Source organism: Pagrus major, chromosome 23, assembly GCF_040436345.1.
Source record: "Pagrus major chromosome 23, Pma_NU_1.0".
Taxonomy (NCBI): domain Eukaryota; kingdom Metazoa; phylum Chordata; class Actinopteri; order Spariformes; family Sparidae; genus Pagrus; species Pagrus major.
In genome coordinates this window covers 3630220-3877541 of record NC_133237.1, presented here as the reverse complement: position 1 = coordinate 3877541, position 247322 = coordinate 3630220, and the positions used below count along the sequence as shown (strand labels likewise).

The following is a 247322-nucleotide window of genomic DNA, read 5'->3' as shown; positions in this document are numbered from 1 at the left end:
ATATTTTCATTTTAGTTTCTTATTAATCAAATAAATGTCATAAAATTCCATAAATAATAGCCATTCGAGAACACACAAAGTGCACAAATCCCAACCACTGCCATCTAAATATGTCACTTAATAAAACAAAAAATGTCTGCATCTGGCATAGATTTGCATCAAAATGTATTCATAGACAGTATGAAGTTTGGTTGTGGAGAATAACTAAATTCTGTCCAGAAATATTAGACTTTGCACAAGGGTCCATTTCATTCCCAATTTTGAGTGAGTCAGACTCATGAGCACTGAGTTAGGACCATAATTTGATCAAGCTGCTGCTGAATCAGGGTTTCTAAGAGTTTATATATAGACACATGTCTACTTAGTTAGCTAATTGAATCAGATGGAAAGTAAAAGTACATCTACTCAAGTACTGTCACTACTAATTTGGGGTACTTTGCTTGAGTATCTCCCTTTTATGCAACTTTACACTTCAAGTCAAATATTCTACATAGTACTCAACTATACTTGTAGTAAACCTTATAACTAAAAATTGGGTGATTTTGAATCAGAATGTCGGTGATAAAGTAAAGGATTGAAAAAATTCTCATACTTAGACAAAAACATAACCTAAATAAACTCTTTAAAAGAAAACCTTGGATTAGCTAGAAAATGCAACATCAGAAAGCTGAAAACAGCTGTTTTTCTGACACCATGAAAGTTGACTGTAGGTGTGACTGTGATTCTGAATGGTTGTCTCAATGTGCCAGCCCTGTGATGAACTGGGGACCTGTCCAGGGTGGGATCAGCTCCACCAAAGGATAAGCAGTTATACGTGGATGGATGGATGGATGGATGGATGGATGGATGGATGGATGGATGGATGGATGGATGGATGGATGGATGGATAGTCCTCACAAGACAGTGACGCTACAAATGAATGATTATCTAGAATCTGATCAACAATATGATGCCTTGTTGTCAACCTAGCCACCAGTATATAAACAGTAGTTAAAGTTAGCCTGAACTTAAACATATTCAGCAGTATATGTTTATACAGTGCCTTTACTTTTGATACTCAATGTACATTTCGCTGATAATACTTACATAGATGAGAGCAAACCATCCGGGTACTAATGGGGCAAATATCTGGGTCACTGTCGAGTTAATTGAAATAAGAATACCGTATGGTTTTTCAGCTATTATGAGCCCAATTCTGATGGTCAAAAAATAATTTTTTTTAGAGCGGAGGATGAGTGTCCTTTCAGTCCCAGTCTTCATCAAAGTGGACAAACCTGACAAATGCAATTACCTTATTGAATGTCCAGGTAATCTTTCTTTACTTTATGCTTTTTACAAGATTCATTATGAGAAGATAGGTCAGCTCAATTTATGTGTATTATTAACATTTAAATACCCTCTGCTCCTGACAAACTGTCACGTAAACCAAACTCCATTCTAAAAGCAGGTGTTTTATAGTAGGAATTATTTTTTCACAATAAAAACTGCAGTTACAACTTTACAAAGGCTCTTTTTTAACATCATTAAATAACAGATGGACATGTATTAACTGGCCGGGTCTCACAGTTTACCATTTTCATCCACTCTCTGGATGACCAAGAATCATAACTTTTGGGATTATTTTATTGTCTGATGTGAAAAATGCTTTCAGGCATATCGCTACTAGCCGTTTACAATCAGGCACCAGCACATTTACAGCGTTTGTTTTCACCCAAAGCGAGGTGTGGTCGCTCTGGCGACAGGAAAGTGACGTGTGGCTGCTCTCATCTTTACTTTCACTTAAAGGTACAATACATATCACCAGACTAATTGTTGCTAAATATAGCTGCAGTTAGCAGAGTGAGCTAGCAGTCCAATTAGCTCACTGCAGGATTACAAGTTCGGATCACTGGGGCAATGTTGGTGTTTCCACCGCAAGAAGAGAAGTTTTGGACTGCTGTGTGTGCTACTGCGACTCACTGTGGCATCTGGAGATAAAGAGCGGCATCTGGAGATTGAACGGTTCTGCAACACAATACATAGACATCTCTGACATAGTGTCAAAACTGTTATTTCTTCACACTTCACATATTGTACCTTGAAGTAACATTTTGAATGCAGGACTACACAGTGTGGTATTAGTGGGCTACTTACTTGGTACATGGTTACATGCTTCAATCTAGGAGATTCTGAACATTATTATGTAGCAGCAAACAACTATTTGCTGATATGATTCATATTTGATCAGCACTGCCTAATTTTAGTTTTATTTGAGTTTGTGAGCTCTGTTTCTAAGCAGAACACAAAATGGCAGCCATCCGGTGACTTTCCTGTTTTAAACCCAAACAGATAAACAGAGAAATATGATTCTGAAAACATTTTACTTGAGAAATAGGCTCTGCAGTAAAAATATATTGGATTATATATGATCAACACTGCCTAATTTTTACAGTTTCATGTGAGCTATGTGAGCCTCCGTTATAAAGCAGGCCACAAAATGGCAGTCGACTTCATTATAATACCTCTTCGACCCTTGCTATCTACCAATGTCAGGCCTGCAGGTGTGTCCAAAGTAGCCTCTACAAAAACAATAACATATTTTATGACCCAAAGGTATGGTTTGAAAAAAATATGATGGCAAAACAGCAACAAAACTTCTGAGCTACGAAAATGTTGCAGGAAAACAGGAAATGATACAGATTCTTGACGTTCTATCACATATTTGGTGTGTGTGTGTGCGTTGGTGTGCGTCAAGTAGCTTTCAGATGACGTCATTTAAATGCCTCGAATCTCAACTCTTACCGCCTCACAATGAAGTGTTTTCAAACTCTTCACAGTGTTATAATAATGTCATCGACAAACAGAGGCCTGTTTCAACCTACCATAAAGAGAAAAAGTTAGAAAAGTGTTTATGATACACAGGCGGAGAGTGGGATTTGGAGAAGCAGAGGAGAAAAGGAACATAGAAGGGGAAGTGATTTAGAGAGCGGTTGAGGTATGTAATAGAGACAGTGAGGTGTGATTTAGGGCCACGGGGAAAATAGAGGAGTGGGGGAGCGTTCTTGGCAAAGATTGAGTGTCATTTAATGCAAGAGTAAGTGGAGGAATTATTGCATGGCTGCTACACTAGCTGACTATAGATGTGACACATCGCTCATGTGGCTGCTATCCCAGCTGAATGGGAATTACCCCATTAACGCAAGCTGAATGCTAACTGCTACAGCACGTATTGCGCTGACAGCAAAGAGCTGAGCTGGCTAATGACTGTATGTCACTGTAATGGTGTGTCTCTATCAAGTGGCTCTGCCTCTGCGGGACGCTTAGCTCTTCATTGCTCCGCCTGGCCTTGACTCCTCTTCATTCTGCTGCCGGATGACCTTCCAACTGCAGTTTAGGATGAAAAACTCATCCCTGCGAGACGTTCCACACGTTCGAGTCACACATTCTTCATTGTATCACGCATTTTATAAATCTTCTGCTTTTAAGCCGCATCACTTGAGAACAGATGGGATTTTTTTTTTTTTTTATACTTTCTAACGGTCTCATCTAAGTGAAGAAAAAGATCCTGATTACTCCGTTCACACGTCTTAGGAACAATTTGCTGTAATGCTCCAGGTGCTTCACGTATAGAAGGCAATTCTCCTGGACATTCTTCACTGGAATGTTTTCAGAGCTGTCAACACAGAAACGTAGATGTGTTTATGTCCTTACGATGCTTCAAACATGAATTTTCACACCATGCACAGCCGAATTTGATCCAGTCTTCAGTCCTGATGTTGTCTGGGGTAATTTTTTGCATGGCCAACATACCCAGGAGGAAGCTTTCACACTGGCAATCAACCACTGGACCTGTCTTGGATTATTAGCTATGTGTGAATAGCAAATTCAGAATATGAAATAAAGTGCCCTTGATAGCATTTTGGGAAGGAGTATAACAGTTATTTCATTCCTTCTAGGTATTGGTTTCCAATCCTACGACACAACATTACAATTGAACACGTGTCTCGCGACAATATAAGTTAGAACTGAAGAAGCCTCTTGGATGAGAGGTGAAACGTCTTCAAGAAACTGAAACACATCCAGTTACCTACGATACAGCACTTAGAAGGACCATATAATAAAATACTATTCCAGTATAATCATGGTATGCAGAGATAAGTGTTGAAGGCTACTCTTTGAACTATAACTAAAGGTGGAAAAGAAATTAAGAAGTGCTTCCTTAAAAAACAATTGACAATGACTGCTTTATTTAAATGTACCAGTAGCTATTTATTTATTTCAATTTGTAATGCATCTCAATATATTTTTATTTGAAACAATCAAAACACACATATTACATTAAAGGCTATAGGCCTATAATATGTTTTGCTTAACTGAACCCCTGTTTGTACTTTCAAACATCAGCTGTCTTTCACTGTTTCATCGTCCTCACTTTCAGCTTTTTTTTTTTCAGTTGCTTATGTAGAGGATGTGTTTTTGCAAATGACTGTTTTCCTGTGAGTTAGCTTGGCTGCCATTGAGGATCTCAGGATTCTAAGTGTCCCTCATGTCTGTGATGACAGCATCAGCCTTTTTGTCCAGTGACCCAAAACAACATGAGAACGTTCAAGAGACAATGCCCTTTAGTGGCCAAAGTGATGTTGGGGGCAAAAGAGGAAGTGCGGTGGTATATCGCAGATCATTAACACATCAGTCTTTGTAATGTGTAATGGGGATACCTTTAGGACTCTAAGGAGTGAGGTAAGATTACATTGGGACAACAGTAGCTAACGTTCAGCGAAGGGATGCCAGGCATTTGTTTGTGGTGGGCTTCATATTTACTTAAAAACATTTTATCGTGCGACCTGAGAGCGCATAGGAAACGTTGCTAAATAGAAATGCATGTGTTCCCGCAGAGCCCAGAATACAGTGGTTGAGGAGGAGATTGGTTGCCGTATAGGCATGCTGTAAAGGCACGCCGTAATCTCAGTAGGCAAACTGTCTCATCATCTCAAACTGAATCACCTCCGTTAGTTTGAAACTGTACAGTCAAATAATTGTTTTCTTTACTTTATCATAGCCTCCGGTCATCTGCTTGCGTACGCCAGTTGCAGGCTTTGTGGGATTATGATTGTGAGTCATGCACCGTGAGATTTATTAAGAGGCTGTACTAGAATGCAATGTTAACTATGGGATGTTCAGTGTATGTTTCTTGTCTTCTTATAGTATTGGTCATCACAGCATTAAGCACACTATTTACAACAGTTGTGTTGCACTCAGAAACTGCAGGGAGTGCCAAGTCACACTCAAATAAGAATTACTGTATAATGGTGCTTTAATATGGAGAACTTGTCGAGAATCCTGTGCAGATCACAATCACTGTAGGCAGTGTAACTGGATTAGGAACAAATACTTATTGGAATGACTTCAGATGTGGACATTGTATGAACTAATTCATTTCAAGCATATTGCATCCTTTACTTTCAACCTTGCTTATTTGACACAAACACCATCATTGGACATGGTCATTTGTAGGATTTGGGGCATAGCTATGGACAGTGCATGCAGTGCAGCCACACTGGGGCCTGGGCTGCACAGGGGCCCATGACGTGAGTGGGGCGCGCCTGGCGGAGAGTGGGCCCCTAATGGGCATGTGACGAAGATGCTTCGAGACAGTAGTCTCAGTCAGTGAATCCTAACATGACCATCTTCTGCTGCAATATCAGTCGGTATATATACCCTCACATGTGCACATCCACCTTTGTCATGGTGTCAATAATTTTATTGAAAAAAGTCAATTGCAAGTAAAGTATAAAAAAAAGAATAGGCTCATTTTACACATAGGCTGCTATAAAAACGATGCATTAACTATTAAAAGTGATTCAATTGAATGAATATTTTCTAATTTTCGTTGGCATTCGTGTTACGCTCTGATGCTATAATGGTTGTATGTTGTTGCCCAATCTTAAGTCTTTATTTGATCATGTGACAAGGCGACAAGACTCGAAAAAGAGCAGTCATGCCATTCAAACATAAAAGTGGTTGCAAGGAAAAACAGGAGTGAAAAAGAGCAGATGAAGGTGGCAAAGCTCCCTAAATTAGATATGTTTGGGTTTTTTCCAAAACCCTCGCCAGCCCATGGACAGGCTCCATCCTAACATGCCTCAGCAGCTATGCCGCTGCCCTCAGTGATGTGTCAGCAAGCACGCAGCAGGTTTACCCTTCAGAGTAAGCTAGCTAACGTCGGTCTGAATAATCACATTACACTGTTGTGTGAGATGAAACTTTGAAGAGAAGGCATGTATTTTATGTATTGATGTCATTCAAATAGGTGAGTACAAGTGATTTTTCAAGGGGATTTGGTGTATCTGGGCTGCTGTGCCCTTGTTTAAAAGGTTGCTATTATTTCACAGTCAGGTCGCCACCGAGCACCTGTTTCATTGTGTGCGTGTGCTTTTGTGGGTATACTGTGTGCATGCTGATTTAGCTGGCCAGTTTTTGGGACATGGCATTGTTTGTTGAGTAGTGCAGCTCTTTTCTCTCTCATTTACTATAATCTCTTCCTCTATGTCGAAGAGGAATGCGGTTGCCGTGATTGGTGCAGTTATTGTACTAAAAATACCCGAAAAATCCTGCAGTCATTTCAGCACAACAGTGAAATGGACAGCTCCCCTGCACTCAGGTGCTTGTTGTCATGTTTCAGAATGTTGACTGTCACAACACTATCCATGGATCTGATAACTTTCTCTTCTGTAGGTAACACTGTAAAATCCACACATGGTTGGTACTTTATATTTATGCCTTATTTTGCGTGCATATCTAAGTGTGCTTTTGCATGTGTGCTTCGTAACTGATGAGCCTGAGGGCCCGTCATAATAGCCTGCACTGGGGCCCATCGTTACTAACTTACCTCACTGGTAGGGAGGAGATAAGAGAGAAAAAAAAGAGAAAGTTGCCAAAAACTTCATACTTGTTAGAGATAGTAATCTATCACAGTGAAAATGGTGTCACATACATTTTTTGCTACATTTACATTATGATCACATCATGGTGCAAACGTAACCAGGGATTGTTTTGCTTGGGGGGATGTCTGTTTAGCTTGAGAGATGATTATCATCACCAAGCATCACAGTGGGTTAGTTTTCCATCATGTACTGAAATGAACTGAAACTGTGGCTGTACGTAAAAACATCCTATATGCTGCAGTCGGTTAGTTGCTGTGCGATAGTATAAGCGAGTGTCTTTTTTTTCCAGGCTCTGGCTGGTCACTTTACCCACTTACATCACCTTCATTTTTATATCGAATCACAATAAAAATGGCTCCTCTGGGTATTATCGCTATATTCAGGGGGACTGGACTTCCTAGTTGTTCCCCTGAGACTATCTATCTATTCTTGATACAGAGCGTGAGTCTGAAAGCAGTAGGCTATCTGTCATTTATGTTATTAGTTCATGGTTATCATCAGCAGTGGCCAAGGCCATTAGCCCAAAGACATTAGCAGCAGCCATCAGCAAAGCCATTAACTCTTCTCCCTGCTAAAAGGCTACTGTCCCTCACAAAGACTCATTAAGGAGAGGTAGGAGAGAGATGGGCATGGGGAGACAAAGAGATGGAGAGACGGAGGAAGAGGGAAGAAAGAAATAGGAGGGCAGAGGTGGGTGAGAAAAGATATACGGAATGACTGAAGGAGAAAGGGCGCAATAAGGCAGGGGAGGGATGACTTCCATCATTTTAACTGTTCACTGTGTCATTTCCCTCCAATCTCACTCTGCAGCTGGTGTAGGATGGTGTAGGATGCACACACATAATGTAACTGTAGTGTTTTAATTGTCCAGGAGTGTACTGGAATAAAACTGCTAACTTTTAACTGAGGGCAGGTGTAGAAAGCTGAAATGTTTATTAGTAAAATGAAATTTGAATAACACCCAACAAAAAAAGTAACTACTAACTAAGGTAACTATGAGGTCGGCTGATTATCCTTCAAAAGCTGAATATCCGAAATACCGATCAGTGACCATGAGCAAACGTCATTTTCCTTCTCTTCATTTGTTCCGTCTTATGAGTCACAGAGGCTGGAAACTATCACAGCAGGCACTGGATGGACAGCAATAAAATGCTGGACAGGTCACAAGTCCTTCACAGGGCCAACACTTGTGTACACATTCACAGCTGCAGGTCAGACAACAAGCAGCAGCAGCAGCACCACATCCAGGACGCCACCTTCCTCCAGCGAAACACAGCCTGACGCAGGCCAGTTCTGTTAATTGTATGTTACTGTGGGGATTGTCTGCATCACATGAAATCATTAAAAGATTCAGAGCATGTAAGGTCATCTCTGTATGCAAGGGACAAGGCCAAAGACAAAATTGGAGGGCCATTTCACTTCTGGAGTGCTGTGTGTAGTCTCTAGGGCTGATATGAAAGATATAAATGTATGCATTAAACTGGCTTTAATGTAACAATTTGTAGCGTTTTACACGTATTAATCTCTTTCTCTTGGCCATATGTAAGCAGATTGTAATATGACATGAAAAATTAGACCTTCCCCATCTCTCCTGGTTGCCTGTACAAGCCTGTGGGCGATTTGTTTAAGTTGTTTGAGTTGAGAAAAGGAGTCCGTTAACATTAACTAACGACCGGCTCACAGCCCAGCACAGACGTACCACAGAGCCCCATTAAAATGTCGAAAAATGACTGGACCTTTGTTATAAATTAGAATATATAATATAATATATAAATATATATTATATCATATAGTTGTGGACTGAGGTGGACTGTGAGGGGGTCGGCAAACGTGACTAAACATAACATGAATAAAAATGTTTAAAATGGTATCATCTGTGGACATTTCTACCTGAGTCGTGTAGAGAAGTTTTCTATCAGCAATGGTGATTATTTTGTGCATTTAAGCTAACTGATGACGGCCATTAAATACCTGCTTGTTAAACTATAATGTCTTGTTTCTACACTTTTAGTAACCACGGAAGCTGTGACTGGTGTGGAGGCGCTGGAGTGATTCAAAGGTTCCAATAGCGTTGGATGTTTCTGTTTCAGTGAGTAACATGTAGTGCGTACTGGAATACTTGTTTAACTGACTGGCAAACCTCTATGTTTAAAAACTGAGTAAATCTGTAAAGAAATAAGGCTACAAAAGAACTGCTGGCTAAGCATGCGTGAGAGAGAGATGTAAGAGAGGGGTGCACAGAAGTGATGGAAGGAGAAAAAAAGAGGAAGATGGGGGAGGGCGGTGAAAGAGAGAAAAATGAGGGAGGTGTGTTTATCCTTTGACCCAACGTTCCATTCTATCCCAGAATACTTTAGGGCCCCAACAGACGCTTAATGCCTCACATGGACGCACATGAATGTACATTAGCTTGTGCACACACACACACACACAGGCGTACGCATGCACACACACACTCCTGCCATTGATCTGTGATGTGCTTATGGGGGTGGTTGAATTCATTAGCAGAGAGATCAGGGCGCTAAACCATTAGCTCTCATCTCTTCCCCTTTGTACTTTTTCTTCTTCTTTTTACTCTCTTTGTGTGCAGGTTGACTCAAAGAAATGAAATGGCATGTGAAAGTACCCGTGCACTTGCACACGCATACATGCACACGCGCGCACACACACACACACACACACACACACACACACAGACAGCGAGCTCAATGTCGATGGGTTTGTTTTGGAGCCAGGATCAGGTGGCTCACTATGTAGGTCAGAGGGAGAATAAAAGGAGAGAGAAGCCATGTGTCGGTCTCCTCAATAATTAATCAATCCCTTTGCTTTCTCTGCTTCTCTCCCTGACTGGCACAGACGTGAGAATAAATGGGTAAGCTTGGAGGTAGTAAAGCACATAACACAGGCAGGAGAGGAGACAGTCAACCCCACATCAAGCCGGGGAGTTAATTTGTCCTGAGGGAGCCTTTAGCTTGGATAATCACCTCAAGGAGCTTTTAGCAAGCTGCTGTCATCACCAGTACACCAAAATTTAGATTACATGTTCAAATTTAACTTTTAATATGCATATTGAGGATATGAATAAAGGTTGCACTTCTGGCACCCACAAGGTGCATTTGAGGAACGACTTCAGGAGTGGACTTCAGAGAAGGGTGGTGCTGCCAAATGATTGACGTCTACACCCATAGCACACAAAGATGACTTCATACACAAATGCAGGCTAGTGACACAGGAAATCCTGCTGTAGGCGTCAGCCGCGGGAAGAGGAAGTGTAATCTGCAGAGGCTCATGGGAGAGAAGCTTCAGTTCATCGCTGTAGGACGAAAATATAAGTATGCAGACACCATAAATGCAATGTAGCAACAATAAGGAGCTTATGATCGACATAATAAGATAAAGCTGAAAATACATATATGGAAAAATACAGTACTTCTTATGTTCTAGGCATTTAGGTGACATACACTCAATCAAAATGGCTGTAGTTAATGTTGAATGTCTGAAGAGTTTGAACAACCAATCTTCACATTTGTGAAATGTCTAGAATGTAATAAAGGACGTTTTTAACAGCAGACATGTTGACTCATCATAATGGGGAAAACATAGGTGTAAGTAGAATGGTGGTCAGTAGAGCGCATACCTCCACCAAGGTCCAACAGTCAAACTGTAATGGTTCATCACGGCTCAGGACAGGAAGGCTCTACAGCAGGTGATTAAAACCACCAGAACATCACTGGTACCATCTACAGAGCATCAGTGACATCAGTGAAGTGAGGTGTCTGCACAGAGCCCAAAGATACTAAAAGACAACACCCACCCAGCCACAGTCTGTTCACCCTGCTGCCATCTGACAACAGATACAAAGGTACTGATGAAGTCTGACATGTAGACCCAAATGCACGCTTTACTGAAGAATAATTCGATACACAGGAGATCAGTCAGCGCAGCAAACATACACAAAAAAGGATCATCAGGCAGAGGTGAAAGTCAGGTCCAAAAAACAGGGTCAAAAACACTAATCACTAGGAGAATGCTGGAACGCTTGCAACAAAGGGCAAAGACGAACTGGCCGGAAAGACAGGGAGCACGCAGACTAAATACACAAGGGAGGTGGGGACAATGAGACACAGGTGAAACACATCAGCAAGGGGCAGACAATCCCAATGGTGGGATACATACAAGGGCAGAAAGGGGATCCGAAACGAGAGGAGAGTATAGACACCAAAATAAAACGGGAAACAGAACTGAAAGAACGAGGAAAAACATACCACCAGACTACGGAGCAGCTTCACTCCCCAAGGGGAACTCCTCAATTCACCACCAGCACTCCATTTACTAAAGTACATGTAGCACAAAGGACTCGAACATAGTGTCGCTTTTCAACGCTTGTGATTTAAAAGATGACAAATTGACCCTTTTAACTTGTAACCTTGTAACATCTGAGCACCTTATACATTTGATATGGCTAATTCATTAATTAACAGTTGTTTATTTACACATCCAGCAGATACAGAGATACAGTAGCAGTCATTTGGGGTTTTGTTTCTGACCACCTGACAAATTAATAGGGTAGTGACGAGTGGACATGTAGACATGCTTATATTCTTGAAAAAGAACATGACCATATCTCACACTAAGCTCACACTCAGCTTCAGTTAGAAGATAGAAGCTCACGCATAGTTGGTGCACAGTTATAAGGTCTGAAGAGACTCATGAAAAGGGCTTACATACTGTTTGTGTCTTTGACTGCATATGATAATTCATACTCAGTCAGAACGTGGAACTGAAGTTACATTCATCACAAGATGATCACTAGTTAAAAAAATTCAAATTGGACCTGCATTGTTTCGCATTTTGTGACTTTGGATTGAATACAATTTTTAAGACGATTTTTTAAAGATAGTGTTAAAATCTCGTCTCATTCTCATGAACCCAATATCGTCTACCGTCTTGTGAGCTCAGTGTATTGTCACACTCCTTCAAATTTAAATTTAAGATTCATAGTATCACTATTTCTCTACCAACTCCTAAAGGGATATATCTAGTTCTTTAAAAAAAAAAAAGTATTAAGTCCACCAAATTAATAAAAATAATGCTTAAACATGACGTTGCAGAAGTGAGTGTTTTGGATCCGCCACCACTATGGTCCAGGTTACGTATCAGCAAGAAAAGCTACTTGGTTGGGAAAAGACCGTGGTCATGGTTAACAAAACAACCATGGGATCCACAGCCGTCATCAGCAAAATTAAAATTTAGTGTATGGCGTATTAACATACTACACATGCTGCTGTTATTCTTGTGAAAGAGAGTCCTGGAGAAACAGAAGGTAGGAAGCACAGGAAGTGAAGGGAGAGAGCAGGGAGGTAGCGACGGAGGGAGGGAGGGAGGGGAAGCTCGACGCCTGGAGCAGATGGGGAATAAAACAATGGGGGAGCTGTGTAACGATTGGGATTCCCCTACATTCCCCTGTTGACAGAGACACAGAGGCCAGCAGTGACAGCAGTGTATTTACACACAGCCTGCTTGTCATGTGCAGGAACGAGAACCAAGGGGCACACATGTTTGTGTCGGTGCACAGAGGGTTTATTGTGACAGGAAGTCTATGAATCAATAATTTAAAATCTCCTTCTAAACGAAAATTACCAGCGCGACCTTTTCACTGGATTAAAGACGCAGAAGAGATTCTTTACTTCTGTGGCGGTGAATGGATCGGGAACACGTAACTGCTGATTTGATGAGAGACTGCTGTTATGAACACATTGTGTAACTAGTTGCGCAGTGCAGAGCTGTCTGACCTTACACAACAGACCCAAATATTTCTACAGATACACACACACACACACACACACACACAGATTGAGCATGTTCTCACGCACATCATCCCACTGTAGTAATGGGGTCACACAGAGCTAGCTGAAAGCTCTGCCGCTCTCTTTTGTCTACCAATGGTTTTTCTTACTTTTTATGTAGCCTGCGGTGTCTCTGTCAGCCCGTATAACTGCCTGTGATCTGTGCCTTCACCCAGCTTCAATTTGATTGGTTTTTCCAGCTCTGTGCCTTTTTTATCTCCCCATGTCAGTGTAGGTTTTCGCTCTCATTGAAAAATGGCTCTCAGTTGTCAATTTATTATCCAACCTTAATGCAAATTTTAACCAGATTTCCAGAAAATCTGCAAAATAAAAAGCAAATGAACGCATGATGCCACCCAAGAGTTGGGCACATTGAGATAAACACTGGGGCCACTGATTCTCCAGTCAGGAGTAATTGAACCATTACAGAAGAAGAGGGCGCATGAGATAACATAAGATATAATATCAGAGACATTATATGAGAGGAGCAAAACCACGTAAAGCATTTTGAATAGAAAAAATAGAATAGAAAAATGCCAGAGATGACAGTTGTATGACACATATCAGCACAGCACCATTCTCACCTAATATATAAAAATGATGTTGGAAAATATGATGAAAATATGGTAGTGTTTATCTCCTCATCGCTCCACACAGATCTGATGTTTCTGTTTTTTTCCAGTGAAGCGGAAGTTTCAGTTGACATTGAAGTTACACGTCTCATTTACATTATAATTTACAGTGTTTGCTAAGTCTGGTTATGCAATGCAGTTGCACTATTACATTTAGTTTTTTTTTATCAATACAATCAATTTTTTATCAACATTTCCATCTCATTGCATTGATGCAGTCATTTGTACAAAAGGAGGCCCATGAATGCTTTTCATGACAAAGTAGTTTGAGTTCCACTCATTTCATCACAGAAACATGAGATCTATAGAAACCATTGGAACTGAAGACTGCCATGATACATTGGCACATTCTTTATGAGTGGATGGAAACAGATTGGGTTGTGACGGGCCTTACGACAGCAGTTTGTAACATGCCACTTTGTTTTGTGGGTTTGAGACTTATGTAGGTATAATAATAAAATAGAAAAACAAAAACAGGAGTAGACATGCACAGAATAGATACACAGCAGCTTCAGGTAAAAAAGTTCCAAAATGTTTCCAAAGCTTATTACATTTATTTGTTTCAGAGTAAATGTCAAATCTTAGGAAGTGATTCAGATCATCTCTGTTTGTGAAGAAAAAAGTTCCATTTTCCAATCAATCAGAAATCAAAAGCGACAGCATCTTTGGTTTTTGGTTTTTGACATTCTTGGGCTTCCCCCTGGTTGCTCATGGTAACCTGATGTTAAACATTGGCCAACCACAACTTCGGGTAATTCCCTCAAGCAAAGTCTTCAGATATCTGACTTGCAAGTGGCCATAAAGGGCTCAAACTGTCTTCCCTCGGGAACTTACCGGGTACGAGCCTCAAAGTCTGTCAGTTTGTAAGCGTGGACATTGGGATTGGGACAGAGGTATCATCTGCAGTCACAGATAGATTTATGCTTTTATGACTTTAGTCAGCCAGTAGGTGTAAGCTCAGTTTGTATATATAATAAATACTGAAAGGCTGTGTGTTGTGTTTGCTGCCACAGAAGAGAAAAAATAAGTCCCTGTTTATGCTGTTACAAGAGCATATCCCTGCATTCTTCACAGCTGAGTTGGTCCAGACTGTATAGTTGGATTGTATGTTTAGTTTTCCATTGTTAATTTATTTTGCTTGTGGTGCCAAATATTAAATTTACCTGCAGAAACACTGGAACCCTTCCCTGCACCTGCAGGCTTATAGTAATACCCAAAACAGCCAAAACTTGCATGCATGCAGTTTCCTCACAGCAGGATGTCATCAAATATTACCTACAGTACATTATTTGTTGTCCCAATATTTAGTCAGGCCACTGTGTGTAGCAATACGTAGCCTGTCCTCCCCAGTTCAAGGCTTTTGCCAAAATATGGTCACTTCTGGCTGGAACTATCTAACTTCTAACAGTAGTCCACACCAATAGGTGACATCATGGTCCACCATCTATTGTAGCGTGTATGGCCGTCCATCTGCTAATTTTTTTCTTCTTCCTCGTCTACATTCCTTCCTTTTCAATGTAAGCAAATTCTATACATAGATATATACGGTATGCATTATGTATTCGTGACAATTACATTTCAAAGCTCATTGGCGGCCCTGATTTATATGTTGGACTTTGGCTCCTCACTGACCCATAAATAATGACTACAAAGAGATACCCACCAGCGGGGATTACACACAAATCAGAGTGGCATCGTCATATGCTATATATAAATAAGGCACAGACCCATATACACAGCACCCCACTGGCCATGACATGCATACAGCACGCAATGCTCTAGCACGCAATGCTAAATATATATATATATGTGTGTGTGTGTGTGTGTGTGTGTGTGTGTGTGTAGCAGGTTTGTATACTGCATCAACAAGCACCAAGCATGCACATACACACACCGAGTGACATACTTGTATGGCTGTGGTGCATACGTTGTACACAGTGCCCTGAACTCTGTGCCCTCGTGTTGTTTACTGCAGTACAGTAACAGTAGAGTCCTGCATGTTTATCATGAAAATTTCAGATTTCAGATTGAAGATTCAGATTCAAATGACTTGTTTTAATTTTTCTGCGTTTTTCTACAACCCTGGAATGCCTCCATCGTTTGGTACTGTGGTATGATTTGCAGGCGATGCTGTGCAGAATACTTTTCACACATCAAAGTTCACTTTGAGACGACATCTGGGGCGGCTTTCACCTCGTTGTCTGTCTGTGGTAAAGGGGCACAGCAAACACTGTCAAGATTGAAAATGACTGAACTTTGAGAACAGCTGGTCGGGCTGAAAATCCAATTCAACGATGAGTCACGGTAGTGCAAAGCAAATTTGCCAATGATTGTGTCTTAGGGCTTTACCAGCAGGAATCATCAAACTCTATCGAGGTCTCTCAACCAAACCAACTCGTTCTCACTCCCAGTTGTGAAATACGGCAGCTTGGTCAGTGGCCTCAAGCTTTAAACTATGACGCTCCACCTACCTCTTTAGTGTAGTTTTGCATTTGAACAGCTCAGGGGTCAAGTTAGCAATGATGAATATTGAATGTATGGTTAGATTTTGCAAAAAAAGCTTGTGGACACACACTTCACATATTATGACATATTAAGACTTTTGGACGTTGTGAAAAACCTTGCAGTTTCATTAGGGTTTCGCAAAAAAAAAAAAAAAAATGTATATACAGTTGCAATCAAAATTATTCAACCCCCACTACAAATTAGGTTTATTGGCAAAATGTACAAACTAGCAGCTGTTTGCAATAAACAAATCAAACAAGAACAATTTAAATAGCTCAACACAACTAATATTACAAGTGGTTTCTCCAAATTCAACACAAAATGCCACTTTTAATGACTACTGCAGTCTCAAAATTATTCAACCCCTTCATGACAAGCACCTTTAGCACTTAGTAGAGCACCCTTTTGCTGTTATGGCCTGCTGCCATCAGACAACAGCTAACATTAGCATTATATTACTGTTTAGTGTTAAACAATATGATTAGGAAATGCGTATATCAAATCAGAAATATCAACTCACATCTTCAAGACATTTGTCTAAACCTGGAAGTGAAACACACTGGATGCATACGGTAACTTTAGCTAGCAGGTGGTTGAATGCCAACGCAGCTAACGGATTATCAAACATGTTGTTTTAACTTGAGATATAGCCAAATATGTCTCCAGATCTCTATCATCTTTTCAGTTGCTGATCAATGGGGAAGCTGTAAAATGACAACAATTTGTCATTTTACAAATTTTACAACTATACGCAACCTGGAACACAGCAGCATTACATTATCCCAGCATTCAAGTTTCCCACCCAGAGCCTGATGTTGGAGGAAAATGGCTGCCTTGTGAATTAGGTCTATAGAGAGGACATGGGGATCTGCTGCTTTTACCTTTTCATAATTGTCTCTTTTAGAAATGGGTCATAACGTTATTGTTTAAATGTTAATGACATTAAACTTCTCTCACACCCTCAATTGCAATGCCTGTTTAAAAGAGCTGACTAGAGTCTCTCATTCATGTTCAATCCTAACTTAAGAGAGAAGCATCATCATTCTGCAGACAAGGGTTTCAGATCAGAAACACTCATGGGTAGTTTTGTGTTGGTTAGGACTTGATGGCCAAGTCAAGTTGAGCATGTCACTGTGTTGGTTGGTGTTCAGCACCAAAGCGGTCGACATTTAAAAGAACAGTTGGATTGGTGGGAATTTTTTTTTGTTTTTTTTCAGGTACAAGTAAAAAAGAAAAAAAGAAAAAAAAAGACAAAACAACCCAGGAAAGGTCAGGTAATGCTAAATGCAAACTAGTTGATGCTATGTGTCATCCATGTCACGTAGCAGAAGCCGTCCTAACTGTTCCAAACAGCCACACTCTGGGGCATGGTAAAAAGCCTGCCTGTTACTCAGTGTGTTCACACACACTTATGTAACTGTCAGCTAACTCCAGTAGGCGAATTTCTGAAAGGTCATGTGAAAAAGAAATCCAGTTTCTTGAACTGGGCTTAGGGATTTAAAAAAAACTGATTGTCTTAGCTAGATTTCTACAGGAGAACACCCATTTGTTAGCATTTATACATGAAACTGGGTTTGTACTTTTATGTAGGATAAGTATCACTGTGACAGCAGAGTTACAAGATGAAAGGACAGATAATGTACTGATGCATCCAAGTGGCTTCTAGTTTCCACTGCTGATGATTAGATTAGAGACACATTCTTGCTCTGCTGTCTGTTTGCTTTACCTCTGAAAAAAATATATCAGGACCATCTTCTCTCAACAATTAAAAATAATGCCACATTTCCTTCAATTAAGGTCTGTTCTGCTGCATGTATACACAAATTTACATCATGTTACTTCTATGCTTGCGTAACCTGGTTTACCTGGAGTAACTTGGGTAGATTGAGTGCTTGCAAATGTACTGAGAGAGAGGCGGGACATAATAATGATGTAAATATTATTATTGTTAATATTTGTTGTTGTTGTTGTTGTTTGGTTCTTTGTTTCTGGTCTCTATTAAGGCTTTGTCACTCCTGAAAGTGCGTCCATAACCTTTCTTACAAGCTAGTTGGTGAATCAATAGCATATTTCTGTGGCAGAGTCATGACCTGGGCAACTCTGTTTGGACCACTTACACACTCACCAGCCAGGACTTGCTAGTAATTAGTGACTAATGAGTCTATATTGGCTAACTACTCAGAATGATGTTATACTTCACGTGAAGGTACACAAAAAAGTAACTAATCATTAAGTAATTAGTAACTAATGAGTCTGTACTGGGTAATTACTTAATATGATGTTTCACTTTGCTTGAAGGTACACAAAAAGAGTAACTAAAGATCTTGTCCTTGTACCACAGTTATTTAGGAATTACTCATTAACAATTCATTGACTATCAAGTTGTTCCTGGTTCTTCCTTACTCGCTCCTCAGTAACTACTCACATTTTTGTGTGCCTTATTGTAAAATTTTACCAAGAATTGAGTTTGCTGGAAAGTCACTGTTTTAAAATGCTAGTGTGAAAAGCCCTTTACAGCCACACCTTGTAGGATGGCACTTACCATTTCTCTGCAAGATTCTGTAGCTTTCTGAAAAGTACAAGGGTTCAGCTAACATACAACCCGTGAGACATCATACCAACGGAACAAAACACCATACGCAATGTTTTAACACACCCCGCTTCACGTGACATGTAGAGTAGCATATGCAGTATATTGCATGTGTTCTGCCTGTGAATGTGAGCTATGAATGTTCTGCAGCACTGCGTGATCATTTCTGTGCTGTAAATTATGTGTGATGTCAACCATAAATGCCTCCATACATGCGTGTGTTTGTATACATTTTCCTTTTTACCCCAGGCACACAGAATCACAGTATTGTCAAATCATGTCTGATTGCCTTCTCTTTACAACCATTTCTGCCTATTTCGGGTTTCTGCCCTAGTTCCTCTCTCTCTCTCTCTCTCTCTCTCTCTCTCTCTCTCTCTCTCTTCATACCTGTCTCTCCATGTGTCTCTTGTCCATGCATCCTCTCCCTGTAACTCTGTGTTCATCAACCCCATTTGCTTTATTTCTGCCATTATTTCTCTATTTCAGCCTGTCTATATCCCTATCTCCCCTTCCTCATCTCTCTGAAAAGTGTAACCTACTTACAGCACAGCTGTCTGATAAATAATGGAGGAGAGACAGTCACTATCAGCGTCTCCATCAGCAGGATCCCAGCTTTGATCTCTGCTCTTCTCTCCTTCCCTCCTGCTTCTCCTTGCAACTTCCCTCCAAAGTTTTACCTCACCTCCTTTCTACCTTAAACTTCTCTCCTCTGTTCTTGACAGTTTTATAAAAAAAAAAAAAATGTGACTAAATTTACTACCAAAAACAGTGTGGTGATTTTGGCTCAACTGGCCAATTGTGAAAGACAGTAATCTAGTTTTTAACCTGTATAAGTATTGGGATTTATAAAATATACACATTCATTCCAAACATCACATGATTTCATACCAGTTTTGGAAAGTCTGTGTGGAATACTACACATTTAATCACTGTAAAAAATCCATAGATAATTGCAAACATACTTTAAGAAATCATACAATCATGTGTCGACTTGGTACGCACAACAAAATACACACTTAAAGGGTCAGCAGTTCAATTATGGCTGGGAACTTTATTGGTTGATATTTTATTCATTTTCATTTTCTTTTTCTTTTTTTTTGTTGGTGAAATAGTTACCAAAAAAGAGAGTGATATTGGGAGACAAAAATAGACACAAAATAGACATAATAGACAGAGATACAGACAATTACATAAAGCAGTTATAATGGTGTATATAATGACATGATAAGACTGTCGGAGTGAGGATTAGAATATGGTAGGTAGGGTGTGTGTGTGTGTGTGTGAATGTTTGTATGAGAGTCAGTGAAATGTATCTGTGTTATGTATGTCACCGCATGAGTGACGAATAGATGTACCAACAATATAATAATAATAATAATAATAATAATAATAACATAATAATACAATGTAATAATATAATAATATAATATTAAAATGATCAGACACGATGTACCTGATTTTTGCAATGATCCGAAGGTGGAAGAAGGCAGTCCTTGAAATTTGCTTTATGTGGGAGTTAAAGGACAAATCCTGATCAAAGATAACTCCCAGATTCCTTACTGTGGTGCTGCAGGCTGGAGGAGTAATGTCATCCAGAGTAGCTATAACATTAGATAATGTGATGTTTAGGGTCCAGCACAATAACTTCTGTTTTGTCTGAGTTTAGAAGCAGAATATTGCAAGTCATCCATGTTTAATACATGCCTGAAGCATAGTGTTATCTGGCTTAATGAATAAGTATAATTGTGTATCATCTGCATAACAATGAAAATGTGTGTTTTCAAATGATATTGCCTAAAGGAAGCATATATAAAGTGAATAATATTGGTCCGAGCACAGAGCCTTGTCGAACCCTGTGACTAACTTTGGTATGCAGTGAGGATTCACTGTTAAATTGTACAAACTGAGATCGGTCTGATAAGTAGGACTTGAACCAGCTCAGTGCAGTTCCTTTAATACCAATTAAATGTTCCAGTCTTTATTACAGGATGTGATGGTCAAAGGTGTCAAAAGCTGCACTAAGATCTAATAAGACTAGTAGAGAGACAAGACCTTCGTCAGATTCGATTAAGAGATCTTTTGCAACTTTAACCAATGCTGTTTCAGTGCCATGATGCACTCTAAAACCTGATCTGAAATTCTCATATAAACTGTCGTTATGTTGAGTCACACTTAGTCAATCTTAGAGAGGAAAGGGAAGGTTAGACATGGGTCTATAGTTAGCCAAAACTTCTGGATCAAGTGTAGGCTTTTTAAGAAGCGGTTAGATTACAGCTACTTTAAAGGACTGTGGTACATATCCTGTTAATAGGGACAGATTGATCATGTCAAGTATAGCAGTGCTAAGTAAATGTTAAACGTCTTTAAGCAGTTTAGTTGGGATTGGGTCTAACAGACATGTTTAAGGCTTAGATGAAGAATCAATGAAGTTTGCTGGTGAAGGGCAATGGTGGAAAAGAATTCTAGATATATATCTGGTTTTATAGCAGTTTTTGAGGGTTCTGTTTTAGAGGCTAAATTGTTACCATCTGGAGTGATGAATCTTGTTTCACATTAGTAGAATTTTGTCATTAAAGAGGTTTGGTCCTCTGTCAACCTGGCTATAATGCTAAAATGAAACCTGAGGTTGTTCTTGTTTTCCTCTATCAGTGTTGAATAATAAGCTTGCGTTCATTTCTTAATTATGGATTTAAATTGTAGGTATTCTAGAAACTGGTGTCCACCAAGTCAGTGTTTCTGTACAAGGTCTTTAAATTCTATGAATTGATTGTTGTGGACAAGATGGTGCAGGTGTGTGTATCTTTTTGTGCCCGTGCGTGATAGTGAAGAGGGGTGCTGTGGAGTTTGAAGCTTGTTCCAGATAGGAGTGTATTTGCAAAGTGTTGGAGTAGAATTGAAAATGTTAATGGCTTTCCACCAGGCTGTCAGAGTTGTGGAAATTGCAGTATTTTTAAAGCAGGGGTGTTGTTTGATGGTTGTGCTGAGGAAAGATAAATCTGAGAGTGAGAATTTTTTGTAATATAGTTTAAATAGTTCTATCTATGATATATTGTGTTTGGTCTGATGGATCCATTTAGCAAGGTACTGTATTTGATTCGCTAGGTAGTAGCGCTCGAGCTGTCTGTTTTGACGCCATTTGTGCTTGATTAGTCGACCGTTTACTCTGAGCTGAGAGGAGGTGAACACTCCACTTCTACCGTTACTTTTTGCTGTTTACAAGGTTCATTATTAATAGAATTAGAATCAGAATTCCTTTATTTGTCCCGCAAATGGGGAAATTTCTTTGTCACAAAGGACAGTATTATACTAAACAATAATAAAAAGTAAAACATAAACAATATAATAACAATATAAGAAGATAAGAAATAGAATTCACTCGTATATACATAGTATTTACAATATGAACTTAGTATTTACAATATGAACAGAGTAAGTATAAGTATAAACAGTTTGGTATTTTTATTTACAAATAATAAATCATAAATATGGGTATTAAAAACTGTCCAATTTGTGCAAACCAAAATGTATATGGGATATGTGTAGAGTTTTTTTATTGCACAGTGCACATGTGAGGTCTACTGGGAGCAGTGCTGGTTGTACAGTCTAACAGCAGCAGGAAGGAAGGACCTGCGATACCTCTCTTTCACACACTTGGGGTGTATCAGCCTGTCGCTGAAGGAGCTGACCAGTGCGGTGATAGTGACCTGCAGGGGGTGGGACTCCTTCACCAGCAGCGATGACAGCTTGTCCATCATCCTGCTCTCTCCCACCACCTGCACTGGGTCAAGAGGGCATCCCAGGCAGCTTTATGTATATTATTAACATTAAAACACCATCTGCTCCTGGCAGACCTAAATCAAACTCCATTATAAAAGCAGGTGTTTTATAGTAGGGCCTTATTTTTTCACAGTAAAAACTGTAGTTACAACTTTACAAAGGCTCTTTTTTGATTCACTTAGATCTACATCTACTTTGACACCTTTTGTTTTCACCCAGAAGGGGGCATGGTCATTCTGGAGACAGGACTGTGACGTGTGGCTGTGCAGTGGATGGAAACACAAGGACTGTCTAGAACGGTTGCCATCAGCTCCAGTGACCGAATCGCAGCCGAGACGGGCCTGGTGGAATCAGGGGGTTACACACCTCTTTGTTAGGTAGTGTTTAGTTAACTTCATCAACTTATATCTTTAAGCCAGTTAGAAGCAGTAGAAACAGGTTATGAACACAACATTCTTGTGTCCTAAACTTCAGCAGTTACAGAGCAACATATTCATTCATTTTGTCTAACAGAAACGTTCGCATTTCAGAAACTTTTCAATTAAAATAACAATGGGCTCTATTATCTATCTCTACCGTGTCCATAAAAAAAGTGAAGTGGGGGGCTCCGATTTACAAGTACATCAGAATCAGAAACAGACAAACGGACACCTCAAAGGTCCTCAACTGGCAGCTTCATTAAATTGTTCCTGCAAAACTGAGGAGTCTTAGCGTCAACAGTGAAGATGCGACTCCAGGATGCTGGCCTTCTAGGCAGATTCACAAAGAAAAAGGCATATCCTTGCCACCCCAATGCCCTACAGTATAAATACACTCATCAGATAAAAGTACATTGTTCAAAGACATTGTTCATAGAGATTTGTTAAGTGGCGTTCACACTATCCCCCTCTTCTATCACCACCACACCCTGCCCCCCCAACGCACATTCACACATTATCATTACCAGCTTCAGTGAGTTGAATCTCTGCTTACTGAGCTGAACTAATACACAACCTCACACATTAACCACAAAAGAGCAATATTTACTTCTTTGTCATTCTGTTTGCCTGTCTGGCAACCTGTTTATCTTTAGCGGCTCAGCCACGAAGAAAGAAACAAAGAAATAACTCCAGGTCATAGATGGTTTGACAAGGAGGACATAGCAGTGGTGCCATAAATGCAGCAATTAGAGCTGGGTATGTGTGTGTGAGGTTTTGTGTGTGTGTGTGTGTGTGTGTGTGTGTGTATGTGCGTGTGTGAAAGAGCGAGAGTGAGAGAGAACAGACAGTGAGTCAAGTCTGAAATGCTGAGTTCAGTGATTCTTGAACTGTTTGGGCTGTCGATATAAATCGGTATGTCTGCCATGATGGTTTGTGTGTGTGTGTGTGTGTGTGTGTGTGTGTGTGTTGCTAGTGGATTTATATAAGTGCCATTTAAAAGTACAAGGGAGCTAAGAGTCAGTATTGCTATTCATGTTTGTTGATCACAGATGTACAGTATCCCCCCTGAAGACAAACACTACCATACACATACACACTGCAAAATAAGCATCTCTCTCTCTCTCTCTCTCTCTCTTACACACACACACACACACACATATAGACATACACACAAACCATCATGGCAGACTTATGGATTTATTTCTACAGTTAAGTAACATAACAATAAATATGTAAGAATGAGTTTTCATCTGTTGCTCAGCTGAAAATTGTCAAATGTGTTGGTGAGTACAATTTCGCCTCAATGAACTCGGAACAAGGAACCCCACACACTCAATTTCCACCTCCTTAAGCTGCCATATAATCACACATAAGTCCTGCCGTGTCAGCAGAGCTATACAGAGGAGGGAGTTACAGGTGACAATAGTTAGCAGAAGCTCTGGAAGAGTTAACATGCTAACCTCCCAGATCTCAACGGATCGTGGGGCTGTGCATGTCTAACAACCTGGTAGGTTCGAAGCAAATGTGTTAAGTATTTCCTGCACGTGTGTCTGGATCTATGTTGTGATACAGGGATCTTTTGAGTAACCGTAGTTCACAGAGGCTTGCAAAGGAGACAAGATTTATATCTGCCAAATCTTAACAGTGCATCTTTTGGCCATGTCCAAGCAGAGGATGGCTCTGTGAAGCTGCATTTGGGCACAGCTTTGAGCTAAATGCTAACATCAACATCACATCACATCACTGTGAAAACACAAAGATGCTGATGTTTAGCAGGTATGTTTAACATGATCATCTTAGTTTAAAAGAGTGGTTCCCAAACTTTTTTTGATAATATTTTAAAAGGCAGTTTTTTCTCGCCACTATTGCCAAGTGCTTGCTCGTGGGGAAATGTTGGGTGCAGATAGATTAATTGAAGAGTATGGTCTTGACCTGCTCGAATTGGAAAGTATCAAAGCAGTATCTTTTGTTGTGAATTGGTGCTATACAAATAAAGATTCATTGATTGATCAGTCAGTTCTGTCAGGACCAAAGTGGTGGATCAACCGACTGACACTGTTATCTGTAAAGCAACACCGCGAGCTTGGCTATTGAAAAACAAGGTAAGATATACCCAAAACCCATAAGTACAACATGCAAATACCTTTGAATGAAAACAGTACATATTTGCTCTTCCTATACTGGCCACCATTGAGCACATTCATGGGCTGTCACTCCACATTGTGTTTACTGCTAAATCCACTTTTTGGCCTCAATCAGTGCAGGAGCTACATTGTACAGCGTCAGTATTGTACAATAAGCTCCAGGTTATATTTATTCTAGTAAATAAAACACACAGTGTGTCTCTTCCGGCTCACAGTTCTTTTTATTTTTTTTTAACATTACCCTCCACAGTGCCTGTCCCTCTATCCGTACTACCTCATTGTGCTCCTTGTGAGCAAATTTAGAGAAAATGTTTTTTTTTCCTTTTGGTGTACCTACATTTTTCTCTTGCTGCTTTATGCTTAATGATGCTTAATCTATAACTCTTATCCTAATCTTCATCTTCATCTCGATATCTCTTGCACTTTGTTGCTGCCACCCAAACCCATTTTCACCTCTCCCCTGCCTCTGTGGTTTCCTTAGATTTAACGTCCTGTATTGATTAACAGGCAGCAATGAATGTGATGTGTTTCCCTTTTCACCACTTATATTTTAACCAGCAGCTAATCAATACAGGGAGGCCTCACAGGAAGGACATAGGCTCACTTATGGCAAAGGATTTGAGCTGTGTGTGTGTGTGTGTGTGTGTGTGTGTGTGTGTGTGTGTGCGCAGAGTCTATGCATGAATGCATGAGCGGTTGCTTATGTGCCTCTACATCTGCATGTGCAAAGATACATGCATTATTTCTTAATACACTTGTACTTTAAATACACTAATCAAAATTAGTTCAGGTTTTTGGGATATTTTCGTGTTTCACTTGATTGTTTATTCTGTGACAAATCTGAATTTTTATTTTGTGTTTTGTGAATAGGTCACGCACATTTCATTTGACTTTTATTGCACATCCAAGCACATGCATAAATGCACCTGAATCCCAACAGCCTTTACTAATTTTGAGTAGTGTACTCGGAAATCCAAATAATTTTTACTTACCACATAATACTGCACACAATACTAAAAAATGCAAAAAATGTTTGCACTTTCACCCAAAGATTTTTACTTTAAGATTCATGCGATTACTTTTAATAAAAAAAAATATATATTTTATTAACCTGTAATTATTTTTTACAGGTTTGGAACTTACTATAAGGAACCCGTTTGTCTGTAGGGTACAAGCAGGAAACACTGCACAGGAATAGTGTGCTTTTCTTTTTTCACCACGTACAAAATATCCAAGTAATTGTAATAGATAAACACAGTATACAGTACTGCATGAGTACAGTATATAGTATAAGACAAGGTTTGTCATTCAAATTGCATCGGTGAGTGTTGGGAATACATTTTCAATGAATCTACACAGGTCTATCGTCAGGACATATTTAAAGCCTGACTACAAAAAATATGTCATGGCAAATAAAAGTCTTGTGTTCAAAAGCATTCATGTATTATCTGCAAAAAATAATCATTGTAAAGAATAGCAACTGTGAGTGTTATAGATTATTCAACAGCTGCTACAGTGTTAGCAGCTGTTGGTAATCATTTCACCTTTTGAGTGTGTATGTGTGTGTGTCACCATGGTAAAATGTGGTCTTAGATACACCTATTGTAGCAACAACTACCTTTAGAAGCGGTTTTGAGTGCGTATTTATATAGGTAGGTATTTATATGTTTGCCTGTTTGTTTCTGGACAGATTTCGTCAGGCCGATAGCATCACAACCATGCAAAAGGAAATCACAAATCTTTATAGTAGTGTGGTTCAGATCAAAGTGAAGGCTGAGTTCAAAGATGGATGTGGTCCCAGCAAAGCAGGCTGGAAGTCGAGAGGAAACACTGCAACCATTGTTGTTGGAAGTAGGAAAGAGGCCATTGCCCCCCTCCCCCCACTTTACATCCCTGGCCTACATTTGTCTTAAGTTGCAGATCACTAAATCCTAGTTTCAATCATTTCCATCCGTTTTAGCATAGCTGTTATTGTTTTCCTTTTTCTTTCCATCAGTCTGTCTGTCAGTGGAATAACTGTACGCACTAAGTCACAACCCAGCGCTGTCTGACATATAAAGGTATGTATGTAATAGTCACGCACTATTCAGGTAAATATATTAAAGGACTCAGTGCTTTTGTATACATATGCAATGCAATAATCAATGCAACAAATGGGCGCGAGGCTTATATGGTAGGGTTTGCAGTTTATTTGTGTCAGCGCTGTGACTCTGCCAATTTGTCCAGTTAGGCTACACAGCTTGTGTCAGTGACTAAACTGAACCTGCATTGAGCTAGTCAGTTTGGCCAGAAACATCTGTCTAAATAAGTCAGACTTTTTGTGCACGAACATACAATATTGTTAATTACAGACTGCCACACTGTGCAGGGTAAATTGTCACATTGTGTTTTTAAAAAAAAAAAAAATTTAGCGGTTAAAAGACCCAGATACCCCTTTACCCTACAAATACATGTGTAGTTGTGCAGTGAAGTCAGTAGCCACATTTTTGAAAGTGGTCAGGAAGCATTTTTTGAAGGCACGCGCAGGGCAGGTAGGTGGAGCTCATGTTCAGCTGGTGTCAGTCATTAAACCACAGGGAGGGGGAGGGAGAGAGAGAGAGAGAGAGAGAGAGAGAGAGAGAGGCCGTCGGGTACAGAGCAGAGGTTACCACAGGACACGGCTGCCCGTACTGCTGCTGGACCTCAGCAACCAGCAGCGAGAGGCGCACAGTCCCGATCGCGCAATCTCGACCGTATCACCTCTGACTCTTGGATATTTTCTGCTACTCGGACATACAGCGGCAAGTTCAACGTCACATATGACAGCGCACATTCTGCGTTAGTGTGTCGGGAGGAGCGGGGGTTCGGGTTCTGTCGTGAACGCTTGGACTCGGTGAGCCGGAGCAGCACGTTTTCCACCGACTGGACCTTTCTTACTTTTCGGTGACGGTGAACTTAATGCGTGGATTTAAGGACGAGCCGTAGGCTACTTGCTGTGACACGAAGAAGTAGTCTGTCGACGGAACCGGCTCAGCGATATGACGGTTACATTTACTACATTTATGTTACTGTAAAAAACACAGCGAATAAACTAACGGCGGCGACGTCGGACCCCGTGTAAACCCGGAGGGACCGGCTGTAGATGTTGAGGTCATAAACTCTCAGCAGCCTACGGTGCTGCTGTAGTCATGTAATGTTACAGCGCGTCTTTTCTGTGGTTGACCTCTTTTCCTTCGTCGGTGCCACAAAGTAACCCGGGCTGCAACTCCAGCGGCACCGCGGTTACCGGGCAAGTCGGTGGCACTTGTAGCGTTTTGGACAACAGCGTTCCGTTTGTCGCCTGAACTCGTTCCAGAAACGGACCGAAAACACGAACTGCCTGAGCTCCCCCAAGGGCTGAAAGGTCACCGGGACCGGTCATCGCTTTTTCTCTCCTCCCCCTCCTCCTCCTCCTCCTCCTCCTCCCATCAGTCTGTTATGAAGATGTGAACTCTCCCTCCTCCCCTCCCTCCCTCCTCTTTCTCTCCAGGACCCTTTCATCTTTTTTTTCCTCTTTTTTTTTTCTCCTCTGTTTGGTACGAAGACATCAGACGCGATTCCTCCCTGTCGGGGATGTACGAAAGCGTGGATGTTGTGGGTTTCAGCCCCAGCCCCAGCAGCCCCAGTCCCGGCTCTTTTCTGAGCATGGACTACTACCACAGACCTCCAGGGCTCGGGCCGGAGAAGGGACTCCTGTCCGGTGTAGGAACGCTCCAGCGACCGTTCGGAGGATCCCTGTTGACCGGCAGGCACTGGAGCGGATCCAGCCACTGTGAGTCCCATTAAAATAATGATTTGCCATTTTGGACGTGCAAACAAAATAACTGCAGGGCACAGCACAGTTAGTCAGTGTAATTTAATTTGTTGAGAAATGACATGAGCTTGCTTTACATGCTTTGATATTTGTTATCAGCTTGGGGGAATGAATGCATTAGTTCACTGGTTCTAACTGGGACATGAAGGGCTCTGCTTCCAGGATCAGGTGCCCCACAACCTCTTTTTAGCCTCTTATTAACTACAAAATATAATGATATTTACCTTTACTTACCTAGCCTCTGATTGTTAGTGCTTACACCTTTTAAATCAAGCACACATCACATCCTCCACACTCCACTATACAAGAGTGTGTATTGTGTGTAAAAATGTCATTTTAAAAATGACATTTATTTTACAAATTATTTTAAAATAGTTAAATCAGCAGAGCAAACTGCTACAAAGTGAGTCATACTAGCCTTCGTGTCTGTAAACATGCAAGCTGCTGGTAAGTTTTGGCGTGCGATTGCTGTTCCTCTTTGCTGATGCAGTTTATATGTGGTTTGTGATTGCTTTCATGATTTGGCATGGAAGTTTTGGTTTTTTTTGGCATGTTGTTCACTGATGGGCAGAACCTTTATATCTGACAAATGCTGCGTTCAGTTTAAGATGACCCGTCTTTGTAGCAACACAAAGTCCTTCTCCATCAGGTCGTTATGTGTCTACGTTGTGTATTACGCAACTCGAGGCTTTGGTTTATGTTTTCAGTAGGCTGACTCAAATGACCTCAGTAGGTCAGCGGCTGCCTGCACTCATTTACCAAATCGAGCCCATCCTGACCTCAGGCTCAGTGTGTGTTTACAGCTCACCAGCATCAGCTGCACAGGCTTTTAACGTATGAACGGTTTAGAGATGAAACATTCAGTTTATTCACTAATCACAGAATTGTTTTGCTACTCTTTTGATAATTATTTTTTCATTTAAACTTTCTAAACATTACCTGGTTCTCTGCTTCTCAGACTAACACGGTGTTCTGCTTTTCTTTGCCCTATGTGATGGTTAATGGATCATCTTTGGGTTTTGGACTGTTGGTTGCACAAAACAAGCCAATGGAAAATGTCATCTTGGGCTTTCGAACAGTCTTTTCTTCTTTATAGCCCAGTTATTTGATGAATTAAAAGATACTCTACAGCATAATCAATCTTAGTTGTGACTCCAGAGGGAATGTGTCATCACAGTTATTTACGATTTTATGATTTTTTATAGCATTGATATATTATTACAAAGTATAACAGGTATTTTTTTATTTTTTTTACTTCTAACTGAATTAACTAGGAATTAGGTGGCATACTTGCCCACAAAAGTACTAGAATTATCAATAACAATGTTATTGATAATATTTATTGTGTTGTTTATGATCATTAAAGCCTGTTTGTGTAGATGTTTTAGGTGATAATGTCACTGTCCCGTATTCTGATAGTAAGACTTTTAGTTTAGTTAGTCTAGAAGACAATCCTACTGAAAATTGATGCATTGCACATTTCAGGCTGTTTATTTCCCCTTTTTGAAAAGTCAGAAATATAATAATAAAGGTTGTTTACAGTGTTTAGCATTACCAGTCAATAAAAGTGGATAAGGTAGGAAACCAACATTCTAATAAGATTCTAGTAACAACCACTACAAATACTAGTAAATGAAAATATTTATATTTTCGTCGTCATTTAGTGTGTGGTGATCATTTCCTTGATTCAGCACTCCATCATCATCGTGTTTGCCTCACAGTGTACCACGTTGGGTATTATTTGAAAGTTTGAAAATGTTACATATGATGCTATTTATAATGTACAGTATATTATAAATATTACCAATATCATTGACTGAAATGACTACCTATGGGTCGGTAGTCATTTCAGTGGGTCCCCAATAAAATGTGTGATTTCTGACTGAAATTGTAGCGTTAAACTTAAACTTATAATTGTTGTTGTATTCAAATATATTGAAAATTAAACAAGTGAAAAACAAATTAAATCCCAATTCTGAAAACAAAACACTGGCTCCTCTAGGGCCGCCCTGTGAAAGCTGATGAGTCAGTCAGAGACAGTTTTTGTCAAAGTACATCACAAAAACAAGATAAAACATAGAACCTTACAAAAATGCTCAGGAATAACATCTCACTGCGGAATTATATACAAAGCAAAGCAAAAATATACTTTTATAATAGCTGCTGCATTAGTAAAAAAAAAAATATATAACTCACAACATGTGATGTTGTTAGCTGATGAGAGAAGCTGCAATTTAGGGACACCAAATACTAATCTGGCCTCAGGCAGTAAAATGTGTAGTGCCGGCCCTACACTGACAACGCTGTCAGGGGCCCCATAGGAGAGATTCTCTGTGTTGCGCTTGGATTTTATAACTGAACCAGTGGCGGCTCGTTAATAAGGGGCGCTAGGGCGGCGCCCCACCTGTCCCACATGAAGATGAATCATATAGATCTTCAATCTGCAATAATAACGTAGATTAAAAATGTTCTACATTGTGTAAAGTTACTGAGAGGTGATATATTTCCGGCCCTGGGCGCGGAAATCTTTGGTCATGTACATGCGCACTTCACTCATTGTAATACAAGAGATAGGAGCTCGCTGGGTGCTGACTGTCACCGCCCCAAGGCCGTGATTAACAGCACGAAAAGGAACTGACCTATGAGCAGATAACTTAGAAGTTCGTAGAGAGTTGGAGGAGCCTTGTATCATAGAGTGAGTTGTGGAAATATATCGAAATGGAGAAAACAATTCAGTTAAGTTGCTGAAAATGCAAGCACAAGACAGAGGAAGACAGTACACTCGTTTTTTTCATGAGGCTGGTTTGCTTAGAAGTCGCGTCTAGTCGTGGCACTTTATTCTGCTTTCCCTGCCTCCTTTCTCAAACAGCAGGAACCGAACCATCATGGATCCAGTCAGGTAGGACTGATTTAAAGCACTCAAGTGAAAAGGCATGAACAAGCTGCCACATGGAAAATGCTATGCGTCTTGTAATGTTTGGTAGAGTAGATATCGCTGCTCAGCTTGATGAAGGCTACAGGACAGGGATCTATAGACAACGAGGAGTTTTACAAAAACAGGCACATCTTGTGTGTTTGAGCTAGCCCTGCATGGCCATGACGAAAGTGAACGCTCAGATCCAGGTGTTTTCAGAGGACTGATGGATTTTGTAGCATCACTAGATGCAGCAGTACAAGAACTTCTGCAGAGTGCTGCTGTGTTTAAAGGAACATCTAAGACAGTACAGACAGAACTCCTCTCAGTTTTGAGAGAGCACATCATTGACGAAATCAGGAGTGCTGACTTTGTTTTACATCATTTTTCAAGCTAAAATGTAGAAACTGCAAACATTTGCCATTTGCAGCTTCTTGCAATGTAATTTTTTTGCTGCGGTTCTTCTTGTCATTTCTGATAGTAAATGAAGAGTCTTTAGGTTTTGAACTGATGGGCTCTGGGAATTTATAAATAAAAACAAAATGTTCGCAAAACATCTAGAGTTTTTAATGAGGGTCACTTTAATGTGGTCATTTTTCATCTTTATGGAGAAAAACCATATCAGACAAATATTACTGTTCCAAGCAGAGTATTTTTATTTAAAAAAAAAATAAAAAAAAGAATTTACCAGCCGCCACTGAACTGAACTATACGCAGGATGTACACTTTTACTTTCTCTGTTTGGAAGTCTGATGTTTTCACATCACAGATGATGAGGCTGCAGATAAAACGTACTGATGGAGGCTAATAAAGAGGTTTAGTGTGGCGCTGAACTGAAAAAAGGACAAATAGTTGAATCTTTTAATTGAACAGCAAAATCCAATTTGACTGATAAGATCCTGAGTCGGGTACAGCCCCATCATACCATCCTCATACACTTGTCTACAAAATTCAAATAAACAAAATAGTTGTTTACTTCTGTGGTTTCAATATGGCATGTCTCCTGAACACCATCCGTGATCATCGTCAGTTTTTCTTGACAGTGGCCCAGTTAGTTTATTCACCAATACCAAGTTTGTAACTTTGAAATCATACGTTTTGCTTCATTATGCTTTGAGAAATGTAAATTTTTTTCTACAAAATCCTTTTATTAATATGATGAAAGAAGCTCAGCTTCTCAAATCTTATATGTTATCTAATCACAAGCAGCCGTACACGAACTTGGTATAAATAAATAAAAGACTAAAAGCGGGAAAATTATGATTTCTAATGAGAAACTATCTGATTAAGAGCTGACAGTCTTCTTTTATTCAATGATGCCCAATTTGATATCAAACTCGATTCCCTGTGTCAGCCATCTGCTTGACCATAATTTAAGCTCACCAGAAACAGGATCTGCATCGAATTGTTCTCACTTATAGATACAAGCCACCTAAGTACACGTGTTTTTTTCCCATCAAGATCTGTGCCTTATTTACTTTGCAGTTAAAGAAAGTAAGAAAAATTTCTGGATCCATCCCTTTATCTATTCTGGGCTGGACCCATCCTCCATCCAAGTTTCCTGTAAATGAATTCAGTAGTTTCTGTGTAATCCTGCTGACAAACCCACCAACCAACCAACAAACAGAAACAGTGAAAAACATATCCTTCTTGCCAGAGGTGACAACAGCAGGCATTCAATGCCAGCTTTCAGTACTTACACGTTTATGATACTGGTTGCTATGAGCTCAATTTGGTCGGTACAAATATTTAGGTTCAATACTAAGCTGTGATGTAAGACAGAGATATTTTCCATCCAGCCATTTTCTTTTTTCCAGTCATGTACAGGATCATGGGGACTAATGTCAATCCCGGCGTGCATTGACCGAGGTATGGTACAACAAGGACAGGTCACCAGACTAACACACATAAACACACAAACACAGGAGACAGGAGCGCTGCCCCACTTCACTGTCACATGTTAGACACAGTCAGCCTCAGAGTCAGATAGTAATCTGAGGGTGATGACATGCTAATGTCACTGTGACATGGTCCTTGTGCAACCAAGTTAAAGTCATAAAGAGAGAGAGAGTAAAGTGGACTCTGGTCAGCTGGCGAGAAACATAACGAGAGATGTATAGAAGCAAGAGGGGAGTGCTCATAAGCATTGCCCTCAGTGTTTTTGTGTGTGTGTGTGCGTGTCTTTGTGTGTGACTGGAATGAAGAGCGTCAAACAGGTTCAAAGGTCAGAGGCCGTACACAGACACAAGCACGCACACACATTCAGCCTCTGCTCCAGCGACATGTAAGCAGGCTGGGGGATAGTGGCTCACTGTGTGTGTGTGTGTGTGTGTGTGTGTGTGTGTGTGTGTGTGTGTGTGTGTTTGGGAGTGATCCAGAGCAATGACTCACTGACAATTGGGAAGTGACCTACATCTCTACCCCTCTTTATTTCTCCTTCTATCTGCCTATTTCTTTCCTGTGTCAGCTGCCCAGTCATCACTTCCCTGCACTGAATGACCTCTCTTTTCTGTCTGTTGGACACACACACACACACACACACACACACACACACACACACACACAAACTGACGCACATACACATTCACTCACAGTCACAGTTTGTCTGGGAATGTGAGGGTATAATGACCACATTTGACCTGAGTGTGAGTGTGAAAAACGGGAGGAGGTGGATGGTTGTGTGGATGTCTTAATTTCTGTGTGTATGTGTTTGTGGGGTCGAACTGCCATCCGATAAATGCTAAAAGAGCGGCAGTAGAAAGCTAGTTATTAATCCATTTGTTCCAGAGTCCTCTGACACAGCATGTTTTTGTCTGTATTTGAACTTGGGAATTCCTTCTCCTATGTCACATCTGCTTGTTATTTATGTAAACAGTGATAGAATTAATAAAACTTAAAGGAGACCTATTATGCGTTTATTCAAAGCAAAGTCTGCACCAACGGAAGTTCCTCTCTTCCACAGAAAACACTGCTCATGAAACGCCTTGTCAGCGACTTCTTGACATCACATTACATCACCATCTCAAACATTTACATACTTCATGCCTGTAGAAGTAGAAGCGAACCTAACTAGAAAACTGAAAAAACACAACCGAGCCACCCAGAGACATGGTGAGTGTAGCTTGATCAGGCGTGTGTGAGCTGACAAATCAGAACAGACTGGGTATTCAGGAGAGGGGCCTTAAAGAGACAGGAGCTAAAAGCAGACAATGCTGCAGCACTGGACATTATTTGAGCATTAAAGCATTCAAACCTGTTCTAGCAGTAACCCAAAATACAATTATGAACCCAAACATTTGCGTAATATGTCTCCTTTAAAACTTATATATAGAATTGGAACAACAGCTGTGCAGAGCTGAAGTTTGTTGTTGTTATTTTGTTGTATTTTCAATGTTATGTGACTTATTGGGAAGACCGACAAAGTGAAACAAGTTGCAGAAGTGTTCTGTAATGTACCACACACAGTCAGGATGTGACAGTAAAGTTATTTTTGGCCCTGATACTGATCTAGAGTCCTGCTCAGTGCCACTCAACAAGCTGAAAATGATATAAGAGAGAAGTTATTAATTCACCATGAAAAAAAGATGCGACGGAAAACAGGGAACAGTAGAAAGCAGCAGATCATATATAAATCATCAGAATACATCCACAACCCATTAAACTTGTTTTAAAAAGTCTTAATCATTAAAATTATGAATTAGACAGTTTTTTTTTTCCGTAGCTGATAACGGGAAGTTGCTAAGAAGTGAGACATCTTGCTTTTCCCCATCCACAAAATTCGATCTATTGAACAGTAGTGTTAGAGAGTAGAGTTTCTACCCGTAGATGATCTTTGAATACAGTCACCAGCTGAAAAAATACACACAAAAACCAAGTCTCATTTTGGCTTGTTATCAAGTTTTCTCGCAATAGTTTGACATTAATCATTGACAGCTGACATTACGGGTGCTTTGATCAGGATTTTTTGGGTCGAAAGCATCAGTTAAAAATGAAGAGCTGCTAACCTGAATGTTTTTCATACTGTTATGGTTAGGAGGTTGAATTAGGACCCAGAAGTAGACACTGAGACAGGGGAAATGGATAAAATGAATTTACTGAATATGCTCAGGTGAAAAGAAAGCTGTGGTGGCTCAAGCTCAGGCGAGTGGCTGGGCTGGTGGTCCAGCTGGGGCTCATGGCACTAGGTGGCGGAGGTTGAGGCTGAGGCACTGGTGAGTAGAAATGCAGGTGGATCCGCTGAGGCGTACGACTTGTGGCTGTGGAGCCGGGGCTCGAAGGTTGCAGTGACTCTGGAAACGACAAAGTGAGCACAAGAGTAAATAATACGTTTTAACTCATTTAGAAAAACAGCGGAACAAGAAACACTTAAGAGGTTGAGCCATAGATACCACTAGGATGAGCAGAAACAATCTGGCAGCGGGTGGAGAGAAGACTGGTGTTCTTATACTGAAGCTGATAAGTAGATGAGCTGCAGGTGTGTGAGGAACAGGAGCCAAAGCCACACCCAGTCTCTGAAAAATGACTGAAGCACACACAAAATCCATGATTACCACACATACTGCTGTTAGCTCATAAGAAAAATAGACAAGAGGTCCAACTCCACTTCAAGATAGAAAGATAGATAATGTTATTAATCCATTAAGCCATCTTGGAATGTGACAAATACACAGCATTAAACCTTGATACTACATTAGCTGGGCTGGTAATACTGACCGGCCGATGTATCAGCTAGTATTTGTCAGTAAGCAGCCATGGAAATTCCATCAGACTCAGCCATCAGGTGAGACTATGATCACGGCTACAATGAGTGATTGTTTGAATCATTTATATTCTCAATGAATCATCACAAAGTCATAGAGCACAAGGTGATGTCATCAAATGTCTTCTACTGACCGACCCATCCCCAAATTTGAAATTTTCTATGATGTAAGGTCAAAAAAAGGAAAGCTGTTACTCCTCAGATTTCAAGAAGCTGGAGCAGCCAAATGTTTGGCATTTTTGAAAATCAATGAGCAGTCAGCGCTTTTTGGCAATAATGGATTTTCAAAATTGTTTCATCCGTGTGATGAAATCAGCACTTCAAATGACTTCATTTGATTAGTCAAAAACAGTAACGCCCATCCGGTTGTTTTACCCATAAATGATCTCGCAATTGGATTTTCATACTTTTCACTTATGGCTGCACAAGTAACCACAACCATCGTGTTGCTACAGATACCTCAGCCTAAAAAACCCATTCTCCAGACATAAGGAACATGCCAGTTTGGTACAGACCCCTGCAACAATCAATTTGAATTGAATCAACATAAAAAAATAATGTTATTAATAATGAAATTCAAAAATTACCATCATCACTAAAATCCTGACTCATATTGCAATATGTCTGTCTTGTTTTGGATATTGTTCAACCCTATTTCCACTACATAAACACTCCACCATGATATTAATATTGATATTGTGATAAAACGATATATACCATAGTAAAGGATTGTATCCATATTTCTCACCATTAGGTGAAGATGAATGTGAAATCGAGTAGTAAGAGGTGTTTGTCCAAGAATGGTACCAAACTATATGTGTGCTTATCAGGAAAAAGAATTATGAGCAATGAGGGGCTTTACAGTGTGTCTATAACTTGTGCCTACGTCCCGTCAGTTGAATGCTGTGGTTAGAGGGCGGTTTCTAAGCTGATAGAACATGCTCTCTATTCAGGAACTGCTGCTGGCACAGAGCCACAACCGCCCGGGGAGACCATTAAACCCTATTTTACATCAGATTTGGAAAAACGGCTTACCCCAGTACTGGGGTAACATTTAACACTGTCACTATTGGATTTCAACCAACCTGACCTGAGCACACATGCTGGCTGCCCTGCCTAGGAGCATTGATGGCCTGACTTCGAAAGGTTTAAATGACACATAATTCGTAGCCGAGGCCAGAGAAAACCGCAAATGTGGCAAAAGAATGTTTTCTTAACATTTACATCCCAACTTCTATACAGTTACTTCTCTTCTGCACTGAATAGTCGTTACAGCCACAGTGTTTCCCTTGACATCTGTAAGGCAGGTGTCCTCAAAATGTTTCTATATCATCTATATTGTGTGGTAGTTAGTTCTGTTTAAATGCACATAATGAAATGTTGCAAAAAATGCATTTAGTGATAACAGAGGCAGAGGACTGGAGACTGATACACACAAACTGACATTTGCCGAATTTACAGTTAAGAATGTGTTGTCAACAGTTTCACTACGTTTATAACATTTATCCTTACTCAACTCAAATAACTGAGTGATTTTTAAGGAAGTCTGGGGACTTTGGCCTCAGGTGTAGAAGAAGTTGCCTATGTTGGTTACTGTATACTGTTTTTGCAAAATATGTAAATGTAATATATAAAAATCAAAATGTTGTCTTAATTCATACATTTATTATACATGCTAAACTGCAAAATGTTGGGCGGTAATGCCCTTTAGTCAAGGAAGCAAACAGGACACGGTTCTGAAATGAAACCAGACAGGCTCATATAGCGATGCCTCGACACTTTACGAGGAAAGGAACAATGTAATGCATTTAATGTCAAATTTACAATAACACGTGAATGAATTAGAATTTGCTGTAGCTGTTTTGCAATGTTTGTTAAGTTTCCCCTCACGCAACAAGTTTTAAAATCATGCTATTTGTAAGGGAGTCTGGGAATATTGGGGTTACTGTTAACTACTAAATGTTAACCAAATTCACGACACACCTGAGGCTGATGTCATTAGTTTTGCAGGTCAGGTCGACCTGTTGGTGGCGAAACCAAGTGATCACCAAAACTATCAGGATTAAGCCTCTGTTGGCTGTGAAGCTAACACAGTGGCCGTTTTTTGGCAATTTGCGTACTGCCCAGGATCCAAAGCAACATTATGTAGAAATTTCTTCATTAAAAAATGTTTTTTAAAAACCAAAGAGTCTGAAAGTGACACATTTAGTCAATTGACTGCAGTTGTACAAAATATTCTTATTACACTTATTATACCATCCACACCAATATGATGAATGTATGAAATGCTCTATCCTTATCTGATTAAGCTGGAAGGATATCCTTCTCCTGAGTCACATCTCTAAAGATTAGTCATCTATACCCCCACTGTTTAAATTGTGTAGGTCCTCGGCAGTAAAGCAGAGGTGGGAAGCAATATGAAGAGATTAACATACACACAGATTAAAACAGAGTTAGACGCTAATAGGAGGAGAGCAGTAGAGGAGAAGTTTAAAAGAGGTCAGACAGTGCTGAAGGGGACTGTTAGCTAGGGTGTCAGTGAGAAGTGAGCAAAGACAAATAGAGGAGAGATGAAGAGAGGGGAAGATGGAGGGATGGTATGATGGCCGGAGAGGAGGAGGATCTCCTCTGTGTTCCTCTGTCTCTCTCCCTCTCTATGTAAACAGAGCAGACCAATAGAGGGGAGCTGAGTCTCCTCCATAGTGGAATGTCTGGTATGGCTACTAAAGCAGGGGGAGGGGAGAAGTGTGTGTGTGTGTGTGTGTGTCTGTCTGTCTGTTAGGTTAGAGGTTAGAGAAGGGAGAGGCAGAGTAGTTGTGCGTGGTCCTGGCATAGAAACCTGCCTCTTCACAGCAGAACTTTTTTCACCACCGTCCCCGAAACCGTCCCGAAAAACAATTCTAACCATCCAGAAGTGGTCTCAAAATCAGAGTGTTCTTTACTTTGTTATTAACATCTGTAGTTATTAGTCAAAAGTGTTTACATTCACGATGCTTTCACCCCCAAACTGGATTCAGCTGAAGTACTTCAGTACATTTACAAGGTAGATTTATTTGAAGGTTTGGTCGTCGAGTCCTGCGATTTACTGTTAACTTATATCGTGACATTTCATTTCATTTCAACACTTCATGTTCTTATGAAAAAAGACTCTTAAGTCCTGCTGTATGTTTTGCTCTGTTAGCTGTTAGCTCTGTTAGCCAAACACACTGCAGGACTCTGCGGCCCACCGGCTGCTTACAGCTAACAGCTAGGAAGCTCCCCTCCCGCTGGTTTAAACACGGATTTGTTGTTCACAATGTAACTTCAGGGGAAATAGGGATAGAAACATCATCAACACACCCACTCGCTCGCTATGAACTCTCCGATCAATGAGCCATTCTATTTACACATGGGCTCAATTGGAAATGAATTGGACTTTGTAGGGTGCTGGTTAAGTCTGTTTCATTTCCAGTCCAACTGATTTGGACTTTAATGTCCTGACATGCAGCGTCTCTGGGTAATGTCTAGTAAGATCAGGGTTGCCTGTGTGAAAGATGCTTTAATGTCAAGGGCCATGGCCTTAAAATGTGTCATAGTCTGTCTGTCAGGTCTCTGCACAGAAAATAAAACAGCCACTTTGGCAAAATGAGCCCTCATGGAGAATAGGGAGTTAGATGTCATTGTTAATTTACTACATAGCTGACACCTCACCACTTCATAATGTATCATATTGTTTGTACCGTCTGCAGGAAGACAATATCAATTACAATACATTTTTTTTAAATAGCGGTCCTAAAGATTGTAGGAGAGAGTGTGAGCTTATCTCCGAGTAGAAAAAAATCAGGATGGTTGATGCGAGAAATTTTGGTCCAGAGGGACGGTCTGCTGTGCACTCTGCTGCTATTGGTTGTTACCTCATCAGTCGCTTACAGTGAAAGTAAAAGAGACTAAAAGAGATCTCAGCATAGAAGATTTCAACTGTATCTGACTGCACTTGTGCAAATCCAATATTCTCCGGTTGTGTCTGTGTTTTTGTGCTGGCCGGTTTGTCCTTTCCTACAGTGTTCAAACCCTTGAGAAAATGTTTACTCAAGGTGATGGTGCATTTCATGTGTTTGCCTGTTACTACTTCTGGGATAGGGAAGTCGGCAACCAAGACTAAACTTAACACTAATAAAACTTAAAAAACATGATCTCATCTGTGTAAATTGGTGCCTGAGTCAGACCATTGATTTTAATTCAGCAGCAGTGGTTGTTTAATGATGTATACATCAACAGTGAGGCCAATGGTAGTGTTTATTTGCGGTGGTCATGCAGTGTTAATGTGCCCCAAACAGCCAGTTTACCTAACTGTATACCAGACTTGAGCTAATGTTAGCAAGTAACGCCACACAACGAGGCTGTGTGTGTGTGTGTGTGTGTGTGTGTGTGTGTGTGTGTGTGTGTGTGTGTGTGTGTGTGTGGTTAAATTCAGGATAACTCTCTTTGAATTGAGTAGCCTAATCCCCAAAGACTTTACTTCACAAATGCAACGTCCAAGAGGAGAGGTGAAAAGAAGAGCTAGCTCCAGCTCCAGTCAGCAAACAACACTACAGAACACCTCAGTGGATCATTGCTGCAGTCAGGTTGATAAACAGGCGTTAAGATAATCCCAAAAGTTTAAAAGTAGTCTCTGATCTCTGTAAACGGTTCCGGATCAGAGCACAACCCGAACTGACTTGATGTGTTTATTTTCCAGAGGGTCTGGATCTAATCCAGATTCATTAGCCAGCTCTAAGCAGCTGAGCTGCGGCTCTTGCCTCCCCTCACAGACATCATTTTGATCAAGAGACCTCTGCTGGCAGGAGTTATATATTGTACGTTTAAGAGAGGAGATAATAAGTGTTGATTATTTAGTTGTTGAGGTGCTACTAGTCAGATTTTGTCCAGCCACACCAGCTGTTTCCCTGTTTCCTGCGCAGCTGCTGGCTTCATATTTACAATGCATGACGGAAGTATCAATCTTCTCATCTAACTCTATATTAATATATTAATCACAGTCTGTTAAAACACATGGGCTTCTGTCTTATACCTGGCGCAAAGCAGTGCACAGCGCAGTGCAAGTGTCATTGCTAGTTTCTGACCGACACAGGTGTCATTTTCACGCCCAGTGTGTAAATAGCAAATGTACCTGTACATACCTGGGCGTCCCTGGGCGTGTTGGTCTTAAAGTGAGGTGTGGTCAGGCAAACTGATAGCACACTGCTATCTTGAGGCCGCAGACCAACAAGAAGCTGGTCTGAAGTCAAAGGCGCAGTGTGTCCTGCTATTTAAAGGACGCATTATTCAGACAACCCACATTTAAAACTAAAAGCTGAAGAGGAAACCCTCCAGAGAAAACAGAATTAAACTTTTAGCTTCTGAAATAAATATTTTTAGACCGATTTATCAGGAGGGCAGCTGCTTAACGCAAAATGGAGCGACGCCTGCGAAACTAGTTCAGGCAGACAACTCGAGCTGCATTGATATACACTGATGACATACCCCACTCTCCACACTCATCTACCGAACACACCCTGTCAATTAGGTGGTCTATTTAAACTGTAAAAATCTCCCATCTGTCCCTCTGCCTGCCAGTGCCACCACTGCCCTGCGTCAGTATTGCTGATGTTCTTTGAGCCCCACCACCACCCCAGCATCCACCTGTAGGCTCTGACTGGGGGGGTCAAGATGTTTTGTTGCAGGGAGCGATGAGGTCGGAGCCTAGACGCCAAACTCGGACTATGTTATGCTCTAATTGTCTGACTGAACTGTATCACTGTATGAATCTGGACTGTGTGTGTAAGCTTTTGATTTGTAGAAGAACACAGAACATCAATTAACATGAAGCCCAGCAGCCCAGGACCACATACCTGTCCCTCAGCGAAGACAAGTGCCACTGTTTAAACGCTTCAGGTCCTCTGAAAGGGAATGGGAGATTGTGCCCAGATTAACTGCCGTTTAACGGGCAAAATTGAATGGTCACACCCTAAATACATTTGCGCCATGCGCTTCAGACCAAGTGCTACAGATTGTTTAAATAGGGCCCACGGTCTCCAAAGTTGTTATGAAGTATCAGTTGGTGTAAGCCAGATAGCATAAGGTGGAGACTACTAACAGGATGGTCCACTCTTGATGCAAAACTGTACCCAAAAATACTTCACTAATTTGGTTTTGGTAATCGGCTTCTTTTTCAGCACCATTTGTTTTATAGTGCATGTTATAAAAGAGCTCAGTGTTTGTCATGATGCTGCTACAGTATCTATGACTGGTTACTAGCTTACCTGCATCCACTCACCTGGCATGACTCTACTCCAGTCTTGCACCTTAAGCAGTTGATGCAGAAGCAGAAATATGGGACACTGTGTCTTCCAATGAATTAATAAAACTTGAGCTGTTCCAAAACTCACTGCAGCTCAGGTCAAACACAAAACATGAACAAAACAATGCATTTTATTTGCAATCTGATTTTCTTCTCCCCTTTTCCTGCAGCAATAGAGACCGAAAGCACAAGTTCAGGAGAGGACCTGCTGGTTCCCAGCCCCCCCTCACCTCCTCCTCCACCTCGCATTTACAAGCCCTGCTTTGTATGTCAGGACAAATCCTCAGGATACCACTATGGAGTCAGCGCCTGCGAGGGTTGCAAGGTAGGCAGCTAAACATCTGCGTGAGCTTAACTTTCACTGACACAACCTACACACACACACACACACAACATACTGTACACTACATACTACATTGTTGATAACTGGGTGAATGGATGCCGGCTACAGCCAGAAAGCCTGACTTAAAAATAGCCATGTGAAACTGCTATTTGCATAATGTGTAAGCAAAGCTGTCACGACCTTTGCACCTCCCCAAGGATCTGTAAGCCTCTTTGCTCCATCTAATCCTACACTAACACAGCCACACACACACACACACAAACACAGCCCCCCCCCCCACACACACACACACACACACACACACACACACACACACACACACAAAGAATGTGTGCATGTAATTAGTATCTACTTTGATATCTGTGTATGGGTTTTGTTGTGCATGTGGTCAAGCTCGTGTCCTGTTGGACCATGTACTCACCAGCTATCAGCTGCCCATCAGCAGCAGATGATGGTGAGGATAGTTAGATTTGGTTCTAATGCTGCACCTGCTAATGTTGACAATGCTGTGTTGTATTTTGCTGTCCTGCTTCACTGTCTCTGTATCTTTGTGTCAGGGTTTCTTTCGGAGGAGCATCCAGAAGAACATGGCGTACACGTGTCACAGAGACAAAGTCTGCGTCATTAACAAGGTGACAAGGAACCGGTGTCAGTCCTGCCGACTGCAGAAATGCCTCGATGTTGGCATGTCCAAGGAGTGTGAGTACAGTTTATTAGATTTTGTTCTATTCTGTGCGTGTGGAGTTAATTGTGGACAAGGATGAGCTTCCAAAGGTACTTTAATGCAAAGGGTTAATGCTTTCACTTAACTTGACGTGCCTCATTGATTGTTACACAGAAACATCGAGGAAGGAGCCTTTAATAACTGTTTGGGAAAGGGCAGGCACTTTCAAAAATAACTTGACAGGCGATTGGACAAACCGTCTATCTATCACATCTACTACGGACTAACCAGTCAGATGAACAGCAGAAGGAGAGTGCTACCACCAGTAGAGCCAGTTGGTAAATAAAACTCTTAACAAAGTTATTCGAGAGAAGCGCAAAAAAAAATGTCCCATCAAGAGACGCCTTCAATGTCATTCATTTCGATAAAGAAATACTCTCCAGTTCTCATATAACTGATGCTATAGCAGCTATGCTAACATCTTGAGGAGCTGCCATTGTTGTTTTTAAACTTACAGTGGCTTCTCTTGCTGGCCATCACACCTAAAGCACGCTGCAGCTGGAAGGAGTAACTCAGGATGCTGATCGATGCATAGCTTGATGCCTGGCAAGATGGGATTGGAGAGATGACATAATTAGGCATGGGACATTTTGGAATGACTGGACTGATGTGGGACTATGTGGCAACTTATAATATATCAGGAAATCAATATAGAACTAAAGGTTACTGAGCTAGACCTCGTGAGGAAATTCACGATTATCCTGATTCTCAATTATCCCGGTAATCGAACTTCACCACGATAAACGTATCCTGAGTGTCATTATTATAATCTCTGATAACATCTAGCATCCTCCCATCCATACACATGATAAGTCTCACAACTCACACAATTCAGCTGTCTCGCAAGGTAAATTTAAACCAGCGTACTGGTCTATAATAAAGCAGAGCATCGCACAGAAACTGAATGTTACACTTGTTTATATATACACTCACACCTACATATACAGACTGAGTGTATACTGTATACTTAAAGCAGGAGAAGCAATGCAATTCAAGCAAAGTGATCCTCTCAGGAAGCAGAGTGATGTGTTAACCTTGGTATTTGTCTCCTTCTGGTGGCTCCTCTCAGTTAATTCATGCACCACACAAACAGTAGCTTCACTTATAAACAGCCTCTTGCATCACCCTGCTGTCTGCTTTTTAACAGATTTCCAGTTGTGCTTCCATAGACTTACTGGATTACAAAAATAAGTAATCTACAATAGGCCATAATGTCGTCCCTGGTGTGTGTCAAACTCTTGCTACAATCTGCATTTCCCAATGGTGTGACCTTTTTGGACCCTCACTGCCTGGTGAGTTTGTCATTCAGGCTTTCTGTTCTAAATGTGCAGACGCCAAACACAAGCACGGGTCAACCTGATGACATCATGACGGGCTGGTCCAAACTTCTCTCGAGCTAAACACAGCCCCTGAACATGTGTTCATGTTGCAAACTCAGATAAGCTCCTCCGCTAAGTTGCTGTTACTGCGATGTGTCCAAAGTGAGCTAACTCCAGCTGTGCACAGCCCAGTGTTATTGGTTACCACTGAGAGTGGTGTGTTGCACAGATTAGTTTGCCCCATTAAATTTCTATGGGACATGAAATATTCACTTTTAAAGGCAAAGGGCCCTATTTAGATGATATCTGGCACTTAGTTTAAAGCGCAAGACACAAGTGTCCATTTTGCGAGTTAAACCGCAGATAATCTGGGCCCAAAGTGAGGCGCACGGTGCAAAGGGGTTGTGCTTAGACTCTGAATTAGTCATGGGTGTGCTTCGGGTGGAACATAAATTAAACCAGTCCGAGCGTCTTCTCCCATTCCCTTTAAGAGCCAGGTGCACCAGGACCTGGAGACATATTAAGCAGTGGCACTCGGCTTTACTCGTTCATGGATCAGGCGGGATGGTTCATAAAAAGTATCTTCCTGAATTTAAAATAACTGAAAGCAGCATCTCTCATCATAAAAGCAGAGTGTATGTGCGTTATGAACCCCCATGTGTAGGCACATCTTCCTGTCTGAATAATGCGTCCTTTAAATAGCAGCAAAAATACTGTGCCTTTGACTTCAGACCAGCTTTTTGTTGCCGTATGACGCTGTCGCTTTCTGCTGCCTCAAGATAGCAATCCGCCATCAGTGAGCCTGACCGCACTTTGCTTTAAGACCAGCAGGCCCAGGGGCGCACAGGTGGGCGCAAGTACATTTGCTTATTTACATGACGCAGGCATGAAAATGACAACTGTGTCAGCACGAAACTAGCAATGACACTTGCTGTGCGTCACCTTGCTGCTGTTAAAACAACCAGGCACATTCACTGCAGCACTTAATCACATTCACTCCTCAGATCGACATGTAGAGTTTGAACGCCAGCCATCCTCAAGTGTAACAGAGAGGGTTGAAGACACCTTCTCCCTCCAGTTTTACCTTTGACCTTTATTGGTAAACTTGATGGTGTTGTTGGCCTGGCTGATTACTGTGGCCAATATTCACTATTTTTCTGATTATCAGTATCAGTAGGTTTTTTTTTGTCTGATTGCCAATAAAATAAATTCATTAAAAATTGCAATACTTTCGCACCGATGCAGTGTCCTCTCTCTGTCTGTAGTCGTCACTCTCTGGTCTCACTCAATGTCCCGCCCACAACACTCTCTGTTTGGTTACACATCACAAGTAAAAGTCTATCAACACTGAATTAGCTGAATCTTCAAAGTAACTTGTAACTAAAGTTATCAAATGAATGTAGTGGAGTGGAAGTGTTAAGTAGCAGAAGACGTAAATCCTCGAGTACAGTACCACAGCATTGTATGTAACTACAGTACTTGACTATATTGTACCTAGTTACATTCTATTACCTGTAATTCTGAAATTTTGAAAGATTTTCTTTTTTATTGTCAATGTATAACGGTTCCAAAAGTCGGTTATTGGTCTCCGTCATTACTAATAATCAGCATCAGCCCTGAAAAAAAACATCTGTCGATTCTTAATTTGAATCTTCATTGTGAAAAGGCTATAAAGGACTGCACGTGGATTTAAAAGACAGTACAATCCAGTGGGAAGCATAAATACACAGAAAAGATCTCAACATATTCGTGTTATTTCTTTCATCACTCTCACAGAGCTTTGAAAGAGCAGTCTCCTTGTCCTTGATTGAAGATGTTCAATGCTGCTTAAACTCCTGAGCTAAATCCCGCCTCTTCTTCCACCATCAGTGGTGCGAAACGACAGAATGAAGAAGAAGAAGGAAGAGAAGAGGCAGGTGGAGGCAGAGGTCTACGTCCTGTCGGCAGACACAGAGCAGATGATCGAGCGAGTTCGCCGGGCCCATCAGGACACGTTTCCTTCCCTCTGTCAGCTCGGAAAATACACCACGGTACACACACACCACATACAAACAGATACAGATCAGAATACTCTCAATAACTCACAACTAAAACCAAATTGAATGTGTAGGTATAGCTAATGCAATAAAGGCGTTTTCTTCAGCTTACTAGAAAAAAACGTTTTCCTAACTTTCTCCACTTGCAGAACAACAGCTCTGAGCAGCGTGTCGCTCTGGACGTCAATCTTTGGGACAAGTTCAGTGAATTGTCCACTAAATGCATCATTAAGACGGTGGAGTTTGCCAAGCAGCTGCCGGGCTTCACAACGTTAACCATCGCTGATCAGATCACCCTGCTCAAAGCGGCCTGCCTCGATATACTGGTGAGTTTATAGCATTTGTCACACTGCACCAAACAGTTCCTCAACTAAGACAAAACTACCGTGGGAAAATGCACAGCAGAAACATTTAACACATGTCGTTTCCGTTTTTGTCCACTTCAACCCCTTTTTCCTAGATTCTAAGGATCTGCACCCGGTACACCCCAGATCAGGACACCATGACCTTCTCCGATGGTTTGACTCTGAACCGCACACAGATGCACAACGCCGGGTTCGGACCTCTCACAGACCTGGTGTTCTCCTTCGCCAGCCAGTTGCTCCCATTGGAGATGGACGATGCAGAGACAGGATTGCTCAGTGCCATCTGCCTGCTCTGTGGAGGTACTGCACTCAGTTTCCAAAGAATGTGAAATGAGATAATCACTGAAAAAAAATGCTTAAGTTCACCTGAAAATCAAAAACACATGTATAAGAGATACTGGCTGTAGAGATGTCTGCCTTCTCTCTGATATAAATAGAACGAGATGGCCCGCGGCTTGTGGCGCTCTAAGAGCCAAAAAAAATCCATTTGAGAAACTAAAAACAGCAGCATCTCTTTTCAGAAATCCTGACCTGGTTACAAGAGATAATCCACAGACATTTTTGTGGGCAGTTTCATGTAGGAACTATTTTCTTTCTGTATCACTGCATTGAAGGATGTGTACATCTACTCATGGGCGAGAGGCTTGCGTTCTAAGCTAGCTGATGTTACAGCTCACCTGAGGAGGATGCCATTAATGTTTACATCTTGCACTGTCACAAGCACAAGCCTCCCCTCCATGAGTAGATGCACAGTGTGGTGATATGTGTAGTCGATTAAAAAGAAAGTAGCTGCACATGAAACTGCTCACAACAAAGCCTGTGTATTATCTTGAGTAACCAGGTCATGATTTCTGGAAAGGAGGTGTCCTGTTCTGTGTAGTTACTCTTAAAGTTAATGAATGTGTAATAAAGCTTGTGGCAGTGATTGTGTATCATGTGTTTGCAGACCGTCAGGATCTGGAGGAATCAGACAAGGTGGATGTTCTTCAGGAGCCAATTGTTGAAGCCTTGAAGGTATTTTTATAATAGTACTATATTGTTAGTTACGTTGCCATTTTATTCAAGGAGTCATCCTCCAATTCCAAAGCAAACACAGGCAGTTTTACAGAAAAACTGTAAATAAAGTACAGTAGGTAACTAAGGATGTGTCTTCTGATATTATATATTTTTCTTACTGTCAACAAATTCCATGTGAAGATCCAAACCAGAATTAGTTGATCCGTTCTCTCAGTACTTTTTGACTTCCCTACCCTGTCTGTGGCTCTGTAGCTCAGGCCCATGTATCCATACTAAAGACACATATATGGAACGACCGTCTTTGAACAGAGGAGGTGGCCTAGGACATTACTTATCACCCACCTACAATGCTGTACTGAGTTCTCTCCCCAGACAGCTTGGGTCAACGACCTACAAGTGGCCCTAACGATGATTATTGTTTTTGGTTCTTCATGGGATTTGTTGAAAATAATCTTTTGGATAAAGCAAGTTCAAATATTCTTACTATAAGGAAAAGAATTAAAGAAGAACACAAAAGACACAAATCCATTTTCATGTCATGTGTCTTTTATTGAGCAGCAGTATGACCCTAAGAAATTAAAGAGTGAAATAAAGTTGAATCGTCGTATAAAACACACAAATCAAACATTTTCTTTTTGACAGAAAACATTTCATTTGTCAAAAGAAAAAAATGTGAATCCATCAACAAAGTAAAAAAGTTTACAAAATGGAAATGAAAGCACTCTCAGATATCGTTGGCTAATACTTCTCCATGCCTTCATGTGTGTGCACAGATCTATGTGAGGAGGAGGAGGCCTGAAAAACCCTGCATGTTCCCCAAGATACTGATGAAGATTACTGACCTCAGGAGCATCAGTGTGAAGGGTGAGACACACACACACACACAAACAAACACACACACACTGGTGACTGGTGATAATTTACTCAGGTATGGGCACAGAGGGCTTCTGCTTACACACAAGCAATGTTGTTGGGGCGAGTCCCAACACACACATTCAGTGTATACAAGTAGTCAGGACATATATCTAGTAACTGCCACATTGTCCAAGTCCCCACTAAGACCACAACCCCGTCCCTCATGTTAATACTTTACACGACACAATCGAGCTAAGATGATTTGTTGGAATAATTAAGTATAATCAACCAGTTACAGTGAGGTGACTGTAATAAATAGTGGTTCAGGAGCTCAGGAGTAATACAAATCAATCTAGAAACGCATAGATATACTGTAAATCAAAGAGGCATAACATGATATTTACTGTCATGTCACACTCACCCCTCGAGTTTCTCTTCTATTAAAAATTTCATTCACCAACTATTTTTTCTATTTTCACCATCTTTTTATTGCTGTTAGGCTGTCAAACACATTTCCTACAGATGTTTTTCCTACCAGTAAAACTGAATGAAATATGCTTTTTGAGTCAAGTGAATTTGAATTTTTTTTAATGTGAAACATTTGTACAGGAAATGCTTAGTTTTGTTGATGGTAGCTTAAAAGAGCTGTTGCAAAAAAAAAAGCTAAATAGTGACAACTCAATAATATTTGCTGTGTCATTGTGTCTAATAAAACTTTAAAACCATGTCCACGAACATTTTTGCCTGAATCTTATCAGATGGACTTTTATCAGAAATGGCAGGTGTTTAATTATGTGTTCACTGCCAGCGAAGCGAGATAAGGTCAAATTTGACCACAGGATCATTTATGTAGCTGTAAGATGGCGAGCAGAGGCGACGGTGCGTGTGTCTGTGAATTTAGGTCAACCTCAACACTGATCTCAGCACCAAACAGAGACTCTGGTTCTCTGTTTGTTTCCCTCTCTCTTATCTGTAATGGTACAATCATGAAGTAAAGTACATTTCGCCTTCAGCTTCGCCTGACGATAGAGGTCGCCTCAACACATCACTGCTGCAGTCAGGTTGATAAACAGGAGTGGAGGATAAATCCACTTTAATCCCAGAAGTGAAACAGTAATCTCTGAGCTCTCCTCCCAATGGGTAAGAACCCCAGATCAGAGCAGAATCTCATGTGACTACAGGTGTTTATTCCTCCACAAGGTCCGGCTCTACACCTGATTCTCTCCTTTTTAGAGCTGGCTGGCTCTGAACAGCCACTCTGCCTCCCGCCCTGCCTGGATCTTCCCATGTAACACTCTCTTGATTGAGAGACTCTGAGTGGCAGACATTACATATTGAGAGTTTTTTTTTTTTTTGAAGAATTGATATTGTAATCACTTGTAACACAAATATGGTAAGAGGGAACATTTTGATGCTATTATCATTCTTGAAAATGATAATAAACTATTAAATATGGACTTTATTGCAGTGACAGTTTCACCACATTTCTCTGTCTTCCATTAATGTTCGGGTGTAATGTGTAGGGTGATGGGGGAAGATCCACACATAGTGACTTGTATTTGTCCATCTCTTACTCATAGGAGCAGAGAGAGTGATCACACTGAAGATGGAGATACCTGGCTCCATGCCTCCTCTCATCCAGGAAATGCTAGAGAACTCGGAGGGACTGGAGGGCCATGGACCTGTGGGAGGGAAAGGAGGAGGAGGAGGAGGAAAAGGTAGAGGAGGGGGCAGAGAAGAGAATGATACAGAGCTCAAGAGCTGTCCTCCAAGTCCGTCGCCCAAATCAACTTCCTCTCCTGGCTGGAGCCCTGCACCATGCTCCCCCTCTTCTCCCTCCCCCTCTACCTAAAGTTCTACACTCAGCACCTCAGCACCACCCCGTGGCACAGCGTGGTACTGCAAGGACACCAAAAACTGCACCCAATAACAGATGATCTGGAGGACAAAAAAGCCCATAAAATCTCTGGGTGACTGGTGACATGTTTTGTCCGTCACTTCAATTAAACCGTATGTCAGCCAGCAGGGCGGCTAAGTATCTCTATACAAGAGCTGCAGGTGGGTGGGGTGAGGTGGAAGTAAAGCAGTTAAACTATGCTGTGAGAACTGGTATGTATTCAGGAATGATGGTTTTATACATTGAATGCAAAAAAACATGATTTACCATTTTTGTTATCTTCGTACACTGCCTCAAAGGTTAAATATATGCAGACTGTGAACCCAAATGAAAGACTATCAAAATACTGGAATTTGGACCGACCAATGGGGATTCAGAATCATCATGTGTAATATACTGTATATAAATTTAAAAAAAAAAGATTGTACGAGAAGTTGTCCGACAGAGACAGACTGACAAAAGAAGTTATTTTTCTACATGTACATATATACCCCACACATACCACACTCACAGTCTTCTGCTTCTGATCCCCTCATGCATCGGTGAAAAATAATCATCTTGACTCAGTTGTCCTTCACTGGAATGAGAAATGTAAACGTGAGTTGGATACCTTGTATAGCTTGAGGCAAATCTATTTCTTCCTGTGTTACTTGGCATCATCCTCTGTAAGAAAAACATTATTTGGTTTGTTTTCGGATGCAGTTTCAGCGACTCAACTTCGACAAACTTTGAAAACGTTTGTCAGAGTGATACAATGTCTGCCTGTCGGTGGACACATTCAACCAAAGCTAACTGTGATACCAGCAGTACAAACAACCCCGGTAACAAACCGCACTGTGGCACTAGAGTTGTTCAACTCTGCAGAATCATAGTTTAATGAGGGAAATATGGAAATCTCACATCAGCAATAACGTCTCAAAATGTACAAGCTGTGTTTTGTTTCTATAGTTTGCACCACTGTCATAGTCTGTTTACACAGTGACACTGCCTCACTTCAACATACCCTGTCAGGTACAAATCATTTTTCAGTGTTGTCATTTTTAATGTATGGTGAGGTAAAACTCACCGGAAAGTATTAAAATACAGGGAGTTTAATAAAGAAATATGATTTTCGTCTTCTTTCCTGAAGTATGTGTGCTCTTTGGTTAAAAACATGGTTCACTGTCACGTCGTTCTAGGTATCTAAATGTAGGAGAATTTATTTTCACACTGGAGATCCATATTCAAGCATTTATTAATAATCCACCCTGCAAACATTTCAAGTCCGTAATGTCATTTAGCCTTAACACCTGTCTGAATTTCCAGATAAAATTGCAGCACCTTTTTAAGTAGGATGAAGGCTAAAAGTCAAGGCAGCCCCAGAGAGAAGGCCAGATCCCTGCTCACTGATGAAAGCCATACTAAACATCTCATTGTTACCCCTCACAGATAAGCAACCAGAGAACTTAAAGGAAACTGTTCCATAAAATTAAACTTGATATAATCATGGCAGGTTTTCTTCATCAATGGAATCACAGCTTCAAGTAAAAAACAAGTACATTTGTCTTGATACAGGAAAATATTTAAGATTTTTTTTCTCAATATGTAGGAAAATGTGCTTAAATTCAGCAATTGCTTGTGCCATCATCTTGAAATAAGGCTAAATGTTAGGCAATATATATTAAAAAAAACAGTAAAGCTACACTATAAACAAGTACATTTGTGTAGATACACAAAGAACAATTTTCTTAATATGTAGGAAATATTCTTTAATTTAGCATCCAATGCTATTGCAGTATTCTTGAAATAAGGCTACATACGCTGGAACTTACAGAGAAAAATTCCTGCTTGAAAATCTGTAATGCTCAGATGAATGTAAGCGAACTACTAAATGTGATATGAATCTAAATCCATTTCTTTATTGTCTTCAAGCTGCGTATGGGTACAAGCAGAACATAAAAGCCATTATTCAAGATTGAAATGAAAAGGCTGTATTACAATTTAAATCTGTAATCTATATTTATATAAAAATGTTGAAGTCACTGTCTTGGAACAAAAGATATAACAAGCTGTGATTCTTGTGAATTAAATCAACAGTACCACCTGTGTTGCCACTAAAGAAATCAGTGTTTTAAATGGAAATGTTGATGATGTAATGATGTCATTTTCCTAAAACAAAAGATGTAGCAATACAATAAAAAAAAGACGTAGTTCAGCTGTTTCCAACCCTGATTCATTTTTATTCGAAGAAACGACCCTGTTTTCAGTGTAAGATCCTGGTTCCATCTTTACTATTCCATGTAAGAAATCAAATGAATATTGATATTGGTATTGTACTATAAAACATCCCATTAAAACATTACTAAATATTCAACTTTCTTTGAAGATTTGTTTGAATGGAATCCAAATAGAAATCCCTGCAAATCCACTCATCTTCATCTATTCCTCATTCATACATTCACATAGAAACACCATTCAAATTTCAAAAAGTTCAGAACACTTCGGACCTTCTTATTATTAGATTTTTAGATTAGTGTGTATAAGGGAGGAGTATCAGAGCTGATATTATCATTAAAAGGGAGAGGACATAAAGTTATCTTAAAAATCTTCTCTTAAACAAACAATTTCCCACTACACATATAGACTTTATACATCACAACAGAGGAACATTGCAAAAGTTCACTCCAAATACTTTTTATCTTGTGAATATTTGAAGTTTTCAATTTTTTTTGCAATTCTTTGTTTTCAAAGCCTCACCAGTTCCTTATTTTTTACTGGATTAGGTTGAAATTTGTAGGATAATTTGCTACATGTGTTCTGCAGAAAGTTGTGCAGTCATAAAATTAATGACAATAAATCATTTTTTACCCAAACTAAGAATTTTCAATTTTCAAAATTATTTTCTCCACTAGCTTTCTCTTTGTTGCAACCGAATGTTGATTCTATCAAATCTAGAAGTTATTTGTTCTTGCATTAAAAATCTAGTGTCCCAGATCGTGCTTTTCCGGTCTACTGACCACTCAAAGTGTGTCGAACCAGCGACCTTCCGGTACCAGATCATTAATAGATAACGTGGAAGGTGTAAGAGAGGTTTAGGGCGTGCCATGTCGCAGCTGACACAACAGGGTAAATGTGTGCTCTTTCAAATCCATTGAAGTCGGTGCTTAAACTAACAGAGTAAGCACCCATGTTGTCGATGAGAAGCCAGTCCCCCATGTGCAACTCAGGGATCCAGGAGCTGTCCGTTACTTTGTCAATGCTGTCGCAGGTTGGACCCCAGATAACAGACCTGTATCTCTGCTCACTGCTCTCAACAGCCTGTGTACAAACATTGAAACAAACATTGAAAAATAAAAATCCACATCACATTGGTTCCCATAAGCTGCATTTACACAGACCCTAATATTCCTCTAATAATCAGAATAATAGCACAGTAAGAATAAAAATGCCTCATGTAACCATCTCAACCGGAAGAGACTGATCCAATGCGGCCTGGTCTGAATGAATTGATTAGATCAAGAGTGGTGGTTTAAACCTTTGATAATCTGTTGAATAGGAAGATAATAACGCCTTATAATCATGTAATACTAATAACATTAATAATAACCATTCAATACACAGTTACAAAGTGCTTTACAAAATCAAATTAAACACAAAGAGAAATGAACAAGATGAAAAAATATAAATAACAAAAAGGGTTTGAACTGAACATTGAGAAGTGGGGAAATACTGCCCCCTATTGGTTTGAAGCAGGTGGATGGAAATTGCAAATAGGTCCTTTAAGCTGAAATCTCTAATCACAGTGAGTTCAATTGGACTGAAGAAATACTATACATGGAACCACTGCTAGATTTTCTCACAGTATATTGTTCTAAATTCCATCATACAATTTTCTGAGGTAGAAAGGTAAATGATAGCCTCCAACACTGTTCTGCATTTTATTTTAATCAAACAATTCTACATGAAGATGATATTGGTCAGTCTGCTTCATTTAGAGCCTAGTGGTATCCCACCAATCTCAACCATATTGGTGGACAGTAGGCTTGTAGAGGTTGCAGTCTGACTTCCTTGCTGTCTGTTGCAAACTTGAAATTAGTGTTTGCCTTTCTGTTAATCGTAATCATGATTTTTTCCAAGGCATGGTTAGGGTTAGGCAGCTAATTTCCATACCTGACCCAGAGATTATTTGCTATTACCACAATATTTACCTAACTTAATTCCTTCTGTAGTTACTGTGGAAAGTAAGAATTAAAAATCATTGGCATTACATATATTGGACAAACAAACAAACATTGATATTCAACATAATCAAGTGTTTTACAGAATCGTCCAATATTGGCGTTCTTGTGTGGGGACAGAGTTAATATTTACCCTGTGGAGGTATGGTTCCACCTTGGTGTGGGCAGCATCATTAATAAGGAAACTCAGGGAGCCATACACTCCATCACTAAGGTAGTACATCATTGTTATGTCAGGGCTCTTTACCTCACCATCTGGAAAGAATTCATGCAAAATAATGAAAATCACTGAAAAGCAAATGATTTTTAATTGATGTTGAAATATATAATAAAACATATAATACAAATAAATAATATCATATATATACATATATATATTATAAAACACTGCATGTATCGAGGTATACAGTCGTGGTCAAAAGTTTACATACACTGCTCACTGCTCTGCTCTAAGTGAGTAATTAAAACCCTGCAAGTTAGAATTGTACTTACTCTGAGACTGAGCATGGTTGTCTACTCTAACTGAATCTTAGTAATGCCGTCAGACACGTTTGTTATCACTACATATAACTACATACATGTAAATTAATTTAAGATGCCTCTTCTGTGTATGACACTGGTTAGGCAACAATCATTTCAACACATTCTCACTCCCAACTCATCAGCAAATCGTCAATACAGCAGCTTGGTCAGTGGCCTAAAGCTTCAGACTATGAGACTCTACCTAACCCTCTCACATAATTTTTGCACGTGAAGGAAATAAGCAATAATAAGTAAAATATGTAACATCAAGCCGGAAATACTTTCAAAATGAAAGTTTAACATATTATGACTTTTTTACCATTATTAACGTTGTCAAATGGCTGTGGTTTGTTTAGGTTTAGGCACCAAAAATACTTGGTTAGGTTTAGGAAAAGAGGGGCGCTTTCAGGAAGTGTTACAGGGGGACCTACAGCATCGAACTTGGAAGCATAGGGTCACTGGCCAGGCTGCCTTATTTGACATGCTGGGAATAAAAACAGGCTGTTCAAGTAACTTAAAATACATATCTATACATTACCACTGTTTTCATCCATATCATCTATGACAACCCTTTTGGCAATGATGTTTGCTGCCAGTGTGAAGGCTGCATCCACGAAGTATCGGCCTGGTTCTGCAATAATCTGCACCCCACTGTCAGGCGGGAACAATTCATCAAGTGCTCCATTAATGACCTCTGAAAACTGGGAGGGTAAAACACGTGAAAATTTTAAAAAATCATGAAACTAGGAAGCCTGCATGAAAACCATAAAAAGGTTGACGTCTCCATGATTCCATAAAGTGTTTTCATGCTTGATTGAGCAAGAGAAACTTTGAAAATAGATAAATAATACAACCACTAATGATGAAAATTGTGTAGGTACATTTTCAGAATATTCTTCACATATTTATGCCTGGCAATGGTTGCATTGTACACTCAAAGGGACTGTCTATTGAAAGGTTCTTTCATAACTTGGATGGTGCTCCAGGGAGTTGTAGTCATGATGTTTTGTCATTAGACCGCTGAGGTGAAATCACAACAATGAGTAAACACTAACTCTCAATATTTGGGTCATTTTACCTCTTCAAATTTCACTTGAAAGTCCTCTCTCCCAGAAAACCCTCCACCAATATCCAAGAGACTCATCTGAAAGCCCAACGAATTCTGAAAGAGAAACATCACCACAGCATTTCAACATTAAAAAATGATTAATTGCCATGTTGAACAAGTGCATAAACTTTCGTTATATACTGAAGACCTCTTCACCTTTCTTTCATACTCTTGCAACTCAGTTCTTATAATAACTGTATATAATATTGTTTTTTCCTTTTCTATGAGTTTTTTTCCCATTAGTGACAAGGCATGCCAAAAATCTTTCATACTTCATAGTCAGCACAGATACATGAACATATTTAGGTGCATGTTGGACCACAGGTGCAGTTTGCAGTAGCTCAGGGGGCTCACTATACCCCCTAGCAGTTGTAGCCACAAATGCATGTAAGGATTTAAATATTATCAATTGTTTTTATTAATAACAAAGGACAGTTATTGAAAAATGTTTATTGTAGTAATAAATAGTAAACTAATTATGTGATTGTGACAGAAGAAAAACTCTAGAAGAAACAGAATGAAAGCTCTTTTATCAGATTTTTTTTTTTTAGACAGCTCTGAGCTCAGGATTTATCAGGGTGTCTGTTTTGTCCCAAATTGTTTCACTATATATGAATGTGTCAAGGAAAAGATAACATTAATCGATGTTAGATCCTAACCGATCATGTCGGCGTGTCCAGAGATGTAAGTAATCTATGAAGTTAAGATCCTGTGTAAATGCACCATTACTGTTTCTGCGGCTGGAGGATCATTGCAGGTAATGTAATGTTTTCCTCATTAATAGTATATTATTTCACCTACCAGAAGCCCATCTGCTATGAAACATCTTGTATAAGTCATTGGTTAATTTACAAAGCCTTTATAACCACTTCATATCAGGCAATCAGTCCAAAAATTAATCCAACTATTTTTTCATTCACAAAGTAGTGTTAACTTTAGGATTTAAGTATTTTTGATAGCTGCATCCCTCTGACTTGGTCAGCCTCTGAAAACACAATCTACCGTATAGTAGGAAAATGATAAGGAAATGATATGGATCCACACTTCTATGAACACACAAATTTACACAAGTGGTTCACTACAACCACAGACCTGCCAACCTGCACATATTTTGCTGTGCAGGTACATAATTTGACATCAAAGTACATTAGTATGTTAAAATACATAACAGCTTTTGACGCCATGGCCATAGCCAGCTATGGGGTCACCAAGGTCAGGACATAGGCCTCTATTTTTTTGTATACATAAAATTAAAATAAAAAAAATCAGTGCTATTTAAATGAGTTAAAACATCCAGTCTGACCTTTCAGATTCTGTGTGGCAGCACTACTTTTATTAATCTATTATTTTATAAATTAATGCACATTACGTTAAGAGGCTGTTGGTCAGCTGGTCCCAGGTCTGCTGGCGTTCTGTTATACTACCACAGCCATGCCTCAAAAGCAGCATAATGGCAGAAGCAGGAGTATCGCTTTCAAAGCGCTAACATTTGCAGATGAATAACCGTGCACAGTGCAGCAGGCTGCAGCTGTGAAGTCATCAGAAAAAGGAACGGACTTTATTGGAATCAGGTTCGTTACGCAGGTGATCATTCAGTGAAGCAAACAGACAAAGTGATCAGGCAGAGGCAAAAAGTCAGGAACAAAGACGGGGTCAAACACCAGGAAGGCTATCACAAGGAGAAATGCTGGAAAACACACAAGTGCAGGATGGGATCTGAAATGAGAGGAGAGTAAGACACCAAAATAAAACAGGAACAGCACTGCGAGAAGTGTCGTTGCTAGTTTCAGACAACACATAGTCTCACACCCAGCATCCACGTTGTGTAAATAACAAATATGGGGCGCGTGATCTTAAAGTTTGGTCAGACGCACTGTAGGCAGATGCTTATCTTGAGGCAGCAGACAGAGACAACGCCATAAACTAACAAAAAAGCTGGTCGACACATAATTCTTATAGTAAGATGCACCTGCACAGGCGGGTTCACATCTGCATACACTCTTGTGGCACATTTAATCAGCCAAACAAAGAGCTGTAGTTACAAACTCTCCAAAGGAAACAGAATTAAACTTTTAGCTTCTAAAAATAAATTGTTGTAAAAATAAATGTTTGGACAGAATCTCAGGATTTATCAGGACAGCTGCTTTCTATTTTACTGTGTGAACATTCATTAACATGAAATACTAACTGATCCTGTAGGCGAGCCAGGAGTTTTAAATAATCAGTGAAGTTTATCAGCTGTTCCTCATTCACAAATGCACATGCTAATGTAGAGATACACATATTGTTTCTGCTGCTGGAGGATCGCTGCAGGTAATGTTACTAATATTTTCCTCATTGAGGACGTATTTCACCTCTCTCTCACTGGTTTAATTCATGTTCCGCCCAAAACACACCCATGACTGACTCATTTAGCTTTTGTCCAAAGCGACTTACAGTAATTCATACATTCAAACACTGATGGCGGTGGCTGCCATGCAGGGTGTCGACCAGCACAGTTCAGTATCTTGCCCAAGGACACTTCAACATGCAGACCAGGGGAATCGAACCAGCGACATTCCGATAACAAGACACTGGCTCTACCCCTGAGCCACAGAGGCCAGACTCAGAGTCTAAAAACAACCCCTCTGCGCTGTGCACCTCACTTTGCACCCAGATTGTCCACCGTTTAACTTGCAAAATGGACTTGGACACGCCCTAAACCCTTTTACTTAAATAGAGAAAAAGAACCTTTTTCCAACCAATTAGATATGTGGACCACTTTTTAAGATGAAAACTTTTTTGAGGTTGGCAGGTCTGTAAACAGTGTTATCTGATGGCCCCTGAGCAACTCCACCAAAGCAGTGATATTAAGTTCTACTCTTAGGCATCTAAACTGCAAATCAGCATGACATACTTGATCAATGGCTATATCACAAAACATGTCAACGATCTGTATTATGGTTGTGCTGTACTGCTATGACGAAGACTTACCGCTGTGTCAAAGACATGTCGGGCATCTGCAATGGCCTGCTTGAACACCAAACTTTCAGTGCACCCACTGCCTACATGAAAGCTGACCCCGATGACCTCTAAGCCGAGCTCTCGAGCACGCTGCAGCAGCTTATCAACTGACACCAGTCTGGCTCCAAACTTTGCACTAAATCTGCACAGGGATTTTGAATCATCCACTGCGATGCGGAGCACCAGTCTGGAACATGATCCAAAAGACTTGCATGAATCAATACTCAAAGAAGAATTCACACTTAACCCAGAAGCAGAAAATATAGTTTTTTAACTTACTTGGCTTTGGCATGACAACGAGAAATTTTTAGGAGTTCATCCTCACTATCAAAAGTCATCATATCCACTCCATGAGCAGAGGCATATTTGATGTGCGACAGTGGTTTGGTTGTATGTGCGTAAATGATTTTATCAGGTGTCACACCGAGAGACAGGGCCATCTGAATCTCACCCTGTATTGGACAAACTTTAAATGAGCAAACAAAGCAGGAAACATTTCACCATAACAAAGACTTTGAAAAAAAAATAGATTTTTTTTCCAAATGCTTCACAGTACCTTGCTAGCACAGTCAAAGCCGGTGTCCAGAGCACTCAGCATCCTCAAAACTGCTGGCACGTTGTTGCACTTCACCGCATAGAAAGGCTTGACTCGAGGTAAGTTTTTGAGCCACTTGCGGTGCATCTTAAACACACTGTCTAGATTTGCCACAAAAAATGGCTCAGCACTGTCCTGAATGAATAAAGCAAAGTGAACATTTTATTTTGATGATGCAAACCTCAAGAATCTCACAATACACTAAATTAAGTGTCGTGATGTCTGATGCTCACCTCTGAACCACACTCTTTTATTTTATTGTCTATGAAATCATTGACGGTCCTCCCATTGTCTAAAATGTTGATATCACAATTGTTAGGGGGGAAAACATGCAGGACTGATCCAGTTGTAGTTACTGGGGCTGCAAGGGATGACAGCAAAAGACAAAAGCAGAAATATAATAATAACTGTCAGTTTACACTTGATGACAATACAAATACACAACAAATATTGTTAATGTAAGACTGGATTAGACAAAAAAGCTATGTCTGTCTTTATTTAAAGTTATTTGTCTAAATTATGGCATTCAAAAAGTCAAGAAAAAAAGAACAGAAAATGTAGTGATAGCATTCAAAGGCACATTTGCCTCACATTGTTATGTTTGCAAAAAATATAGCGAGGACCCAAATGCAGAAACACTCTCAGGAGGCAGGCAGGATGAAGAACAAAAAAACAATCTTTAATCTCAAGTGGATAATCCACAAAGTAAAATCCAAAAACCAAGAAGTGTAAATACCAAATATAGCAAAACAAAAGCTAAACAAAGTACAAACTAGTAAAAACACGAGGAACAAAAAAACAGGAACTATGGGGAGACACTTGGACACTGGAAAAGGCTTAGGAGAAACACAGGAGAAGAAACAAGACAAACACAGGAACAAACTGACAAAGACAGAATGGAGCACACAGGCTAACAAACAAAACTAACAAGGGGATGAGGTGCAGGTGGAGTGAGGCAGAGAAACACAGGTGAGGGAAATGAATGGGAAAACACTAGAAGGAGGTAAAGGCTAAATAGGCAGATGCAGAGCAGGTGTGGAGCCAAAGCAGCCTGGTGGGGATCAGAGGAAAAACAGGAGGGAAAACAGAACATTGGAAAAAGGGCAAAAGACAACTAAATACCAGAAAACACTTATAAACACACACACAATGAAACAAAAATGACAGGACCAGGACACGCATATCACAAGACATTAAACACCATCCTGAACAGTGTTTTCTTTGTCTCACCACAGCCTGCATGCTCCTCCATATCCGGCATCCCTGAAAATGTCATTTTCAAATGAGTATAAACATTGCCACAGCATCCACATGAAACAAATGTGGAAGGAAGTTTAATTGTAAATACTCACACAAGTGCCGAGGCGAAATGAGATGGAATGATGTCGTGAATTTGTTAGCACACCAGTGTCTTTTCCCCACCTACTGTATGGAAACAAACAAAACTTGATTCCCTCCTATGGAAGCCCATAGGGGACTTAAGGAGGTTGTAAGCTTGAAAGTGAACATGTTACTCCACAATAGCATATTTGTTTTGTTTTTTGTAAAAATTAAAATGTAATCATTTATTTTGCATTACCATTTTCACATGCTTGTATGGGTATTCTACAGTCATATTAAACATTAAAATGGAAAAGCTGTTTGACACTTAATTTACATACAGTGTGCCCTCCAGTGCAACACATTTACATTTACATGTCCTCATGCTGCTTTCAGGGACTATATGAAAATGACTAATGACTTTACCTGCTCCAAAGTGGACAATTTAATATAAATTCAAATTTAAAAATTTAAATGTAATATAAAAAAATACACGATTAAGTCTCACTTAAAAGAAAACATTTTTCTTCAACAATTTGAAACTATAAATGAAAACAGCATTTTACATTTGCTTCAAAGTGGACAATATTCAATTGCAATAAGCGAACGGCATCCCCGGTCTATTGCCTTTACATTTACATGTCACTTTTATTTGAGGACAATATGAAAATGAAAATGTTATATAAAAAATAAATGATTAAGTCACTGTACCAAAACAGTGCACCTGGATCTTCAATGGTTCCTTAGCTTTGCACACGGCACACTGTAGAAACCCTCACAGCTGAGTCATGGTATGCATGCATGAGTGAAGTAAGTGTTGCTTGTTGTTCTTATTTGTTAATTTAATAGACAACTGGCAGTGTCTATGTCATTTGTGCATCAGTTCATGTATAGAATGTGTGATATTATCACAGCTGATTTGTGTTTTTATGTTTATATGCTTTGTATTCATTTTTCTGTGCTAATTAAGCTAGTGAGCAAGCTAGATGACATGTTTCGCCAAGCCCTGTGGCATTTCAAGTGAGCCCGATGCTTTCCTTTCATTGTATTTTTATGTTAGCATATATATATATGTATATATGTATATATCTATGTGTGTGTATGAATATATATATATATATATGCATTACATTGTCCCCCAGCATTGACAGAGTGCATTTGTCAGGTGTTTTAAAGAGCATCATCACTTAACTGTGAGTTATTGGAAATAATTGGTCATAGCCATCAGAAGTGAATATGTTAATTGAAAACAGAATTAATGTGTTTTATTGCATTTATCTGCTGTATATTTTTATTCCATCATCATGCTTGTATTGCAGAAAACATTAGACCATTAGAACAGTTGAACGGCATACACGGTGTCCATGTCATCACTGCTTTTAATCGGAGCACCCAGGGTGAAATAGACATACATTAGGCTGGTGCCAGCTCTAAGCAATTCATTAAAGTCACACTTAAAAGAACATTTTATTTTCTTACAATTTGAAAATAGAAATGAAAACAACATTTTACATATCCTTTTAAAAGGATCTGCTTCAAAGTGGACAATATTCAAATGCAATAAGCGAACGGTGCCCCCGGTCTATTGCCTTTACATTTACACTTACGCTTTTTTGGGGACAATATGAAAATGAAAATGTTATCTGTAAGGCTTCTCATCAAGTAATTTCTTTAGTTATGACATCAATTGTCAACTTGATATGGACAACTTTAAACCTTTCTTACATTTATTGATTTAGTTCAGGTGAAAAGGAAGCAGCCATAAATACCACTAGGACGAGCAGAAACAATCTGGCATTGAGTGGAAAGAAGACTGGTGTTCTTATGCTGAGGCTGATGAGTAGATGAGCCCTGTGACACCGTTTCATCGACTGTGAAATCGAAAGCTGTTGTCTTTCATAGTCCCACTGGTACTTTACCGTAGCCAACTTCAGGCTTTCAACACTTGTTATGTTTTTTTCAAACCAATCTTTGGTTACTGGGTAGGGCTAAAGCTAAAAGTTAATCTTAGAGTGTTGACATCACGCAGGGAGAAACAGTCACAGACTTGACTGATTTATGGCTGTTTAATGACATCTACAAATACAGACTTTAGAAAGACTAATTTGTTATTCAAACTTACAGTCTAATTAAATTCTAACAGAGCATGTCAGCCATCAAATATTTTTCCAGTGAGTGACAGTGTTCATATAAGGCTGGTAGTCTCATTGTCAAACAATCCCCATGTTTGCGCATGAGACATGTCCGGTCATGCCTTAGAACTTAGTTAAACAATGCTCTGTCCTGTATCATCACTGCATGAAAAGTACAATTTGTTCTAAGTGCGTGGGCCATATTCATAAAGCATCCTAGAATTAGGAGTTGCTCCTAGTTATACAATACTGCGAAACTTCTTCGAATTATGACGTTCTCAAAGAATTTTTTTAGAATTTTTTTTTATTTTTTTTTCTTCCCAAAATGGCGACCACTGAGATAGATGTGTGCAAGTAGTTGAACAGGGTCGGTCTGCCAACATATAACTTCTACACTATCAATGTAGGTTTAACACTTCACATTACAAATGTAATGTGTCATTTAGCTTGTGTACTCAACAGTGTTTTTAGCCTGAAATTGCGACCGAAAGAATCCAAGCAAATCTCACTGAGTGTCTTCACCTGGTTGGACCGCCGCTTGCAATAATGGCTGAGGGCCTATCACCCTCCAAACTTTATGGGAAGCAGCAGAACAGAACATTTCAGTTACATTTCACTCCTTTCTAACCTACATTTAATCAGTGCAGGTAAGCGTTTGGATGGATGGATGGATGGATGGATGGATGGATGGATGGATGGATGGATGACTTAATTAATCTCCAAAGGGAAATTAGGTTATCGTAGCAGCGGGGATATTCAAGTACAAATACAATCAAAATACAAGGACAAATATAGGAACAATAAAAAAATACTATATACAATATAAAATACTGAGGTAGAAGAGAAAAGGTAAGAGGAACTAAGGATAAGGTGCAGTGTTTACAGTAATAATAATTTAAAGTGCATTATTGGTGCGTTATAAAGTCTGATGGCACCAGGAAGGAACGATTTCCTGTGCCGTTCCTTTAGGCAGCGGGGTTGAATGAGTCTGGAGCTGAAGCTGCTCTTTAGCAAGCTAATTATACTAAATCAGTTGTTCCTGCCGCTCCTACCAGACTCAGCAACAGATTCATCAGCAGCCCTGTCTCCCCATACTCCTCCCCAACCCAATGAACCATCTCAAGAAGGTGAGCAACATTGTGTTGAATGACATGTCAGTTAGCATCAAAGCAGAGGGTCTGTGGGAATTTATCTCCATTTTTTTTTACTATTACGAACCTACGACTACTACGATAAAAGAAAGTTTAAAAAAGAGCATAATTACGACGTAATTATACTTTTACACCAAGGTTTGACTCGGGTACATTCACAAAAAAAGCCTAGGTTGCATTTTGGCGAGAGTTACACTTTAAGAGAGGTGAAAATCTGTTTGGAGTTGGGAGGAGGACTTTAAAGAGCAGAGGAGAAAACAGTTGTTGAGAGAACCATCTGGCAGGGCTTTGAAGCTGAACCTGCCATTCGAAATGCCCTTTTCTTTATCCATTTCTGCTCGAAGAGGTTTGTTTCTGCTGACATCCACAACGTCACTGCTGCATCGCGTCCTGATTTCCCAAACTACGGAGCAGGCCGAGGGTGTGTAATCTAGTTTAAAGATACATATTTAAACACTGTGGTACAATAGATATGTATGTATGCATGTACCAGGATAAGGCGTTGCCCTTAGTAAATCTTCCTGCCTCTCTGTGTTTGCTGAGAGACCTCACACTGACAAAGCTGGTCACACCTTGTCAGCTTCTACACTGCTCTCCACTCTTGGTAAAACCTGAAAATATGGGTAAGTTTGAACTTAAGTATTCTCTTAAATCTATTATGGAAATTGTTGTCTGAAAAAAGTGAATATATGGAGATTACGAAAATGTCTTGATGGAACTGCTGTGAAATACTTTGCGCTGTATATTTGGTCCTTGTATTTACAAACAAATTTGGTGCTGTATTCCTGAGAGTTGCTCCTAGTGACGAAATTCTAAGAAAATTTGGGGAAGAGAAAAGAAGAGAAGAGCAGAAGCGCTGCAAAGCCCGAGGAGCGGAGCCATTTTCGTTTTGGCGCCCATGTTAACCAATGGTGTCGTTCACATAGGAAGCGCCGTGGCGCTCTGCTCGTTTCGGTGTCTGGTCTAATTTCTCTGCGTGCCACGGCCGAATGTGTCAAGCCGGGCAGGAAGTCAAAAAAAAAGCAACAAAGAGAGAATCCGGTCGATTTTCAAAATAAAACAAATTTCAAAATAAAACTATTTTCAATAATTAAACATCTCGATTGACAGAAAAATACTCATTACTATGAAGTGGACATACATTTACAGTTGTCAGGAAAACATGGCATTATAATTTTATGCGGTTATTTACTTACCCATGGTGAAAAAACAGCTCCAAGTGTGACTACAGAACAGCCGAGGAGCAGAGCCGCTTGCCGACCGGCGCGGAGAAAAACGTGTGAACAGAAGGGCTGTGGCTCGCGTGAGAATTTCCGAGCGTGGCGCTTCCGCGTCCTGTCTGAACCTGGCGTTATATGACACTCCTTTTGAAATGGTTTTAATTTATTCAACTCAGATATTCATTACATCAAATAATATAACTTTTTAGACTATGTCTTCATAGATTAAATTCTTTAATGACGCCGATCAGTTACACTGTCCATTTCCTGCCCATTATAACTAATAGTGCTTTTTTTTTTTTTTTTCAAAACAACCAATCACAGCTTTTAAAAGAATGTGTCACACTTCGCAACAGGGTCAACCCCGCGTCCCCATTGGGATGAAAGTTTTCAGCCCCTGCCTAGATGCTCTAAGACGTTTTCTAACTCACTCTTAAGCTAGGACTCCACGCTAGAATTTTTTGGGCTAAATTAGGAGCTCTCAGAGAATTCTCAGAAAGTTTGTGAATACAGGCCTTGGTGGTTTAAATGATCATCAAGGTCTAGAAATGTCTAGTGAACAAATGGAAGCAATAAGGGAGACATTTGAAGAAAAACAAAACAGAGGGGTGAAACAAAGGGTTTTCAATGTTTGACACCGTGCTAGATTATTTTGACAGTTAAGTATATTTAATGAAGTGCTGATATTGAGGCAAATTCTGAACTTTCACATATTAAATGTGGAACTTAGAAACTATTTAAACAAAAATGTTGCTATACATGATGTCAGGGATAACTTCAGTATGTTAGTAACTTAAAAGTCTGAAACTCCTGTCCTTGTTTTACCCAAGCGTCCATCCCTGACCACCTCCGTATACAAACTTTTTAGCTCTTTATACTACTTCTCCTCACTTCCTCTTTTGCAGCCATAACAATTAATAATCTTGAAAGCTTGCATTCATAAAAATGACGTATTCAAGCAATTTTAGCAATTTTCAACAGAGTATTGGTACAAGCTGGAATACAAGGACAAACACTGTGCATGTCTGCTGTGTAATCTAGATCTACTAACCTGGCTGAGACAGGAGGCCCAGCTGAAGAAGATGGTCCTGGTTATTGTGTTTATCGCCTTGTTCCTGGATAACATGCTACTCTCAGTGGTTGGTAGGTTCTGACAAACAACCTGTTATTAACACTATATATATATCTCAACAATTAACCAACCAGTGGTGAAATCAGGCTACACAAATTTAAGTACAGTACAATTTTGAGGTACTTGTAGGTCTCCATTTTATCCTACTCCGCCGCAGTTTATAAGGAAATGGGTCATTCCATGCCAACTCACCCAAAATCAAGAACATTTTCCAATTCATGTCATGAATCACTTATTTTTCACTGGATTGAGGTGGAATTTGTCCTGAACATCACAGAGACCCTGAGGAAACTTGGCAACAGTCATTCCTTTAAATAGTCTTTGAATGGTTATAGTAGTCAAATTAATAACAGGAAGGCATTTTAACCAGAATGAAGACTCTTTTAACCAAATTTTGGTTCTTCTGTATTAATGTGGTTTAACACATCTAGAAGTTATTTGGTCCTGCATAAAAAACTGAGTGTCATACTTAAATATAGCTTCAAATATAGCCATATATGTGTGTGTATATATATATATATATATATGTATATATATATATATATATATATATATATATATATATATATATATATATATATATATTCCAAGATGTTTTATTACTCATTGTAGTACTCATTGTTAATCATTGTTTATGATTCTTTTTTATGATTTGCTATTATTTTGTACTTTTCACTGCCTTACATTTTACAGCCAGGTTTCATTTCATCAGTAGATATTTGTACTGTGTTGATTTCAAGGATTTCTATCTGTCTGATACCTGATTGCCTGTTTTTCATTGGGTTCTGGAAATTTGCAAGTTACATCTTGAAATGGCTTGGTTCATTGCATACCAGATGTCATCTTGTTCTGTGTGTCTGGACAATTTCTCAGAATGTCTCAACTCTAAGAACTAATTCCTGACATCAACAACTCAGCCAAACTTAAAAAAAAAAAAATCTACTTCTCCATAGGCTGTTTTGTGACAGTTGGCTTCTTCTTGTAGGATTTTCCAATTGAGCAGGTCTCTCAGATTTCACTATCACATTAAACTGCTTAATGATGGAATAAATTATGATTGCACTTTTAAATAATTCTGGTTATACTGCAGTCCATTTTGCAGTAACCCACCCAAACCTGTTTCGGGCGTGATTATCCCAGGCCTGCTTTATTGGTTTCAATTGCTGTAATGTTTGATATAAACTTAGAAATTAGCTCAGAGTTTGAAATTGTGAAATAGTATGTGTGTATTGTGGGTATTGTATATGTAATAAATGAAAACTGATATTTTGTCCAGACACACAAGATGACATCTAATATGCAACAAACAAAACTTTTCAAGATTTAAGTTGCAGATTTCCGACACCCAATGAAAAAAGGCTCAATAGGTATCAGACTGATAGAAAACCTTGAAGTCAACACAGTACAAATATCTACTCATGAAATAAAATCACTGAATTTATATCACAGGCAGTGCAAAGTGTGAAAAAAATAGCTAATAAAAAAAATCATCAACCATGAAGAGGTGATATAACATCTTTGAACTTATATATAAATATGTGTATATATATATATGACAAAATTCAACCCAATCCAGTGAAAAATTAGCAATTGGTGAAGTTCAGAAAACACATACAAGGAATCATAAAAATGCTGAAATTTAGCTCAAACCCCCTTAAAAAAACATAACTTATAACTATAAGTATTTTGCGTATAGCTATATGGTTTTGCACGGTGTCGTGAATTTAATGGAGGTGTCATGATTTTTTTCAAGAAAATCCCTGACATGAACTGGGAGGCCCTGGGTGAGTTGGCATGGAATGACCCACATATTATACATTATATGCCTTATGATGATCTTATGAAATATTATATACTGATGTTTATAGAATGAATGACCAACTAATCTGTCATTTCTCATCTATCTTCAGGTCATGCTTTGTTTTTTCTTGTTGTTTAGTTCTGCTTCCTGTTTTATTTTGGTGTCTAACTCTTCCTTCCCTTCCTGCCTCTGTGCGCTTTCCTGCCACTGTGATTGTCCACCCCTCCCTGATGTGTTACACCTGTGCCTCGTTATCCCCTCCTCCCCTGTGTATATAGTCTGCATGCTCCCTGTCTTCTGTCCAGTTTGTCTTTGTCTCCTCTTAGCAAGCGTTCCAGCATTTTTCTTTGTGATCTCCTGTGTATCGGACGTCATTCCAGTCAAGATTGTTGCCTTTTTTACCTGATCTGTTTTGAGTTGTGCATTTGGGTTGCTAATCTCTTAATCTCCAATCCAGGGTTTTTATTTCCTAAAAGCGTGCGCATGTGTGTGTGCCTTATGTATGTGTTTATTTTCTTTTTTCTTGCATTGGCTGAAAAGAATACTAACAAAAGAATGTAAGCAATACAGACTGAATATTTTAAATTCATGTAAGAATATATATTTTCTCCTTATCTTCATCAACGTCATCTAAAAAAATAACACTGATAATAGTGTGTCATTTTCGGGGCATTCTACTGAGGAGATCAAGTCACATTGAAAACATTAAGATTTTGTTTTGCTTTATTTTGTTGACAGTGCCAATCATTCCAAGTTACCTGTACAGGATTGAGCAAGCTGCGACCACCACTTCTGTGAACGGCACTGACTCAACAGTCACTTCTGTTGTCAGTAACCTATCAGGGAGCTGGGGCTCCACATTTGCACCTCCACACTCGAACCCAGCTCTCTTCAGTAATGCCTCCATGTCCAACAGATCCTCTGAATCAAACTGCTCTGGAGCAGGTGCTCAACTGGATAAACTAAACACCAAAGTAGGACTGTTGTTGGCCTCCAAGTCCACCATACAGCTTATCTTCAACCCCTTCATTGGACCACTTACTGACAGGTGGGCGAATTTGATCTTTTGGGAATAGGCAGACATTTATCAAGCTCGAAAACACGACTCATTTTTCCCTACCTATATATTGTATATTACACAGGATTGGATGCCACATCCCAATGTGTGCTGGTTTCTGCATTATCATCTTGGCAACCACCTGTAAGTATTACATTAGACCAGGGCTCCGGAAAGTTTGTGATCATTTTTTAGAGACCTTAAGACCAACTTTTATGATGAGTGCGACTAGCAAATATGCCCCGTTATTTTGCTTTTTTTTTTTAAATCATCATCATATAGAACAGATGTGTCTACTTGCATATGGTGCCTTTACCGCAGCGTTAAAGGTCCGCACTAACAACCACCAGGTGGCACATGTGAGCAGTACAGACTACAGTGAACACATCAGGGCCCTGAGTTTCTCTCTCCTCCCTCTGGAACCAGACACGCCGTTACATTTCCTCATTGACTCAGTCTGTATCAAAGCGTGTGTCAAAGCGCATTAATTAGCGGTTTACTAACTGTGTGTGAGAATCAAAATCCTGGTTGAGTATTAGTTTGTTACTCAGGACTAGCTAAAGTTAGGGTAAATAGTATAGGCTATAAACAGTAAGCAACATCTAAAATTATCCTCACTAATAAAGAATAAGCAATTCTAATGTAGCCCTAATAAAGCTTAACAGTGCGACCACTACAAATGTACGCTGCATTACAATTTGGCTTATTTGAACAAAATCAACTACAAGTACCAACAGCCATAGTCCTTACAACCTTAACTAATGTGTTGTCACGGGTTAGATTGCCAAAATCAGAAAAATAACAGCTTGAATCCCTGAGGAGCTGCATTAGCATTAGTGACAGTTGCGTCCACAGTATGCAGGTACCTATGGTTCTCTCAAACACTGTTTGCACATCAGAGGGGATTTAGAAGTGGGTATACACAATGCCGACTGAAAAATATGTAGTCACGTAGTCCACGGCTAATTAACAGCGATCTCCACAGTGCCTTCGAGCTGGGCATTAACATATACTTCAGACTGTATGTTTCACTGATAGTCTTATGCAAGTACAAACAGTGACTTAATTTTAACATCTTTAGTTTATTTAACTTAGTTCACAGAAGAGCTGTTAAAGTTAAGCCAAAGCAGTCATGTTAACATAGCGTTACACTACATACATCCTATTCCTGTGGAGTCAACCAGCCGAAATACGGACAGCGCCACTCTGCCATTGCTGAGCACACTGTGGTCAAACAGGGTATAAGGAGCTCCCCCTTTTATTGCCTGGACGTAGATTATCATAGTTTATAAAAGTGCAGTGTTATAACAATACAGCTATTTCCTAATCGAGATGTCGTCTATACAAGGTGGATCTACAGATGCCGCTTGACACATTTTATTATTTCTACACAGTCAAAATAAAGTATATCTACATTCTCTTTTGTGTTTTTTTTACCAGGTGTTATAAAAAGACAAGAATTTATTATTATTATTATAGGCAGTTATTTCTTAATTCATCATCTAAATCTCTATGTCCTTGTTTCTTGAAAGTGTTCGCCTTTTCATCCAGTTACATCCTAATGCTGCTTGCCAGATCAGTTCAAGGTGTAGGTGGATCCTTCCTGTCTGTGGCAGGTGAGTCATATGTTTTTTTGTGTTTTTAAAAAAATATTTTATACAATATTGAATTTGGTCCACTAACAAAAGACTTGCGCAAAAGAAATCATTATCATCATTATTATCACCTCTGTTTTGCAGGAATGAGTATGCTGGCCAATGTGTACAAAGATGACAAGGAGAGAGGGCGTGCGATGAGTATATCCCTCACTGGTTTGGCCTTAGGATTGATAGGTGTGTATACAGACACAGCTTGTACTGTAGGTGCACAGTACAGTTGATTTATTTGTAAAATTTTATTTTGTGTTAGAAGATAGAAATAAACATACAGATAATGATTACACTGTAAACAATTGTCCTGTAGATTAACAGTAGAATGCTGGCAGCAAGGTTGCCAGCATTCTACTGTTAATGTTACAGTTCCCCTACTGTTATCTACTTCACAACATGTTACTGTAATAAAACCATGTACTGAATTACAGTACATTTCTCTATTTTCTTGATTTTTACATTAGACTAAAACACAGTTTAGTGCTGTATGAATTCACAGTATACTGGTGCAGGGTAGTCGCAATATTGTTTTTTTCCATTAACAATGGAATTTCACCATAATCCCAAATACAATACCATGCAGTCTTCTTTGAAAATAGAGCATATTACTGGCTGAATGACATATGAATTAAGATCTGTTTTCACTGTAACCTGGATTAGAAATTTTAATATATACTGAATGAGTTAGTTAATTAAAAGACAGCAATGAAAAAAAGTGTACAAGAAGAGACTTAAAACAAGAAAATATCAATGATGTAACCTTTATTTAAACATTAGCACCAACAGCAATACTTAATTGGTTAACAAAATAATAAAACAAATTCAACAGTTTTAGCGTAACTGGTTCGCTCGGTTTTGGAGACATCTGCCATAGAGATACAATGTACAATGGAGCCGAACTAAACATAATAATAAAATATAAAATAAAAATAAATAATAAAAAAACATATCTTCACATAAAGCGAAGGCTCTGAGTCCTCTAAAAATACCTGATCTAGTGTCTGCCAAGAATTTGCTGACTGTTTTATAGACAATAACATCAAAAGGCAAAACAGAACATATATATATACAACAGCACTCCTGTCCTGAGCATGTCCTGGGACAAGTGAACATGGTCCCTTCTTGTTTACTGTACATACACACAGGTTTTTCTGCAGCTACATCAAAGATTATCTAGATAATATCCACTTTATTTTAGTGCAATATAACATATTTAACAAGAACACATACATAACTGACCTCAAAAAATGGGAAATAACAGTGGCTGCAACGGTGTAAAGTGCCTGTGTTTAGACCTCTCACTGACCTATACAAAATTCCACTCAAAGTCCATGAGGTGCTTCAGAAGAGTGGACACACGGGGTTGGCTGTGACAGACTTCTTCTGAACAACTCTTCCCGTCTTCTTGGAGATGATCTTGCCCCAGACAGCTTTGGACCCTCTTTCCGGGTTGATTCCAATGAAGCGCCTGAAAACACAGTAGTCTGAGATTAGAGGTTGGATAGCAATAATGTCTGCTACTATATAAAGAGGACTGGGTGACTGGTTTAAATGCTGCAAAATCTTTGAATGACCTTTTGCAGTCAGGCATGACACACATGAAAACTGAATTTGGAATATTCCTATGAATTCTCATGGGCCTTACATATGCAGATAGAGGGGTATATTCACTAGAACGGACCTGGCATGGGAACATTTTGACAGCAAATCCAACAATGATAAAAAACTGCCAATACACACACAAAAAAAGCTCACGTTTTAGCGTGATTCTTGTTAATGCAAACATGCACTGCAAACATGAAATCAAAGAGCTAAGCAGTTCAAGCAGCCTTATTGTGTGGTTAAAGTTGGCTAACTCTCTCAGTAGGCTAACAGCAGCCCAACAAATCAAACAATCACAACACTGAACAAACTAAAACCATAATGACTACGTTATTTGAAGTAGAAATCTGCCTTACCTACAAAATAATTATAAAAAAAGCAGTTGTTGTTGTAAATGTTACTGCTGTAGCTGGCCAGTCACCACATGGCAAGTTAAGAGTACCACATGAAACTGATCGATCACAGTTTAACTATAAGTAAGCAAACATCACCAGACAAATAAAATGTAGTTCAACTTACTGTGTGATTTGCTCAAAAAGTGCAGGATTCAGATGGATAATCCAAGAAAAGATAGACCAGAGTTGGCTTCAGGACTCCAACGTGTTGTGACGTGTCTCCTCTAGAAATACAGTAGCGTTCCGTATTTGTGCGGCCTCTCTGCTGTTGATTCTAACATCACTCCCAGAATGCAATGGTACTTACGGTATATTACAGTATTTTATGGGAAACGGCAAGCTACCCAAAAATATTGCCCAGAATGCATTGTTTTCTACAGTATTATACTGTTTTAATGGAAAACAGTATGTTACTGTCCCAATTTGGCTGTTACAGCAATTTGTTACAGTGTAGATAACGTGTTAGAGAGGCTATTTTGTACAGACTGGGGTGCCTTGGGCCACTGATGTTTTTGACCACTGATGGTTTTTCCACTTACAACATGTTGAACTTTTTCACTGTAGCTTACTATATCACATATCTTTTTCATATCCCGAAGCCGGTGCTCCATTTGGCAGTTTGATGTATCAGTATGTGGGGAAGATGGCTCCATTCCTGGTCCTGGCTGTCATCGCTGTGTTGGGTGGAGGTACTGTGGAATTTTGCACACAAGACCAAACACTTAATCCTGCCAAAAGTATCTGCGTGAAACATTTTTTTTGTGGTTGAGACTGTCCTGTTTCACTGTCCACGCAGGGTTACATTTCCTCATCTTTCAACCATCGCAGGTGCAAACATTGGTAAACTAAAGTTTTGGCATGCAACAACACTTTCAATTAAAAAAGATATTCTCCAGTGAAAACTGTGTTTTGAATATCAAACATTTAACCCTTGTAGGGTCTGTGTAGCACTTACAAGTTTAATTTTTTCCAGCAGAAAAGGGGAAATTGTGATGTAATCATTGATATGACATATATAAAACACAATTAAAGTATCCAAAATTATTAACATTTTAATTCTACTGATTTATATACAATTATTAAGAAAAAACACGTCGAGTGCACAAAAGAGATTAAATGAAACTTATAAAGTATTGATGAAACTGACTGAAAATTGTTTTTAAAAGAAACAGATGATTATTGACACTGTAACTGAATCTAGTATGATAGAACAAACAGTCTGGCTTCAAAGAGAGGTGAAGACCAGGGTTACGTAGAGGCAGATGATGAGTTGATGAAAGACAGGTGTGTCTCTCTGCTGCAGAGCACACACACTCAGGTGAGGGAAAAGGGAGGGGGGAAACAGGTAGGGAAACACAACAGGGAAAGAATACAAGAAAATCAAAACTCTAAAATATGTTTCATGCTTCTTTACAGATGGAGAAAGGGACTCCACTGCTGACTCTTCTGAAGGATCCATACATTCTCATTGCTGCTGGTATTTTACAGAATGCTGAGATAGATTTGCACAAAATCACTCCTAATTTATTTAAAAAGATTTGAAATGTCCAAATTAAAAAAAATAAAACAAAGACATAAATTGAAATACAATAAACACTGCAATACGCATTTCCTTGTCATGTATGCGTTTACTGTTATAATTACAGGAAACACAACAATCATCAAATCATTACACAGAAACAAAGTGAAGACGTGTATTGTATGTCACTGTTGTCCAGCAGAGGACAGATACTGTCATTAATTTCCATGAGGAGGTACATGAGAGCTTTAAGAAATAGAGATACATTGTACATGCGAAAGTAAAGAACAAGCTCTACTCAGCTTTATGGTGTCATGGTTTAAATCTAGTCATTTCCTGTTTTATTTTGTAGGTTTCATCCTAGCGTGTCATGTTTTATTTTTATTTTGATTGCCCTATTTAGTTTAGTGACTATCTTCCTATGTATTTCGTCCATGTGGTTTTTCGTCTTAGGGTTGTCTGTCTGTGCTTGCTGCCTGTGTTCCCTGCACCTTACCGGTTTGTTCTTGCTTTAGTTTTGTATTCCTCCTTAGTTTCTGGGAACTACCCCAGCCAGTTTCTTCAGCTTTTGTTGCCTGCCTGTTTTTGTTTCTGGAATTGGCCTTATGTTATTTAAGCTTGCATTTTGTTACTTCCACCTGCCTGCCGGAGTCTTGCATTTGGGTCTTTTTGCAAAACCCTGGCAGTATGAACTGACCTTTATGGACCTAACAGATGCTTTATTTGAGGGTTGACTTTATGACCTGATTACTGACCTCTCGTGGTTAAAATATTTCTGGAAGAAGGCTTCTTATGTGGACCACAGGGAGGCAGCTCAGTCTGTGGCTTGTAATGGTATATTCAGAGTGTAGGAGTGGCACTCCATGGTCTGTGTGTGTGACGTGTTGGGAACCCCCGCTGATCAGTTTGATGAAAGGCAAAGTTGCTATGTTGTTATGCTACTGGCATGCTGGACCTACTAGTGATTGTTTGTCCTCATTGACAGATTAAAAATAAGCAGGCCAGGAAAGGCATGCAAGGATTGAAAATGGCCATTACATATGTTGGCCACAACAGAAGGAAGAACAGGAGATCTGGAGCCTGCGTAGATTCATGAAACATAATTTGATGCATTAAAATGTCAATTAAATGCAGTCATTTCGTCATCTTACCAGCGTGCTTGGGAAACACTGAAAATAAATGGTGTTTAGAGCTGGATCTATTCAATATTTGGAACTTCCCCCATGACACACTTCATTTCCGCATTCTCTGATTCCAACAGGAGTCTATGGCCCACAAGACTTGCTCTGCCCATCAGTCATGCCCCTTGGTTGCCCGCATGAGATCTACAGCTCTGCCTGTTTCCTGACTTCAGGCCGTCAGTACTCTGTCGAGCCCTTTGCACATCAACTAGCTCCCCCCGTTCTGGCGATCACTGGTGCTGCCCTGATTGTCTGCTCTCCAGCACCCAGGTCATCAGCCGTACATCCCCTGCCCCCCTGTTATCCAGCCATTGCCCAAGATTTCAGACACTTTTTACCTTGGTTTTCTTCTTTCGTTATTAAAGCTTGCTGGTACTTCCACCTGCCTATCAGGAGTTTTGCATTTGTGTACTTTATGAAAAAACCTGACATACAGAGCCTTCTTGTATGTTCCAGCTTATTGTTTATAAGTCCAGCAGCAACTTGACTGTTTGGCTCTCTCTCGCTGCTCCCATGTCCCACTGGTACCCAACCAATGCAATGTAGGTGGCTTTTATATACGGCTCTAGAGGCCTACAGTTCAGACAGTTTTCCACAAATATCCAGTGGCCCCTTGAAAACATTTCACACGGTAACTGCAGAATCTTTTCAGATTATATTTCCTCATACAAAAAAGTGAGGAGAATTCAAATTTTAGCAACTTTAAGGACAGAGGGGTCAGACAAAAAAACTATTTTTGGACACATTTTTTTAAACTGTAATTTGTATTGGTTTTGTAAGACAACAATTTTTAACAATGTCATAGGGGAGTCAGATGGAAAATGCTTAACCTGTACTAGTCATCCTGGTGGGAAAGTTACTATGGACTTTGTATTTAATGAGGAGGAAGTTTTTGTTTGTTTTGTTTCACCTATCTGCCCAGAGACTTGTTCCACCTTCTCACCCTAGGACTCCGGGTGGAATACCACAATTTTCTAAAACTCTGAAAATGACATCTCTGCTTGTTTTATATAAGTTTAATAACACTGGCATATATTATTATAATAATTATTATTATTCTATTGATTCTCCTTTTCAGGAGCCATATGTTTTTCAACGCTGATTGTTGCCACAATAGAGACAGCCCTTCCTATCTGGATGATGAAGACCATGTGTGCTAGCAAATGGATGCTAGGTATTCAAGACAAGCCTAAGTTGTGCATATCCTAGAGCTCACAGTCCATATAAGCACTCATTGTTTTTGTTTATATACATGTCATGTACACACTACAGTTGCAATTGAAGTTAATTTCCTTTGAAGATATTTGCTACAAAATATCTTGGATGTAAAACTAAAACTATAGTTGTATCTGTTGCTGTCTTATTCCATCTCATGACGTCTTTGTGACAGGCGTTGTCTTCCTGCCAGACAGCATATCCTACCTCGTTGCATCCAACGTCTGTGGTCACCTGATACAACAAAACAGTGGAAGGTATGTTGATAAAAAAAAAAATTGAGAGGCCTTTCAGAGTTTGTGCAGAAAAAAGAAGCAGAGATATTGTATTGAGACTCTCTGGTATGATGTTTTAAGAGAAGCAAATTGCTTTTTTTTGTCAATAAAAATGTATTTATTTATTTGAGTTATAAAAGCATTTGAGTATTTTCTTTGTGTTTTTTTTGTACCAAATATACCAAGACCACAATTCAGTCCATGTTTATACAACTTTAATCTCATCTCACAGGTGGCTATGTGCTTGTATTGCAATGATCGTGGCTGGAATAACCACGATTTCTGTGAGTCCAGTGGATTATATAAATAGCAAAACTTTAGGTTAAAGCCCCCAAATGCAGTGTAAAAATTTTGGAACTGTTCTAGTTGCAGTTAAAATGAAAAATGATACAATAAAATTGAATATAATGAGATCAATTGGTCAGTTTTAACCATGATACTGTACATGTCTGTTTTTACATTCCAGTTTGGATTTTCCAAGACCATCTACCATGTGATTGTTCTGAATGCATTTGTTGGCTTTTCAGTTGGTAAGTTGATCCCTTTATTTGTTGTTTGATAAAAAAAAAAAAAAATACATGTTGGCTGAAATAATCAATAGTTATCTTGTTTCTAACAGGCACAGTTGACTCCTCAATAATGCCTCTCATGGGATACTTGGTAGACCTGAGATATGTGCCAGTATACGGTACAGTTTTTGCTATTGCTGATGTCGCTATTTGCATTGGATTCTGTGTAGGTGAGCATTTTTCATCTTTATGGAACAGTGGCTCTATTGTGAAAGGGCAAAACAAATATTGCAGTCAAGCCAATTATTATTTATTTTATTTATTAATCAATAAAATAACTACATGACATGTTAAAGTTGTGTATTGTAGTGACAAATCAATACATAATCTTTATTTATTCTACTCTACTAGAGATTAGAGAAGGAACAGATTTCCAAACAAATGCTAATTTTGGTCTTTGTCCATTGGCTTTGTAAACAGGCAATTGTTAACTAACACACTGGCTATAACAACTTTCAGTGGTAATGTCAATTATCTGTTCATAGCTCATTGAGTTGTCCTTAAGTGGCCATAAAACAAACCAACTGCTGATGGGCAATGAGGTGCTGATATATGAATTTCTTCAGCTTTGGGTGGAGCCTAGCTGTTCCTTGTTTCTTTGTCCTGTGTCAGTAGCTTCATATTTCAGATACTTAGTAGAATATACAGAGATATATTGCATATCACCATTCAGCCTGAAAATACTGAGATATGAATTTTGGTCCATATCCCCAAGGCCCAAGATTTAAACCAATGAATGCAAAAAATAGTGGCCGTGTGAATCTCACAGTGGGTGGTTCGAGCCATCGCCATCTTGGCACGGCCTGACTCAGCCTAACTCCTGGATAATTCAAAAACAGGAAAGAAAAAAGAGGCCAGGTTACTGAGACATGGCTACGTAGCTGGAAGCTACCAAGTTAGCCAAAGCTATCTCAGTTAACACAAAACGAGAAGTACATTTCGGCTTGCGTTCGTCGCAGAGTCACTCGTGTTTATTCGAGTTACTCATGTGAGTTTGACCACCGTTCTTTCCCCCCAAACAGACAGGATACCTTACTATACATTAGTTGTAAGCAAGTGAGCAACAGCAGGCATTTGTGTCTATGTTGAGTTGAGCCTCTGACCAAAGTCAGCACACAAGAGATCCTGGTTCTTTCTGTAATCCTGTCTTTTTCTTTTCCCATCTCCTCTCTGTGTGTTTGCGAGGTACATTTCACCTCTATGAGAAGCAAGAGGGAAGATAAATCCACTTTTTAATCCCAAGTGTAAAACTTAACTCTGTGCTCTCCTCGACTCCAGGTGTTTAGTCCTCCAGAAGCTCCAGGCTCCCCACGACTGTCTCCTCCTGAGCTCGTCAGCTCTAGCAGCTGTCTGTTAGTTAGCGCTAACAGGGTCACTCATTAATCTAACACCTCTAACACCAACGTCCATCCCTCCGCTCCGATCTGTTATTCCATTTATTGCACAGCTAGCCATATTATTTGTCAGATACTTGCATTAAAACTTCTTCTAACACCACAAACATGGCTGAGAGGTCAAGATCAGTGGCTGGAATTAGCTGAGATGAAGCCTACCAGACAGCTAGCTGTCAGTTCAAGTGGCAATGCCCTTAATTATGATTAACTTTAAGCCTTTATACAATTCACACACAGGAGTTCAAAAATTCACCCCCCTGTACAGTTGAACAGGGAAATCATCTGTAGAGACCAAAACCGTTTTTTGCACCAGACTGTTTATTTGTGCTGTGAAGCTGGGCATTTTAACATGGGGCCTTGTGGTTATTGACTCATCCAGAGGTTAACACTTGAGTTAAACCTGCCTTAAACATTAAACTGAAGCTATGCTAACGACAGTGAGAGCCTCAGAGTGTGATGATGTTTATTTGTTTCTTTTGAGGTGTTGAAAATGGTCTCTTCTGTCCAAAGGTCCAGCTATTACAGGTCCTTTGGTGGCATCGATTGGATTCCCCTGGCTCATGGCCATGATTGGAACAGTAACTATAATCTTCGCTCCACTCTGTATCTTCCTTTATGGTCCAACTCGTAATGAGGAACATTTGGTGAGAGCTGGTCGGAATAAATAACATATAGAACTCATGTAATACATGAACAGTAACACCTGGTAATCTGCCAGTTTTTTAAAGTTATGTTATAGCTTTTGATGTTACAGCTACTTTCTGTTTACAAAGTTGATTGCTTTTGATTGGACGGCTCTACAAACTTTGAGAGTAGAAGATTTACACAATCTCTTACTTGCTATATTTCTGAGGTGTTACTAGTCCAAACTAATTTACTATGTGGCTAACTTAGGAACTTAGGAAGGGCCTCACACACAAACTAGTAAGGGATTATGAACAGCTGGTACAAATGAGGGGCAGCATGGCGGCACAGTGGTTAGCGCTGTTGCCCCACAGCAAGAAGGACCTGGGTTCGAGGGGGCCGTTCTGTGAGGAGTTTGCATTTTCTCCCTGTGCCTGCGTGGGTTCTCTCCAGGTACTCCGGCTTCCTCCGACAATCCAAAGACATGCAGAAGTTAGGCTAATCGGTTACTCTAAATTGTCCGTAAATGTGAATGTGCGCGTGAATGGTTGTTTGTCCCTATGTGTCAGAACTGGCGACTTATCCAGGGTGTACCCCACCATCGCCCCTTAAGTACAGGGTGCTGAATCCCTCTTGTAGTGAATTAAGAAAAATAGAGGACAGCACTCCCATCAAGCTGTTTATTTTTGCCGGATGTTTCGGGCAAGACTCTGCCTAGATATTTTTATAAACAGTGTTGGAACTTGAAAGATTATTTAGTGAAGTCAGATTTGTCTAAGAGGCCTACTTATCATTTTTTGTCTCAGATCACTAGTGGTAATTTCCTTTGTCATAACTGTGTACACTGTTATTCCATGATTAAGGAGAATCATTTCAACCATCTGAGGTCAGGTGTCAACATTAAGGTCAGGGGGAGAATGACATGTAACACTAAATACGTGGTTTACCTGTTAAAATGTCCATGTAATATGTAATATTTATTATATAGGCAAAACAAAGCGGGAGCTGCAAAACAGAATCTGTGAACGTAAGTGTTCTGTTCGTAACTTTGATGTGAGATCATCAGTAGCCAGGCACTTTATCAGTCATAACCACAGACTGAGTGATTTACATTATATGGGCATTGAGACAGTGAGAATGACACAGAGAGGTGGTCACATGGACAGAATCCTCCTCCAGAGAGAAGCCTATTGGATACACTTCCTCCACACTCTGATTCCAAAAGGACTGAATGAGGAGATTTCATTTACTTGTTTCCTGTCATACAAACATGTGCTGTGTTGATTCTGTGATACAGTTAGGTGCTCTTCTGTTGTGAGATTTAGTTTTGTTTGTATGAGACCCTGCGTTGTCCTTTGCTCTCCTTCAAAAGGACACAGCTCCCCCGATATTGATGTATATCTATTGTGCAGTTTTGGATAACCTATAATTAGCACACCTGTGTAGTTTTACTGTGATTTTGCCCAAAACGTCCGTGTGGCAAGAATAAACAGTCTGATGGGAGTGCTGTCCTTTATTTTGCTTTTGTTCATGAACAGCTGGTGCCACCCGGTCTGTGGTTCTATTTAACCTGGGTGTTATCATTCATTACCTGCTTCTTCTTGTGTTCCAGGCAATATTAAAAGAAAATTAAGGAAACTCAGCCTGAGACCTTAGAATCACAGTGTAAGTAGACTTCACTTCAAATATTCTTACATATCCATGGTGTTGTGTGTTATGGAAAACCACTACTAACTTCATTTGGTAACAGTTTCTTTCCAGTGGTAAAGATTAATGATCTTCTGGTATGTGAATTATTCATTTAGGATGTCTGCGTTGGTCCAACATTTTGGTCCAGAGTGAGTTTTTCTTGGCAAATATCAGAAGGACTGCGATGAAACTCATGACAACAGGATCTTGCGAGTGCGAGCCACTGTTGAAGCACGTCAACTCTTCAGGATACACCACTATCCTTAACGACAGTATCTATCAATGTGCGCTGGGATATATGCATGGTAACTGTTATTAGACCAAAATAAGGGACAATTTGTTTTAACTCAAGCTGGAATTCAGGAATGTCTGAACATTTGGAGTGAGGAAATGTGAAGGAAATGTATCTAGTCTTCTAAATTAGGGCAAATCAGTGTGCCTTGAAAAAGATGATAACTTTGGTGTGTGATTCTGTTGATGCAAGACATGATGACAGATCATGTCTTAGATTTAGTCATGTGTTTTTTGTGTGTTTAATACTAATGTCTGTGTTTTGATGTGAAACAGAGAGCAACATGTGAATGTTGATTATGTAAGGCGTTGTTAAGTAGAATCTTAGCCCAGTAAAAGACATGTGTGAGGAAACACAGAACTAATTATATTTACTCAAGAACTGTACTTAACTACAAATTTGAGGTACTTGAAGTATTTCCAATTTGTAAAACTTTATACATATCAGGGACAGTTTACTTTTGACTCCACTACATTTGTGTGACACCTTTTAATGAGTAAACCCTTTTTCCAATTCCAGTTTTTCACACCCTGTCCAGTGAAAACCATGTATCATCAGATGTGTTGATTTTAAATGTTTGTGATTAACCTGGCTGAAAAATGAAGTGCCTTTTATATCTGCTTCTTGTCAAATAAACAAAAAATGTCTTGGATTAGCTGGAAAATGTCTGTCACAAATCTGAAAACAGGCTGTTTTTATGATATGTGGTTCTCACAGGACAGCCATGCTACAAACTTATCATGATCATATAGAATAGAATGCATTGCTGTTGATTGAAGGACCCAACCCTTTTTAAAGTTGTTAAAATGAGTTCAACCTTAAACATCTGCAGCAGTGAAATGACACACATTAAAGCAGCAGTAATATGAACCCACAAACATCAGATATATTATTAAAACACTGACAGAGAACATTTGACTGAACAATGGGCACTTTTAATGAAGGCAATACCCACACCATGTATACTGAAGTACAACAGTTACCAGGGTCAAAATACATGAAACCTGAATTGTCCCCCTGTTTCATCAAACAGGTAATATAGATATTTTAATATATCGATGGCCGAACTTTGTACCAGAAAATACAGGGGAATATGGGGGTAAACAAAAATATTTAACATGATCTGATAGTACAGCTCTGCAGACATTGAGATAGAAACATTCCTCTAAAAACAAGATGCTTATATTCTTCAGAGAAATAAAGTTTAAGTGAATAAAACAGATCGGCAGTCCCTAATGTTCAAATTTACACTGGGTACATTTTTTAACACCTGCATCCAGTTGAGCTGCTACGAGAGCCAATATGCAGTACCCGACCTGCAAAGATATGTGTTACGATGAATTTTCTCGTGCTAGAAATAACCAGATAAAAGCAAGCCTATCACACCACGTGCTTAAAGGCACCATAAATACAGAAAATGGCATACTCAAAACATTTGCTACAGTGTAACCCTTTAGATTGTCCCACCCACATGCTTCCTCCATTGCCTCCATGAGTGCAATAGTGTGGCTCACAAATATATCTGATGCTAGATGGGTACATTCATTGTTGGTTTTAGTCTTTCCATGGGATTTGTTGACAATAATACAAATATAACCAGGCTTATCCTTTAACTATAATATTCTACTTCATTTTCATTTGCCCTTTCCACCTCTTTCGTCATGATCAGATTTCTTTTATTATTCCATTTACTTTGTGTTTGTGTATTTTTGTGTTTTGTGTTTGTGTTTGTGTATTTTGTGGTTTGTGTTTGTGTTTGTGTATTTTGTGGTTTGTGTGTTTTGTGTTTGTGTTTTTGCATTTTTGTATTTTGTGTTTGTGTATTTTTGTATTTTGTGTTTGTGTCTGTGTATTTTTGTGTTTGTGTATTTTGTGTTTATGTATTTTTGTATTTTGCGTATTTTGTGTTTATGACAGTAGTTATACTCGGATCCTGTGGTGTTTGCAGGTGTAATTTGCCCGTCGACCACTAGATGTCCCCCTCCGCATCATGACCGCTCCATCGCGCCAGCTGCTGGTTCAACCGTAGCCAGGAATTCTGTTGTTGTCTGTAGAGCGCGCGCGCAAACACACACACATACATACACACACGCGCGCAAAAGCACACTGAGCGTACTGGCCACGCCCCTTCGTGAATAATTCATCACCTCCCGTCGACCGGGAGGAGGCTCGTGCCCACTGGAGCTCTTCAGACGTCAGCTCGTGCTCACCGGTAGGAAGGAGAATAATGGTCAGAATGTCACCGTGTGGCTGTTGATAAGGAGGAACTGATATCCGGTGATGAATGGGGAGTTGGGAAGAGCGGCTATCCGTCTCACGCCCGACTCCGCTGGCTTGTACCGGGGATCCACGGAGGAGCACACACCGAGGGGCTTGATCATATTCCGACCGTGACCGACCTTTATCTGCCGGGTTGACGTTGTTCCTATCACCGCTGCTTTGAGGGGAAAAACAAACGGCGAGGTTGGTTCATTGTATTTCTCGTGCGTCTGTGCGCGCGTACGTGTGTGAGAGATTGATATTGTAGTAAGATAGCGCGTGTGTGTTTGTGTGTATGTATGTGTGTGTGTGTGTTTGTGTGTGTGTGTGTTTGTGTGTGTGTGTGTTTGTGTGTGTGTTTGTGTGGAGGCTCACATCACCTACCAGCACAGCCATCATACCACAGACATCAGTGTAGCACCACAGGCTACACTGTTCTGAATGCTGATAATGATCTCAAACTTATTAATATTAGTCTGTTATTTTTATTGTTGTTTTTACACTAATGTGTCATATGTACCCAGCTCATGGCCTCCATCTTTTAGGAACTGAACACAGCAGCTCCAGGTCAGAATTATTGTGGTGTCAAGAAAACACAGTTTAAAGTGACCACAGAAACACATGCAGCCCCAGCTGTATGATACACATTTTTAGGATTATGATCATTTCATTTTGGTTGTGAGCTGGACACCAGCACAACATTGTGGTCGTACACTATCGAGGATGGAAAAAGTAGAACAGGTAACCCTCACGAGGAACTGTGTTCATGAACGTGTGTCTAAGATTTTTTACTTTTCCCGCCCTTCTCGAGCTGCTGTTCCTTTTTCTTTCTCCTACGTTTGATCACATCTTATATATTGGCATTGCTTGTACTCGGCTGGGCGTCTGTTAGAGCCAGCTGGTGGTTAACAGTTGTTTTGGCAGGAAATCCTTTGTGTGGAAATGACGGGATTATCTCTCACAATACCACAACCAGTATTAATCTATATCGTTCTGATGGCTCTGAGTGTGTGTGGCCTATAAGCAGAGTTGGTTCTATCTATCTATCTATCTATTGGGTTGCATCAATGTACCTGTTTCGATGTTTACATTGATATTAACTGTTGGTTATCATATCAAGTACATTTGCATACCATTGCAAGCCTATTGCATCGCTTTCTTTCTACGTAGCTAGCAGATAGATAGATGCACAGCTAGATATAGAGCTGTGTATAAATCTACAGCATCCATCCCTCCCTCCATCCAACAAGGTACGGTAGGGCATCCTGAATGTCACATGAGAGTCTGAACCCTGGGTGAAACAGGTCTTGTACTCACTGCTACACTGCTACCTGTTAATCTCATTGCATGTAATTCATTGTAAAAACTGAAGGCGTCTCAGAAGAGTGTTTAAGCATTTTTCAACTCAAAATCAATGTGACGATAAAGATCAGGAGTTCAAAATTGGATTTTGAATAGTGAGGGGGTCAGTGAAAATTAAACTCTTTTATCTACATATATCTGTCTTTCCAGCTCTGTATCCTGCTAGCCACAGTAGATAGAAAGTAAGACTTAATACATGAAGTATAGGACTGCAGTTATGTGATCTTTCTACGTTCTACGATCTACAACTTCAGACATGTTTGTGCAGAAGGCGGTCACTCCGACCAAGTTGTCCTTTGCCAAATTTTGTCTCCTCGTAGTCTCCCTCTGTCTTCTTTTCCTAGACATTGGCGGTGCAGATGGGTGTAATCCCATGTTAATCTGCCTAACCCTGTAGTTCATAAACTGGGTTTAACACCGCTCTGATTAAAAGCCCCCCCACCATGTCGGTCATTAGTTTAATTAGATCACTCACACAGCAACGCTACTGCTAGCCTAATTAAAGGAATACAGAACATAAGGTTAGTGCCATGGCAATGCAATGGGACAGATTTTTAGTTTTTTTATATAGCCTAAAACAAATATTACATAGTCTTACATACATTTCCCCAGTGCACCAAAAATTAGTTGGAAGATGTTATCTTAATGTTAGTAAATAGAGAATAATAGAGATTAAGAAAATAATCCTAAATCTGCAGTGCCCTGTTAGCTGGACTCTGACTTCCTGTGGAAGTAACTGTCTGGGAAATAGGCAGTGTGTAGTTGTAATGCTTTGGTATCATTTTCCATATGTTGATAGCGACATTAGAGTGTGGACCACCTGACCACTGTCCTTGGTGATCTTTTGAGAGTTTCATATTGCAGAGGGTAACGTACCTGTCAATAGTTCAGTTGCCGTGCAGTAGTGTAATGCAGAGTGATAAAGGTCACAAAAACATCTGTTAGATAATGGTTTTAACAGGGTCTTTATATTAGACCTGTTGCTCATCATTTCTTGTTTACATACATCTCCATATAAGTGGTTGGTCGGACAATTCTTTTCCGAATTGCTGAGTACAGCCAACTGTGTGCGGGGATGACCCGGAATATAAAATGTCCTTGGACTTTTGACTCAAACCGGCCTGCCAAAACCCACCGGGGGAGAAACCACCTCCCGTACAATCAATTTCATACTTGACAAAGAATAAAGTGGTCAGGGTTTGGTGGGTAAATGATGTAGAGCAATACAATACATTGAAACCCATGTATATTTTATAATGGTGTATTTCATTATTATATAACTGTACAGTGTTGATTTGTTATCTATGCCAAGCTGAATCGAATTCTGCGGTGTGCTGAAATGTAGGAAGTTGTGAGGCAGACAAAATACAGTCATAACATAAACAATGGATGTAGTGTCAGCTAAACCTGAACATTGAAGGTCCAGTACTGTTCTCATTTGTGGGTTCATACTCTTGTCTGCAATATGCATTAATACACTCAAAATGATCCAAAATGAAAGAAACCTAAAATGCATCAACAGTTGCATGAGGGTTCAAACATTGGAGTGACAGATATTGTGATTTCCAAAAACGGAAACCAGTAAGTTGTTCATTTAAGAGACCTGTCTTACTTTCTCTTTTGTATATTACTGTTGCTCTTAAATAAAGCAAAAGTAATGGAATGGAAGAAAAAAAAAATGCTAAGGATTTCTTATCCGTTTACTTGATTAATCACCAGAATAATCAGAAGAATAACAAAATAATTATAGCTGCAGCCCTAATCACAACCCAATGGAAGGCCTGACGGTGTGTTTGAAGGCACCGTTTCTGAATACAGGCTGTGTGTATTTCTCTGTGGACTGGGTGTTTTGATATTTTCACAGCATTTATTCAGCACCTATACCTATACCCAAATTCAGTTCTTATTATTGTAATATATACATGTATATATATTTCTGATGATATTAGATTAATCATGTTATTCTGGTGATATAAGGCAGATTATGTTATCACTGCTGTGGTCAGTAGACCGCTTCAGATGCAGAGCCTTGACTGATATTTTCACTGGGCTCTCTGGTCCTGAATCTACTCGCTGCTCTGCTCCCCGTCTCTGTCTGCTGTCTGTAGAGCACTTAATTCACATCAAGCTAGCAATTTTAGCATTGGATTCATTCTGTTTCAGGGTGTTTTAGCTTCTTCTTTTCCCAGAGCTTTTTGGCATCCCTGTAAAGCAGCTCAGCAGCAGTCCACTGCTAAATTGATGATAAATAATGTGTCCACCAAAATGGAAAAGGAGCGGGCAGAGCCACAGGACCCCGTGCCCATGACAGTGCCAGACACACCGCTAAATCACAAGACAGGAGCCACACACAGACAAGCAGCACACAACAGCTGACTGTTGGCATGGAGTGTCAGGGTGGTGGACCATCTGCATGCAGCCCAGGATGTATGACAGTGCAGAGCCTTGCCTTGATGAAGCAAAAATTGATTTTTCTATTAGCCCGCCCTGCCCAGTATGGATACTCAAAATACTCGAATGGTCAATATATTTTCAGGCCAAGGGTTTGAGCCAGAACGTGCTTTTAGGTTTTATCAGCTCCATCATATTTATTTCACAACCAGTGTTGATGTGCTCGGCCAAAGATGGCTTGTTAGAAAGGGGAACCCTATGAATCCTATGAATGCTGCTCAGTGGCACATGAAGCCAAAAAAGTTTGACTTCCTGGGTGTAAAATGCAAAATACTGCATTGAATGGGAATAAAACCATTTAATGGTGCAGCTCTGCTAGACTTTCCAGATTTTGGAGCGAATGGTCCAAATTCTAAAATTAATCATTTTAGTCCCCATGGGTTGCTACGCTACACGTGGATTGGTACCCAGCTTGATTTTGACGCACATCATCAATGTTTTTAGAATTTCAGCATGAAATAGCCACCTGAATAAAGCCAGACCAGAGAGGTGCCTTAGATCTTTTTTTTGAATCTCTGTGTTCCCTACCAAAGAGCCACTTCATCACAATTCGTTTGGACTTCTGAGCACTCCAAACTTTTTTTATTTGAAGTTGACTTCAAGCAAAATTCAGATTATTTATTTTTTTGTACTGTTAAAACCGTACTAGTGGGACAAAATGGTGGCTGTGATCACCCTAGTTTTTATCCATGTGATATTATAATTTCCCAAAAATTCTCATATCGTTTTATTTTTGCAGCAGTTGCTGGGTGTCCAGTTTTCACAGTAGTGTCGATTGCTCTCCTCAGTTGAAGCAGTGACCGCTGGGAAAGGTACTAATTGGCTAACAATAATGACTCAAACATTGTGGTATATACAACGGAAGTCATGAGGCAAGGAAAATGGATTTGCATAGCACCTTTCAACTACAATACAGCTCATGAAGGCATTAAGAAGAGATATAAAGAAACACAAGGCAGTATACAGTAGGACAGTGTCATCTCCTGTTTCCATGCAGGAGATGTTACTTAATAGTGATTTTCTCGCTGCCACGGGGGGCCACCAGTGTGAGTCTGTCCCGGGAAGCTTTAAATGACTTCAAAAAGTGTGAAAGTGAAAAATGTTAAAAGCATTACAAAAAGGTGAAAGGCTGGCATGTGAGTTGGTCCTTTGTTGACTTATCTACAGGAACTTTTTCTGACACACACACTCCCTTCCTGCATGTGGGCAAGCTGAGGGGAGTCCTGAGCCATTACAGGAAGTCAGGACTGGCTTCTCTGGGGAAGAGCGATAAGAGTGTGGAAGAGCGTGTGTGTGTGTGTGTGTGTGTGTGTGTGTGTGTGTGAATGAGTCTGTGTGAGTCTGTGTGGGCTCAGCTGAAGGTGAGGCCATCTGCACTCTGCTGCTGCTAATAACACACAACCAAGCTTAGTCAAACAAACCAGTCCTGTACTGTGTATGTTCTTAGGGTTTAGTGTGTGTGTGTGTGTGTGTGATACTGGCTATCTCCTCCGCTCATAGCAAGCAGCAAATCTTTGTGTGGTGTGTTGAAAGGGGGCATCCCTCTGAGGTGTCGGGGAAGAGGGGGCAATCAGTCAGTGCAAAAACCCCACTGACTTACAAGAGAAGCAGGGTGAGAGCATCTCCCAGCATGCATCTGAGAATTCCCACGAGGAACTAGCGAAGTCGTTGGAGAAAAGACTGAAAAAGCACACACAGATGATAGATGCTATCTGGGAACAGGTAGAAGCATTTGAATTGAATTTGCATGTAGTTTCATGTAGACTCATGCAGGCAGCTCTGTGAGGGTGTATGAACAGTGGTGCCTTGAGCTAAATGCTGATATCAGTTAGTCCCTAAAAGATGTTATGGGCTTTTCTTTTTTTTTTTTTTTTTTGGGTGGGGGGGGTTGTGGCACGACACTGGATTGAATGGCGATTGTAAACATCCACATTGCAGACAAAAGGCAGATATTAGTGGGTGTTTGTCGCAGTGTGAAATGGGAATAAGTTATTCTGTCGCTCAGACATGTTCTCAAAGATTTGACCTTGATTGATTTGACATGAATTGGTACTTGGTATTACTGTCAAACCTACTGTCTAACATTTGGTATAAAGGATAATTCCAATTTATTTCAACACAGTGTTTTGCCCATAGAAGTCTGACTGTATGAGTTCTAATTTTGCTCGCCACCTCCATTGAAGAGATTAGGAGAGAAAAACAAAGAACAATGTGCAAAACAATGTGTGTCGGGGAAAAGCAGCGTATGCCTCCTACAACTTTTCACATGAACATGATTTTTACATGAACTTTCTTGTAAGCTTCTGTCTGAGAAAGCAACCTCCGGGACTGACCATTAGTAAATATTTGACAAATGTTAATGTTTTTGGCCAGATTAAGGTGTGAAGGCAGCCTTTCTCAAAGTGTGGTCCGCAGACCACTGGCGGTCCGTGGTGGACCCCTAGTGGTCTGTGAGTACATTTGGTGAAATATCATGTTTTAAATGAGCGTGTTTCTCAAAAGTCTGTGACTTTGAGCAACTCCAGAGCCTCGTAGTGAGTGATATATATGTGTTGTTTATTATATTAAATCAACTTTTATGTAAATTTAAACATTATCATTTGAATTAGCTGTTTTGCTGTGTTGTCACACTTCAGCAGTGTAGCCGAGCGTTTTGCAACACTGCCTGCGTTAGAATATTAAGAATGATGCGGTGGATCGCAATGTGAGATTAAAACTCTCCAGTTTGGAGCCAAACGTTCACTGATGTCTCAGAGCGGCAGCACCATTCTTCCCATTAAGATGGCACAGAGACAATCATGAGAGAGTCGGCTATGCTTTTGTAAGACTGTCATCTAATTAGGCTGTCATTTGTTATACACTGTTGAGGTAGGCCAAGTGTTGGGAAGCTACGTGGTCTGTGTTTTTTTTTTTAATTGCTTAAGTGGAATCGAGTGGAATGGGAAGGTCTGTTCCACATTTCATGGAAATCTCTGCAACAATTGTCCAGATATTTCAAAAATAGTGTGGTGGTGTAGCGGTGCTAAAGGAAAGTCAGAGAATACCCAAAGACAACAGGATACATCATCTGCTAGACTTTCCAGATTTTGGAGCGAATGGTCCAAATTCTAAAATTAAAATTAATCATCTGGGAACCATGAACGTCTGTAGAAATGCCAAAACATCTCGTTAAGATACATTTGAACCCACTGGCACTGCTAGACATATTCATTCTTCTTCATTCTTAATTGCAATGCTTGTTGGTATTATCTTATATCACAACATTATTGTGCTTAAGTAGCAAAAATAAAAGCATTGGACCAGATGCTTAGATAATTTTGTGTATAATTATATTCTTCCTCCAGTGGTAGTATAAAAACAGTTTTAGGCAGTAATTGGGTCGTCCATCTGTGCTGTCTGTGTGTGTGTGTGTGCTGTTGTGGAAATGAAATGGGGCGCGTAAATGTGCTAGCATGATGGTAGCTCATGTTTTGGTTGTAGCATGTTCAGAAGTAGCATGTTTACTTGTGACTAATGTGGTTATCATATGTGGTTTAATTATTCCTATTCATAAGTTTGGACAAAACCTTCTTCTGTGTGTGTGTGTGTGTGTGTGTGTGTGTGTGTGTGTGTGTGTGTGTGTGTGTGTGTGTGTGTGTAAGACAAAAGTTGGAGGAGGTCAGATGGAGCTGTAACTGACGACAGATGGTGTGTTTGTGTGGGTGTGTGTGTGTGTGTGTTCGTGAGAGAGAGAGAGAGAGAGAGACATGCACACACAGCATGTATCCCTCTGTCTTTCACAGACACACACACACATGAATAAACTTCTCACCACGTCAGTGCTGAGTCACATTTACTGGCTGCAGACTGCCACAAGTGACTCAGTACAGTTTCTTCATTTCCCACATCTCTGTTTAATTTAGTCTTTTTCACCATTTTCATGTCGAGTACACAAGTTACATTCCCAGATACTCAGTGCACACTTCTGACACACTTTTATACATTTAATAAGCAAATGAAGTTGATCTATGGTTTAGTCTTTCATTTAAACTTCAGAGACTGAAAGAGAATGAAACTCACAAACATTAAATAATAAATGATACACACACATTGGACATTCGTGTTTGTAGTGCAGTGATATGTAGTACATCCTTACTACACGTTGGCATCATCTGCCTTACATGACACATTTGAGGCTCTTTTTGAAAACTGTTCTTTTCAATTTTTTTTTTTCAAACAGTGATTTATATTTTTACAGTCAGAAATGATCTTTTCTGTGTTGGTTCTTCAACCATCAGCTTTTTACTTTCGTCTCACCACTCTCATAAATAGCGTTTTTCAAATGCAGGCAGCTGTTTTCAGTGACAAATCGCTTATAAACTCACCGCACGCTACCTGCCCAACGCCAAACAGCTGACATAGTTAGCAGCTAGACGTTGAAAGAGTGGAGCGTTTAGCTAAGCTAAATATTCAGATGTTTTTTCAGACGTTGTTAGAGACCACAACAGAGTGAATGTTGGATCTACTTTAGGACAGAAAAACGGTTTTATATTAATGCTAATGGTGCTTCATGTTAGCTTATGTGTAAATAGCAGGGGTGTGACGATACACTGAGCTCACAAGACGAGACGATACACGATATTGGATGTTTTTTCCATCAACATGGCAAGTTTTTCCTTGCTCAATTTGAGGGTCTAAGGACAGAGGGTGTCGTTCACTGTACATATTGTAAAGCCCATTGAGGCAATGTGATTGTGATTTTGGGCTGTATAAATAAAATTGATTTGATTCATGAGAATGAGAACGAGACCAGACGATACTTTAACACTATTTTTAAGAAAACTTCAATGACGAAATATATGACTGGGAACATCTTTTATTCGATCGAAAGTGACAAAATGCAAAACAATGCAGGTCCATTTTGAAATGTTTTAACTAGTAATCTGAAGCTGTGTGTGACCTTCTCACTGAACTGAAGGTTTTTCTTAGTCTTTTTTTTGAAGTGCAAACAATAATCAAAGTAGTACAAAGTAGTACTACAACTACACTGCCCATCCTAAGACATTCTAGGCTATTACGCGCATTGATTTCATCATACCCGTAGTACATAGGCCATTGCTTGCTAACAAATTAGTCATCAAGACGTTATTTGGTGAAAAGTGAGTCCTTTGATTATTGCTTATTTTGCTACCCCCAAGTTGTAAAACAAAAAAAACTAAATTCTCCTCTGGATAATCAGTTATTGAAAAATTGTATAGAAATCCATGAGTATAGTTATATATTTTATATTTCTGAGTTTTATTTTATTGTTCTCTCTCAGCCAGACACAAAGGAGTCTTGCTCTATTGTCCTAGTCACCGTCTAATCTGTCTTCAGTGCATTTACATAAAAAGCCAACAGTTTGCCTTCCCTGGACACATGCACTGTCATATTTGCATGCATATTAATGTATGCGCTGCTTTTCAGTTGTGTGTGTGTGTGTGGATGCAGCCTTGGTTTTTAGACTCAATCCCATCATTCCTGCGTGCTTGTCATCAAGGATTAACACACTGACACAGATTACACACACATGCAAGGCTCAGCTGGCCACTGCTGTGTGTGCGTACATTCAAACAACAACACAACATCTGACTGCTGCAACCAGAAGCTTTTGTGGGAAGCTTTGTTTAGCTTATTCCTCGACTATCCATGCAGATAGTTGTGGTTTCATTTGCCCAGGCTGCTCCTGAGAAAGGTTATACTGGGACTACTGTTTGTTCTGTTCCAGAGTTTTGACAGTGTTCTTCTTTTAGAATTGGATTAAACACAGATGAAGTGTTGCGTACTGACAGCAGTGTCTTATCTTACCGGTAAGTCAGCAGCACACGATCCATTCCCCTTGTTTTTATACACAGAGGACCGAGCGAATGAGAGAGAGAAAAGAGGAAGAAGGTAGGAGAACACACGTCTGTCTGCCACATGCCACGCATTGTTACAGGAACACAGTTTGATATCGCCGTGGAGATGTTGTTCCCGAAAAATCATAATTATGTTGCTCAAGGGCCATCATTGCAACTGACAGATGACGTTTTTATGTTGGAGCTTTCTGGGGGAAAGAGTCATCATTTGTAACTTGTGGTTAGCGTTGTGAAAGGGTCTACTGCAGCCCAAACAATCTTTTCCTAAACCTAACCAACTATTCTTGTTGCCTAAACCCAACGAAACAGTGACAGGAAACTGATAATAAACTGAAAATAATAAGTCAACAGTAGAATCTTCAAAACAGGATACTATCCTCGGTCTCCTGTGTGAGTGTCTGTATTATCCAGTATACAGCGGTTTGCTCCAGATGTGGTTTTTGAGTACAAACATTAAAGGATGAGTTCACCCAAAAATGAAAATTCTGTCATTATCTACTCACCCCCATGTGGACGGAGATGCTGGTAAACTTTCATAGCGCAGACAACATTTCTGAAACTCCACAGCAAAAACTACATTGCAGCAATATCTTTTTTAACAACTGAAGTAGATGGGGGACTACTACAACCGAACATAAAATGTCTCCATACGGCTCGTTTGGCATGATCCAACTCTCCAGAAGCCCCGAACTGAGTTGAAAAGACGTTTTTAAAGCCAAAATCTTATCTGTAGCTGCTGAGCTAAAAGCGTTAGCGCGCCCCGTCTGAAGTGGCTGCGTGAGCTCGACCACATGTCGATGTTGTAAATAACATCTTTTCAAATCAATTTTGGATCTCCGGGCTCCCAGAGACTTGGGTTATGCCACATGAGCTGTATGGAGCTATTTAATGTTTTTTGGGTTCTTTTCTTCCATTTTGAAATTAGTCCCCATCTACGTCAGAATTATTAGAAGAATGCTGCAACACTTTTATTTACCTTCGAGCCGTCTCTCCCCCGTGTTACTGATCTTTTCATTTCACCCTGTATTGTGAAGCAGTTTGTAATGTCAGTTTCAACATCAGTGCCATGAATTAATCATTAATAGTGTTTCTGCAGTTTGACGATGATTGAGAATCACACAACGATGGTTTACAGCCACATGCGAGCATTTATGGGCGCTATAAATAGCCACTACTGTGCAAAACTGTCACACGTAATGACTGCTGATGGAGAACACAGTTGGTAAAACTGCATCTTTCCTGTGCCGTTCTTTTTATTGAATAATGAGCGGTAAGACTGGCAGAAGTATCAGTATGCAAGCAGATTATTAGGGGGGCTCTATATCAACTTACGGCTCACTGTGGGGGTGGAAATGGGACTTTTTGCAGCTTTATCAGCTAAATCTGATGAAAAGAATGCAAATGCACATTTTGTGTCTATGAGCATCCACAGTGTTATGTGTTGAAAAGTTGTATCTCAAGGTAAACTTGTATGTAACACTCTGATCTATACCCTATCATTAACGTTACATAGTGCAGGAGCAAGTGATGGTCATACACTTCACTTCACACAATCATCATATCATATCATATCATAGAAAACATTAATAACCTGTACAGTGTCCATGTATGTGCTCAAGTGTCCCCTCCACTCAAGTCATACCATACTTCAATTAAAGGCAAAATAGACAACTTTTCAAATTCCCTGTGGTATTCTGTTGGCACTGTTGTCAAAAACACAACGTGAGCAACATGGCTACCGCTAGCAGAGTAAAATACCCGGTTGTACGATTAGAAAGGCAGCTTTTGTTACTTACTGATCTAGTAGAAAGAACGTCCTGGTGGTCAGGGGAACAGACTTTGACACAACAGCAGCGGTCTCCATCGAGTGCATGCCCGTCCGTACACTCTTGGTTTACCCTCGGTTTCAGTCACTCTCCCTCTTCATTTTCTTTGTCTCTTTTTTTTTTGCAGTGTTTCACAGTTATTCCAATTGTTCCACCGTTACCTGGGGAAAACGAGCAGGTAGAACAGTGCCTGTTCTCGTTTTTTGGTTTGCGCAATGGCAGACGGTAAAATGAGGTTTCTGTATACACAGATGGTGTCATTTTTCTACAGCTGTTACACTGTGCAATCGGTGATCAAGTCAGAATAAGTTAAATCAAAAAAGTTTCAAGTCTTTTGCCATTTTTAAATGTTTGATAAGAGTTGGAATCATCTCCAACCTGAGGCTGAAGTGAAAATAGGGAACAGATCCACAGGCTGAAGATCAGTGACTGAGTGTGCAGCCAGACAGTAGCTTCAATGTGAGCTTCTGAGTTTCAGTGTGCAGCACAAACGGAGCAGTTTCCAGTTTAAAAAGCAGTTTCTCCGTAGACATTTTGCTCGTGAACCTCCAGGTGGAAAAGAGTCTGAATCCTGTCCTGTTCTGCCACAACAGATTCATTGTGAACATTTTACAAAATACTACAGAACTCAGAACAAAATATTATAGGAAACGGTGAAAGGAAATCAGCTTATATTTTATGAATGCAGAGAGAAAGAAATATTCCTTAACTGATTTCATACAGGCATATTGTAGCCTTAAATTGTAAATGAAATACTTAAATGCAGTACATATTATAAGTAAATGGAATGAATACATATTGGAACTTTAAAGGATCATAAAAATATTTATAGATGACAGCCAGATACTGGTAGGTCCTTCACCTTAGCACGGACATAACAGAGGCTGGGATGTCTGGAGTCCAGACACCTCTTCAGAAGTCTGATGATGTTTTCATAACATATCCTGAATGTGTTGTTAATGACTCGACACAGAGCAGGAGTGAAACAAAGTTGAATTGGAATATAATGAAATGATTTGGTAATGAAAGGGAGCCCAGCAGATATGTGGCCCAGCAGCCTGGGCCACATATCCCAACAGGGAAAGAGTTTTCAGTTTTCAGCTGCACAGCTGTAATGGCCTGTGGTCGGCAGAGGGGGACAGAGGTCAGCACTTACTCATGCTACTGAAAATGTGGCACCTGGTGTGTTTTTAAACCTGATGTATGTGACACAGTCATATCACATATGCACGCTCACACACACGTAGACATCTTGTATCTTAAATCACTCTCTTTTTCTCAGAGTCACACAGAAATTCTCAACATTTTTCCCAGTTGATTCAGTCTGTGTATAGTAGAATAGTTCTACTCGTGCATGTAAAAGGTCTTGGAAGTTAAAAAAGCCCAATGAAGCTCCTCTCTCCCACAAAAAATACTGCTCCTGAAACACCTCGCCAGTAGCCCCGCCTTTAACCGTGACATCTACCTAACACATTTGCATAATTGAATAGCGACTCGTTTGAAACATGAGAATTGATTCAGCACAGCTGCTCTGTTGTTGTTAGCAGACTGAGAGACTGGGTATTTAGGAGGGGATGTCTTAAAGGGGCTAGTTAGTGACGTTTTGGGATGGAGGCCTACCTGTCCTACAATCCCAAGGCGTCAGTATTTGACGAGTTGGGAATTTGACTCAAAAATCTACTTTTCTTGCAAATAGCACCTTTTGAAGCAACAGGAGCTAAAGCACAGCATCTCAGAGAGAGCTGCAGCACTGGACAGAATGAGAAGACTGTTGTGTTTTTGAGTAATAAAGCATGTAAACTCTTTATAGTGTTAATCAGATAAAATAATTCATTGGTAAGATTTTTGCCTTTAGCTTACATTATGCCAAAGTCGAACATTAGTCAGCTAATGTCCCAAGCAAATATGCAAATAAATGTTTGTCATGGTACCTTTTCATTTTTCCTCACTGACAACACGAGGTTCTTATTTTCAGTTTTATTTTAGTGAATGTATTAAAACAAACAAGCTAACATTATCTGCACTTAAAGTGAAACTCTCGCCAAAATGCAACCTAGGCTTTTTTTGTGAAGGAACCCGAGTCAAACCTTCATGTAAAAGCATAAGTACGACGAAAAAGCCACCAGATACTGACTAGTTTTCTGACCCCCCCAATAAAGCAAAACTGCCCATTTCAGAGTGGCCTTTTATTGTGGCCAGCCTAAGGCACACCTGTGCAATAATCATGCTGTCTAATCAGCATCTTGATATGCCACACCTGTGAGGTGGGATGGATTATCTCGGCAAAGGAGAAGTGCTCACTAACACAGATTCAGACAGATTTGTGAACAATATTTGTGGGAAATGGTTCTTTTGTGTATATAGAAAATGTTTTAGATCTTTGAGTTCAGCTCATGAAAAATGGGAGCAAAAACAAAAGTGTTGCGTTTATATTTTTGTACAGTGTAGTATTACTAATATAGTCGAGTACAGTGTGCAGCAGGGATGACAGGGATATATATATATATGTAAGCTAACCCGGAAATTAGCAGCGCCCTGGTTCCCTCAACAAAAAGCCAGTGGAATTTTTCCATTGAATTTTGGCTTATTGCAGAAATTAAGTTCATGATGGCACATTGTCCTGCTGGGGGGCCACTGCCATCGGGTAGTGTTGTTGTGATGAGGGGGTGTGCTTGGTCCACAACAGTGTTTGGATGGGTGGTGCGTGTCAAGTGGCATTCACATGAATGCCAGCACCCAAGGTTTCCCAGCAGAACATCACATTGTGATGAGATGATCAATGTTATTCATGTCACCTGTCAGTGGTTTTAATGTTGTGGCTGATGGGTACTATGCACACTATAAGACTTGTTAGCAACCACCTTTTTTGATCCCAACATGGGGTATTTCCTGACGTGTTTTATGTTGTAGAATATAACGTGAAAACATCTTAAGCCCTGTCTTAACCACAGACTTTTTTTTTCAGGCATTTAGCTGAAAACCCATTCAAAAAACCCAGTGACTCAGAAATGAGGGAACTCAAAGTGCAAAAATGCTGAATTATTTCTGGGTTCTGGAATCATTCCTGCAGCACTCTTTATTTCTTTTAGACCTAACACTGTAAGAAACATCATTCAGCATGCCTTCAGGATCTGCCTCTTTACTTCACTCAAACAAACAATATTGTGTTAACAGCACATTAAATCCCATGTGGAAAACTCACTCTTATGAAGTCTGCAGATGAAGAAGGCTAAAATGCTCACATGGTGGTGTTCTGTGTCAGCATTTATCTGAAGGATTTGCCATTAACTGTAAACGTATCTAGAACCAAATGGTGGTACTGAAGAAAAGAAAATAGTCAGATGGTAGACAGTTCTGTTATTGTGTGTGTGTGTGTGTGTGTGTGTTTCTTGACATCTCTGTGTGAATTGGAAACAAGTGACTCTAGTATTTTAACCTGCCATCTGTGTACCACCTAACTTTGATTGCTTCACTTTCAGCATGCACACACACAAGCAGAAAAACACATATTGTCTCACATTCAAATCAGCGTTTTGTTTTTTTATTTCAGATTAGGTAGACCACAGCATAACACATCAGTTACAGATAGATATCGCTGTGTGTCTGTGTCTGTGTGTGTTGGATACTTGACCCTAACTCAAAATGGTGGTATGACAGAATCAGAAGTGTTGAATCAGATTATGAATTAAGGCTTACATCATCCTGTACAGTTTCTGAGTCTCTCTCTACACTGTAGATTAGTTTTTGGTGTTTCGGGGCGTTTTCTTGTAAAAGTCACATGAAAGCTCTTTTTTTTCACCTTTTGCTCAGTTGTTGCCCCACATTTGAAGTTGTGTAGTTTTTACACAGCACACACACGCACACATCCACCAGAAGCTACACAGCAGGGCGAACAGGGTTATATTCTAATACGCATTCTCATTAATGCATCGCTTAGCAACGGTAGATGGTTACCTAGCAACAGCAGCACCAGCCAGCGAGCTGGGTGTGTTCAAAAAGTCGCACTAGTAAAAGAAGAGAGGGGGAGTGTGAGTGTGATTGTGTGTGTGTGTGTGTGTCTGTGTGCGTCTGTGTGTGTGAGTAATAACTCTACTGCCAGCTGGACAAATGAGAGATTCTGCAGAGTCAGCTACTCATAAAGTATATTTAAAACACACACGGTCATACACACACAAACAATGCTTACAGCAGCTTTAATCATTAAAATAGAATGATTTATAAAGCCTCTTTCACATCAGAGATTTGCAAATTGAAATTCTTCTGTAGATCTCTGCAAAATGTGACGGCTCGCAGGGCTACACACCGGCCAACCAAGCGCATGCTAGTGCTAGTCAGTCAATAACTCACTAAGTTTCTGTCTTTTTTCTCTGTACTGGAACTTTGACTCGCCCTGGCATTTTGTTTGAATGATTGTTCATCATTTATCATCATCCAAAAAATAATTGTATTAATGATTTAATAATGATTTAATCAATTATTAATAATTATTATAATTTCACGCTGTAAGTTACATATTTTTTTATTAAAGATAAGTGTTACCTAGCTCTATATTCCGACAGTTATCACTGTTATTGAGTGTTTGGTCAGTAACCCGTGTCTCTCCTCCTTCTGTGCATGCTGTAAAAGAGAACAGACTTATTTAGAATCTCAAATGTTTCCAAACAGTGCTTCTTTTGTGGAGCTGTTTCAGTCCAGCAGAGGAAGTTAAATGAAAGCGCTAATAAAATAAAAAGCTAATAATCTGTGTAACATCCTCTGCTCTGGGCTCTCGGTTCTCTGTACAGAAGGTTTGCTGCTCCACTCCAGTGCAGATTAGCACGTCAAAGTTCACTGAGGTTAGATGCACACAGATGTAATTCAGCCAGTGAGCGATCCTGCTGATCACAGTGATTCGACTGGAATGAAGAATTTATTTTCCGGTGGTTGAATAAGTTCAATTAATTATTGCAAAAAACTTGTGAATTTGAATCTAAAAATGTCAGACAAGTTATGTCAGACAGCAACGCAGAGATTCATATTGAAAGCAATCAACAGACTTCGCCACTTTTCACCAGAAGTGTCTTATTTTATAGCACTCTCATATTAGTAGATTAATCCAACATTAAGTAACTGTTATACGTTAAAATAACAGCTTCAAAATGATTTTGATGGTACAGTGTCTTGTGATAGGGTGAATGGTGTCTCTGTAACAACCAATATTTGCCTACCAACTCCTCTGAAGCTCATTAATTAATGTACTATATCTCTTTTCGTCTAATCAAGCACATACAAGTACTTTAAAACTTGATTCAAAAATAGCAATATAACACATCGGGGATGAGGTTAAGCTAGTGGAGAAACTGCAGCAGCAAACAGCACTGGCATGAGAGTAATAGTCAGAAACATGTCATTCTTATATAATTCTTAAGCACAGTCAGAAGAGTGTATAGATTAATATACATTCTAATTCAGTTAGTTAGTTCACTGACTCTCTGTCTCTCTCTCCCTAGGGTTGTTGGTTGAAAGTGTGTGTGTGCGTGTGTGTGTGTGTGAGAGAGAGACCTGTCGTCGTGAGCAATCATGTTCCGAAACAGCCTGAAGATGTTGCTGGGAGGAAAAAGCCGCAAGAACAACAGTGGTCAGTACCTTGATGTGTCACTACATGTGTCATTATATATTTTCTGAGTTGTGTTCATAAGGATTGCCTCCAGTCCGATCATACAAGTACGGTCATTCAGACGCTCTCTGTCCCCATGTCTCCCTCTAACAGGCGGCAGCAGCATCGAGTCAGACGGGTCAGAGGTCAGGATGATGGAGGGATTCACTCGTTCGCTTCCCTCTTCTCCCCTCCTCAATCTTCGTCTGGGAAAAAGAACCGGTAGGTCTATCTGATGACAATCAGTTTGGCGCGCTCACATGCTGTATAACAACAATCTGTCAGAAGTCAAATAAAGAAACACACAGTCACACAACACAAACAAGACAACACAGATCACACAGAAGGAGAAACAGATGGCAATCTCCAGCTGAACTGCCGGAAGCTACAAGGCTAACATTAGCAAACGCCATATTCTGTGACTGTAGACACGTCAGACCACAGACGGAACCTGGAAACGCTGAGCCATATTCAGAGTAGCATTAGCACTGCAGCATGTAGACTAGGACTTACTTTTAGGAGTTGTAAAAGGCTCATTAGTCGCGCATAGCCATTACATGGGAAAAGCTGGCGAATTCGTACTCTAAACAAATAGGGTGCAGCATTTCAACAGAGTAACCGCTAACTGCTGCTAACTGTAGCTGCCTTTAGTTAGTCAGCTTAATTAGCGTCGTAGCTGGCGGAGCGCTGGGGAAGTCATAGTGTTGTTAACACAGGAGCTTTGGACCACCAGGAGGAGAAGTGGGGAATGCTGGGTGGGAGCGGTGCCATAACATGACATCAAAACTGTTATTTCTTCAGCTTCAGTCGATCATTTTTTTAAATTTATTTGATTGTTTTAAACTAAAATTCTTCCATGTTGCACTTTTCAACCAAGCACAATTGCCTTGTGGGGACACTAAAACCAGAATACAGCGATGGTGACCCTGCCAAATAGCGGCAAGAAGTACTTGTTTTGCTTGTGGGGAGGTAAGCCCTGGCATTAAAGTGGCTAAATCCCTGCAAAAGTAAAAACTAACAGCTGCTAGCTAATTTAGGTTCATACTGTTAGCAACCAGGTTGTCGGCGTGTAGGTTGGTAGCTCGGAGGTCATTGTTTTCCGAAGTGACGGGGATTTTAAAAATGGTAACACGCAGCGCGAAGGGAGAAGAATGGCGACTGAAATAGTCAGTTCTCAAACTGGACTTCTTGGATGAGGAGTTTTAAAGGACCTGAAAACCCATTTTCTCAATCAGATCCTTCTCTATCAGTGATGTGATCCTACTTGAACACACTAGTTTCTGCCAATGTCAGATCAGTTTTTGCTATTTCACATGAAACGTTCCTGTATTTGTTGTATTTGCTGTGCTCCTCTCGCTGGTTTGAAGTGGGCGGGTTCAGTTGGAAAACAGGGATGTGGAGTGTTTCTGTGGACCAATCAGGATCGTGACACGTTTGAATCCAAATCTGTTGTTCCAACTCTCTGACTCCCGTTCTGTGATACACACACACACACACACACACACACACACACACACACACACACACACACACACACACACACCACAGCTGTGACCTGTTACACTGTGTCTGGCAGCAGAGGGGGGGGTTGACCTTTGACCCTGCAGTTGATCGTCCCTCTGCACCGTAGTAAGAGAGAAAGCACAGACGTGTAATTGAACCTTATACCAACCTCTCCTCTCCTCTCCTCTCCTCTCCTCTCCTCTCCTCTCCTCTCCTCTCCTCTCCTGCTGCTCCTCCTCTTCCTCCTCCTCAGGGTTTAATTGACAGGCTTCTACTAAACATTACCATGTGGAGTCTCTCTTTGACTCTTTTTCAGTGTCTCCCTACTTGATCTCCGTCAAAACGGGAACATAATGAGCTAAGGCAACATCTTAAAGTCACACCATGAGCACATACACAAATGCTCTGATTATTTATCTTCACTCCTAGTAATAGAAATGTGTAAAAACTGCTTTTTAAACTACAAAACAGATCTAAACACCAAACAGTAGTTACTGCATTTTGCCTGTGAAGGTGATGCATTCTTCATATTGCCACATTAACTAACTGCACTCTGGTTTGGTGACCTTTTTACAGAGTCTACTGATGAACAGAAATCTCTACTGAACCTTTTAGCCAACAGTTACTTATTTATGCATCCAGCAGTAACAGAGATCTGAACATTAGATCCATCATTTATTTGAAATCCTGTTTTTGGCCACATGGTGAGTCCAATAGTCCAATATCCACTCTATTTTAGCTCTGCGTTGGTCTCTACAGACTCCTGAAAATGATTTTTGCTCATTAGCTTCTTAATGTTCCACTTTGTTCACCAGCTAGTTGCCCACTGAGTCTGTCTGCTGCTGAGTGCTAAGCAGATGGTGTACAGTGGGTTTTTCAGAGCTTTGCATTCAATAGTGATGCGAGAAAAGCGGTGAGAGTGAACCAGAACAATAAAGTAGCAGGCAGGACAGCTAAAACAATGATCTGAAATTGACCTGAATAAAGTCGTGTAAAGCCAAGGGGAGCTGCGGATCCAGGGGATAATTCTCTGTTGGTTCAGGAGCAACTGTTTCCACATCGTCACATTGTCTTCACATCGTCATTTGTTCCATTATTTTTACAAAAATATTTATATATATATTATATATATATTATATATATAAAAAATATATATATAATATAAATATATAATTTTTTATGTATTACCACACGACCACTTAAACTTATTTTAATCTAACTGACAAAACTGCAAGTATATGACAGGTCAGGTCAGGTACGCCTGTCATTTGTTCCCTGCAACAGTCATGTTGTTTTGGGAACAGTGATATACGAAATCTTCACTGGCAATCGACCTATTGAGTTGTTTTGGTCTGAGGATGTGTTGGAAAACCTCCATGTTCACTAAGGTCTGTGGTTTTGGTTCATTCTGTTATCCCTGGCAGACATTGCGTCCAAATCCTTCTATTGCTGTTTTATTTTTTTTTCTGCCTCCATGTATGTAAAGTGTCTTTGGGTCACTTGAATTTTAAAGGTTCCATGGCAATGATTCATAAGGAAAGTCATCCTTAAAAAGCATTAAATGAAGGCATGACAATGTTTGTCAACCAGCCTAAAAACTTTCTCTACTTGACTACTTATTCCTCAGGTAGATTTTCTTTTACTTTTCTCACTTTCCATCTTTTTTCCAGACATTCTTTTGGATATTCTTCTTGGTAATCCGTCTCCTCTCCTCCTGCCATTGAAATTGTTTTTTTGTTGATTGAAAATAAGTCAGATTTTCAATTCTTAGAAACATCTAACTGATGTTTAATCGAATCCAACTCTTTATTTAGTTTCTTTCTTTCTTCCCTCTTTCTCTCCGCATATTCTGGACTTAAGTGGATTACAGTCTTCCATCTTCACTGTGATTTGTGGTCAGACGCTCTTCTTCTTGGAAAAAGGAGTCTTACTTTAATTGCAGCATTCCCTTTCTCTGCTGACTGTTTTTCTTCTGTAAGAAGAAAGAAAGACCAGACTGTCTTTCTTAACTTTGCTTGTGCTTCTCAACACGTAACAGATTACTCTCTCCGCTCAGCTCCTCCTGCAGTCCTTCCCTTTCCCTCCTGTGTGCGTGTGTTTTGGGTTGGAGGAGGGGAGCTTTTGATTCGCGGTGCAGTCAGGCGAGGGAGGTCGTCTTACAGACCAGATATGGAGGCTCCGCTGCTGAAAGAAAAACTCTTCTAGCACTTGAGAAACTTCACTTACTGCACTTCTGACCAAAAAGGAGATCATCTTGGAGGAGATTTACTCCTTCCATCTTGTGCTTTAGTTGATGTTTTCTGTCTTTGCTTGGTTTTGAGGAGGCTCTACCTGTGAATGAAAAGGATAGCATTTTTGGGATAAAAAGAACAATAACCAGTGGATTACACCATCACCGGCTGTGAGTTGCGGTCATGTTTATAAGCATGTGGATTGTAGTTTCAGGTCTGAAGGTAACAACATACCTTTTACAGAACTTATGAGGAGTTTGGATGTTAGCACAGTGTTCACATCTTTGACTATCCTGCTTATGAACTGCAGCCATTCTGCTTCAGGAGCTGAAGTACCTCTGGTCATTTTTATTGTCCTGGAGAGTCTCTTCTCCTCCTCTTATCTTTTCATTTCTACCTCCCTCATCTTTCTCTCCCTCTTTCCTTTGTGTACTCTGGAGAAGGAGGAGCTCAGGACCAAAAAAAAGAGGACAGAATGGTGATGTCATCGTGTTCGTTTTAATTTTCAGCAAGAACGCTTAATGGAGAAGACAAATGGCACAACAGCGATTCAACATACAAAACTGACTGCGAAGTTAAAGAGCGTTTCAGAGCTCTCATTCACCATGGTAACTCTTGTTGTTCTGAGTAGCAGCCCTGTGATTTGTTGACTCCGCCCCCTACTGGGACCACTCTGAACCAATTGGAACTCCACTGCCAACTAGCTATGGACTGCACGGCGGCAATTTTGAAAACATGTGCCCGCTCCAGATCCAAGTGGCGCCGACACGGGCGGTCGTCCGTTCGTCGCCAGTGGAGACCGGTGGGCGGTTGCTGTTGTGGCGAAGATGTCACGGCAGAAGAGGTGGTCGGTCACGCGTCCTCCATCCTGCGGTGTTTGTTGTTTTACGTCTGCTGTTGTCTGTCCCACGAAGAGAGCCCTGAGCTGTGTCAGGAGTGGGTAGATCGTCCGACAGGAAGAAGAGGAGGAAGTGAGGACGAAGGTGAGCATGAAGGAATCTCTCTCTGTTCCAATGTTCTTGTTTCAACAAACAGGTTTCTACTGGGGTCTACTGGACTTGTTCCATTAGTCCAAATAATCCTGATGAGATCATTGTATTCCTTTTTCAGGGGCAGTCATTTTACTTGACTGCCCCTTTTAAACGCAAAACACAAACAGTTTCTGCCACCAGGAGTCTCTCCATCAAAACAAAACAAAAGACGTAAGTAGCGTGGGATCATGGGAGTCGTCTTCATTGTTAAGGAACCATCATTGCCGATGAAAATGTGTCGGGCAGAAATGTTCACAGAAGAGGTAATGTTTTAAAGTTTAATTCACATTAAGTTTAGTCTCCTTCGCTGACTTCCTTCTTCACTCTCTGACTCTCCTGGAAGTTTTAGCGCAAGGCGACCAAAGGCGACAGAAGTGTTACATATTATGTCTTTAAGAATATAAAGACATTACAGTCATAAACAAAATACCACCCTGTCTAAGGTGAATTAATCCAAAATTTAATTCAGTCACTTCATCGTTGAAATTGAGTCTTTACATTGTGCACAACAAGGTAATGTTTTAGTCACAAAGGATGTAGGTGATAGCTGGTCACGAGTCGCCCTGAGTCAGGACAGTCCCTGAAACTGTGATGTGAAGAGTTAAACTGTATGTGCGCCTGCTGCCGTCGACTCGGTCTAATTGCACAGTGAATCTGATGGTCACATCTGTGAGAGGAATCGCCCGAAAAAACAGCACACTGTTTTTTTGTTCTTTGTTTTAGTCTGAAGAGGTACAGCATCATCTTATTACAAAAGGTGAAGCCATTGGAGTCCATCAAACAGTTTGTGGATATTACTTCACTCTGTTTGTAGGTTAAGTCTCTGTTTGTGCTTTAACTGGCAGACACCTCAAGGAAAGGTGACCTTTATTTAAGAGGTGGAAGCCTGCCCCTGCCATACAACACTACAGGAGAACCAGGACTTACTTGAAATCCTGATTCATTCATGCTTGATGTGGTTGGGGCTATGCACACGGCTGGTTGGTAAACTACTGTAGCTGACGAGCTAGCACTAGTGTCCTACAAGTTCTCTGAGTTTCTTTAGTTCCTGGCATCTTGTTTACAGGATGGTTACACCATTTCATTCAATAAATAGTAACAGAAAGGGGATAAAGCTCTACGAGCTAGTGAGCTTTCTCACTGTTAGTTAGTAATGTAGTTATCTACTCACATAAGGGACAAAAACATCGTGAATGGACAGATTAACTGTCTTTCCATTCAACTTTTGTGGCACTCCAGCAGAAGAGGTTAAATAGAAGTGGATGGTTCAACACAGCTACAAATGCCTCTCCCATTTTTTGAGTTTTCCGGCCCTCAGTCCCCTCGAAGGTCAGTACTGTCAAGAACAGGGCAGACTGAGTGTGAAAGATTTCTGTGTTAAAGGTTTGTGATTGGCTGACACATTAAAAAAAACGAAGAAAAAAACCCGCATACGGTTAAATGATCTTGCTGTGCAAAGGCCTTAAAGGACACTAATTACGCTTTTTGGTTTCTTTCCTTTCCTTCCGTGACTGAAACGACCACCTCATCCATAATTTGCATAATTAATGCCGATATTCATGGTAGAAGTGAAGCTAACTGGGAGCTGAAAATGCGAAACAGCTGACTGGAGGCTCTATGAGCTGTGCTGGGTCAGACATGTGTGAGCTGACCAGTCAGAGCAGACTGGTTATTTGTAGGGGGGGGGCTTAAAGAGAGAGGAGCTAAAACAGAGCGTGTCACTATTAAGAGAAGCAGAGTACCGTCCATGTCAACCAGCTTTATAGATGGTGAGTTGTGACTTATGTAGCCCTCATGGCCACAAAGGAATTTCCAAGTGTCAGGTTGCTCGATGTTGGTTGAGGCTAACCCAAGCAGACCCAATTTTCAGAGCCAAGGATGAAAAAAAAATGGCCTGTCTGATTGTTGTTGGCGACCTTGATGACAATAATCTTTATTTTTATTTTTTTTTGTATTGATCCATCGGATTCCTGCCATAACAGAAAACCCTCACTAAAGACTGAGTGATGAACCGACTCAGCAAGCAACAGGGGGCATCGTCCTTGTCTGAAATATAACATGAATCTTTAGCTGTTATGAGGTGCTTCTTCCCAAAGAAAACCAGAGATGACATTATTTATATCAGAAATGTATAATATATATACTGTATATGTAATATATTTATAGAAACAAAAGAAATAAAAGGAGAGAGAAAATGAGGAAAAGAGGAAAGTGAGTGATAGAGGGAAGATGAGGATCAAGTATGGAGATGACAGAGGAGGGAAGGAAGGGAGGATAGACAGAAGGAAAGCTTCAGTAGTTAGCTAGACAGAAATGGAAAAGTCTGTGCTCTCTGCATCTGATCTTTCCATTTTATTTTTCTTGTTCTAAAAACGATCCACACACCCTGTCATTGACTGACCACAAACGCACATGCATGCATGTCCGCGCATACTCGCGCAGTTCTTCCCAGTGTGCTTTGTGCTTGGTCGATTTTATTTTAAGTGTGTGTGCGTGCGTCTGCGATACTTTCCTGGTATTTAGTCCAACAGTCAGCAATTTATAGCAGTAATTATAGACTGTCAGAGAGTATGAGCTTTCATGCTGTGGCTTACAGTCTGTGTGTGTGTGTGTGTGTGTGTGTGTGTGTGTGTGTGTGTGTGTGTGTGTGTGTGTGTGTGTGTGTGTGTGTGTGCCATCTGTGTGTGTGCGTGTGCGTGCCATCTGTGTGTGTGTGTGTGTATACAGGTGTAGATACATATATATATATATATATATATATATATATATATATATATATATATATATATATATATATATATATATATATATATATATATATATATATATATATATATACAGTGCCTATAAAAAGTATTCACCCCCTTCAATGTTTTCCCCTTTTATTGCTTTTATAAATGGAGTCATGGTCAATATAATTTTGCTTTTTTGACAAAAAATAACAAAAAATAACTCTTTCATGTCAAAGTAAAAATTTCTACAAAGTAATGCCACTTAATTAAAAATATACAATGTAAAATAAGTCGCCCCTTTAAAGTGACTGACCTAATTCAACAGAGGTCCAGCCAATTGGTGCTAGTAGTCTCACAGTTGCTGAAATGGAGATCACCTGAGCGAACCTACAGAGAATAATCATCATCCTGCAGTTCCCCTCAGCTGTATGCATCTTTAGTCTTTCAGTTCAGTGTGAGACTGTACAGCTGTGCTTTGAACTCAAATGACAATGTCTAAAATGTTCACCATCTTAGTTTAGTGTCTTAGCATGCTAACATTTGCTAATTAGTACAGCTGAGGCTGATGGGAATGTCATTAGTTTTGTAGGAGCTGGGTTATAAACCGAAGTTATGGACGGTCTTAAAATGTAACTGATGATGCCGCTACAATGAATATGGATCACCAAGCGCTACCTGCCTAGCATCATAGCAGAACAGCAGACCGACAAATGTAGCTGCTAGCTGGTGGCAGTGAAACACCTAGATGTTTATGAGTCTGATATTTTTCTCTGGGGCTGATGGAGACTAAAACAGACCTAAAAAGAGAGTGAGTGAATCTTACAAGTGAACACAAATGCAAAGTGAATGATCATGTTGCTCCATATCTATTTTTACAGTTCATTTTGCTCTGACAGACAGAAACCTAACAAAAAACTTTCCCTGTTTTCTTCACTCGCTCCCTCTCCAGCTGAGGAGGAGGAGTTAGGACCCCCTCCCTCAGTCGACGAGGCAGCTGACGCTCTGATGACCAGGCTGGGTTTCCTGCTCGGAGAAAAGGTAGCCGATGGAGAGCCAGGCTCACCTTATCACGCCCAGGATGATGGACAGGTAATCAACTCACACACAGATACACACTTGCAAAATATTTCATATCAGAGAAGACTGAGAGTCCTGCAGTCAAACCAGTTGTAAAGGATAGTTATATCCTTCCTTTTAACATTTTATCTCCAGTATGTACAACATACCAGCTTCTGTTTTTTGGCAAACTGATCAGTGGGGGTTCACAACACGTCATACACACGAACCATGGAGTGACTCTCCCACATCGCTGCACCACCGTCTGCTTGCTATGCGTGTGTAGCATATGTGTCCACAGGCAACACGACAAATATGGCAGGACATCTCCGCAGGCATCATAAAGAAGTAGACTTAAGAGAAAACAACACCACATGTTGGATGTTTTGTTGTGAACTTGAATGACATCTGCTGTCAAGAGAGCACACTGTAGTTACAAAAAAGAGTCACTAGATGGCAGCTACCCTCTATGACTTCTCTTCTTTTGTTTCAAATTGACTGGTGAACCAAGTTATTGTTACATTTATATTGTAATTCAATTATTTAAATTTGACAAATTAGCCTTAGTGTGGTACATTTCACAGGAATAATGAAGATTAAATCACTCATGACACCATGTAGACCATCTTTTGAAAAAGGAATTACAAAATTAAATGTGTTATCATGGCATAAAACCAATGATCCTAGACTAGACTGGTCTAAAAATGGCATAGCCACATGTGCTAAAAGAAAAAACAAAAAAAAGATTGAGATCTTTCACATCCTTCAGGGGTGACTGGCCAACAGAGGGTGAAAGGGTACCGCCCTCCTTCAACCACAAAACAAATTCATAATTTATCATCATCATAATCATCATTATTATATCTTCCTTTCGAAATGTATTAAACTATACACATTTTCAAGACAGTGTGTCCCGTTTCTGAATGCCTTAAGTCAAATCATTCACAGTAGCAAGCCATGTACATCCCCTTTGGGAAATTTCAATCTGGTTGAAATTGCATGGACCTCTCTGACAGACTTCCATGTTAAGGCTTTTTTTTTTTTAAAACTTCAGGCACAGCAGTGTAGTCTCTATGGGTTCCAGGAGGGCTTGTACTCACGTGTTCCAAGAGGGTTATTAAAGAGTTTATTTATCTTAGGAAGGAGGTCCTTCCATCCTTCAGGTAATCAAACATTCAAAATCAACACATCTGGAGATCCACGGCTTTCACTGGACCAAAAGGGGAGGGGAAATTGTAATCTGAAAAGTAACTAAACTAGTTATTAAAGCTGTGAGACAAATGTAGTGGGTAAAAAGTAAAATATTTGCCTCTGAGATGTAGTTGAGTAGAAGCATAAATTAGCATAACATGGAATTGCATAACTAAAGATGAGTAAATGTATTATATAATATAATGTTATTAATCGCACATTATCAGGCACAGTGCCACTGTTTTTATTCTGCTCTAATAAGACCAAAGATTGTTTCATATATGGAAGACAAAAATAGCCAGAGGAACAATTGAAATTTAACATAGATATTTAAATGCATGCACACACACACATGGTATAAACTTTAAATGAAAGTGAGGATAAAATCTCTTCTTTTTCCCCACAGAGGATCTCCCCTTCCTCCAGTTTGGCCAGTAGCGGCACCTCCCCCTGCTCCACACTGCCGCCTCCTGCTGGTGGGGAGGGCAACAACAACAACAAGCACGCCTCCTCAAACTATGCCTCCGTCACGTCCCCCACTTCGACACTGGAGAGCAGAGACAGCGGCATCATAGGTGACATACTGTAGATGCAGCTTATTCAAAAAGATCCCCTTACACTGTGAAGTTATTAACCCTGCTGCCACACTGTCTTTCAGCCACGTTGACCAGCTATTCTGCCGAGTCAGCAGCAGAGCGAGACGATAGCGCCAAGTATCCCAGTGATAGTTACCATGGCAGCAACCAGAACCTCTGGCAGCAGGCGGGCCGGCCGGTGGTGGCTTCCACCTCCTCTTCATGTGTGATCGCTGAAGGAACAGTGAATGACGGCTTCCTGTACAGGGTGGAGGACAACATGGCCGCCTCCACTTACAGCCTCAACAAGCTCCACCCAGATAGAGCGACTGGTTCCGTCTACTCATTAGGCTCCACCCACTCCATCCCTCTCTACCTCATGCCGCGCCCCAATTCAGTTGCTGGTAAGATGGCAAGTTGATGACGTGTGTGCCTGTGTGTGCCTGTGTGTGCGTGTGTGTGTGTGTGTGTGTGTGTGTGTGTGTGTGTGTGTGTGAGAGGGAGAGAGAGAGTGAATCAAGTGGTTTCCAGGCCTGCAGTGTGCTCCCACACACTCTTTCCTGTTAGGAAGGAAATACATGACTCTTTCTCAACTAAAGTTGGTTCACCAGTGATAGTGAGCACACAAAGCCCTCCCATTGTTATGATATATCCACTGTGGCTTTAAATCAAGGCTTCTCACAAACAGAGGTTTACACAGTTAACTACACTTACAGCCTCATTTCACCTAAATTATTACCAGCAAGGCTCCAAACAATCACTGCCTCAGTGTAGTTTTACACCGTTACAGTTCAGGATCACATGTAACAACTTTATTAAATCTTTTTTTGACTCAGTGAGATGATGATTGTTAATAAAAAGTGTATTCACTGTGGCCTTTTCATTAAAAAGACAACTCTGCTAAAACTTTAAAAGCCAAATTAATCAATATTTTTACATTCACGACAGATGGCAATGTGTAATGTGAAACTGGTCATCTGTTATGTCAAAACCACAGAGAATTATCACTTAGCTTTGCAGCTCCACTCAATTCTATTTAAGTATTTTAGCATCATTATCATCATCAAGACTTTTATCCATAAGTTTACATTGTGACGACAGTGGGTACATTTTTTGGAGCATCACAACCTCCTGCAAAACGACTCATTTCACTGTCAGAATTTGATCCATTAAGTACGATAACATTTTGAAAGCCTAGAAGAGGCCCATGATGCCAGTTGGGCTAGCAGAAGTCCATAGCGCGGATGCTGTATTGCCTCCACAATGCAGAAGTGAAGTTGGTCCTGTAAATTATATACTCGAAAGTCAACCTTTTAGCGCTTTATGTGCCACTGAGCAGCCAGTGTTGTTTAAATAAATGTGTTTAATTTCATAACCTTTTGATTAGCTCCCAATGATCAATAAACACATTCTGGTCAGACAGAACTTATCAGGCATTAATATCTTTTACCAAACTTTTTTGCTAAAGTCTTACACTATCTGGAGTTCTCTTTCCTTTTTAGCTCTGGCAAGACATTCATCTTTACATCACATTTAATTGCTTATACGTAACTGTTCTTCATGAAACTAACGAGAACAGGTATCATCAATCTATTTTCTAAATTATAATATTAATAGAAGGAATAGTTACTCTGCGTTCAAGCTTGAGGCAGGACTGTTAGGCTAGCTTAGCATTATTAATGAAACAGACAGACTGGCTCTTTGAATTAAAAAAAGAGTGTACCAACACCTCCAAGACTTTCAGAATATCGCATTTTTAATATGTACATGAACAGAAATGTAAAAACAAGGTGATAATGTGTCGATACAAAACAGCAGAGACGATACCTGGGTGACATGTTCACATCTCATCCTCCCTTCCCTCGTTTCCTCTTTCTGTTACTTATAAAAAAAAACCATGAGCACTTTGGGAAAGGAAGGAAGGAAGAAGGAAGTGACATGTATGAAGTTTTTTCACAACACACACGTAACGCACACACAGGATACAAGACACAGCCAGCGCTGACATTCTCTGTGGTGTTGGAGGATTGTAACTGGATTGATTGGACCAAACGTTCGGTAGGTTTCCCCTCTGTTTTTGTTGGGAATCGAGACAACCTGAAGTTTCCAACATTTATCAGCGCTTTGTTAGCTTTCAGATATGCTTTATAGCAGCTCTAGTGGAAGGCGAGACATGGCACTCCTCGGATGAAATCCTACAAATCCTGTTCTTAACTAGTGATGAACAAGAAAAGGAAGACAACGCTTGATTTTCTTTAAACAAAGTACTTTTAACCATATATCTAATTAACCATCGTAGATCTTTACCCAGTTTTAAAACAGACATTCAATGTTTTATTCCCAGGATTTTGTTTGTGGTTGACTTCAGGTTTTTGCTTTATATTTTCATGCTTTGGTTCCCACAGGTGAAGGACCTTTGTGATGTGGTTGTGGTTGTCATTAAGAACAGCCACAAAACTGCATTGAATTTACATATTGTAAAGTTTTTCGCCATTTAGGAAAATGTGTCGACACTGTGATGTTGCCAGGCAACTAACTGAGAATCCAGGAAGTCACTGCTCAAGGCCAGGAAATACTCCCATACCCCTGTAAAAACCATGTTGTTTTCTGTTTCTGTTTGAATCAAACTAACCAAATGTAACATGAAGAAGTGCTGCTAGATTTTGTTCCCCTTTAACAGCGCCAGGCTGGCTGGTACCCCCTGTTTCCAGTCTTTGTGTTAAGTTAAGCTAACCATCTACTGACTATACAGCAGCTTCAAATTCACCATACAGACATCCCAGTCTGGTAATTGTCTCATCTCACTCTCACCAAGAAAGAAAGAAAGCTGATAAGTATATTTCCCAAACTGTTACTTTAAGTACAGAGCTGAAGTCAGGACATGTTTCATGCTAGCGTAGCATGAAGACTGGAAGCAATGGGAAACAGCTAGCCGAGCTCTCTTTAAAGTGAAGAGAATACAGCTAACACATCTAATGCTTAATAGATAATATGATGTATGTTTTTTTCTGCACACAAACACTTCTTAGAAATTAGAAAATGTAGTATATATTCTGTGACTTGGCAAAAATGTCAATATGTCATCAGCTGTCAGCTGTTGCAAATTCAGAACACTTGTTGTTGCATTTGGGAACAAAACAATGGAGCACAGTTGCTGAATTTATCCAAATTATCCAGAATCTTAAACTGATTTAAACTATTAACAGTATTCTCAGATTTCTGCAATGCATAAACTTTAGCTTCCACTTGCAATTAGCAGCAAAGGCAACAGATTTGTATGCCTCCCCGATAGCCATGCCCTGAGGCATTATGTTTTCGAGTTGTCTGTCAGTCCATCCCATTCTTGTGAACGCAATATCGCAAGAACGCCCTGAGGGAATTTCCGTCAAATTGGCACAAATGTCCACTTGGACTCAAGGATGAACTGATTGGATTTTGGTAGTCAAAGGTCACTTTAAAACTGCGAGGCGTTAATTCTAGTTAATTCTGTGACTGGATTGGTCATACCAAAATACCCCTTGTGAGTTGTAGTAAACTTCCCTCCTTACAGTTTTTATTTACACTGTTTTGTTTGTTTGACATTTTATGAAAGAACAGTACATTTTCTTGCACAGTTGTTCATCTTTTCATGCCCATCCAAAACCACCTACTATTGCAGAAAATGAACTCTCTCCATCATTCTGTCTCTGCAGCCACTAGTTCTGCCCACCTTGAGGATCTAGCCTACCTGGATGAGCAGCAGAGACACGTCCCTTCAAGGACGTCCCTCAGAATGCCCAGACAGAATTCTGGGAGTCGTAGTCAACAGGACCACAGAGGTAAACACAAACATACTTTAAAACAAACATAAAAACAACTCTTTCACAAGTGGTAATTACAACACTCTCCTCTCCTGCAGTTCGTTTCACTCCCTCTCTCAACCTGAAGCCCCTCCACTTTGAGGTTCCCGGTCTCTCGTCTGATTGGCTGTTCACCGGCAGGGAGTGGCTCTTCCAGGAGGTGGACGCGTGTCTCCGCAGAGGCGACGCATCAACTTGTCGGGGCGTGGTGATCGTGGGCAACATGGGCTTCGGCAAAACGGCCATCATCGCCCGTCTGGTGGCGCTCAGTTGTCATGGAAACCGCATGTGGCCAACCGCTGGCAGCACTCAGACCGTACCTCAACGTAAGCAGAGAGAGACTGTAGTATCAATATCACAATATTACCATCGTCTTTTATTACAAAACACAATATTTACAAAGTGCCACATATACTCCTGTAATAGAGCAATAAATGCCCATAAATATAAATATATAAATGCAATAAAGTGTGTACACTGTCAACTGTATTTTTCTAACAAATGTTTTTTACATCACAGTATATGGATGACTCTAATTTCAAAGCCAATCTGCAGAGAACCTCAACATATCACCTCTATCCTTTAATTACATTTTGCAGTTTCCTGTTCTTTGAGAACATTTCTAATCCCTATAAACACTACAAAACTTCAAGTTTTTAATAAGGTCAAGTTCCTGCTTCAGACGCCTCCCTGATGAGCTTAAACAATGGATGAGGAGAAGGATGAATAAAGCATGATGCGTGCAGAAAAGTTGTGCAACTGGTTTCAATCTTGATAGAGTTGCATTAAAGCTCACAGCGGTCTGCACATCGTTGTGAGTGCATTCTCAAAAAATGTAGCAAAAAAACCCCACAAGTCTGGATCCACACCCAGTGAATCACAACGCGCTCGCTACTGCAAGTTATGCGTCGATTCATAGTAAGGTGAGATTGGTAGTTCAAAAATAAAACATTATTTGTTATTATCGCGTTTTGAGTTTCTTTGAAGGTGAGGCTCAAATATAAATGATGCTTCATTATCTGATTTAGCTACATGGTTAAGACACGGTTAAGAAGTTTGTATATTTTGTTGGCAGCTAAACTTAAACATGTAAAGACGCGGAAAATAAAAGTCAGCAGAAAACAACTTGAAGCAGTCTACATGATTTGGTATCAAACAGGACCAGTCCACCCCTAATTCATAGTGACTGAACCTGTCCTTTTTCATAAATTCAGACAATTTATGTTAAAGATGACAAATAAGAATTGAATAAAATAAAATAAAAAAATGAAATCTAAATTAGGTCCAGAAACAAAAAATAAACTGTGGTTCCAGAAAGATATAAAGGCCCTATTTCATTTTAGAATGTATTGTTTGCTTGATGTTTGCATCACAGCCTGTACTAAAGACAAGAAGGAGACATAGTAAATTGTTGGAAGGAACTCATATAACTTGCTTTGCAAAGGACCACCAGTGAGTTATTCTAGCCATCATGCAGAAACCACTAAAATCAGCCAGACTCACAAACAGCAACCACACTCACAGCTACGCAGCTGAAAAACCCATTAAACTACGCAATGGAAAAAAATACTCAAAAGCAGAAGAAATGTAAATAGTAGTTAATAGTAAAGAAGGCAGGAGCCACAATGAAAGAGAAATGGTTTGTGTCTCTATATCATTACTGACATTTAAAATGTTGAAATATTCCAATATTCTTCCCCATAATCCAGATGTAGAGGCTGTTTCTTTCTCCCATGATTCCCTGGGAAGAGGAGGAGGGGGCGATGAAGGAGGCGGGAGGGGAAGCTGTCCAGGGACTCCTGAGATGAGGAGGAGACAGGAGGAGGCGTTGAAGAGGCTTGCAGGACAGGTAGGATCCCCATGTCACTTAATGTATATCTACTGCATCACACAATAGATGACCATAAAGCAGTTATTGAAAGTAACTAGGTACACTGAATCAAGTACTGTACTTAAAGGTCTTGTTGATTACATTGTTATGTTGACTAAATGTTGAGTTTTCTTCCTGTCTGTCCTTGTAGGTAGTCTCATATCACTTTTGTCAGGCTGATAACTGTCACAGCTGTCTGGTTCCGGAGTTCATCCACAACATGGCGGCAATGCTATGTAACGCCCCAAAGCTGCTGGCCTATCGGGAGCTGCTGCACCGCTCACCACAGCTACAGAGCACGCTTAGCATGCGCTCCTGCATCCAGGATCCAAGCGCTGCCCTCGAGAGAGGAATACTGGAACCACTAGACGCTCTCTACAGAGGTACGTACAGACTGTACTGTGTTCTGCTAGCTTCTACTCTGTAAAGCCACGGGTCATCACTTAATCTGTTCGTTCCGTTGTTTTTTCAGAGAGGAAGTTGCACGTGGAGGGGGCGGGGCTTATTGTATTGATCGATGGGCTGAACGAGGCAGAGTTCCACCGGCCGGACTACGGAGACACACTGACTTCCTTCCTATCCAGAAACATCCAGAAATTCCCTTCCTGGTTGAAGGTCATCACTACTGTCAGGACCAGTCAGCAGGTAAACAAACACACACATATACATAAACCTTAGAAAACAAAACTTGGAACTTCTTTTATTTAAAGGACACATAAAGAAGGTTTTATGCTCATTTTCAGGTTCATAATTTGATGTTGGGTTACTACAAAAATAGGTTTACATGCTTTTGTGCTCAAAAAACGCATCACGCTTCTCCTGCCAGGTGCAACAGCACTGTATTCCCCCTTTCTCTGAAACACTCTGTTGTAGATCCTGTCTACTTAAGGCCGCCCCTCCTTAAAACCCAGTCTGCTTTGATTGGTCAGCTCACACATGGCTGAGCCAGCCCTGCTAACAATGACAGAGCACACTTACATTACAAAGTAGCCATTTGGCGGAATGGAATAATACAAAAAAGTGTAACAGGTTTCCTTTAACTGGATGTTTTGGTAAATAATGCATATATTAGAGCTGCCAAAGTTTGACATTTTCAATAAAATACCAGCTTTTATCTTCAAGACAGATCGAAAATTCTCCTCAAAAATCGAACAATTTGTGACTTATGACAAAAACACACTAAAATAAATAAAAGCATTAAGTGCATGTATATATATATATATATATATGTATATATATATATATATGTATATATATATATATATATATATATATATATATATATATATATATATGTATATGTATATGTATATATATATATATATATATATATATATATATATATATATATATATATATATACATACATATATGTACAACGTTTCCACAGGGTGTTGTTTAAACACTTGAAAAAGTCAGCAAGAAGCATGAAGCTAATGTCAACTGAAGTAGCTACAGCTAACTTGAAAATTCGCCAGAAAGAGTTACCATTTCAGACAGCAACATTACTGTCCACTTGCTATCAATGAGACACTCCTTTTGTTTACTTCTGTCTGGAGTCAAGGACTGTTAAGCAAGGCCAGGTATAAATATATTGATGGACCATGTATGGTCAGTGTGCTATACTGTAGCCAGATTGTTACACAGATATTCCGTGGTACGGTCTATATGTAAACTCCTAGATACTAAATGTTCATCTGCAGGTTTCCGTAATGGTCCATGTAATATTTGTTAATACAGTGTGGTCGCATATCATATCGTGACATGGTTTAGCTTCATTTGAGTCAGAATTTGATGCAGTTATGAATGCAGTATTTATGTAATTATAACTATTGTAAAAAAACATGCTCATTCTGTTTCTCTCTGCAGATGTCTTGTTCTTCTATGACTCACTCTGTATTGATAGTTATTTGGGGCTCTTTAACTGTGCACTCTCCCTCATGTCTCTCGGTACATTGAGAGCTGTTTTCTCTCATACTCTGCTCTCTGCTGGACTATTACAGTGCATGGCCATCATCTTTACAACAGGTTTTGTGTTTTGTTTTTCTTTACAGTTTCATTCCTCCATGATGAATTTCATGTATTCTACTGTCTTTGAATGGCTTAATTGCATATGATATACTGTCGTGAGCCATTGCACTGTGGCGCATTGACAGAGATGATTGATGATTGATTTCTCATGGGGACAGAGTGGGTCATGGGCCATATTCTGCTCAACCCATATCCCAACAGCCTTACAGAACCAAACCTATTCAAATGAGAGTGTTAGCTCTCTAACCTGTGGGCCACAATGATTTAAAGGAGACCTGTTATTCTTTTTTGCTTTTCTTCCCTTTCCTTCAGTGTTTTATATGGGTTCTTGTGTCCACACCAACAGAAGCTCCTCTCTTCCACAGAAAACACTGCTCCTGAAACGCCTCGTCAGTAGTCGTGCCTTTAATTTTGTGCCTTTGTGACATCACATTGCGTCACCGTGTCACATAATTGCATAGTTTACTCTTTTGGCACGTTGGAATTGATTTAGCACAGCTGCTCTATTGTTGTTAGCAGTGCTGGCTCAGGCATGTGTGAGCTGACTAATCAGATGAGACTGGGTATTTGGGAGGGCGGCCTTAAAGAGACAGGAGCTAAAACAGAGCGTTTCAGACCATGGGGGAGTACAGTATGAGAAAACTGCTGTGTTTTTTTAGCACTGAAGCATGTAAACCCATTCTCGTAGTAACTCAAAATAAGATTATGAACCTGAAAATGAGCATTTATGTCCCCTTTAACTAACTGAAGAAAAGCTGTTTTTGGAGGCTGATTCTCCAGCCTCAGCTCGACGTAAACAAAAGGGGAAGCCGAGGTCGGGCCCATATAAAAAGCTGAACTAAAGAGCCAACGGGGAAACTCCAACACTCGACCAAACAATGGTTGCTGCAAAAGCTACGGGGAAGTTTGAGCAGTACATCCTCCCTTGTTATCACTGTAAACAGCCTATGTGCTGTGTAGATATGAAAAGCTTGTGACTAAAGAGTGTTCTTGAACTTACAACATCTGTTTCTCCATCTTTTTCTCAATCAGGACATCACAGATTCTTTACCTTTTCATCGCATCTCTCTAGACAAGATGGAAGAGAACAATGCCATAGACCAGGACCTGCAGGTAACATGCACATAATGTTCCTGGTCGTCTGTCATATCTATCATTTCTATCTATATCTATATATTATCTATCAATACTGTCTGTGTTTTTTTTATTTCTGTCAGGGTTACTTGATGCAGCGTATACACAGCAGCGCTGAGATCCAGAGCAACGTGTCACTGAGCAACGGGCGCCTTGACAACACAGCACTGGCCAAGCTGATCAGCCACCTAAAGAGCCTGAGCAAGGGCTCGTACCTCTACCTGAAACTGACCCTGGACCTGATAGAGGGAGGATCCCTGGTCCTAAAGAGCTCCAGCTTCAAGGTGAGGAAGGGGCGGGGCAGGAGGGGAAGAACTGTGTGAAGTGGAGGTAAAGTGGAAGAAGTATTGAATTTTTACTTACCTACTTGGTAATTGTTTTGCAGGCCTCACTGATTTAGTTGACAGAAAGACTTTAAATTTGTGTGTGTGTGTGTGTGTGTGTGTGTGTGTGTGTGTGTGTGTGTGTGTGTGTGTGTGTGTGTCCAGGTTGTTCCTGTGAGTCTCGCAGAGGTCTACCTGCTGCAGCTCAACATGCGGTTTCCCACCCAGTCTTCTTTTCAGAGAGTTCTGCCGTTGCTCAACGTCACTGTGGCGTCACTGCACCCACTGACCGACCAGCAGGTACTAGCCGTCACTGTGTCCTGTACTGTGTGTGTGTGTGTGTGTGTGTGTGTGCATATACAGTGGGTTCAGAGTTAAATGCAAAAACCTTCAGTCTTGTTTGAATATTTGTTCATTGAAGTGTGACTGCTCCTCTCCTCTCCTGCTCCAGCTGTTTGAGACGGTGAATGCCTGCGCTCTGAGCGGTGGAGCGCTGCAGTGGGCGGAGTTTGCGCACCGTCTGGAGCAGCTCTCCTCGTTCCTGCTGCGGCGGAACGACGGCAGCAGGATGTTAAACCACGCCTCCTTCAGGGAGTGGCTGATGTGGAGGGAGGAGGGTCAGGACGACAGGTTCCTCTGCGACCCCAGGTAACTGACACGCAGTGACAGAGCCAGAGTGGACAGAGGGAGGAAGAGAGAGGTTATCACTGATCTGTTTCTCCGTCCGTCTGTTTGTCTACTCAGGAGCGGTCACACTCTTCTGGCCTTCTGGCTCTGCAGACAGGAAGGGAAGTTGAACCGACAGCAGACGCTGGAGCTGGGACATCACATTCTGAAGGCTCACATCTACAAGGTGAGAGGCAATATTGGCCAGCTGATATATCTGTCCGGCTCTACCTCTCATTCTGATATTGTTTTTATTTTAACCCCACCATTTAGCATGTAGCAGTTGTGAGCAGTACATTCAGTTATTTGAGAACGCATTATAAGATAAGCAGATATGAGGACATTTAATCTTTTTGTGTTTATACATTTTACATATGGGGGTTAAAATACCAATGAATCTTGCATTGAAGTAGCTTCTCATGAGTGAAGTTTTGCTATACACTGCAGTCATCTAAGATGGCCGTCTAAGAGGTTTTGCACTAATGTAATTGCCGGTTTTCATACACACTGACACTACTGATAAAATATCTGGAATGAGTGGGTTCTGTGCTCTGAACTTGTGTCACAGGCAAACAGAAAGAATATTATTAATGGCAATGTGACTTTTCTTTGTTAGCATTACTTATTTTAATGCTAATGTTGCTTATATTTAAGATAACTTTACTTATTTTTATGCTAACATTACTTATTTTAATGCTAATGTTGCTTATATTTAAGATAACTTTACTTATTTTAATGCTAACATTACTTATTTTTATGCTAATGTTGCTTGTATTTAAGATAACTTTACCTATTGTTATGCTTGCTTCTGTCCTTTTGACCAGTGCTGTCTGCTGGTGGTTTATGACACATGAGTTAATTTCTCACAACCTGCAAAACTAACTTTATATAGTCGGGGATAGTGTTGTCACTCCTAGCTACCATTTCAACTAGAAATACATGTGTCATGTTAGCTAGCTGACAGATGTCTTATCAATATGCAGTAAAACATTTGTGAGGGCCACATACAAATGTACCTGCAATTTTACTGTTTTGCAGCAACTTGCCTGATTTATTGAATCATAAAATGTGTTTGTGTTATGTATTTGTCTAATATTAGCTAACTGTTTGTTTCCATTCTGGTCTTCAGGGTCTGAGTAGGAAGCTCGGGGTTTCCTCCTCCGTCCTGCAGGGCCTGTGGCTGTCCTACAGCACAGAGAGCCTGAGCCCTGCTGTCTCCTCGCTGCGCAACCTGTACACCCCCAACATCAAGGTAACATGCTGCACACACACATCCACACACACCTGGTAATACAGATGGGCTGTAACTTTAATGGCTCTCTACTTGTGCAGGTGAGCAGGCTGTTGATTATGGGTGGAGCTGATGTGAATCACCGTAGTGATGTCCTCAGCAACGCCCCCCTGCTGTGTGTCCACGCTCACCTTGGTCACAGTGATGCTGTGGCGCTGCTGCTTGACCACGGGGCTCAGGTAATAATCATGTATTTGTCCAAGTTTTGACATTGCAATATTTTCAATACTCAACATGATTGTTCCAACTTACTGCAAACACACGTCTGTGTTGTATTTCTAGGTGGATGCTAAGTCACAAGATGGTCTGACTGCACTGGGATTCGCTGCTGCAGCTGGACACCTGGACATCGTCACCATGCTGTGTCAGCACAAAGCTAAGGTAGTCTTCCACCTCTCTGCTCGCTAGATTGTGTGGCCTTTAAAATTTTAAGCCATTATGTGCAGGATTCGAAATTAGTGTACTCTGGCACCATCCTGTGGTGATATCAAGAACACTGTGGTCGAGAAGCCACCACCAACTCATGATCATTTGTAGGATTTTGTGGGAGTCATGTAAAGGGACAGCATAAATTTCCTGATATCCAGTATCCAAAGTGACTTAAAGCCTTTTCTCCATACTGATGTTGCCTGTTTTGTCATGTCTACTGTATATAGAAGGTGCAGCTCAAGCATTAGTGTTGAGGCTCATACTGTTTTCCACTGTCTCTGTGCTTTGCAAAGTTCTACATCTAATTCTGTCTCCCTGTGTGCTCAGGCGGGTCATGTGGACAGCTCAGGTCGGTGTGTGTTGGTGCATGCGGCTCAGCAGGGCCACCTCGAGGTGCTGCGCTTCCTGCTGAAGCATGCCATTTGGAGCTGCACTTCCTGCTGCGGCCAAAGGGGGGCGAGCAGGTGCCAGGCGGTGCAGCAGGCTGTGATTGCAGCAGCCAGCATGGGCCACACAGAAGTGAGCTACACACACACACACACACACACACACACACACACACACACCTTTATAATATTGTGTGCCATTGAATTATGACATGGATATTTAGGATATGTTTGTAACATTTGTTATTGTGTGTGTGTGTGTGTGTGTGTGTGTGTGTGTGTGTGTGTGTGTAGATGGTGTCATACCTCCTGGATCTTCCAGAGGAAGATGAGAAAGATGAAGAGAGACCTGAGATCAACACACCTGACAGTCTGTGGGGAGAGACGGGTACTTTAAAAACTGTCCACAACATCATAACAGATGTTCATTACTATGATCAACTACTAAACTGCACTAATACTAATTATCTGATGTAAACATAAACATAATACAACATATCCATGAAGAAATAATAGAAGATTTAAATACAAATACAACAAAGATTTGTTGTGCAAACACAGCAGCTTACTGTTTACTGTTTACCAGTTAATTGGCCCTATTAGCTTCTTTTTTTCTGGAAACTTCCTCATCGCTTGTCTTCTTTTAAAAACTAATTCATAGAGTCACTCCTACTCAACCAGTCAGTTGGATACAAACCACTTCTCATGTGGTTAAAATTCTGTATCTATATTTTTGAAAAATCCTGTGTTGTGATCTTGACAAGCTATTTTTAAATTACCTAAATTGTTTAAAGTTTGAATTGTTAAAAGAGTGTTTGTTATAAATGTACCTGTTCACACTGAGAGACCCTCTCTCCATCTGTCTCACTGTCAGCTCTGACAGCAGCAGCAGGAAGTGGCCAGCTGGCTGTCTGCAGGCTGCTGTTGGACCAGGGGGCTGCTGTGGACCAAGGCAACCGGCAGGGTGTAGCTCCACTCTTCAGTGCTGTGAGACGTGACCACTGGAAGGTACACACACACACACACACACACACACACACAAACACAGATTAAACACGTGTCAGTTTGATTCCTGCTTCATACATGTTGACTCTCTGTTCCCGTCTGTGTCTCTCTGTCAGGTGGTGGAGTTGTTACTGAATCACGGGGTAGAGGTAAATATGGTGGACCAGCAGGGTCGAACAGCAGTGATGACAGCAGCCTCAGAGGGACATTTGACCACTGGCCAGCTGCTACTGGATCATGGTAACCACCCAAGTATTGATGATCATGATGAAGGATTAACAAAGACAGCATAGACACAATGCAACAAAAACTAAATCTGTTTCATCATATTTAAGTCAAAACAACAACAATAGAGTCACGTCATACTCGCCACTCAGCACTACGGACATATGTAAGCACAACACAAACTCAGAAACATGTACAGTTTGAACATTCAGGCTTAGACACACCAAACCTACAGCAACGTACGAGCTTCGACAAACTGTTGTGTCACCTCACGTCCCTGTGTCTCAGCCAAAAAGCTGCACTGGAACACACTGCAAAGACTACAGCGCACGGCCAGTTAGCTTGTAGGTTCTGCACCTGTGTGAGGGGAAGTACCTCTACAGACCATCAGGTGTATTCGTCATTTCAAATGAAAACTTCAAAACTCTGGACTGCAGATATACAAACCATTGTGATGATAAAGCAGAATCAAACCAGCGACCCTCTGATTACTGGACTACCCACTCTGCCTCCTGAGCTGCAGCCGCCGCAAATGACACTGACGAAGAGGCAGAGGAGGAAAAGAAGGAGAAACCGTGCTAAATTGGTGAAATCACAGATACTTAAGCGTCAAGCTTAAGGGGCACTCCCATTGCCTTTTTTCTCTTCCCGTGCACTGATTCGCTGAGCTGAACAGCCAATCAGACTGATTTTTCTTACCAACAGGTTTCTCTGTAGATTCAACATGCTTACTCAGCTGAAAAGCAAACTTTGTGGGACACGCCACAAAAACAATGGACACTTGCGCTAATGATTTGCCAGGGCCCTGAAGGCAACACAAAGTAAAGATGATACTATGAAAAACTAAATGACCAAAATTCATCATTTACACATGAATAGAGTTCCACGTAAGCTCGCTCAAAATTCAAAATCAACAAAACAAACAAACCAAAAAACTAAATCACATAACAAATAACTTTCCAAGTTGAGAAGCTTATAAATTGCCTCTCTTCTCAACCCTGCTTTGCCATTTTTTGGATCTGTTTTAAGCTTCCATCAATGAAATAATTCATGCAAATTATCCACATTATAATCCTCCTTTTCTCTTGTAGACTTTTAATGCAGCAAATTTTATTGAAATAAATCATTTTATAAAAAAAACCTATGTGAAATGAGAATGTACATTATCTTTGACCCTAATGTACGCTGAGATGAATCTCAAGCCTCTCTCTCTGTTTTCAGGAGCCTCACTTGACCAGACGGACAGGGAAGGGTTAACAGCGCTGAGCTGGGCGTGTCTGAAAGGCAAACTCCAGTTGGTCAGAGAGCTGGTGGAGAGAGGTGCAGCCACAACTCATGCTGACCGCAGTGGACGGACACCTCTGGATCTGGCAGCCTTCTGCGGTGACCCAGAAGTGGTGCGTTAAATAGATGCAGTTGTAGCTGCCATAATTTAGAAGAAGTGTATCTGTCCCTGCCTCACCTGTCTATATTTAGAAAATGATAGGTATTTACTACTGTATTTATTGTTAGTGACTGAGAAGAAAGATGGTGACAAAATATCTTTATTTTAGATAAGAAACCTAAAAATCAAAAGCCTCTTTATATCAATAAATAACACTAAACACAGCCCTTGTTCGTGTGCTTTTCCTGTGTTAGGTGCAGTTCCTGGTGGATCATGGTGCATCAGTGGAGCATGTGGACTGCAGCGGGATGCGTCCACTGGACAGAGCTGTTGGCTGTAGAAACACTTCAGCCGTCATCGCTCTGCTCAAAAAAGGAGCCAAAATAGGTAGAAACGTGTGCAATGATTCATATTATTTACATCAGACAGGAAGTGAGAGCAAAAGAGGAGAATGATATGAAGGAAAAAGGTCTTCAGCTGGAATCAAAGCAGGGATGTTATGGTTATATAGGCCATCGGAGGCCTTATGATTCATGTAGTTACCACATAAGTATATCCATATTATTACTGTTACCCTGTTTCCAGTCTTTATGCTAAAGCAAAGCTAAGCGGCTGCTGGTGTTAGTTTCATATATTACCATACAAACATGAGAGTGATATCAATCTTCTCATCGAACGCAAATAAACGTATTTTACAAAATGTTAACTATTCCTTTAACGAATGTATAAAATGGAAAAAGACCAGTCAGAACAGTCAAGATGGAAAAATGTGGTACTATAAGAACAAACAACACGGCACCCAGAACTAAAATCATTACATTTTAGGGTGAAGACAGGTTTAAGGTTAGGATTAGCTTAAGGCGTTGGTCAGAGGTTAGGCAAATAGTAGTTGTGGTTATGATTAGGGCAGGTCTGTTGGAAATTAATGTAAATCTACGTAGTGTCCCCAAAAGTGATGGTAACATGTTTGTGTGTGTGTGTGTGTGTGTAGGACCAGCGACCTGGGCCATGGCAACCTCTAAACCAGACATCTTAATGGTTCTGCTCAGTAAATTGATGCAAGAGGGAGACAGACTTTACAAGGTAACACACACAAGCACAGGCAAACTCAATCTCACACATACACACACACACACACACACACACACACACACACACACACACACACACATTAAACAGACGCACATACATTTATTTGATGTTGTAAGTATTCTTTGTGTGTGTGTGTGCATTTGTAGCAAGGTAAAGCGAGGGAAGCAGCACATTCCTATCAGTCAGCTCTCCAGAAGTTTCCAGGGGACGAGCTGAAGACGTTCAAACAGCTGAGAGTGTGTGTGCTGCTCAACCTGTCGCGCTGCCACCGGAAGATGCACGTGAGTCTCTTTCTGTCTCCTACACACACACACACACACACACACACACACACATAGGTAGACATTGGATATAAACGTGTAACCACAACATCATAATTTTTGTTTTCCTTGCAGGATTTTGGCCTCGCTGAAGAGTTTGCTACCAAGGCGCTAGAGCTGAAAGCTAAATCCTATGAAGCCTTTTATGCCCGGGCCCGTGCCAAACGCAGCCGCAGGTAAGCATAGCGACATTAGGACAAATGGTAGAATGGAGCGTAATTATCCAAACCAAATCATGAACTGCTCCCTTTTAATGTATCAGGCATTCATCGAACAAACAAGTCTTTTTCTAAATCAATGTCCAGCCGAAAGTTGTTAAGGTAGAGGACCTCATGTTTCCAACATTCTCTGTTTGGGACCACTAAGAAAAAGTTAAGTAAGAATACTGCACTTTTTACTTTTTAATTAACTGGAAGATGACATGCAGTGTCGAAGATATAAAAACATGAGCATATGTGTTTGGATGTTCAACGTGTTTCCACTCACATACAACTGTTGAACAACAGCATCCTGGTCTGATCCACCACTTACTCGCAGAAACTTTCCCCCACAGTTTCTTCCTCTGTGTCTTGTTTAATTTTGTCTTCGTCTTCCGCTTTTGTTGTTCAACGGTGGTTGGATAACAGCCTTTAGGTGCATTACCGCCATTTACTGGAGTAACCCATATGGAACGTGGATTAAAATGGTTATATTGTCGCCCACAGACATGCTTTCACCATAGTGTGACTGACTTTGACTGTATGCACTGAACCATGACGTCTGTACTGTGACATTTTGGGACGAAAACATGTATTCTTATACCTTAGTACCCTAGTAGTTATTCTTTTTATTCGCCACCTTTGAAAATACAGTAAACCAGCTGGTAGGAGTCTGTGACTAAGGACTGAGTTGGGAACACTGACAGGATGAGGGAATCATGTAGAGATATGACAAATTCCCTTTAAAAAATGTTTTGTTGTGGTTGCTGTCTGTGCCTACTAGTTTGGATCCCCAGACTTCTCTGCAGCTCTCTCTGTCTTCATGACGTCTTCTGAGATCTTACTTTTGTCTTTGCTTCCACTCTCTTTCATCTTTCAGACAGTTTCATGCAGCCCTGGAGGACCTGATTGAGGCCAGCCGTCTGTGCCCATCCAACCGTGAGATCCAGCGCCTGCTGTCCCGTGTCAAGGAAGAGTGTCGGCAGGTTGCGCAACAACACTCTCCTCCTCCTTCATCACACCATGTTTATCAACAAAATGTGGCCATGACCATCAACGAGATGAGGTGTAGAGATTCAGGTTGTCTGCAATTGCTGGACAGGGAGGGGCTTACAGAGGAAGAGGAGGAAGAGGAGGAGGAGGAGGAGGAGAGTTACAGAGAAGGAGATGCTCTTCCTCACTCTTCCTCCTTCCACCCTCCACCTGTGGTTCAAAGCCTTGACTGCAGCCCTGGGGTGCCGTCGCCCTCTTCCCTGTCCCCAACTCGCCTGTATTGTCACCTCCCTAGCCCCACCCACTCCCCCTGCTCAACTTCTCCCTGTCACTCTGCACCTCATCCATCCTCCTCCAATCGCCATTTCAGCCCTCCACCCTCTCCAATGCAGCATCAGCAGCGAGGTAGCCCCTTGTCAGAAAGTACACCTGCATTGTCAGGGAATGAAGGTCTGCATCGCCATCCACAGTCCATCTCAGCCCTCCACCACTCAAACCAGAACCAAGGAGTGCAGCAACAACGCTTTTTGCCCAACCAGAGATCCTTCCAGAGGCCGAACCCTGTTCAGGGCCAGTGGCTCCAACCAGCCAAAGTCGAGGTTGTCAGAACCAGTCAGCCCAGTTCCTCGGCCCACTCCGGCATGATTTTGGGAAGTTCTGCCTACTCCCAGTTTCGTCAGTTACCCCAAGAGCTGGCCGAGCTGGGGGAAGGCATTTACCCGAGCCCTATAGACATCAGGCCTAGTCTGCAGATCCAGGCTGGTCTGAGTTCTGGAGCTTCATATCCTCTAGATGATGTGGATGTTGATCATAAGCAGATGCAGGCAAGAACTGCATCTGCCTATGGGAGAGAGGAAGGAGGGGAGATGGCAGGGATAAATCGATTTGGCCAGGCCCGTCAGTTAAGCCGCAACCAATCCAAAGCAGCCTACTACCCCATGGAAGTTACTGAGACGTCAATGGGGCCTCCTGATAGCCTTCTATCATCTCACCAATACCACCATCAGGGAGGACTACGACGGCCCCTCAGTGCCCATCCGGCCGCCTCCTCAGCTCCTCCTAGGCCACTTGTCCACTCCCAAAGTATCAGCGTTCGTTTCTCCACCAGCAGCGGCAGCCTCGCTGGTGGGCAGTCCGTGAATCACGGCCCAGGCTTCAGGACCTCTGCCTCCGCCCAGCAGATGGATTTACAATCAGATCTGGTCTCTGTGGGAGAGGTTACCGGCTACCATGACGATTTTTTTCTGATCTCTCCGCAGTCAGAAATGTCCATGGTTGGAGGTGGGACTTATCCTGGAGAAGCGGGACGTTCATCTAGGAACACTCCTTTTATGGGCATTATCGACAGGACTGCAAGGGTGCACCAGCAGTATCAACAGCAAGCTCCATCAAGTTCTGCATCCTGTCTGAGCCCTTCTCGCTCCTGGGCCGTGTCTTCTGTGGACACAGTCGTCACCTCACCAAGCAAAACTCCCACCAACCAAGGCTTAGGTCAGCTCCAGCCATCCTCTATCGCCTACCACAACCGCAGCAACAACAATGCCCACAATGGTCACCTCCTCCACGACAACCAGCTTGACTACTATGAGGTGCTGCAGGGTAGTGGTACTCAGAAAGAAGGCTCGGCAAAGGTTGTCAGTCAGAATCCCTCCTTCCTGGATGTGAAGCTGGCTCGAACACTGCCGGTGATCCATAGCTGCTCAGACAGACCAAGTGACAGAAAGACAGGCCCTACCTCTCCTGTTAAACCAAAAAGACCCTTTGTAGAGTCCAATGTATAGAGAGAAGCAGAAGTGATAAGTCCAAGACAACTGAGGAGGGTTGATAATGAGCGGCTATGAATAAATGAGCGCACTTATATCCCAAGACTCACTGGGGTCATGAAACTATGTAGGACCTACTATGCTTGAAACAAACTAGTTTGTACAACCTGTAGTTCAGACAGTGATCAGAGGGCAAGACGCAATAATCATTCAAATAGGGACAACAGCACACACTTCTAGTTTCTCTTTGAAGATATACATGATATGGAACTCATGGTCATGAGTACAAGAGAGTACAAGTTCAATTCCTGCCTATGTTTTCACTTCGGCACACTTGGCCAGTCGCTGTCTATCGACATGCTTGCCAGATTGTTGGTTTGGGAAAGATAAGCACTTTGTTTAAAGCAAACAGACACATTTGTTGTTCAGAGATGAAAACAAAAATTTAAGTTCAGTACAGACCATATTGTCACAAGCCAGGTCTGTCGATTACCCAGCCAGAGACAGAATAAGGAAAGAGAAGGGACGAAGGAAATGAGTGAAGGACAAGAGTGCTTAACCATGAGAAAGCTCTTTGCCATTACAAAGCACAATGATAAAAAAAAAGAGCATCACTAAAAAAATCTTTCCTACCCTCCCTGACTCCCTCTCATTTCTGGCTTACAGTTCATTTCAAACTGAAGTCTCACTGACTGCCCAAAATGCACTGCTCTAGAGTTTTTCTGCAACGTAAGCGACTCTAGACGGTGACATTCAGACAGACGAGAGAGACCACTATCACCTTTGTCTGCTGCTAAGTCTTTAGTCACAGATTTTCATTTCAGTTTTAAGGTGCTTAAATGATAGAATGACTGGAAACCTGGAAACAGTCACTGCAGGATCCAGGCTCTAAAACTTGTGCCAGTCAGATGCTGGTCAGTGAGCCAGTCCCAAGCCATAGTTCAAGAAACTAGGATAATGCTGTCATTGATTAAGCACTGACTTGCTGTATATAAAACAAAAATAAGTGATATTTATCCTTCCTTAAGTTATATCTGTATTAAACTGTATACTGTAAATATTGTTTCTCTTAAAAACTGTATATTCCTTTTGGATTTGCCTTTTTATGTTTAGTTTTTCACACGAGACGTAGAAATGGAAACATTCTTTTCAAAGAGACAAAAAAGACGAGCAAAGTTGGAGTTTAGCTTTGCTCAATTTTTGGTGAACATCTTTTCCTACTCGTGTATAAATAGCAATGATCAGCAGTGAACATTCTGTAAAAATGTCTTTTAAGTGTTTTAGGTTTTTCTATTTTGCTTCAGATAGTGATTTTGTTTTTTCTATGAAGGTCTTTTGTATTATGAAGTCGTAAAGGTCCTAATTTACGCAAACCACAAGGATCCCAACTGATAAACCAGGGCCCCTTAAATTGCCATGAAGAAATAGTGCTTACATACCCCATGACGCGTGATTAGCTCCATCTTCCCTCAGTTACTCAACAAAAGCCAACTGACTATTTGCTAAACCTTTCCCGTTAAAGCAGCGATGGTTCAAGTTTGGCGTCTTTTTTGCCCTTTTCATAACACGCAACACATAGGGCAAGCGTAAGAAATGGATTTAACTGCATCTGTTCTAACCTGAGCTGCAATCACAAGCTACCTGGCGAACCAGCTTACTACCTACAGCAGAAAAACAGGAGCGTTATTCCCTTGGCCAAGAGACACTTTATTAAAGGTAAACTATGCACAATTTGTCAGTTGTGGGTCGTTAACAGACGCTCAACGGTCAAGACAGACAGAGAGAGAGAGAGCGCGCAGTGGTGGTTGAGCAAGCTAGACAATGAAGTAAGAGAGGGAACAGCGTTAGCGAGAACAAAGCAGCGAATCAGAGGAATAAAACTTAATTTTCTGATTGTTTCATGGCGATAAGTTCTAAAGCACAAAGAGGCACATCCCTCCAGATCTTCTGTGAATGCAGCCAGAGCTCACACTTCATCCAGTCTGCTGTTTTCATCTCTGCTGTGTGTGTGTGTAGCAGCTCAGCCCTGCCCTCAGTCAAACAGACGCACACTACACTTTAGCTTTAGGCATCCAGGACTTATACAGAGCAATGTTACCGTTACCGTTAGCATTTTCATAGAGTGGACCCCACACACTCCATGCTGTTGATGACTGGGGACTACACTCCACTGTCCAAAGTTTGACACCCAGAAGCATCCCAAATACAGCAAAATCATGAGAAAATACAGGCAGAGGGTAGGGTCTCTTTAGACACAGGCACTGCCACACACTTCTCGTGGGTCATTAGAGAGAGATGACTTTTGTATGAATCTATACATTGTTGTTTTAGGAAAACCCTACATGCCCAGTTCACAACTAGCTTATCCCTTGTGTTAGTTCTGCTGGAAACAGAAATAAGAAACCCGCTTTTGTTCTTCTGACATCAAGGACCCATTTTTCGAAATCGTCTAAAACCTTTGAGCTGTCAATCTAATTATTTTGAAATTGAATAATACCGGTGTGAGAAACAAAAGTTTGACAGGCAGCAGCATTACAGCAGTAACAAGGGAAGGGGGTTAGCTAACAATGAATCCAGGGGGACCAGTTTTTCAGAGAGAGAGGGTGAGACTAACAGATGGTATTTAAGAAAGTGGGACTAAAATGTCATTTTTAAAATGTATTTTATGCACATTAAAGCCTGATTTTTGTATATTTCTTTTTATATTTCTAATGAATCAGAACCCTGGTTTCAGAGTTTCTGATGCTGATGGAAACTATGACCTCTGAACTCTCTGTCACGGTACAGTCTCTGTGACCACTGCCCGTAGTTCTTACTGCTCAGGAGTTTCCGGCTGTTGGAGAATGTGGTAATACTTAACCTCTCTGGTTCACAAGCCGTTTTCATGGTCGGCCTGCTGGGTATGATATGTAATTCTGGCCGGTCAGAAAGAAGTACAATATTAGCTTGGATGATTGGATGTTCAAGAGAAGTTTCCAATGTTCATGCTTGGAAACAGCTTGTCATAGTGCATCGTTGTTGCTTTAAATCCGTGATGAGCTGGATGACAGATGTGTTGTTGTCTGTCAATAAAACAATTTGTTGTGCTGTACATGTAGGCTTTAACTCCCAGCCTGCTTAGGGGCCATTAGCCCAGCGTTTGAAACACCACTGGTAATCGAGCATTACTTCTGATGTTCTGTGTGTGTGTGTGTGTGTGTGTGTGTGTGTGTGTGTGTGTGTGTGTGTGTGTGTGTGTGTGTGTGTGTTACTGGGTTTACTGTGGGCTTTTTCCACTGTATGTAACCTATGTTAATATTTAATATCCCAGGATGGTTATAACAGTTAGAAGAACATCATTATGAAACACTTAAAAACAACATGAATGTGTCGGCTCATGTGAAATTACTGACTGCTGAATTTGCATAACAAAGAGGAATAAAGATGAATGAAATACAGATGTGTAAGTCTATCTTTCTATCTCGCTGTCTGGATGTGTTACCCTACAGAGGATGTCAGTGTGGATACTGACTATGGTCACACCATCTTTTGTGGCCACACACTTATTGACAATACAGCTTAAAGCTGTATAAGGTTACAGTATATGTTTATTAATCTGTTACCTGGGTTTGGGGCAAAAAAATAGTACAGTGGATGTTTTAAGATTGATGCACGGCAAACATTAACTTTAATTTCTTTCTGAACATGCCTTTTACAGTGTTATGATATATATTATTGGATTACTAAATCGGTTGCCTTGCAACCATTTAATGAGTGAGCTTTAGAGTTGCTGATGCTCCCACTTTCCCAGGCTTAATGCTAAGTCTTTATGGGAGACAAGACCTATTACAAGACTAAAACTGCTTTTAAATAAATATTAACCCACACCTGATGCAGCTTTAACATCTAGAATTTTCTCAGAAGTTAAAGTCAGGTGAAAAACACACGTGAACAAACTGCTGCTCCACACACTTTTGTTTATTACAGGTTTTACAAATGAGATGAGGACTTCCTTTTGAAAGATGACAGTCAATGACGAACAACATTGTAAAGAGCTTTGTATTAGGCACTAAAGTCGAGTCCTGAAGTCAAAAACTCAAAACTGTAGATGCTTTTAAGTGGTTAAACAGGTTCAAACCTATGATATGACAGCTTTAGGTAAAAATGCTTAAAGTAACTAAACTCTAATAACATACACACACTGAACAGTTTTTTTGTTTTTTTTTCATGACAATCCATTTTAAATACAGACAGCACACCGATGGACAAATGGAGTACATTTAGTTTGTTTATGAACAAAGTTCACTGACTGGCCTTGAAACCACGGGGACATGGGACAAGTAGGCATACAGATACTGTGATAAAGGACAGACTTAATTTGAATGCAATTAGTAGTGTGATATAAATTATTTTCACAGAAGCTAAACCCTCAGTGAGACCTTTTCTTATGACTTTTAATAACTTTAAGACGTTTACAAATTGTTTTACTGATATCATTATGGAGTATTGGCAGCATTATCATACGTCCAGCTTTACATTTTAATATGCAAAGAAATGAATTTTTCAGACATTAAAGCTTTCACTTCCTTTTTATAATTCTTTACATATTATGCTCAGTGATTAATCCAGAATAGTGTAGATCAAGATGGTCAACATAGTTGGTTTCCAAATGGGATGCCTGTATCCAAGGAACTTTAAAAAGAAGGAAGGGTCAGTCCGTCACCAAGTCTTGATTTGGGGCCAGAACATGGTGGCAGTTGTACTGAAGCCAATGGGAAATGTAATCTACATCGTATGATTTCTGAGGAAGAAATGCCTCCAGGAAATGAAAGAACACACTTCAGAGTGTCGGGTATTGACTAAATTTTTAGAGAACGGTCATTAACTTAATCTCTGAAGTGTGGTCTTCCATTTTCTGGAGGCATTTCTTCATCAGAAGTCATAAGACGTAGATATGATGGGTTTTGATGTGTTTCTTCATGCATGACCCTTCCTTCATTTTGAGGTTGCTTGCATAGATCTTGCATAGCACAATGTTTAGTACCAGTTTGACGTTTGGTGTGTAACAAAACCAAACTGAACTATCTGAATCCTTTAAAGGTGGAATATGTAAGAGCTGTTGAATTCATATTCCAACAAACAGGGGGCAGCATATCACCAGAGTAGCTGCTGCTAACGATGGCTGCTGTCAGTTAGTTTGCTCAGTTGACCATTCAGTTAGCAGTTAGCTGGTTTCTTCACCATGTGTTGATTATTTCAGTTTCAAACAAAAATTCTTACATATTGCACCTTTAGTATTCTGTATCTGCCAACACTGAGTCCATTCAGATTTACCTTAATGACACAGCTGTCAAGTGCACAATCATGTAACAACTTGAAATGTCTGTGCCAAAGATAGCAAATATATGTGGTAAAAAAAAAAAAAGAATTATATACATAGCAGCAGAAAATATGCAATTTTGATTTATTCAGTACATTAAAATAACAGGCGGAGAATACTAAATTTGGCACATGTTGTCTTGCACAAGCTTACCAATCCAAATACTGAAGGTCCTGATTTAAAATTGCATTCTTTGCAACACTAGTAGGCTGAGTAGACTAAAGACTGATTCGGTCTTTTGATTAAAATTGATCCATTACTGGTCCTTACACTGACACTGATTGACCCGATGACTACAACAAAGGCTTGATTTGCAGCTCGGGTTCCAGCCATTTATGTTGCGTAAAACTTTAGTTTGGCTTTAAGTTAGTGTTTTGTTTTTATGTGCAGTTTATTGAGACATTTCTTCCTTTCCCTAACAGTTCCCAGTTGGGAGACAAAATGAGACTGAGAATGAAGCCACAAGTAGTGTTAGTGAGTCAGTGAGGCAAACGATCTGTAATGAGTGAAACTGAGCAACAGTAAAGCTTCGGGTCAGTCTGGGCAGTTGGGTTTGGTCAGATACAGGTAAGGGCTGGGCTTGGGTTTAAGTTTTAGGATCATGCAGTCATTATCTAGTGGGAGGTCACTGATCTGCAAATGTGGTATCTTCAGTTCGTACAATTCCTGAGCTGCAGACACTCTGAAGCTACATGTATATTTCTGCGTTAAAAGGTTTCACAGTAGGCACATGGCAACTGTAGGTTTGGCCTTGGTGACATTTGTCTCCTCAATAATCAAGCTACACATCAGGGCTGCGGTGGCTAATTCAAACGATGGCCATCTTCCTCTCATGTCAGTGTCAGCTGGAAAGCCCAAATGTTCTCCTCGCGTATTCCTGTTTTAAAGTTGTATGAACCATGGAATCGCACAAATCATTATTATTTGACTGAGTCCTGATTGATCAGCAAATTAAAAGACAATGGATAGTGAAAATCCTGAACGACATCGGCCATATTTCAAGGTAAAACAACAAGATAAACCATGAGCTAACGTTAGGCAGCAGCTAATGTTAGCATTTGACCATTTTCCCAGCTAACTTACCATTCTAAAATTGTCTGATGATATTTTAGGATTATTTCAAGAGGCTATTTCATTTGACTGTAATGAGCATTTACATACTTACAATTCTTCGACTAATGACCCAAATAAACAAATATTTGAAGTATTAAGTTGTCAGTTCAGTAATCTGTAAGATCAAATGGGTCAGGTTGGTCTGATAACAGGATTAAAGCTTCCTGTCCGTGATTTGTTTTAACCTTAACTTATAGAACTTGTCTTTTCTGGCCCCATTCATGCCCACATGTGTTTAATCTAATGATTTTGTATTAACAGGGTCTGCAGCACAGCTGTTGGCAGGACACTGTGTCCAGATTAGGGGGACACATCAGACATCTCACTGAGGTCAGGGCCCAGTGGGTGACCCCCCCTCAGTCAGAGTCTTAAAGTGGACAGACAGAGACTCTTCCTCTGGATTTGGAGGACGTCTGTACTCCTCCCTGGTGATCAAGTAGCCCAGCACGACCCCGAAACACACCAGCAGGATCCCCAAGACGTTGGCCAGCACCCCCTCAGGTGTGAACAGAGAGTAGGGTTCCCTGCTCCCGGAGAGAGAGATAGAGACAGACAGACATAAATCAGATACAAATAGATACAAAATAAAAACACAGGTGGATATATTTAAAATGACAGCAATTGAAAGGGGTGAACATGTATGTACATGGTATGTGCTGAAGTGAATTGATTGGAGCAACACTTTCTTTAGATTTTTGGCGGTGCCTGATAGTTAGACTTCAAGTTATAACCCTTAAGATGATAGTTTTTATAGTACTTAGAGTTGGAAAGGCCATTTAAGAAAACACGCTGTGTTAACCTCTCTATATGATAGGTTTCTTTGTTGTGGCAGGGTCCGCCATTTCCATCCTGGATTCAAATTGCCAGGAAATGATGCAGCATGTTCTCAAGCATTACTTGACCACATCAATATCAGCTCCGCTGGTACTGTTCACACTTCTTCAGCTTTATCAGAGCTGGATTCAGCTACTGCTAATGCTAACCCAACACTTATTACTGCTGTAAGTTAAATGCATTCAACTGGCAAAACACAAGGCTGCTTTCGTATTAAAGGTCCAGTGTGTAGGATATAGGGGCTCTATTGGGCTTCATTCATAATTATGTTTTAATTAGTTAATTACTCCAGGTCTGGGGACTTTCTAACAGAGTCCAGCATGTTGCACCGCCATGTTTCTACAGTTTCCCAGAACGAACAAGCCAAACACTGGCTCTAAAGAGGGCCTTTTATATTTTTCACATTTTAAGCAGCCACCATAGAAGAGCGCGAGGCAAGGCATCTTCAGTTGGGTGCAACCTGCATACTAAACCCCAATTTGCTCATGATGAGCAGGTTTGCACCTTGCATGGCAGCGTCTGTCATCACTGTATGAATGTGTGTGTGAACGGGTGAATGTGACAAGTGTTGTAAAATGCTTTGAGCAGTCAGTAGACTGGAAAAGCGCAAAGTCCATAAAGCTGCTGCATGAAAAACAGCATGTGAGTCACAGAGGTTACTGTGACCGCGACAGTCCATCAAAAATGCATTTACAAGACAAGGGGCCATTTTGGGCATTTTTTCAACAGCGTATCACTGCATAATAAGCAGATACATCTGCTGCTCTGCTGTTATCTTCCCAACAAAGGAGCTGCTCAATGAGTGTTTGCTGTATGATGAAAACAGAACTGACACCTGAAGGACTATAACCTCAAACAGGCTCCCATGTTTACTCCAGTTAAGGGTCACTTGGCTCAATTAAAATTTTAGAGATTAAACCAAACATATAAGCATTGTTAGATACCACTCAAGGTAAGTGAGTAACAATACTTCCTTCTAATGATAAGAGAGTAGAGAGACACACACAGATACAGACGGACAGACTTACATGATGCTGAAGAGGAGTTTCTCCGTCATGCCGAGCAGGCAGCTCCCTATGGCCATAACCAGCAGAACCAGGCCGCAGAACACGTGGACGGGGAGGTACGAGGCTCGTAGCCATGATGATGCAACAGGAAACAGGAAGAACAGCAACCCCATCACCCACTAGGAGAAGTGGAGCAGGGTCGAAAGAATTACTCTTGATCTACATGGGAATATTTGGGATTTGTGTGTGTGTGTGTGTGTGTGTGTGTGTGTGTGTGTGTGTGTGTGTGTGTGTGTGTGTGTACCTGTATGCAGAATAGGATTATGGTAGCCATGCCACACCAGCTGTGTAGAGAGTACATGTCTGGAATCTTCGCTGCTCTGTGAAAGTCAAACACAGCTACAATACCTGCGCACACACACACACACACAGAGAGAGAGAGAGAGAGAGAGAGAGAGAGAGAAACAATGTTTTTGTCTCCATTTTTCTCAGTGTCTCACACAGACACATGCACTGGCATCACCTTCTTCACACTTTTTACACGTGCACACCTCTCTCTCTCTCTCACCTATGATGCTGATGATGAGGGCGAGCAGGTGAATGATGCCGTGAAGCACCTTCACGTTCCTCTTTGGCTCATTTCGAAATACTCTGTAGACCAGGATGGCTGAAAGAGGCAGAGAGTGAAGGAGGCATCAGATTCACAATGTGTACCAGCACATTTTTGTACCAACCATTCAAACAGGGAAGCCAAATCTCAAAGCGTCCAGGACAATTCACATATCAATAACCGATGAAGCTGTCCTTAAAATCCTTAACATTTCACAACAAAAAGTGGCTTAAAAAAGAAAGCGATAGTAGAGTTCGGACAGACAATGATCAGTCCAAGTTTTCTAACCATACTGTGATACCTTCATAGGAAAAGAACAAGATAATCAATTACTGCATGGGATAATTGAATTATGTCAAAGTTCTTGAGTGCATCATGTTGCGATACAATAGTTTTTTTTCTCCACCAGTCATATGCTACTCCACATGTTCACTTAATGATGTCCCCATATAGAGCTGTACTCATCCTGTTGATAGATGAGGTTGACAGACGCATTGACCCCATGTTATGAAGGGTTAAGACATTGGAGAAACAAGCCAGGATAAGAGAGAGAACACAGCTGCCTTTGTCTCCGTAACAAAGTTGCCTGCACATGATGACCTTGTAGTGAGCGGTATCTGTCTGTGGAATGATAGCAAAGTGTGTCTTAGAGGAACTCAAAGTAGTGCAGAGTAGTGCAGGATGAGACAGGAAGAGAACAGGAAGAGGGAGGGTCTTTCCACAGGGCGAGGTCTTCACGGATTGGAGGAATCGTGTTGCCAAGAGGCTGGGACCAGCCTGTGCACCAACGAAAGGAGAGCCAAAGTCTAGACCACGGCCTCCTCACCTTTTTGACCAATGAGAAGTTACAACACCTCAACAGCAAAAATATAACTGTTATTGTAAAGTGAATATCTCCATCTTTTTCTGGGCGATGGGTTACAGAGTAACAGCAATCCGCTGACTGTGATTTGTCTAACAGAGAAAGGTCCATGATCATGCTTGCTTAATGATACGATTCTAAATAAATAGTTAAACGGAACGTCGTTGTATGTCTTCACTCAAACAAACGAACACGCCGACAATCACCACTGTGGTAAATACAAATCCAGGTTAATCCCAGCTGTGTAACAATTTGTCAGACGTAATGTGTGCGCTAACTACAAACAAAACTCATTACTTCATAACAATGTAATGTTATGAAATCCTCAAACTGGCACACTTTCTATGAAGCCCATGTCCATAATGCATCATAATGCATAATGACAAACTTTTTAAAGCAGGTTTATTGCTGAGGACCCAAGCAAGTACGGTGTCGAATTTGGTGTAATTTAGACAAATCACACATTTAATATTAAGAAAATTGAAATAAACAGTGGAAGACACCATGTAGATGCCATGAGTGCAGTCAGTACAGGGCAGTGGACCAAAAGATTTATATTCCAGTGCACACCAGGATAAGATTGTCACCATTTTATCAACAATTACATTAAAAACAACATCCTCCACTCCGTGTTGTTTTCAGTGTCATAGTGTCAATCCTATCCTGGTGTGCACTGGAATATAAATCTTTTGGTCCACTGTATAACGGCTCAGTTTGCAGTATAATAGTAACTGAAACAAGGCGTGTTGTTAGCTACTACAGAAGATGAATTAAAAGTCCCTGTTGGTGCTATGTTGCAGCATTTTCCTGCAATCTTCGCAGCACAGTTGGTCCATACTATGAAAAGTACTGGGCCTTTTCCATACACATGCTGGTTTGGCCTGATCCAGTTTAACTGGGCACATCAGCCCAGCACTGCAGGGATTTTCATGTCTATGACATCAGGGCTACCTGACTGAAGGCCTTTAATGACAGTGTGGTCAAAGGCAGTAATTACTCTTCCTCTTTGCAGTATTGTCAATGAATCGCCACCAACAAAGCCACTGACAAACACAATTCCTATAAATTCTCCTCAATAAAAGTCCCCCAGTTTAGAGTTTATATAGTTATTTAAAAGCTTTTATTATGAATCAGCAAAACAAGGAAACACTGGGTTTTCACCAGCAGTAACTTCACACGATTTCTGAAACAGCTGAAAGTGAACATGAACAGTTAGCAGCTGTGGATTAGTCCCATTTTACACAATTTTGTATGTTAATACCTTTTAGTATATTTGTGCGCAGATCTGGCTTTGAATTAATCTTATTTTTTTTAACTTTACTTAAAGCAAACAATGGCCACTTATAGTGACTTATGACCAGCTTGTAATGTATAACGGATTTCAGTACTTTACTTAAAGCCCCCGATGGCCACCTACAGTAACTTATAATCACATTATGATGCATTATAATAGTGATTATGATGTACTAGAAACTGAGGATTTTAATACATATGATCCTTTCACATATAATGAGCTACCAGCACTTGTAAAGTATTGATACTTGACCTTATAAGTAATAATAGAATGCAGTATTATGATTTTTGTTATAAGGCATTCTGAAAGATTGAAAATGGGGAATATTGCATCAATCACACTATGGTTTCACAATAAAGGCAATTAAATAATTTGGTTTAAATTTCACAACAGTGAAATGTAAAAATATGTGAATGACTATATATGCAAGATGTATAGTCCTGATGTATGCTGTATGTGTGAGACATGAACACATAAAAAGCACATTATGTGATGATCCCAACACAGATTACAACCAGCTGTATTTCCTTTTATCGGAGCAAAAGGTTGAACTCAACACAATTGCTAATTGTGTTTCAGGTTAAATCCTTTTAGCCTCCTGTGCCAGCAGCTTAATACCATTCCCACCAGGCAGCCTCGCATTTTTTTTTCAGTTTTTGAGTACAGAACAAGCATGACGACCAGAGTGTGTCTGACTCCAAAGACGAAAGATGGCCAAGAAAGTGCAGATACAGATTGTAGAGAAAAAAGGTTAGTTATCATATGTACCCACAGGACGTGTGGACGTGGCCTGAGGGAACACAAGCTGAAGACCTAACAATGAATCAGCTTTGAGGTGTATGGGTGTGTCAGTGTTAGTGCCTGTGTTTGAGGACCCCCCAGGGTGTTTCTATCTCATGCTAGCCCCCCTCAACAGTCTATATCTAATGTCCAGCTGACCTTTGCTTTTATTGCTCTAATGCAATCTAGCTCTGCAGCAGACAGCTGTGAACCAGTTAAACTAATCTGGTTATTCTCATTAGCAAAAGTACTCAGGGCTGCAGACGCAACAGAGGGGAGAAAAAACAGCAGCATCTCATTTTGTCTTGATTTCTGGGACCAGACATCACCAGGGTTTGCTGCAGTCAAATCAGTTGCGGATTAAATCTCTAACAAGGCAAAGTGGAGCCCGTTTTCTCTGTAGCTGAAAATGAGGCTGCTCAGTTGTCTGACTGACGGTGCCATTGGTTGCATTCCCTGCTGGGCAACGCTGTCAAAGCTTCACTGGATGTCCCAAAACACACACACGAGCTGGCATGTTCAATGATTCAAACCCTCCTTCTTTCTGTATAAATCAGACTTTCTTGCCGGGGGTGGGTGGATTGATGGGTGTCTGGGTAGTGTTAGCTTAATGCAATAGGTCAGCAACACAGTGCTTGAGGCTAGAACACACATGCGCACACTCCTCCCCACGCAAATACAGCATCCATGTCCTGCGGACCTCCGCTTCCAGTTTTACTCAATTTACAGAATGTCATCCGAAAAACGACTTCAAGTAACCATGACTACAAACTGATGTATGACCCGCCAGGTCAATTTGGAGATTTCAGTGATGTCAGCCATGTGGTGGGCAGAGACGACAGCTCACTTCCTGCAAGGACTTGAATTTATTTGAATGTTTTTAGTAGGGCTGTCGATATAACACTTTAATTTGGATTACCTGATTATAGACCAGCAGCTTTGGAAACATGATGGAGGCAGATGAGCAATCACCTCTCCAGCCAGAGTTTCTAACTGTTGTTGTCTAACATTGTTTCTCAAACCAAGAATGGGTTGTTTTGTATTGTTGAATCGACGGCGTCGCCTGATGTGCACCTCCCCAGAAATGTAACTGCAGGTTGCAGTGATGTGGGCCGAGGAATATGATTGGCTACCTGGAAACACTGCATTTTCCGGCTTCTCCTCCGGTGCTTAGCGGCAGTGCTAATAACGGGGAATGAGACCTGTGGTTTCCCCAACAATTACACTGAACTCTTCAGCTGTTGCGTTCCCTTCTGACTGGTCGGCTGCTGGTCCTCTTGGATTATACTCCTCCTCTCTGAGCCTCTCTGAGCTCCTGGAGAGTCTCTGGGGGAGAGAACAGCCAGGCTGAATGTCTAAAGGGCAGGCTGCCCCTCAACAAGCAGTCCTGTGACAAACCCTGGCTTGCCGGAACCAGGTCGTTCAAGCTGGGTTTGTATAGAGCGGCCCACCCTGCAGACACTCTGCCTGTCCACTCTCTCTAGCCCAGAGACACAGCTATGGGTCGGTGTGTTCAAAGGGGAAAGTACAGCCGGCAATCAGCCACTGCTGTTCTTGTTTACGTCCCAACATCGACTACAGCGGCCAGCGCTCGTGTCATCATCCATGCTGTGATCGCGGGACAACAGACCCAGCATCCCAGCGCCCTGCCTCCAAGCAGGCCACACTGACGTCGCGCGGCTGCAGCCAACCCGTAACAAGCACCCATCTCCCCCTAAAATCAATACTCAACTCACGTCTGTGCAGGAAATCCTAAGAGAAAGATGTTTTTAAAAGTCAGTGTGTTCAACTCTCAGCCCTACAGTGAATGGCGAAGACCTACAGGGAGCTAGCAAATTGTGTGACACTAATTGCTTGTCATTTTGGACATGTCAGCCCTCGCAAGCTAGCGAGTAGCTTGCTCATTAAAACACAAAACAACAAAAACATTGCATATAAAGGCAAGCTACAACTTTCTCCAACAATCTGCATGACTTTGTGACGAACAACACTTTGCCTTTGAATATACATATAATGTTGGTGGCAAGCGGTATCCAGATGCTGCAATAAAGAATGTCACCTCCACTGACCTTTATCCTCACTAAACCATTTGCAGACATTTTTAACTTGTGACAGCACTGACCAGGGATCCGTATGGACTCACCATCGCCCTGTAAGAAGACCAGCCCCAGCACCATGCACAGAGGGTGCAGGTTAAACTCTTGCGATGAGCCGTCCCAGGCGAAGCCCCCGCGGTAGTGACCCATCCACACACCGGTCAGCACCACAGACGTCACGCCCAGCAGCTGTGACGCTCCCACCAGCCACGCAAACGCAGAGCAACCGGCAAGTGGAGCAGACTCATCCATGACCTGAGAATGACAAACAGAAAGATTACTGAGAACAGCTGATGCCTTGGGCTGTACTTGTTGTTAAACTCAAATGAATGAATTAGAGAAGGACCATGACCTGGATGACTGAGAACCTTCATCAACATGGCTGAGTATGTGTGGTAACTTTTTTTTTTCCTCCTTTAATTTTGTAGTTGAGATTTAGTCATTTCAGCTTTTTAGTAAAACAAAAACATATTATACAGATGTGGAGGGGCCCCGGGGCACATGGTGCGTCAGTAAGTAACCTAACCTAACAGGTTAATGCTGCTATGCTAAAGAGGGCCCCGCTACACAAAAGGCCATGAATGTTTAAAGGCTGATTGACAGACTTGAAAATAATATTCCCATGGTCTGTCATAATTAGGGTTAGAGATAAAAAAAAAAAAAAAACAAGATAAAAGGTGAGGATTGTGAGTTCTTTATAAACATGTATGAGACTAAAAAAGTCCTAATTATGTGATAAAAAGTTAATATTAATATTTATATATTTTTGTCTCACAACTTTTATTTAATAATTTCGACATTGACCTCATGTTTATGACTTTTTATCCCATGACTAACCATGGGACTATGTAAATATGGTATGAAGGATACGCTTTTTTCAATCTCTTTTTTTTTTAACTGGCAGAAATGGGCTTCTGTACTTATAAGTAAACAGTTTAGGGTGAAACACAGAAGCACAGAGACATTTTCCAAATCCAAAACACACGGAACCCACATCTGCTGCTGTTATCATGTTTTCCATCAGCCGAAGAGTCATACAAAACAAACACGGCGTTGAGATTACATGTAGGAAGTGCGGCACCGAGCTGACGGGAGTTAAACGAGGACACGAGCAGAAATGAACCAAAACCAAATGGCTTTCCTGCGTGCGCTCCTTATTATCGCGGTTTCAAGTCATTATTATAAACCTCACCTAAGTGAATCATCTCTGCCCCTCCAGCCACATCACAGAGCCGTTACCACACACACTGCCACAACTACAGGGATGTTACAGAGAATGACAGGAACAATGACAGGCTGCTGTGCTGCCTTAGCTCCGACACTGAGCTGTCACCTGTTACCTGCCTCTGCGTGACGCACTGTATTTCACTTTAACCACATCAGTTAACTTCTGTTCTGATCATGACTACGAGAATTTAAAAAATAACCAGTTTCCTTGTGGGAATATGAATGGAAATAAATGATAAATGGCTGATATACTTACTGCGCTGCAGGCTCCGCTCCTTTCTGCTGAGGAAGTCCTGGAGTCTACTTACAGATCCGCCTCCCTCCTCCCTCTGACCGTGCACGTGTGTGTGCGTGCGTGTGTGTGTGTGTTTGTTTTAGATCCCCTCCTAAACAAGCCCAACCCATGTAACAAAGGCAGGACTGTGAGGAGGAAACAAAAAAAATGCAAAAAAAGCCCTTTTGTTATTATTATTATTATTATTATTGTTATTATTGTTATTATTATTATTATTATTATCGTTATGATCATTAGTATCATTATTATTATCATTATTATTATCATTATTATTATATTGTGTTGCTAATTGATTAACTTTCTTGTAGTCAAACTCAGATATATAATAAATAAATAAAAAAAATAAATAGATAGATAGATAGATAGATAGATAGATAGATAGATAGATAGATAGATAGATAGATAGATAGATAGATAGATAGATAGATAGATAGATAGATACTTTAAACCATAGATGAATCTAACGTTATTGAATTTGACTCGTCACAGTAACGTCACAGTAACATCAGAGAGAGGGGTGGACTGCGTGGATTGATGACTAACTCCTCCAGTGTAAAGGTTGGTTGCCTTGACAACACTGGAAGGGGGTGATGGAGGATGAGGAGAGGAAGAGGAGGAGGAGGATGTCAGTGAATCACAGCTGCTCATTAGAGGCAGACGGGACGAATCAGAACAATCAGCAGCTGGATTAATGTGCCCAACACCTCGACCATTATAATAAATGCATTGCTACTACTGTCACCTCCACTTATACCAGCGCTGATTAGGAAATACATTTGATTTCAGCGATTTTACATTAAATTGATGGTGTAATGGCTGGTAATCATTTTTTTTGTATTGTAAGAAAAATATAAAATATAAAGAATATATTTATAAAAAATATATTTATGAAAAATATATTTGTAATAAAATATATTGTTATATTTTTATTGTAATAAAAATATAATAATATACAAAATATAAATACATTTGTTTGTATTGTAAGAAAAATATATCATTATATTTTTATTGTAATAAAATATAATTATATAAATATATAAATATATATATAATCTGACTGTGGCTGGCAGAGTGACACTTTGTGCAGGAAGCCAGTCAGTTTAGGGTTCTTACGATTCTACGGAAGCTCAGAGAGGCAAGTTAAGAAAAAGTCAAAGGAACTTTGAAAGATTTCTTAAGTCATAAACCAAGAGAGGAAAGAGACTAAGAAAATGGATCACCAGAGGTTTTTTTTCTTCTAACTTGCCTCTCAGTGCTTCCACATATCATCATTTTGCATCGTAACACAAGAGATGGTTGCTTTTGGCCCATGGTCCACCATTAAGTTACAGTTTTTTTTTCCTCTTAAAAGGTTGGGAACTCCTGGTTTTGGTAACAAATCTTAATTGGGCTCATTGTACAGTGAACAAGATGTTGTAATCAGTGTAATAGCATTCAAATAGTAATGTTTGCAGTGGTGGAGGAAGTACTTAACTGGAAATTTAACTGAAGTGGAGGAAACATCAGAAGTATTTTTCACAATTTCAAATGTGAAATAACTAGTTTAATGCAGAATGCTGCCTTTGGAAATGTAGGTAACACTTCAGTTATTTTCCAGTGAGCAGTTAATAAAAAGCAGGGAATTTCTTTCATACATTTTCAGGAAACTCTTGGTGGTTTTCTGCTTAACGTCTGCTGATCACGGCAATTTAATTTCCAAGTTTTTATCTAACTTCCCCTCAGCAGGTTACTGAATTAAAGTTAGTTGTTGCAGCTTCATTTCCATAGTTTCTGTCTGACACCTGCAGGTCAGTAAATTGATGTACAGTATTTTAAGCATTTACATTTTCACCAGTTTCTATCACTTCAGCAGATCAGTCCGAGTGTGGAAGGGCTGCTTCATTCATGCTTAATTGTGCATATGACAAATAAAGAACTTGATACTTGAAGCAGCTTCCCAAATATTATTTAATGAGACAAGGTGTAGAATTTGCATTTAAGGCAAGACTGCAACTCCTGTCATTTTAACTTATCTAAAAACTTTCCGTCAATGTTTCCATTATCAGTTTTATTTTATATATATTTTTGGAAATATATTACACATTCATTACAATGAATTTGGGAAGCAGTATATTAACATGTGAGGTTTAGTACATCAGTATTGTGGATACTGACATACTGCTGACAGAGCTGCTTTCTGTATATTTGTGTATATTCTGTATATTTTTGCCTCCTAACAACAGTTTGAACTATCTTCTCAGCTCATTAAACTGTGTGCCCATGCTAACCATGCATCATATTTTATTTATTAACACTGTGTTGTGTAGGTCAAATCTGAACCTGCCCAATAATCATATTAAACAGAACGCTTTCAAATTGATTGAGTAAACCGTACAGGATAATCTTTACTTCAAGACATCAACAAGCATCAAGTGATGCAGTACTGAGAGATTAAGGACCTCAGTACTGTACCTAAATATATAAAGTAATTATATTTAGTCAAGTAAAGTCATGTTTGTAAAGGGCAGTTGAGGTAAGTGAGTAATACAGGAGGGACTTGAATGCATCCTTCGCTCCTCTCCTCTTGAGGGCACTGCAGTCTAATTCAGTTTCTCATCAGGCTAACGTGAAGCACTTACTGTAGTGCAGCAGTAGGATAACTGGTGTTCAGCTTGGGTCTGGGGACCCAGTTGGGGCCATGAGAGTCTCGTAGGGCATCGTGGGAAAATGAAAAGTTATGGAGGAGCTTCCTTTCACCATCAGGCATTCGTCTAAACGTGTGTAGGTAAGATTTTAGATGTCTGAAAATGTACTGCTGCACTGTGATCTGTGTGTGCATGTGTGTGTTTGTCAATCCTTCCACTGTGTGTGTGTGTGTCTGTGTGTTTGCCGCATGTGTGCGCTCTTTTTCTGTCTGACATTTCTGATTTCTCCTGTGACTCACAGGAGGCTGACTCATCACTGCTCCTTTTGCTTGTGTGTGTGTATATATAAATATACGTGTGTGTGTGTGTGTGTGTGTGTGTGTGTGTGTGTGTGTGTGTGCTGCATAGTGACATGTTAGTTCATCAGCCTCTCTCTCTCTCTCTCTTCATCTTTTATTGTCTTTTAACTTTCAATGACACCGGCGAGCCTGTTTGTCTCACCTTCTTTCCAGTAACACAGTCTTTAGTGCTTCTTCAGTATGACTGGACACATTTCTACCTGTGTGGGTTTGAACCTGTGACACTTCTATTAGTCTGAGATTTTATATCCACCCACTGGTGCAGCATGAGGTCACAATCAAAGACACACTGGTTTCGGAGTGGAGCAGAAAACGGTGTGTATTTGTCCATGTACATATAAGATATGAAAGCAAGCCTATTTACTGCTTAGAATTGTGTTTATGTATTTATTTCTTTATATATAAGAACTTTTTATATAGAATCACAAACTGTTGTTGTCTTGTTTTCTGTTGTCTTGGGAAATAACCTACATTTATTCACTGTCTTGCTGAGAGTTTAATAAGAAGCTTGATACCACTTTGACTTAAATTAAACAGCTTAAATAAATAAGCTACAGCCAGCAGCCAGCTAGCTTATAGCTTAGCATAAAACTGAAACCGTAGCCTGGCTCTGTCAAGAGGTAGCAAAAAACACCAACCAGCATGGATAAAGCTCACTAATTAAAGGGGCTCTATGTGACAATTTGTAGCAATTTACAAATGTCCAACAGAACAGTGGTCAGTAACATGGTCAGACTCATTTTGGTGAACTACTGTCGCCAGTCCAACTGCTCTCCACTCCACAAATGAAACATCCCCTCACCTCATATTGGTATACTGATATTGAGAGTGTTCGAATATCCAGATGAGGAGGTAACTTAAAGGAAGCTCTCCTGAAACCTGAAGCATGTTGGATCACCAAACTCGAGACTCTTACACCTTTGGGAATGAAAGAAGACCTGGATCTGAGGGTATTTTTGCAAACTGTCCTGTGAAACATAGCTCACTAAAATCTATGGCCAGATTCCTTGATGGACTGATTACATTTGACTTGTGTGCCTCTTCTCTGCCTTTTGCGGTTCAGTTAGGAGTATGATTTCTCATTTTTCATTGAAAAATATTGTCTATGTATATTTATATGGCTGGTATCAGTGATCGGAATCCTCTAAAATCCTTGGTTACATCATTTACTTTTAGTGGCATATTTTTCTCTTTTCTTTTTGTTTTCCATAGTGAGCCTTTTGAAAGTGTTTTTGTGTATTTGCTTATATATATATATATATATATATATATATATATATATATATATATATATATATATATATATATATATATATATACATATATATATATATACAACTTGATTACCATAAAGGGGTGGGGCCCCTTTGGGGATATTGTGTGATATGGACTGGACCCCTTTTTTGTATGTATAGTGTTAGGGGTAAAGAATGTTCTCCTTGGTGTCAGGTATTAAAGATTGATATCTATTGTATCAATGTTAACTCATTGTGATATTAATTTGGTGAGCTGTTTCGCCAGCACAGCCGTCGATTGTCATGTAATCGTGGGCCATATTTAGGCACCGTGCCACTCTGTGAATGTCTTGAGAAAGTTCTTTGTGATGGAAACGTCAGCCTTTTTTAAATAAATCGATGAAAAGGTTAAAAAAAAAAATGTGTGCAGGAACAACTATTTTTCATTGGAATTGATTTTTTGGGGGATTTGATTCCTGGCACAATACAAAAGCAGGTGGTGTGTGTGTGTGTGTGTGTGTGTTGCCTATGACTCACGTAAAGCCACCCAACCTGCAGTTTTCAGTCTTTTTTAGAAAAGACAAGGTATTAGTACTTGTATATTAATGATATACAGTAATTTATCTAACCTGTTCAAAAAGTATGACAAAGAAATGAATTTGTATTATGATTGATATTCAATGAAACATTTAATTGTTTACTTACTTACTTTTATAACACTTTTTTGATTATAGTAGCTTTTAGATGCTGTTGTTCTTAGGTATCGTATCAAATTTAGAAATGACATGACAACATTAATGTAAGTCTCTTTTAGCTCCGTTCTTGGACCGAACCAACTCCTAAGGCAAGTGTCTGGTTTCTCTGTCTGCCGTTGATGTTGGGTAGGTAGCGTAGAGTAGAGAAGTTTTTTTTTTTTTAGATTTTTCGCTAAAAACAGCTGTCTGCTGCAAAACAATGTTGATAAGAGTGGACAGAGTGAATCAAAACAGTAAAGTTATGGGTTGCAAAACCAAAACAATAAGCTGAAAGACACTGAAACACTATAGAGCTGAGGGGAACTGCAGAGTTAGTGATAATTATCTGTTCCCCTTTCACATAAGATTTAAGTGGTCATGTGATCCTTTGTTGATACAAAAATATTGATGATAGCCAAGTCTCTCTCTCTCAAATGTTAAAAAAGAGCTTTCCTTTAAACTGAGTACAGAGTAGGTTTGACACTGAAGACATACAGTATATTATGCATTGGGTAGTATATTATATTATTATCAGCCTTATTTGACTTCATTTCATAACTGTTATTTCATGACAAGCAACGGAAGAAGGAGGTAATAAAGGAGGAGAGGATAAAAAAGCATTTGGAGGGTAATGGGATACAATGGAATGACCTTTGACCTTTACCTATGTCATCCAATCAATAGTATTCTGTTCCAAAGACCTCCACCAATCAGTGAAGTCCTTTAAAAATACCCACAAGGCACCTGTGGAGTAGTCTGACTGAGGACAGCAGCGTCTCCATGGCAACAACATCATTACCAGAATAGCTCTTTCTTTCTCTCTTTCTCTCTATTTCTGTCTCTCACTCTCTCTGTCCTTTTACTCCATCCCCCGCTCTCTCCCTCTCTTCCATCTTATGTGCGTTCCTCTGTTGGTGCAGAATATTTCTCCTCTCTTTTCCTGTTTCTCTACCCTCCACTCTCCTTCACACCCCCCCACCCATCTCACCATTAACCAACTTCCTTTCCTTCCTTCCTCCATCTCTCACCCTCCCTCCCTCCTTGTTCCCTTCATCTTTTCTCTGACCACCCCGCTCTGTCGCATTCTCTCACCTTCTTTCCTCCCTCGTTTCTTCCCAATCCTCCTTTGCTTCTGTTCCCTCCACCTCCTCATTTATCAGTTTTGCAGTCACATTGTGCTAAGAGTGGAGATATTTATAGAATGATTCCTCCTCTCGTCTCTTTTCCTCTGCTCTCCTTGTATTGTAAACAATGATGAATGAAAAGGAGATTTGTCTCTATTCCACCTAAATCTTGTCACTGTTAATTCTGACAATTATTTTCACCAGTATGAATCATAATTAAAGTTATTTTTAATCCATTTTGAAAATGTCACAGGCTTATTCCCAGATAGAGCCAAAGTCCAACCACAATTCTGTTATGTTTATTTTTGCAGTGTACTGTATACCGCATTGTTGTTTCTAAGCAAAGAGCGATTTGTGATCAGTTTGCACCCTGTGACTCTCAGTGAGTTGTTGACAACACAGTTGCTCGTGATGACACAGCAGGCTGAGATTCATGGCCATCTGAGTGTCGGAAATGCTATAATTGTATAATAGAGGAAGACTACAGCCATACTAGCTGCTCTGTGAGGCTGGTGCTATGAGCTAAATGCGAAAATTAGTATGCTAGCATGCTGATTTTAGGCAGGTCTATTGTTTATCATGTTCACCATCCTAGTCAAGCGTGCATGCGTTTGTTAATTAGCACAAAACGCAAAGGTTGGTGTGAATGTTACCAGTACAGGTATTTGATCTTAAACAAAAGTATTGGACAAACTCAGATTTTGAACTGATGATGGTGCTACATGAAAAGTCAGAGGATCACCAAAGTGTTAATAATACACCCTCAAGGCGGGTCCCAAATTTCCTGGCAATCCATTCCATGGTTGTTGAAACATTTCAATATAAACCACAAATGTCAACCCTAATAGTGGCGCTAGAGGAGAAGTCAAGGCAATCACCAAAGTGATAAGGGACACAATTTCAAAGTTGTTGAGATATTTCAGTCTGGCAGACAGATTAAAAAATAACTCCAACTAACTGTACACATTAAAGTGTGTTTAGCTGCGTTCAATCTGATAAATTGCCTTCAGTCACATTGTAGATAGTAGGTTTTGAAAAGCCGTCCATTGGTCAAGCATTGCACTCCTGTAACACTGCTGGACTCATTATGGACAGTATATTAACAAATCATCAAAATCAATGCAGAACCAGAGACCTGGACACCAACCTCTGGTGCCTACATTACCCACAATGCATCTTTAATCACTATAGTGACATCACTGAAGGCAAATTATCAGATTTCATGCTTCCTCTGGAGCCACAAAAGGCTTTATACTACTTTTTCACTGATACACTAGTACTCCCCTAGACATGTAAACACACTTTAATGTGTACGATTACATTTAATTTATGGACATTTTGCATCCATTATGACCTTTTGCTTCTTTCTATTGATATAAACCTGCATTATATTCGGTATATTCATGTACTTTGTGACTTCCAAAATGTAGCAGAGTATTTTTGTTTAAGGGGATATATATAACAAAGTGTAATTTAATTAATCACTTTTTTATTGGCCATATGTGAGCAGATTGTAGCGTGACCTGACACAACACAGAGGTTCCACAGAGCCCCTTTAAATCCTACAGAGAACACACATTCTCTATGCTTTAATGAGTGTAAACTTACTGACAATCAAACATAAATGTGCTACACTACTTCGCTGCTGGGCAGTAATGATGCAGTGTGATTTACAAGGCTGGACTACCAACCGAGCAAAGCAGGCAACTCCCACGAGGTCTCATACCCCCTGTGTGCCTCAACTTGCTTCTGCTTATTTAATTGATGTTTGGGAAATATATACCACTAAACCACAGTAAATCTCAGCTGACAGGATGGGAGCCTTAATGCGAGGCTGTGTAACTTTTGCTGAACAGTGGCTGCTGCGGCCGCAAGTGACAATTACGGGATAATGGTGTATGCTAAAAGATGGCGTAACTGTATCACAAATAGAGAGCAGTTATAAAGTCAGCAAACTTTGCAATAATTAGCCACCACAAGCTGATGGCATTCCAAGCCAAATGGTAGTATAGTTAAACTCGTTATCCTTTTGGAAGTCCTCTTTGTGTAAGGCTGTGTAAGCAAGGCTGTAGCTGCAAAATTCCTGAGTGACCAAGGATGTGTTTAATGTCTGAGTTTAGCTTTTCATTTGTAAGTGTTATTTTGTCTTTCAAATGTTACATAGTCCCACTTTAAAGGACCTATTTGTAATTCCCAGTCACCTGCTTCAAACGAACATGGGGCAGTATTTCCCCCCATCTCTATGTTTAGTTCAAGCCCTTTGTGTTATTTATTATTTTATATATTTCATTTGTTTTTATGAGAATTCATTGTTACAAGCAGTTAAAATAGGAAAGACCGAAATAATTACAACTACGTAGATATTTATTTACCCATATATTCACAGTTCTTCAGTTGCATTCTTTTTGTTACACAATAAGTGCTAAATAAAACTCTTGGAGATAGGATTTTGAATTCTGAGAACAGCTCATTAGTAGTGTAGTCATGTAGTTTTTTAGTGTTTTTTGTAAAGCCCTCTGTACATCTAAGATATGATTAGTATGATCTTGAATTTATTCATCATTTCACTCAGATCATGTCAGTACTCATAATACATACATCACAGCGCCATCTGCCCTCTTTCAGGAGGAAAGTAAGGAACAGTTGTGTACAAAACTAACGATTTTATATTATCGCATAGTGGAAACATGGACTGCAGAGAAAAACAAGTGTTCATCAGACAGCCACGTGGTTTTCACAGGGCACACGGTTATTAAGTGAGATCTTCAGCCACTTCAGACCCACTCATCACTGTCACTCGGTCCAGTGTTTGGTAAAGCAGGATCTTCCAGCTCTGCAGGCCCTGGTCGTTTCTCCATTGGGGTAGAAGCCAGAGCTGCTCCTTGTTCATACTTGTTGCAAGAATTTCATGATTTACTAACTGTAACAAAATCTAACAAGTCATTGCAACAGTGAGACAGAAAAAAACTTGTAATGTCCTCAAAAATATATAGCAAAGTTCCCCTACCTCGAATCTGGCCTCATCTCATAACAGTAATGCCAAGTGGTTACAATATAATGTATTGAACTACATTTTTTTCAGTCTGTCTACTTCTGGGTCCATACAGTTGCAATCTACAGTCATCTGTTATAATTTAAAGGTGTCTAATAATTGACAGCAGAACAAGAATACACAAAACAGCCAGAGTCACTGCAGCTGCAACAGCTGAAGAGGGTGGTGTGTTTACCGGGGAAACTACAGCTCGCTCTTCACTCTATCAGCTCCGCCACTGGCTGTTTGTTTTACAGCAGAACCTCTGACAGCAGGTCAAAATAAGGCTGCTGTCTTATGATCTTCTCATGTTTCCATTATAGCTTACTTAGCTCAGTTTTAGCAATGGCACAGTAAAAAGAAAACAGTCACATCACGCTAACTGAGGTGTTGTTTAGGATGATGATAAAAGCCAGTTTTTCTGGAGCTTCTGCATTTTTGTATTTACTAAATAACTAACTGAGGCCTTAAACTTCTATGCGATAGCCATCCACCCCCAAGCCAGCTTGACTGCTGTGTCCTGCGGCAGATTAGAGGCTACAGTGATATGTTATCGCTTCTAAGGACAGGTAGTGGTATTGTAAGAAGGGACAGCCCGTCGCTGGCTGCTCATCAGTGGATATCTCCGCAATGCATAGGCATCTTGGACATAACGCCAGAACTGTTACCTCTTCACACTCTGTTGATGGGGTTAGTTCATTTTTTAAACCAAAATGATGTCCAGATCTTATAAAGTGCACCTTTAAAGCAGCAAGAAAGACCCTTAATTTCTTGTTAACTCTGGTGGACAGAAGCGGTAGTATTTCCACCTCCTTATCTCGTAAAGATCTTGATCTGGCTGAAGCATGCATTTTTTAGTGAAATACTGCTGTCTGCAGGATGCATGACGATGATGTAATGTATCTACCTTAGGCTATGTAAGATTAACAACTGTAATATGATGTTGGTGAAACAAAGTAAACTAGCTTCTTTACTCAGACTGTGAGATTCATCCTCAGCACTCCACCATAAAAAAAGTTTATGACTTATCCAACCCAGATAAGTTGGAGTTAGACCCTGTGACAGGCATTGAGAATAACTATAACAACTATTCAGAAATAGCCATTTGCTTATGTAGGTCATATAGAAGCATTATAGCCTGTTAAAAGTTCCTTGTAGTATGTTTAGGCATTCATTTTTGTTTTGCACGTGTCTTTAGTCAAATTAGCACACAGAAAACCAGGTAGCATGGAACTGTACAAACATCGCATTAAAAAGGGGTGTGTGTAGGGGAAATGGGTCACTATGACCCTCCAAGCAGGTTTGACGATGTTGATTACAGAGATGTACTGATTACTGTTATGATAGTGATTGCAATAATAGCAACAGTGCAAACAAAATATTCTAATATAACATTCCAATGTGTTATCTAAAATATTGTATTTGTCACAAACTGCTAATCAATTTGTTGTGTCATTATTCTATTGTAAACAGACAGTGTAGTTATAAAATCATCTTCTTTGTTCTGAATTTGCTCAAACTTTTTTTGTCAGGATAGGAAGCACAGTAGTCAAGTGGTGTGTGAAATGCATTTAAATGTGACTTTTGAATGCATAATGTTTCCCTGGTTTCAAGAAATAGTGAAAAATTCCCATCGCATTTCCAACAGGCCCAGGGGTGATCGATGCTGCTTGAAAGCTGTTTCCGCATCTTGCCACCACTAACTGTTCATTGTCAAAAAACTGGCAGCAATGTGTATTACAATGCATGTGTTGTGCATACAAACAAAACCCACTAGCAAAAATATTGCTTCATAGTGCTACAGGCAGAAACTCTCTAGGGTACCATTGAGACCAGGTAATAAACAATCCAATCACCAGTACAGATGTTGGCATTGTATGTTTCTGCAGAACCATGGATGAAACTTTACATTTCTTTAGGTTTAACTTTCAATTATCTTATGACAACGCTGTGGTTTGCAGAAACGTTATCTGCCAACCTTTTATCATAGCGACACGGCTGTAAAAAGGCCCTGTCATTTGATAATGCACGCTTCGATGGCACATCTTTCCAAACAAAGTTACAATTGATCAAATCACCCAAAAAGAAAAAAATCTCACAGTAAAACTGCGGCTTTTGGAAGTCCCTAGGGGCCTGAGTTAGAAGATTTATTCATCCGAATGGTCAGAAGAGTCTTTGAGGATTTTAAAATACCCTCAGATCAGCAGCAAGTTATTAAAGGTCACAGGGTATTTATAATTTATTTGCAAAATCTGATGCTTGGCTCTGTGACTTGAATATATTGGTCATACATGCGAGACACAAGGTACACCAGCCTTGAAAAAGAGCCGAAACATTTCACACTTGAAATGAAGGATGCATTTGATATGCATTTACCAAACACTGTTTGCATAATTTTCTTTTGACTGATGAGGTTTATTAATCAAATAAGGCCTACTTAACTCAGCATTAGGGCTACCTGCATGGCTAAACTGTTTGGAAACATTCCTGAAAGTCTTAGGGTGAGCAGTGCCTGAGTGTGTTATCTGCAGGTCAGTCACCGGCCGGCCTGACTCAGTAGCGCGGGTAGGAAACAATGGTAAAGTGAGGGTGAAGCTGGCATGCAACACAAACTTAACCGTCTGTGTGTCTGCCTGCTTTCTCTACCTCTGCCATGTCTGTCTGTCTGCCTCCATTGGTTTCTATTGAGGCTATTTTTAGCCACAGCAGACTGGTCACGTGGCATGAAGAGGACGTCAATAATGTTGTTGTTGGTGGGAGAGCGAGAGAGGGGGGAGAGAGAGGGGGAGAGAGGCAGACTGTAAATATGGAGGAGGTGAGACGATAGGAGGTGAGACGCGTCCTGCCTGTTTAAAACTACATTGTCGTGAGAGGCGAACGCGCGGAGGAGCTCGCACCGGGGGACTCGCACCGAGCCTCGGCGGAAACCGACGCCGGGAGAAGGAGACCTCTGCGCTGATACGCGCTCCGGGAGGACCCCGCCGACATCCACGGTACCGTGGGGTTTATGAGGGAGCGTGTGCGTGCGTGTGTGTACGTGTGTGCGTGACTGTACGAGAAGGATATACCTACCGTCCGGCGGTTCGAGGGTTTTTTTCTGGAAGAGCGGTTGCAGATTGAGGGGTGACATTTTGTGCTTGCTAAGCCACTGGCTACACACCTACTATTCAGTTAACATCGCAGCTAACTTAGAAACAGTTAACCACTAACCTACTGTGGCTGCCTTGAGCCGACACCTGAGAGATACAATAGCTAGCAGCAGACAGGTAACACTTCACAGCTATTACCTGCTCTCACACAGTAGTTACCTGTGTGCCAGCAGTTACTGACTAGGGGTTAACTGAACAGCTAGCTGCTAACAAGGGCGCAACCAACAGCAGGCAACCTGAAGTTAAACAGCCACCCAGCTTCAGTGCACCCTGAAGCTCACACAGCACAGTGGTTAACACTTTACTCTGGTGGTCAGTGGATGGCCCTAACCACATAAACTAGTAACACATCAGCTACTAACAGTAGCAAGAGAGAACCAGCAGTCCTCCTCTGAAAGCTTGAATTGTGGCTATAAACCAATGCAGTATTATGTTTTACTCTACTTTGTCCAGGCTACACTTAAAAAGGTCCCATATTAGAATCGTATGGGTGCATTGCTCGCATACTGCTATTCTTGAAGGCAAAGACAGCAGCCTTCTTCCGAGCTAGTGCTAAGCATGAAATATGGCAACATTTTTGCTTTATGACATTATTCTCCATGTCATCTACCAGTTTGAAAATATTCACACAGTGTTGGTGTTTAGCTGTCAAACTGCATATCAGTAGCTCGAAACAACATAATCGACTTTGCTGCTGTTGATTGGACAGCAAAAGGGGATGGCAGTTGATATTTTGTTTGTAAGGTTTTTGTGCATTGGCTATAATCTGGCTGAATTTGAATGATCCCACAAAAGTAGGTACAGGTGCTATACTATGGTACTAGTAGCTAAAAGGCATTGGTATTGATCCCACCGCTTTTCTTACAAGACTCGCTCTACTTTTCCTCTGATTGGCTTGTGTCTATCGTTTTCGTGTGACAAAAGCTTCAACGCTTTGTGGTCCTTGTACTGTACAAGTTTAACTGATAGGTGCCTTCATGCCAAAAGAAAATCTGACAGAGATTTTTGCGGCCCTGGTAGTCTGCTGGACAACAAAAGTGAGGGAGATCAGTGGGGCATGTGACTGTCCTGCTGAATCCACAAACTACCTGGGTGCCCTGGTAGTGCGCCTGACCAGAGGGAGGGAGGGAAGTCAGTGGGCCAAGATGAAGTTACAGTTCACCAATACCACAAATGAGAAAATAATTAGCCAGGGTTGTGTCCGTGTTTTTCTTGTGGTTGGTCTGTAAAACAAACGGCCAGTGGCGGAGCTGATAGAGTGAAGAGCGAGCTGTAGTTTGCCCAGTAAACACAACAACCTCTTCAGCTGTTGCAGCTGCAGTGACTCTGGGCTAGTTAGGCAGAGCGGACTGGCTGGGTGTCCTCAGGGCGGACTACCAACTATCTAGATATGCAAGCCCAAATTCTCTTAAATACGCAATTATATTGCAAAGATTACTCTCTAACAGTTGAATGAAAGAAACGCATGTAAAAAATCAGACATGAAAGATTTGATAGATTTCGATAGTTTTAGTTTGTGTTATTTTGCATAATGACAAGTTCACTGTGGCTTTGTCCACAATATCAGCAATATTTGTCTGCAATATTTGAAATGTACCTGGTAGCAAAAAGTCCTCAAAAGTCAATATTGTTAACTGAAACTAACGAAACTGAACTAAAAATAGTAGTCAGTGCTAAACGTTTTGGCGCCTTGGTCAGGGCATGCAAACCATGGAGCGGCTAAAGCGTCCCATACTGCTGCAGCAGCAACACAGCTGACACATAGCCTATGTGAACACAAACACGCGAGTGAGCCGCAGCAGCTCAGTAATGCAGCCGCCACGCAATACACAGGCATCCAGTATGTCCGGTCTGTTAACGTGCAGGACAGTGCCTGCAAACCTACCTCCATCTTTTTGTGTCAGTGAGGGCTGTACCTTAAAGGCTTATATCAGCTAGAAATATAAGATAGGCTACCCTTAGGCTATCATATGACAGTCTTCAGTCTTACTTAAGATGCAGTCAGTCGTGCGCAATTTACGGCTGAAAATATCGATAATGTGCTGATTGTTATTTTGATTATTGACCATTTGGTCTATCAGAGAGTAGTGAAAAATGCCCATCCCAACTTGTTAAAGACAAATGTCTTGTCTAACCAACAACACTCCATAACCCAAATTTTGCTATCATGTAAAACAAAGAAAAGGCAGAAAATTTCTGCATTAGAAAAATTGGAACTTTGCAACCATTAGTTTTGATATAACGCATGATAGCACACAATGACACAGTTGGTCTGTTGGTTTAGTTGCACCAACTTGTTTCTCTGGAGACAGGGGCACATCAGCAACTCCATAACATAATAAAGGGGCACTACATAGTGAGGCAAGCTGGTACTACACCTAACTCATCACAGACCCCTATAATGACATCACTTTGCAAGATTTCTGCGATATGAAGCGCTGTTTGGGACTGCTGAAGTCCCATAATTGGATAAAAACCAGGAAACAGTAGCAAGCAGCAGATCATATACCTCATAAGACTACATCCAAAAGACATTAAATCTTTTTTTGTACAGAGTACAGATTGTTTTTTACGGCGCTGATAATGGAAGTTGCTGAGTGAGACATCTCGCTTCTTTCTCATCTCTGTTGTGAGTTGCACATGTGAAGTGTCAATCAGGCAGATGACAAATCCACTGACAATGCTTGTTATCCCCATTCCCATTAAAGATAAAAGTCAGATGTTATTGGTTGTTACAGTCGCTGTTTTTTTGTCCAGTATAAAAAGGGTATTATAGTTCTGATAGCTGTGGTAGAAGTTTGTTCGCAGCCTCATGCCCTGTCTTTTTTTTTTCCTTCTGGCTGTCCTTCCTTCCTTAAATTTACATTTCCTCCTTTCCCTTTTCCCTTCCTTCATTCCTTCCTTCCTTCAATGGCATCACTATACCGAACATAACATACGCTCATAAATTATTCTTTGTTGTATCACAGTTCAAGGCCTTAGGTCTTCTATAAAATAAAAAGGTCACGATCAGCCGCATTCCTTTGTTCCTGACAGTCAGCAGGTTCAACCACACACATGTGAAGGCCTGAAGAACTTTATTGCTTATGTCCTGGTGAGCAACCTTCGGAAAGAAAGGGGGAAACATTGTATCCAGTTCTCTAAATAAATCCATGGCCCCTCCTCCCTGTTTATAGGGCCTGACCCCCTCATCATCCAGCTGCTGATAGTCCGGTTGGAGGGATGGTGATGAGGGATTTGCAGCTCTATCATGCGCAGGGGTCAGATCATACAGGTCAGAGGTCACTCCATTAGTTACATAAGAGCTTTAAGGGCCACAACACTGACTTCACTTCCAGTGTCCAGATTTTATTTAAGGCCTGTTCTATTTAGTTCTATCAGATGTAGGTTGACAATAAAACCTACACGCAAGTGCTGGGATGAAGATACCCAGTTGGTTCCTAGTTCATTTGATGTAATGGGTTTTCTCTTGAATTTGTGGGAAGGGACCACTTCATGGCCAGTATGGACTGGGGGAATGATAACAGCTATTAATAACTCATTAAACATACAAATAGACATGTAACTATTGTACCTATCCTTTAATATTCCTCCTTAAAATTGATCAACTTGGGAAGCAGCAGCAGCAACACTAAAATGTTAAGATTTCCTTGTTGATTGGATGAGTATTTCCGTTAGGTGTTTTAAGTTTGATTTTGGATTACTGCAGAAAATAAAGTCTGTGACAACAACAAGTTTATGATACTTCCACATTTTGTTTAGCAAAATAATCTTAATAGATGAACACCACTTTTATGATGAAACCGCCGGAAGTAAAAAGCTAACGTTTGGCTGTAAACAAACTACTTTGCAGCTGCATGACTTCAATGTCACCACCACTAAGCGTCTTACGCTATACTATACACACTTTACAATAAATTGATCGGTCTACAAGTTGTAAAGTTAGAGTTAGAATAGTTTGCAACTAAATTCTACCTGTAGATGACTCTCCATGTGATGACGTTTAATGTCCCCAACAACCTCTGTAGTCTCATGTAGCACTTGATAGAAACCCTGCTTTTTTATACATGTTTTTTTGAATTTAAACATAAGGTAAACCACAGACATTTTTCAGGCATTTAACCAAAAACCAGAATTTTGTTTGAAAAATGACAATTAATCGATTCTCCAAATAGCTGCTGATTGATTTTATCCATATTAATCGTTACAGCGCTACATTTAACTGTAATGTTAATATGCAGTCCTGATGTGTCCTTTGAAAGGACAGATACTCTGTGTGTGTGTGTGTGTGTGTGTGTGTGTGTGTGTGTGTGTTTGTCTCCTTTCTCCTTGAGCCTGCTTGACAAGGGGAGGGGGGGGGGCAGATTTTATACATAGTCATGGTTGAAAAGTTGAGTGTGTGTATATACATATACTGTGTGTGTGTGTGTGTGTGTGTGTGTGTGTGTATATACAGTGTGTGTGTGAGTGTGTGTATACAGTGTGTGTGTGTGATGGAACAGTATTGAGAGCGAGCAAGGAATATAGAGACAGAGCAGCACTCAGACTCTACATCCCGTTCTCTTACTCTCTCACACTTGCTGTTTGTTTAGGGAAGAGGTGCTCAGGTGAAGCGTTACCAAGGCAGCCAGCTCCCTGGTTGCCAGGCAGCACTTCCTGCTCCTCTCTAAAATGGGAGGGGCCAGGTATTTTAGGAAATGATGGTGTGAAGAGGTGTAGGAGGAGGCGGCAGAGAGGGAGGGAGGGAGGGAGGGAGAGTGACAGAAAGGGAGAGAAATGTATTTTTCTTGATGCTTTGGCAACACTGAGACACATGACTCACATGTGAGCTTGTTACATTTTCAAATCCTTTCTTTCTTTCTTTCTTTCTTTCTTTCTTTCTTTCTTTCTTTCTTTCTTTCTTTCTTTCTTTCTTTCTTTCTTTCTTTCTCTTTCTCTCTCTCTGTTGGTCTGCATGTCATTAGGCTAATGGAGCTGTTGGCCAGAAGGTTAGTCCGTCACATCTAGTTAGCTCCATAACCTAAGCACACACAACGGCAACACACACAAACATGCACTCACCCACAGCTTTTCATCCCATTATCCAGGCCCTGACACTGTTACCAAGGCACCCGGCCCAGGTGCTGCTCTGACACAGACTTCCTGTGACTTCTTTCGAGAGTTGGCGGAGTTGGAGAAGAGCCTCAGACAGAGCAGTTGGACCTAACCAGGCTAATTAATTATTCAGGTCTCAAATTTTAATTTGCTTTAAGCTTTTGTTATTTTCATTGTTCATGTAGCAATTAAGAGTGTTCTGACCAGATTATGGCTGCAACTAATCATTATTTATTTACCGTATGGATGAACATCTTCACTTTTGGCTGAAGTTACTTCCAAATGTTAAAAGGCAGGCCTAATAAGATTCAACAAGAGATGTGAAAGGATTCATATTTGATACATGGATTTGATTTGAACCTGCAATGCACAGTGAGAATGTAACCCTTTACAGTGAGTTTGACTTCAAATGAAAAGCAATCTAGCTTTAATTTTAATGCTTTTTAACTCAGTAACTGAACTTGATCGCATATCAGGCACAAATTTTCACATGTATCTTTTTACAGCAAGATCTTTCAGTTTTTTTGTTTTTTTTATGTCCAAAAACAAATATTTGAAAAATAGTGATGTACAATGTTATCATCCCCAATTATTTCTATAGAGTTAATTTACTGACCATCTAAACCCTTAAGAATTTGAAATTAGTGAATTTAATTTATTAATTAAGTAATTAAAGCTTGAAATCCAAGGACAAAATATTTTCAGGATATGTGTTGGATTTGTTGCATAATTTCTACAAATTTAATAGTTATTTTTTTCTGTTCACCCCATTACGTATACTAGTGGGACATGCTATTTGGAACTCACTGCCATCATCAACTGCAGCTTTAAGATGTAATTTAGCGTTGAATCATCGTGACAGAAAACAAAGAAACTGCCTATTTTACATGTTATTTTAATATTTACTGCAGGGCTGTTGTACTGGGTTGCATCAGATTGTACAGGTGTAGCCCGTGGACTGTGTACACCAGTTTACTCTGTGGATCTTTACACTGCACAACTGTGAACCAGTTTTGACTAGTTCAACTGCAGTTAAAGCCTAGTAGACAGCGGGTCGAGGTGACCTGAAGATGATGACGATAATGATAATGATGACGCATTCACCCTCCTCTTCCCCAGTTTGGGCTCAGAGCATGCAGATCTGTGTGTCTTGCATGTGTGTGGTGTAAAGAAGAAATTAGTGTGCGTTTGAGTGGAATCAGAGGGTGGGTCGGGGGGAAACTGAGCAGAACATATTCCTTTAAATCACAGTACAGATAAGTACTCTGAGCCTCACCTGTGTCAAACACAATCACGTCTGCTCACACACACTCACATTCATTCAAGGATGTTGAATTTTTCTATGTAGCCTGTTCCTCTCTGTCTCTCTCTCTCTCTCTCTCCCCCTCTCTCTCTCTCTCTCTCGCCCCCTTCTCTCTATCTCTGACTACACGGTACACACAGGACATGAACAGTAGGCGGCGCCAGAGGACCAGGGTGCCACAGTAAGCAACAGGGTGCAGCTTGATTTCTTAATGTGATGTAATTCCTGTTCAAACACAATGTTGGTTCAAGAAACAACTCACGCTGGAATTGTTCAGATATGTAGACCAACCAGACATCAGTTTAATTTAAAAAAATGTAAGTGAATTGAATATGAATTAGCCAGGAACAGAACGCAAACCAAAACAAAACAAACTAAAATTGTATTGATCGTCAGAGAGGAAATTCACATGCAGTGAGGTAAGAAAACAGATCAATTTGGATCAAATGAATCAAAATTAGAAAAATGTGAGAAACCACATTCTAAAGCTATATACATTATAATACCCTAGACTGTGTAAGGGAACTGTACACATATTTGTGTAAAAGAGATCTGGCGGCCATTATGTGTGTACTGTACATAAAGTAGTGCATGTGTAGGTCTAGCTACGACTAATAAATACAACCTTTAAGATTTATTAAAATATAGTGTTACATATAAGCATTATAGGTAATATATGCACTTTACACCATATGATAATAATGTACTATGAAATATATTACCACTCTATCCCTTCTCCAACATGAGGATTTGCTGCTTTCCTCGGTTTTCTATCATTTGTTTATCTTTGGGTTTGGGATTGTTGATCAGACGAAAACAAAATGTTTGCAGATATCAACCTGTTTTCTTTAAAACTGACAAAACTTGCTCAAATACAGAGGCCAAATTGGAGTTATTGAAGTAACACTATTAAGAAACTGAACCTGTCTCTAATGAAAAATGACTTACGATAAGTTATGATATTAGTAGTTCCACCTGTGCTTTTCTGCAGGGATATGTCACAATGTCTTCATTTGGAGAGGACTGTAAAAATTCAGGTCTATCCATCAAACTTATCCACCCTCTATCCATTACCTGTAACCGCTTGTTCTCAGCAGGGTTGTGGGGGGCTTAAGCCGATCCCAGCTGACATTGGGCAGGTCATGGGGTTCACCCTCGATAGGTTGCCAGTTTATCACAGGGCTGACATATGGAGAAAAAACAACCATTCAAACCTATGGGCATTTTAGAGTAACCAGTTGACATAAGCCAGAGCACACAGAGATAAACCAAGCAGACATGGGGAGGACATGCAAATACTACACAGGAAGGCCCCAGCTCAGAATCCAACCCAGGACCTTCTTGCTGTGATGCAACAGTGCTGACCACTGCACAACTGCAAGATTTATTAAACGATAAATGAACATGTAAAGTACAAGTTGGGCAGACTGAAAAGAGATGAGAAAGTCTGGATATGAACTTATCATCAGAGACCAAAAGCCCTTACTGTCTACCAGAAGTTATCAGACTCTAACTCTCCCTCTGTAGTTTCCTCGTACAGCAGTCAAACAACAATATACACAGAGGAGGAATCCCTCTCCCAGGATGGACAGACATGCAATAGATGTCACATGTACAGAACAGAACGACAAAATCATGATTTACAAGTTGCATTGACAGAATATCTGATACAAATTATAATATATGTAAAGTGTGTGGATCCAGGAGGACGACTGAGCAGGACGAGGCATCGCCAAGTGGTGCCGAGTCACGTGACCTCTCCACCGTGGTGACCTGGAAGAGGGAAGGCCACATAACATAACTAGCAGTAAAAAACAAAACATCAGAATGAAGAGACATCACATTTTACAGAACTACAGATATAAGCAGATAGTAAAACAGAGGAGAGCAATGATCCGGCGGAGCCCAGGGTGTGACGATCCAGATCCTTCAATATGTGAGGCAGCAGGAGCCAGGAGAGGTAGATGTTCCCAGGGGCCCCTGGTCCATCAGAAGGGAGCCTGAATGAAAAGAGAGGAGGAGGAGGAGGAGGAGGAAGCTATAGAGAGAGGATGGTGAGAGAACGACACAACTTGCAGCTTGTGGGAACAGAAAACAAAACTCAGAAAATAGAATATGTAAGAGCAGTAAAGTATGCCAGATTATGAAGTTTAACAGCTGATTTAAAAAATGATGTTTCCCATTTCCACATAAGACTGTGAAGGTAACGTCAGAGTCTTACCTGACGGCGCTGCAGTTGCTCCAAACACTTATTGGCGGAGATGTTGACTCCACTATATGATGTTCTAAGAAACTTTTTATTTTTCCTGAATTGGATTTTGGAGATTTTGATCTTATTTGTCTGATTTTGAAGGTATAGGTTATTCTGTTACAGAATACATGCTGTGTGACCGGCGTGGAGAGAAAAATAGCCCACATTCATATTATAAACAGCAAATAATTACTGTCTATGTCAGCATTTGACCAATTAAAATCGACCTGTAAAATATTTAACAACACAAAAACTTGTGATAAGTGGTATGTGAGGATTCAGATATGAAGCCTCGACAATATAAATATGTGACAGATCATTTTTTTTCATCATATTTTTTTCCTTCGTGTTTGACTTTGATTGGGGCGAGGTAATAACAAAGTTGAGCTAAGCTTTTCGTTCATACACGTCACATAGTTTACACTGATACACTCACACTAGGCCCAGTTGCTCTGTACCATGCCGAAGCAGGATTGTCCCTCCTCCCCAGGCCCCCACTGGCTTGAACTCACATTGAAAGGACACCTCTTCCAATCGTGCCAGGGCCAAGCAAGCGTACTGTACTTGAGCACGTTATGGAGCGCTCACACTACTCAAACAAACGACTTTGGGGTTCAAACGTACTTAGGCACGGTATGGATTGCCTAGTGCATGTGCGCACTATGGCTGCCTTTTTAATGTTGTCAGCTTATTTTAAAACAAAAACCCTGTGTACGAATTTTAAGTAGACATGATATCATGCTTAATGACTGAGGATAAACTGCATTTCTTCTACATGTCTTCTACATGAAGAAGAAATGTCGGAGTGAAAACTTCCACGGATCCAATAAAGAGCACGACAGAGCTGCTAGCATTAGCCTCAACACTTACTTTGTAGCATCCTGGACCCCCTTCCACGCAGTAGGAACATACTACAGATCGTATGTGCTATCATGAGGTGCTATCATGAGGTGCTATCATGAGGGGCTATCATGAGTGGGGCTGTAACTTCAAAAGAATATCATGTTACAATGTTCGCATTTTACGTTAGAGCATTTAAACACACTAATCCATTTCTTAGCTGATGTGTTTTGGTTTTAGAAATGCTAAAAAAAATTACAGACCATCATCACTTCAACATGGGGACAAATCCAAAGCTTGACACACCTGCTGTGCTGGTTTCTAAAGAATGATTAGACGATTGCTTTCAGGGGGAGGGGCTTAACAAACAGTCAAGTGTTGTGTGGAGAAAAACAAGTGGTGTGTAGTAATCTGAAAAACTTATTTTTTCTCTTTTGCAGAAAGGCTGGCATTGAGAAAAAAGTCTGATTCATCTGTCTGTCCATCGTCTGTCCTCCAACACATGGCTGACTCTGAGGACCCGCTTTAACCACACATACACACACACACTGTGGAAGGATTGGGGAAGGAAGTCCAGGTTTCGACCTTCATGAATTCATCACACACCTCAGGTAAGTCTCTGTCAATCTGTCTCTCCATCTCAAGAGCTGCTGTGGTTAACACTTGTGTAACCAGAGTGAGACAGGCACTCTTCTGGCTTATGCTGGTGTAACAAATGAAGTGTCCGACTGGTCGGCTGGTGGTGACACTGGTGTGGCTGGTGGTGGTAGGTAAGACAATGGGGACTGGCCTGTGACTGGATGTCGCTAGTTTGAATTCCTAGGATGTCAGATGTCCATTTTTTTCTTCTGCTCTCTTTCAGTTTTATCCAGAGTTACTGCTACAAGCATGAGAATAACCTTTTTGACTGGTGGGTGTACCTATACTAAATATCAATACAGAGTACCATTCTTTTATATAATCTCAGTATTTATTGTGCCAAAGTTTTGACTTCCCGGTTGAGTCCGTATGAGCAATGCAAGTTTTAACCTGCTTTTTTTCGAGGGGTGAATTTTTTCAGTTGTGTGGTCTGTTGTTACACTTGTAAGCCCAGTCAATTATATAAAGGGAACTTTATTGAGCCAGCAGCTCAGTTTACTGACTCGAGATAAACAGTGTGAGAAGGACTGAGACATTTGAAGCTTTCTAGCAGCACTTTTCAGCTGATGCATGGCTCGCACTGAGGTCAATAACAGAATCAGTCACATAATCAGACTGTATGTTTGCCTCACTCGGCTGCCCTTCAGTGTGTGTTTGTGTGTGTCTATGACAGTTAAGATATGGTTGAAAGTACTGTGCAAGCAGAGTGGTCACAAGCACGACTTATTGCAGCAATATTAGGGTTTATGGCTCGAGAGATGCCAATGTCAGTCGGTCAGCCCACCACTTTGGTCCAGACTGAAATGTAAACAATTATGGGATGGATGGCCATGGAATTTGGTACAGCCATTTACATTGTATGTCCTGCGAGATCATCACACGGGAAGATCTTGAGATTATTTAGGAGGGATCTCACTAGGGCTTAAAATAATACTGAGATATTATCATTGCAGTACACGATATAGTATGTCTTGATATTTAAAAATCTCCTCAAAAGCACTTGATAAATGCTAGGATGGGGCGACAAAATCAAATATCGATATTTTTGACCAAATACCTTGATATCGATATTGTGACAATATTGAAGGAAGGACAGGTGATATTTTTATTTTATGATAAATAATCAGCAGTAATGTGGATATAGTGATGGAATAAAGTCATAAAGTGGGTAAAGGCCAGTATAAGAACAAGAAGAACAGTCTGCAAAGTGTCAGAAAATGTCATCACTTTACTGTAATGCAGCCTTTACAACCACAAACAGACATCACTTGTACCATATCATGATATGATGCTATCCTAAATCTAAGACGATATATAAACTCATATCACTCAAAGGATATAGAATTGATATATTGTCAAGCTCTAGTTCTCACATAGTGTTCCATATAATTTTCTAATACATAATGCATGTATTATGAGCTGTATTTCTGTGTTTGTTGACAATCAGTGGTTGGCAAATTAATTTCGTAATGTGGTAGAACACAGTCAAAACACCTGTAAGGCGCCCTCAGGTATTTTTATGACACCCGTGTTTCGGACTGAGTGACTTGACTGACTGCTGACTGACTGTGTGATCTGGTTGTCATGGATACAGATATAGTACATAACGCACACACTCACTCACATAGACACACACAGACACACAGACAGCAGTGTGACTCCAGGGGTTGATGTGCCTCAAATAGAAACGCAGAGATGAGTCATCCACCGAGCTACTGCAGTAGACACACACACACACACGCACGCACACACGCGCACACACACACGCACACACACGCACCTTTAACAGATGTGTTTAGTATGTGACAGCATGTCAGACATGTTGCGTGGTCAGTCGCATCTCTCTGTCTCTCTGGCTGCCAAAACGATGTGAAATGAGGATGTAAGATGATAGAACAAGTCTTTAATAAATAATCACAGTACTGGATAATAGAAAAGCAATGCATCAGCTCAAGTTGATGTAAAACATTAAAGGATGTAAAAATGAGTTTTCAGCGTTTGCATTTTCTGTGTATTTAGTCTGACTGCTTGTGAGTCATGCTGAGGCAGTCTTAAATCTGCTTGAGGACACACAGAGCTGTTTACACAGGAGGTGAGGATGATAAGGGCGATGAAGGTGATGAAGAGGAGGTGGGATGAAGGTGATGATAAAACGATTTAACGAAATATTATCGTTCCTGGAAAGGAAACGGACATTACAGCAGCGACTGATGAATACAGAGGAGTCAAAATCATCTACCCATTGTCTCATACATTGTGCTGCGCCCATGCAAGACTTTTTCAAATATGTATTAGCATTGGTTGCATAAAGCCTGATTCATTCTGATCCTTTGTTTTTTGTAATCCATGCACTCCAGCAGTCAGTGACATCCCACAGCACTCTGTTTAAACATTGGAACCTATTCCTTTAAGCACAGCTTCACTTAGACTGAGCTGCTGAATGGAACAAACAAGTACTATAAATAGCAGCCAGCAGTTTCAATTAATAATATCCACACTGACAGCGATGTGAGAAAAAGGAGCAGTGCAGCATTAGGGTATAGAGTGACATATGCACTTCCTACATGTGATGCACCTTTTAAAATGCTGCTATTGGATGAAAAGCACTTTCTGTCAAATTTGGACATAAGTGTTCTAAGATTGGTATAAAAGACGACACCCCACCCACAGTCTGTTCACCCTGCTGCCATCTGGCAAAAGATACAGAAGTATATGCTGTCATACCACTGGACTACAGAGCAGCTTCGCTCCCCAGGCCGTGATGACTTTAGCATCAACACTCCATTTTCCAAAATAGATGTACTAGGGCTCAAAGGACCCAAACATTGTTTAGTTTTAAATTAAAAGTTTTAAATTACATTACATTTACCTTGTAAGCTTGTAACATTGTGATTTTACATATTGGACTATGTGTAGGGGCAGTGGCAGTGCCTCACAGCAAGAAGGTTGTGGGTTCGAGACCCAGCTGGGGCAGGAGCTTCTGTGCAGAGTTTGCATGTTCTCCTCCCTGTGCCTGCGGGGGTTCTCCAACAGTTCCTCCCACGCTTCCTCCCACAGTCCAAAGACATGCAAATGAGGTTAATCGGTCACTCTAAATTGCTTGTTGGTCTCTATATGTCAGCCATGACATGAACTGGCAACGTGTCCAGGGTGTACCCCGCCGCCTGCCCAGTGTCAGCTGGGATGGGCTCCAGCCCCCTGCAGCCCTGTAAAGGATAAGCGGTTGTGGATAATGAATGACTGTTTCTTGGCCATGCTCAGATTTGTCAGTGGTTTTTGCACAGATCAAACAGACAAGATATAACAAGTGAGCTTCAGAGTTATTTGTTACCATTGGACACAGCCACGATTTATAAGATTTACCCCTGTTTGTCAATCCTAATGCTAAGCTAACTGGCTCCTGGCTGTAGCTTCCTGTTTACTGAAACTGAGTAGTATCAAGGAAAACAGCAGGCAGCTGAGAACTGGTCCTAAGAAAGCAATTAGCTGTGTTTGACAGAATGTCAACCTATTCCTTTATGGCGGTTTTATTTACTAATGATGCAGATATTCACTTTGTATGACTTGTAAATGCTATTTCAGTGTAATATCTAGTTGGTGTAGTTCTGTAGTGTTCATTTCTCGCCAGCTCAACCAAAGTCTGCCCTGCTTCTTTCAAGAAAGATGACATCTACATAAGTTAGCATAAAAAAACAGTCTGGTCCTTTATATGGTTTTGAGTTTGCTGAAAGTATTGATAGGTGACCATAACCTATATCATCAAGTTGTCAGCCTCCATGTCAGGGTTGCATTATATGATAATATGTACATTTGTCTGCCAGTAGAGATTTTGTAAGACATTCTCTTGTTGGATCAGACCATTTCTGGAAGTATTGCTAATTAATGCAAAGTGGCTGATTTATGACAAAGCTGGATTCACAGGATTGTTTAATGAACTACTTTGCTCTGAATCCAGTGCATCTGTGGAGGTTATTGCAATTTCTTGTGTGTGTACTGTGATGTGGAAGTAATTACAATCATTTGAATAATGTGTCAAGAAATTAAATTAAAATGTGTTATTGGTTGCACCCAAATGATGTGCTGGTGCACCTAAATGATGTGCTGGTGCACCTAAATGATGTGCTGGTGCACCTAAATGAAAAAGTTTGGCGCACCAGTGCAAAAAAAGAAAAGTGTCTGGTGCCCTGCATAAAACTTAGTATTTAAAACTGTCATGTACCGAGAGCTGATATTGATTTATCACAACCAATAGTGGATTTCAGAGGAAATACTAATATCTATATTTGAAAGTTTAAAAAAATATAATTTTAATATATCATCCAATATTAATTTTTTTATAAAACAGAAACACATAACATAAACAGAAAATAATGATATGGATTTGATTTGTAGCTTGTTTTTTACAAACTAAGCAGAAATATTACCGTATAAAAATCAACTTGTCAGAGCCCTCTGGTGGACAAACTGTAATGGTGACACTGTTTATAAAGTACCTCAAACCGAGCATTTCTGTACAGTCATTTCTTCACAGATACCAATATTTGTTTTTCCATCCTATGTGACATGTTCACCATTCATTATTCATTAGTTTAGCATTAAGCATGCTATTATTTTCCAATTAGCATCCATTATTTCATTAATTTAGCATGTTAACATTTTCTAATTAGCACTCAATACAAAGTACAGCTGTGTCGGATGGGGACGTCACCCGTGTTGCTCGTATTTGTTCCAAAAGCATACCAAAAATAAATAAAAACGGAACAACAGCTACAAGTTGAATCTTATCAAACATAGTGCACGGACAGGACGAGGCTGCAGCGTGAGCAGGCACAGCCACCGTGCTTATAAAGTGGACAATCTCCACCTACAGGAACTCAGACTGCACCAACACAAAATCATAGGAGGGAAAGGTTGCAGCCCTGCCCACGCGGTTTGATTGATGGGTGATCTCTGGGCAGTGTGGTGCAGAAACATGACAGCGCTGAACGCCTCCCCATCCCCCCACAACCCCCGCCACCCCACCCCAGAGCTGTAGGCTTACTGCTCCCTTTCCGTCTATTTTTATCTGTGGCTCCTCCTCCTCCCAGGCAGGCTATTTTCAGCTGTAGTCCCTCCATCAACCCCCCATCTCCTGTGTTAGTAAATGCTTCTCTTCTCCGCTCCTTTCTCCCCTTCGTGTTGTTTAATCTTTAAAAAAGTCACCTCGTCTAACAGCAGAAACATGCAGCGGAGGGGGAAATGAATGAAGTTGGACGGAGGGACGGCTGTTGAAGAGTGTCCTTGTCTTCTCTCCTTCTCCTTTCTGTACGTTGTGAAGCTTTTACTAAATCCAAAGAAGCTGTTGTTGACTTTCTATTCATCCGCCTGTCTTCCTCACCACCCAGTGATCTACTTTCAGCCTCTTGCTCCCGCTCTCCCTCCTCCCCTCCGTCTCCTCTCTCCCTCTCTCAACGTTCATTCAGCAGCTCAAAGAGCGTCGTAGACACACTCCCCTGTACACACACACACACACACACACACACACACACACACACTCAAACACACACACACCAAGGACTCTCAGACAGTGAATATTAGCTGTCTGACCAGCAGCTGTTTCTGGTCGCTGTACACGGCTCGGCTCTGCAGCAGCCCGCCTCGTTTTGTGTGTTTCCAAGCGAGGGATAAGAGGACAGCGTGTGATCTCTGGCTGTTTATTTTGCTGGGAGGATTCTAACTTGCCGCTCGTCTTCTTGAGCCCAGCCTTTCCTCTCCTTGCATTGCTTCTTTTTATTTTTTTTTATTCTACCACTCTGCTCCCTCCTTCCTTCCATTTCCCTCTCTCTGTCATTCTCTCAGCGCTTCGTTCTAATTTTGGAAGCATGGAACCTCGGGGAGCGCTCTCCCAAAGCTATTTACATCCTCGCCTCTCCTCCTCTTCCTCCTGCTCCTCCTCCACCTCCTCCTCCTCCTCGTCCTCTCCTCTCCCTCTCGTCGTACAGGAGGAGAGCAGCATGAGGATCCTTTGATGCACCCGAGCAGGGGAATTCGTCTTCTCCTCGTCTCTGTATTTTTGTTGTGTTGTTAGCGGTGGGAAGTGGTGTAGCGGCTGCAGCAGCACCACTCTCCAGCCGATCCCTTCCATCACTCCTCAGTTCATGGAAATACACACAGCAACGAGATTTCATTGATTCTTTTCCTGCTCTTGGTTTTGCTCGTTCAGTTTGGCTGGCAAAGGCTGAGAGAGGGTTCAGTGCACCAGAGGAAACAAACTTTTTTCTACCTTTTGCAACATACCAGCCACTGTTTTTCAGGAGCAAAGTGTTGTGCATGGATCAGGACTCCAGGTGATGTAGACCAGAAAGCCACATTTTGATTTTGATTCATTCTTCAGACTAAGCAGAGCAGAGGGTTTTTCAAACCTGCAGCCGAAGCTACAACATAAGAAAAGAGGATTTTGTCTGAAGTGTCTGTTACTGGTCATTACAGCACAAACCATGGGCTGGAGCCAGATGGAGCTCCAGGAAAACTGAAAGGCAGAGAGACTACCTGCAAAAATCACACTGAGACTGCAGCCTGAATAGGCTTCCTCTGCTGGATTACATAATAAAAGCACAGAGGACTTTTCTGAGTTCTCTCTGGAATTTTTGATGGAATTGACATAAATTTTTTAATCATTTTTATAATAGAAGCGCAGAAAACATTTAGAAGTTTTCAATTTTGCTTCATCCCAGAATGAGTCATCCATGATTCAGTATTTTTGAAACTATATTTGAATGCCTGTTTCCCCCTATCCTCAGCAACTTGAGTCCTGCACTAAGCCATGCCGCTTTCTCGGGAGAGGAACTGACTGTCATTTTTTGTGACAAAATAAAGCGCTGCTTCTTGTCTTGGCATGCTGTTGCATCCCACGGTGTCAGGATTGTGCGCCATGTTGCAGACCATCTATGAGACTGAGTCCTGTTTTTCCTCTGCCAGCACAGACAGCCACCACCAGCCTCTGGAGCTCCTGAGTGACAACAGGGGCTCCAGCATTGCCATGCCCACCACCGGTGAGTCATCTCTGGGAAAGGAGAGGTGGGGAGGGGGGCTGCTGAGTGCTGGAGGTTTGATGGGCTCGTCAGACTAAAGGTTGAATGTAAAAAGTGTTATTTGGCGTTCCCCGAACGACGAGATATTTGCGTGGGCTCAGTTGTTTTGTTGATGGAATAGAATGTAAGAATGGACAGAAGGTTATCGTCAGAGGGTTTCAAACTGTGGGGATGCGAGGCAAAGATGCTGTGTGAGGTGGAAGGGGCAGGGGCATGCCGTTGTTTTAAAGACAAATCAAGTAAGTCGTCATTACCATTAACATGGGCAGCATTTGGAGCAGTAGAGGCTGTGAGACAGTTTATTGATGCAATTAATGCTCATTTTAAATCCAGAGTGCCCGACCGCTGCACTTTGCGTCACAATTGCCACATCTGAACATGCACATGATAAACATACTTTAAGATTCAGTGGGATTTACACTTTACGGAGAAACCATTAGATATGACAGATATTTTTGTGTTTTTTCAGTATAAAAGTCGTCCAGTAATAGATGTCTGTACATACATGGATGCACTGCAAACAGGAACTGCTAATAACTAATTCGGCATACTTTAAATGGTGCCAGTTTACCATAATGTAAACAAATATAGGATAAAACAAACAGGGCTCAAGTTTTATCCCAGAGCTAACTTACTGAATACACTGATGCAGTATGCTTCCTGTTTACATCCCCCGAAGCCCGTAAATTACAGGAACTGTACTTCCAAAGCTTCAAGCGTGATTGTTGTATTAATACAACCTTTTTTCATGTCTCACTGTCATTTTGTTCTGTCATTAATAAGGTGCAGAATGTCCCATCAACATGACTCTTAGACTCCTGAAACACAGATATTTGCCCTGTGTTGAAAATGTGTGGACGTGTCATTAATTGACAATTGAGTTTGGGGATGATGAGGATGTTGATGCAATAAAAAACACATTAAATCACATACTCAGTCTTGAACCAAAGTAGATCCACGAAGAACAATGTCTTCTTTTCACGTTTTCAGAGAAATAGGGGCAAGAATGCTCCAGGCGCTCTTCTGTAAATCACACTCTCTCGTGATTTCCATCTACTGCTCTACACTGCTCCTTGTCAGTTTAGGGCGTATGGATGACCTTTGTTTGGGAACCTTTTGAGACTTTGAAGAACACTTTTTTGCACACTTTCTTGCTCTTAACTGTTCAGCCAACTCTTAGGTCACTATCTTTGTCTTTACCTTTTAGATTTAGGGAATTTATCTAGTACTGAAACACAACAAAATTAATTTCTTGTGGGAATTCAACCTGTGGAGGATTTGGTACAGTAAAGGCTGCCGAACAATGTGGCTGCTGACGTTGGGTGAGCCTATTTGGAGTGCGGCCTGATGCCACCTCCTGATGCCAGCAGGTTGTTAATTGGTACAAGCAGGACACAACATTCACTCTAATCTTCTTTTCGGCTGCAATTACACTGTTGGTCTACTGGTGAACCCAGGTCAGTGTTTATTTGTGTTTGTGTGTTTGTTCAGACTTAACAGGCTCACAAACACTTGAATGTTTGTGTTGTAGATGCTCTGTGTTCTTGGTTTGCTCTTTACTAATGCTTATCACATTTATTATTTAAAACTGGTTCTGCATCTTATATGAGGTACGTGTGTTTAGTGATGCTATTGCTTAACTTGTCGGAAAAAAAAGTCTGAACTACACAGCTGGTGACCATGAATCTGCGAGTGAAAATATTTAAACCAGCAAAATAATTTACATTTCCCATCTATAAACCGTTAATCACCTGTTGTATGTTTTTAATGTTAAAACTAGCAAACTGAAGCCACATAGTCTTGTTACCCTAACAAAAATAAGTACAATATTTCACTGTGTAGCTCTGTTTTGATCTCTGCCAGCTCCTGGGGAAAAAGATTTGGCTCTTTAGTGCCAGTTAAACCAAAACAATGAGCTGAAAGTTGCTAACGTGATCCAAGTCAACCAAAATAAGCTCCCTGGGGCCTTAAGCAAAATTCTGATAAGGGGCCTCGGACCTGACCTGTGAGCCATGTAAACCTTTGCCATTGCCCACTTCCTCAAAGTGACAAGTGACACCCCTCGTGCTTCCTCTACAATTCTCCCTCCTTTTAAACAGTATGCTCCATCTGAAGGAATAAAAAAAGGTAGAGCTATACAGAAGAGAATGAGGTACAAACAAGCAGTAACCAGTGGTGGGATGTAACTAACTACATTTACATCAAGCACTGAACTTAAGTACACATTTAAGGAACTTTACTTTACTTGAGCATTTGCATTTAATCCAGTTTTATACTTCTACTCCACTGCACCCTAGAGGCAAATATTGTACCATTTATTCCACTACATTTGTTTGACAGCTTTGGTTACTAGTTACCTTTCACATAACAATTTTCCATCCCTAATGAGTTCAGAAACAAATAAACCTTTAAAATATCCTCTTGAAGTAGAAACATACATTGTCACAAAGCTTAAAAGTGAAGAAGTGAGGCTTTTATGCTGACTCAACCTTGACTGGGAGCCTAACTCATCATTGTATCATTGTCCTGTCTTAATGTTACGTGTCATCACGCCCGTTTATTCTCCAGTGGAGTGGACACCGCGATTGCTGTCGGAAAGCGAGAGTTTTGTTTTGTGCATATGAGCGCATGTTCGCGTGATGCGATTGTCTTTCCGACCTGCAGTTTATGAACACCTCGGCCCGTTGACATTTATCAAACATAATAAATCATTGTAGACCTATTTCAGGCATAAAGTCACATACCGCGGTAAGCAAGACACAGACAGATAAAAGATGCACTGCCCAGCCCAGCTGATGTTAGCAAGATGGACAGACTACAGAGAGATGGACCGGCACACATGAACTTAGATTGCTGATGTTGAGCTGCAGTTCATTCTCACGTTGATTTTTTTTTCCTTGTCTCGTGACCAGAAGGATGGTTACTCTTCATACTCTCATGTTTTAAACATTGACATCCACTTTGACATGAGGGGGAGGTGGGGCCCTTGTGTACCTTGTGTACCTTGTGGGGCCCTATGCGACTTGTGTAGCATGCGTATAGGACCTACCGGCCAAGTCAACCAAAATAATGAGCTGAAAGATGTCAAAACACATTGTAGAGCTGAGGGGAACTGCAGAGATGTTGATATTTTTTGTGGATTTGTCTGTGTGAGTGACTCCTTCACATTACACAGAGTCATTTGACCCGTTGTTAATCCAAATAATATCACCAGTGCTTCTCTTAAAAATATGCATGCCTGATGTGTAAATGATTGAACCAGATGTTGTCAAAGATATAAAGCTTGGTGTAACACAACAGACAGCATCAGCTGCGGATGACCTACTGTCTGCCAGCCCATAATACTCCTGACCCAGCCTCAGTCTCTATAGCAACGCTACACATGTGACTCCTCTCCCTCTCTCTAAGCTTCTAATTTGTCCAAAGTACAAACAGCCATTATACTATTTTTACCTCACTCTCTCTCCTGCTCTGTCTTTTTCTTTCTACCCTCTGTCTCTCGCTCTCTCTCCTGGCTTTTTTTTTTTTTTAAGTGTTTTGCAGGGCTGATGTCATAGTGCCTATTTTCTTTTAGCAATGCAGAACGAACAAGACAGGGAGAGACAGAGAGCGAGAGAAGAGAAAAGAGGAATATTGGTTTCCAGAAATACCTCGCAGCAGTAGCAGCAGCAGCAGCAATGAGAAATGTGAGCGACAGAAAACATAGACTGGACTTCCAGCTACACACCTCTGTCTTCCCTCTTTGTGTTTTATGAACTGTTATCAGTGATTAGCAATGCAAAATATTTGCCAACAAGTACTGTAGCGTCTTTCTTTACAGCCGTAGATGATGAGTGTAAGCAGAGAGAACAGATGAAGGAGCAAAGAGAAAACTTAAGTTCACAGTCTTCACATCACTGCAGATTTATAAGCTGTGAAAACAACAGACGTTCTCCGCTAACTAGACCAGTTTTGTTTTTGGTTAGTCTCCATCTTTGTTGCTTGGTTCATATGTTTCTGCACTACGCTGTCCAGAGATCATGTGTCAGGTTTGAGCGTCTGTAGCTCGACTGCTTCCCTCTGTCTGTTCATGCTAACTGTTTAGTTCTTCTTCTTGTGTTTTCTTTTTTTTTTTTCAAACTAAGTGGACACATAAAACGTTTCCTGTGTAGCAGGAAAGAGGCTTTAGACAGTGAGTGTGTACAACAGCAAACAGCCTTTAATATCTGGATGCAGTCTGGATCACTGTCACTTTAAAGCAGGCACAGTCTCGTCAAAGGCAGAAGTTGTTGGAAAGAATTGGTGATGTCCAGTGGTCCAATCAAAAACATGACAGGCGATTGATCGATCAGTCAATCACTAGAACATTAATTGTTAACTATTTTGATAAATGACTCATTCATTTTCAAGCAAACATGATCAGAATGTGATAATTCCAGGTACTCAGATGTGATTACTCACTGCTTTTCTTGGGCTTACATTACAGTTAATTTGAATATTTTTTGTTTTTGGCCACTTGATGAAGTCACCTTGGGCTCTGTGACACTGGGATTACATTTTTCTAATGTTTTATAGACCAGAGTGGTGCACAGAGAACAAGCTCAACGTCAGAACCAAGGAGCTGATAGTTGATTTTAGAATAAAGGAGGCAAAGACACACACCGCTGTCTACATCAGAGGAGCTGAGGTGGACAGTTTTAGGTTCCTTGGAATTACCATCACTGAGATCCTATCTTGGTCATCGCACATCACCAGCCTGGTTAAAAAAAGTTCCTTGTTTAAAAAATGACAAGAAATGTACCTTGTACAATATATCGATTGATATAATTCAGCCGTTCTGGATTATTTCTGTTTCTATGTCTATGCTGAACATGTTACGAAGAGCTCAGTCTTTTGACAATGTTTCACCCAGGATGAATAAAGTTTATATCAGCCTACATGAGCTGCATTTTGTCCCATCTTTACCATATATGGGTAGTCTTTTCTCATGGTTAGGACTTCTTCCTGCTTCTAAAGCTTGTTTGACTCTGTTAGTGCTGATGACTTTGGTGATCCTCTGACTTTGTCCTCTAGTTCCACCATGAGGTCGATGTTTGTTATTTTGAGTGGAATGTGTTGACTAGAGGTGTTGCAATATAACGATATTGATGATATTGACGATATTGACGATAATTACAAATGAAATATTGACATAATGTTAATAATACACATATGATGATATAGACTAAATGAATCATCATTTCCGTTTCTTTTTGTTTTTACATTGTCATAGTAGGTGTCTATAATGCACTTTTAAAGCAGGTTGCCACACGCCATTAATCGGCTACTACCACAGCTACTGTAGCTACTACTGCTGCACAAAATAATAGATACAATAGATATCGCGATATCATCGTTATTGTAAATTGTTGCAGGCGTATAGAGTCTAACTAAACATGACTAGTACCAACATGGTACTTAATAATTTTCACCAACTATGCTAAGAAAAGCTTTTCTTTGGGATTTTAAATGCAAAATATGTATTTTCTACCTTTAGAGGTCTCTGAAACAAAATAATGAGAACAAAAGACACAGTTTGATGATATCATGAAGTAGCTACGGGTCGAATGTTGTCTTCATTGTTAAACATCTGTTTGACATGACACAGAAATCAAGTTCACAGAAAAGGTGATGTACTGTTTTATGTTATGTTTAGTCACATTCATTGACTTCTTTCCTCCCTCGCTGGCATTTACTGGGAAGTTACAGTGACAGACAGCCAAATGAAATGTTACCTTGAGTAAAATTACTTTTTTTCTCTGGGTTTGAGCATTGTTGGAAACTTTCTGGATAATGTAAGTAGACAACTAACAAAGTTCTAGTGGTTTTTAGACATTTTAATGCAGAAATGTTGCATATTATGTCTTTAAGTTCTCTGTGGTGCATGTTGGCACCAAGGTATAATCACCAGACTGTGTTCATTTCTTGCAGGATTCACTGACTGTCTGTCTTTCATTTCTTTTTGAAAGACATATGACTTACTGAAACGTTGCCTCTTTGTCAGACTGTATGTTAGTGTGTGTGTGTGTGTGTGTGCGTATTTACCAGACTATAAATGTCTTCAGTTTGACGTCAGACGCTGGCTGCTGTGGAATGCTGCTCTCTTGCCAAACAGACTGTTGTACACACACTCACAGACCGGTCTCTCACACACACACGTACACAGGGACACTGTGTGTGTTGTAGTTGAAGGGGAGACACGTGCGTCACAGTGAAACGCCAGAATATTTGTTTAGGTAATTTAGATGTGAGTGGCTGCACACATATGCACACACACGCACACGCACGCACACACACACAGCTTTGTTTATTCCCACCTCTCAGTTTTTGGACTTTTTAACCAACTTTTTCTTGACTGTGCTAACCAAACGGTCACAAACCAGCAAACCTGACACTGGAAAGCTTCTTCACGTGTGCATGAACGGGGAAAATAATCTTTTAAATCCACAAGATTTAGTCAGAAATAAATTCTGAGCTTGCACTGAGCTATGACAATGAATTTGAGAATAGCAGCTCCGTTACTTATTATATATGCAGTACATGTTTCTCTTCTGCATGTCAAAGGTCTGAAGTCAAAGGTCAGGCTGTGACGAAAGAAAATGTGAAATGGTGAAATCTTTCCTCCTCTAATTAGTCACAATCCTCGAGCACTGGGCTAATAGGCTTGTCCTTATTGTGGATGTGGGTGTTTGATTGGCTTGAAACCCACGTGATGCAAAAGCAGAGAGGGTGAGCCAAAGGATGGGTGGTGACCAATCAGGCAGAGTTTAGAGAGCTCATAGGTCGGACTCAACAGTAGGATAGTCCTAATTGGATTTCCTCTTTGGCCAGCAGACATCCCAACGTGTCTCAGCGTAGCATCTTCCAGGAAGTAGCCTGATCCAATAGATGGGGTCAGCTGAGGCCAGGAGAGAGCAGCCAACGGCTTGTGGCAGGTCATGGTCACTGCCCTGCTCAAGGGCACATTCATAGGTGCTGATCGTGATGGGACACTAAAATCCCCCACTCACCTCTTTCCCTCCTCCCTGGTCTGTCTCTATCAGGCAGCGCATTAACCTGTGGGCTCTCTGCTACCAACAGCCAACCTTTCTCTCCCTCTTTCTCTCTCTCTCTCTCACACACACACACACACACACAGACACACACACACACAAGTGATCATTGTAAGCTGATTGGAGCAGCTAAGCTCGTAGGAGCTTCCGATCTGAGTGGTGCAAATTCTTAGCATTGATGCGTATACATGGATATTGTAAAAGCCTAAATAACCACACACACAACCACACACCGTATGTTTTAATCCATCTGTATTTTTATGCATTTTCAAGTTTTGCATCAGAAAAACTGAATGGAAAGGCAGGAGATTTGAGAGATTTTTTTTAGGTGTATCGATACAAACAAAATTAAATAAAATGCAATGGAAACAGACTCAGTGAATAAATCATGACGCACATGAAATATGTGACTTAACATCAGATCTGTGTGGGGCGATGAGGAGACCTTCCTCACATTAATACGTGAAACAAGCCAAAATGCCATATTTCCGTCAGTGTTCCTCATTCTTTGTTTTAGGGAGTGCTACTGCATATGTGAAAAAAGTATGATAAAGCCTTTTGTGGCTCCAGAGGAAGCTGCATGTAATCTGATAAAATGCCTCCAGTGATGTCAGTGGCTGACTTCTGGGTAATTTGTATTGTGTGTAATATAGGCAGGTCTTGCAGTCCAATGGTCTATCATTTTACTCCTGTAACACTGTTATAGAAGTTATATATGGCCATTTAAAAACAAAATGATCAAAATCAATACAACAGAACTAGAGATATCACCTTCTTCATTCCACACATTCTTCTTCCTTTACAAAACCTGGTGCCTTCATTACCCACAATGCAATTAAGCCACTGAGTGGAGGCAATTTATCAGATTACATGCAGCTTCCTCTGAAGCCACAAACTGCTTTATACTACCTTTTTTTTTTTGCTCCCCTCTAACTACATCACCTTTTTGTGCCCCCTTCCTCTGCAGTGACTGGAGAGTTAATGCTACCAACTGTTGATATATGCCCAATTTCTAATATTTGCAGAACAGCAGGAAATAAAAAATGTGCATTTATTCACGTTTTCTTCTGCAACTTTCTGAAATTGGGTTGAACATGGGGCTACATTTAAAAGGAAACTTGACTGTAGAGAGTGTGTGATGAAGGCTAATCAGGATTGATATGTTTTGCAATTGTCAATGTTCCAAAACATACTTTGTTATTTAGGTCAGCATTTGTGCTGCAACTAACGATTATTTTCACTGCTGATTAATCTGCTGATTAATTTCATGATCAATTAATTAATCATTTAGTCCATAAAATGACGACAAAGAACAAAGTGAGCACAAAGTGTGCAGAGTCTTAAAATTGCTTGTTTTGTCAAACCAACAGACCAAAACCCAAAGACTATCATACTACTACCATTATAAATGACAAAGAGAAAAAGCAAATCCTTACATGTAAGAAGCTCGAACCACCAAATATTTAACGATATAATAATATGAAACGATTGATCGATTATCGAAATAGTTGGAAATGAATTTGTTTCGATCAGCAAATCGATCAATGAACTAACTGTTGCAGCTCCAGTCACCATCTAGTACTGAATAGGTTGAAGCTTTGATGGCATGGAAACCTTTGAAATGAATTCCTGCCTCAATGAGTTCACATATCTTTTATGACACAAGGTGAAAAGTCAGTTTATGCCACTCTGGTGCCTGAGGATCAATATTAATCTGTTATAATGATTAGCTCAAGTGGAGGCTACAAATCTAGATCAGTATAAGGTAGTGCATTTCTTTACTAATTAAGGGGAGGGACACCATTACTGTTTTAACATTAAACACTCATTTGTCCTCCGGCTGATCCTGCAATCCTCTTTTCTTTCTCTTTCCCTTTTTTAATTTTTTTTATTTGGCCATACAGCTATAAATAACAGCAGGCCTCTCTGATAATTTGTCTGGACCATGTTAACATTTTCAGCAGTGTCTTTTAGGCTAGCCACACTGAATTTAGTCTGGGCTAATGCCGAGGTAACACTGTGGTAATTCTAAGTCAGTGCTATCCATCGCTAGGCTCAACTAATCAATCATTCAGACTAATCAATCATTCTCTCTCTTCTTTGATCCTGCAGTGGTGGAGGTGAAGAGCAGCCTACCCTCGGGCATGCAGAGCCCAGTAGGAACAGCGAGCGAGCAGAGAGGAGGAGGTGGAGATACTGGTGAGTAGGGAGCCCTGTAGTCCTTGAGGGGGAGTTTCATGTCTCTGATTGGGGTTTGATTTGATGGGTGCCACCTGAAATGTCTCCTAAAAGTAGACCAGTTGACTGCCTTTTAGGTTTTGGGGTAACTTTTTAGGGTCTTTGGGTGTGTTCAAGAGTTACTTATAGGGGAACTGAACTGAAGTTTGAAAATATGCCTTAAATCACCTCTGTACTGTTGTCAGGCTGCCAAATCCTGTGCTGACTCCCCCTGCGATCTGAGGTCCCAGTCCACAAAAAAGTTTGGGCCACCGGCTCCACAGCACTATATTTAGTTCAGGGTCGGAATCCACACGCTGATATCACTGAGACATTACTAGAAGGATGTATCATCCATAGTCGGGCAGTAGCGTGTGCAGCGACAGTTATATGTATTGATCCTGACCTACACACTTACATAACTTGAGTTACATTCAGGTAACTTCTATTTAACCTTGTCTCATACTGAATAGTAGACTACTGGCATGCTAGCGTTTATTTATTAACTATGATAGTGAGTGATGGTAGTGAGCAGAAAACCAGAAGACTGTTGAGTCTTCCCCTCAACTCTCCCTCAATGTCGTCCTCTGGAGCCAGACCAACTCTAATTCGATCCAGACTAATTCAACTAGGAGTTCATGATAATGGGTTTGATATCTAAGCTTGTTTCAGGTTATTGAGAAAATGATTCTTGGGCCACTTAAGGGGTTCCACGGGTCTTTGAGAGTGTTAAGGTATCAGTCTCCTGAAACCCAGGTGCTTGTCGGATCATCCAGCCTGATCTGAAACACCCTCCTCCCTGGGGATTAGGGCTGTGTCTGACAATTGTTTCCATTGTTTCTGAATCTGCCAGTCTGCAAAGCTTTCCCACTTCATGAAGTGAAGCAACTTGACTATCAAGATCTTGTTTTGCTCTAGTGTGCAACAACATGTTTGCCTATATGGAAAGATTGTTGGAGAGTGTGGCCACTATCCCCATACTTGAATGATCATTGTGTCATATCGCTCGCTACCATAGAAAACCTTATGAAAAAAGCTTATTGAAAAACACTTTCTCCATCTGACGGGATCATAAAACACATTGTACAGAGTAGTCTATTTCAAGCAGACCTTGGCCTTCGGGCTTTGTGGCATCACGGAAGCCCTTTCAAATGACTCGGGTGACGTAGTTCTAGGCTGTAAGGGATCATTTCAAGGGGTCTTTTTTAGTGGTCCAGTAGTTTCACAATGGTTTCAGAAAGGTATAGTTGCTTTCCAAATTATAGGCAGCCAGTGTGTTAGTTTTCCCCCAGAGAAGCCAGTAATATAGAAAATAGAACATGACAATGTGATGCAAAGACAGACGAAGACATGATTTCAATAAAATATTCTATACTATCAGTCAAAAATACAAGACAGTTATGAAAGTTAAAACAAGCATACAAAATGGACAACAGACATCAACAATTGATCAGGATTAGTAACGCTGACTTCTTGTTCATTGTTCCATCACCAGGCGGGGGTCCGGCAGAAGGCCCAGGTGGAGGAGGAAGTGGAGGCCCAGTGGACCTGCGGACAGAGCCCAGGGTGGGGTCTCTTTCTGGGGGTGTGGCAGCGGTGGACACATCCCTGAGAGAGCAGCAGCTCCAGCAGGAACTTGTACTACTCAAACAGCAGCAGGAACTCCAGAAACAGCTGCTGTTTGCAGAGTTCCAGAAAAAACACGAAGTGCTCACAAGACAACATGAGGTGCAGCTGCAGGAACACCTGAAGGTAGCTAGTCAGGTTTGTCTCTGACTAGTCCACAGGAGACAAAGCTTCCTCTCACCTCTAGGATTCCATCTATCTAGGATCTCATACTCTCATTTCTCATCTGTTTGTTAACCAACCTGTCAGTGATACAGCTCGCCGGTTGGTTTATTTGTCACTAAGGTATGTATGTGTGTGTGTTTGTGTATATGTATGTGTGTAAGCAACAACAAGAGCTGTTGGCAGCAAAGCGGCAACAGGAGCTGGAGCAGAAGAGGAAACTAGAGCAACAAAGACACGAAGAGCAGGAGAAACACCGACTGGAGCAACAACTGCTGCTGCTGAGGAACAAAGAGAAAGGCAAAGAGAGTAGGTCACACCGCTGCTTTTACTATCACGCTCTGCACATGTTTGCTTTGTGTCTACAAGCTGCCCCTATAAAGACAGTAAAGTGTCCTGACTGCTGTCCTCTCCCCTCAATTTTATTTGGAAGGTGCCATTGCCAGTACAGAGGTAAAACTGAAGCTGCAGGAGTTCCTTCTCAATAAGAAAGAGCCTGGCATTGGCGGACTGAACCATTCCTTCTCCCCAAAGTGTTGGTGAGGGCTCAACCTGTCCCTGGACAGATCACTCGCATTATTGAAAGTGATGTCATTTTCTGAACTTACCGGGCTTTTTCTACTTGTTCTAATACTGCCTGTACCCACTTGTTAATAGATTTCACAATATTGGCATATATCATGTATCACGATATAACCTAAAATGATTACGATATGAGAAATGAGTTTGTCAAGTGAACTGTCAGGTGTCCTGTCCTGTCTCTACGTTGAGGAGCTTGAACAGTCTGTAGTCTGACCCAAGCAGCTTCAACACTCACTCAGTGTTCAACTGGGTTTCTAAACCAGGGCCCAAGTATCTCAAAACCACTTGTAGGAATCAAGCCCAAGTTAACACTCTGACCGCAAAGCAGGACTTCCAGCTGCATAACAGACATTACTGAAGGAGCTTCAGACTTAAAAAAATATGAGACTTGAAATTGAAATGCAGAAAATATGTGTAGCCTTCCTGTTAATAAGTAAATCATTTGTGAAACTAGTTACCAAGGTTATACTAGAAAAACCATGATGCCAAGACAAATAAATATCTGGTTCCCATAATCATATTTATCAATATTAAATTACATAGTACAAGTAAACATTTGTAATCAAACTCATGTGGTTTAAAAAGTATAGATGGATATACAGATTGAATAGATATACTGATTCAGATCCTGATACATGAATTGATAAGACATAACCAATAGTGACAATATTGCTGGTGTCCTTTTGAATTTCTGGCCTCTGAATAAGTTCCGTCTTATCTGAATAATATCCTGACATGCCAGATGGTTTGTCACACAGAACCATTTGGAAAAGTGCCGCTAGAAACGGTCTGGAAAGGGGTGGGCACTTTCAAAATATACTTGGCAGGGGATTGGACAAACGATTTGTCCATCACCATCTATCATAGGCCAACCTCTTTAGGAGCTGTCAAGATTGTTTTCAAACGAACAGTTGCTTCTCTCGATGGCCATCACACCAAATCCACGCCTGTAGATGCCAGTAGTTCTTCAAAGGAGGCTGATTGTTCCAAACTACTCAAGTGCATAGCTTGAAGCCTGGAAAGATGGATTTAGGAGATCACGTGATCCAGCTGGCTTGCAGGGTGATCTGAATAAGGTTGTAACACACATTTACATAGGCATTGGCTGACAACAAGCCATCTCTTTAAAAGAGTAACAAATGTAATGTATTCCATGTCTGAAACAGGCCTATAAATGACATGATGTCATGTCCAGTTTATTTCAACAGGAAATGTTTCACTTATCTTAAACATTACGAGAACATGACATGTTTAGGTGTTGGTCCTTGTGAAGTTTTTTCCTAAATCCATTTTGCACCGCGGTTCAGCAATAATAATCTGTCGAAGAAGAGACAAAGAAAATATTTCCACTCGCACAGTAACAGGAAATAACAGGAAAGGCATTCTAGGAAATGTAGGAAATGACTAATTGAAGAACAAGTATGCTAAGCAGGTCGACAGAAAATGACTTTACTGGGACACTTCATTACTTAATATTGTGACTGTTTTACCAGACAGCTCACTGGCTTTCCTCCTGTGTTCTTCATATGTGTATGTGTGTATGTGTCTGCAGGGGAGTCCAGCACACCTCCCTGGAGCAGGGCTCTCCTCCACAGAGTAACACCCCGGGAACTCCTCCCTCCTACAAACTGCCCCCACTTCTGGGGAACTACGAGGGCAAAGATGACTTCCCGCTGCGCAAGACAGGTAGGAGAGACACACTGAGATGGAAGGAGAGTGTGTTTGTGTGATTTGTCACTTGCCATGCAAAAGTAGTTTGACGAAGGACTATGCGGAGGTGGAGTGTGGTGCGTTTATGTATATGTGTGAGTCAGTGTGGGTCTGACTCATCAGGGAAGAGGTAGCCCAAACCTAGAGATAACACACACACACACACACACACACACAGAGTTTAAGATATAACTGATACCATTTGAAAGCATTTCTCTGAACATGTCCATGTGATGTCGAAGGTCAGGAAAAAACTGGCTGTGTGCCTACAGGAACCTGAATTGACTGTTGACTAAGCCCCGCCCCCGATGAGTTACTATTGCTATGTCTGTTAAGCTTTTAATTCAGTTCAATTCCATCCTGTTCCTGTTGTGTGCATTTTCAATTAGTGCATATGAAAAAGACACCAGAAATAGAAAACCAGAAAAAGATTTGATGCTTGGCTGAGGTGGAACTGTCAGTGCATTTGTAAAAACAACAAGGAAACAGTGAATAGATATTGTTGAACATATTGTTGCAAATTAGTACCGCCAAATGTTTGTAGTCGCCCAAATCTTATCATCATTGAAACTGTAGTGGTTGAATTCTCTTTTTTTAAATTTGTATTTTTTACATTTTAATCAAAATTCAGCTTAAAAGTTAACATTTTTAAATGTCATTTGTTCTCAGTCTGGATGGACAATAGACAATAGCAGGCTTCTTCTAGCCAATGACTACTAGTTTGGCCAGGTGAAATGACAACAGTCGCTGACAGCTGTAGTAATAATAAGCTAATGTTAGCTTCATGAGTTGGTTTAAGATGCCATAACTGGCTGACTTTGTAATGTTTCCAGCCAACGCTTTATTATACCAGAGTCTTAAAATATGCAGTTGATGGCTACGTATATGATGTTGTGCTGAAGACTATGGCATGTAGCTTCTGTCTCTGGAAAGTTAGCATTTTTACCAGTTGATGATCCGTGTAGACGACTTGGAAATAAACAGTGTTGTTCTTTTATAGAGTTAGCTATAGTCTTAGTATTTTAGTGCAGTGTGATAAGGCAAATGTAAGAATGCAACAAAAAGTCCAAAAGCATTAGCTCATTAACAGCTGCTGCTACCATTAGCCTCAGAGCTAACCTATGACATTGACTCTGATAGCATCTAGCAGTGGCTTCCACAGTGGTAAGCTACTATACAGTGGATGTGCTAGGCCAGAACAGTGCTTTTTAACTTGCTGTAGTTAATGATATGCAAAGTCTTGTCATTGGACACACAGTTTGGTTACTACTGTAGCTAGTAAGTTAGCTAGCCATACATGCTGTTGACATAATATAGCCGTAGCCATGTAGCAATGCAGCTCCAGTTCAGTGTGATATGAGTGACACTTAAGTGGGCCTTTTACCTGTTCAATCATCTCATCTGTTAAAAAGGAAGGATCTATTCTTTTCGCTAAGCTAAAGCTTCGGGCTACTGAGTGATATTTCCTCACATACTCAACAGCATTTGTCATCTGGGATGAATACACACTTGAAATTCCAAAAGGGCTTCTGAAGTTCAGCAGCAGAAATGATTTTTACAGAACACTTTACTTTACAGACATGGCCGACACATGTCAAAACAGACCGTCATCAGACCTTCTTTAGTGCGAAGTGGCACAATCAGATGAACCACTGTTAAACTAATTTGGATCTGTAGTTCTGTGGTCTTAGTATTAACATGTGTCCTTGGGTACTGTATCTAGGCCGCTGCAGTCTTACAGATGATAATGAAATTCTGATGGATTTATAGAAAAAAATACAGGTCTTGCTCGGCTGGATTTGTCATTTGCTGCCATGATGTCACACAGTCAAATAGTAACCGATAACAAAGCATCCAAGTATTTGTAGATCCCGGACTGCTGGATACTGTCCAGGCAGCTTAAACTAATAAAACCTGCATGCCTTTTCCTCTTCCTGCTCCTTGCCCTTAAACCTGACCTGTAGACCAAAGCTAGCTTAAAATACACTGACTGTAGCTGCTTATCTAGCAATCCCGCAAGCGAAGCCAAAATGTGAAGCCAGCCAAAATGTAATGTAGGCTTACCAGACAGCGTGTGCTCCTGTCCGCCCTGATAGTCTCCTGTTGGCAAATCACCGGGCACCTTTAATAACCCCACAAAATACTCCGCAAAACAAAACATTGCACTTCACAATAAAGCGAACAGAGATACAAAAAAAGTAATGACTTAATACTGTAACCTAAAAATGAAAACAACACAAGATCAAAAATTAAAAAAGGCAAAATAAATAATACACAAAAGCAACTACATCAACATAAAATGCATTTTCTTCTTTCAACCAATATTCCAAACAGACTGTACTATAACAAAGAAGGGTTGGTGATCGGTGGCTCCAAGCTGAGCAGGTTTCATTCATTCCCTCTTTCTTTCCTTGTCTGCCTGGGTCTCTGGACCAGTGTCGGAGCCGAACCTGAAGGTGCGTTCACGATTGAAGCAGAAGGTGGCAGAGAGGCGGAGTTCTCCACTCCTTCGCAGGAAGGATGGAACTATTATCAGCACCTTTAAGAAGAGAGCCATAGAGATATCAGGTGAACACACACACACACACACACACACACACACACACACACACACACACACACACACACACACGTATGTGCTTTACATACAGTACATGACAGTGGTTTCCTGAAAGAATTGCAAGTTCGAACAAAGAACTCAGTTATAGTGTTGCGTAGTGTGTGAACACTCATTGTGAATAAGGAAGGGATAATGTTATCAGGAATTAATTGCCTCTGCAAAGTCCTGATTATAGACACCTCCGAGGGCATTATCCCGCTTAAACCACGGTCACTTGCCAAAGAAAAAAACATTTGCGTATATTTTCGTGTGTTTTGCGATCAGTAATATTGCATAACATTTTTTCACAAGCGGTAACTCTGATTTGCTGGTAACACCTGAGAGTTATACTAATAGCTGAAACAATCCCATAAGGTTCTTTTGTAATGGAAATGTTGTTCACTACTCCAGTAAATATGACAGACCTTAGATATACCTTAGATTCAGAGCAATAAGAGATTGTTAGTCCGCTCAGCTCATTGAATCCTTCGGCTCAGCTATTAGCTGGATAGCTAACGTTATGCTTGTCACTGCCCCCAGATCAATAGAATATTTCACGAACAGATGACTGGCCGGCTGCAGCCCGAAGTATTGATTTTAATAGCAAATGGGATGTAGGAGGTTCGCTTGATATAGTACGCTCAGAGGGGACAACGCACACTAAGTCGGTTAACCCAGTGTTTACTCACTTTTGTTATAAGTTATCCATTACTTGTTATGGACAGTTCATCCACCGGACACTTAGGTTACCCATTTTTTCTATTTTCTACAGCCCTGACTGTAGGCTTCTTGTTGCAGCTTGTGTGTTACAAGCGCCACCTTGTGGTGTTCAGAGGATGATGCTCCGAAGAATTACACTTTATGTTGTAAATAAGATATTCAGATTTTTTTATTTTTTTAATTTATTTCAAACGTTGAGGAATCTGCAGTCAGCTGATGCCAATGCCGGTCATTTTAAATACAGGCTATAGCATATTATTGTAGAAGGATAAACAGGCAGCGTCACTGAAACTATTTGAGGATTAACTTCCGTGAATCAAAACTTAATTGACCATGACCCTGACCATGGTATAAATGGTATTCATAATACATGACACATTTTATGAATAAATTAAAGATTAATTCTGCTCGCTCTTTTTTTCTGTGCCTCTCGTCCAGTCTCCTCTCTCTGTAATAGCGCTCCAGGTTCAGGTCCCAGCAGTCCCAACAGTTCCAATTCGGCTATCGCCAACGGCAACACGGGATCGGTCCCCAACATACAGACTGAGGTGAGCACAAGGACACGCACTAACAATTAATGTGATGATTTAAAGTTATACTCACTGACTCATCCAGCACAGGTTTCGTTTTATCGCATTCATTTCTTCACATTGAACAAACAGCTTGAGTTTGCCACCTACAGTTTACTGTGGTTCAAGAACAGTCAAGTGAGTTCATTGTACATGTTCAAATAAACCAAAGTGCTTTATAGAGAAAATGCCTTAGCCTTCCAGAACTTGACATCCTCAAGTCAGCTTAGAGGAGACTGAGGATCATGTGTTTCACCTGATTTAAAGGGGGAACTATAGCTGCATGTTGTCAGCTTTACAAGGAGAAGGAATTATCTATTTTCTGAAAAACAGATCCAACAGAAACACATAAAATGCAAAGTAAATTGGGCCTTATATAGAACCTTGGAGTACACCACAAGTGACAGTAGCAGATAAGGATGACATTTATAGGTTTTCATTATAGATTGAATTCTGGGTATAACTTTATCACATTACTTCCTCAAGAAGGCTGCGGAATTATGTCCACTGAGCAAGTAGTGGCCTACAAACCGTACAAAACTCATATTGAGTTTGTCATTTTCATTATTTTACATAACACAGAACATCATTTCTGGAAAGTAGAATGCATATTTTAACAGGGATAACAAACCTTGTAAATGTGAGCTGATAAACATGGTAATTTATCCCAATGTGTGAGGATGAACTTTTATATTTTCCTTGAAGTCTAAAGTGGGGTTCAAACAGAAAGTGGGGTAAAACAGCTGGACAGTTTTGGTTATTTGCAGATGTGTTTGATAGGGGTATCAGATAATTATTAAATATGCATGTAAGTAATGAGCAGTAAATAATGAGCTACTAGAAAGAGGATTCAGTTAGTGAAATGAGTTGATTTCTGAGAGATGCTTACAGTAGATGTTAAAAACAATGGGTACGATAGCAACTTAGATAAATCTACAAACAACCCTCTCAAATACTGCTAACATTTTACATAGCAAGACACCTAAACTAACCAGTCTGTCTGTGTGTCTGTCTGTCTGCAGCTGAGATCTCTCCATCAGACACTGGGGGCTGATGGGACATTGAGTCCTTTGAATCTCTACACCTCGCCCTCCTTGCCGAATATCTCCTTGGGCCTCCCTGCCAACACACACATCACGGTGGGTCAGCAAACATGCACAAAAACAAATACTCGCACATAAAGACATACAATATATATTCTATTTTTTCATTACTGTAGCAGTTGATTTGTGATGAATGAGTTTTACAAGCTGGGTCAAAAGGTGTCACCTGACCTGCAGCCTTGCCACTGGCCAATACAGAAATTACCATACCAGTGATTGTGAGGTTGGGGCCTTGAGCCTGTGTGGTAACCATGGTAATGCCCCTGTACAGCCTAACCAGAAGCTGTCCAACCAGCAAGAGGCTGAGCGTCAAGCCATCCAGTCACTGCGCGGGGGCGGAGCTTTAACAGGGAAGTTTCTCTCCACATCCTCCCTACCTGCAGGTAAGCTCTACCACAGCTCATTATTTGAGTTATTATAGTTTAATTGTTACACATTAAATACATTTGTATGTAAGTACATGATGCAATGTCATTTATTATTGAGGAAAACATGTAATTACTTTTGAAATGTATTGGATTTTTAATAATGTTTATTTACAGGGGTGGGGCATGATGTGGAGACACCACCCCCCAGCTCTCATTCTGCTCATTCCTCGTTACTGCAACATGTACTACTGCTGGAGCAGGCCAGACAACAGACTGCTATGCTAGCTGGTAACCACACTCATACATAAGTACACTAAAGATTATGCTAACATCTACAGTAGTGTCCACTCATAGTATCCAACTCATTGTCTTTCTGCTATCACCCTCCAACAACCTAGTCCCCATGTACAGCCAGTCACCGCTGGTTACGGCAGAGAGGGGTGTGTCCGGTGGCATGCGGACGGTCAACAAACTGCCTCGCCATCGGCCCTTGGCTCGGACCCAGAGTGCACCTTTGCCCCAGTCTCCCCAAGCCTTGCAGCAGCTGGTGGTCCAACAGCAACACCAGCACTTCCTGGAGAAACACTACAAGGTACACACACACACACACACACAAACACACACACCCTTTCATTCACACGCGTTCACACACTAACTTTACCTTGTGTGTGTAGATGCTATCAAAGGGGGCAGAACTTCCCAGGCCGCCACCCACCCACCCAGAGGAGACAGAGGAGGAGTTGACAGAGACCAGTGACATGCAGGAGGATGACGCAGGGACAAGCCTTCACAGGTGTGGCATTTCTGACAAATGCCAGTCAGTCATTCATAGTGGCTGATTGATCTTTATATCTGATATCTATATATGGTATGCATTATACGTATATGTTATTGTTTTTAAGTCCGCCCTGTATTTCTGACCAATCAGGCTTCAGAAGGAAGGTTCCGATGACAGCACACCTTCCTCTGAGCGACTTGGTGTGCATGTAAAGGGTGAGGAGGAATATGGGGCTGTGCACGTGAAAGGGGAGAGTACCGAGAGCGAGCTGGATGAAGAGGAAGAGGACGAAGACGTCATCCACTTGAGGGAGGGTGACGAAGAAGAGAGGGGGGGCTACTCCCAGGTTAGTGTGTGAACGCAATGCTACTCTATGCAGAGACTGAATGTGCTGCAGTCTGCTTCACATTAAAAGGTCCCAGTGGCTCTCGGTAGCTCCATTTACTCTGCACATCCACTTTTATTCTAAGATACTGATTCTCAGCCAGGGGTACTTGCATCTGTTGGGTACACTGGTAGGGCAGGTTTAGTTATTAGCAATTGATAATTACTAATTGTAATTATTAAAAATGATAATACAATTATCAATATTCATAATTACAGGGCACCACCCTGGAATCAGGGACCAATGACCAAAGTGGAAAGAAATTCCAAAAGAAGGTTGTTCACTTTAAATGTAAATAGTTATAAAATATTTAAAATTAAAGGAACGGGAAAGGAAATGAAGCCGAGCACTGACCATCACAACTGGCTGTTTTCATCAAATATATGCACAAATAATGACAAAGAACTGCTCTGCACAATATAATAGAATTTATTTAACCTTAAAAATATTGATCAATAATCAATATACTATAACAAACAAACATCATTATTCAACTCCAGCTACAGCAGGTGTGTGTGTAGGTGTGGGTTAGTAGAGAGGAGACAGAGAGAAGAAAAAAGAGCTAACGCTTGGCACATAGCAAGGAGGACGACCCACCGTGGAGAGACACAATACTTGCCTTTCTATCACTCAGAGGCCGGGGAACAAACTCAGGCTTGATCACCTTCCGCTGGTCATTGTTCCTTGATACAAATGTGGCTTATGGTGTGCTCACACGGTGGCAAAGCTAACACTTAAAGCGCTACTGCTACATCGCTAAGTTAGCTTTACATCGTTGTTGGTACCATTACTGGTTTAATTGGGAGTGTGGATGAGTGTTTCTCGCTCTACTGCTGCATCCCTAACCTTACAGCATTATATCTGCTGGGTTATTTGGATCTGTTTCTCTGAGTGTTTCTCGCTCTGCTGCTACACCATTAGCCTACTCCATGCTACTAGGGCCTGACCTATGCTGCGGCGTGCTACCTTGATGGCGTCTGCCTGTTAGATTATATTATTTTTGACAGTAATCTCGTCTTGACATCGCTGATCATGCTCTCCGCTCTTGCATGGTCCCTTGCAGTCCAGGCGATGGCCGTGACAGATGTCCATCATGACTTGGTATCTAACACCTCAAACAGGCTCTGACGGATAGTGCTCGCACTAATTGCAGCTGCCTGCCATTGATAGAGAGGGCCGCGAGATTGGCCAGTTTTGACAGTAGCATTACTGAGGCTGATTTACCTCCTTCAAGGATGCCTGCATTTGCCCCCCCCTTTGGGTTCTAAGCACCACAGGCATGATGACGCTTCCAACTGTAAGAAAAACGAAAATGTGTGATAAACCTCAGTTTGCCCAGATCTCAATTTCTTCTAAATTTACAGCCCGGCAGTCATCCTGCTACCATTGTCACTACAGTATCAGAGCCGCCACTCCAGGCTGTGGATAAGGGTGAGACCATGGCATCTTTACCTTCTGTTGTTAGCCAACATGATGAGGATGCACTATCTATTGCGCCTTCAGGGAAACTTTTTTTACTGATAAGGGACCAGTAGGACTGGTTGAATTGGAGGGAGAGTCCCACTGAGGGGAACTCACTGACAGGCTCTCACAGGTCAGAAGCAGTGTCCTTAAAGGCTGGCCTTTTCACAGTAGATCAAGCCATTCAGTTGGCCATATAGCGGCTGCCCCTGTAGAGGCTGCTCCCTCTTGCGCCCTTTCTAAGCACACTCCATAACCATCTGCCTTCAGAGTTCCACCGTCAGCACTGTACATTGGCGAACTTCAGAGGTGCTGGTCAGATACAAAGGCATTCTCCCACCTGCCGAGCAACTGCAGGGCTTTGGCTGCTATGAGGGATGCTGCCCAATACGGAGAGGCACCAAAGCGGGATAGTTAGGGTTTCAGACCGATGCCTTCGTTTTCTGCCTTCGTCAACCCTGCCTGTTGTGGTTCTTGCTGTTGGAACCGACCAGTCCATTGGGACAGGATGCACTAAAGCTCACTACTGAGTTCCTGTGAGCAGGCTGTGGTCCAGACCCTACTTAATGACTGTTGTCCTAGGGTCTTTATATTCCCACTGTTTAAGCCCCTTAAATGGGCTGACATTAGACGGCTGTCTGGTAAGTGAGTAACGGAGGCTCTGTGAGTACAGACTCCGCATGACTTTGTTGGTATGAGTCATCCAGGCATTACATACCGTCTCTGATGGTCTGGAAGAATGAAATGGAATGAGAGATACAACTGTAACTGAGGTTGTATGAATTCTGGATGACTGCCGGAGGTCATTGTCACTCACATTGCTTGCGTCACCCAGGTCACACGTGACTTTGTTGGTATTATGTCTCGACCTCCTGTGCATGCACACAATGCACATACAGGTATTACATACCGTCTCTGGCAGTCATCCATTACCATCCACTTTAAAATCAGTTGAAATTAGCACTTTTTAGAAAATGATGGATGTGATCTACGATGGAGCTCATCTGATAGAGATAGGCAGGCACGTCAGACAAAAAAGCTGGGGAAGCACTGCTCTAAGATCTTAGGTCAGCCTTAAATTCTGGACATTTTGGTTACGCAGCATCATCCCACAGAAGGATGAATCACACGGATGCATCATCAGCCGACCTACTGCTGCTTTCTGTCTCACTGAGTTTCTTACAGTTGTTGCTGTGTGTTATAGCTGTGTGACTCATCACTGATAACTGTTGGTCTGTTACTTCAGTCCTAACCTCAGATGGCTTCAGGTGTTTATCACCCTCGCACAATTGTTTTTATACATAGAAATTCCTGATCTGCAGTGCGTTTGCAGACCACAACTGAGTATTCTTTTCTTGTGTGCTGCTTCTTTAGAGAAACAACACTTTGTTGTTTGGGGAGCTCATTACATAACATGCCTGTTATGTTCTCTTAAAGAAAAGTACGTAGTTTAGATTACTAAAATTCCACTGAAGTGTGTGTTCACGTCAAAGAGAAGACCAAGTGTGCTTGAATAACTAGCTCATGTGCTGTCCATGGCTTAACACTGTGGTTTTTGACCAGATGGTAGCCTGCATGCTGTTTGAATAGATGTGTGTAAGTGAGGTTTCAGTATACAGACCTCATTTTTGATCCAACCAAAAGCTTACTCTAACTGGAGTTAACAACACAAGACAAAATATTCATTTTAATGTACAGTATATCAATCCTCTTACATTGAGGAGAGCTCTTTTGCTAGTGGAGAACTTATGTTCTGCTCCTCATAAACCTCTTTCCTATTCAATCCTCTTCTAGCCATTTTTATCTGGTGATCCTACAGGTGGATCATTGCACATTTCCATTTTACGCACCCTGCTACCCACTGTCAGTGTGGCAGAATATCTTTGAACCCTAGCTAACATTATTTGTTGCCAGTTCAGTAAAGACTAGGTGCAAACACAAGACACATTCACATGACATTGCGGCTCATAGTTTTGGTTTAACAGACCACAATTTTTACTGTTTTGGTTCAGTCTCACCATTGTCATCAACCTCATTATCAGCAGCAGCAGGAGGGTGTTTTCACTGTACACTACTGAACACTACCTACTTGGCACCAAACAGCAGGTAGACAAAGTGAGCAACTAGCTTGTGAATATAGTGGAGCATTAAAGAGGCAGAATTTTCCCCGAGGGAGTTCTGAAGACCCAGCCAGAGCCAGAAATAGAATGAATATTGGACTAAGCCATAAACACAGCTCCAAATGAATGCTAGTGTTGCTCTGTTTCTGCTGGATGTGTAGTAAAAAAATTGGCCTCTATGATGTAGTAGATGCGTGGTTGCAGTCACCTGGTCATTCACAGTGTGTTAAAATGCAACATTTAACAGAAAACGTAAGGAAACCACAGGCAGCCTTTGTTGATCCTAGCTGCTGTTGTCTTGGTGTGTCAGGACTCTTAAAGGGGAGCTCCACCGACTGAAGTCTGTTTCCAGGTCTTGGGTTGTAGTACTGCATGTGTGAGGAAAAAAAGTGTATGGCCCAAGAACCAAGTGTGTGTCTCAAGAAGGAGCTGTGTCAAGTCGGACTCAAGTGATGTAACCTGAGTCAGCATTGGTTGGAGCGAGGGATGTTAATTATTAATCGCTGTTAAAAATGTAACCCATTAAAAATGTTTCAACTGAAAATTAGAGATTAACTTGCTTATGTAATATATCTAAATAAAATACAAAATACTGACATGAGAAAATGTAGTTTATTAAAAAAGACTCTTGTAAACCTTATATCATTTTTTTTTAAAAAGACAAACAGTGAATGTAGTGACCAAAAGAAAGAGATCGTGGATACAAGTGGCTGAAATGAGTTTCCCTGGTGGAGTGGCTAGGCTCAGCCATAGGTTGAACATACACGGGGAGCTCGGAGTAGAGCTGATGCTCCTTTGCATTGAAAGAAGCCAGCTGAGGTGGTTCAGGCAATTGATTAGGATTCCTCCTGGGCATCTCCCTTTGGAGGTGTTCTGAGCACGAGACCCTGGGGCAGAGCCAGAACCCGCTGGAGGGATTATATATCTCATCTGGCCTGGCAATGCCTCAGGAGTCCCCAAAGTGTTGCCAGGAAGGACATCTGGAATACACTACTGTGCCTGCTGCCACCGTGACCTGACCCCAGATAAGCAGAAAAACAATGGATGGATGGAAAAAAAGACATTCAATACAAACTGATGTTAATACATTTAAGCTAGTAGCCTCAATGTGAATTGAATTTTGTTGAGCCAGTTGTTGAATAGTGACAGACAGGAGCTGCAATTCAAGAAATAGTCTTTAGTTTATCATTTAAATAAACTATTGTAGCCAACACTGATTTTACATTAAATATAGATCATATTAGGTTAAAACAGCTTTCTAATAGAAAACATCCATAATTAATATGTTACTAATGATTAATTATTAATCGCTAATCGATTGATGAGGCAGCCGACTATAAATTATATAAATTGCTTAAAATGTTCAGTCCTAGTTAGGGCTAGAGACTACAAGTTTGAAAATGAAAACATCTGGGTGAAGTGTGGAGTTAAAAAGGACATAACACACCTGAATCTGTATAGTCAAGCGAATTTAGCCAAGTTGCATTGTGGGTAATAAAGGCATTAAGGAAAAAGAATGAATGGGACAAAAAAGATGACTATATCTGCTCATCGGTTTTGATCCTCTTTAAACAATTGCACTTCATGAGAACAACAGTGTTACAGGAGTGCATTGTTAAATCGATGGAGTAGCCTTTTAAAGATGTGCAGGACTGGTCACACAATTTCTTCCTACCTAACCTTCACACCTCATTGTTACTTTTTTCCGTGTTCTCTTTTCTTTTGCGTCATAACACTTCTGACTCAGGCAGCATCATGTCCTAAAAAAGTCATACTGCAATTATTTTGACAGATACTATGATTGCAATATGATTCATGATTGGTGGGAATCATCATTTTTGCAACACAATTTTTATTTTCAGTGAAAAATCTATTAAAATCATGTTGGTGTGAGATTAGTTGCCAATCTGTTTTTCTTTCACCTGGAGAACAAGATTTGTGGGCCAGGACATCTTTGCAGCTCTACAGTACTTCATTATAATACTGTTTTTTTCACAAATTGACCTTAATATTGCAGTTGACCATATTGAGATTTCAATCATTTTCCAATTAATCGTGCAGCCCTACCTCTGACCCATGTCCACTGTGGGTGGTGATTGTGCCTGAAGGAGGCAGTTTGTATTTGAGGAGAGGGCTGAATGGATCAATCCAAAATGTAGAGCAGAATGAGTCATCAGGTGAAAGCTTTGACATTTTACAGAAACAGAAAAGTGTGGAATTTGAAAATAAAATTGCACAACACTTTGTCATATATATGTATATATACAGTATATACTGGACAAAGACAATCTCTTTTTACCAGACCCAGCATGGAGACATGAGAGCCGATGGGTGTCCAGTCAAATTTGAGCAGAAAGACTGGCACACACACACGTACTCACAAACACACACAATTGTTGACGGAGATGTGACATCACCAGCTGGTGACTCAACCACTGGACTCATCGCTATGTGTTGCTGTATGTCTATATCTTCAAGTGTGTGTGTGTGTGTGTGTGTGTGTGTGTGTTTTAGTGTCCACCCACACATGATGAGTCACCCAGTTCGCAGCAGGGAGCACAGCAACACCCCCTATATATAGACGCTACAGAGTGTGTGTGTGTGTGTGTGTGTGTGTGTGTGTTTGTGTGTGTGTGTGTGTGTGTGTGTGTGTGTGTGTGTGTGTGTGTGTGTGTGTGTGTGTGTGTGTGTGTGTGTGTGTGTGTGTGTGCAGTGCACACACACACATTCACAAACACTGTGTGGAGGTTGGTGATCAAGGAAATTTCAAGTGTCATGAAAACTAAACACAGGTGTGACAGTTGTCATCATAAAAAGTATATTGTTTTTATCAATCAAACATCAGTCTGTCAGATCAGTCAATATGTTGTCAATCATATTTCATAGCATGTTTTCATACACTGACTTTTACTAATTTCAGTGTGTGTGTAATGACAGGCAAAGTGACAGGAGGGGGCTGGTGTCAAGCCTTCTGTCAGGTTTTATATGTGCACACTTGTCCTCCATCATTACAGTGAATGGACTGATCTCTGATTCACCCCTAAATTATAACTTTCTCTCTCTCCCCCTTCCCATCAGGCCTTGCAGCAGCTGGGTGTGTTCCAGTCCCCGTTGCCCCACAGACCCCTGGGAAGAGCGCAGTCCTCGCCCGCAACCTCTGTCAATCCCATCAAACACCTCTTCACCACCGGTCAGCTTTTGTGTAGTTCTTTTTTTTTTTTCTTTTTTTTTTAATTTAGCAAGCTCAGAAATGTAATAAATCACATAAGTGTGTTATAGTAGCAGAATATAGTAGTTGATCTATGGTTGCAACAGCTGAATGAGAACATGACACTTGACATTATGATAACCATCTCAGAAAACATCATCGTGTCATGGTGTTACACATTTATTTTTGTGATCAGCTACAATGACCCTTAAAAGAATGAAAACAGAAGGTTTTTTGGTTGAACAGCCAAGTTTTATTATAATTTTGCAAAATATCATGTCCTGACAGACATGATATTTGAAACTTTGATATAACTTGAAACTTGATATAAACCTGAAATATGTATATACAATAACAATAATATGGTAGCCAGGGATGAGCAAATGTACATGGTATGATAACTATCCAGGCTATACCTTGACAACGTACTGCTGCAACCCTAATTCAGAAAAATGAGTGTGTGCTGCCTTGTTTCAGACTACAAGTGGGTATTGAAAAGCTACTCTGTCAGCTATGGATGTAAAGCTACACATGCAATCAAAATATGAAAACGTGTGTGTTCAGCTGTGATAGGTAGCCCGCCTGTATGGTTCAGAGAGTCTCTGTCCATAAATATTTAATCCTTTCTATATTTTAACACAATGTGCCCTGCATACTTATATAAATAGTGAAGAACTAAAGTAAAGGAAGTCTTGTGGTAAATTCAATGTTCTGCATGTTACACATACATCACTTGTAGCTACTGACATCTTGTGGTGCTGATTTGCTACTACAGAATAAATTGTGGAGGAACATTAACACATGTTTGTTGTAGGTAATTTTTTTTATATCTGTATGTTCTCTCTCTCTCTCTCTCTCCAGGGCTCGTATATGACAGTCTGATGTTGAAGCATCAGTGTGTGTGTGGCAATGCTCACATCCACCCAGAGCATGCCGGGAGAGTGCAAAGCATCTGGTCCAGACTGCAGGAGACGGGCCTGCTGGGCCGCTGCGAGGTACACACACACACACACACACACACACACACACACACACACACACACACACACACACAAACATATACACACACATTATGCAAATAGGACATTTATCCTCAGAGAGAGCCACGCCCACAATGATGTAATGTCATGGCTGGTGCACACACTGCAGGCTATCCCAGCATGCACTGCGAATACACTGACAACATTCACCAGATAAAGTGAGTGAAGCTTTCTTGTCAGATAGCACCAGTAATCATCATTTATTGTACATATCTTTTTCCATCACACGCTCTGTATCTGCACACCAAACTTCCATTTTCCAACTCATCTACAATATAAAAGCTTTTTTTTCACACAATAGCTACTTGAGTCTAGCAGTTGCCAAATATCCATTCTAATATTTCTTCCTTATGTGCGAATTTAAAATGTGCAAACTCCTTACTCCGTCTCCCTCTACATCTGTGTGTGTGAGCAGAGGATCCGTGGGCGTAAAGCGTCTCTGGATGAGATCCAGTCTGTCCATTCAGAGTTTCACACTCTGCTGTATGGAACCAGTCCGCTGAATCGACACAAACTGGACCACAAGAAGCTACTGGGTACCAATCTCTCTGTCTGTCTGTCTGTCTGTTCGTCTGTTTGTCTGTCCTCTCACATCTGCAGCTAAGGCTGTCAAATCTGATGCTATCGAATTGTAGAAGCATAATGCAGACTAAAAACTACAAGTGTTCTGTAATAACCAGCAGTAGAGAGGTACAAGATCCTCAACATCAGTGATGTTGAAACGTACGCATTAATATCTGAAAGGACACAGTGAGGTCACTGTCCATGCCTCCATGTTTTATCCCTGATAATGCTACACTTCGAATAACAAATCCATATTGAAATAATTGTAAAAGTAACCTTGCCATCAAAAATCTGCTGGTCACCTTTTCCAACCATCTGCGCACTGTGTGCATATCTCAGTCATCGTGACATGATACTTTCAGCTGCAACAAGACCGATCCTCGACACACAGGTTCCAACTATCAAAGCTATAAACTTGGTATTGGTGAATAAACTAACTGGGCCACTGTCAAGAATAATCAGATCTGATCGATTCTGTATTCTCTCATGACGATGATGCTTTACCATTCTGGAGATGTGCTTGAAACTGTAGAAATAAACCACTATTTTTGTGTATCAGGGTGATATGGTAGGGCTGTATACCCGACTCAGGATTTTGTTGTGCCAGATGTGCTGGATGTGCCAGTGTTCTCAAACAAGGGTTTAGTCAGAAATCACATATTTTATTGCAGACCCACTGAATTACCCTAGTACCCACTCAAAAAACTTGTTAAAGACTAATCATCCCTCTGTGGTTTGAGCACAGTACACTAATAAGCGACATCATAATGCATCATAGCGTGCTGTCGACCCAATCATAATGTTTTTTGACAGTAAACTCCAGGTAGAAAACCCCTGCAACACGTACTAGATAACGTACAATTGAATTGTCTTTCTTCATTATGTTATTTCAAAGTGTGTACATCTAAATCTGAAAATGAAAACAGATATAAACAAGTTTGACAACTTCAGATATCAGATATCTCCACAATGCATATCAACTGCCAGTCATCTACCTGGAAGTGACAGTGGTTGTTCGTGCGATGTCACGTTGATCTAGTCTACTCAGGGCTTTTGAAATGGCCTTCTACACACATGGTGGACACAGCCTTAGTTGCCGGTGAACATAGATTTGTTTAAGAAGAATAATTTTCCATGCTTTGCAATGTTAAATAAGCAGAACTTAGGGTATGTATTCCTGCAAGAAAGCAGTCACGTTGTTACTGCAGTCAAACAGTATCTCCAGCTCAGACAGGTTGATGCCGCCGACATTAGTGAATCCTTTATTACATTTGGGGACTGGTTGATGACTACTAAAATGCAGAAGTGGTGAATATACAGTAGTTGTGATAAACATATACAGTAAATAAAATTGAAAACCTTTAGAACATAAGCACTCAGCATTGTTTAATCCTCAGGCAAAAAAATATTCATTCCATTATACAAAACAAAACAATTAACCTCTGCTCTGATTGGTTGTTACAGGTCCAATCAGCCAGAAGATGTATGCTGTCCTTCCCTGTGGAGGAATAGGGGTGAGGCTCTTTCTCTACTCGCCTGCATGTCCATCTCTGTTCATCTGTCGGTCTGTGTATCAGTGTTTAAGCTCTGTGCTGCCCCCTGCAGGTGGACAGCGACACTGTGTGGAATGAGATGCACTCGTCAGCGGCGGTCCGCATGGCGGTTGGCTCAGTCATCGAGCTGGCCTTCAGAGTGGCGGCTGGGGAGCTGAAGGTAACAATTGCAGAAATACCACATGTACACAGTTCTGTGAACAAATAAACTAAGAACACTCTGTCTGACCCGTCTGACCCACTGTGTGTGTTTCTGTTCTAGAACGGCTTCGCAGTGGTGCGTCCACCAGGTCACCATGCTGAGGAGTCCACTGCCATGTTCGTACACCACAAGATCAATGTTACACCACTGCATGTTTCAATACGTCACACTTTGGTCACAACTAACCACTTTTTCTATGTTCTTGTGCGTGTGTGTGTGTGTGTGTATGAACAGGGGGTTTTGTTTCTTTAATTCAGTAGCCATCACTGCTAAGCTGCTGCAACAGAAACTGGGAGTAGGCAAGATCCTCATTGTGGACTGGGTGAGTAACACACAGACACACAAAGACACACACATGATCTGTGAGCGTTGTCACCCGTCGTAGGGAAAAAGTTAACATACTTGTTTACATCTTTTAAAGCTTAAAAGTGTTAATTATGCATTAAAAAATGTAAGTGTTTTAATTTGATTTTAACTTTGTTGGCAGTATATAGTCATGCCAAAAGACTCAATTCTAAAGACTAAATAGGATTTTTGGATAGTTCAGCGGTAAAGACATGAGCTGGAACCCTAGTCCGATGCCGATTTGACTTTGCTGCCACCTCCTGATTTAAAAGTACACCACAGTGCATTAAAAATAAACTCCAGACGGCCCAAAACATGTTGATCAGGGTTGCATTTAAGTTACCTCCCTGTTCATGTCTTGAATTAGCATATCTTGAACAACTTAATTCACTCCCTGTAAAAAAAAAGAGTCATGTGCCTCATGCATAACATTGTTCAGAATGAGCTCCCCAAATTTCTGTCCAACTACAATTTAGTGGCTTCAGTCATAACCAGTGGTGGAAATGTCCATGTTTTGCTGTTTTTGCATAAAAAAACTGCCACTAAAGTTACTTAAAATAACAATGATTGCCAAAATCTACTGAATATTTCCCCTCAATTTAATTAATGACTTCAAATACAAATGCAAAACAAAATTTTACACGGTTAAATGTAAAACAAAAGTTAGATATTTGAAGTTCCCCTTGTCTTGATTCCAGTGCCATTTTCATCTTTTCAGTTTGAGCTTTCAATTTCAAAAATGAAATGTACAATGCAAAGGCTGAAACAGAAATACTCAATTTCTGTTTCAGCCTTTGCACTCTAAATTTCATTTTTTACTCTTACTCACTTCACATTTTCAACTTATCTTTTTACATTTTAAATTTGCTTTATAAATGTTATTATTTGTAAGAATTGAGGCCTGATAATTCCTCAACGTGTAATAAAATAGTAGTCTCTTAATTGTATCTCCTAATTTTAAATTATGTATTTAATTATGTAAAGTATATAACACACCAGAGAAACGAGATTCTCCCTCATTACCACTGCTGATCTATCTATCTATCTATCTATCTATCTATCTATCTATCTATCTATCTATCTATCTATCTATCTATCTATCTATCTTGCTGCAGCTGTTGTGTCTTTTTTTTGTGCTAAACTTTTTTCTACTTTTCATATTTACATCATCATCAGGCTAAACCCTTCAAAACGCAGTGATTTAGAAAAATTAGTTGGTGTGCATCACGAAGTGTAATTCACAGACCAGCTGATTCATTCTGCCACCCACACTGCCTGTTCATTTTGTGAAAGAAAAAAACACCCAGCTGGCTCATTGGTCCACTGGCCCATGGGCACCAGCCCATTTGGCTCAGCTTAACATCTGTGCAGGTCACAGAGAAAAGTTAGCATGACTCACTGCACACAGAGAGTCCAGCTGCCTTAGTGCCACTAGAAGGTGCAAATATCTTTCCAGTTACACCCTTTAGACTTAATATGGATATATGTTAAAAGCCTTTAGTCTGTATGAAGACTATAGGCCACATGGGGTAGATTTTCATCAGCATGGTGGTTGTTAAAAGGTGTATTCACCACCAGCAATGCAAATTTTCACCTTACATTGCTTGCACAAGTTCACCTCATTACCAGAGTGTATTCGTTCCAAAAAGCAAGATTACTGTACATAAGACGTAAACTAGTGAGCAACAGCATGCACAGAGAGTGTGGTCCTATTTTAACCCCAAAGGTAAAAAGACAGGAGGGACAGGTTATAAAATGTGTCATCCTGATCAATAACTGGTGGGATGAGAGGGTGAAACAGTCCTTAATGAGAAAAACATTAGTGACATTACCTGCAGCGATCCTCCAGCAGCAGAAACAATATGTGTATCTCTACATTAACATGCGCATTTGCGCACGAGGACCAGCTGATAAACTTCATTGATTATTTAAATTTCCTGACTCATTTCCTTTGGAGAGTTTATAACTACAGCTCTTTGTTTTGCCGATTAAATGTGCCACAGTATTTTATTACAGTGACATGACTGCATTCATGGAAATGTTTAAAATAACTGAAAGCATCATAAAATCAGAGTGTATGAACGGTGTGAACCTGCCTGTGTGGGTGCATCTAACGCGCTCTTTGAAAACCAGGAAACGGTTTCTGCTGCCTCACGATAGCAATCCGCCATCATCATCAGTAAGATATGACCGTAAGATAGAGCCATGAGTGTTTATTCCTCCAGAGGGTCTGGCTCTGCCCCCGACTCTCTCCTCCAGAGCTGGCTGGCTCTGAGCAGAGGCTTTTACCCCCGCTCTGCCCAGCCCTCCCTGCACCTGCGCAAATATGTTTTGTTTTGTTTCGATTGTGAGGCCTCTAGTGGCAGAAGTTACACATGTGCATTTCATTTCTCCTTTCAGTAGAATATTTGGCTGCACAGCATAAGTCTGTGGGGACTGAGCCAACAGCAGGAAGGCATTAAAAGAAATCAAAACGATTTACAACAAAGCAGTTAGATTCCTTCACTTGTCTGTCTTGTTTGGATAAAATGTTGTAGATAGTGTGTTCATAGTGTCTGTATCATACCATCACATCACGACCTTCCCTCTGATGCCATCGTGACCTGTCACTGCAGGACATTCACCATGGCAACGGCACCCAGCAGGCCTTCTACAGTGACCCCAACGTCCTCTACATCTCCCTGCATCGCTACGACGATGGAAACTTCTTTCCTGGCAGTGGAGCTCCTGAGGAGGTACACACACACACACACACACACACACACACATACACATACACACGATGTAGAGGTGAGAATTCAGGAAATAGTTGTCAACCTGAGACGTGACAAATACAGTTCCTTCCTCATAAAACATCAGTAAAGCCAAGTTTTAAAAAATGTAATTTTAACCGATGTCTTTTTGGCACATTTGGCTACATTTCTTGCTGTGTTGCGCCACCAGCTGTCGATCAGAGGAATATTAAAAGAGTCTGTTTCTCTAACAGCAAGCAACAATTACTAATATCATTAGCATAAGAATTACAAACATGGACAGAATCTCTGGTGTGGGTTCAATTTGTCAATTTGAAAGGTATTTTTGCAACTTTAGAAAGTAGCAGTTTGTCATAAAATTAATGAAAAATAAGACTGAGGTACTACTTAATTAGAAAAACTAGGTTTTAAAATATTCATGAAAAAGAGATATCCCACTAAAATACAATAAAAACTGGTGTGTCTCATCCAGACACTATAGGAAGATATTTCTGCATTGATTTTGAGTCAATGGGTCAAATGACCTGGAAGCTATTGAAAAAATTGGCCGATGTTTTCATGAAAATATAAATATTCATGTACAGAATAAATTCCACTAAAATCCAATAAAAACAGGTGTACCCAAGAGTCGCATAAGTAACTTGTAGAGCAGAACTGACTTACTCTGCTTTCACTTAACTGTAGCTGTCAGTATGGCCAGGCTTGTTGTGATTTTCACCTTTTTTGATACTTTTTCTTTGCCGAGGTGACGATGTTTATCGAGCTAGACAATGTCGTCCACTGAGCAGAATTAAATGATATGTTACTGTCTTTATGACAAACTGTGACTTTTTTTTCTTTTAAAATGTCAAACATCATATTTGTAATTCATAACACAATTCAAATGGGATCAAAAAAATGATTTGTGTGTCACTACTGTACTGACCGACTAGTGTATTTTGTATATAGTGTGTTTTTTTCTGAAATAAAGTCCCATGGCACTCCCTGGAAGGGGAGGGACTTCATTTCATTTCATCATTTCATTTCATATTTGCTTGACGTTTTGGAGCTGATATGGCCACATAGTGTGCCCTGTACTGACCAGTTGCCTTTAAACCATTAAACAGCCAGTGGAACCAAAGCCCCAGTGATTTATTGGTTATTGAATCTAAAAATAGGATGCACAATAATAACAAATCTCTGTCCCTCTCTCTCTGCAGGTGGGATCAGCTGCAGGTGTTGGTTTTAATGTGAACATAGCGTGGACCGGAGGAGTAGAGCCACCTATGGGTGACGTGGAGTACCTGACTGCCTTTAGGTAAGTATACTTATTACTGGATCCTCCTTTTTGAAAATATAAAAAGTATAACAGTATACTTTAGTATATAACTGCAGTATATAACAGTGACAGAGGTACACCAAGGCTTAAAGAAAACAACATGGTGTAAAATGGTGTGTGTTTGTGTGTGTGCGTGTGTAGGAGTGTGGTGATGCCCATCGCCCAGCAGTTCAGTCCAGATGTGGTCCTGGTGTCGGCAGGCTTCGACGCAGTGGAGGGTCACCAGTCGCCTCTGGGAGGATACAACGTCTCAGCAAAGTGTGAGTACTGCACTTGTTACCATGGTGACCCGACCCAGTACAGCTTTTGAACCCTATCTAGCTGACATAATGGACGAATGGTTTCAATGAGCGTTTCCTGAGTGTGATTGGTGTGTTGGCAGGTTTCGGGCAGCTAACACAGCTGCTGATGGGTCTGGCGGGTGGGCGTGTTGTTATGGCACTGGAGGGCGGTCATGACCTGACCGCCATCTGTGACGCATCAGAGGCCTGTGTGTCTGCACTTCTTGGAGACCCGGTGAGAGAAATTCATACTTTTATTTGGGGTTCCTAGTAGAATAGGTTTACATACTTAAATTTTCGAAAGACTGACTATAGCAGGTCTGACTATATCTGAGCCTTTCTTACCCCCAAGTGTGCGTAATTATAGGTTAGCAACTTCTTTTTAAAACACAAAAATGTGAAATTATCCGTAACCTTGTCGGTATCGGCCATGAGAAGCGAGTAATTATCAGTTATCAGTATGGGCTGAAAAAAATCCATATGGTGCATCCCTACTTTCTCTTTCAAGAGTTCGGCAGAAACCGAAGCCTGCTCACTGACAATATCTGTCAACCTGTGGTAGTGACTTTAGGAGCCCTACCACTTTTTGCTTTATTCTGTTTCCACTGTCATAACGTCTGCCTGCTATTGCCAGCAGCAGAGTGGTGTAGTTTGTAGTCCTAAAACCTGGAAATTGGTTGAGATTTTTGCACAGCTGGTTCCCTCGTCTCAAAGTCTATGAGTTTTTTGATTGGTTTTCGGTAAATGCCTAAAATAAGGTCTGTGGTTACCACAGGCTTATGATATTTACACATTTTGTTCTACGCCATAAAATAGGTCATTAAATTTCCCACAATTGAATTACAAAGCACTTACGTGGGCAGTTGCTAACAAGCTGCTTAATGAGACTTCAGAAGTTGTCACGGACATTAAACATCATCACACCGAAGATGGAGACTTTAGTCAAAATCTATTCCAACTCTAACTTTACACCTTGTAGATTTATCAATTTACAGAAAACGTGTACAGTAATTGTGTAGTAAGACGCTTAGTGGTAGTTGCGACTAAGATTAGCTTTTTACTTCTAGCGATTTCATTTATGCTTATAAAATCACAAAAGTGGTGTTCATCTGTGAAGATTCTCTTGCTGAACAAAACATGTAAGTATCATAAACTTGTGTTAGCCACAGAGCATATTTTCGCCAGAATTCAAAAAACCTGACACTACAGCATCCATCGCAGATGTCAGGTCAAAAAGATCTTCAATACAACGTTACTGTAACATAGGGCTGGGCAATATATTGATATTATACCGTTAGCAAGATAACAAGACTGTATAACGTGCAACTAAATCTCCATGTATTAGCACACAGTTTCATGGCCACAGAGCGTCTGTTCTGATATCATACGGTTACATATGTGCACATTCCAACGCGATCTGACAAGTCACCATGACTGTGTGGGGAAACTGCATTGTTGCCACTATAGTGATAAGTGTTTGTCAGACTGCTGTGGAGCCTCTCCAGTGTCCTTTAGCTCTGGTATTTGCTGAAAAGCAGCTGATCACAAGCAGCAGATGTCAACTAACAAACGTGACAAACTGCAACTCGGGTCAGGTCGGGAGTCCATAACAGCTCTTCCTTGTTGTTGAGAAAGTGGAATCACTGGAGATAAAGCACAACATGTTTATATGTATGGATAAACTTGTTGTTGATCGAGAAACAGTTCCAGAAAGTAACTCCCACAAAACCACAAACATATTTTTTGTTGCTTCCAATCATTATGCTAAGCTGGGCTAAACATGTCATGACCAGCTCCATACTTGACACACAGGAGACTGATGTTCACCTTCTCGCGTCACTCTTAAAGGTGACAGTGAGTAAGTGATTTTCTCAAAATGTTGAACCATTACTTTAAACTCAGCAGATCAACACAAACAAATAAGACAGAAGGTCAAGAAGCCAATGGTCATGGTGTTTTAATCCTCACTGAAAGCATTGTGTTTGCTCAATGTATTTTAGTTGATCTCATGCATTTCTATTTACACTCTCTGTCTCTGTCAGTGTGGCTCTGTGTTTCAGTGGCCTCAGGAGAAACCATGTCCGAAAGCCTGGGCCTCACTAGAAAGAGTAATAGAGATCCAGCGTAAGAAACACACACACACACACACACACAGCAAATATACTCCGTGATGAGAAGCTTCAAGATGTCTTCAATCCTTGTGTATCTTTGTCTTTTTCCCTTCAGATACACACTGGCCCTGTCTCCAGAGTTTGTCCCAGACAAGCGGCCACTCGCTATTGGATGGCCCTCTGGCGGCCAAGGGCCAATCGGAGGACGAAGCAGAAACAGTCAGCGCCATGGCCTCCCTTAGTGTTGATGTTGAGCAGCCAGCTAGCATTCCTGACAACACGGAAACCAGCAGGTCAGCGGTTCACTGTGGTAGCTTCATACCTGTAGCACCCAATAATATAATAATTTACCAATAATTAAATAAAATTTGCACAGAGAGGGAGAGAGAATTATGATTTTAAAAGTTACTAGTAGATTCCATGGTGTAATGTATACTTAAGTAACAGTTAAATTACAGACTTGAGGTACACCCATCACTGATAACTAACTGTAAAGCAACATCATGTAACTATGATCACAAGTCACGAATACAAGCTAATGCCAAATCTGTTTAGCTACACCACTGTTTAGTATTTGTGTCACAAGGTGTAACATTTTGATTCATTGTGACGTATGCTCTTAAATGTGACGTTTGTTTGTGCACTGTCTGCAGGTCCACTGAGGAGCCGATGGAAGAGGAGCCTGTGTTGTAGGAGGAGCTTAAAGCAAGATCCACACAAAAACTCCACATTCACCTCCTTCTGGCACCCCCGCTTCCTCTTCCTTTTCCTCTTCCTCTGCAGAGTGTGCGTCGGTACACGCACACACAGAGTGGAATGGTGCTGTTGTGGAGTACTCCGATTGGCTGAGGAAAACGGTGTGGAGGCAGAAGAAGGCGGGGCCTGTGAAAAGCACGGAGACATCTCTTTCCTATTGGTTTATCAACCTAAGGAGGAGCAGACGACTTGTTAGCCTCTCCATGGAAACCAGAGGAGGAGAGAGTCAACGAGGAGACACATCTTGTGACCTGTATACTTTACCACCTGTACACAGCACCACTGAATTTTTCCCTTCCTTCGCCGAATCACGCTTCTGTCTTTCTATTTAGTCCTTACTCCTCTGTGTCCACAGGGGGACCATGACTGTGGAAAACCTGAATTTGTCAGACAGCGAGCAGACGACTTGTCTTCTTGTCTGTCAGAGAGACACGCTGAGCGAACATGGGGTTGGCTGTCAGAGGAGGAATAACTTGTTTTAAAATGAGCAGAGAAGGAGGAGGAACTAGGTGCCTTTTTTTAAAAAAACAAACCGTCCAATCAGTAACCACAAAAACACCACCGCCGCAGCACCTCAGCAAAACCAACCAGCCAATCAGGACTGAAGAAACACATCGATGCACACACACACACATATACTGCTGTTGTTTCGGTTCATTTTTGAGTCTTTGTTTCTTCATCTGGATGCCTTAATTTGTTCTTATCTCACTATTTAGCAACCTTGAGAGAGACGGTGAGAGAGAGAGAATCACGACCGTTGATACAAATATATATTCAGAAATGTGTTTAAACTGAGAAGAATTGCATTTGCTTTTCAAATCGTACAATATTCATACCAGGTATTCCCGACAGACTGAAAATAAGCCTCTAAAGCCATCATTACACACTAGATGTCCCCGGTAAAAATCGTTGAATATTAATATTACGTTAATAGTAATATTCAATCTGACTTTTATGGGATCTGGTGAGTGTCTCAGGATCAGGCCTGCTAAGCGTCACTTCAGACCACCCTTCAGCTCCTTTCTCTCTCTTTCTCTCATTGTGGTTGAGAGTCGTTTGACCTGAGCCCCGTCCCTTCTTCTTTAAAGGGGATTGTTGGATTGTGGCACGTTTTTGAAAACACCACAACGACCACCACGTCCCTCTTATTTCTTTTTTATTATTATTATTATTGTAATATTTCCTGTTTGGTGTAAATACTGTCTCCTGTCTTGTTGCCCACGGTTACGTCACAGCAGACTCAGTGTGGTCTCTTTTCTATATCTGTACATACATATATGTATAAAAACACAAAATACTTTCTCTTTTGTATAAAAAAGAAAAACTAATATTCTATATAAATATATATAAATATATATATGTAAACAGTGTTTTATCCAATCAGATTGGATTCATGAATATATACTATTTGGAGATTTGATGTTTTAAAGGTTTGGCTGTTTGACAGAAAGTAAGCACACGGTCTGATGTCATCAGACTGACACCTGTTTGTTTGTTTGTTTGTTTGTTTGTTTGTTTACAGAGGGTGGCTGGATAGTTGTTGTCATAGTAGTTGTTGTTGTTGAAGGTGAACAGCAAGCTCCATTTCCTTTGGCAGGACCAAGCAGGCAGCGCTGCCCTCCACATTCAAACAGCAGCAACTACAGAAAAGGACATGTAAGGTCAAAGGTCACGACTGGGTAAATAGCTTGGTCCAGTGATGATATATTTTTGTAGTCCAACGGGGAGTTGTGCTGCATTTCAGTCAACGTCGGAGGTCAATTTTTCTGGAACGCAGCATTGGCTAGCCCCCTCCGTTGCTCATGTCATTCATTAGCCCCGACTGTCATAATGCATATCAAAGTTGATTCACCAGATCCTGTAACAGGCACATTAAAGTCACTGACAGTGTTTAAGATACAAACTCAACAGATGGTCACTAATCTTCTTATTAATGTATAAGATGAGGAAAAATGTCAGGCATGTTGTAAAGTAACAAGATATATGACCATGACCATAAAATATATATATATGACCATAAAATGTTGCTTACATTAAACTCAATACCAACCATATAAAACAAAGAGGACACAGGAAGTCACAGTGTTTTCAGTGTTGGAGCACAAGAGAGGACAGGAGATGTCAGGGAGCTGAAAGAGTCATGAGTCACTTAAGGCCACTTTCAATTCAACTTCCAAAAATATTTCAGTAGTAGCTGCCATGAACTGTCATTATATTTGCCATGGGAACAAAGTACCTCAGAATCTTGGCCAATTCATCTCATTTGTAGAGTTAAATTTGGCTTAACTCCAGGAATAACAAGCTAGTGTTGGGCAGCAAATCATTTACCACAGTATAATGTTGGCAGTTAACATTTCTAGAAACCACTGATACGTTCACATTTGTAAGTGGTTAGGCTGCATACTGTACTGACATTTCAACAAAATGTGTCATCATGTTTACATTTATACTAAATGTCTGAAGTGGAGTTACAGTCGAGAAGGCTGACAAGCCAGTGACCACTGTTCAAGACTGTGTTTGAGACTTTCAGCAACTGTAAGTGTGAAACCAGGGTTTTAAAATGACCTCTGAACATCTCCAGCCGTGTTTGTGGTGACCAAAACGGGTATTTTGAAGCCAAAACATGATCTTTTCCGAACCCTAACCAAGTGGTTTTAGTGCCTAAAACTAACCAGAGTATAAGCACAGTGTTGTCAGAGGACAGAATTAAAACTGAACCTAAAGAAACAAAAACTTTGCAACAAAAAAAATGAAAGGTTTTAACATATCAGTGGTTTTGCAGAAACATACATTGTCAACATTTAGTCTGGCAGTTGAGCTGAGCAAAACATTTTTTGCATGCAACATGTGTATTGTTTGAAAAAGTGTACAGAAGTAAGTGAATTTGAAGTTTAAAGGAGAATACCTTTCATGATCAGGGTACGTTGGGTCTTTTTGTTAACGTCTTAGTTTGCACCAGACATATCCCCACATTTAAGTTGCAAAGAAGATTACCTACCATCCGATTGGTCCATATTTTCAACATTGTAGAGGTAACATATTTAATGACACTCTCAGCAACCACCATACATACGTAGTACACTCTTCCTGGATCAGGGATAATGGACCATTTGGTGACTAAAATGGCTATTCAGGCCTAGGTCATCTCAGATCTCACAAGTAAGCACTGCTCACACCAGGTGGTGGGATACATCAGTTTAGTCACAAGCTAACAATCGGCTACCTTATGAGAGAATTTGAGGTTATATTGCGCTTGTGCCATTTTGAAAAATCAACTTCTTAAGATTAATACTTATGCTTCACCAACCAAGTAAAAAAAAAAAACTATTTAAAGAAAACTACAGTTCAGGTAATTATATTAGATCTTTTAATTGAAAACTGTAGAGAAACTTTGTGGCTTTAGAAAAGGACTATTCCGACAAATGATGGTACAGATCTCCAACTGCAGTTAAATGTTGAAGACTGTTGAAGACTTTTTTTTTTTTTACATTAGAACTCGTAAAAGCTTTAAAAATGGATGAAAGAGCTGTTTGTTAAACCAAAACTCCATACACACCCATTTCATTGTGGTAAACAGGTAACTACAGTAAGGTTTTCATGTGTTCAAGAGCACGAGGCCACCTCCAACCTCCAAACTTTTCAAAAACGGACTAATCATGTCAGAGGACGGAGATGTAAGCCATACTATTTGCCACCTCCCTGCTCGTTTAAGACGGCCATCGGACACAAAGCTTCAGAACTGGACCATTCTATTATCCACATCTATAGAAACTCAGAGACACTTTGGAGTCACTCAGTAAGCTGACTCTGCCGGACACAATCTTCAACCTCACTCGAGTCCATTTCTCTGGACCCTCTGTGGTGTAGCAAGTGTTGTAGCTCACACTGCTACCTCTGGGGTCCCATCTGTTTAAAGCAATATAACACTAATAGGGAGACAGCAGTGACTGGAACAGAGAGGAAGAGGACAGCAATGTCCAGCTTTAGCATTGCCATGGTATCGCAGCAGATAGTGTCATAGCTTACATCATTTGTGAAGCTTCCTGTAGTGCTCTTTATGTGTATTATCTGTCAGGCGGAATGGACGGAGTATTGATTGATCAACAGATTGGTTTATTGAGCTGTGTTTCCAGGCGGTTCAGTGTAGTCTCTCTGTACCAATGTAAACACTAAGGCTAGTTTGTCCATTAAACCAGTAGTCAGTAACAGCAGCGCCTCTGGTTAGGGAGGTAGAGGGGTGGAGCTGGACAAATTGGTAACTCAACATGTCCAAAACAGATAAAAATTAGCTGTCCAACATGGCAGCTGTTGAAGTCTGAGCTCGACTGGAGTTCATGCAGGCACAAAGGAACAAAACATAGCGCTGTGGTGGGACAAGCAAGCGGCAACAACCACATGTAAGAAGACTGTCAATTAAACAATATCTACCCCACTTTAAAACGCCTTAATTATATTAGCAACTTTTTTTTTTTTTTAATTAACACCAACAAGTCATGAATTCAGATTGTCTGTTGAAGAATCTGGTGTTTCAGCCTTATTTGTTTTTTGTAGTTTTGGATATCATTCCCATAAATAACTAGAACACTCAGTAGAGCGATACCTCCACCAAGGCCCAGCAGTCCCCCTTTTGTGCTCACTCATAGATACCAGCCACTAAAATATACCTGATCAAGATCTGAGAAATTAACGAATTAACGAAAATATTGAAAAATGTCCCACCTCACAATGTTAAAGGAAATGAGAAAAGGTTCCTGGATCTGTCCCTTAATCCAGATCTGCACAAAATGTAATGGGGTCTATTCTGGACCGAGACCCATCCTCCATCCAAGTTTTGTGGAAATCTGTTCAGCAGCTTTTGTGCAATCCTGCCGACAAACCAACCAACCAACAAACCTTGGCGGAGGTGATGAGAACACTGTATTCACCAAGTTAAATGGCAAAGACTAGAAGTTGTTTTTTATTAAAGTTTGATTGGGCAAGAAACGCCAGCAGTCAGACACTAACAAACCACCAGTGTACTTGCCACAGCTGCGCGCCAAGACTTTTCCTGTACAAAGACAATTGATCACGCACGCTCACCTAATATTTAACTGTCAGATTGTGTGGTTTAGATCAGCTGTTCCCAATCCTTTTTTGGGGCTTGATACCTTTTAAAGAGAAGGTATGTCTACTCACAACCTTTCATTGATTGAATTTGGGTGTCTTGAGTCTCAACATGTCTAAAACAATCAGGTATTTCACAATTAAAAGTAAAGATAGTAGAGAAAAATTGGAAACATTTACGGAATACCTTGTTTGGTGGGTCGGGTGTGCAGAACCGAGAAAGTCAATCAGGATCAGAATTTTTAATCAAGCTTCTTCACACCTTTTGTGTGCAAACAACTAGAATGTCTTTGTGGAAAGATTGCTCGTCTTGGTGTCTTTCCATCCTACATTTTTATGCACGTTTTCAATTTGGACATCACAAAACCTCTGTGGACAGAAACGTGGAGTCCAAACATCACCAAAAAGTTTTTGTGCTTGGCTGAGGTGGGAAATGTTGGTGTATTGTTTAAAACAAAATGCAGTGTTGCAGCTAAAGAAACTAAAATAACAGCGGCATAACAACATTTCTAGAAATGTACGCTACATTTGAAAGGAAAATTGACTTTACACTACAGGCTTTTTACCCTGCTTTCAAGCCTTGGTGGGATCAGCTGTAATTACTTTCCCCTTTTGTATCCCTTTGTTCAAACAAATTATCTTTCAACATACCCCGGCCTTTCATTGTGGTGATGACAGCCAAAACTACAAAAACAAGACCATAATTGTAACAAACAGAATTATCTTTTAAGTCAGGTTGGTTGCTGCTTGGTCTTGCGCTGCTGAAAGAGGCCACACACGAGCACAATTTGCAGAATAAACTCTCAAGAGGTTGTTTTCAGTTCAGCACAGTTCTGGTTAGGGTTAGTTCGGAGGAGCCCGTATAGTTGTCGGGTTCTGGTAATGAGTCCTGATGAAAATATGGGGCACCAGCAGAGTTTCTTCAAACATGCATCCTGATACGACAGCCTGACATCCCTCCAGTAGAAGAGAGAGCGGAGGGACAGAGGGGTTGTTTAATCGAATGCTTGACTGATTGATCTGTTATCTGACTGAGGTTTGTGAGAGTTTCAATCAATAGCCCCGACCATGACTGTGAAATCAAAAGAACCAAAAGAGTCAGTTTGTTAGTCATGGGTAAATTAAAACACACCGGGTCCCCCCCCCCCCCCGTTAAATAGTTACAAACAGTCTCCTGCAGGCAATACAATACTTCCAGTGCTGAGTGGTTTGTGTGGTCAGAGTGATGAAACCTCTCCAGTCCAGAGGCTCCACAGCTTTACTGTTGCTACCACCCACACACACACACACACACACTAAGGCGAAACGCACACTTTCAAACTCAGACACACACAGACTATTTTGCTACATGAGTTAATACTGTATATTTCTTGATATGTTTGATACTGTGGTGTACATGTAGTGTCCTGCTATGATGCGGTGTGGGGGGGCGGGGGGCGGGGTATCTTTGGACTTTTGGGTGGGACGGAGGAGGTTCAGTATCGTTGCGACTGTCACCTCCTCTCTCTCTCTTTTACCTCTTTGTGTTTTTGTGGGGGGAGACGTTCTCTCTGTTATTCTCTCTCTCGTCTGGCTCGTGACTGAAAAATTGGAAAAAAGCGCAGATTTGTTGGAACTGATCACAAGCACATTCCTGACTCTTCTCCGTCTGTGCTGTCGTTTGAATCCAGATTCTTTCTTGTTGCGACAATTCGACATGTGTCTAGTTCTTGCTGACTCACATGTATATATAAAGTGCATATATGTGTACACATGTGCAATACACGCTATTCGAGCAATCTATTACTGTGACTATTGATGATGATACTTGTCCCTTTCTTGGAAGTTTCAGCCCATTTTTTTTCTTCTCGTCCTGATTTCCTGTTGATGAATTGTGTTGCAGGAGCTTAAAAAGGGAAGAAGGTGACTCTTGTGATTGTTCACAATCAGTTTCATTTCAGGGGTTTGTAGACATTTTAATGAAGCCCTTTTTTTTATTACTCTCACTGTAATGTTGTGACGTTGATCCTGATTATCTGTTTCTTTGTTGTTTTTTTTTAAGTGGGCCTGTTGTTAAACTTGTCTGGAAACTCAATAAAGCAATTCACCGACTTCCTGTGGCATTTTTCTCAATACTCCAAACAGAGCCAGGCTGGCTGTTTCCCCCTTTTCCAGCCTTTATGCTAAGTTAAGTTAGCCGGATACATAAATATGAAGCAATATAATTTATATTAATTAATATAATATATTAATATTTATAGAAACGTTTGTATCGATCGTCTCATTTGAGCAAGAAATTGATGAAAATGTTTCTCAAAATGTCCCAAATGTCTCCAAATTGTAGAATACCACCAAAGATAGAGGCAACAATTTGTCTTTGCCTCATTAGCGGTGACAAACATCATGTCTTCCAACCATTTTGCGATTGTCTTTAGAGTGTGTTAAATGAGCAGCATCCAGGTCAGCTGAAGGTTCTCACACCAACTGTTTTGGACTAAATATTTTGGACAAGCGTAACTTTCAAAAGTACATTTTAAAATAAGAACTGTTAGGTTTATGTGAACTGGACTGTAGACAAGACAAGTCTCCCAAAAGCACCCCTTCCCTTGTTTTAATTTGATCTAATCAATGGGATTTTTCATGCTTTTTATATGTGGAAACAGACAACTTTCTACCACTAGTGTTTCTGAGTGCAGTTGTTGTTGGGGCCACTGTCACTCAGACAACTTAACAACAACACAGAACAAAACATGAGTTCACTCATTCATTTAGTCTCTGATGGGGACATGAAAAGCAGTAATAAATGGGTCCATTGCATTGTGCAATCCATATTGACCTTGTCAGTTTAACCAGTTTACATGTTCTGCAAGTTTGATTCCCCAGCATGAACAATTGATCAATTCAATTGGCAGAAAATTAATTGGCAACTACTGTATATACTCAGGATTTTTTGCCTTTTATTTGAAATGCTAAAGAGGCAGGAAAGCATGATAGAAAGGGAATGACATTAAGCAAAGGGCCCATGCCGGAAGACACAACGGTATGGACTCACCCTTAGTGCATGTTGCACATACTCTACTAGGTAAACTACTCAGGCACTGATTAATTTGTTTTCTTAAAGCAATACTGCCAAAACAAAAAACTGGTTCCAGCTTCTTAAACGTAAACATATGATTGTTTTCTTCTTACAATAGATTTTGAGACTGTTGATTTACCACGTTTGTTTGTCATCTTGTGCTCTGGGAAACTTTGATGGCCATTTTTCAACTGTTTTTTAACATTATATGGACCAAAAGATTAACTGATTATTAACACAACCAACTACATGCAACATTCAGTCTAAATCTGGCTGTAAGGACTCACTGGTGTCAGGTAATTGTTTGTCACATACAGGAACTTTCATTTTGACCAAAGTGCCACTGGATTAGAGCACCATCGATACTAGTTCAAACACTGTTAGTACATTAGAAACCTTATTTTGTACAAAAGGCTCATCAAAAGAATACACAGTATTTCACCTCAGAGAGCTCCTCAGTACTCAGCTGCAGAGCGAGACTCGCTGACTCATTGGCTTCTAATGACAGTTTTACAAACAAGGCCACCGTTGTCTGAAAGTTTGCAGTCTGTAACTCCACACATCTGAACTTGAAAGTGTCATCATCTGATGCGGGGTCTAGCTCTCCGGCGAGTAGATCTTGATGAGGTGTTGCAGCTCAGTGGGGTAGCTGGTGAGCGGGCAGCGCCGGTTGGCTTTCACGTATGTGTAGATGCAGCGGTAACAAAAGACGAAGCCGGAGGTGGACAGCACTGTGGCATTTGTGCGAAGCCTCCGGCACAGCGGGCATTTTATGCGGTCGGAACTGAGCTGAGTGTCTTTGTCTTCATTGGACGAGATGGGTGAAGAGTCCTGGCCACTGTGCTCCTGCTGCAGATGAACAGGGGGTGGAGGAGCAGGCAGGGAGGTAAGGGTTTTCACAGTGCTCTGGTTGTCTGAGGAGTACCACCACTCAAGGAACTGCAGGAAAAAGACGCCCATAGACAGTGATGTGGACAGGGACAAGGCCACGCCCCTAGCTCCTTGTGACATCAACCACCACGCTCTCTGCACCAGGCTGCAAACACAGAACAAAACATTGTGTGTGGGTGGAGGATATAAGATCTTTGTCTGACACTGAACCGAGTGCAAGAACACTTTCATATTATTTATCTCAACTTCAGTTCATTTCTCCGTTACAAGCACTGCACTAAATCTTTACTGCTGCCGATTATTAGATTTGATCATTAGCATAATTAACAACCCTATTAACACCAGAAACAGCCACATAAAAAATGAAACATTTCTATTTCTTATTGTTGTTGTAGAAACACATTGATCTTCTTTCACTGCAGCACTGATGCTCAAATCATAGCAACATCCCACACATTGCTTAATAGGCAGATTTTCACCACAAATCTCCAAAACCATTTAATTCAGTTCTTAATGTAATCAATATTTTTAACCGTGCACTAGGTTAGAGGGTTCCTTGCACAATTTACAGCATTAGTTCTCTCTGAATCTGTTGTAACTGAAATATCCCTATCTGAATCGATATTGAATTGAATCAAATCAGAGATTGAATTGAATCTGGAAATCAGTGACAATAACCGACTTTGGCAGGTGATGTCCCACTGTCAGGTGTTATAACAAAGGACAACGACCTGTGTAAGTAACCCACAGGCAGCTGTCGCAGTGAGAGAACATTCCTACAACTACTCAGATGTAGAAGTTGCCAAAAATGTACCAATAAATTCAGAAAACCTCTCAAAGCTCTCGGTAAATTGGCAGCAATGATACAGTGCATTCAGAAAGCCGCTGTCTCTGAGCTCTGCAGGCAGTTCCTTCAACCTCATGTCTTGGTTTTTGCTCCTATATGCGTTGTCATCCATGAGACCTGATATAGACAGGTGTGTGCCTTTCCAAATCATGTCCAATCAACTGAATTTACCACAGGCGGACTCCAGTCAAGGTGGAGAAACATCTCGAAGATGATCAAGAGAAAAGGGAGGCATCTGAGCTAAATTTCAAGTGTCATAGCAAAGGGTCTGAATACTTATGTCAATGTGATATTTCAGTTTTTCCTTTTTAATGCATTTGCAAAAATGTCTAAAATTCTGTTCCCACTTTGTCATTATGGTGTATTGAGTGTAGACTGATGAGGGGAAAAAATGAATGTAAACGATTTTAGCATAAGGCTGCAACATGACAAAATGTGAAAAAAGTGAGGGGGTCTGAACACTTTCTGAATGCACTGTAGATGATGATGTGCTGTAGAGAAAATTTGTTTTGCTTTAAGTTTACTTTAGTTTTATTTTAATTTTTTTCAGTATTATTTCTAATCACTTTCTCTGCCCAGGATGTCTCATTGTCCATGAGTCTGCACATCACTTTACACAGAAAACCAGAAAACTGGTTTGTTAATTGCTTTTTGCTTCCTTCCATGCAGTCACTGGTTTCAGTTAATTCCGTGCAGTGTAAAAATCAACTGGCAGTCCAAGGTTTTGAGCATTTATTCCTTTTCGGAACCAAATAGTTTTTTGTTTTTTTGCACTGATTCAAGCCTCTCAGGCGGGCTTTGCTTTCAAGTTACATAGAATTCTCGTATCAACTTCAGTATCTTATTGGAAGACCTGGTGAGGGGGAAATCACTGCTGCCTGTGAGAACAAAGTCAGGGTAAAGAAACAGAAGTATTTCTCCATTTGTACCCAGAACTGTAACAACTCAAACACTAAAAACACACTCAGTAAGATGTACCTCCCCTCAGCTGGGTTGCCAGTTCTGCTGCTCTTCAGCTCCATGTGTCTGATATCTTGAGCATTAAGTCGTGCCAGTCTGACCCTGGCCAGCCACAGCAGGGGATTGTGGGTCCTGGCGACTCCAAAGACAAAGAGCAGCTGCTGACAGAAGACCCAGGCCTGCCAGGCTGAGCTGACGTAGGGATACGCTGCCATTGCCGCTCGGTACAGCCTCTGGCCCCTGGTTTGTGCCAGCCGGATAGAGAAGTCCTCCTCATCCCTCTGTCGAACCAGCTTTGCCTCCAGCTTGGCCCGCAGGTAGGGCACCAGGCACAGAAGAAGAAGAGAGCGCCAGTGTGACTTCCTGTGTAGACCCAGGAGACCTGGAAGTCTTCGCCCTGCCGTGACCCTCTTCAGGCCGTAGAAGTTCTCAGAGAATGAGGCGCTGCAGTGAGACAGGAAGTGGTTCTGGAGGAGGAGGTCCAGCAGCAGGTAGAGCTCTTCAAAGCTTCGCCACAGGAAGCCAAAACGGGATGGGTTGGACTCAGCCAGAACCTGAGAAGGTTAATAGAGCTGAGGTTGAAGTTTATTTATAGAGCACAGTTAAGAGTTGCACTATTAATCAAACAATGAGTATCAGTTTTTTTTTCAGGCGTGATATCATTTTAGTGAGTCAACGATTCTGCAGTGTTTGTGTCAGCAGGGAGATCATCAAAACAAATGTAGCTTATTTCTCCCTGAGCCTACGTGTGCCTTCCTCCACTGTGTACAAACTGTGCACAGTAAGACTGTTGAAAGGGATGCATGACATATGTCGGATCGATACATTATCGGCTGGATAATAAAAAATGTACATTATCGGTTATCGGCAGATAGTAAAACTATAGCCGATAATACAAAGCCAAACTGCTTTAGTTGACTTAAAAAATGCAGCATCTATACACAGTAGGTGGCAGTATGCACCTTTAAAGTTGCTTTGTTAGCAGCCAATAAACACAGAGAAGGATAACAACAACAACAAGCTCTTGTCACACTCATGACTGAGACCTGCTGTGCTGTGTAGACCAGATGTCGTCGCTGGTGTGGACGTTGTTTTTCAAGTTGATAAGATGACAACATGATTGTAACTTGTGATACGTGTGGAGAGGAGGGCAGAAGTGTACAAGTTTAACACAATAAATCTTTTTAGAGCTATGAATATTCATCCTCTAATTATTAATCATCCATCAAGCCTTTCTAAACCTCAGGTGTGCATAAACTGCAGGTTAGGGACTCCTTTTGAAAATATAAAAATGTAAAACTATTGGTTATCTTATCGGTATCGGCCATGAGAGGCAGGTAATTATCGGTTATCACACTGACAAGATTTACCCTCACCTTGACAGCGTGTCTCAGCGCCGGTCTGACCGCCTCCATCAGAGACTCCTGTGCCACGACCTCAAAGATGGACGGCTGCTCGTTCACAGCGGTGGAGGTCAGGTGGGCTCCGGCCTCAGCCATGGCTGTTTCACAATCACAACACAAAGACTTTTTACTTTACAGCACAAGAGGGCAAACAGTGAAATACCCTGGAGAAATGTAGATTACTGCATTGACCCCAGACCTGTCAACCCGCTTTAATGTGCAAAATGTGTGCAGTCGCCCTTTAAATACAATATACAGTTGGTATAAATCTGTTTGATTGATAGATAGCATAATGTTCACCAGTTTTACATTTGCTTGCATGTATTTATAAGTGTATTGTGTATTAATATGCTATTTAAAACATGGTCTTGAGGTTGTATTTCTTCAGAGGAGATTACACAGACCATCACTAAATGATAAGAGTTTATTAAAAGAAGATGTCAGACCGTACGCAGACAGTAATACAGTAACGTAATATATTACTTTAAAATGAAGGTAACTAGTAATACATAATATATTTGCATTATGAAATTAACTTGCCCAACACTGTTTCCATCGAGTTTTTAGATTAAGTTAATATTAACAAGCACAGGTGGGACTTTAATGCTGCCATGTGTTCAAACTCACAACAACATACCTTCCTCTGTTAGCTGTTAGCTGTACAGTTGAGTTAGCAGCTGTCCGTCGCTGGTGTTTCCTGTCGTCTCCTCAGGCTGCGTGAACGTCACATACTCGTGTAAAACACTTCATGCTGCGCTCAACATGCCAGCACACACACACACACACACACACACACACACACACACACACACACACACACACACACACTGCTAACATGCTGTTTCTCTTCTGTTATTGAACACTCGCCGTGCACACAGACAGTACACAGTCCATGACAACCACCACTTCCGCATTCAGACGTTTTGGTTTATTTCAAAACGTCATGAGGTCATGACGCAGTGTAGGGCCACGTATTATGTCTATGGCATGGATTATAGATCCATGGGACATTCAGGTAAGGCAGCTTGCACGCAGGTGAATTTTTGGGGATGTTAAATGTTATGTGACGTGCACCTTCATGGCTGGGTGTTGAGCTGTGCGTGTCTTTGTTGCAGTGTTTGTGTTTAAAGACAGACAGGCGGTTTCACGTGGGGATTTTTAAGGACTTTGAGCTTTTCTGGTGCTAAGAGTGACGTATTTCACGCGGAATTGCAGAACAAGGCTTCACACATGTTTTTCTTGTATGTTGCGGTTTTTTAGTAATGTGTCGCTTTTAAAAATCTTGTTAAAAAATCTTTTTAAGTGTAATTTAAAGGGAGTCTGGTGCAGAAGCATGCAGTCAACGCGCTCTAACGGGAGAGTAAACGCTGCGGTGAATCTGCATTCAGAACCTCATTTAGAAATGTGTGTATTTTAGATTCTGCCTTTAAATGCACTTGTACTTAGTCGCCGGTAGTTTTAGAGACTGGCATTCATTCACGTGTAATAAACAGTAGTTAACTGTTATGTTGGATTAGGAAAATGTCATCATTAAAGCTAATATTTACTTATTTTAACTGTCTTGTCAGGCAGCAGACTGGTCTGTGTTTAGGTTTTGGCCACTACCTCACTGATTTGTTTTCTTTTGCCCTGTTTTGTCATTTTTCTCTCAGATTCTGAAATCAAACTTCTTCAATCAGTCGCAGGACTGGCTTTACTCTGACTTCTGCCAGAGTTTGATGAAGGACCTCACTACCGACACCGCCACAGTCCCCCCACCCAATGACAGCAAGAAGAGGGACGACCAAAACACTGAAACCTGCTCCAGCACTCCACACTGAATGTGAGTTTTACTAAAAACACGACTTGAAGTAAAAGTAAGTATCAGTGTGGAGCCACGAGGAAGAGACTGTACCGGCTCGCTGTGTTTTCAGCAGGAGAAAATGGACTCACATACAGAGGAGGATCTCGCCTGTCCTATCTGTCAGGACGTCTTTAAAGACCCTGTCGTCCTGTCATGCAGCCACAGCTTCTGTAAAGACTGTCTGCAGAACTGGTGGACAGAGAAACAGATACAGGACTGTCCAATTTGTAAGAGAAGATCATCAAAAGGTCAAATGCTGTTGTTCAAGATGTGTGAGGACATCTCACTGAAGGAAAAGACTTCAGCAGTCCCACAGACCCTCTGCAGTCCCACAGACCCTCTGCAGTCCCCACAGACCCTCTGCAGTCCCACAGACCCTCTGCAGTCCCCACAGACCCTCTGCAGTCTGCACAGACCCTCTGCAGTCTGCACAGACCCTCTGCAGTCCCCACAGACCCTCTGCAGTCCCCACAGACCCTCTGCAGTCCCCACAGACCCTCTTCAGTCCCACAGACCCTCTGCAGTCTCCACAGACCCTCTGCAGTCCCACAGACCCTCTGCAGTCTGCACAGACCCTCTTCAGTCCCACAGACCCTCTGCAGTCTCCACAGACCCTCTGCAGTCTGCACAGACCCTCTTCAGTCCCACAGACCCTCTGCAGTCTCCACAGACCCTCTGCAGTCTGCACAGACCCTCTGCAGTCTGCACAGACCCTCTGCAGTCTCCACAGACCCTCTGCAGTCTCCACAGACCCTCTGCAGTCTGCACAGTGAGCAACTCCTGATCTTCCGTCTGGACCATCAGCAGCCGGTGTCTCGTCTGTCTGCACTCTCACTTGTGGGTGTGGCAGCAGAGTCGGTCCAGAAGAAGGGAAACATCCAGCTCATTTATGGAGAATAGGATACTTTGATGGTAAATACATGGCACGCTCCTTATCGGATCCCTCCACGGTTCTGTCCGTGAAGAAGAAGCTCCAGAGGATCAGAGTCCATCTGGACTGGTACAGAGGAAGTCTGTCGTTCTTTGACCTGGATACCAACACACACATACATGCATTCACACACTCTTTCACTGAGAGGCTGTTCCCTTACTTTAACACTGTGAACGTCCGCCCCCTGAAGGTGACACCGGTGAAGCTCTCTGTGAGGCCGAGCTCAGACATCAGCACTGCCTAGAAGTCCTGCAATGAGGAGACCTCAGGTTAAGAAACAAACATGTTCAAACTTGAACCTGACTCAAACTTCCAACAGTTCATCCTCATCCAAAGTCCGGCTCTTCTGCCCCTCTGCAGTGGCTCCCTGTGGCTCCGACAGTAAAAACGTGCAGCCTACTCACAGAAATCTGTTCTATCAAGTTGTGATTAATTGATCCTGAGTTAATATCATTGTGTTTTATGCTCAAGCCTGAGGGGTGATCACTGTATGTGGCTGAGGATAAAAAAGAAGCATTAACTCACACTGAAATGGACTGAAATACAATTTAAACTGTCTTGTGTTTTTAAATCTAACCTGCCGCTCAGTGTTTCATTTATTATCGAATGAGGCTTTTTATTTTGAACATTTTCACAAACACAGGGACGACTTAAGTAGGTCTGCATATATATTTCTGTATTGCTCTGCTATTTCTATTTATTCTAGACTAGTGAGCTGGCTGCCACATGATGTGAAAATATAAATGAATGCACATTTAGGCAGACAGGTTTCTTTGGTGAGGGACGGGGCCTCACTCTTATCAGGAACAAAGTGATGCCAGGTGATAATTGTACAAAAACTCCAAACCACAAAGACAAGAGTACTATTGCATAGGCCAACAAGGTTGAATAAAGCCATGTAATACTAAGTGTCAAATTGGTGGAGTAAACCTTTAAGGAGAGCTGTGGGATCTACCGTGTCATCATAACTATACACACTGTCAATGGTGTCACATGACGTTTTAAGCACATGTAGCGGTGTCTGTAGTGTTTTGTAGTTTGTTTGTTTTTTTAGTTCATTGACAGTTGAATACATGTATAAAGTGATTGTATTTACATTCAAGTGTTGTTATTCAAAGTATTCAAACAGAGATCAAGTGTTCATTACTTGTGTCAGTGATTCGGTTTTGTCATCTGGTCTGTAAACTAAAAAAAGTCTTCATTTTAAAAATGGATGTTTTCAAAAATGCTTTTACCTTAAAACTCATTTTATTCTGTTTTCCTTGTACCAGAGCTCATTTCAATTAACCGTCCAGTTTGTAGATTATAAGGGAAACTACTGGCTGAACTGGAATAAGCATAATTATGTTCATATTACCTGAAACTGTTGTTTTGTTACCTCAGAATGAGCTTTTTGTAAATCCATCATGTTACAGTGTTACTCTCTCTCACACACACACACACACACACACACACACACACACACACACACACACACACACACACACACACTGCAGCGGGGCCAGATATCATTTAAAAATGTTCAATTCTACATTCAATATGATATCTTAATTTAAGTAAGGATACCAAAACAATACTTTTTTCAAAACCCTTTTTCATTTAACAAAATATGTGCCTGAATAAAATCCAGTCTGAGAAGATTTAAATGAATAAACATGTTAAAAAACACTACAGACCAGACATTTGATGCCAGCTGTCAATACTCGAAAAGGACAACTGATCTTTTTGTTTTAATGTACTTCACATTAATCCTCACCTGCATCAGAAAGAGAAGAGAAAACACTAACAACCTCAGGGGACCAGTCGTGGTGCTTTCAGTGTCCACACGGTGTCTCCACAGCTGCACAGAGTAGTAAACGTGTTGGGATGAAATGTTTAGGTACCAGAGTTACGTTGTGTCTCCACATTGCACAACAACATTGTGGCGATGGCGATGTGGTAGAAACTAATTGTGTGACAGATTTTCCCACATCTGGAATCTTGTGGTGGAAGTTTGTGTCAGAGAGTTGTGGCGTTCTTGAACGCACCCCCCAAAATTTATTTTATCTGCATCGAGTCATCGCTGGTGAACAGTTCACTGTACAAAATAAATCATCTGAAAACTTTTCTGTGTGACGATTTGTTTTGTTCCCAGTACAATAGATGGAGCTCATAATGCTGCCTGCGTGATTCTCATCGAGGAGGAGTTTGCGGTAGGAAAGTTTACCTGGGTCTACTTTCCTCTCACTCCTTCACCCCTTCAGTTTCACTCTGCCGTGAAGACAAAATAGACCCAGATTTCAAGGCTGAATTACAGAAACACGCCTCCACCGTTGTTGTGTAGCCTGTATTTCTAGTTTGCACTTGCCCTCCCATGATTTTCTTTTTGTTATGCAAGCTGTGTTACTGTGCAACCTTGGAAACAATATCATATTAGATTGGTTGCTGCTGTAAGGGAGGAAGGACGGACACTTTTTCCATTTTTTTTTCCAGTTAGTTTTTCCATTATTTATTTTTGTATTTGTTTCAATGTTCAATGTTTCACTCTCAACAAACTCTCACCTCATTAGAAAGTTTGTTCATTCACCAGTTTATTAATATTTACATGACAAAGCGGAGACGCAGATTCTACAAGTGAAACAGAAACAAAAAAAAACCTACAAAACACTACAGACACCGCTACATGTGCTTAAAACATCATGTGACACCATTGACAGTGTGTATAGTTATGATGACACAGTAGATCCCACAGCTCTCCTTAAAGGTTTACTCCACCAATTTGACACTTAGTATTACATGGCTTTATTCCACCTTGTTGGCCTTTGCAGTAGTACTCTTGTCTTTGTGGTTTTGAGTTTTTGTACAATTATCACCTGGCATCACTTTGTTCCCGATAAGAGTGAGACAGTAAAATACAGTCCTATGAGGCTGGTTTGAGTAATAAATCCATGACACACACACTTACACATGCACACGCACACACATCACAAATAATGATGAATAATATTAGCATAAATGAATGCAGCTCATTATTCTCTTGTTGGTTTTGGGGCATTTCACTGGAATTAAGAGCAGATGTACTTTGTTTGGTCACAGTTGGAAATGCTCTTGTGGATGTGGAAGTACAGCCTCTTAACAGTAGCGAGCAATTAGTTGGACAGGGGCTTAAAAGGAATGTGCTACTTTTGTCCACACGTCACAGTCTGGATGTGGAAGTTGTAAGTTATTGACTCCAGTTGGCATTTTCTTGCTCGCTCATGAATGAAAAGCACCAAGTATTGGACTTCTTGTATTGTAATTAGGTCCAATACAAATGCAGAGTGCCTCTTTCCAGCTGGCATACTGATCTATGGTGGAGGCTTGTGGATTTTGCTTCCCTTTTTAATTCCAAAGTTCACTGTTTGAGCATCTGATAACCGCAGAACCCATTCAGTGTGTTTTTTTTTTATGATTTTCATGTTAAAGGTGCCTAGTTGTCTGTTTTTATACAAAATGTTAAATGACATTTTAATTGCTATATTTTTGACATGTGAAGGGCTGTTAAGGATGTCCTAGACATATTTTTTGGCTTAAAACCCACAACACAACTGTTTCAAAAAGTAAAATCCTTTACATACATCACAGTGTTAGTGTGCTGGCTTACAAGTGAGATACCACAGCTGTTACAGCGGCTTTTTTACTTAAACCCTCAACCTGGGTTAGTCTATATGATTTGAATTGACCGTGTTGTTCCAAAAAGTGCAGGGACTTGCATAGAGCTAAAACCATTATTTAGATTCAAATATTTAAATCAGTACATTTTCGTTTTTACAAAACTCTACATTGAATCAAATATTTTGGTACTTAGTGTGCAGTTCCCAGACTTGGGAAGGCACGTGCGAGAAAGCCTCTCTTATCCTGAGCAAAGGTGAAATCGATGAATATCCTGCCTTCTCAATAGTTCTATACACATTTCAGCCAGGTTGATTATTATAAGTCTCTTATGTGTGACCCTGAGGAGAAAATGACCCATTTCTTCTAAATGAGTCCTTGCCTCGCTGCTATAATTTCATTTAGCTGCATCAACTTCACACATGTGCAGGCATTAGGGTTTGTGGTTACCTTTTATATTGCAGAGGTAGTTGACCTATCTGCCTCCACACTCCTGCAAAAAAGCTGCAGCTGATGAGTAATTTCCTTAAGAAAACTCAGCATGAAATGCCAAAAAAGAAACAAGTAGTTCTGTTGAAACTAAAACATTTCCTAGAACTTTGCACGAGGAAACACAGCAAATTTGAGATTTAACTATTCAAGCTCCTTTCCTTTTGACACTGCATAAATCGAGACCAGTGATGACCTATATTCTGCTGTTCAAGTACTCTCCCACATTGTGTAAAGGGTCACCATGTCATTATGTCAAGACACCTTTGTAATTTAGGAAATTCAGTAAGATGATAGGGCAGCTGCTGGACTGTGGATTTCTTTGAGAAGGACTCGGGTCAGATTTTCCGCGACAGTCTGAAAGATGTGACTTGATGCATGTTCTCTAGTGCTTCATCTTAGTGCCTCTCTCTGCTCTACTAACGAGAGCAACAGTAGTTACATTTCACAAATTAGACTGAACAACAGTTGGTTTCAAAATACAAAAACACCTTGTGTATTGTTTTTTTTTCTAAGCGGTCCAGTGAGCACATTACATCCTTCCTCCCCATGAGTCGTTTCCGCACTGTACTTGAGATGTGAAAGACAGGGTGTTACAGTGTTTCTGCTGTGATGGTGTTAGATGAGCACTCTTAGCACTTCCATTACCATTAAGTATCTATTCTGCTGCGAATGCACACTCAACCTCAAGGCATTTTCAGAAACAAAGAGGGCGGGGATGGGGTCAAGAGACCTCAAGTTCCTCTCTACCTTCAACCACTTAAGAAAAACTGTGGGACCAGTGTGAGAAAGTGTGTGTACAACTGAGGGTTTTCCTCACTGCTGGCGGTTTCTCACACGTGATCATCATAAAATCAAAAGATATGGCTCTCCGTTGTCAGCAGAATTCAACATGTGAGTGAGTGATTTAGAGAAGTTTGAAGTGTGCTGTGGTTTAGCAGGGCCGTCCCGTGCCTCTGAGTCGGCGGGTCCTTAACGCACACACACACACGCACACACGCACGCACAAAATTGGCATTGATGATTGAAACTCACAGTCATACTGAGCAAACGGATTAAATGAAACTTAAGAAGTGCATCGAGTATGAATTTTCTCATGCTCAGTTGAACTCTGTTACTCCACTGAACAACCATTAGTTTTTTGTTTGACTTTGAATTTTTTCTGTAACTCTTGGCCATGGTTGTTTTTGTGCTATGTTAGTAAATTTCTGTTTACAAATAAACGCTTTTAGTGGATCAAGGAATACTGGATATTAATCCTAGAATTACAATAATGAGCCATTCTGTCTACTCTTAACTGTAACTAAAGGTTGTGTGCTCTTAATTTGCCATATACTGGTTTGTTTACATCTTAAAACATGGCATTCAAAAATGCAACTTGTGCATTTTTTTGGGGTCATAATTGAAAAATTAACTAGACACCATCTTGCGATGTGATCACATCAACGATGTTACACTAAGATCTTGACATGGCTATGAAGGCAAACCCCCATTCATTCCTATGAAAGCTGCTCAGTGGCATTTTACGCTAAAATGGCTCGACTTCTCGGCTTTAAAATAACCTAGATCTTCCATCTTGCGGGGTCCGTAGAGCATGAGCACTAGAGACTTCCGCTGACAAAGCCGGCTAACCTCTGGTTTAGTGCCCTGCTAACTTGAATAGAAATAAAATGATTTGATCTTGCGACTCTTCTAGACTTTCCAAATTTCATTGGACCGAGCGGCTTCATACACGATAGTCAAACGAGTCATTTCATGGGGGTTTTGACTCTAAAAATATATATATATATATATATATATATATATATATATATATATATATATATATATATATATCCACAACTTTACAGACCCTTCTTCACAATGTAAGCATATGGCAAAAAGTATTTTTTGGGCCCCAGTGCATCACGTGACCTTGTAATTACATGGTTTGGCCACTACGAAAGTTGGCTTCAAAACCTGGCGCGCCCCCTGAAAGCTTGGATCACATCAACTGCAATGGCCTTTAAACATAGGTACGTTCCGACCCATGATAACTCAGTATTCATTTTTACATTAGCTCATGAGGCCACAATCATCAATCAAACCTGGCCTTCATTTCACTCTCAACTACACACCTATAAAGTTTCACGACTGTATCTTGCATTGTTGTGACACTGTCATGCTTACAAGAATCTGTCTACAGACAGACGGACAGAAAGAACAAAAACATAAATAAACACTTGCACTCAAAACTGTTTCTGTGGTAGCCCTTTCTACAAAAGGTGCCTCTGTGTTTCCCACACATAGACTTTACTCTGGCAGGCCGACAATGAATGGCCACCCAAGAATATTTTGTGACCTATTTTAGCATTTTTTACTTTAATTTATTTATCTGTCCGAGAGAACAAAGCCTTCCCCAGTCACTAAACTAGTGGACAATCCACCTTTGCTCTACCCCTCGTGTCTATGCACATTAGCACATGCTCTGCAAAGAAACAGAGAGAGAGATGTTCTCTGGTGTAACATCGCTCCTGTAAACACAATGATTGTGATGTGGCCTCTCCTGTTTAATGTAGGACTACTTATGCCGTTGCAGCTTGTAAGCGCGCCCGGTTGTTGGGATGTCGTTCGTTACCACATTGGGTTCGGAAGTTTCGATAGGCTGCATAATTAGACAAGGTTTCTCCACTCGCGGCTCATCTGCTGTTGTGAAAATGGAAACATGTATGGAAAAGTAAAAAATGTGAGGTGTGTTTTTTCAGTGACTTTATATAGCATACTGCTGAAGAAGAAAGTCGAGCAGAGCAGAGTGGACATACAGAAAGAGAGAAACAGAAAGGTGAAGCAAGCTAGTGACTGTGCATTAAGGCGGACAATTAAAGCAACACCATGTCGGCAAACTTTGAAAGCGAATCTGAAACAGTTGGTTTATTTTTTAGTCTTATTCTCAGACCAACAAATACCCACGCTTTGCTTTTAAACATATTCAGAATTGTACTCTCCACATTCTCTCATTTCCAAAACATATTTACTTTAATTACCGCTGACACAAAAACTCGCCCACAAAACCAATGTATAATGACAAGTTCCATCAATTGCATCACACATCAAATTTTCAGTACTGTTGGAAAAAATGAGTAGCAGTGCAAATTACCAAGCTTTAGTCATCAAAATACAGACGACATAATGTGTCATGTGCCTGGTGAAAGCGTGAACTTGTGTGCAGCAGGTTGACTGTAGTGCAGTCTTTACTGAACTGCACTAGCGTACTGATGCTGATTAATCACCACTTAGAAACCCCTTTAAAAAAGGTGTGACTTTGTTCTGTGTGGCTTTTTAAAATGGCAAGCAGATTGCTGACCTGGCCTGTGACATAGTTGTGTTAGTGGGCCAAAGGTATGAACCAGTCATTCAATTGGTTTCACACAGCTATCACCTGTGTTGGTCAACCAAAAGAAAACATACAGCTTACCAGCAACCAGTCATAGAGAGATAAAAGTGTGCATCCTCCTTGCATTGAATCAACTGGCAGGGCGGATGTGTTTCATACAGCTGCCGTACAATTAGGCAAGATCTTACATCATGGCATACAGTTATTTTGGCTTAGTACGTCATGTTGCCTTCGCATTTGATCTTACAGTAGTTCCGGTGGTTACAGTATAGTGATATTTATGTTGCACCCAGAGCCTTTTTCCACTAATTTTAGTTCTCACACTCAGAAGAAGGGGAAAAATTGACTTCAGTCACATTATTTCTGTCTTCTTTCCTGCAATTGACCATGAGTGTGTCCGGCTGACCGGGTCACTGTAGACCAACCACACATGACAGCGCCTCATATAGCCCAGACATGAGTCAGTGGCATGTTATGCAAATATGTGCTTGTTGGCTGTTTCTGATCCTCAATTGGCCTGTTGAGGCTAGGCGACATGGCCTTTAAGTAATATCAGAATTTTTATCCTCAAAAGCACTTCATAAATGGTAGGACTAGAAACAGCATCACATGTTAACAGAATGAGTGAACAGAAAGTTATTAACCTGTAGCTTATTTACACCTGAGGTTGAGGAGGGGTCGGATAAAGTGAGCAAAAATGGATGATTTAATATTGTTTGGCTCTCTAGTCTACTCAACATGCCACCGTATCAAAGTGTGTAAATGCTGTGCTTGTTAAGTTGTTGAGAGCAATTTGGCTTCATATTATCTCAATTTATCAGCAATACTTTGAACCGATGCCAATATATAACTGTTAATATCAATTTACCATTATCAGGTTGATGGGTTAATATGTAATGTGATCTGTTACGCCCCTGGTCTAGGGGAAACAGAGACATAACATGAAGTGCTTCTCCCCCATTCTTCCCACTCCCAAGAAGGCCAGTGTCACAGGTCATTTATGTTTAAGGTAGCATTTTTATTCTGCTTCAGAGGGAGACAAAAGCCAACACAACAAACAAAAGAGTCTATCTCCCTACCTTCCTAACACAAATCAAAAATAGTAACAAAAAGACAAATTCTTACCTAACTCCTAAAGAAGGAAAAACAGGAGAAAAAGGGTTAAATAAAAGGCTTCTCCCTCCTACTCGGCTACCACACACAGTTCTCTATGTACAACATTTTCAACAGTCAGATGATTGACTTATACTGGATCTCACAACAAACTAACAGGGAAGCTAGACACCAATCCAAGTTGGATGTGGGCGAATAGGTGGAGAGAGGGAAGACTGCAGTCAGCCGGTGCTTCAAAAAGGCTCCTCTCCTGCCTCTGATCAACCCTGGGTCGGCAATCAGCCAGATCTAGCCAATCAGCAGGTCCAACCTGCTATCTATCACACACAAACACCCACACACACACACACTCAGAGGAGACTGCTCACACCTTAGGAGGAGGAGGGACATATCAGTATACACAGTATACACAAAATAATGACCCAGGGTCATAACAGATCATGCATCACTAGAAAAGAATCAAGGTTGAGGTTAGTAATGAGAACATCCGAAGTTGATCTGCCTACAAAAAACAGTTCCTAAAATGTATTGTTATTTTTTTGCAGCATGGACGGTGGTGAGCTTTTTAGTCGAATCCAGGACAGAGGAGACCAGGCCTTCACAGAGAGAGGTAATAAGCTTTTGTTGACTTCCTTTCTTACTCTTGCTACTGCTGCACTGTATTACACGATTACATAACACTGGTTCAGATATACCACTGCATCCACATACAAATCCAGGCACCTGTTGAATACCGTATAAAGCAGCAGACACCCTAAGATCCACATCAAGCAACCCCTATAAGTGATTATTGTACATTTGCTGTTCCTGACACAGCCCTATATGTCTTTACTTTAGAGGCATCTGACATCATGAAGAGCATAGGAGAGGCCATCCAGTTCCTGCATGCGATCAACATTGCACACAGAGACGTCAAGGTTTGTGCAATAATTTCCTATGATGACACGTTTTCTTGCTCTTTCTTGTGAAATTAAAGCACTCTGCTAGAAGGTTTTAAAGGATGATAAATAACGCTTTGCTGTAATTTCTTGTGGTTCTCCTCCCATTTCCTCCCTGCAGCCAGAGAATTTACTTTATTCCTCGAAGAGGTCCAGTGCCCTGCTTAAACTCACAGACTTTGGCTTTGCCAAGGAGACCACTTCACATAACTCTTTAGCTACTCCCTGCTACACACCCTACTATGTTGGTAAGGATCTGTACTCTGTCATTTTCTGCACTTGTTTCGTATTGATAAACACACATGACACATTTCTCTACTATCTCTTCTGTCCCTCACTTTTCTGTCTGCAGCTCCAGAGGTTCTGGGCCCAGAGAAATATGACATGTCATGTGACATGTGGTCGTTGGGTGTCATTATGTATATCCTGTAAGTCTGTTTTTTCTAGTATCTCTAAACCCTTTATCACATAAGATTATTTTTTGGTTGCTGTAACTAATATTGCCTTTTTTAACCTTCAACAGGTTGTGTGGGTACCCTCCTTTTTATTCTAACCATGGTCTAGCCATCTCTCCGGGGATGAAGAAGAGGATCAGGATGGGCCAGTATGAGTTTCCCAACCCTGAATGGTCTGATGTATCAGAGGAAGGTCAGTAAAAAGAGTAAACTTGGACAATTGTGTGAGATTCAAAAACCAAGTTATGTGAAGGATTATATAACTTATAAAAAATTGTATTACTCTTTAAGAGTAATGTATTAAAACTTGGAAAATTCAAACGTCAGTTATCTGCTTGACAAACCAAGGAGCACCTGCTTCATATCATGTCAGCATTGTTTCACAGTTTCTTTCATGCACGCTTGATAAAACATCTACTCAAATGTGTCAAACAAGCTTTTTTGTCTTATCAAGAAATTGAAACTGATGCAGGTGTTTCACCTCCTATTTGATACCAGCAGTCAGATTCACTACAATTGAAAGTGACGTTGTATTTCCTGAGTAATATAAAGGTTTTAGAGAGAAAAGAGAAGCTAACATGACGACTGATAGCATGACGACCAATATCTAACTGTAACAGAAGGGTGTGGAAGGATTGGTTGTACTTTGCGTGACACACTTCCTTATACTTAAACACACTTTATATGCCTCATGATATGCCAGTCAATCTAAATATAACAAAAATATATTAAATAAATCTGGCACCATCACTCAGGGCCAACCTATGTTTTCTTAGTGTGTGATTTTAAATTTAAGTTTAGCGGCTGTAATAGTTGAGCCTTTTTTTCTTTTTAATGATTTAAATAATAATTGTTTTTGCAGCTAAACAACTGATTAGGACCCTCCTTAAGACCGAGCCGACACAAAGGATGACCATCACAGAGTTCATGAATCATCCATGGATCAATGTAAGCACAGTCAGGCATATTTCTAGCTCACTTTCTGGCCATCTTTCAACTCAGTTGTTTTAGCTGACAATCCTTCTATTGAAGTAAGATGTTGATGTGTGTCTGCGTGTCTCCCTGAAGCAATCGATGGAGGTTCCCCAGACCCCACTTCACACCAGCCGGGTGCTAAAGGAAGAGAAGGATGCATGGGAGGATGTCAAGGTTAGAAGCCTGGTTCACTTTGCATCAGTTTTGCTTGCCTGAAACTATTGGAAAAGACCGCTGTGCCTGTATCATGGCTACATTAATTGTTAAAATGACTTTCTTTGCATGCGTTTGTAAGGAGTTCTCACCTTTCACTTATCATGCTTTAATCCTTGATGTTTGACTGATAAATGAATCCAGCCAATTATATCAGAAAAAATACCTTTCATTAACTTCAGAAATCACATTACATATGCCATGCTAGTTAGTGACTACATTTACTGATTGTTATTTACTCTTAAAAGGATAAGGTTGGTGTTAATTTATCTTTTCTGTCATCAACAATTTCCCTGTAGAAATATCTGAGGTTTTGCTTATGCCATAGAACTTCTTAATTTAAATGAACCTGATTAGCTTCCCTTTGGACAGAAGTTACAATCTGGCACCTGCTTTGCTTGGCGAGCAATAGTTCATGATGTTCTTGGCTGTCATGATCATTTTATGCAGCTATACAGCAAAAAAAATATGGTCTAACATGAGCTGAAACAAAAGAAGCTGTCCAACAGCAGTACAGTCTAGACCAGTGGTATGCTGTGAGACAAGTCTAGATGTGCTGTGGGATTTTGTTACAACTGTACATTTTATGTTGCAATATACATCAAGTAACGAATGAGGTTTCATTTTCTATATCAGTACTTTGTACACATTCATTTCCTAATTTGGAGACTCTAAAAAATCCTGAATGGTTTTTGGCTATTCACGCAATTGTCGGTGTTGAAATTAATTAGTGACACATCACCTGATTGACAGCCAAAGTGAAGTAGGGTAAAAACAGGGGAAATGAACCACTTTTGTATGTGGACCAGTTCACCTCATTGTTTATTTTGTGACCTGTCTGGTTTAAATGCATGTCTTGCTGTTTTTATGTTATTTTACAAAGTTTCAAATGCATTTCTGAATCCTTTTGTTCATAAAGTAATTTAGTTGTTTGCCAAATTCTTAATTAGCATTAGTAGATAAAATCAAACAGATGTTCGGAGTGATCAGATAACGTGTTATAGTGGCTATTTTTGCACAGATATGAATACAGGTGTACCTTGAGATTTGGTTTGCCTTAGGCACGAAAAGCTAGAAAACCACTGGCCTAGACAGCCAAGGTCTGTTTTTTTTCCTAACATTGTATCCTTGTGCCCAGGTAGACAGTTTTTTGCCTTAACCAGCAGAATTATGTGAATATTAGAAGATAAGTGAGAGGAAGAGTTGGTGACGATAGTTCTTCACTCAGGTGCCATTAAACCATAGCAGAGGATGGGGAACACTAGTCAAACTTAAAATGGTGGAACATTATATGAAAGTAGTGATGTAAACATGACATTTCTATGTTCTGTTCTTTTTTATCCAGCTGTTTTTATGCAGATGAATGGAAGCGATTATGTGAAATGATCATGGTTAGCTCAAATAACTGTGCCAGGCCTAATTACGTCTGTACAAAAACAGCAAACTCTAATGAGCTTCTTTTTGTCATTTGTTTTTAGGAGGAAATGACCAGTGCCTTGGCAACAATGAGGGTTGACTATGAGCAAATCAAGATCAAGACCATTGAGGACTCGTCCAATCCACTGCTAACGAAACGGAGGAAGAAAGCCAATAACACCATGGACGACCCGCAGTCTGCTGCCCACTGAAAGATGCACATATGCATGCACATACAAATACAGGTTGTAAAAAGGAAGCAATAATTTGTCGACACGAGTCGCATTGGATTTTCTCAGTGTTTTATTTTTCATGGCAAATTCTAATGTTTTGTAGAAGTGTTTGTTTTTATTACTCTACCATTTTAACAAGCGCACCACTCTGCTCTGACAGAGAGGGTGTTTATCTGTGTTTTTACACCAGTGAAGAGATTATGAATTCTAGAAAAGGAGAGGAGAGGGAATCGGTGAGATCTCCCTCCTCTCCTTTCCCAAATATCAGGTTGTGTATTCAGAGGGGTTCAAACGGTGGGATAGGACATGAAGCCTTAGCATTAGCAGTAGTTCTGTTTCACCCCACAGCCCTGTTCTAGCTCTAGCCCCAAACCTGTGAATGTTAAATCAAATGGCTAAATCCCAAAAATAAAAGCAAGGGAAGGTTTCTATTTACGTTAATGCAAAGTAAGCAGATGTATTTTGAACTGACGAGTGGAATGTAAGGACTCTGTCCCTGACTGTTGGAATTAGCTGGAGATAGTCGCTCATTTCTGGGACATGACCTGGGAGTGTCTGTCACCTCAGTTTGTCTTTGTGAATGTCGAACAGAGGCCTATGCACTCACAAGGGCCGTGTGCCATTCTGACAGAGCACCTCACTCTTGGCCCCTCTCTCCTACCTTTGATCTACGCTTGTGTTTCAGGTATGTAGGTTTAGGGCAGAGATGGATGCCATGCAGCATAAAACTGGCTCCACCTTTCTCCTGCATGTAGCTAATAGGAGAGTAGGAGCCAACGGATACTGTATTTTTTCATGGATTTTATGAACATGTTAGCATAGGCCTTACTGAGTGTTGCTAAAGCAGCCAATTACTTTTAACCCCTACCTACCATTCTGTTCAGGCTTTTACCAATGTTATGCTTCAGAATTTATAACATTGCCAGATTATATTTCAGGTTAATGCTATGCAGATGTGTTTGTCAGCATGAAGTACCGCTAGGACCTTTAGTGTTGATTTCTGTTTGCAGGTGTGTTGGGAGAGATGTTGAGCAACTATAGGGATCGTTTGTGTGTGTTTTTGTGTAAGCAGTAACACCCTCTAAGGAATGCATGGTTTGGAGAGACTGGTTGAGCTCTGGAGGTCTTTCTGAAACGATCACTTTGCATCACTGTTGGTTGCACCAGCTTACTGTAACTGTCAGGAGGCTCATTGGGCCTAATCTGGTGAATTGCCAGTATTCTCCAACACTTGTCCTCCACACTTCCTGGAGGATTGATAAGAAGTAGAAAGTACTTAAGAACTGCTCCTGGTCCCGGAGCAGAATCTGACATACCACCAGCAAGCTGTCATCACATTTATGATGAGTGTGATGGTTGGTTCCTCTTCAATGTTCTGTTTACGCAACAGGACACTTCCCAGCTCACTTGGGATTATGGGAAATGATTGTGTTAATTTTTTTGTCAATTTGGTCCACTTCACTTTGGAAAATCACATCCACATTACCCATCACATGGCACCTATAAATCTCTCACTGTAAAAATGTTCATTGAATGTTTGTGACAATGTTTTTTTTTTTCTTTTTGTCCCTCTTGACACTCTTTTTGTAGTGGAAGCACAGATGTGTATGTCTTTTTTTTCTTGTCATTGAGTCTGTTCAGCTCTACCTGCCGTACTTTTGTCTGCTTCAGCTTTGGATTAAAAAACACATAAAAAAAAAAGCTCTCTTGTCCATTTTTTTGAATACCAAAACACTTTTAACAGTATAGGAAAAACAGACAATAAAAGATGTTTGTAATAAGCATTAGATTGTAATTAGCATTAGTTAGTAGGTGACAAGGCCTTTATACGTCGATATAAGATGCTCATTAACATTATTGTAATATGACCTTAGTTTTAATAATAGCATCATAAACATGTTTATTGTTGGATTATACAAGACATTTGTAAGCAATTGCAAGAAACCTGATATAACGTTATAAATGTTTCTTTTAATTGTTTTCTTTGTTCAGGTACCGTTCTCGCTTTATATCCAGTACCTGCCAAAATAGTTAACTGTTATTAGGTGCTTGTTTAACTGCTAATGCATAAGTAAGTATCAATCTTAATAAATAATTTAAAGAAAGCTTAGTAAAGGTTTAACAGTAATAGGTAAACTAGTTAAACTCAAATTTTGTTTATAATAGTATTATGAACAATTATAAGAAACTCCTAACACCTTTATTAAAGTTCTTGAACAGTACACATAAACTGAAACTTCTTAAGTGCTTATAAATCATAATCTAACAATAAATGTGTTTATAATGCTATTTTTAAGCCAGTTTTATCCACATATTTTTAATAAGCAACTATTAAGGACTTTATAAGGCCTTTATTACCTGTTCACTAATTCTCATTACTGGAGTGTTGATCTAAAGCTCTCAAAATAGTTTTAGTGGATTCTATTTAAAAAGGAACAAATTCCAGGACTTCAGTAGCACTTGGTACTATCATGTAAACAATGTGATGAATGTGGTTTTCTATCAAATGGACTCAAAGATTTCAGAAACTCTTATTATAGAAATTTTGTTTAACTTTAAGCATTTGGTAGAGCTGTCTCATTGACCTATATGCTTTAAATGGTTAAAACCAAGGTAATTCAGCATTTTACTGTATAAGGAAAGCAAGTGAATGTAGTATGAGTTAAAGTGACATTTATTAGAGGTCATATCTCTTTTGACTAATCATTTGTGAAAGTTGTCTGGCTGTTATGGCTCTGTATTGCAAAGCAAACACTTGGCTTTTAATAGCCAATTTGTCCACTTATTACATGTGTGTAGCCCCGGGTTGTTTTAATCCACGCTTCATTCATTTCAGTAATAGTTTGTTTTGATAAAAGTACACATTCTGTTTTAAAATTTGTGTATTTTTATGGACATGTTCAGTTTGAAATGAAGTATGGGTTTGTCACTTTAAGAGATAGGATAGGTTGCAGAGTAGCTACGTGTGCTGTTTTGTTTACACCATGGATCTATTATAAATGGATACCAGACCAAAAATGGCGGCCGTTGATTTCAACGGAGTTGCTCGCCTGGCGCATACGCATGGATCTAGATCCATGGTCTATGGGCGCTAGCACTAAACCGGAAGTACACGCCAATTGGGTTCGAACCGGAAGATGGGAAGTGGGCGGGGCTACATAAGGTGTTTGCTTGTTTGTAAATACAACTTTGCTTGTGAAGTTTGCAAACTTTACTTTCAAACAACCGTTTGCAGGTGACATGCTTGATACCTTTTTAAATGCTGTAGAGAATATTGCAAAACTTGTATTATGATCTGTCTACCAAGTAATATAGTTTGACTGTGAAACTGGAATGTTTGGTGTTGCTTACAGTCTCTATTTTACTACCTGTACAAAAGGATAGCTAGCAAAACATCTTCATGGTTGAATGTGACAGGACCTGTAGTACTGTATTTCAAAATGACCAAAACTCTCTTTAAAAATAAAGCACTTTAATCAGTCAGCTGGCGGATGACAGGGCCCTGTTTCATACAGGTGCTTCCCAGGTACCAGTGGCAGTCAGCACTATCCAGTCCTTCTCCGAGGCTCCTGGGCTCTCTCTCAATCTTAATACATGTGAATTATTACCAGTGAATAACTGTTTCGTGACTTGGGTTTGTAATATTCCCTTGAGACACTGTGTTACATATCTTGGGTTCTATATGACCAAAGAAAGGCAATCCAGAGGAACTATACACTTCACGCCAATCATTGAAAAGAGCCAAAAGGTTCTGAACCACTGGTTACAAAGAGACTCGTCTCTGAAGGGCAGAGTTCTGCTCACTGAGGTGGGAGGTATGTCTCGTCCCACCTGTGCTGTCACTATACGTCGCTAAATCAATATGTACATCTGCTGACAGAATGCTCAGGCCACATCTCACCTGACGAGCCTCACAAGTCCCTCCCTACCTGATAATCTTTACAAGAAATTTGTGTAACTCAGCCCTCCATTTCATGTTGACTTAATGACCCATGTGCACCTCATGTGAACCTGTTAACTTTATGAGAAACTCATGTAAAATCGTGCAAACAGAAATACACTTTGGGTGTGGGTGTATCCAAAAAAGGCTTAGTACTTACACTAGGACTGCAAGCAGTCATGTTTTGGTGGTGGTGATGCTTAAACGTTTTACATGTTACATGGCTTCACAAGGGAATTTGTATGGATTCAACATGGGTAATTAGATGGGTAGATGTGGTACCACATTTCAAAAATGATTTCCACATGTGCTCTATATGACGCAACATGTAATAACATGTTTCCCACATGTTACCTCACATTGGTGTTTTTTCTGTAAGGGCTCGTTCTAGCTTCATATTTACTTCATTCATCAGCAAGAAAAGGACAGGGTGTCTGCACAGGAGGCGTTCCAGCTGGGTTTTTAGTTGTGTGTCATACGTTCTGAAGGAACATCTTGGACCTCATATACAGCTGTCTACACAGACTCTTTCACACACTTAGTGTTTAGTTTATTTCTCATACCCTCCTTTCATTTACTCCTCTCACACATGCTCACTCATAACTGCCTGTCATTATCTGGGGCTGTCAATTGATATCAACTGCTCAACCGGGCATATCTATCCAATCGCACAGTGACACACCTTCACTGTTAACCTCATCTTCATCATCGTGCTACTGTCTTTTTAAATATGATTGTCTCTCTGCCACAGTTCATTCATGTTGCTGTTTAGCGTGTGCCCTCTACCTCCCCATCACCACCCAGTCTTCACCAAGCCACCTCAGCTCAGTCCTCACACCACCCAGTGTTCGCAGATTCACCAGCTCTAACCTTTGATCAGCCTGTCTGTCTGTCTGTCTGTCTGAGAAGAGTCATCAGCGACAACCACCACCAGTGTCTGGACTCCATGTGGGGATTGTTCTTACTGCTGCTCAGGGCAGATGGCCTTCAATCACAAAGTCTTAATGTAGAGTCTAAGTGCCAAACCCCTTTTGCTGCTTTGATAAATGGAATCATGGTTTGTGTAATTTGGATTTGGAAAACCTCTAATGTCAAAGTGAAAACAGATGTCTACAAAGTTATGTCAATTAATTTGAAATACGGTATATAATGTAAAATAAGTGATTGCGTAAATATTCACCCCCTTTAAAGTGACTGACCAATTTCAACAGAAGACCAATTGGTTCTTCACAAGGCAAAGCTTTATTGTAGAGTGGCAAAGAGAAAGCCACTGTTGAAGAACGCTCATTAAATTTGAACTGGAGTTCACCCAAAGGCATGTGGGAGACTCTAAGGTCTACTGGAAGAAGGTTCTTTGGTCTGATGAGGCCAAAATGGAGCTTTCTGGCCATAAGACTAGACACTATGTTTGGTGGACACCAAACACACC

At 40.7% G+C, this 247322-nt stretch overlaps 8 protein-coding genes across 10 annotated transcripts; 5 read left to right on the top strand and 3 right to left on the bottom strand.

The window, feature by feature from the left end:
* Nucleotides 1–27544: 27544 nt before the first annotated feature.
* rarab (retinoic acid receptor, alpha b) lies at nucleotides 27545–52335 on the top strand. The gene is made up of 9 exons (XM_073494555.1): nucleotides 27545–28626; nucleotides 42831–42985; nucleotides 43561–43702; nucleotides 46916–47076; nucleotides 47232–47408; nucleotides 47543–47747; nucleotides 48394–48461; nucleotides 49238–49328; nucleotides 50900–52335. The coding sequence occupies exons 1-9, from the start codon at nucleotides 28428–28430 to the stop codon at nucleotides 51169–51171; spliced, it is 1470 nt and encodes a 489-aa protein (XP_073350656.1). The 5' UTR covers nucleotides 27545–28427; the 3' UTR covers nucleotides 51172–52335.
* A 1920-nt stretch (nucleotides 52336–54255) lies between these two features.
* On the bottom strand, nucleotides 54256–62039 carry LOC141019197 (ornithine decarboxylase-like). Its single transcript, XM_073494050.1, has 10 exons — nucleotides 62014–62039; nucleotides 61892–61924; nucleotides 60895–61022; nucleotides 60623–60796; nucleotides 60346–60518; nucleotides 60037–60253; nucleotides 57034–57117; nucleotides 56494–56656; nucleotides 55567–55688; nucleotides 54256–54513 (listed from the first exon to the last, which is right to left on the bottom strand). Exons 2-10 carry the CDS (start codon nucleotides 61920–61922, stop codon nucleotides 54256–54258), a joined length of 1350 nt encoding a protein of 449 aa, XP_073350151.1. The 5' UTR covers nucleotides 61923–61924; nucleotides 62014–62039.
* A 7703-nt stretch (nucleotides 62040–69742) lies between these two features.
* LOC141019731 (synaptic vesicular amine transporter-like) lies at nucleotides 69743–83530 on the top strand. 3 transcript variants are annotated; one of them, XM_073494730.1, is made up of 11 exons: nucleotides 72217–72306; nucleotides 74720–74809; nucleotides 75537–75597; nucleotides 77899–77994; nucleotides 78211–78292; nucleotides 78543–78594; nucleotides 78777–78840; nucleotides 78930–79049; nucleotides 80784–80917; nucleotides 82510–82562; nucleotides 82703–83530. In XM_073494730.1, the coding sequence occupies exons 2-10, from the start codon at nucleotides 74753–74755 to the stop codon at nucleotides 82528–82530; spliced, it is 687 nt and encodes a 228-aa protein (XP_073350831.1). In that variant the 5' UTR covers nucleotides 72217–72306; nucleotides 74720–74752; the 3' UTR covers nucleotides 82531–82562; nucleotides 82703–83530. The 3 variants fall into 3 exon arrangements, with proteins under 3 accessions (XP_073350829.1, XP_073350830.1, XP_073350831.1); XM_073494728.1 differs by lacking the exons at nucleotides 78543–78594; nucleotides 78777–78840; nucleotides 78930–79049; ... (1 more) ...; nucleotides 82510–82562; nucleotides 82703–83530 and adding exons at nucleotides 69743–69974; nucleotides 70156–70465; nucleotides 70560–70618; nucleotides 72007–72090 and having other exon boundaries at nucleotides 72214–72306; nucleotides 78211–78258; XM_073494729.1 differs by lacking the exons at nucleotides 77899–77994; nucleotides 78211–78292; nucleotides 78543–78594; ... (3 more) ...; nucleotides 82510–82562; nucleotides 82703–83530 and adding exons at nucleotides 69743–69974; nucleotides 70156–70465; nucleotides 70560–70618; nucleotides 72007–72090 and having other exon boundaries at nucleotides 72214–72306; nucleotides 75537–75728.
* Nucleotides 83531–85122: 1592 nt separating this feature from the next.
* On the top strand, nucleotides 85123–134991 carry tanc2a (tetratricopeptide repeat, ankyrin repeat and coiled-coil containing 2a). Its single transcript, XM_073494920.1, has 29 exons — nucleotides 85123–85341; nucleotides 102142–102269; nucleotides 102402–102509; nucleotides 110734–110873; nucleotides 112438–112606; nucleotides 112690–113010; nucleotides 116299–116424; nucleotides 116505–116771; nucleotides 118155–118294; nucleotides 118467–118698; nucleotides 118788–118960; nucleotides 121379–121459; nucleotides 121564–121764; nucleotides 121969–122103; nucleotides 122255–122451; nucleotides 122548–122656; nucleotides 123599–123721; nucleotides 123802–123939; nucleotides 124043–124141; nucleotides 124517–124708; nucleotides 124870–124963; nucleotides 125450–125583; nucleotides 125697–125820; nucleotides 127027–127202; nucleotides 127444–127576; nucleotides 128181–128272; nucleotides 128428–128562; nucleotides 128677–128777; nucleotides 129679–134991. Exons 2-29 carry the CDS (start codon nucleotides 102212–102214, stop codon nucleotides 131570–131572), a joined length of 5892 nt encoding a protein of 1963 aa, XP_073351021.1. The 5' UTR covers nucleotides 85123–85341; nucleotides 102142–102211; the 3' UTR covers nucleotides 131573–134991.
* Nucleotides 134992–135515: 524 nt separating this feature from the next.
* On the bottom strand, nucleotides 135516–145761 carry cyb561 (cytochrome b561). The gene is made up of 5 exons (XM_073494638.1): nucleotides 145557–145761; nucleotides 140436–140534; nucleotides 140172–140275; nucleotides 139889–140046; nucleotides 135516–138550 (listed from the first exon to the last, which is right to left on the bottom strand). The coding sequence occupies exons 1-5, from the start codon at nucleotides 145759–145761 to the stop codon at nucleotides 138358–138360; spliced, it is 759 nt and encodes a 252-aa protein (XP_073350739.1). The 3' UTR covers nucleotides 135516–138357.
* Nucleotides 145762–158971: 13210 nt separating this feature from the next.
* hdac5 (histone deacetylase 5) lies at nucleotides 158972–215421 on the top strand. The gene is made up of 29 exons (XM_073494089.1): nucleotides 158972–159131; nucleotides 169216–169386; nucleotides 185667–185753; nucleotides 187267–187523; nucleotides 187724–187868; nucleotides 187993–188098; nucleotides 189694–189827; nucleotides 192288–192419; nucleotides 193609–193718; nucleotides 194762–194878; nucleotides 195114–195225; nucleotides 195385–195498; nucleotides 195609–195802; nucleotides 195885–196003; nucleotides 196139–196334; nucleotides 203033–203144; nucleotides 204024–204157; nucleotides 204618–204738; nucleotides 206231–206280; nucleotides 206372–206479; nucleotides 206582–206637; nucleotides 206756–206843; nucleotides 209482–209601; nucleotides 210819–210916; nucleotides 211079–211197; nucleotides 211320–211453; nucleotides 213261–213342; nucleotides 213445–213622; nucleotides 213983–215421. The coding sequence occupies exons 2-29, from the start codon at nucleotides 169365–169367 to the stop codon at nucleotides 214020–214022; spliced, it is 3285 nt and encodes a 1094-aa protein (XP_073350190.1). The 5' UTR covers nucleotides 158972–159131; nucleotides 169216–169364; the 3' UTR covers nucleotides 214023–215421.
* Nucleotides 215422–222102: 6681 nt separating this feature from the next.
* Nucleotides 222103–227254, bottom strand: pex12 (peroxisomal biogenesis factor 12). Its single transcript, XM_073495314.1, has 4 exons — nucleotides 226982–227254; nucleotides 226318–226442; nucleotides 224960–225495; nucleotides 222103–223279 (listed from the first exon to the last, which is right to left on the bottom strand). The coding sequence occupies exons 2-4, from the start codon at nucleotides 226438–226440 to the stop codon at nucleotides 222841–222843; spliced, it is 1098 nt and encodes a 365-aa protein (XP_073351415.1). The 5' UTR covers nucleotides 226441–226442; nucleotides 226982–227254; the 3' UTR covers nucleotides 222103–222840.
* An 11015-nt stretch (nucleotides 227255–238269) lies between these two features.
* On the top strand, nucleotides 238270–243589 carry LOC141019324 (MAP kinase-activated protein kinase 2). Its single transcript, XM_073494206.1, has 8 exons — nucleotides 238270–238333; nucleotides 238561–238640; nucleotides 238783–238909; nucleotides 239014–239089; nucleotides 239185–239309; nucleotides 239979–240064; nucleotides 240185–240265; nucleotides 241783–243589. The coding sequence occupies exons 1-8, from the start codon at nucleotides 238270–238272 to the stop codon at nucleotides 241930–241932; spliced, it is 789 nt and encodes a 262-aa protein (XP_073350307.1). The 3' UTR covers nucleotides 241933–243589.
* Nucleotides 243590–247322: the final 3733 nt, after the last annotated feature.

Coding starts and splice junctions, on each gene's coding strand:
- rarab (XM_073494555.1), top strand. CDS start 28,428: ATGTACGAAAGCGTGGATGTTGTGGGTTTCAGCCCCAGCCCCAGCAGC. Junction 47,077..47,231: donor AGCTCGGAAAATACACCACG/GTACACACACAC, acceptor CTCCACTTGCAG/AACAACAGCTCTGAGCAGCG. Junction 48,462..49,237: donor CAATTGTTGAAGCCTTGAAG/GTATTTTTATAA, acceptor GTGTGTGCACAG/ATCTATGTGAGGAGGAGGAG.
- LOC141019197 (XM_073494050.1), bottom strand. CDS start 61,922: ATGCCGGATATGGAGGAGCATGCAGGCTGTG. Junction 61,023..61,891: donor GGAGGAGCATGCAGGCTGTG/GTGAGACAAAGA, acceptor CATCCCTTGCAG/CCCCAGTAACTACAACTGGA. Junction 56,657..57,033: donor TTCAAGTGAAATTTGAAGAG/GTAAAATGACCC, acceptor TTACCCTCCCAG/TTTTCAGAGGTCATTAATGG.
- LOC141019731 (XM_073494728.1), top strand. CDS start 69,920: ATGTGTTTATTTTCTTTTTTCTTGCATTGGCTGAAAAGAATACTAACA. Junction 74,810..75,536: donor CATCGCTGTGTTGGGTGGAG/GTACTGTGGAAT, acceptor GCTTCTTTACAG/ATGGAGAAAGGGACTCCACT. Junction 75,598..77,898: donor ATACATTCTCATTGCTGCTG/GTATTTTACAGA, acceptor TCTCCTTTTCAG/GAGCCATATGTTTTTCAACG.
- tanc2a (XM_073494920.1), top strand. CDS start 102,212: ATGTTCCGAAACAGCCTGAAGATGTTGCTGGGAGGAAAAAGCCGCAAG. Junction 112,607..112,689: donor CAGAGACAGCGGCATCATAG/GTGACATACTGT, acceptor ACTGTCTTTCAG/CCACGTTGACCAGCTATTCT. Junction 127,577..128,180: donor CAAAAAAGGAGCCAAAATAG/GTAGAAACGTGT, acceptor GTGTGTGTGTAG/GACCAGCGACCTGGGCCATG.
- cyb561 (XM_073494638.1), bottom strand. CDS start 145,761: ATGGATGAGTCTGCTCCACTTGCCGGTTGCTCTGCGTTTGCGTGGCTG. Junction 140,535..145,556: donor GGTCTTCTTACAGGGCGATG/GTGAGTCCATAC, acceptor TGCCTCTTTCAG/CCATCCTGGTCTACAGAGTA. Junction 140,047..140,171: donor TAATCCTATTCTGCATACAG/GTACACACACAC, acceptor CACTTCTCCTAG/TGGGTGATGGGGTTGCTGTT.
- hdac5 (XM_073494089.1), top strand. CDS start 169,365: ATGAATTCATCACACACCTCAG. Junction 189,828..192,287: donor CTTCCCGCTGCGCAAGACAG/GTAGGAGAGACA, acceptor TCTCTGGACCAG/TGTCGGAGCCGAACCTGAAG. Junction 213,623..213,982: donor GACAACACGGAAACCAGCAG/GTCAGCGGTTCA, acceptor CACTGTCTGCAG/GTCCACTGAGGAGCCGATGG.
- pex12 (XM_073495314.1), bottom strand. CDS start 226,440: ATGGCTGAGGCCGGAGCCCACCTGACCTCCACCGCTGTGAACGAGCAG. Junction 225,496..226,317: donor CGCTGAGACACGCTGTCAAG/GTGAGGGTAAAT, acceptor TAACCTTCTCAG/GTTCTGGCTGAGTCCAACCC. Junction 223,280..224,959: donor GGCAACCCAGCTGAGGGGAG/GTACATCTTACT, acceptor CTGTGTTTGCAG/CCTGGTGCAGAGAGCGTGGT.
- LOC141019324 (XM_073494206.1), top strand. CDS start 238,270: ATGGACGGTGGTGAGCTTTTTAGTCGAATCCAGGACAGAGGAGACCAG. Junction 238,334..238,560: donor CCAGGCCTTCACAGAGAGAG/GTAATAAGCTTT, acceptor TCTTTACTTTAG/AGGCATCTGACATCATGAAG. Junction 240,266..241,782: donor ATGCATGGGAGGATGTCAAG/GTTAGAAGCCTG, acceptor ATTTGTTTTTAG/GAGGAAATGACCAGTGCCTT.